The sequence below is a fragment of the Plectropomus leopardus genome, chromosome 20 (genome assembly GCF_008729295.1).
Source record: "Plectropomus leopardus isolate mb chromosome 20, YSFRI_Pleo_2.0, whole genome shotgun sequence".
Classification (NCBI taxonomy): Eukaryota; Metazoa; Chordata; class Actinopteri; order Perciformes; family Serranidae; genus Plectropomus; species Plectropomus leopardus.
The window spans coordinates 8,679,525-8,896,988 of NC_056482.1; the positions used below are offsets into that span (position 1 = coordinate 8,679,525).

Consider the following 217,464-nt stretch of genomic DNA (forward strand, 5'->3'; position numbering starts at 1 on the left):
ATGTTGGTGAAATACTTGTTTAAAGCTGGGGTAGGCAGATACCAAGCAGGATTTATATATACACCCTCCTCCTGCAGCCCTCCCCTCTCTGTCCTAAGCTCCTCCCACCAGATGACTACAGGCACATGCACGCTCTTCATACAGTCACCAAACGTTTCCTATACGTGATTTATTTAATCTTATTGCACTGTGGAGTTGCACCCAGCACATTTACTCATTCCATCCTTTCCTTGCTCTTTCTGTCTCTCTCCATTTATCAGACTACAGATGAGACAAGAATTAGCTAGTTAGCTACCCTACAGTCCCTCCGCCTCACTCCGTGCTGCTGTGGACTGCTTCACCTGGAGGACAATGGCAAGGCAAGGCAAGGCAAGGCAAGGCAAGGCAGTTTTATTTGTTAGTTGTCTAAATGTATTACTAAACAGGGCAATTCAAAGTGCTTTACAGAGCAATAAAATATAAAACATATTAAAGGATAGACATTTACAATAAAGGAATAAAAAGAAAAGATGTAGAAGTTAAAATAATTACAAATGATTTACTTTTTCTTTGACAGAAAAAAAATAGCAAAAGCGCAAATAAGAGGTGCAAAGATAAAGAAATTTAAAATGATTTAAAATCAAATTTAAAAATAAGGTAAGGCAAGTTTATTTATATAGCAAATTTTAGCAACAAAGCAATTCAGAGTGATCTCCTTAAAACATGAAAATTGGCTTAGCTCTGGAGAGGAGTCTTTGTTCGGTGTTTGTAGTGGCTTGAATTTGGCCAGCACAAACCCCTCCAGTACTGGCTGTCACAGCGGGCTGGTGACCAGCAGTGCCGGTTCTAACCTGCTAAATGATCTGGCAGGGAGTCGGGTCTGTCCGGTCCCCTGAAGCGCAGGTCTGAGCAGGCTGGATTTGTGTTGCTGCAGCTGTAGACTGGTAGTCTGTAGTGAGTGGAGAACACACTGTGATTCAAGGCTCTAGCTAATATTAACTACCTTAAAGCTGCATCTGTTAGCTTTTAGCTACTGTAAGCAGAAGGCTAAACTATTAGCAACTATTTCTCTCTATCTCTGTAAGTCTTTTCAGATATTGACAATTATTTTATTTTTCTTTTATTGTCAGTACCTGACTTTGTTTTAGAGTCTCTTTGATAAGTTTGGCTTCCGTTTCAGGGCTTATTCGCGGTCTAGGCAATTTTTGCCAATGCTGGAATAGCAACCCTCTCTGCAGGATTCTCCGCCATTGAATCAGGCTTTTACCGAAAGGACATGCACGCATGTTTGCATTTTTCAACAGCTTATAGGAACACCCACTGTCTGAAATGACCTGTGATTGGCCAAAGTGTCCTCTCTTGAGCTAGATTTTCTAAAGCCTGAAAAACAAAGGCTGGAGGATGCCAAAATTTAACTACCTACCCCAAATTTAGCAATAATTTAAACACCATGTGAAGTGTGGAAACCTAATAGCAACTTCTTACATGTCATGGAGTGACATTTTTGACCACATTTTATCATCTGGGGGAAAACCTGAGACCATGTTATAGCAGAATATAAAAGACAGAAAAACAGGAACTTGTCCATTTTATCCAATTTATTACAAAAAGAGCACATACAAAAGGATAATATACAAGCCATGAAATAAAATTAAAATTAAAAAACAAAACAGAACAGTTTGGGTTTAGCAATGCAACTTTTGAAATCATTATCATTATTATTAGTAGTAATAATAAATAAAGTACAAAATTCCACCACATGTGAATCTAACATTTACCCATAATATGCTCATCCATTTCTTCATCAACACTCATCACCATTAATGCGCTATTGCTTTAATATTAATGATAAATAGTTCTATTTTCAGATAAAATATCCTATATTGAAAAACATTGCGCAGTCACAGCTAAACAGCAGAGTTTCATACGAGGATGGCGGCAGCCCTTTCACTGGCACTTTTTGGGATATTTTCTCTTCAGTTTTTGTTTTTCAGTTTCAAACAGCGACAAAATTAATATTTTTTTTCTGTTATATTCTTTGTATATATTTTCACCATATACTATTAAACCATTGAGACTATATTGAAACCTGAGAAAACATGCATTTTTAGAAAAGGTTGTGCTTTAAAATCCTTGCCTTCCTTTTAGACTGTGAAAGGAAACAGGAAAGATTCTGAGAGGAGAGATGGACGGTAAAATAAAAAAGGAATAAAAGAGTCAGAGATAAAAGATAAACAGAATTAAAGACGGATTATTTAAGTGTATTTGTAAAGCCCACAGTGAAACATGCCTCTTTATAGTCAGATCTATTTCCAAAATATGTAACGCTTCCAGTTCCACAAACCAACAGCTAGTTCAGACAGTTTGACTTTAATTTCGAGGATAATGGCTTTTGCAGACACCTGTCAAATGTTGTGTAACTCCTTCACAGCTCAATCCTTTGATTAATTGTGCAACCAATAAGGCATGGTGGCTTCATGGGTTGATTGTTATTAATGGTTTCAGTAATATGGAAATATCTCCTAACACTTAAAGCGAGGCACTTGTTATGTCTACAAACTGAAGAGAAACACTAGAGAGGACAGAAATTAAAAGATAGATACGAAGAGTTAAAGCAAAGGAACATGCTTCACAGATGATCATTATTAAGACATATAGTGCATTGTGAAAAGCAGAGCATACAAAATAAAAGCCAGAGTTTTTAGTGATAATATTAAATTATTTAAACTAACTTTTTTTTTGCCAGTGAGAGGGTTCCCATTTTTAAAACAAGTGAGTGCAAAACAAAAAAAAATCACTTCATTGCAGTTTGTCCACTACATCACAGCATGGGGGATCAGAGAAATTGCATTGAATGGAATGTAACCAAGATCCACAGCACCACATGAGAGAGAGAGACAGAGAAAAAAAGTGAGAGAAACTAAGGCCCAATCCCATTTCTTGTTTTTGCCCCTTTCCCTCGTTCCCTCCCTAGTTACAGTTGTGGGTGGTTAAAATCTTGACCTATGAAATGGGACAACCCTCAAGATCCTCATATGTCATAAGTATTGTCATCGATGGCGTTCATTTAAGCAGACGTCAATAACTTTCCATTTATCTGACAGAGACAAAGAGTGGATGCTCGCAATTCGTTTACCTCAACTTTGGTTTCACGCTATCAATTAATTAAGAAAATCATAAAATAAAAAGAACACTGCTTCATTACCAGGCCACTAGCTCAGCTCTGTAGGCTAAATGTGGTCGGGCTCCTTCCAAAAAAGTTGTAAAAAGTGGATCAGCTGAGGGCCCCACAGTCGCCTGAGACACATATCTGACCTGTCGTTAGCACATATAGCACAGATTAGCTCAGAGGGCTAACTTGGTTTATTGAGTACATTACGTGAATGTCACCCTGTGTCGCTAGTTGGCTATCGAGACATCAACATACCAGTGATTTTTTTTATTGAGCTTGTTTTAGTGAAAAGGACTATTTCAATGACATTAACCTAAGACAATACAGTGGTGTTTGTCTTTTTTAAAATCTTAGTTAAGAAAGAAAATACATTTGTTGTCATGGGTTCTCATAACACTTGGTTGGAGTTTGCCTCTGAAAAACCTCTTTCAAGGGCAATGTAGCCCTAACACTGCATCATATACCCTCCATCCCAACAAGTATTGGGACGCTCTAGCTCTACACAACGCCCAAAATGGAGGGTAAGGGCTAAACGGTGGGGGAAAGGGGTGTGTTGGGACTGAGCCTAAGAAAGAGAGAGAGAAAGAGAGAGAGAAAGAGACAAAGAGCGGGCTCAGTAGCTCAGCCTTGGACAGTAAACATCGCACAGCCAGCTTGTGGAGATCAAACAGCAGGGCTCTTTTTTTTCTTAAACTTTAGTGTTCCAAAAAGTACAACTGCATGCAAAGCATTCCCATTTAAAACAATGCAAAAATGAGGTAATAGTTTTTTTTCATAGCATTTTTGTGTTATTTCTAAATAAATAAATTATGATTCAGTCACCCCCCACCCCCACCCCACAAAAAAACTATATAAAATTAAATACATACCCACAATATCTACAGTTAGTAATAAATTATGATTGTTAAATACTTAAGGCATCTCAACTGACAACACCCTGTGTAAACTATGAAAACTTCATCACGGATGACTCCACTACAGGAGGAGGCAGTGTCGACACTGGCAGTGCACAAGACAAAGAGAAAGTAATCCGAGTTAATTGAGCCGTAACCCACGAGGCTAAAAGCGTCTCAGGGCTTATCTTTTACTATCACAGTGCGTAGGACAGAGAGGGTCCTAAAGGCATTCTGCAGAACTGAGACTACACAAAGGGAAAAAAAAAACTGGCCAGAGCAAGTGTTAACAGCCTGAATGTATTCCTGCTGTTGTGCCGTCTCGTGTCTGTGTGCACTGCGAGAGGGAGGCTGCCTCCGTCTCACCACGTTCTACATGTTCTAGCAATACAGCATAGCAACCAGCATAGCAACCACAAGGGGAGGTCTGTCACACAAATACACAAGATCAATACGAAAGCTCCTCTCTCTGCTGAAACACTGCATGAATCTATACCTAAATATAAACCAAATGCAATACCGAGGAAAAAACCTTTTGTTGCTATAACTATTGTCACATGTGCTTGTTCTTTAGGCAATAAGGTAAACATCAAAAAGAGGATCCCATCGTTGCCACCAAAGGGGACAGGATGAACACACGCTACAAGTCAGGGGAGCAGCCACTGACACCATTTTTTTTTGTTTGTTAGTGTTGAGAAGATAGTCACAGCTCAGATTAACTAAGTCATGCAAAGCCATCTCTGTACCTTTTAATATTGAAGAAACGCTACCAGAGCTAACAGCCCGAGTCGACGATGAAACATGCATTTTAGCACACACTGTTCTGCCACTGGCCCTGCGCCAGATAAAGATACAGGTACGAGGGCAGCTTCCTCCCACCTCACTCTGCAGTGCATGATAGTTTCCTTTTTTCATCCCTTTTTTTTTTTTTTTTTTTTTTTGGCTTTGTGTTGTATAAGCGCTCCAGTGGCCATGCTGTTAACCTACAGCGAGTTAACGCCTAGCTGTTGCCTCAAACCCTTGAAACACACTCACATTTGCACTCTTTGAACATCCACGCATTTTGTTAGACACATTCTTTAAGTCACACACAGCAGGGCAGAGCACACACGCGCACACACACACACACACACACGTGAACCTGCGCGTCAGGTTCAAGCTACACCGTGACAAAATGCATTTTGGTAAAAAACACTTTCTACCTATTTTTTTAAAATTTGAAAACACACGACGACTCAATCACTGGGCTCCCACGGCAGTGAAAGAGACCTACTCACACGACACCATCTCACATGACACCAACCCAAGGTAAATGTACAACTGTATTGCAAAATGTCAAAGCTGCATGATAGAATTAAAACACTCAGCTAGCTGGTGCCTGCCCCCCAATAAGAGGGCAACACCAGATATCACTTGTTGGTTACTGCTACTCTACTACGACCACAAATGATCTTTAGGTAAACATGGCATCAGAGCATTTGTTAAGCTTTCTTGTGTGGCAGAATATTCACTTTGATTGAAGTGTGTTTGAAAAGAGAGAAATATATATATTTATATATATAGAAAGAGAAAGAGAGAGAAAAAGAGAGAAAGTAGCCAGCTCAGTGTGGGGTTATGTGTTCCACTCTCAGGACGTTAAGTCATGGCTTTGAGGACATGCTACACAGCCCGCGGCTACCTACAGTACAACACCACAACAGCAACAACACCCCACTTACGACCAGCAAGCTACAAGTAAACCCTGTGTACATGAGTATGTGTGTGTGTCTGCGTGTCTTTTGCCTCCAGAGGGATGTGCTTCTATATAAAGAGAGTCCTCTGCGGCCTCTCGTGTAGTTAGTTATCCAGGCTTGGCTCAGTAAAGCGTGAGTCAGAAGGGTGGTGATGTCACATGAAGTCTGGAGACATTTGGCAAAGCACCCAACAAGGGGAGGAGGAGGAGGAGGGCCGGCAGGCCGGGGTGGAAGAAAGCAGGAACCACACAAGGGTGATTGACAAGGAGCGGGAGGGGAGGTGTTGAAATCTCATCAGCTGTCAGGGTTCAGCTGTGTTTCGATGTCAACTCGACAGATCGGACACTTCCTGCTGGTGGCCAGCCATTGGTCCACGCAGCCCTGGTGGAAGAGGTGCATGCAGGGCAATCTCCTGGAGGACAGAGAGTCAGAGAGACACGGGTCAGTGTCGATTCACATCGACTCTTCCCAGCGCAGTACCGTTATGTGCTTGCAAAGAACTCCTGAAACCAGCAGGGAGTTAATTTTGCTCATTCAGGCACGTAGAGGCGGCTTCTGTTGAGTCATCAATCCTGCACGCCTCTCAGACAGCTGAGACGCCACACGCTGTAAACTGACCCTCTTCCCTCATCCAAGGGCATGGCTCTCATGCCCTCAATTTCACACCCCCGCTTGGTTTGAAATGCAAGTTTAGGTGAACATACCCATGTTATTGCTTAGAGGAATAGTTTAACATTTTTTAAAACAACAACAAAAAAAGACACTTTTTTGATTTGTTAAACAAAAAAAAATTGATACCACTCATATCTTTCAAAAAGAGTCAACACCTGGTTACCTTAGCTTAGCATAAAACTAAAAACAGATGGAAACCGTTGGCCTGGTTCTGTTAGACGAACAAAATCCACCCTCAAACTGTTTTATCTATTGTTGTGACATCTGTTAAAATCTGGACTTAAATTCAGGGTTCCCACTGTCAAAGTTATGAAAATAGAAAAACTCATAATAACTCACTCATTATATTAATAAAATACCCAAAACATCACTCATTTCATTACATTATTTAATATTTAACAATTTCCAAAATATATTGTGTTAAGAATCTAGTGCTGTGATGCATGAATGTTGATTGGATCTGTGTTTTTCTATCCCCCAAAAAGAGGCGTGGCCTTGATGTTTTGAGAAGTACCCATGTGTGCTGGTGTGGTCATATGCATCTAGTTTACTGACATGTGAGTAAAGATAGCAAGCGCTAGCTGGTTGTTTATTCCCAAATGCCAGGGAAGTGCCTGTTCATAGGCCTACCCATTTTAAACTACTTAAATTAAGTCCTAGAAATAGGGTAAAATATTGTGTAAAAGTTCTGGAGAAGTTTTAAAAATTCATTTGTAAAAAAGTGTGGGAACCCTGTTTATAATATGAAGTGACTGTATGTCTGATGTGAGCAAGAGGAAGGATTTGGCTATGAGTTAATGTTCAAGTTGCGATCAAGTAGAAATGATTAACTCTACAAAAGAGATGTTTTGTGTAAGTAATCCTGGGAGCTATGAATCATTTCTAACCTGACGTCCTCTCCGTCCTCCAGCATTGACAAACAGATGGTACATTTCTCATCCACATCCGTTTCCTCCTCCTCGCCAATCTTCAGCTGCAGGGGCTTTCTCTGTTTGTAGGTCAGATTACAGAGACAAAAGGTAGGATCTCAAAGGTGAATATGCAAAAATGTGAATCTATTATCTGTTTGTTATTAACATCCAGTTATCTGTCCTACCTTCTTGTATTTGTGTGGAAAGGTGAATCTCTCTATGGTTGTCTGAACAGCTCCCCTGCTGACACTTCCCAGCCGGTCCTCCAGCTGCAACAGCTCCTGAGGTAAAGTCCACATTCAGTTGAGAACAGATACTACTAAAAATTGTAAAAAATAGAACAGCTAACAAATGGACCTCAAGATGAGAGTGTTTCGTAAAACTGGGATTTTCAGGATTAAGAATGAACTTTGAAGCTCAAATTTCAGCCAGCATGGACAAGAAGTCCTTAACGTGCAATTGTTTTTGCAATTTCTGCAGTTTCAAGACAACTGAGCAAACTCTATCTGCTGAAGAAGATCATGTGATAAAGTCAACAGCACCAAAAAAGCTACTAAATGGAACTTGAGGTGAGATTGTTTTGAGTGTTGCCATCAATAGACAGATGGATGGAAACTCTGTAAAATATATTAGAGAAAGATTTACCTCATAACTTTCCCGCACAGCGGTGGCGTGCCTCGAAGGATTCAGACTTTGCAGTGCCAACAGGTGCAGCTGAGGGTACGGGTAGTTTCTGATTTCATGCACAACCTAACAAAGGAGAATTCTCTATCATATTACAGCAATTTAATAGCGTAGCATTATGATGACACAGTTAAGTAGACCTTTTGGATATAAAATGTCATCATGTCTTAATTTTTTATTCTATTAGACATTTGTGTAAAATGTAATAATTAGTGATTCAATACTTGACTAAAGGCCACAACATTTTTTTGAGGTCACAGTACCTTTGATAACCAAATTCTAATCATTCTTGAGTCCAAGTGGACGTTTGCGCCAAATTTGTTGAGATGCCCTCAAGCCCTTCTTGAGATATTGTTTTCACAAGGTCACAGTGACCTTGAATTTTGACCACCAAAATCAAATCAGTTCATCTGTGAGTCCAAGTGAATGTTTGTGCCCCTCAAGACGTTTTTGAGATGTAGTGTGTTCACAAGGCTGGGACAAACATGTGGTTGTACAAGCATACCGACAGATGGACAACACGAACCATAATGCCTCTGGCTACAGCTGTCACTAGCGCAGAGGCATGAAAATAATTATGTGATAAAATTCACAGAAAAAATAGCAGAGAGACCAACTTACCACTTGTGCAGAGGATGTGTTCCTAGGGAAGTGGTGCATTCGAGGGGAAGCCAGGTAATGCTGATAGGGCTGCGGAAGCTGCTGGAGCTGGTACTGGTGGTGAGGGAGGCCAGCATCAACACTGAGATCCCTGCAGGCAGACAGACAGGCGACTAAATCAGCATCATCACCCATGCTAGGCAATGTGACAGACAGACAGATGGCCGCAGAGATGAAAGCACGGGATCATTTCTCGACTCTACAGGATTCTCGTTAATCTCAGACAGAGACTCACCAGTCGGTGCCTTCGGCCAGGTACCGCTGCTGCTGTGTCATTGGCTGAGGAACATGGAGGGGAGGGGAGTACTCATAGCCTGAGCGCAGTCGGTGAGGGTTCAGGGGTATACGCTCCTGGGTTCTCCTGCAAGAGGATCAAGATAAGATGAACTACAATTACCACCTCACAGCTGTATGCCTCTGTGAACCAGTCAAGTTGCAGTTAAAATGTACATCCATGTCTGTCCACACTTGTAGCTATGTCAGTAGACAATGCTTTAAATCTGGATCTCGTTGCAAAGATGGTTCATATTCAAAAATATGGATGCTTCACAAACATCTTTAACCCAGCAGGACAGAAGATCTAAACAATCAGCACAGTTTCAAGGTGGACACCTAAGATTAGTGTCACAAATTCAGTATCTGAATAAATGTCTGTCCCTCTGCTCCTGAGTTGTAAAGTTGAGTAATGGCCAGAAAAGTGTTTTTGCAGAAGATTGTGAAATCACAGAGAAGTTGACCTTTGGCCTTTTTGAATATACAATGTCATCATTTCATGATTTTATCCTATGAGACATTTGTTTGAAATTTTGTCATAGGTAATGCACAAATTCTTCAGTTTTAGTTATTTAGTTATAGCCAATAACATGTTTTCCACAATGACTTTTGACAACCAAAATCTGACCAGTTTATCCTTGTGTCCAAATGTGCACTTGTGCCAAATTTGAGGAAATTCATGCAAGGTGTTCTTGAGATATTGCGTTTAGAGAACAGGAGGGCCACAAGGTCATAGTGACCTTGACCTTCAACCATCCAAAAGACAGTCTATTGTTGACTCCAAGTGGACGTTTGTGCCCCAGCTGAGGAAATCCCCTCAAGACATTCTTAAAATATCACATTCACTAGCATGGAGCAGAGGTTTGGACAGATGTACAGATGGACAACCCAGAAAGATAATGCCTTCAGCCACGCCTATCACCGGTGTGGAGCATAAAAACATCTGACATCTGTTTGCGTTTCCGTATTTGTATGCAGGTGGGGACTCTACCTGGAGTGTGGGAGAATCCTGCGGTGCTGCGCTTCAAGAAGCTGCTGCTGGATGAGGTATTGCTGGTGTAAGGCCTGAGGTAGGAATGGAGGCCCCGGCACATCCTGGAACTGAGGGGGTGCAGGCAGGGCAGTGAGGGGCGGGTGATGTGCCGGGGGCAGGTGGGTTGCCAGGCCGGTCTGAGGCGGCTGGCTGGCGTGTCCTAGAGGGAACTCTGCTGAGATGGGCGCCTGGGGAGCACCCAGGTGAAAGTGTCGGCAGGAGGTAGCATGGCTGTGTTGATGCCTGGTGAAGTGTGCACCTATGGGGAATAAACACAAGTGATCAGAATTAAGCCTCATCATCCAAACAGACACCACAGAGAGACCAGACAAACCAGTAATGAGTACATACTGACACACATAATTGCAGAAACAAGCACTTTCTGGCTTTCTCAGGCACACAAAAACATTTAACAACCATTCAAACAAAGACAACTTAAAAATAAGAGAGCCATGACACAGGAAGAGACGACACAAGACAGACAAAACAGCAGATGGAGGACACAGACATTGAGACCCCTGTGGAGCACCATCTAAACCCACACACAGATTGCACGCGATGGCCCGCCTCTCCACTTGCCATAGTGCAGCCAGCAGGAAGGATGGATCTTCACTAACAGCCGGGTGTATTTCCAAGAAGATCTACAGCACGGAGGGGTTGTCTGCGGTCCACTGCTAGTCAATTTAATAGACTGAGGCTCTGTATTATGTCTGACATGCGACGGAACAAATACTGAACTGTAGATTTCTCATTAAAACCCAGCACAGCAACCGAGGTGGGCTGAAAAGATTATCCGCCTCCATTTCTACCTTCCCCCCACTCTTCCTATCAGCAGAGGAGGAGGCATGAGATTGTATGGTAGTCCCACTGAATCACCTCGGTATCAAGTTGCACAAAACAATCGATACAAATTACTCCAGGCTCAGAGAGAGGAGGGCTGGAAGGAGGGTGAGGTGGGAACAAACAATTACTACTTCAACTGCCCATTACAGCTATCTAGCCCTCTGCAACAGGAAGCGGACAGCGGGGTCTGGAGGCACTGTGTGTAATGAAGTACCAGAGTGTTTTGCATGGTTGGAAGAAGTAATTGTCTCATCTACTGTTCTGTCAGCTGTTTCAAGCTGAGTCAAGCAGAATAAAACGTGATAAACAGTAACACGGACTGACATATATGTCTAATATGGAGACGAAAGATTTGGCTGTTAGTTAATCCTTTGTGATATATTTAGCAAATGCTGCTGACTAATCTAATTAACAGTAGATGGTTCACTAAGCTAAGATCTAATTTACAAATTTTCAAGTCTGTAACATTTTAATGTTAACACAAAATCCCATAATATGCCTTCAATGCATGTGCATTGATTGATTTAGTTGATTCATTTAAAGGGATAGTCCAGCGTTTTGGGAACATGCTAATACTCTTTCTCCCGCTGAACATGTTCTAACATCTGGCTTTTGTATTTAATGGAAAAGGTCACAAGAGTGCCCCAGTAACAAGTCTTAAAAGTGGGAAATCCGTTAGCATTTCAGCACCTCCAGTTCCCTCGTCTCAAAGTCAATGGGTGTTTTGTTAGAAGCCTGAAATAATGTCTGTGGATAACACATGCTTAAGCGACTTTAACATTTTGTTCTAAAACGTCAGTAAATACCCAACTCGCAAACGTTAAAGCTTTCATGTGTCTTTAAAAAGACGTTTGCTAACAAGTGGCTAAATGAGATTACAGAATGTCATCACGCCAAACCATGCCATGTAGTGACTGTGATGTCGTTAATTTTAGCCTAGCACTAACTTTTTACTTCTGGTGATTACATGTATGCTTCAAAAATCCTGAAAGTGGGGTTCATTTGTGAACATTATCTTCCAAAACCAAACATGTAAGTATCATAAAGATTTCTTTACAACAGAGCCTCTTTTCTCTGCAGTGATACAAAATCCAGTGGAAAAATCCCATCAGCTTTTTGACGAGAGAACCAGGGCGATGACAGTTTCCGAGTTGGCCTACAGAAAAACGTCATCACTGAGGTACATTTGGCTTTGAGCAGTTATCAGACTCTGGGAAGTTACTGGTCCAAACTAAGAAAGAGTCTGGGTTCTGGGCTTTTTGTATGTATTTAAAAAAAAAATGAGGGTGGTATCAATCTGCTTCTCTAACTCTCCACCAGAAGGCAAATTTCCTCAAATGTCAAACTATTCATTTATTCCTAATATGACATATTTACATGGCTGTTGTTTTGCTTTGTTGCATATAGCCTTGGGACATGAGAAGCCAGTGAACCTTGGGAGCCATGAGCAATCTGAAAACAACATTTGGCTGAGGAAGTAGAGCAGAAATGACAGACTGCTGGTTTGGATTGGTTAAAGGCTGCACATCACTTTTGTATGAAGCCCGTGACCTGGTATGACTGGACTCAATGTGAAGCTGAGAGTAAATGTAAAAATGATTTGTCTTTCACAGCATGAATCGCTGACATTAATATTTGACATATTGCAGTGCTGCCAGCAGTCAGAGCCCTGATGTTGTTATTGTTACATCTCAGCTTCAGCTTTGACTCGCAGAAAATTCCTGATTGGTGCAGAACAGACCCCCACCCATCCACACACAAGCGCACACAACACACACTCATACACTCCCATCCACCTCTTTTCACCCCTGAGCTGCTGCACAGGCAGCCCCTCCCCCACAGTGTGGCTGCGGCATGGTGTCCCTGCGTGAGTGACAGCCTGTAAGCCCTGCCCAGCTGCGACTGCAGCAGTCTGACATCGAACCTGTCCCTCTCCCTCCCTCACCCCTCCTGCTTCCATCACTGCAGCTTTACAATCGCACCTCCCCTTTCTAACATAATCCTGTCTTCTGCCTGGTGCGGTGGTCTTCCGTCATGTGACCCTGTGAGCCTTGTGTGTGCAGTTTTTCAATGAAACCCATCATCACCACACCAGCTGATTTCACTGATTGGCACACTCACAATCAGAGCAAGGGACTAATGAGTGAAATCAGCTCGTATGCTGACAGCTGGACTGGAAGTCTGCATACAAACGGCTCTACATGGCACATGCCTGCACGCCACCCACTAACCTTGATACTAAAGGTCTCAGACACACCTTGTGTCAGCACATAAATAACTCAGACTATTTCAGAGACTGTGAACAGATGTAAGACTCAAGTGGCTGGAACGTGACAGACAGAAGTTCCAGACTTTAAAACTCTTTAAATGACTGAGTTCATATTTTAAAATGTGCTGCGCTGCATGTTGTGACCAATTAACCCACTTTTAGAGTTTCCACAGAAACTCTAAAAGAAAGGGCTTTTAAATTCATTGTTAAAAATGAGGGCAATTCTTAAATCCAGAGCACATAAAAACACCTAACATTTAAAGGAAAACATAGGATTTTAAAACCAAATAATTTTCTAGGTCTGTTAAGAACTTGTGCACTTAAACACATCTTGTTACTATGTGTTTACAAAAAGCCTTTAATTTAACAATATGTCTGACTTCCTGCAATAAATAATCAGAAGCCTTGTCTGCACCTGTGCTGTTATCACACGCTACGCAGGCAAGGCTGGATAACTGTAGGAATTTATTTTATAAAACTGTGGCGACATTCTTCTTACTGCGATTTTATTTGTGTAACTGTGTCAAGGTCTGTTCTACTATTAACAAGAGAAGGACCAGATGAAATAGGCCAATATTTTATACAAAGATATAGCATTTAAATAGAAGTAGTAGTTGCCATTTTGTGTTTGAACCAAATTGATTTCTCATTATGTTTCACATTTGGAGACTCTTGATTAATTAACATTCTGGTGGAGAATTAAATGAGGAGATCAATACCACTTTTATATGTCGATTTATCTGTACTTTGTAGTACAACCATATGCTGTCTAATAAAGATGGGAGACATGACTCCCCAAAAGCAAGTCCCCAGGAAGCTCGCCGGGCTCTGAATTTCATTTTTGTAGTGGTTTAAAAGTGAAATTATAACTTTTGAGTCTGTCACATGATGCCATTGGGCCCCAAAACACTTTTTCCCATAGACTTACACTGCAAAAGACTCATCTGAAAATCAATGGATACTTTCTTTTGAGCGTCACAACCTACGCAAAATGACTCGTTTCACAATCACAATTTGATCCATTTGGTCCCGTAACATTTGGAAAGTCTATCTACACAATTAAATGATTTTATCACAATTCAAATTAGCGGGGCATTAAATCAGAAGCAGTCAACTCAGCTGGCGAAAGCGTCTACTGCAGTTGCTCTATAGGCCGAAGGCAGTGCTGATCATTCAGGTAATTTGATAAACGGCACTTTAACATTTTTTGGCTTCATGCACCACTGACCAACTTTCATAGGAATGACCAGAGACCTGCCTCCCAACCTGTATCCAGTTCTCTTTGCACATCCATACCCTAAAGTGTGGCAAAAAACTTCTTGGTCGCCCCCTCATACTACCAAATAAGATATGTTTAAATTAGTAAACTTGTGAGTTTTGGAGCAGCTGCAAGGTGGATTTTGTTATCGAGCCTCAGAGCCAGCTGTTTCTCCCTGTTTCCAGTATTTGAGCTAAAATAAGCTAACCAAAGACATGAGAGAGATTATGAAGCTACTCTAACACTCTGCCAGAAGGCCAATAGGAGGATTTCCCAAAATGTTGAACCGTTCCTTTGATAACATACAGAAGTCTCCAACCTACAGAATAATGTGACCCAGTGTTTAATGTACGACAGAAGACACCAAAGGTCTTTTTGTGCTCAATAGTAATATTAGTCCATACCTCGAGGTAGAGTTGGGCACCATCATATTATATACTATGAGACGATTTGTTTGTATTGCTGTTTATAATCTAATCTACAACAGTTTAATATCTTTGGATTAGGCCATTTCAGACAATGCTGCAAATCAAGTGCTTTATGGCAATATTGTATTTTTATGTGAATTTTGTTGGATTAGTCAGAAACATACATGGTAGTTGATTTTTACAGAAACTGTCACCAAAATACAAAATGATATATACCTAGACAGAGGATTTGATCCATATGACCCAAAGTTTTTACAATGTAAACTCATCGCCAATGAACACCAATGAGTGAAAGTGAGGGAGGCTGTGTTTTGTTGGGTTAGGAGTGAATGACAGCGTGTAACATTGATTATCAATGCCGGTGTGTTCCAGTAAAAACATGCTTGTTTTTTTTTTTTCTTTTTTTTTTTTATGGACAGAAAATTTGGTTGCCCCTACTCCGAAGGAAGCAGAGCAGCAACTTGAGGAAACTCTGTCAAAGACAGCTGAGAAATGAGAGCACATAAAGAGTGAGGGGACCGTCTCGGTGACAGCACAGTGTGGAGGGAGGAGGGGAGGACCACATGGAAATCAGCAAAAAGCACACTGAAGGTTAGAAAGAAATCTACAGTCTTTATTGGAAAAATATTAGTTATGTGTGGCACTGTGTGATAATAGTAATAATAAGAGTAATATATCCTACATAACCATAATAATACCATGCAAATAAAGACCGAAGGCAAGGCCCGACCATGCTCTCTGTAGGGTTAACAGAACAGAAGCAGCATCCAATGAGTAGATGTGTATGCTTACAGCACATTTCAGTATAGCAGGGACATCTCTACACAAAGTTTACATTGGAGTCTGCTGTTCAATGTGGAAAAACAAAAGTATAAAATGACCATGCATTAGGATCTAATACAAGAACATAAGGTAGAAAACCACAACCAAAGAATAAAAGACATTTTCATTCTAAAAGGAGATCTACAGCAGTGCAGGATATACACATCCCTGTAAAATGGATAGCATTCTGGAGAAAAGACTCGATAGGGGGGCTGTGCATGATAGTGGGGGATTTTCAAATGGCAAGATGAGTTAGCCAATTTATTGTGACCGACTAAATCAATTCAGCTAGCAGGAACAAAGGCTTTCACACATGGATAGGATTATGACCAGCCGTTTGGACGCCACTAGAACAGGTGCAGTGGACCATCAAAATGAAAATAGCATCACACAGATTAGTGTGACAGGTACTGGCGAATTGGTGCACGTTAGGATAAAATGATTATTGGTCATGATTATCTAGGGGAAAAAAAAGGTGATCATACAAGTGCTTTAACCCTCCAAACCTGATCATCAGCATTGTTGTGCTGTGTTCAGATGCCTTTGATGAGCATTTACACCTATGGAACCTGAGAAAATCGGTCTGATTTCTTTTGAAAATATGGGGCAATGGCAATGAGCAACTTGGCAAGAAATGTTTGGAAAAATTGCAAAAAAAAAACAAATTAAATAAAATGTAAAATAAATAATTAAATAATAATAATAATAGGTGTAAAGAAAATGACTTGAAAATTAGCTGTGGGGAGATTATTAGACATTATCCTGAAAAAAATTCTGGAAAACTAAATTTATTTATATATTTAAAAATTATGTTACAGGAAAAAAAAAAATCACTTTATTTTATTTAACACATATTTTTTTAAAGGACTTTTTAGTCTCTTTTTTGTGTGTGCTTAATTTCAGTTGATCTTTTGTAACTGTTCACTAATTTCTTGCTAATCTGTGGGCCATTTCTTGTTAAGATGCTTATTGCCTTCTTCCCATGTTTTGGAAAGAAATCAAGTCAATCACCTCAGGTTTCGAGGGGTTAATGTTTACAAAAGCTGGTACAATGCACCTTTGCAAATAGGGGAATGGAGACAAAATTGAGTTCGATCAAGCCTGGCTGTAATCGAATCAGGGGGAGGATCAAAATGTATCCACTTTACAGAAATTTACAGCAGAATGTAGTCTATCCACACTGAATGGGAGAATCACAATGACAGTTTGTAGTAAAGTCTAATGCTACAATGGGTTATTCACTGAAGAGCAACATGACAGTTTAAATAAAGACAAACTGTTTTCTACAGAAGGTGTTATTCTTTAGTCTGTTACACAGAAGGATACGGTATGAGTGGGAACTCGGTTTTAATGCCAATGTCGTCTTCAGATGGAAAGAGGAAATGAGGAAGAAGGGGTTCACAATACAGCTAGATGCAGAGAACAGGCAGAGGCTACGGCAGACAGCAGCAGATGATCGTTAGCTACACAATGGAGGGGGACAAAGGTCTGAGAAATGCGGAATGTAGAGCCAGCCTCGATACTATGGAACAGGAAAAAAGAACACAAATAAAAGCACAATGAAATCATTGGTGCTACTGCATGTAGTTTTAACAATGCACGTCAAATTATTACTATTATTACTACATAATCAACACAGATAGCCTGCTGCAATGGAGGATGGTTATAGTTCTTATGCCCAATTCAGCGAGTGTCATCATTCCTATTTATGCTGGTTCAGAGTTTCACTGCACCTGCAGCCTAATTTGCAGGTTTGCATTTTTGAGGTTTTATGCATTTTAAAATAGCCTTTAATCTGAGTTACGGCCATCATACTACCTGTCTTTAATGAAGGAACCCCTTAATTGAAACTAACTCATGTTAAAATGATCGCAAGAAATCAACAGACTCCATGCCAGTTGCACACAAAGGGACAAACATCCCCTTGTCATGTTTTCAGTTTCCATTCAGATACATGCTTGGGCCAAATTAATGACAAATCCACGCAATGCTATGGATATTATTAGCTAAAGCTGAGCTAGTAAATGTGGCTGTGTGGTATTGTTCAGTAACGTTAGCTTAGCGGTGGCTGCACACAAAAAAAAACGCACGTAAACAGCGCGCGGTGGAAGATAAAGCAGACCGCGCTAGCACAGCTGAGGATGAAAGAAAAAGAGAGGCTGCCATTTGACAGCTGCAGTTATTTGATGCGGTAACAGGCCCCGAAACATCCTTAAACAAACGTCCATTGCTCTCGTGTAACGTTAAATGGCCTCGGTCACATTAGCTGCGCTTTAACGGTGGCTCACGGTTAATTTCACGCGACGCTACTGTTAGCAAGACAGCTAATGTTGTCTACGCTCGACTGTCGCTGCTGGCTTTTTGCTAGCAGGTGTCAGCTCTGTTTACATCATTTGAGGACGTTAAAAAGAAGGAGAAAAGCCGAGAAATTTGTTAGGGTTAAAGTAAGAATAGGGCGAGTCATACCTCTGTTTCTAACTGAGCCGAAGACGGGGAGAACCAGATATCCAACATGTACTAACACCATCCTGGGTCCTTCTTTGTTGTGTGGGCAGCCAGTGAGACAGATGGTCCATGGAAATGATACCCTCTCCAGTCCCGAGCACATTCAAACGGACAGGCTGCGCTGCGAGCACACACAGACACGAGCAACCAATCACTGGACCCTCCGATCAGGACCCTCCGGCTTTGGCACCCTGATCCACCAATGGGATGAGCGCCTGGGCGGGGACGTCTGTGTTTTGGACAGCCTGCCCCTACATGACTGAATCAACCAGGATCATGAGGTAAGCAGGGGCGTTTGTTAGATTTAAAGGCATGGGGGACTCGGCCCCGGACATCAGTAGGGGGGGAATAATCCTGGGACATTTTTCAAGGAAGAAGCTCTATTTTGATGCTTTTTATGCACACTGGCACTACTTACTCTCAAAACCTTTTTACTTTCCAGAATAATTCTGAATTTTTATGTATATATACATATATATATTTAGTTATTAGTTATTAGTAGTGAGTACAAATTTTACAACTATTGTCATTAAAATGTTGAGTGAAAAATAGTTAAATGTGTCAGTTTATGTAAACAGCAGTGGAATGTCACCACGGTTACCACCACATAACCACATAAATTGACACATCCATTGGCACATCCATATGTACACAGTATGTATACAGTAGGCAGTTGCCTAAAGGTAGCACTTTGGCAAGGGTGGCATAATTTATGAGTGCCAACTATTCGTGAGTAAAATCGCACAGTAACCAATAGCAGTAAATGCAGACTCCTGGCATACTAGGCTGTGCTTTTGTAAGCACAATGAAAGGTTGATACATGTGTCAATCATGCTGCACCTGCAGCCTCGGCCTTGCGAAATGCTGTATACTCATTTGAAAGGTTACCTTTAGTCATTAAGTTGCAGTCCATTAATCATATATGTTTGATGCACAAATGCACATGAGAAAGTGATATGTGGAGAGATTTGCATGGGTATTATTTACTTTGAAGAGCTGGAATTGTATTATTTTGGGGAAAAAAAATCTGTGTGGCATCATTACTCTGCTGAAGTTATGTAGATCCATTTAGTGCGTTATTTGTACAGCCTATGGATTGGCAAAATGCCTGCATGATAAGTCATGCATACTTTGATATTGTTGACACCTGTTGCACCGACCATTTGTGTTATATTTAAGCCATTATGGTGTTTGTTCTTACTGCTGAGTGCTTTATGTGAATGACATATCGGCCTTTGGTGTGTTATTGCTGATGTGGTACATTGCAAATTGAGGGGTGGCACAACTGTTTTTGGTCTAAAGCGCCAAAAGTGCACACGGCCAACACAGCCTTGAATGTAAAGTAAGCATATTTATTGAAGTACAAGTTAGTACAAGATTATTAGATCAGGGTCTTTTTATTATTATCAGGCCTAACCTTTTTAAACATACATATAGCCTACATATTTAGATCTGGGACTATTCATAAAATAGTCTTCTCTAGACTTAACTTTAATGCTTTCCTCATACACTCCCATCCAACATTTCCCCTATGATTTTTCTTTGAATGTCAAAACAAAACAGCATTTTTGGGGTAGTTGACTGCTCATGTTATGAAACATATTACTCAGCAACATTCCTGGTAGCAGTGTTGGTAACTTCTATCTGAGCAGTCTCAGTTGGGATAAATGGCCCACTGGTCCCCAAAAGCAGAACAGTAAGATGAAACTAAGTAAGTATTAACTAACTAAGTATTGTACTTTGGTTCAACTTTGAGGTGCTCCAGTTTATGTTGTTTTTTTATGCCACTCCACTACATTTATTTACCAGCCATACTTAACAGTTAGCTAGATTTTACAGAACATGATCAGAAGCAATTTATTTAATATGATCTATTACACAAGAAAGGCCTCTTTGGAGACATTAAAAGAAAGACTTCAATGTAACTGCAATGAAAAATCTGGACCAGTGTTAATTCCCTCCCCTAAGCACACTAGACATCTGAAACCCATTTTCAGTCTAATCACATTTTCATAACAGCCTACTAAGCAGAGTTTATAAGGACAAGACAACACATTAGATTATAGTTTAATCTTTGTATTTAGCAGATCGGTTGTCACCAGCTCATTGTAGTAACGCACAAACACAGCCATCAGGGAAATGCTGCTGAATAATCCGCCACAGATAATTAAGTATTATTCAGTTCTCATCATAATTCCTTTAAAAAAAAACAGCCTCTCCCCATGTTGTACCATTTTTTTCTGTGCAGCAGATATGCTCCAAATTGTCCGTGTCCTGAAAACTTCTCTGCCTTCAGTGCTAAGCCTGAAGGGTGAGGGAACAGATGGGCATGGGGAGGCGGAGGGGGTCACAAAACTCTTAGTCCCATATGTCCTCGTCTTCTAGTTCCCACCATCTAATGCTTTAAGCCTGCGGCGCCTCACAAAGAGCCTTTCACAATGCTTTACTATCAGCGCAGGTCAAACTACTGCGATCAGTTCACTTTACTCACAAATAACAGACTTTTAATACTGTCAGAGTGTTAACTGCAAAACCATTTTAATAGATATCATGAAAACGGAAGCTACTGTGTTTAATTTGAAATGAATTTCCTCTCTGTCCTCATGTTACTCATTACAACTTCCCACTGCCCAAGGTGACATCTTCAAGTGACTTGCTTTATTTGACCAAAAGTCTGCAACCCAAAAATAATCAGTTTACAGTTTTACATGCCAAAGAAAAGCAACAAATCTTCATTTGAGAAGCTTAAATCAGACAATATTCTTCTTTTTCTGCTTAAAATAAAAAGCAAATAATCAGCTATCAAAATAATCCACTATCCATCATTAATTGATAATTTCTGATTTTAAGTTTGCTAATTAGAACAGTATTTGTTTTTGTATCACAACATAAATGATCAAGATCCACCAAAGAAGGAACTCATGTTATCCGTGTTTCACTCATTAGTCATTAGAAGTAGTCACATGCATTATTTTGTTGGTGTACGGCCCTCTGGTGGCGGCTGCGGCAGTCTTTAACAAGCGAGCTGTCATTTTGAATAAACCCGGAACAGCACTTGTACAACACAGAATCTAAAGCTGCATCACTCAGCCTGAAAAGACATCTGCAAGAGGAAGGATATTTATTTCTGGCTTTTGAGAGTGAGCCAGCACACTCGCTGCTCTGTGAGGCCACCACTGCCCTGTAAAAAATTAGCATACAGCTGATGTTCTGCCCCTGAGGGTGAAAAGAGCCGGCCAAAGGGCTTTTGGTTTGCAGGGGAAGGGCCCCGCAGACTGCATTGCTCCACACCCTCATTGTCCTCTTCATGTGAACTCCATATGTCCCCCTAGCGGCAGGTGTCACGGTGTGACCTCTGACCCGGCATGCCACTTTAGTGGGTGACGGTGAAGTTGTATTGTTCATGGCGAGGCAGTTGTCTAGACTGTTTGGCCACAGGATGAAAGACAACAATGAGACGTGTCGTTAAGTATTGTACCTATAGTGGCAATTATTCTCACACAGGAACACAAGAATTTAGTTGTGCAAAACACTTTTGTGATTGACACGACTCTGTGCTGCCATTATCATATTTAAATTTGAAGTTGAATTTAAATGACAGTGTTTGCTAAGTTAAATTTAAAGTTTTTGTGACAGGATGAAAAACACGCAGCAAATGTCAATTTCTACAGCTCGCAGACAAAAGCCCCAATTATACAACTTTTGACATCCAAAATTGGCAACTCTAATTCTTCAGACTAAAGTGAAACAAGAAAAATCCTCCACTTTAATTTCCCTTTCCCAAGCTTGACATTTGACATCCTGACAGTCGCAACACATGAACAAAAACAACACAAACTGCTTGTAAAATGAGTCAGCCTTCTCTAGAGACAAGGAAATAAATGGCTGTACAAAAGGTCATTAAATAACGCTCTATTTATTTAGTTTTAAAATAGTTTCTTTTTGTTCTACAGACATAATTTCAAGGAAGTCAAGGACTTGCAGAAGCAACAAAATAAACACCTTTTTTTGTTAATTTAAAATACTGACAGTAAAATAAAACAATAATAACAGAAGAGCGAAGCTAAATTACTTGTAATGAGGATAATATCTGACTTGAGGTTAAAGATGTGACCAAACATGCTATGTGCAACCATAGTCGGGCATCGCTGCCAGAAATTTCTACCAAACCTCTATCACTAAAGACATGAGTCTTACTAACATTTCATAATAATCCTAAGAAACAAGAGCAAAATAGTTTTTGCAAGAAGAAGTGGTCTGGTAAAAGAATCAAAATTACAGTGGTAGCTGCATAAGGTGGAAAGAACTGGCCAAAGGAAAAACAAAAGTATCACATTGTACTAAACTGTATGTTGAGTTTGAAACAGAGTTCAAGTCATCTCATTTCACATCAAATGCATTGACTTTCAAATTAAAAGATTTAGACTTACAGAGCACTTTTTAAAAAAATGGAAGCAAATTTAAAATCCATAAAACAAAAACATAAATTCCATTTAGACTTTGGTTTAGTTCCTTATAATTAGGATTTTCCCTTCCCTTCTGTGACCAGCAGAAGTCAAATATTTTGATTCTACAATTCTCAAGCATCACTTAGAAAAGTAGCTGTTATCTCATATGAAATAAAATAAATCTTACGTGTTAAAACAGTATGAGGAGTTGGATCATTGATAAAAAATTTACCAGCTTGGCTGCAGTACTGCATGAAGACAAAAATAAGACCACAGGGAAAGAGAGCAAGCAGGCCCTGAGGATCAGGGTAAAAACAGTTCATACAGTAAAAGTTTCTTCTATAAACACCCCCCAATATGTGGGTACAAACTCAACACCACGTATACTTTATGTGTGTGTGCTAAATTCACATCTATTATTAAAATATTTATTATCAAGATAGCAAAATCCACTGCTCTGTAAGGTAAAAGAATAAGCTTTATACGATTCTAAAAGAAAAATAGTGCACGTTTCAAGGCATTCAGGCCATCTTTTGCTTTGCAGTAATCAATGGAAGATACATTTCTTCAGTTGTTATAAAGGGGTCCCCAGAGGTTTAAAGGTGTTTGCATTCACTCAGGATAAACATGCAAACCAGAAGTGCACCCAGTCAGCACTGCAGGGTCATACATTCACTGATAGTGGGGGAGGGGGGGCATCACCTGGGACACTCTCAGACTCTGTAGCAACACAGCAGACTCTGTGGCTTTAAACATAACACAAGTCATTTCTATTGCCCATACACCACATCCACATATAATAGTGCTGCAGTGGAAATGAGCCGTATTTTGTAGTGTGATTGTATTTTTTCCCTCAGTGTCTGAGTTTAACCAGTGGTTTTCTGTATGTTAATATAAAAGAAGGAATACGGTATTGTAATATGGTAGTAACAGAAACAAAATATGTGGATTGTATCAAAAGAATTATCCGGAAATGTGCTTATTTGTTATCTGGTGAAGAGTTAATGCAAGAGGAGACGCTAGGATTCACTCAGGTTTATCCATTAAATATGACGTTAAAGTAGCAGGTTATCTTAGCTTTGCAAAAAGACTGGAGACTGGCTGAGATAACAGCTTCTCTCACTGTGTTCATCTATTTCTGTCAAGAGATAGTCCATCACATAACTCCCCCAAAAGAGTAAATTGTCATTTACAGTTTGTTTTTTTTGTTTGAGTTAAATAAACAAGACATAAAGTATTAATTAGTGAGCTTTAGAGATGCTGGTATGAGGGTTTGGTAACATTTGGACAGAAATGCTATTTATTTCCCCTGTTTCCAGTCTTTGTGCTAAGCAAATCTAACCAGCTTCTGGCTGTAGATTCATATTTAAAGGGATAGTTTTGATCTTTTAAAGTGGGGTTATATGAGGTACTTATTTAGAGTCATTATGGTAATTACAGTCGATGTCAGGCGGTACGCCCACAGTTTGGAGAAGCAGGCACAGACACAGACACCTAAAAAAAATCTGTATCAGTATAAGTGCAATTTAAGTAATTTTAGCTCGCTGATCATGGGAGCTGCTTGTCTACCGATGCTTCGATCAGTTAATTAGTCTGTGTTATTTTGCGACTTTGGTGAATCTGAAAGAAGTCTTTTTTAACACACAACACAAACTAACTGATCAAGGCAGCAGTAGACCAGCAGCTCCTTCGTTTAGCAATGTTAAGTCACTGTTTTTCTAAATGGAATCTGGCTCTGAAGAGACTGATATAACCGCTTCATTTTCTGATTGGACTGGATTTTTTTTTTTAGGTGGAACCTTTTTTAAGTTGCCAAAATTCCTTTTTTTTGCTTGCCCCCATCCACAGCAGTACATTGCTTATCTTCCATGTTGGACTCCAGCCTCATTCTCCAAACTGAAGGTGTGCCAACTGACATCAGCCACATTTACACAGCCTGTTCATGGCAGGAATATCACACCGTTATGCCTTGCTGTTCTGTATATAACGTGTGATCCTGAAATGGGGGGAGGGGGGCAGAGTTAATGACAGCATCGAAACAAGCTCTGTGTAATACATCAAGCCGGAGAGAAGTGACCATGGGTGTGATGTTTTGACATGTTTATGTGTGTGACCCACTGTGGGATATTTAAAAAGCAGCAGTTAGCAAAGCGGCTAATTCAAAGAAGAAGAACAGCGTCTGTAAACGTCCAAAAACTGGGAAAACAATCAGATTCAGGAGCTCCTTAGCCTCCGAGCGGAGGATGAGATCAGCTGCCACAGATCAGGGAAGGTAAATAATTGTGACTGACATGTTATGCCTTTGTTATTGTTTATAAAGTACTGCTGATGCATATATTGTATGTCACGCTAGAGGCAGTGTATAACCACACACCGGAGCGGCATGACGCGGTTATCGTTTGGTTCTGTTTTAAATGCCGGGGCGGTATAGAGGGGGGACTTTGTTGCTGCTCTGTAGCACGATCTCTGTGTAAAAGCAGCTATCTACTGTATGTAATGTACTGTCTAAAGATAAGTACCCCATACAACCCCACTTAAGATCTGAACGATCACTTTAAAGTACAAATATATGGGTGGTATCAATCTTCTTACCTCTGCAAGAAAGTAAAAAAGCAAAAATACCAAAATGTCAAACCATTTCTTTAAAATAAACCAAAACCCTACCATACAGCACCAGAGCACAGGCTATACCTCTGCTGGACAGAGTAGCGAGAAGCAAAGCCATCATTGCAGAAACTGAACTAAATGTGAAACCAGTGGTGAGACTCTTGAAAACAAAACTGACCTTAGACCGGTACAAAGCAAACTTTGCGGTCTACTGTACAACATAGAAGTGTACCAGCTGCCGTTTATGCCTCGACTGCAGGTGATAAAATGCCAAATCTGAAAATGTGCCATTCAGAGTCTGTAGTGAAGCAGGTCAACAGCCACGTTGATACTAACCTGCTCTCAAGCAGCAACTTGATGTTTTCACTATACAGCTTGCAAGCACACAAAACAAAAAATGACAACCTGTGTCTGTTGTCAGGGGGTAACTGAGGTATTAAATGAAGGTAGGATATTGCTATCATTAACAGATAAATCACTCTTATTTCCACCTGCACTTGAAGTGCTGTGCCATTTTATTACAACTAAATTCAGAACTGACAAGCCAAGATGAGGGAATCACGTCAGTAGAATGGCTTTGATACACATGATTGTTTGACAGTAAGTTAAAAACAAACTCTGGAGCACAAAGAGTCCAGGAGCGGTTACAGGCCAGGCCGCAACTATTAGGAAGGATTTCAGCCGTAACATGGAGGCAAGGCAAGAGGGATGAGGAGGAGTGAGAGGGAGAAGATAAGGAGTCTTCAGTGTACAGGTTGTTTAAAGTAGGTATTTGTGTCCGGTGTCCTCGTCCAGTGTGAGGTCCACCACTTCGGGAGGGGACACCCAGTTGGGCTGAGGGGAAACAGTAGTCCAGAGCTGTGGTTGATTTGTGCTGTTTAACTGCTCCACTGAGTTCTCCTTCCAGGTGGACAGACTCTTTATGACCCCTCCGCACGGGTGGGCGCAACTAGATTTAGAAACAAAAGAATTTAAAAAGTTGAAGTTATTGTAAAAAGTCAGATTTCCATTTCTTTTTTAATATAAAGCAGGTAATGAGGCTTTATAAAAACTGCAAAAAGTATCAAACCACAGAGAACTGCACACAGTCTGAATACAGAAACTGTGCCTTTAAACAAGCTGTGGATTAGTGACGTTACAAATATAATATACAGACTGTTTTTAACTTGAAAATTGGTAGCACTAAATTGATTATTGGTAAAAATTTCTGATCAATTGGTTGGTTATATATTTTAAAAAATTAAAAGATTTTGGAGTGGAGTGAGCGCTCTTGACTTTTAAACTACTCTTTGGTAAAGGCTGTTGCGTAGACACAGGAAGTGACACAGAGGGGCAGAGCTCTGCTTGGTGAGAAAACATAATCGTCTCCTCTGCTGAGAACTAGTGAATTTATAACTCACAGCAGATTAATACGGCTTTTGTCTGATAATGCTTAACTTTAATGTTAGTAAAAATGTTGCTGCATGCTGCCTATCCACCGCTAGCTTATTTTTTGTGTGATTGCTGCATCCCACTGAGCCCCGTTCAAACTTTAAATCGTTCGACAAAAAAATAAATCGTCAAATATTTGTATTGAACGACCGAATCTGATTCTGCTGGCGTAATTTGGAGTCGGGCGCAGCCCTAATGAAAATAAAAGTCAAAAGATTAAAGTCCCACTGAAAGTCTTTACCGTGCTTTCTCTTGCACTCCGACTATTTCCACCTCGCTGTCAGAGGAGGCAATGTTAATCTGGCCCTTGTTGTGTTGTGAACTTTCCTTGTGCGACAGCTCTGCCTCCACGTGGCCTGAAACAAATAAGAGGAACAGAGTCACACATTGTGAGGAGAATCAGAGCAATAGAGAGCTTCAGGCCTTGCTGACACATAAAGACTGCAGCTGCTTTGACACAGACAAGAACAAAACAATGATGAATCTGACACTTGGGTTTGAAAAAAAAAAAAATAGCTGACTGGATAGCGTGGAGCAACACATTGGACAAAACATAAATTGTGGACTTTAGATTCATGTTTTGACAATGCCGGCTAGTCAGTCAGAAAAGGTCATTTTCTTTTTTGTCCTGAAGCAAGGCAGAGATTTTTATAGCACCCAATGCAAGCCAGTAGTGTGTGGGATGAAGGCAGTAGTATTTCAAAGGCCTCTTGCTGAGATTAATAAGACCATTTCCCCCACATAGCACGCAGCACCCATGCCTCTAAATGTCCTGTCTTCACTGAGAGGAGTGGAAATGATCAGTTTGGATTCAGCGGGTTTGTAACTGACCTGAGATAGAGCACAGAGCTCTTATACACCCAGAGTGAGCTGCCATATCCTGGCCTCTGTGTGTTTTTAGCTCATGCTTTATCACCGTGGGCCGGACTGTCTCCACACTCATACTCTCCTGGTTAGAATCAGTGTCTGAAATATCATAGTGACCCACTACTGGAAGCCCGTCTGCAGAAAACAAAGAGAACACTTCATTATTCAAATCATGCTTTGGAATCGTAGGACAGGACGACGCATCCGCAGTCCTGCTAACTGCAAAATGCACAAGGAAACAAAGCCTATATTCCCCAAATGCAATAATGAAATGAAACATTTTAGCACATTCAAATTGATAGCAGCTCTGCTGTAAAACATAGATAATTACAGAAACATCCCACTGTGAATAAAGTAATCATCACTTTTTTGCTACACTATTGAGGCTTTTATATTATATGAGTAAAAAAAATAAACCTTTAGCGGCAGCTTTTTTTTTTCTCTCTCTCCATTTATTGCTTTTAAAATAACAGCCATTCACATAAAAACTACACTAGAGTACAGTCATTACAAAACACTTCAAAATTATCTTACTTGGTGAATGAAATGTAGTGGGAGGATAATAAAAGCCAAACAATAGAAGAACTCTGTGGAGGAGCGGGAACATGTTTGTTCTACCCTGTAAAAGGAGTCCCTGGGAGACACACATACACAGCTATCATCCAGACTTGACTGTGGGTGTGTGTGAGGGGGGGTTCGTCTGGACAGTGTGTACTTTGAGAGAACACTGCCTATGAATAGCTGATTGGACTGAAACAGGCAGGTACCAGACAAACCCAGAGGACTTGCCAATGTAAAGGCCATGTATTTAAGTTAGAAAAAGGACTGATGTAAACCAGGATAGTCTCTTTGGTAAACAATGGACTGTCCTTAGTGTTGTTTTTAATGCACACAGTTTGTGAGAGTATGCACAAGGCTCCCTTTACCATGTTGACAAAACAGTTGATTTTAAAGGTAATTTCAGCATTAACAAATGCAGGACAGCAGTTTTGGGATCCAAATGTAGGTAATTACGCAACACCAATATTCACAGAATTGAAAACAAAAACTTAAGGCCAAAAGAAAACAACTAAATAGATAAAATGTTCAATCAGTCACCATTTATCAGCATAAGCAAAGCTATACCTTGCACACATGCTGCTGATGAAAACTAATTTGGCCTTGCACATTCTATATACTAATATTACCACATGCAAACAGGTGGGGAAACAATGCCTCCAGCTTTGTAAAACGGGACAGTCATAGGGCTACATATACACATACAGAAAACACTTTTTTTTTAACATCCTAACTATAAATATGATTAGGCCAAAGATTCCTTCATCAGTGTCTGTGATGGTTAGCAGTGTTAAAAACTGTGACACCATGGTCTTGAAAGTAGTATGGAGGATAGGGTTGAGGCGGAGAGTTTCCACCTCAAAGACCACAGGATCTGAACCAGAGAAGGCCACTTGATCACTAAGATCAGTCAGTTTTTTTTAAGAAATCAGTAAACATTGCCATGCACCATACTGCAGCTGTATTACTGCTGTGTATTTGTTAGTTTGATGCCTCGGTTTTCAGTTCAAAGTCAAGCTGCGGAGTGCGCGGCGCCTTGTGGAGACACAGGCCAAGCTGGAGGACCAGTGTGAATAAAAATAAACTAGGCAAATATTAGTGAAGATTTCAGGCTCTTGACATTGAAGCGAATAGCTGCAACATAGGAACCCATGCCTTATCTGATGTCTATAATCTATACATAGGCTACTAAAAATAAACATTGGGAGCCACCCCCCCCTCACTAGTTTCTTGTTACTGCACAAAGGCAGCAGTAGCAGCAAATGTAACAGAAAGGCAAACATTACAAAATGTAAACACATCTAATCTAATTGAGGATTTTAAAAAGCAAGGTCTCATGTGGGTTAGTATATTGTGTGTTTATATTTATAGGCAAATCTATATTGTTATGTAAATGTTTTTGATGTTAGTAAAGCTATACCACCAAAATAAAGGTTGTCACAAGATTTTTAAAAGTCCTGAACCATTTACAAGCAAAGTGCAAACATAGTTCGGGAGAAAGAAGGGTAATGTAGAGTGCTGGACCTAAAGAAATATGATGCTCTAGCTATCATTCCCAGCATGAAGTCAGGAATGACAAGGCACATGCTATTAAGCAGCAGCACCCAACCTAGCTCTGTCATGATGGCTGCCCAGGTGCTGTAAAGCACAGTCTGTATGAATGATATAACCAGCTTCTGTGTCTGTATGTATGTGAGTGTACAGCTAGTACTCAAAAACAAACAAGCCATACGATAAGCAATACAATAAGAGCCCTGACTCAACAGTCTATTGAGATATGCCCCGAGTCTGTGTCGACAGACGCTGCAGAAATCAAACAGGTGAGTTGAATTATTCTGAATGTCAAATTTCACAGTGATTCAGTGCCAGCAGACGCACTGAGCCTCAGCTCTGCACACAGTCAAGTTCGCCGGCTCAGGCCCAGCTGCTGTTGATGGTGTATCCGTTTAGTGACCTCGTATCATTTATCTATTAATACCCATTGCCATGCTTTCTGTATCAACTAGTTCTACACTTGGTGAGATCACAGCGAATAGAAGTGAAATCTAAACATTCAAGAGACCAGGGTCTGGAACACCTAGATTTCCATTCTGAGTGACTGCTTCAGGTAGGATGTTGTTGTTGTTGTTCATAGGGGTGGAGGTGAGACTGTTGTTCTCTCGTGCCAACATGTAGGCGGCCATGGTCTCTGCAGACTCAGACGATGGCAAAAAGGAGCTGGGTGGGGATGGGCGTCCCCCCTGGGAGGGATGCTGCTGCCCCTCTACGGCATCACTTGAGCGTTTAGACGAGTCGTTGTCCGAGTCGAGGTGTGCGAGCTTTTCCATCCAGATGCGGAAGCGCTCCTCGGTCTGGCGCTGCATCACGGCAAATCGCGTCATGGCCTCCTCCAGAACGCTCCCGATGCCGTTCCTGTCCCACGAACTGGTGTCCAGCAGCCCATGAATCTGGGCGCCCACTCTGGATCTCTCCGATGCACGTCTGAAGCCAGCTTTAAAGACATTGAGGCCAAGCCATAAGAAAATACAGTGGCACTTTCATGCTTCGGAGGTGGACTTTTGTATTAAAGAGAAAAATGACAGTTTTTTTTTTTTTTTTGGGTTACGTGCAGATCAACTCGTTCATGCTGATGGACTACATCATGCAGTTGAAGCACTCAAATCTGTGTGCGGGATGTAAAAATGGTTGAAAACATTTCATGTGGCACGGATCCCTAAAGAAAAATAACTGGATGTCTTGGGCGACTCATTTAGTGACCGTGGTTTGGAAAATGTGTTGTGGTTAAAAACACCCATTTGAAGAAAATGGGCAACACACGTCTAACTATATTTTCTTTTAAAACGTAATTCATCTTCATAAAATATGCAATTAAAAGACGCATCAGGGTATCGGCTAAAAGTTGCACATGGTGCAATATCTCTTTAATGCCCCTGAAACAAAAATCTAAAGCCCCTTTTACACTGCCTGTTCAAGGTGGGAATATCGCGCCATTATGCCGCCTCGCCGTCCTGTGTATAAGGAACGATCATAGGGACAGAGTTGACTCGCCTTTAAGCCAGCACAGGTGGTAACAGCACTGAAACCGTGTCTGTATCAAAGGGACAGCCAACAGGACGGGACCATGGGCAGGATGGGTATGATGTTTTGACAACGAGTTACAAACTACAAGAGATTTAAAAGCAGCTGGTAGTGGTTAGCAGACAACTCAAAAAGAAGAACGGTGGCCATAGATGTCCACAAATTAAGAAAATGATGAGATTCGGGAGCTCCTTACCCGAGCAGAGGACGAGATTAGCCACCTTGTAACAGAGATGGTCAGTGATCATTATTGCCATTTTTTATTAGAAAGGGCTGCTGCGGCACATAATATATGTCATACTAGAGGTCGACGCTGTTGCATTTAACGTCATGCCTGCCTTTTTTTGGTTACGCAGTGCCAGCATGCTATCTAAAATCACACAATGGAGCGGCAGGGTGTCACCAACGTTTGATTCTGTGTAAAAATTGAAAGGAGTCATGAAGAGGGGACTTAGCAGCAGTCCTTTAGTGCGATCGCTGTAAAAAGGGCGTAAGACTAGATGCACTAGTGTCATTGCGGAAACACACTATGTGATCGGAACAAATGTATTAAACAAAAATCCTGGCACATTACCAGCTAAATTTTGAAGATTCGAAAAACCACAAACCAGAACCAACCCAAAAGGTTACATTCTAGGAAACGACTTCTGTGACGTGACTTCAACAGCAGCAACAGGCTTGTGAATCCCAGCTAGAAGCTACTTAAGGAGAACTCAACTCACCCGAGAGATTTCTACAATCATCAGGAAACAGTCGATTAACTAAGGGAACAAACACAGGGTCGATGTGCAGACAATACAGTCAGTGTTTACTCATATTGGACACTTGTGTGCCCGAGTTTAGTTTCCAGCATAGAGCTGTGTATGCATGGATATTTCCTTTTTGTCTCCCAAAAGGTGCTACAGAACCCATTATAGAGAAGAGGACCGCCTGTTTGCAACCCTAAAAAGATTCCACTGTAGACTAATGACAGACCTCAGAAATACTCAAAAGCTGCAGGAAAGCAGGTTATACTATGTGTCTAGCAGTCCTCAAGTGCTATAGCCTGTTTAAATATACATCCTTTAAATTGACTTTAAAGCATTCTAATAAAATGGCACATTAAATTTGATTTGGAGTCTACATTGGTAGCAGCACACCAATGCTGTGAACAGTAAAAGCAGAGGCAGCAGAGCTGGCAATATAGGTTAGATTGAAAAAAACACAATTCTGTTTTTATCTTCCAATGAGTTGAAGAATGTCGACTAGACTTCCACAGCATGCATGAGACAAAGCTCAAATAAGTGTCTGGGCATAGGCCCTCCTAAACACACAAGCTAAGTATCCAAAACAGGATGAATGAAGACAGATGATGAGTGAGAAAACAACAACAAAAGAAAAAAAAAAAAAAAACAGAGAAAGTGATTGATCGAACACAAACAAAGCAGTGCTTGTACTGATGTGATTTTGCAAAGGTTTTGAACAACCCCCTTTACATGTTCTCACTATATGTGGCAAGAGAACAACTTGGTTTGGTTGCCTGAAAGTTTTAAGTCATGCAGGCAGCCTCTTAACGTCAAGCTTTATGCTGGATGGCTGATCAGCTTTGGCTGTCATATACTGCGCACCTATGTTTTATGATACTATGTGATACAGTGTTGTAAAGGATGTCGAATTGGCTGTTACTGTGACCATGTGCTACTACACAGTGGTAGTAGTACTGTGCTATAAGCATGTGTTGTGAAAGCTGGACTTTACCTGAAATATCTGTCTTGATTGTCTTGCTACCTCCTGAAGTGTCATCGTCCTCGTCCTCAGAGGAGCTGGTGCTGGAGTCACACGTGAGCTCGCTGTCACTCGTACTGCTGTCCTGCAGCAGGTTATATTTCTTCCGTGCTGCTGCCTCCCGTTTTTGCCTCAGCAAACGCATTCGCTCCTTGTGTTTCTGGCTCCTGTGACCTTTCACTTTCGCCAGCTTGCCGTTGGTTTGTTTTTCCTGCCCTCCTGCTGCGACCAAGGTGGGCTGGCAGCGGTTTTTCTTTGCAGCCATTGCATTGGGCGGCATCTCGCTCTCAGAACGTGACCGCCGAGACTTCCTCCCCCCTGTAGCTGTGGCAGATGACTGCCTTCCTGTTGCCTGCCCAGGATCATTTGAAGCTTCCATGTTGCCATCTTCCTCTTTTCCTGCGGGAGGAGCAGTGCCATCTTCTCCTGAGGAAAGTGTGTCTGAGTCAGCAAGGTGGCCGCTGGATGAGGGGGAGAGCATGCAGGGGTTTGAGGAGTCACTCTCATAGATATGTCGAGATACGGGCTTGTCGCTCCCTGTAGAGGCATGCTGGGACTCTGGGGAGTCTCGGCGGAGCTCTTTCATCAGGCATGGCATGGAGAGGAGGCTCTGCTCACCCTCTGTATTCAAGGGACTGTCTGCCTCCTTCTCCCGCGGTGGTGAGCTGGTACTGGTGGTGGTCTCTGTTTTCAGATGCTCATCCTGCTCTCCCTGAACAGAGCCTGTGGCTGATTGTGCTTCATCAAGGCACTCTGGGGGTAACTCCGCATACGCAAATTCCTCTGCCTTCTCTGAGTCAGCCATCTTCATGCTAGTTGAGCCCAGAGCCCAAAGGTCCAACAAACATGGACCAATGTGCCTGGACAGGAGCTCACCTGCTGGAAGAGAAACATATCACTAATTCAAATTCACAGTAATCTGTGCAAGAGCGTGGATGTCTGACAGCACAGGCAATACTTAAGGGCATTATTAAATATAGTTAACACCCCCAAATTATTAAATTATGACCCCAAAATGCAATCTTTATTTTAAAACATGTAATTCTCCAGTTCAAGTACTGTGGTTAACAACAGCAGCATATTCAGACATTTTTTTCCTCCTTTACAGACTCGGATAAAAAACACTGTTTCGACTTATTCTGTACATTTTGTACGAGGTTTACATGTTGCATAACTACTGACTGCTCACATTCCAAAACTAACAAATAATCTCATTATATTTTATGCAACAGTTTGGCCAGAAACTCTCATTAACGATAATGCTGGTATGACATTAATATCGGCTAACTTCTAAGCGCGATGAAGGCTATTTTTAGTTTTTTTTTTTCCTTCTACTTTTACGTTTCAAACAGTGCGAGTCTGATTTCATTAAAGTCTGTTAAACCTCTTCGGCCGAATTAAAAAAAGTCAGTGTACTATGATACCTTTCATGGTATTTAAATTAATTACTTTACTTAGTTAGGTCTAGAGCTAGCTGAAGCTAACAGAGGCTCGGATCCAGACACTACTTTTAGCTGCGTAGTGAGGCTAACCTCGGTCATAACCTTACACTGCAAACTTGGCGAGAACAAGACCACAAGTCATGGGAAAATGTTCCGGTTGCAGGACAGCTGCCTCGCAAGATCCTATAAATGGAAGCAGTATCTAGCCATCCAGAGGCGTAACAAGCAGGATAATGTCAGCTGCTAAAGGCTAACGTTATCAGTCAATACGGTAGCCAACTAGCATTTAAAATCGGCTGCGCTCTGCACAACTTACCGCGGCGTTAGTTATATTCTTCTTTCTCCAGTGTCAGACTTTTCAACATCTTCGGTAATTTGTAGCGTCTTTGATTTACGATGCATAAACGACGCACTGTTGAATGTGCTTCACTTCTACACAACTTGGAGGGATTTGAACGTGTTTTGGCGCAGTGCGCTCGCACCTTCGCGAGCCCCGTTAGCCTTTAGCGGTTAGCTGTGTGTTTATTTTAAAATGTCTCCATCAGCCGTCCGTCTTTCACAAAGATACATACGCCACTTCCGGTGTGGTCCTCGCGGTCGAGCGCCCCTGTGGGCCGGATATTAACACTACAGGAGAGGAAATACCGCAGGACACGCATGGACAGCAGAGGGACCAGTTTGTTCCTCCGTTTTTTGCATGTCCATGTGCTTATTTGTTTTGGTCTGATATTCACAACTGGTTACAGTGATATAGTTTATTTTATGGATTGCCTGGATGCAAATATTTTTTAGGGAAAATATCTTATATATTATTGTAGTTGTTGAAAAGTGTGTCCATATATACATTTGCCAGCTACTTTAAGTCAAAAACATGTATGGAAATGAATAGTAAAGCAAACCCAAAAAAACATGTAGAGGCAAGGCATGGCAACTTTATTTAGCACATTTCATACACCAGGAAAATTCTTACAGAGCAATAAAAGATACAGATTTCAGATGAAAGACAAAAGACATAAAAAGTACAATTAATTACTGAAGGATTTACAGTTGGAAATCACTGTTAAAATAGCTAAAGTGCAGAAAAAAAGGAGTGAGGATAAAATATTTTTTAATAATCTGAAAGTTTAAAAATAAGTTTACAGTCATTGAAAGGTGGACTAGGCAGTGTAAAAATGAATGTTTGTAGCTTTTACTTATTTCCTGATTTTCAGTACATATGTACATACATATATGTATGTGCAATGGTTAAAGATTACCTACTTTCATATAAAGTGTGTGTGTGTGTATGTATTTGATTGTGTTGTAACATTTCCATCATTATTGCTGAATAATATTCATTTTCTTTGTAAATCTATTACCTGTCTTTTTCCGTACATTTTCCTGGACAAATTGATAAAATTATTTTTCTAAAATCTCCAGTCTAAAGTTCTGACCCACGATCCCCATAGACGCACCACCACAATTTCCCTAACATCACAGTAATAACTCTGAAATACTTGTTCTTTACTTGAGTATTTCAATGATACTATACTATGCTGCTGTGCACTTTTACTTTGTTATATTTATTTCAGAGGTAAATACTATACATTTTTATCAGAAATCAAGTTCTTTCAGAGAAGCAGTCATTGGCAAAGAAAATCTGAGCCCTCAGGCTCCCTCTAACAATGCTTATTAAATGTCTTCGGGACTGTTTGACATTCATGAGGGAGGTGGGGGGTCTGCATTTTGGATTTATTTTACCTCCATGTTTTGTAAAGAAAACATGCCAGTTTGGAGGGCAAGTTTTTTTTAAAATGCCAAAAGTACATCATTTATCAAAGCCAGCAACTGTAAAAACAGAAATTATCATTGGATTTTTAAATTTCCCATGATCCTTGAACACATTATGTGGGATAAAAGCTTCCAACAGAAGAAAAATAACCGAATCAAAGCAAAAGTGATATTTCATTAATTCACTTTATTCTACATGTCTCATTTTTCCCAAAATAAACTGTTTGCACCAACCAATTAGCATGCATAATAAAAGTGAAAAACTAAGGCTTTTTCCCCAGCTCCAGGGTTTTGTCTTAGATTTTAAAAACTTAAAAAGTTTAACAACTAATTTATGTTGAAAGGATGGTCATACATTTCCCCCAAGTCAGTCAGGGAGGCTGAGGGAAAATATTTGTAGCTTTGGGTATGGCAATAAATAAATAAATAAATAAATAAATAAATAAATAACGAAATCACAACCCAGCCACCCCTCCTCTGATAAATAGAGAACAGCCCCCCCCCCAAAAGAAAAGGCACAAAATCACTAAAGCAGAAACAAAATCTGAATCTAAGACATGAAATACTGTAAGTGAAAATATAGTACTGAAATATCTAAGCATATAAATAAGCAAAATATACATATATTTTATTTATATAAAGGAAACGGTATAAGAAACAAAAAAAAAAGAAGTTTATTTTGAAGTACTTCCGGGTCACTGTGACCTTTCTACAAATCGGCTGCCGTGTCCGCCATCCTTCTCTCTCCGCTCCGGGAGCAGGACAGACCCCGCAGGACACCGACATGCTGTCAGTACGCGTCGCAGCGGCTCTTGCCCGCACTCTGCCTCGACGGGCTGGATTTGTAAGCGCCTCTAACTTCTTTTGTCTTTAAATTTGTGTCGACCTTTACCAGAAAACCCTAAATTTATTCAAATGAAGAAGTCATGGCGGTGCTGTGCGTGCTCACGTCTCTGCAGTGGAGGACACCGGGCCCTTCACTCTGCTGTCAGGCAGCAAGCTAGCACTGTGATGTGCCATTATTAAAGCTGACGAGTGGATAAAATGAATGTCTGAGCTTTGTGATAAAGTGCTAACACACTGTCAGTGGTTATGACTAAGCTAAAGTGCAGTTAAGACGTGTAATCTGGCATTGAAGGTCAGCTTTTGTCTCACTTTTAGCTTTAATTGGACATGCTAACTTTCATTATAAAAGCACCGCCAGGATAAACTTCGCACAGCTGTATATATTGCGTTATATGGGCTCACATTAGGCTGGATATTATTCTGGTCTAGCTAGTGACTTATAGGTGAGGACTGTCCTGTGACCCTGCAGACTGAATGACATGGGGCCCCTCTCAAATGCGCTCTTATTTTGGAAGAAGACCCCGGTCGTGTAGAAATAGGACTGTCTTCATGAATTTTAGCTACTTATTATAATTTACAATGAAATGTGAATGGAAATTATTCATATAAACTCTGTATTTTAATTGATCATAGTATGCTTGTAATATCCTAAATTACATGTAAGTGACAGAGCCAAGGGTATGTTTCTCTAAAAAAAAAAAAAACCCTTAATTTTTCAAAAACTTAATGTTTAATATGCTGACAGCTGCAAGAAAAAAAAAGAAAAAGACTCAGAAAACTCAGAAAAAGTTCCAGATTGTTTCCTATCCTGACAGTCTGCATGACATATATCTGAAGTAATAATGCATTGTTTTGTATTAAAATATAGATATGGCAATATCACAGATAAATAATAACTGATAAAATTACTCATACCTTTTTTGTGCATTTTTTAAAAATTTTCCAAAGATGTATCATTTCTGGTTTCCGTTTTTGTTTAGAAAAAGAAACTGACTTTCTTCTTAATCTTAAATCTTTTTCAAACACTGCACAGCTCTGAGTGGGTGTATTGGTAATACACGACAGGCCCAAACTGGGGCTATAATTGGGTTAACTTGCTTAGCACTGTGACAAAGTCACTGGGAAAGTCGATGAATAATATTTATCGTATTATATTTTTCTCTTTTCTTTGTTTTGATATTATTATCATGTGTAAAATTTCTGACTTTACTTGTCACCGCTGTCTTAAAGGTATCCAAGAACGTCGCAGCAGCATGTGTAGGAGTCAAGAATCTACACACCACCCGTCCATGGCTGCAGAAAACAGGTCAGTATTTTGGGAAACCTGTACTTGGCCGACTGTTTAAGAAAGATTCAAGTTACCCAGTAGTGTTTCCAAAGTTGTTAATTAGTGTACTTTTACACACATTGAAGGCACAGCCGAGGTATCATCCATTCTGGAGGAAAAGATCATGGGAGCTGACACCAGTGCTGACTTGGAGGAGACTGGTCGCGTGCTGTCCATCGGTGATGGTATTGCTAGAGTTTACGGTCTGAGGAACGTGCAGGCTGAGGAGATGGTGGAGTTCTCCTCTGGTCTGAAGGTAAAGACTGATAACGTAAACCTGAGACGCTGAGCTTTTGCTGTATGGCTTTATGATATTACAGCTTGAATATTTGAAAAGGTTGCATTCACTGAAACAGCGTCTATGTTCGGTGTAGTCAGAGGTAATTGGCAAACAGCGATGCTTTCTACTTTCTCTGAAACTGCTGTCAGTGGTCCCTTAACTCTTTAAAACCTGGAGCAACATCAGTTTTCTTGCTTTCAGATGCTTTTCACAAGTACATAAACCTTTGCATTTGGAGTAAATTGGTGCAGTTTCTTTCAAAAACATGAGAAATAAGGCAGTGAGCAATTTGGTAAGAAATGTTTCACAGATTACAAGAAATTCTTAGATTTTGAAAATGTTTTTGAAAAAGCTCAGTAAAATGTCCAGGGAAAAATGAAAAACTCTAAGGACAAACTATATTTGTAATTATTATAATTGCATATTTAAAATTACATCACAAAATTATAATTTTAAGCACTTTTTCAAAAAGATAATGTTTGTTGTTATTTTTTTGTATTTTTTTGATTTGTTGCATTTTTTTAAAACAAATTTTCAGATAATTATCTTGTTACTTTTTGCAAATTTCTTGCTAATTTTTATGTGATTTCCTTTTTCGTTGTTCATTGCTTTTTCTCCATGTTTTTGAAAGAAATCAAACCAATTTGCTCATGTTTCAAAGGGTTACATTCTCAGATGAAGGTTTAAGAAATTAATAGATTTAGAAATTTTTTTTAAATGTCTGGAGAAAAAAGCTAGGGAAAAACTGTACTTATAATTCTCATGATTTAATATTTCACTTTTATACATTTTAAGCACTTTTTCCAGGTCATATACTTGTTTATCTGTCTTTTTCATTTTTTTAATCAGTTGTTTTTAGGTACTTTTCTTGCAACATTTAACAATTTTTTTGCAAACTTTTCTTCTGCTCATTGCCTTCATCCCTTTTTATTTTTCTTCAAGAATCAAGCCAATTTGCTCAGGTTTTAAAGGGTTAAAGGGACACATCAATACTTTTCATTCTGGATCAGATTTCCCCATGCTTTTGCTCTGATGTGACCAAAGGGGACAACAATTTTTAAAATTGGTTTGATATTGCTTGAGACTGCTCCAGTGTAAGCCCTTCATGCAGTCGTGCAGCGTCATTAAAAGTGCCTGGCTTTGCTACTGACTGGCTTAGAGTGTTATTAGAAGTGTCTGACAAGATTGTGGAAATAGCCTTACAAAGAGATGAAATGTTTATACCTTACTTTTCTTAGGTCTGTTTATTATATATCTGTTGGTTTTTCATCTATTTGGAGGGCAGTTATGCCATGTTATTAGTAATTTGACTTCACGAAAGGAAAAAGTCTTAACTGTTGTTTCTTCTCTTATCCAGGGCATGTCTCTGAACTTGGAGCCCGACAATGTTGGCGTGGTGGTGTTTGGTAATGACAAGCTGATCAAGGAAGGCGACATTGTCAAGAGAACAGGTGCTATTGTGGATGTGCCTGTCGGTGAGGAGCTCCTGGGCCGCGTCGTCGATGCTTTGGGAAATGCTATCGATGGAAAGGTAAATGGTAGCGCGAGTAAACTCTACTTCTACAGCACTGTTAATGCGTAAAATGCAACACAAAATGCTTCTCATAAAAGCACTTCATCTGACTATATACAAGCACTAGTAGTCGCATCGGTCGATGGCTGATCCTTTTGTTCCCCGCAGGGTCCCCTTGGCTCCAGCACCCGCAGGCGTGTGGGTCTGAAGGCCCCTGGTATCATCCCCCGCATCTCTGTGAGGGAGCCAATGCAGACTGGCATCAAAGCCGTGGACAGTTTGGTGCCCATCGGTCGTGGACAGCGTGAGCTCATCATTGGAGACAGGCAGACTGGGTAAGAGGGTTCGGCTCAAAGTGAATACTTGAATACACGGTAGCGTTTGATGTTGTTCCTGGTGTTGCTGAAATGCAGTTACAGCAGCAGTAGTGCTAATGCTGACAAGGGGTGGGACAAATATGCAAAATATCATGATTCTAGCTAATTTGCAAGATGTTTTAATAACTGTTAATCATGCTGCTTGTTGGTAGTTCAGCTTTTGTAACTGTATGGCCATTTTGATTGTAGAAGTAATATTTTATGGGGTTTGTTGCTTAACGTTTCATCATGGCTGTGTGAAAAAATATTTTGAATTGGTTCAAAGTACATTTATCTCAACATGGTTTTATACTGTGGTTGTAATTATTTAAAGGCTTTTGAATACACTTGAAGGTGGTGCAGTGATTTTAATGAATTAACTTCTGACAATATCGGGCTCTAAAGCCCAAAATTAACATTTACTTGTGCACAATACAGATCTTTTGGTATATCCATGGTGCTTAGCCTTTAAATTTGTGTTGCAGCAAAACCGCAATTGCCATCGACACAATCATCAACCAGAAGCGCTTCAATGACGGCACCGACGAGAAGAAGAAGCTGTATTGTATCTACGTAGCTATTGGCCAGAAGAGGTCCACAGTGGCTCAGCTGGTGAAGAGGCTGACTGATGCCGACGCCATGAAGTACACCATTGTGGTGTCTGCCACTGCCTCTGATGCTGCTCCGCTGCAGTATCTGGCTCCTTACTCCGGCTGCTCCATGGGAGAGTACTTCAGAGACAACGGCAAGCACGCCCTGATCATCTACGACGATCTGTCCAAGCAGGTGAGTCTGATTATCCCTCTGTGCAGGGGATAGTCGTGGCTGATGGCATTATGTTTTTGGGATGTCTCTCCGCCCTCTCAAGAACACCTTGAGCGAATTTTTCAATTTTGGCACAAACGTCAACTTAGACTCAGTTAAGAACTTAATAGACTTTGGTGGTCAAAGGCCACTGTGACCTCTTGTGTCTCATTCTCGTGAACACAATATCTCAAGAACACCTTCAGTGCACAAACGTCGCCTTGAAGTCAACAATAAACTAATAAGATGTTGGTGGTCAAAGGTGAAGGTCACTGATTTTGTATCTGCCTCATTCTTGTGAACGCACTATCTCAAGAAGACCTTGAGGAAATTTCGGTGACTTTGGCACAAACATCCACTTGAACTTAATGAACTGATTAGAATTTTGTGGTCATGGTCAAAGGTCAAGGTCATTTTGACCTCACAAAACATATTTTTGGCTGTAACTCAATAATTCATTCGCTAATTCTGACAAAATTTGACACAAATGTCAAATAGGATAAAATGACAAAGTGATTATATGATTTATATCCAAAAGGCCAAAGGTCAACTTCAGTGTGACATCATAATGTTCTGCAGAAACGCTTTTCTGGCCATTACTTAACGTCATATCTCAGAAGAGGAAACGTTTGGTCAGATACTAAATTGGATACAGGTTGGTAATTTTAGTTAATGCAGAAATCCAGCTGCTGCACGTTTGTCCCACTGAGACAAAGACCTGAACAAGAAAAACAGCAACACAGAGTCCGAACAACAAAGGAAATCTAAAAGTTAGCAGCCGTACAGCTCACCTCGTGTGTTTGTTTCTACAGGCCGTCGCCTACCGTCAGATGTCCCTGCTGCTCCGTCGTCCCCCCGGTCGTGAGGCTTACCCAGGAGACGTCTTCTACCTGCATTCCCGTCTGCTGGAGAGAGCCGCCAAGATGAACGACAACTTTGGCGGCGGCTCCCTCACAGCCCTTCCCGTTATCGAGACACAGGCTGGTGACGTGTCAGCCTACATTCCCACTAATGTCATCTCCATCACAGACGGACAGGTGAGCGTGTGACTCGCTGCATCCCAATTAAAATCCCGAAGCGGTCACTAAATGCTGTTTGCTCACACAGATCTTCTTGGAGACCGAGCTGTTCTACAAAGGTATTCGCCCGGCCATCAACGTCGGTCTGTCCGTGTCACGTGTCGGATCTGCCGCCCAGACCAGGGCCATGAAGCAGGTCAGCCCTCTTTATTATCACCCATTTTGCAGCTTTTATCACAATGAATGTCTTTGATTCTGACTTGTTGACCTCTGCGTGTCACCAGGTGGCCGGTACCATGAAGCTGGAGCTGGCCCAGTACCGTGAGGTGGCTGCCTTCGCTCAGTTTGGTTCTGATCTGGACGCTGCCACCCAGCAGCTGCTGAACCGTGGTGTCCGTCTGACTGAGCTCCTGAAACAGGGACAGTACTGTGAGTATTTCCATTCAGCATGATACGCTTCCTCACAAAATATGTCTGTCCTACATTTGTCTCATGTGTCGTGACTGCGTGCTTCCAGCTCCAATGGCTATTGAGGAGCAGGTAACGGTCATTTATGCTGGTGTGAGGGGACACCTGGACAAAATGGAGCCTAGCAAGATCACCAAGTTTGAGAAGGCCTTCCTGCAGCACATCTTGAGTCAGCACCAAGACCTGCTGGCAGCGATTAGGTGAGTTAAAGAACTTCTCGGCATTTTAGGCACGGCAAGTAATGTTTTGACTTTACATTGTAACCGATCTGTTCTTGATTTGCAGGGCTGATGGCAAAATCTCTGAGGCTTCTGATGCTAAACTCAAGCAAATTGTGTTGACTTTCCTCTCCAGCTTCGAGTAAGGTGACGCTGTTCGGTCTGGTTGTTTTCATGTTCACACAGTGCAACGTCAGTTATACTTTCTATGAACTTAAAAAAAAAAAAAGTGGCACTTGAACTTTAATGTACAGATATCTCTTAACGGAGAATAAAGTATTCCAACTAGTTGACCCGATTGCCTCTTTTATGTTTGGAGCTGCTGTTTCCAAATCACAGGAGCTACGATATTTTGATGAAGGTAAAATGTGTGTCAACGTATTGTCATAAATGAAGCATTGTATTGTTACAGAGCCTGCAAATCGTTTTCCGGATGAGGTAACATGCGTGTTTGGTACAGGCCGCAACAAAAATTGCTACTCATATCACATGTATTTTTGCATATTGTGCAGCCCTAGTTTGGTCAATTTCTGTTTTAATTCATGATGGACCACAAGATGCAGTTTGATGATGAAACAGAATATAAAAACTCAAACCAATGCTGATATAGGACACAGCCACACCTCTAACAGTTTTTTCTTAAAATCCTGCATCTCAACAATTAGGAAGCAAATGCTGGTGTGTTTCATGCACAAATCAAACTAAGTCTCGGTGTAATGTAAAAAATAAATAACAGGGCAAGATGAATTGGATTAAGAATATTTTTGCTTGTCAGTCCACTGTACGCCCAGCTGGAGCCACAGTGCTTTCTTTTTCTCAACATTTTATTTATGAAAAGCAAACGTAAAGCATTAAATCATTGTATCTCTCTTACTATGTCACTGTGTAGGATAAGCCAACAGTAAAATTCTTGGTATCATCAGAAGTCTTTGGCTTCTGTCTGTGCAGAGTAAAACTGTACAGATAGAGAACACTAAACTATAGTGCCCTCTACTGGTAAGGAATGGCACTTAGCAGATTTACAAATCAGTTTAATAGTAAAGGCGGAGATCAACAAAAAATGGGAAAAAAAACGTGAACATCACCTGAAACCCAAAATTATATTTGTTCTTTAGCACTGACATAAGTCTGATTTATTGAATCCTGACCTCTAATATGTCTGCAAATTTCATTCTCTGTGTGTGACAATAATTTAAATTATTTCATTTGCAAAGATAATAAAGAGGCAGTTACCTCAATTATAAATGAGTCTTTATTATTCAAAGTGAATCAAAATATTTAAATCAACAGCAGTGAATATTAATCTTAATGTGAATGTTTGTGGAATCCAGAATTAGCTGAACAGCCCTGTAAACATGACAGTGAGTATTATTAACAATAGCATAGGTGAAAGAGGTGCATGATAAATACTTAATGATAACTTAAGTGAAGGTGCATTTTAAATATTTCACAATTTGAACAAATTCAGTAGCAGAGTGCATTTGTAGAAAAAAATGTGTCCTTATAAAGTAGTGATTATTAGTGAGACAAACTAAATAAAGACTCTTTCCAAAAAATAAAAAAATAAAACAGTGCATTATTTAAATGAAATAAATAAGTAATAAAAATAAATAAATAAACATTAAAACTATTAATCACACTGACAGATGGAAAATATCACACCCAGTACTGTTTGGTGTGCACTGCAGGTCGGTGGTGTTTGTGTTTGGGTACATTATTCTGTTTGACATAGCAGGGGTCGTAATAATCCCACTCGAGGGCTGAAGCCAGGACACCGTTAGACAGACCGTCACTGTCTGACAGAATCCGCAGGGAGACACCTGCAAAAAAAATGGTGAGTATTTTGTTTAAAAACTGTATGGAAAGCAGGAACAAGATCATTTTTTATTCCTCACCGGTTCTTTAAAGCCTTTCTCCCAGCAAGACAAGACAGTGTTTACATCATACTGTACCTCAGTCTACTTATTTTTGACGCAGCAGTGTCATTAGTTATTGATGACAGTCACATTGATTATTACAGTGCTGCTGAAGGAGACCGAAGCGTACCTGCACTTGCACCAAAGTCGCTGTCCAGTCCAGGACCCACTGCAGTCGTGTTCAGACAGGACGCCTCTGAAGGTGGGTTGGCGTACTCGCACTCTGTGTCCACTTTGTCAAACGCGTGCACTGCTACACCCGGGTTCACGTCTGTCAGGATCTCGTAAGCACTGCTCCGATGAAGACGACCCACATGTTCTGTCCTGAGCTGCGAACAAAGGAAAAAGATAAAGACCTCATACTTTGCATTAGAAATAATATGTGTGCTTTAAACATAAAGGTTCAATCTTGGGGAGACACATTTGTGTTACTTTTAAAATAATCTTGGTGATTTTGCAGAGATTTCTTGCTTTATTGCAGATTATCGTGACATAAAATTGACTCAAGCCGCAATTTAATGTGGGCTTTTTCCTACTGATGTAGTCTAAAAGTTTTCCTTCTTGCCATTTGCTTGGAATAAACCAAATAGACAGAGCAGGGGATTTAGTATAAGCAGTGAGTGGGTTCACTTCATTTCAGTGTGCTGGTATATGACGAGGGCCAGGAAAGCTGTTAAATGGAGTGTAATGTGCCAGCCAGGGGGGTAACCATGTAACTGCCAGCTGACAAAACAAACAACAATGTCGGCCGACAGGGCAAAAGCCGTGATAGCTTTCCTAGTTGATAAAATAATGTATACAATATGAGTTTTTGTAAGCCTGATTGACATTCATCAGTTCTCTGTCTCATTAAGCTCCCTTGACTTGTTATTGTTTGTATGGGCCGTGTGATACGCCCCTGTCGCTGCTGAAATGTAGCAGCTAATCTGGTGTTTCTGATGGCTACGATAACTGTCAAATGGGTATCAGACTCTACGTAACCAGCCCACCACAGGCGTACACACCAAACCTTCAGCGGCCCAATAGGTTTGTGGTAATTTAATGAACTTTGTTTGGTAGCATGAAAATATGTAGTGCTAAAGCAAATATAAACTGAGATAAATGGGCCCCAGAAGTGGCTGTGGGTTTTTTTAGCTGATTTGGAGGCCTGACCTCAAAATCTTCCTATGAGACCTTACATACTTTATATCATAATTAATGAAATCGCCACACATGAAAACTGGAGCAATAAATAAACACCAAGAAGTCGGGTGTTTAATTGGGGCCCAGCAGCTCATTTTTGGCCCGGGGCCCCCCAATAAGGTTGATCCGGCCTGTTTGCTGTTTGAGCACAATTACTTGAATTTGGAATCACTGACCTAAAACACTGTCAAATGTGAATATGTACTTATATTTCTGAAAGGATATCAACTAGTCAATCTCCACTACTTTCTAATAACTTCACAGTGTCGGCGTACTCATTAGACCTCTTTATTTTGAGTAACTGACACCCACACTGGACCACTCACCATTGGAGAATTTGGCGGCACCAGGTTCACTCTGATTTCAGCCTCTGAATCGCTGGACTGCAGCAAAACCGGTGCGCTTTTGCACCATCCAGTTTTGCTGATGCTGTGTGTCCGTGAGCCGGAGGGCAGGTCGAGTCTGGGGGTGAAACCCGTCGCAGAGGAGGTGGCCTGGATGGTGCTCGGCGCCCTCCGGGACCCCGAACCGCCATCTGGCCTCAGTAGCCGGTTCCTGTGATCCAGCCCGGCCCTCTCCCTGGATGAAGCCCTGGAGGAGGTGACAGGATGGGGCAGGACGGGCTCCGACAGAGACGTGTAAGCTCTCCTCGCGTCCTGCAGAGAGGGGAAAGCCACGTCGGATACTCTTCTGACTCTTTGCAGCGTGGAGTGCAAAAGCATCTCCTCTGCGTCCTCTCGCTGCCGTCTGTTGTTCTTCTTTGACAGGATCAATAACTTGTAACCCAGAAAGAAGCAGTTCAGCAGCAGCAGGATGACCACAAAGGGGATGAGCAGAAGTACCACCAAAGTCAGATTTGTCACGGGGTAACCTTCAGTCACATTTGATGGGGTGGTCAGACTTGTCTGCGACATCTCATCCGAGGGGACATGAAGGCTGAATTTGGAGAATCGGTGATCTCAATCGAGATGTCACGTGTCTGAACGCACAGGTGGTCTGGTTTGCCAATCAGTGAGGACTACTTTGTGTTTGAACGTATTTTTGATCCAACGTGCCAGCCTGCTCCTCACATGCAAACAGATGCAGCCTCTCATCCCTCTTGTCGTCATCATTGTCAGTGTTACCAAAGCAAAGGCTTGATCTGACTCTGCAACGCGCACTCAGTTCGCAGACACATGAATCACAGGTCAACAGGTGTGTCCTTTTATGTGCAGGATATTTGGGGTTGTCATAGCAACCGATTGCCGCTAGATGGCGGCACGTAGACAGGCTTCTGCACCACTGCATCTTAAAGTGCTGCAGTGAAGATATTCATGCTCTGAATTGTGATTTTTATGGACCCAGTGTTGTGGACCAGGGGCGTAACACCAAACGCTGGGCCCTATGCATAAACTGTCTCTCTGCCCCCCCACATTCTTTCACTTTTGCGTTTTTTTTCCTGCAGCGTAAAATGTGTCAGTAAATGCCCATCTTGTGAATTTTTGAATTTTTAAGCTTTTACATATTATTATAAAGGACTTGCTAATAAATGGCTAAATGAGACTACAAAACATCATCACATAAGTCAGTTTGTAATTGTGCATTTAAGAAGTGAGAGGACCCTTAGAGATCTTCCACTATTTCTTTTATAAAGAGTTCACTCTTTATATCGATTTATTCGGCCAATTTTAATGTAGTTATGGCACTAATTAATAAGAAATAAAAACATGATAACAAAACCAAAGTTTTCATACTAGGCTTTTTGAGGGCCCTCCTCCCATTGGGGCCCCAGGTAATCAGTTCCCAATTTATCCCCCTATTACAATGCCCCTTTTAAGGACTAAAATAATGATAATAATGATGATGATGATGATAATAACAATAATAATAATAATAATCTTTATTTATGGCACTTTTCAAAAACAACATTACAAAATGCTTCACATAGCATCAAAATAAAACATACAAGACATAACATTTTTCAAACAAGTTTGAAAAGAAAACAGATTAAGAAAAAACTGTAAGTTGTATAAAACCAAGGAAATAAAAGAGTTTAAAGGGTATTAGAACTCAAGTAAAATCAGGAAAGGCTTTCTGATAAAAGTATAATTTAAGAAGGGACTAATGAGACATCACTGAATCGGGCAGCTTGTTCCAGAGCCTTGCAGCTCTGACTGCAAACTCTCTGTCCCCTTTTAGCTCTGTAACAGACAGAAGAGCTCTGCCCGAGGATCTCAAACTACGTACCAACACATACAGCATTAAAAGTTCAGAGATATAGCCAGTAGTGAAGCCATGAAGAGCTTTAAAGATAATTGGTAAAATCTCCTTCTTAAACATACTGGGAGCCAGTGTGAAAAGGCTGAAACTTGAGTGATGTGATCACGTCCTTTAAAAGTCTGGCAGCTTAATTCTGTACAGTCTGCGGTTCATTATTTATTACTTGTAATACCATGTAATTATTACTTATACAATGTACATAATTATCACAAAGAACAGCGGAAAACAGAAGTCAAATTATGTTGTTTTTTTCTTCTTTATTTTTCATGCTTTATCATTCTATATCAGATAATAATACACCAACTGCTGCCTCCTTGCAGAATATATACAAACATTTCAAATAATTCAATAGAACATTTGACAAATGAATCTCTCTTAGAGACAATATTTTTGCATTTTGCACACAAAGTAGATCCTTGTACACAAGTATATATGCTATTGTAATAAATCAATGCAAAAAATCGGTCATATGAGCACCATATAACTAGAATAAAGTTCTTCTTCTACCGCTCAGGTTTAAGGAAGTCTATACAGACTTGAATAGCACACTGATATCCTGCTGTAGGCTTGCAAGTATAACAGTACAGATAACCTTTTCACTCAGAGAAAGGCTATTGAGTCAATGGACGCCCTCAGATACCAAAGACCCCATTCATCAGCTCTGAACTCACTGCTCAGGTGGCATCATGCTTGTCGTGCCCTGCAGAAAGTCACCTCCTCGCTGAACTATAACTCACTTAACCGCTTCTTGCCATTCCCAAACACAATGAGAGGTTGTGATTGGTTGTGATATTAGCACCTCGGGCAAGGCTGTGTTTGTGAATTGATAACAACATACACACATGGTGAAGCTGTGTCAATCAGCAAAGAAAAGCAGGCTAGCACTGGGCCAGGCTGTGCTTGATGATCTCGCGGGACTGCGGTGGGATCCTGTCGGGGAAGAGCACCTGGAACTCCACCACCAAGTCGCCGCGCTGGGATGGGCTCTTGGGCAGGGGCAGACCTTCGCCCCTCAGCCGCCGGACAGCGCCGGGCTTGATAACGTCGCTGCATGGTAGAGGCATCATCCGGTTGTCAAGTGTTGGCACGTTAACTGTGCAGCCGCAGAGAGCCTGGAGGGAACAAAAAGGAAGAGAAAAAGTTAGCTTGTAGACTTGTTAAATTTAGAGCACGTTTTGTAATGCTTCCTGAGTGGCCCTGATATGACTGGTGTGAAGCACACTTGGAACACAAGAAAAAAATCAATTAAATGCCTGATATTTAAAGGTGTCAAGTTATGTAAGGGATAAATATGGAGCGTCTGTCTTTCAAAAACGATTTTCTGTGTTATGCAACAAACCGGTGCTACAGATGTTATAATCGTTGCCCTATTTACAGACTGTGTGTGGGAGTTAAGTGCTTCAGTGACTGAAGGGAGCCATAGGAAGATGGAGGGAACTCTTTGAAATGCCACTCTGTGTGACTGCTACCCTGCTAATCTGCGCGTAGGCTGCTAGAAGTGAGAGCCAGAGACGGAGCGAGCCAAAAACTGGCCTGCTGCGTAGAGGCAGAGGAGTCTGCGGCACACATCGGTGCTGAAGTGTGATTCGTGGGGGCAGTCAGCACCGTGGCTAAATTTAGCTCCTGCTCTCTCTCGCTCTGCAGGGGCCGATGAGGTAACGAAGGCGTTGGCAGGCTGCTGCTGCTGTTGTGTTAGCGGGGGTCTGTTAGCCCATTGTAAGCTGGGGGCTCAGAGGCACTGAATCAGAACACCGTGTTCTCTCCTCACACTAAAATCAAAGATAACGCCCTCCCAGAGTTTGGCAGAGATCGCACCTTCTGGCTTATGATGCCCTTCAGTAATTGATTTTTTTGGTACTTGAGAAAATGCATCATTGCACGGTTACGTAAAGGATAAGATGTGGCGGATGGCCTTTCTCTGAGTAGGTGTAAGCTGTTGGCATTACATAGTATATCTACTTATAGATCTGTGACATAATAAATGAGGAGGCCTCTGTAGGAGTCAAACTGTCGTCTTTTAAGCCTGACATAAGTGCACAAAAACTCACCTCCTTGAGGGTGATCTTGGCTGTGAACACGATGTTGGAGCCATCCCTCTTGTATTGCATGTGCTCCTTGTCCCTGAGTATGAAGGTGATGTCTGCTGGGATGTTGTTGGGCGTCTCGTCTCCCTCCCTGGGGAAGGTGATCTTGGTCCCGGCCTTCCAGCCCTTCTTCACCACCACGTTCAGCACCTTCTCCTCGGTTCGCATGCTACGCCCGTCGGGGTTGAGGCGGCTGCGGGTGATCTTTACGTGCTTTGTGCAGCCTTGCATCACCTCCTCTAAGGTCACCAGTAGGTCGTGCACCACCTCGTCGCCCTGCAGCCTCCGCTGGCCCTTTCGCAGGCCACCTTCACTGCCGGAGAACCCATTCACGTGGCTAAAGGGGAACCGTCTGAAGGGGTTGAAGAGGTCGTCTTCACCGTCCCAGTCATTGCTGAAGAAGATGTCGAAGTGGTCCGAGCCGTGGAAGAAGGAGGAAAAGGTGGAGTGGGGGTCGGTGTGGAAGTTATTGCGAAAAACGTTGCCTTGGCCCGCCATGCACATTCCATTTTTAAGACCTAGAAATACACAAAGAAAACAGAAAGGGTTCATTTAAATTCATCAAAATCTACATGTTTTCATGATGATTCATTCTTTTTCTAATATTAGTGCTTCTTTAATGCAAATTCTGCTGCTGCCTCTAGAAGGTTTCCTAAACATCAGCTATTTAGGAGTTTTCAGGAAAACTCTTACATTGCTGAATAATTCATCAGCCCTGCAGCTGTTGATGCTGCACATATTTAGCCACTTTAACAAGAGTGAAAGTGTCTCAGTGATGATCCTCCCACAGCTCATCAGTATTTAGCCTTAATGAAGACATGAATAGTCAATGCACCCGCCTGGGCTACAGTAATTAACCACATGTCAGTTACTATTTGCGCGACTTAACTCACGGAAATCAAATCTCACCTTCTTCTCCAAACTGGTCATAGATGCTTCTCTTTTTGGGGTCAGTCAAGATCTCGTAGGCCTCAGCGATCTCTTTGAACTTGTCCTCTGCATCTGCGTCGCTGTTCTTGTCTGGGTGGAACTTGAGAGCCATCTTCCTGTAGGCCTTCTTGATCTCGTCTTCATTGGAATCGGGGGAGACACCCAGGACTTTGTAGAAGTCCTTGCCAGTGGGTTTGATGGCCAGGCAGGGTGTGTCCTGCTCAGACTTGGTGCTCTCCTGTGGACACAAGAACAATCAGACATTAGTGCACTCATGAAAACCTGCTCAAAGAATGCACTTCTGATGAACTCTCATCGTGGCAATAATGCATGCTGCAAAGACAGCTGACCATAAATAACCAATGAGGGTGTAAATTTAAATATTCATCTCATAGAATTCAAAACAGGAAGGTTCATGTATTGGACATTCTCCACACAAGCTGCTGCACATTGTCTATTAATATGCAGAAAAATCAGCCCCCCAGCAAATACACTCTGTGGGAAAACACCCTTATCTCCGTGCTGCATATCCATGCATTTTATGGGCTGGTGCACAATACAACGTGAGAGAGAGGGGGGGTCGTGAGGGGCAAAAGATTTCCCCCAACGACCGAGATTCTCTGCAGCGATTGGCTGAGAGCGCATCGGCGATTATTGGATTTTGAATGAATCCACAGCAACAGACATATAGTCAATGATACTGAGAGATGATGAAAGGATTTTCTTTTAGGTTTTTTTTTTTTTTTTTACAGCTTGTCTCCTGCCATAATACACCTTGTATGAAATCCAAACGCCCTAACAGTGTATTTAACACACTATAATATAAGCAGGCTATTTGCTGATTTAATTAGTAATTAAACAAAGAAAAAAAAAAGATTAAAACAAACAAAAAAAAGTTGATCAAAATGTACTCACCGCTGATGATGATGATCCTGAGCTGTCACCCCTGTGCATCACGCGCACTTTGCACTTGACATTGACATTTTTGTGCTTCACACCGAACTGAGTCCAGATGAGAACCATGACGGCTGCTAAAAAAGTAGTTTGCTTTTAGGCTACAAGTGTCGCTGTCCAGGTGCTGAAATCGCTCCGGTGTTTGTCGATGCTACTGCTGCGTCCTGTCTGAGCTCTCCTCGGCTCTCTGTTAAATAGCACCGCGGCAGCTCCTTTACTATCCACTCACCCGCCCACGCAGCAGTGAGCGAGCTTTCCCCGGATCCGCCCATTTCCTCACGCGCAGCAGGGGATGCCGGTGTCCTCAGGTTGCTCGGTGCAAAGCCATTGGAGCTCCGGCGATGATCACGCGGATGTTGCAGCCTCCTTGTCCATCTTCAGACTTGCTTCCGGAGTTCTTGAAAGCAGAGCCGAGCAGACAGTCACGACACAGCACAAAGTGTTTTTTTTTTCATTTCACAGACTGAACAGAACAACCAGACATGCAGTTAAAACACCCAGACAGTCACCTGCTCAGGGATGGAGCCCCTGTCCTCAGATGACTTTTTATCTTTTGTGCAAACTGAATTTGTTGTTAATATTAAGGCTATGTAACTATGCAGTGGATGAGAGGATGCAGGAATTATATGTTTTTGAATAGCTATTTTAAGCAGCTTATAAGTCTGCAGTGACATTAACAATCAAGTAAAAAAAAAAAAAGTAGGTTTGGTCATATGATCAATAAGTGTTTAGACAGGTTTTCTGTAACATGAACGCCTTTGTGGTGTAATGCAATTGAATGAATGAATGAATGAATGAATAAAACCTTTATTGCCCCAAGGGGACTTTGCTTTGCATAAATGAGCATAAAGACCAACAATGACAACATATTACATAAAAACGTACATGAAAAATTGATAGGTGGTACATTTGTGCAACCATAGTCTGTGATGGTGGGATACAGACAAGATCAAATATCAAAATATTTTTGACTAAAATCCTAGAAATCGATATTTTAGGTTTCTTTCACAAATGTAAAAATTTAATCTTACGGCTCTTTTAGACTTTTAGACTCTAGGTTTACATCTAGATAGGGATAGAGGACGTTTCTCGGGGGTTTTGACGCTCACAAAAAAATATTTACTGATTTACAGAGGTCTATTTTCCGATGCTAGTCAATGGGGGAAAGTCTTTTTGGGCCATTGTCATGTAATTCCACTTTTGACCACTGTGTACATTTTGCATCAACGCGTGGCGCACTTCCTGGGGGGCAGGAAGGCAGTCAACCATCAAATCTCGCACATGTCTGCGAGATTAAGGATGACCTACGAGAGCAAAGCGGAGCAAAGGTGAAGGGTTGCGCGTGCAGCACGAAGAAACTAGCACAGACAAATATTATGGTTGGTAACCACGGATATAAGAAAGTGGCTAAAAATTTAACCGACAGAAATAAAGATAGCATACGTCCGGCCCGGAATTGGAGGAAAAACGCGCTGTGGGAGGAGGGCAAAAACCCATGAGAGAAGGCTAAGCTAGCATTAGCAGTGCGGCTCGAGCCCGACCGCTGTCACCGGCTCGCGGGGGGTCTTCAGGTGAGCTTCCAATGAGACAAAATGTACATGAGGGACATTTTCACTGACCAGCGTCGGTCCATGCGCTGGTGGAGCAGCTGGACTTCCGGAGAGACCTCACATGAATGTCGCCCGCAGCTCGTCTGAACGGTGAGTCCAGTGCTGTAGCTGCTACTGTTAACGCTGATTTTTGTACTGGCGTTAAGTCTTGTCATTGGCGTATCATGAGACAGGAGGCCTCTGGGGACTGGTATGCAAAGGGTCCAACCACCTCTCCTACACCGTTTCTCGGCGACACGCAACAGCAATCGCGCTGTACGTGCTTTGTTTCAAAGGGACATTGTGTCTCTCCCCTATGTAATTACTTATTGGAATAACTTATTACCAAATCTTGATTGGGGAAAGATCTGGATTTTACCAACCAAATACATGATCAATAATAAAATTAAAGAAGTATCTTTCAAATTAATTCACAAAATTTATCCATGTAAAATATTCTTTTTACAGCGGTTTAAGTTGTGTTAAATTGTGTTGACACTAATTGCTCTTTCTGTTCATAATGCCCTGAAGATATCTTTCACTTGTTTTGGTTTTGCCCTTTTCAAACAGTTTCTGGATAGATGTTTGCCACTTTATTTCCTCCTTTATTGAAAATAACTTTACCCTTTGTTTTGAAAATATACTGTTTGGTTTCACTTCCTTTACACCCCCCAAAAACAAACAATATTATATAATTAATCTTATTATTCTGTTGGCTAAATGGCATATTCATAAATGCCGATACATGAATAAAAATCCTTGCTTTCTTTTTTTTAATAAATGAAACCAAACAGTATATAAAAACAATCAAAGACTCAACCAACAGTAAAGCTGTCAAGACCCTGAACCTGTGTACCCTTTTTAATGTCTTTTTGTAAAGAAACTTATTTATAAAAAAAAAAAAAGGAATACCATGTATGTAACCCCCTTCTTGTTTTTATGTTGTATTGTTATGTTCTGTCAAACGTAAACCTCTCCTACATGGGAGCAAGAAACAGACCTGGCAGTAGCTTTACCTCTTTTCGTTGTTTTTGCATCTTTTTGTAGTCGTTATAGATCTTTCTGTGGTCCTTTTGTGTTTATGAAATAATTTTGCATCTTTTTTTTGGTTAATTTGTGTCTCTTACTGTAGTAATTCTGTGCGAGTTTGTTGTAGTTTTGTATCTTTTTGCAGTCATTACACATTTTTTGAGGTCAATTTGTGTTCATGAGATAATTTAGCATCTTTTGGGTTATTTTGTGTCTCTAGTCATTTGTGTATCTTTGTGGTTGGTTTGCACCTTCTTGTTGTCATGCATCTTTCTGAAGGCATTTAATGTTTATGAGATAACTTTGTTTCTTTTTTGGTTGCTTTGTGTCTGTCTGTAGTCATTTCGTGCATCTTTGTGGTGGGTTTGCCCTTTTTTGTTGTCGGTTTGCATCTCTTTGTAGCTGTTGGGCATCTTTTTGATGTCGTTTTGTGTTAATGAGACAATTTTGTGATTTCTTTTTTGTCTCTTTGTGGTCATTGTATGTGTCTGTGGTGATTTTGCTGCTTTTTGTTGTTCTTCTTTTATAAATGTTTATGGTTATGGGATAATTTTGCATCTTTTTCGTAATTCTTTCACTTTGTTTTTTGTCTCTTTGTGGTTCCTTTTCCCCTTTAATTGCTTTGAGTCTTTTTCAGTTCTTTTGCAGTTCATTTGCATATTTGTGTGGTCATTTTGATTTGCTTATTGGTCAGTATGTGTCTTTTTGAGCGACATGTTGTAGGTATGGGCCAGAAGGGCCTCTGATATTTTGGCACATTTACCTGTGCCTGGTGGACACACTCAGTAATCTATCCATCTCTGGCAGTGGTGGTTAAACACAGGCTAGTGAGTGATGTTGTGGCATTTTGGTGCAACGAATCAGCTTTTGCTTCAAAAACAATCTTGCATGTGTTGCACTAAGGTTGTGTTGGAGATGTTTGTGCTTTACCTATAATGGGTTGTGAATTATCTTAATACTGGTAGACTATATATTTATATACAGTCCATATGTGGAGTGTATCAGCAGCTTGAGTTTTCTTGTCATGTGGTATTGGTGGTATTTGCATTTTTGCTGTGCTTCCAATCATGTTGTAAGTCTAGTTAGTTGAGTATTGTAGCTGGTTGAGGTGGAGATAGTTTTAGGCAGGCTACTTTAAGTGCACTTCAAGTTGGGGAAGTACACTTTTATAATTGAACAAAATTCAAAACAGCAGCAAATTATAACCTTAACACCTTCTATTGATTGACATTTCAAATGTGTGAAGGTTGATTTCCTGAAGCTGAAGTTTACTTGGACCCAAACTGTTCTGTTAATGGAGTTTTCCTCAAAAGTTCAATAAGCTTTACAAAGGCTGCATTTGTTGAATGGCTCCTGTATCCATTATGTTAAGCAGGTGTGCATATAAATGCGTCCGCCCCCATAGTTCTGCATAGCAATTATGTATAGTGCTACAGACAATAAATGAAAACCAATGCAAATGAGCCATTTAATCGCCAGCAGCTGTGCATGGAAAAGGCAGCCTCCAGTTATGCAACTGAAATGTGTTAAAGAACCTTGTGTCGTTTAGTAAGCGTTAACATATCTTGCTCCTGCGAAAAATCAAAATATCACCTCAGAATCATGTTGACTGACTGAAGGATGCTGATTGCCTTGCCAGAAAATTGCTGTGAAAAAACTTGTCAATCTTCATTTTGATAAATAGTAAAATAAACTCAACGAGGCTCAGTTTTCTTACTTGAGTTTAAGAGTTTGATTACACCACAGAAAGGCTGGCTTCAAGAACCAGTCAATCCACATAGACCTCCCATGTTAATATGCCCAACTCTGCAGCAGAAATAAACATGTTTATAGCCTGGTACAAAACATTTTTTTCCTTGTCTGTACAGCTAATTTACTAATTTATGACTACTGTTCTTTGAGTGAATTTTTTAATAAAACTCACACAAATGCAGTCACCAGAAGTAAGAAGCTAACATTAAGCCATAAATGAACAACAACATGGACACATAACTTCAACATTGCCACCACAGCAAGCCTTTCAGGCTGTGTTCGGCACGATGACGTTCAGTAGTCTCATTTAGCCATTTGTAAGCAACTGTCTTTCAAAATTCACAAGTGGGGTATTTACTCACGTACTCTATGTCGTAGAACAAAACGTGAAAGTCTTTTCAGCTTGTGTTAACCCATTAACATCTGGGTTTTGTCTTTAATGGGAGAGGTTAAAATTGGCATTCACTTACAAGACAAATTACTTTGTATAATCACGAGTATTTATCGGCTCCAGCTCGATCACCTATCGGTGACTTCTCAGCCACATTTTCTGTCCGTCTTCGCAGCACTCGAACGCCGTTCGAAATTAGTCTGCACCAAGTTTAAAAGAGAGACTGGATAAGTGAAATAAGGAAAAAAATAAAATAAAATGAAACAAAAAACAGAAAGGCATACTCGTCTTCATGGCTCTGGTCTAGTGGCAATAGGAAAGGTGTCATCTATTTTTATCCGGATTTTGTTTCAAATCAAAAGCATATACATGCTTATTTTCATGAGGAAAAAGAGTGCAACTATACTGTATAACTGCCAGTAGAGCAAACTGTGTAATTAATAGGGATTACACATGATCTATATACAGCAATTTTTTTTCACTACCCAACAGTCTTCAGTTTATTCTGCATCATAACAGAAATGCAGTAAAGTTAAATGTTTCATTTACAGTTACTGTATCCTGTTACGTAATACATGTTCAGCATAACCCGACCTGTTCTACTAATGGGTAAGGTGGTAGAAACTGATCATTTAGTAGCTGTTAATTCAACAATAGAGAGCAGCTTGAATGTGCTGCCAACATGAAACACATTTGTCGTGTTCTGAGAATTGCTAATTCCACACCAAATGTGTGATCTGGGATTATTGTTTCATGAACGTTTCACTTGAAAACAGGGCCAACTAATTAGGGGGTGGGATATTGTTCAAGTAATATTCAGATTATCCCTTCTCATTATGGACTCATCAGACTCCAAAGTCATCATCTGTAGAAAATAATGGAAGTAGCCACCATAACGTTGCCCATTGGTTTGCTGACTCCCCTTTTGAAGCCTTAAGTTTGGCATTTTGGTCATCGCCATCTTGGATTTTTTGGAGTCAGAAGTGACCAAATTTGGATGAGAGGGTGGACATAATCATAATGCTCTCTGCTAGCTTGGTAAATTTACGGCTGGGGTTGTGTTACTGCTAATTTTTGCTAGGGAAAAATAGGCTTAAACCGTTAGAGAAACAAGACTTTTTTCACATGACCAAAATGTTACAGTTCACTACCAAGAAATGAAAACACATTGGGGCACCTGGTGGCTCAGTGTATAGAGCGGCTGCCCCATGTACAGAGGCTGAGTCCTCGCCGCAGCAACCCGGGTTCGATTCTGGCCTCAGCCCTTTGCTGCACGTCGCCCCTCCCTTTCGGCCCTGTCAAACTTTGTCTGTCCTGTCAATTAAATGCATAAAAAGCCCCAAGGTTGGATGCTTGAAATAAGGTCTGTGGTTAACCCCTTCCCCTTTTCCGTCCCTCCTCCTCCCTTAATAATTATGCACAGTCCCTAACCAAGAAGATATTTTGTTAAGACAAATGAGGAAACTGGGGATTTAAGAGGGTTTATGTGATGTGTAGTATAAATAAAATATGAAGATATTTAAAAATATCTCACAGACCCACACAGTGCTGTTGACTCACAAATCAACACCACATGAAGGCCACTCTTGATGAAATGCAGCAAGTCATCTGCTTGAATGCTGCTTTCACTGCCATTGAAAAAGACCCAGCATTTCTATTTAGAGATTATACTACAGTATTACAACACAGAGTCAGCTGTGCAGCCGGCAGTGCAGCCATGGATATGGAAATCAGTGTCAGGGAGCATACATACATGGCAATGCTTCCTCTGCTGTGATGCTTCAGTCATCCAATGGGGGCTGGAGTTTCCTGGGGATTCTCCTTTCGTCTTACAGGAAACGGCAGACAAATTTGGTTAGAACATGTTGTGCCAGGAGCGTCATGCTCCAGATCGCAGCTCTTACATACTATTCACAGATTGAGCGAGATGGAGTGAATCACAACAGCCTCTTTCACAGCGTTCATTCTTTCCTGCCCACGGGAACAGTCTGACTGTGTGTTCGGCTTGTTTTTCACACATTCACGCTGTCTCTCTCATAAACACATACAAAGTTGCTTGTCAGTCTCCGAGAAATGAATGCTAATTAAAGTGCCAAGCTGCACTGACACCGTTATTGTTAGGCAGCGAGAAGGTGGACAGCTTACATGCAGCCTGGTGTACTTGCGGTGTTGTTTAGTCTTCTCACTTGCTCAGTAGTAACTTCATTGAACTGCTTTTGTCTGTGCCCCCGTTTTTTAACTGCAGTGTATGTGTAATCTTTTTTTGTAATCAATTATGCATGGTTGTATAACTTAAAATAAAATGGAACAGAAGTCAGTCCCCTTTTGTCTGCTAATACCAATACATATACAGTGTGCTTTACCATACATGTAGGCTCACCTACAACGTACACAGGCACGCCAGCTCTCAAGTGAAGGAAATCAGTAAGAAATGCCCCCAAAAAGACCCAGAGTACAGCCCTGTCCCCGAGATTTTTTATTTTCATTTGTACGTTACCAAACTGCTTTCTTAATTATCGCTGATTGAATCATGTTCAGAGTATGATACAAAAATTTCACGTCACAATTATCCTGGCCAAAATAATTGCAATTATGAAATTGTCCCGACATTAATCAAAATACGCTTTAAAGTCTTAAAATGCCACCAAGTTATGCCCGACTTTGACATGATATTTTAAGGCTCCTCCTCACCTGAATACATTGCATTCCCTACGAGCAAAATATTAATAAAACTATGCCCTAAGTATAGGCTTATACACAGATAGGACACATTTTTTTTAGTGTGCTTCGTTTGTAGGGAAAAACTAATAAAAGGGAAAAAAATATGCCAATGCTTTTTTAGAGATTGTTGCATATGTAGCCTGTTTTGGCAAATCTCTTTTCTTGTTGGTTGCACAGCAGTCTCTTAAGGCTTAATTATCCTAATAATGGAAATTCTTATCGTGGGCGTCTTTTTTTGTTTCATGATACATTTTAAAAATATCTGATTGACACTAGATGGACGGGGATTCAGTGAGTTGACATTAGCATCGATGGCCTTCATGCCTTCGTTGAACTACAGGTTGAGGTGATTCTTTTAATATGGTTTAACAAGTTAGTTTTCTTGCCTGGTGGCACAGACACAAGTCCAGTGCACTCTATGCTTATGATTTGTTCTTGCTTTACATTACACTTTAAATCCAAAAAACTTCCAAAAAATGGGTGATGATCCATTTCTAAGGACTGGCTCTCTGCCCTCTGCTCCAGACATTGGAGGTTTTTTTTTTTTACTTGTCTGCGCTGTTACTCATCTACTCTGGACTGCAGCCGTAACGTTAAGAAAAATTGCCGCAGCACGGTGTGAACACAGCAGCATGGCCGCTCCCTATTGGAGACTTTCTAAACTTACTTGCTGTAAGTTTAGAAAGTGCTCAATTTTATATACAGCAGAGTTTTAATTTTAAATGTCAATATCCCAGTTGACCGTGTTCATTTAAATGTGGGAAGCAAAAGTCGTGATTGAAATAACATTTGATGAATGCAGTGGTAGGTGACAACATGCTCAATGCTTCATCATTTATTTATTTTGTTTTTGTTGGCCTAAAGCTAGTCCAATTTACTGAGTCTTAAACGACCCAAATCATCCAAATGGACACCCACAGCAAGAGCTGGCCAAATGATGGATGTCTAATTTATTCCAACCTTGCCTGACAACAACTACAACAAATCTACTGACAACAACAAATCTGTGTTGATGGATGTTGAAAAAAATTGGTTGTTTGGCAGGTGTGCAACCTTCATTTACAGGGCTCGAGTTAACACCCTGACACCCTCCATGTATAGGTTTGTAATAGCAAAACTTGAACTCCCCTGGGTTGCTTCAACCCCCAAATTCCCAGAAAAACATAGAGAGAACATAACTTCACTGTCCTGGATTGTAGGTGATTACATATGACTTGATCTATTGTTACAGGAAGATTTTAATTTTAATTTAATTTAAAAGTGTTGTTGTCCTCACCTCTGTGTTCTGAGGACATTGCTGTTTGAAATGTGCCAGCTGTCTCTGTTCAAATCAAACACATGGGCTTCGTGCAGGATTGGGGCAAAATAACACATATTTATTTGTCCACTCGTGAAAACTTGAAAACTTTTCTTGGTCAACTTTTCTTTTCTTTGCACATTTGGATAGTGACATCCTCGCTGCATCAGCAACGTAATGCAGACTAACAGAAGAAGCCGACGTCTTGCTTTCTTGTGCCGGCAGGACAGAATGTAAACGCCCGTTAGCTGTTAAATAACTTGTTAATTTTGAAGGGATGCCTGTTCGTTGACCCTTGAACTCTGGCACTTGATGAATTAAACGTCATACGCTCTCCAGTGGTCAGTGTTGCCATGACAATGATGTCAAACAGTGAAATGATTACATTTAAGGCTTAATCTCAGGCCAACATCGCTGTAACGATCTCAAAATAGACTTTATTTTACAAAACTAACAATTTATTGATAAGTATAAAACATTTTTTTCAGAGTAGGAAATGTACACTTAATTACATGTATAATTGAAGTCCTAATACAAGGTGTTGGATGAGTCCAGATTGACTTGCCGGATCCGGAGTCCACACTTTGAGAACGTCTGGTAGAGACACCCTGTCCTTGTACCACTTATGCTTTCATGTCTTCCTTCTGTTACACTTACAAAATAGTTGGCTTACTTACTTGAATGACAGACGCTGGAGTAGACAAACAGCCAGTTTTTTTCTCTGCCATGCACACATGCAGGTGCACAGGACTGTGTCTGCGGTTTCATCCTTCACAGGTTCAGCCCCGTCTCTCTCTCCTCTGCTGTGTTGTGTGGGAGCAGTAGGTGCTGCCTGCAGAGGACTTTGGAAGGTGAATCACACTGCTGTGAGCACACGGCACTGGTGAAGGGACACAAAGTAACACCTCTCCTGTCCTTCAAAGGTCGCTGGCTGAATCAACGTTATGTAAAATGCCACGCAAAAATCCCCCTACTAAGGTCACTCTTACCTAAAGGCAGCAGTGGATAAGAGAGATTATACCGGCTGCATCGTTGGAAAGTTTTCCTTTGTTATGCCTTCAGAACATTAAATGTAAAAGTGTCATATTTGATGAGGAATTGGGTTCAAAAAGGGCAGAGAAGGGGGAAAAATGCACATTAGTCATTCAAGAAAAAAAAAGGTGTCATAACAAGTAATATTTTCTCACCAGTCAAGAAAATGAGATGTTCTCATTATCTACTTGTTCCCCGTCCCTCGTCTCGCACCATCTCCCCCGATGTACCGTCACTCCCACACATGTCTGGGAGTGTGACTGTTATGTGTAGCACTGGCTAGACTGAAGCCTTGTGCCTCGGTGCACCAGATACACAGACAGACAGATGGCGATAAATACACGCAAAGATTTAGTCATAAATGTAAATATAAATGCAGACCCAGACAGAGCTTGAGATACCTTTTATTAGCTGACATCTCGGTGACTTCTTTTCACAGAGATCAAAATCTTCTTTCTTAAGAAAAATGGGAGAAAGGTTGTTTTTTTTAAAGGGAGAGAGGAGGACTAAGGCAGACAAATCGTGGCAGAATAGAGCATTTGAGGACAGCGAGAGGGAGGAGGCATTTGAGGACAGAGGGAAGGAGTAGACAAGCACAAAAGAGAAGCATAAAACCAACAGAAAGGTAAAGAGAAACGATAAGAGGACAGATTGGAGTACTGAAGGCAGTGATGGATTATGCCTGGCAGAGAAATGGGTGTTTTTGCTGGGGGAGCACTTTATGAAATCTCCCCTACAGCTCACTGTCTGCACTGATGAAATGCTCTGCTGCATTTTAAATCAACTCAAGACTGGTACTCTTTGCTTTGTAACAACTCTAAATGCATAACATGACAAGGCTACATCTACTTGATATAGTCGGTATACATCATTTCATTCATACTGTCAAATATGCCCAGTATTTTGCAGTGTTATAGGCTTTATGTGCAATAACAGTCTATCTTTCCTTGGAAAGTGCTGCCCTCTGCTGTGTAGAACACTGCACAAGAAAAAAATTGCCATGTAGAAAGTATTTCTCACTACAATGCCAGCCATTTTATATAACAGATATTATGTAAGAGAAAAAAAATTACAAAACTGTACATCACATTCCTTTTATGTTATCTACATTTAAACACTCAAAGAGGTTTGAGCATCTCTAATCACACAGATTCACTGCAGTCCACCACCAACTGGACATTTGGCCGTCCATTCTCCTTCAGCGTGGCCTCTTCTTGGCTGCAGCTCTGCTGACTGCGCTGAGCTTTCTCCGAGGCCTTTAATTGTCTCTGGTAGCGCCGGTTTTCCTCGGGGTAGGAGACCACAGACAGAGGCAGTCTGCAGATGGCTGGGATCTCAGAGGAAATGAGGAGGAAGATGAGAGTCGACAGGCAGAAAGGCCACGTGCAGGCCGGTAATGCCAGCTGAAAGGGGATGTCATAGGAGAGGGGAGCTTGACACATGTTATGAGAGACATTTGGGTGTGCACATTATGTTTATAGGGTTTGACTTGGGAGGAAATTACCATAGACATGAGTTTTGAGATCGCTGCAGTCATGTATGCGCAGAAAAGTGCTGGAAAGGAACATTTTCAATGAAAATATTTTCTATCCAACTACCTGAAGGAGGATAATGATGCTGTTAGTCGCTCTTACCACACGTCAGAGCCAGGAGATGAGTTTGCCATGTTATGACATAGAAGACTCCTCCGATGGCGATGCAAGACAGAGCACTGTTATATCCCCAGAGTCCAGAGTAGATATCTTTGTAAGGAGCTGCAAGGGCAAATCCTGCACCACATAAACAATCTTAGTATTCACTATGAAATTCATTATTCAACAGCAAACAATTGCACAAATGTCAGATCTGAAAACTGCATCAATATCATACACAGTTTACACAGCATTATTTAAGAAAACATGCCATGATGCATTTGCCATAATGTGATGGTGCGCAGACATTATGCATACTTTTGTGCAGATGGGAGAATCTTTTTTTACCAGACAACATGCCAGCAGCAGAGCCCCACATGGCATGGAAACAGATAGTGGGTGAGGAAAGCAGCAGGGCCAGAAGGATGAGACCTCCTGTCCAAGGACAGTCGCAGCCATACACCTGGCCCACACCAACTGGCACTGACAGGAAGAGCTGCAAATGGAAATCCATTTACCATTTAGTGACATTGTAATGTGTTTTTAAAAAAAAAAACAAAACATACTTGCAACAGAGCCACTGTAATGGTTTAGATTATGTGGGGATTTTCAAAGAACATTACTGTTATACTTGAGAGACATTGAGGCTGTTCATGGTGTCATTTGGAGGGTGCAGATGGTGATTTGGCTGAAAATCCACCTGAAATTGCAGAAAACGTTCCATTTTAATTTACAGCTAAGCACTTCGTATGAGCATCCTTGTTTGGATTGCAGGTCTGTACTGTACCTCTGGGAAGTAGGGGTGATTGGCTCCTGTAGCTGCAACATGTAGACACACCAAGATGTTAAAGGGCAGTGTGAATATCGGGAGGTCCCATTTGCTGGCAACTGAGGATAAAGCACGGGAGACCACCGGGCTGTGAACAGGGGCAGGACATGGATTAGTGATTGGGCGGAAAGGCAAACTAGAACATTATGATCCAGCCGAGATTTATGTCTACCTTATGGTTGGAGGTCCATGTATAAAGTTGAATTCTAACTTTAGCTTATGACTGATAAAATCTGCCAATAACTGTTTCAACTAGCAAAGTAGTATTTTTACTGCTTTGCGGATAGCGAAGGCATGACGCGTCCTACTCTGCCTTACTTTACCTCTGATTGGCTTTCTGTCTTTTTTTACCCTAACCAAGCCTACTCCTCTTGCCTAAACTTAACCAACCCAATCAATGAAAGCAACAAGTACTAGCCAATCAGAGGGAGAGTAGGGCGGTGCATACCTTCAACAACAAAAACATCACAGACAGCAAGTCGTCTTACGGAAGTAAACAGGGAAGCCACTGTGGTCAGCATTTACTAGGGCTGGGTATGGGTGTTTGATAACTTTTTAAGGTATTCACCAAAATAACCCAGTGCCAAACGGTATCTAAACGTCTCCAGTCAAACGATACCTGTATTCAATGCTTTTCATGCTGGGGCTCTGATCTGATCTGATCAGCAAACTTTACTACTGTCTCAGAGCCGCTGGCCTCCTGGCAAATGGTCACTTCCACTTCTACCCGGTTAGCACATGCTAACACAGTAGCAGCTAACATCAAACACCAAATGGTTTTGTGATCCCAACAAACTTACTCTGGCACCAAAATGGCTCAACAGACTGTGAGTTGACAATAGCTGTGTGATGCTAACAGTTAGCCCTGTCACTGTGTGTGTGCAGCCAGGTGGACTCTCACAACCTTACCCGGCAGGAAACTCACACTTCTGCAGCAGCAATAACCCGTGTAGTGCAGTGAAAACCAGCAAATTTGTAAGCAGATGATAATGAAAACGAGGAGAGGGAGAGGCACATTTAAAATTATGGCTTTTTATGGAGCAATGGCTGCTACTTCTCTACTGAGATGGTTGTAGGGTGGGAGTGCCAGGAATGGTGGGATCGTGATGTGAATGGCTACACTAAAATAGATTTCATCCAAAATTTCAGGATTTTACTTTTTTACTTTGGAAAAAGCAGCCAGAGACAACTTTATTAACCAAATGGTGGAACTGTAAGGTTGCTGGCAAGAAATGAGAAGCCGCTTTTGTTTCTCTTTCACAACCAAATCACAGATCCTTTTTTACAAAAATTACCACAAGCTTCAAGTTGTAAAATGAGTGAAATCAAAAGAATCAGAAGCATTTTACGAGAACACTTACCACAACATAGACATGAACATATTTGGCAATAACAGCCACCAATACCAGCTTCCTTTAGTGGAGAAAACAGCCATCAGCATGCCGACTAATGTTCCATTGTAGCCATATAAACCCGCTGATATGGCTGCCCTGTGGTGAATGTGACAGATGTGTAAAACACATTAAAATGAGAAACACACTGTGAAATTAGCATGATGTGAAAGCTAAAGAAAGTATAGCCCTGGGGAGCTAAAGTGGAAGAGACAGTGATAATGGCTTAGTTGTAGGAGGAAAATGTTTTTGTTTTTTTCTTTTTCTTTTTAGTGATGAGGCCAAATAAAGACAGAGATATAGTCGTACCTGTTTTGTCCGAGCATGATGGCAGACAAGGTGGAGACAAAGGTACCAAGCAGGCCATTTAGAGCCCACCAAGGGCTCTGCAGAAAGAGGCCGGCTGTGATAAGGAGGCCACTGACAGGGTTGTTAACAAACATGACCTGGGCCACCCCGCGGAAAATCCAGTCCAACAGCTGGATTACCACAGACTGTCCTGTCATAGACGGATAGTGACTTCATTTTGCCATCATCTAAATTACATCACAAAAAGGCTTAAATGTTAAACTACACAAATATGAAATTGTATAGTATATTCACTCCAATGTATTACATTTGCACACTTTTAATAACTTAAAAGTAACTGAAAATTAGACAGCTCATCACCTACTTTTCACCCAGTCTCCACAGAGACGCATGTCCCCGGTGAAGAGTCCGACAGCTCTGAGGAGAAAGGAGCCAGCCGGAGCTTCTTCAAGTGAAGGCTGGTTGCTGTTGCCCATACTCGCTGTCATTAGAGTTTATTGTCATGTTAGCACAGTACAGCATATCATACAGAACAGGTTTTATTTGGCCGCTCTAAAGGTTGCAATGTTGGTCATTCTGTCCACAACTTTGAACCAGACTGAAAGATCTCAACAGCTATTGGCTTTCATTGCCATTTAATTTGAGACTTGATTAAGCAGGGAAACTACATTTATAAAGCCAACAGTCAAGGTGCCATAACTGGCGGTTTAATACATTCAGGATCACTATTACTAGGGTTGGGTATTTTTTTTTCCCAATACTGGTGCCAAAACAATACTTCTAAAATGGTACCGGTGCCTTTAGCCTTGAGATTGCAACTCACTAAACTTCTTCTGTGTGATAAGTGCTTAGGAGAACTATGGTGGCTGATGCAAAAACATGAATGGCCCTTACTAGAGAAACTGTTTGATTTGTCTAATCTAGGCTACTAACGAACATCATGGCAAATTTTGTGGAAGAAGATTAGCTCGGTATATAGAAAACAGTTCAAACACACAACACAACGATTCTTAGTTTCAGTTGATTATACACTAAAGAAAACATAGTTATAAATATTACATTCTGTTTCTGCCAATATATCCTCCTGTGTCTACAGTCCACATTTTAATTAGAGCTAAACTCATAATTTAGGCCCTGATATCATCATGTATTGTCGTCTACCCTTCCCCTATAACTCAGAATTAGACAAGTCGACGCCTCTGCCCACAGACTGTGAACATGTTTCCTTTTGCTCCCTGGGGTGGAAACAATACCGACAGAAAAGTGCGAGCTAAAATCCAAACTTCACTGCCAGTTTGCCACATCGTTTTTTATTCTTTTTATTTTCGTATTTTTTCTTGAAGTAATGATCAAAGCAGATTTTCCAAAGAGCTTCCCACTGTTACCTCCAACATCCGCAGTCACAGTTCCCTGCATGAAAGCCTGGGTGTGTTTCTGTTGTTGAGTGAACGGTGCAACTCTTGATCTCTCAACTCCGTCTGCAGCCTCTTTTTTTCTGTGCCACAATACTGCTTAAGAATCAACAAATACGGAAGCTACTGAACACAACTCTGGAGTAACTTTTGTGACTGAATGTTGGTTTGGATATAAAACAATCAGCATCTAACCATGTACGTGTCCGGAGGTAGTTCCAACCGTGATACTGTTATCTTTAAGCCCTCATATTGTCACTGCTTGTTGTTACTGGATTATTATTTTGTTTTGTGTTGTTTCCTGTCTTTGTGCATTTTGATAGGGCCCTTGGTAGTTGCCTTTTTTTCTCATACGGTACCTCAGGTCGCTGCTGTTGCTTGCAAACTGTGTACAAACTCTCATCCACTCTTGAGTACCAGGTGCAGGGTCAGTGCTTATTTATTAGGATAAGAATAGCTTGTTGATTGGCATTGGTACCCCCAGAAATGTTTTCATAGGTGTGTCCAGATGGGGCCACTAAAAATCTTGAGTTGGTAAACCAAGTTTCTCAACAAATTCTTGGTCAGCTAAAGAACCCAACCCCCCACAAGCTCCTTCTCTACTTTTATGTAAATCATGTTTTGCAAAGATCATCCAAATTCAGCAGAGATTCTGAAAACATAAAGCAGAGAACCCCAATATTCAACATACCAATCACTCAATAGAAAGTCAATACATTTCTTAAAGTGTTCTTCATCCAAAGTGAAAGCAGAACCTAGGAAAGAATTTAACTCAAAAAACATTTTTTTTGGACTACCTGAAAAAATCTAACAGATGTGACTGATTTATTAATTTATAATTTACATCACATTTATTTATAAATCAGTAAATATTCCCATCATACAATCAAGTAATACAGAGTGGGCACACACTGTGCTGTTCTTGAATATCCAGTTCCATTTTATTATTTCTGGTTAATACAACAGCACTTTCAGCTAAATTAAGCCAAGCTCCATCTGAGCTGAGTCATTTAACCTCTTATGCAACAGAAATTAAAGAAGGATTTTTTTCTTACCTCTCTGAATTGGAGATGAATCACAGCTCTGTTATCTACCAGCTGAGTTAATGAAGGCACACATACTTGATTAAAAAGAAACTAGACATAAAGGACTCTGCGTGATGTTGTGAAGCCTCTTCTGGTCTTTATTAAAGCCCCAAACTTTCATCCTTGTCTCTTTAACGGAGGACCCCCTGCCCCGAGCAAAGACCAAAGTCTCTCTACTCATGTCAGCAGCTAATCAGGTATAAGAATGTTCTTATTAGGAAAGTATTTCCTGCTCAAGCATAACAGTGGCCTTTGTTTCTGAAGTATCACCCTCTGAGCTAAAGGAACTCATGAGGAAGAGGGAGCTTGTTATAAAAGGTCATTTTCATGCATTTGAGTGGATTATTGGAAGGTTGCATTTTCTTTAAGTGGCCATATGATATCTTGACCTGTGGTATCTTCAAGCAAGCAGTGGATTAAAGACATCTAGACTTCAGAACATGCAAAAGAAAAATATTAAAGAAAAGTCATTTGAAACCTGATATCACCTTTTACATGAACATCAACATGAAATTCGGTATATTTTAAAGCCCTTTATTTTGACCAGGTTTGTGACTACATAGATATGAAATGATCAAGATGTCAAGGACAAAACGATGGAAAGAAAAAGTCATGGTTACACTGAGCTTTAAGTTAATGTCCTATAGTAAGTTAGACAAGGTACAGTCTGAAATTTGAGTCATTAAAAAAATTGGTCTGTTCATCTTTTCTTAACATAAAGGAGAAAAGATAAACACGCTGATAGTTATAAAAAAAAAAAAAAACACAACCAGTTCATGATCTGATCTGATCATACATCTGAATGTAGGAAACATCAGTATGAGGTTGATCCACAGTGATAACTTCCAGTTCCCTTCCAGTTGTTGAACATCTTTATAATACCATGCATAGGCCAAAATGTCCTGTATGGAAGTGAAATACTGTGTTTTTTTAGAAAATATATATGAACTGAATGGAAACTGTGCATTATTTAAGTGGAAATGAAAGTTTTTTGCTTTAACTTCTATGAAGTAAATGTTGATTGCACAATATAATTGCTGGAGCATAATGACACGATCAGTGTTTAGATTGATTCCCTTTAAGCCTCGCTTCGCTCTGCAATTCTGTCTCTCACTGGGTACGATCACAGACTGTATAAAATAATGGATGTAGCAACTGTGATGTCATCCATTGTTGTGTGGACTCTTGTTTTGAAGCCTTGAGTTTGGCATTTTGGCCATCGCCATCTTGTTGTTGTGGAGCCAGAGGTGACCATGTTTGGATGAGAGGGTAGAGCTGTGGAAGAGCGAGGGGTGGATCTAACGGAGAACCCAAGGACACTATTGGCAGACAGTCTGTCACTCAAAACGGTGTAAATATGCGTAACTCTAAGCCTTCATAAAATGTATACAGGTGAGTTATGAAAAAATTCAACCTGCATACAGTTGACATGAATGTTGAAACTAGCTTTAGAGACCAAACATTTTTTGTACCAGACTGTAAACATGTTTATTACTATTATTATATAAGCATTTTAACATGGGGATTGAGTGGTTTCTGGAGCCAACCACAAGTGACTTTTAAAGGAACTGTAGTTTTTGACACTTCTGCATTGGCTCCATTAGTCAGCCCCGGAGATTGTCGCTTGGGTACAATCCTTTGGAAAAACTAAGGCTTGATTTATGGCACAAAGGAAGTGTGTCAACTATTTTGCAACCAAAACAAGAAAAGGATGGCGCTATTCTTCTCCTTGTTAGCTATCGGTAGTTATCCCCAGTTATTAAAGCATGTCAGTGTAAGTTCTTTGCAGTTACTATGCCCAGTAGCGTAAATGACGAACAGTGGAACAACTGTAGTAAATGTAAAAAACCTGGCAAAAGAAAAAGAGCCCAGTTGCAAGGTTCTGGAGAAAATGGAAAGCGATCTAGTAACCATTGCGACAGCAGTGCCAACAAAAATACCACTTGGAAATGCTTGAGGGAGGGGGAGAAGTTGTTAATTCCACCTCGACGCTGTATTATGTTGCATTATGTTATCTTAAGATACATGTTCTTGTATTATTTTTTTCTCTTGTTATGCAATGTCATGTTCAGTAAAAATCATCATAACTTATGATATTCAGCAAAACACGTTCGGCTGGAGTCTGTAAGCGATGATTAAACAGAACAGACGCAATTAGGAAATGGAAACGGACATGATAATATGCACATACAGTACAAAGATTGTGGTCATATGTGCACTTAAACTGCACACATCAATACACAGACAGACAGGCAGACAGACAGACAGACCTAAACACACTCTCACTTATACACACACACACTCATATTCCCACACAGAAGAGTCTTTAGAGATCTGGTGTCATATTTTTGTCTCGACTTCAGAGTGAGTCAACGCCGTGCTGAGTGCTGAACTCCTGGAAATCCTCTGGGATGGTGTCTGTAGAAGTGAGAAGTCAGGTATCATGAGACAAACTCCGAATCTAAAGCCAAGTAAGGACAAACTAATTCTCAGCTATAGTCTTGTTTACGCAACAACACAAAATCGAAGTAGTATTTCTGTCCCACTTTCCAGTCACATTATACAACACTTTAAGATGATGTGTTAAAACAAACCACAAAGAGACTTGCTCTATAGAATGCAATCACAGTAAGTCAAAATACAGAAAAAAAGAGTCAGATACGTGGATCTTAGATGAAGTGTCCCTTCCTTACCATTGCAGCGGTATTTCAAATTGGACCAGATGATATTTTCTTGAGAGAAGCAGAACACACCGAGTCGTCCTCCTCTCATGGTCGTGTCAATAGTCACACCAGAGTCTGCCACCAGCTCAGTTCCCTCATAAAACCTCGCCCTAAACACAACACAAGACTGTTTTTAAAAATATATTCCCTCCTAGACACTTAGGGAAATTTGCTTATTCACTTTCTTGCTCAGAGTTAGATGACAAGATTGATACAACTTTCATGTTTAGACTTTAAATATGTAGTTGAAGCCAGCAGTCAGTTAGCTTAGCTTAGCATAATGAGTGGAAACCATAGTTTGTAAAAAAAAAAAATTTTTAAAAAATGGACGTAGCTATTGAGATCATAGGGGGTAAAAAATATTGGTAAAGTTTGATGATGTCATCATGCTATTATCACATTAGTTTCAGTCTAACAATGTGTTATACCTTAAAAAAAGTGTATATAAAGAGTGAAAACCTATTTGGATTTATGCTTACTTTATGCTTTGCTTCTTGCAAACCTTATATGTCACAGACCCACCTAAATTAATTTAATTAGTTTAATTTAATTCATTCATAGTCCATAACCGCTTGTCCTCTTAAGAGTCACAAGTGGGGGGTGTTTCCAAAAATGTAGAACTATTCCTTGAATCATTGAAGCAATGTCGATATGTTCTTGGATGGAATCAGTCAACGAATATCTAGAAGAGGTTTTGTCGTACCTGATGTATCCGACCTGTGGGCGGTGCTGCAGGTACCAACGGTAGGACACCTTGTCCTTCCAGCCTACGTTTCTGGGGTCCTTCCACAGCAGGCGCACCTGGTCGTTTGTGTCTCCAGTGTGCCACAGTGAATTTCTCAAGTGCTCCCCGGGGCCCGATGTAGACTTCACAGCCTGATGAACAGCGACAAACAAAAGAGAGAAGGTGGTTGTGGGGGCGGTGGAAGTAAACCGACAATAGAAAGGCAGAAATTTAGAAAATATTTTGAGGGATAAAAAATGGATGAGTATGAATCTGCTGCCAGTGAGTCGGTGACATGACTTGTGCTCTCACCTTAAGCTGGATGCCGGGCTCGGCCACGGCTCTGAAGGGTGTCGCCTGCCAGTAGGTCTGTTCAGTCTGCTTCCACATCACCACGTAGAAGGAGGACGAGTCCTGGTAGCCGAAGATGAAGCCGGCGTAGTCGTCGTCAGTCACTGTGTTTACGTGAAATGTGCCCTCGAAGTCCACTCCACTGAAAGCAGTGTAACCTGCCAACAGACCGTGTAATCAGTATCATTATTCATCAGTTTTTATCTCTCAAGAACATTGTTTAAGTGACTGATCATTAACCAAGATGAAATCAGTCTTACCAACAGCAAGTCCGGGGTCACTATTCATGGTCTGAACAATTTCCATTCCCTGTGTGTGACAGAGACAGACTTATTAATGGAGAATTCGATCCCTTTTTTTGGAATTCAGCACATCTTATTAAGTTTTATAATTGCAACTTAAATTTTAGATATATTAAAATTTGTTTAGCATGCACTATACATATAGTTCTCTTTTCAATGGATTAAAGCTACAATATTTTTTTTGCCAACTTCTAACAATATCTTCACCTTTTAAATAATATTTAGAACTTGTTAGCAAAAATTGCATACTCATAAGTTATGGAGAAATATTATTATTCATTTGGCGTAATCTTTGTGGCCACCTGATGAATGCAATGTCCAGCGTTCACTCCGTTTTAACTATGTTTTCTTTTTGTCTTCACCATCTCCTGAGGGAAAAATCTGGCTCTTCAGCAGCTTAATGCTCCACTGTGTTCACCAGCTAGTTGCTAACTGTGTCTGTCTGATGTTTGGTTGTGAGCGCGTACATGTCTTTGCTGAAAATAGCCGAAAAAGAGGCTTTGAGACGAAAACACTAAAATTGAGAGACATGAGCTGAAACATTAGCTGAGACTAGCTTTATAGCTGTAATGTTAAAAGTAGCAGTAGATTCAGTTGATTATTCTCAGTAGGTTCATCACCACAAGTGACAAATAGGAAGCTCTGCTCTCAGTAATCTCACCTGGTTCAAAACAACCCAGTTGGGGTCAATCTGGGCATCACCCTCGGGGTCCAGCACCACCGTCTGGTAGGCCCTGAAGTCAGTCAAGGTAACCTCTGCATTCTCAGGACAATTGTCAATCCTGTCAATCACTTTGTCCTGGTCAAAGTCCGACTCACACACGTCTCCAACTCCATCATCTGAGGGATAACAGAGACAGGATTTAGATTTAAATTAAAAAAGATGGTGGATTATCGTTTCATGACCAAGGTGCAGGTGCAGAGATTTGTTGTGTGTTCAAAATCGTGTTGCATCTATTATGCAAAGTGATTTTTCTGCCTTGTCACGGTGAGGAGATTTTAGACTGGCTTTAACAAAAATGTCAAAAAGGCCTGTCTCAAAAAGACATTGATGTCCAAAAGCTGCAGAGCTGCGGGGTTTGAATACAAAACATCCTAAATATGCTGCCAACGTGCAAAAAAGACCTTTCTTGAGAGGCTATCCACATTTTAGCAAGAGAACAAGGCTGTGTTTTGCATTTGCTTAATTTAGATGGATTGTATATAAGCACTCTCCAGTCTGCATCCTGCTGTGTGAGTGTACTTTCAGATGTAGAAAAGGGGCATTTGCCATGATAAAGAGTGCAATGTAGTTTCTGTAGCACATTTGGTAGTGTTTGTTTTGTGCAGTGTTTCATATATAGTTCTGAATCTGACAGCAGATATGGATTATTAAATGGAAGCAAAAACATTTTCCTCCGTACTGGATCATGGTACACTATAAAGACTCTGATGGAAGGATTCACAAAGAATGGATTGCGGCCTCTGATAGCATCATGAATTGCAAATCACTTGCAAACTCTATATGCCCCATCTCAAGGTCTGATTCACGAAAGATTTTGCGGTGATGATATTACAGCCCATAAAATTTGATTTTTCTTTGCATCTGAAGTTTAAATGTTGCCTTTGCACCAAGAACACAGTCAGCAGAAAAATGGAAGAGAAAAACAAAGAACTGCGGGCTACAGGTTCTGACTGACAAGATGTTCGAGGCACTCCTCCTTTAGGCACGGAATTTAAATGTGACAGAGTGAAGTTGTTTAGGATTTACTATCCCAGTCTGTACGTGTGCTTGAGTTACCGCCAACCTTTTAAAGACGTTAATGATTTCATCTGCTGCATCTTGTGATTAGCAGTGATTTTGTGAACTGGAGTTTTTGCAATGATGCTCATTTGCATTGATACAATGATGTTCATTAGAAAATTGGCAATTTTGTGCCAAAAGTTTGCATATTACCTAATTTAGTTATGTGCAAATAGTACAGGAGCACTGAGATGCAATTTGTTTGAGAGCACAGTCAGGGGAGCATTAAACCCTTTGTGGGTGCTTTGAAAAATTGCACTGTTTCTTTATGTCTTCGATGTGCAGGTTTGGCGGCTGAACAAGCGGTGCAATCCTTTTTTGAATTTGCCTATGAATGTGCTACAGCTACAACATCAGAAAGGTCACAGGCTCTGTGGTTCTTAGCATAAAAGCTTCTTTTTGTGCTATCGTCGCTCAGTTAAGCAAATGCATGAATGTCTTGCGGGCATCGTTTTTTAAATTCCAAAACAGGTAAATAAACTTTTGCTGTTGTAATATATTCCAAACTGTTGGCTCCACTTTAAATCCCGCAACTCCCAGACTACTAATAAAAAACACCTCACTGCACTTGATTTGAATTGACACTCCACTCCCATTGACTTCAGAGCCCATTTTTAATGTCATAAAGAGTCACAAATGGGAGCAGGCTTTTACCCAGTTAAAATACCACTCACTGTGCTCAGGGTTGCTTCGGTTGATCTGTGTGGGTGTGAAACTTGGGCCCAAAATGCCATGTAAAGGTAGGAACAGTTCAGTGAGATCACCATGCTGGTTTTCAGCCGAGGATGTCAACAGTCTGAAGTATCTAACATTGCTGCTCTGACTGTGTGGTACATGAAGAAGTGCTGGTATTTAGACTAGCACTCACTGTTGTCGTCAGTCTGGTCAGGGTTTGGCACCAGCCGGCAGTTGTCTGGTCCTGGTGGTATAGTGTCAGGGATCCCATCATTGTCGTCGTCATCATCACACTCATCACCCAGCCCATCTTTGTCCGTGTCCAGCTGTGAGCTATTTATTACGAACGGGCAATTATCCTTGGTATCCTGGTGACCGTCGCCATCACTACAGTGAAGTGACACAATCATACGATGTAAATAAAAGCTGTGGTAGCAGTTGTAGAAATAATATATAGGACATCTGCAAGAATACAACAGAGAGACTGTGACAATATTATTACCTGTCCTGGTTTGTGTCGCAGGAGTCTCCAACCAGGTCGTTGTCAATATCAGACTGAAACAAGAGCAAAGAGTTCACAGTTTTCTAGCACATAAAGTACTCAGATTACTTACTTGACTTAAAATACCAATACAACAATGCGAAAAGACTCCATGACAAGTAAAGATTCTGCATTTAAAATTATATTTAAGTAAAAGCACAAAAGTAGTATTAGCTGAAAGTACTCAAAAATCAAAAGTAAAACTACTTGTTGTACAGTAAAATGCCCCCTGTGACCAGTGTCGGGGAGTAACTAGCTACATATAACTAGTTACAGTAATTAGATTACAAAATAAATGTAGCTATAATCAGTTACAGTTTCTGAGGAAAAAAAATGCAATTAAATTACAGTTACTAATCAAAATGTTGGCGATTACAAAGGGATTATGCAAAAAAAAAAAAAAATCTTTTCAGCAAAAAGTTTATATTTTAAAAAAAATGAATTCTGTTGCTTTAAAACTTTTTGCTGTGCAGGAATACCTTCTTTTGGCATCTTATTGGACATCAAACATCAGCAAAGCCACTGAGACAAAAGTCTTAAAGGTTTTTAGGTCTTCAGCTTTATAGCCCTGTTTAAAACATTTGTTAGAAAATTAATCAAATGTTACATTACTTTGATCAAGTAATTAAAATAGCTTTGTAACTTATCACAGAGGGTAACTAGTAATCTGTTACCTATTACATTTCAAAAGTAACCTTCCCAATACTGCCTGTGACTGTAAAATGTATTATGTATGACATTATAAGATTGATGGTACCAACACATCAATATGTTAGCAGTATTTTGCTGTTGTAGCTGGTTGAGGTGGAGCTAGTTTTAACTACTTTATATACAGTGTGGAGATTTTGTTCTGTGGTTCAGTGTAGAGTTTGATCCTCAGAAGGGCCACACACTAAATATGAGGGGCTGTGCATTGTTTTCCATAAGCTTGTCATATATGTTTATGTAAAATATTTAGTTTTCAGATAAATGTAGTGGAATAAAAGTTAACATAAAATGGAAATACTCAAGTAAGTACTTGTACTCCAAAATGCAGTTGAGTAAATGTACTCAACTACTTTACACAATCTATCCATCTGTGTATCTGACTGACCTGGTTTGGGTTGGGGATGTCGGGGCAGCTGTCGCAGGCGTCTCCCACTCCGTCTCCGTCCCGGTCTCGCTGGTCTCTGTTCTGGACACGCTGGCAGTTGTCCAGAATGTTCTTCAGACCTGCTCACCAGTGAACAAGAGGAGACGATTAGCGCTATTTAGTAGTCAGTCCGACTCCTTCTCAGCAGTGAATATAGATTATTGTCATGTATGAAACAGGTGTATTCAGAGATGGCAGAAATGGATGGTGAGAAATAGGCAGTGCAGTAACAGAACCTTGATTCATATTTGATCAGTGTTTCACAGTTTGACTGCAGCTCAGCAGCAGTGATTGACATGACTGACAGCTACTCTCTAAAATTGGCCTATTATTGTCTCACGGGCCAGACTTTCTAAAGCCTGAAAACAGAGCCAAGCTGAGGCAGAAATTTAGTGTTCTTTCAGACCACATAAATTACAATATGCTCAAAGGCTGGGACTTTCTGTTGCCTGATAATAAAAGTATTGTGCCCTCTCTAACCAATTTCCACGAGGGAGGGGGATTTGATTTTCCATAACCAATTACTAGAGAACCCTATGTCCTCCTTAATCCAGCGTCGTTTTAGGTCCATACTTACGCGTAGCCATGCCAACATAGCTGTGTTGCTGGGGTTTTTAGAGTGAAGTGGAGTGAAGTAAAACAAACTACACTGTCAGGTGATATTAAGAAGACATTTCTCTTCTGAAGCAATCTTGGAACCCACTAGCTTTCGGTCTGACGATGATAAAAGGCCAATATTTCAGGCTGATCCGGTGTAGCTAGGAGATATCAGAGCCAAGGACCTCTTGCTCTGTGTGCTGGTCATTTCGGCTAATTTCAATGAACAGATCTACATATGAATGCAGATAAATTAAAAAAACAAAAAACGATTATAAAGCCAAATCATTGTCATTGCTTATGGTTTCCAAGAATGCATTTTGGCCAATGAGTATTGCCTCTTCACATAGACTGTTTACCTGCCATTCAAACATATTTAAACAATACAACTCACTCAGACTGCAAATAGATTACATACAGAAACCAGAACACCTTGACGACAAAATCTTGCTCCGATGTGTTTAGAGTTTGCAAACATGCAGAATCTGTTTGAGATTGAGTCTATCTGAGATAAATTTTACAATAACCTTGATGGCAGCTTTTGTCCACTGTGACCCACAGCTTAACAACAGCGTGACTACAGCTTGACATCAGTAGTAGTGATTTGCTAATCTAGACCCCCGTGGCGCTCAATGGTTGTTTTTTATTATAAAAGAGAAACTGCTGTTTCATTTCACATTGCCAGACAAATCACTCAGCTTGGTGGAGTGGGCTCATTTAAAGGTCTGGACCCAGGCAAGGACTTTTGCCCAGTGATGCTGAAATTAAACTGCCTACCCCAGTTTTAATAGAGACAATAATCAGCAGATTGTTTATAGTGAAAGTAATTATCAGCTGCAGCTCTATAACAAAACAAACCATGCCATTGCCCAATTGAAATATTTCCAAATATGGGTGTTGCCAATATGGAATGATGATTACATGGACACACAGTCATGGGGTATTTACCTAATCAATTTCATTTATTTGAAATTTCAATTTTGAAAGTGACACTTTCTGTCAGTTTCTTGATAAACAATGAGTGAAGTCAATCAGTGAATTTATATTTATATTTGATTAATAAATACATAATGACAGTGAGACATTACATCCATACTACTGTTTTTTTAAGGTATGTTATTTGTCATTTCACCACTGGGTTGCACTGTTGTATTTGCTATGAAAGGGAACACTAGTTTGTGCTCTGATGCTGTTTTTTATTCAGCGCAGGGAGGCAGCAGCAGCACCACAAATGCATAAAGGTCAAGCAGCAGCGATAGAGGAAAAACTATCTTCTCTCCCGTGGCGGTTTTTGAGGTGTAATCATGCTGGTGAATGATCAAAGCTTGTGTTCGCTCAGGGGTCAGACTGCTGTTGGCCTTGACTTTTTTATTTTTTCATTTTGCAGTGCTGTTTCTCGTGCCTCAGATGGCTTCTAAAAGCATCCATATTACTTAAGTGTGATATATTTCTATAACATGATTTACAGAGGTGTGCAATGTAAAATCCGTCTGTAATTTAATGAGAGCAGGGGGGAAATGTGAAGGAGAGTAATAAGTCATAACAGTGAGTGCCTTCAGTGATGCTGGTTATATAAGGATGAGCGTCAGTGTTAGTGATGTAATTTATCTCCATACCGTCTCCATCCATGTCGTCATCGCAGGCGTCCCCTTTGCCGTCACTGTCGGTGTCCCTTTGGTCAGGGTTCTCCACCATGCGACAGTTATCACAGGCGTCGCCGTGGCTGTCCTTATCGCTGTTCCTCTGGTCCACGTTGGGCTTCAACCAGCAGTTGTCCTGAGAGACGGAGAACACAAAGGTCTTATTCACAGCATGTGTATTTCTGGAATTTGTTTTAAATGGACAGAAAGTATTAGAGAAATTAGATAAAACATATTAATTAAAAATAACAGAGCCAGGTTTGCTGTTGTTCTCAGTTTCTAAGCTGTCATTCTCTGGTTCACACTGCGCTCATACGGCAGTTACTGCTGATAATGCCTTCCCAACCACATTGGCTCTGCAATTTGGCAGGATTTTGGCTGGCTTTTCAAAATAAAAGCACCCAGAGAATACCAGGAGTTTAGCAGGGACCCTGGAAAAGGCTGGATTTTCAAATTAAAAGCCCCCAGATGGCACCCAACACACTGTGACAGGACAGCCTTGTCATAGAAGTGTAAGGCCCTCTCCCCAATTACCCTCCAGGTTAACATCATTAGCTCTGTCATCGCTCTTTTTCTGTAGTTAGCACTGTTCATCTTGTTAGCACTTTTAGATGCTAGCCACAAGCCTAGCCGCCTCCATGTGAAAAGTCATTTGCAGACAAATCATAGATATGCTCTGAATATCACATACAGCTCCTTTCAGGAAACTGTGATGTGCATTTTTCACGATTTCATGACCTTTTCATAGACTAAACAATCAATCACTGTCTCTAGAAAACAATCAACAGATTAATAAATAATGAAAAAATCATCAGTTGTAGCTGTTGTGTGCTTCATACATTTGTTAAAACATTTCCACCAACCTGCTCATTTGGTATACCGTCACCGTCTGCATCATCGTCGCAGGCGTCTCCTTGACCATCCCTGTCAGCATCCTCTTGACCAGAGTTTGGAACGTAGATGCAATTATCCTGTGAAGAGACGTAAAAGAATTATTTAAAAAAAGGCCTGCCTGTCACAGCAAAGTTGCATCTGCTGACAGTTTGCACTTGGGTTACCTTTTTACAGTTCGCATCTTTGCATTTGAGTTTGTCATCTGGGTATCCGTCAATGTCGGTATCCTTCCCACACAAGTATCCGTTACCGGCCCAGCCAATTCCACACTGACAAAACACAGACAACCTTTCAGGAACTCAGACAGCATGTGTATGGAGTTGCACTTATCTGCAGTGAGTGTGTGATATCCCACCTGGCAAGTGATTGACCCGTCCCTCTCTACGCTGCACTGAGCGTTGATGTCGCAGGGGTTGGTCAGGCTGTTGCTGCAGCTGATCTCTGGCTTGCAGCCCTTCACCTGATCTCCGGTGAAACCTGTCTTACAGCTGCCGCAGTGGTATGAGCCCTGTGCAGGAATGAGGACATCTGGTTTTATTGAACGTACACACAAATAATTGTCCTACATGAGCTATGTGTAGTATTATAGTGGATAATATTGGACATTGGTCTTACCACGGAGTTGTGACAGATTGAGTTTGCAGTACAGCCTCCGTTGTCGGGTCCTTTGCATTCGTCAATATCGTCACAGACCTTAATTGATAAAAGTGAGATGTGAAATCCTCCAAAGTTTTGTTTTTATGAGCAACTCAGAGAAATAAGTATTTAAATTTCAACAGCTTCCGAGTACTTCGTATTGAAATTTAAAACACCACTGAATTCATAGCCTTGAAATATTTTACTTTGAAAATTCTAAATTCACCCCTTTGAAATTAAAATATGGAAAGTTTTTGATTTGCACTTTCAAGAGCTGGACTTTTTAAATGTTCACAACTTCAGATCCAAAACTTAAAGTTTTAAAAACAAAGAAAACAAATAGATTCAGGTTGCTCAAATTTGATTGGTCAAATACAGACTGAAAAATGCTTGTTGCAAAAATCAAACAGAAGATTAGATACAGTATACTTAGATTTTACATAAACAACACAATTTGGACGACTTACCAGAGCCCATCGTTCTCCCTGGTAGTTATCATTAGGTTTCAATTTTCAAGCTGCTTTCTTGGATCACATGACAGACAGACTGTGCTCCAATTTTTTGTATCTGAATTTAACCAATCAAACTTGAGCAACTTTTATCTTTTTTTTTTTAAAATTCTGAAACTGTAGATCTACTCAAGTACTGTACTTTTATACAAATTGAAGTGCTTGTACTTTACTCTACTTCGGAATACTGTATATACTTATATATACTCCACTACATTTCAGAGGGAAATTGTTCATTATCGGATGACATTATAGGAAGCTGTTCTAGGTTCTTCTTTTCCCATATCTAACAATGGATCTTCAAAATATCTGTCCCCATTATTTTTATTATGATTATGACTTTTTTGCCTCAGCTTCATATTTATACTGGTATAGGTGACCAGTAAATAGTTTATTGATATCACATGTATACTTAAAAATTACAGCCTAATTTCAGGGCTAAAATCTAAAGCATTCCCCTGTAAACAAAGGTTACAGGGTTACCCCTTTTAACTCTTCTAATAATGATATTTTATGTCTTCTTTGATCGTTGCTAATAGTTGCAAGCATCCCTTCATAATCGAGTCTCATTTTGTTTGTGTGTCCTCTGCATTTTATCCACTCTTTTACCTGTTTGTTGGTCTGAGCAAACACAATGCCCACACCCTCAACTGCCAGGCCCGTGTAGCCCAGCGGACAGGCGTCACAGCGAAAGCCCGGGGCGGTGTTCACACACTTCACTCCAGGGAAGCAGGGGTTAAACTGGCACTGCAGGAAGAAAGGAGGACAGGAGCGCTGTTGAAGCTGCAAAATGTATGTGGTTCTCACAGGGCTTCTCCCGAAAGCTTTTAGGTTTGATGACACTTTTGCTCATGCAAAAAAGAGAATGCTGAAGGGGCCAGTCCTTATAAAAAGGGGTCAGTGCAAACACGAGAAGACAAGACAGTTAAACACTCATGCACACACACACACACACATCCTTGTACTTCTATCCTCACAAGGACCTCATTAACAGTAATGCTTTGACTTTAACTGAATTCCCAAACTTTTACCTTTACTTGTGGCTTTCATTCCCGAACCCCATTATACCACATTAGCTTCTGTGAAGCTGCATGTTATTCCCTATCCCTCTCTCCTCATTTCCTCTCACCTCTCTGCTGCGTACCTTTGAATACAGGGCAAAATGCCTGAAAATAATTTAAAACAGAGCATCCAAAATAAATAATACTTACCTCGGGCTCAGTTTACTAGTTTGTCTAGACAGTGGCAGAGTTTCTGTGTGGAAATGCACACATTTTGAAAACAGACCAACAGCCTCAGGCCCATACTTACCTCATGGGAATTTAACAAAATTTGTACAGTACCCACCCCTTCAATATCTTCACCTAGCCATAAATATAATTTTAAACCCAGAATAGAGCCCTAAAATACAAGAATTTAAGTTGGGCAAGTTTGCAACAAGTCGCAAAGAAATAATTAACTCCAAAATGTCCATTCATATATCAATGTATGTATCAATGAACTCCTGAAGAAAATTTCACATGCATACATACATTCTTGCATGCCTCTACCGCGAACAAATAATCAAAAAATGGAAAAACATTCTTGATGAACTGAAGTTATAGGGGGTTGTGTTTGTACTGGATAAATGAGACTTGGATTATACTGCACAAGTTGTTAAAGAGTTTTTTAAACATATGTTTTGATATAGTTTTGCTGTTGTTAAGCAGGGACCCCATGACTCAATTCAAAACTTTCCGCCATGGTTTGGATTCTTCGATCACTATAGAGGGCATTCGACAAAAATGTTTTTTTTTCACAAATTCAGCATAACACAGGGTGAGTAATTGATATACAAATGATCATTTGAAGAGTGAAGTGTTTCTTTAAGAATGTCCTTAAACTAACACTGATTCTCACAAGAATCAGTAGGAGAGAAACACACCCACACAAACTTAATCTTACCTCGTCCACATCATCACAGCTGAAACCATCTCCGGTGTACCCATCAGGACACGGTCCACACTCGACACCATAAGCTGTCTCTATACACATATCGTCACGGAAACAGGTACCCGGGGCACACCTTTGTTTTGGCACCTCATTACCACCCAGACCTTTAAACAACAGGCGAAAACACATTTAATTCATTGTGCTTTTTAAATTTTGTTTGGTAAACAATCCAAAAATATGAATTAAGCATCATACAGGGTTCCCACAGTCATGGAAAACCTGGAATAGTCATGGAATTTCGCAATCCTATTTTCCAGGCCTGGAAATGTCATGGAATTGGTAAAAATCATTGAAAGTTTTGGGTAAATCATGGAATTTTGTTGTGTGTAATGAAATTTGTAACAGTGCTCTTCCATGGGAAACTTTGCACGTGATGTAACGAACATAACCACCTATTAGAGACTGGAAACGGTTGCTGTTTAGTTTTTAGACATTTGCATTAAAGTATACCATACAGTTCTGTTAATGTTAAACGTTGTGAATGGTCATTAAATTTTATTATGGATCCTCAGTCAGGCAAAAGTTATGAAATTTTGTCCTTGAAATGTGTGGGAACCCTGATCGTATTTACTGGCGAGTGACATGACTGTTATTGAACACGATCTTACCGCAGGCCTGACACTCTGAGATGGTGTTTCTGAGAAATGAGGTCTCTTTGACCTGGAAAGGGTCAAACATAAACAATTTTATATGCAGTCAGGCAAGCTGTCGGGAAGGTCAGGGGTGAGGAAGCAGGATTAAGTGGCCTCAGAGGAGCTGTTAGTGGTAGTCACCTGCTGGATGAGGACGTCTTTCAGCTCATTTATCACCTTTGTTAACTCCAGCATTTGATTGGACAGCTGCTTCGTGTTGACCCCTAAGAGAAAGGGACTGTTATTTTGTTAAACTGAAGCAGAGGTGGGGTATTCTCATTGCTTTCTCTCAAGTCACTCTGACAAACACTGACTGTTGTTTTCTTAACACTGGGATTGTTTTCCTGTGAAACATTTGGCCATCTCTGTGGACATTTGCTTTCCACAAGAATCTTACCCAGAGTTTGGACGGAGTCTCTTTGTTGGAAGTGACAGTCTTGTAATGAAGCAACATTCTCAAATGTGTCTCCAACCACCAGCTTGAGCTCGTCTAAACTCTCCTGTTGGAATAAAACAGGTCAAAGTCGACTGCTAGACCATCTGGAAACCTCCAGACGCTTTATTGGAACAGAAACATATTCATTATTGTATGGAAATACTGTCACCTGCTCTCTGGCTTGCATGGTCTTGAGATCCACCATACCATAGCCTGCTTGCAAACCCTGGAAGGCAGCAGGGAGATCCCTGACCGTCTCCACCAGCCTGCAGTCCAGATGCAGCTCCACCCCGCCTGGCCCTTGCTGCTGCAACCCCTTCAGGTGGAACAACAGTCGGTGCTGTTGGCCGTCTGCCAGCACCAGGTTGTTGAAGGTGACTGAGCTCATCCTCTTGTCAGTCCGCAGGTAGCGTAACACAGCTTTGAGAGGACAGCGCAGGGGAAGAGGGAGCAAAGAAGAGATAATAGCAGAGCATAGAGGAGGGGGGGATTACTGGAAGCATTTACTGTAAAGGGTTGATTCATCCAAATTACAACAACACTGCGAGTCTGCAGCCTTGCTTACGGCTCTGAAAGGCCGCACTTAAACACAGCGGTGCTTTGAGCTAAATGGTAACATCAGCATGCTAACAAGGCAGGGTGTTCTCATGCACTCATGTATACGTAAGAAAAGTAATGCACTACAATTCTTATAGAACCCACGTAATCATGAGCATCATGATTATGTGGGTTCATGATTACTTTTTTAAATATCGCCCCAATTTTCTTCAACAGAGAACCAGTGGGATTTTTCCATTGTATTTTGGATTATTGCAGAAATTAAGGTCTGTGGTTAACAAAAGTTAATGATACTGTCATGTTTTGTTCAGCAAGATAATTTTGACTAGTTAACACCACTTTTATGATTTCTGAAGCATAAATCTAATAGCCAGAAGTAAAAAGCTAATGGTAGGCCATCAACAAACTATACCACAGTCACATGACTTCAACATCTCTACAACAACAAACTGTAAAACCGTATCCAGAGGTGTATTTTCTGACATATATTATGTCTTAGAACAAAACGTGAAAGTTTGCTAAACTACAGACCCTATTTCAGGCATCTAACCAAAAACCCATTCAAAAAACCCATTGACTACAGCTAACTTATTTCAGCACATCACACTTCTTAGGCAGGCTGTGATTGAGTGTCCAGTGCACTGACTGGAATAAACAAGACATTAGTATAAAGACTGAAAAGACGTAGGTTGGGCTGGTGGATGGGTCAAACAACACGGTGAATATGCTAATTTTAAGTAGATGTAATGGTTACCACGTTCACCATAGTAGTGTGGCATAAAAGCATGCTAAAATCTACTAACAAGTCCCTGTGAAACTAAAACAATGAGCTGAAAGATGCTAAAATGCTCCACTGATGTGAGACGGACAGCAGAGTCTTATGATAATTCACTCAAAACACAGTTATTCAACACGAGTATAAAATGTTGATTAGTGCAGCTTTAAACTGCACCAGGGTCTCTTTCGTGGTCTCCTACCTCTGTTGAGCTTCCCCATCACCGTGAACTCAAAGTACTTGCTGTTGTCCCTGGGGTTGTACAGGGAAAACACGCTGGTTCCGGTCTTGGGCTGCAACTTGAAGGAGGTTAGGATGAAAGCCTCGTTCACCCCTTGCTCGGCCAGACCCCCCTGCAGCAGGTCTGGCAAGCAATCAGGCGAGGTGAGCAGATCATAGACTGTTGACAGGGATGGGAAAAGAGAGAAGCGGTAATGCACATGAGTAATGGATGATGAGATGTATGAATATTTACAACCTGCAGCCGCTCCGATCCCTGAGTAAACACATCCTGAGTCGACGAGGAGAAGATGATGATGTTGACCCAGTGTTTGTTGCTCTTGCGAGACGCTGTGTCAATCAGTCAGCGCAAACTTGGCAGGCAGAGTTGGCTCAGAGAAATCAGAAAGACGTGGATTTCGAAGCATATCAGAGCTGTGACACTTAGGTATGTGGTGTTCTTATTACTTTTTTGTTAGATCCACGCCAAAGCTGCTCGGCTGATGAAACTTATGTGAGCTCTCATTTTCAGCCACAAGTCATTTATCGTTCTCACAGGCAGAAAGGTATGGCAGGCTAAAAACACATCTACTGACAAGCTGCTTAGTGGGTGTGAAAAGCCAGAGGGACGCTGTACACCTTATGGTTAGAGTCCTCCTTTAATAAAGTGACTTGGGATCTGGGCAGGCCACTAGAGGATGTGCAGTGAATCTGCAGTCCGCCATCTGCACGCATCATGAATGCACAAGCACCCTGAAAGCAGTCTGCAAGGCCCACAGTCATGAGGGAGCAAAATTGCTCCCAAATGCTCCCAGAGATTGGTCGCTGTCAGCCAAGATTGCGAAGCATGATCCCCAGATGAGGTCTCTCCTTTTTTTTCTTTTAACTCTCTCCTCGTGTTTTGTCCCTCACATGCTGCATTTCAGTGAAACACGGGGCTTAAAAAAATGTTAGTTAAATGAGACTAAGCCACTGGACATGGCTGCTCACATAGTGTTGTCAAAATCCCTTTGCCTGAAAAGTAGATGACTAGTTTTGTATTCGTGATTGCAAAAAGATGACCTGTTGAGCAATACGCCGTCTCTTTTTTACTAATCAGTTCGTTAAATTGACAAAAGTCCAAAAATGAACAAAACAGCAAGAGAGCAACTGAACCTCAGTGTGTGTTTTTAGAGTTTCTGTAGCACTACAAAGACACACTTGTACATAAAACACACAGTCTTACTGTCCATAAATCTTCTGGACAGAGGGCTCTGTGGGGGTCAGGGTCATCTTACACCAGAGATCCTGAGAAAGTGCCTCGTTTCACCCCCTGATTAACCTCCGATTTCAAGCTTCATAAAACTAGTTCAGCTGAAAGCCATAAAATAATCCAGAGTCATGTCCTCTCCTTAACACCGGCATATAAATCTATCACGGTTACAGAGCACTATAAAGGGTACAAATGGTCAGCATTCTTCATTTTACTGCTTTACAAATACTTCCCATTTGAGGGTGTACAAGCTATGATTTATCATAGTTTCCTGTTTAAAAGTACCTGGTCGGGCATTAGTAATGACGAGAGAATTACACCATCACCATCAGCACATAATTAACATAAACAGTGAGGTCACATTTTCACAGTAATCGACCTAATAGAGGCAGAAATCTATTTCATGATGTAAAATGGTGTATTTGGCTCTCAGCTGCAGTTAAAGGGGACCTATTGTGCAAATTTTCAGGTTCATACTGTATTTGTTTCTAATGTTTACTTGTTTTTTATGTTCAAAAACGACTATTTTCCTCATGCTGTCTGTGCTGGAACGCCTGTATTCACCAACTGTTTGAGACACTCCATTTTAGCGTTTCTTTAAGAATCCCTCCCTTAAATGCCCAGTCTGATCTGATTGGTCAGTGGTTTTCTGTTTTCCATATCTTGTCATCTCTGCACTGCCATTGTAGCCAGTGAATGACTGTAACGGAAAATGCTGGCACTTTTTAAAGCAAAAAAAATACAAATAAAAGCTTCCAAACACAATTGGATATGTCCCAGCAGGAATATGATCCACAATCAGGGAGAAATAAACACAAAATTGGCAACAAAGATGACATGTTTACCTGAGGTTAACATGTAGCTTCATGCAGCAGTGTAGGCTATGTAATGTGAATGTAATGTACATGTTAAATGTATAAAGACATCTAGCTCACTATAATGTCATATTGTGGCCAGAATAGAAAAAATGATCTTCAAAATGGTGGGACATCTGAGGTTTTTGTTCACAGGGATCTTGCTACTTCTACATAGGCCAATGTTTAACCTCATTATTTGAAACTCTGGCCCTGTTTAATATGAACATGCTTAATTTGAATACTATATGTAAGACACAAAATACAGAAAATCATAATAGGTCCCCGTTATATTTGCCTGAGACAAAAACATAAACCTTCTATGACTAAATAACTTTTCTTTTTTTTCTTTTTAAATTTGGGGGTAGCAGAAACAAGTTGTGAACACATTATCTTATTGCTTTTAAGTTGATACGTCGAACTTGTTAGCAAACAGTTGGTTAATTACACACCCAGCAGTTACAGAGAAACATTAACATTCAATTAGAGCCAATGGAAGAATGCAAGTCCAATATCTCTTTTAGCTCAGTTTTTGGTCTTTAGCAACTCCTTAGGGAAATATCAGGCTTTTTAGATGCCAAATGTTCCATTGTGTTCCCAGCTAGTCACTAACTGTGTCTGTCTGCTGTTTAGTGCTGAGCAGGTGTACTGTGGCTTTTTAGAGGGTTTATTTTTCTTTTTACTGAAACAGCTGCCTGCTGTTGCCTAAAACGACACTATGAGAGAACCAGAAGAGTAAAGTAACAGACGGGCAGCTAAAAAATGAGCTGAAATTCACTATAAAGCACTGTAAAGCTGAGGGGAATTGTAGATTCAGGTGATAATTCTCTGTAGGTTCATCACTGAGAGCGACCCCTCTCACATTGTCATTTGATACATTGTAATTATAGATATATTGATTATAGCTGCTTTAAAAGTGTGCCTTGTCCCTGGGCAAGGAGTCTGTGCCCAGAGTAGAAAGTGCATTTTGAATTCTGGTAAAATCATCTCCCAGTGAAGTCATCCTCGAGACATTCATATCGATTAGTAACCCCTTTCAGATATAGAATGGCTGTTTTGTGCTACTCAAATCTTACCTACCGCAGCTTTAAAATATGTCTGCTAGATTTTGAACAATTACAGACAATGATTCAACTGCAAAGGAAATGATGGATGATAAACTCCATTAAACTGGACTTGTTTTATACATAACATCAGGCAGCCATTGCCAAAAGATTGTTGGGATTAATGGGTGCATGAAAGGTACACCATCTATCACCAGAGTGATTTGTAAGAAGCTGATAAACTATCAACACCAATGTTTTCACATGCCGTCTGCAGCTTGTGTTTTTGTGCGTGACCTTGAACAAATTTGTGTGTGACTGTGAGAGAGGGAGAGAGTTTGTGTGACTTGAAGTTCAATATTGCGCCCAGATCATCTCTGATTATTCCCATGTGTGCGACTTTAGCTGGGACTATGTTTGAATTAATACGAGCCAGAAAGCTGAACCTCCTGAAGCCGAAGTAATCAAGCAAGATCTGGCTGGATAGATATGGAAAGCAGGGTGACTCTACTTCAGCAGAGAGATGTCTACTTTTATTCTTTATCTTTTTCTCACTCCTGTCACAAACCACCCAAAAATGCATTTGATGGCCTCATCTCTTCTCGAACTGACGGGGAGATTTAGCATTTTATTCGTACCTCAGTGAGTATCACACACCATGTCTAATCCTTTGTGTTCTTTGGGCCTGCATATGATATTCTCTTTCACAGTGTCTGCTTTATCCATTATGCATTGAACTCATACATAGTGTGTTAAAATACCCAGTGGTGGAGCCATTAAATCTTTCTTGACAGATAATGAAAATGGAGGATTACATCACACCAAGGATGTCAGAAAAATGCGGCATTCAAATGAAATCAAAGACGTCTTTCTTTGTGTGTGTGTTAACATTTAAAAAGAGAGCCTAAAAAGGTTTTTTATTCTTCAATTGTTGTCATCCCCCAACAGCAACCACAGCTGTTGCAATTGGTTATCGCCAATCAATAACACATTTTGTTCAAATTGTGATGACATTTAAATAATTGACATTAAAAGCTAAATAAAACACTTAAAATAACACTCACCTAAAGCCTGGGCTTCCACGTGTAAGCTCAGTTTTAACAGCAGCTGCAAGGCCAGAATCAGGGCCGTCCAAACACCCATTTTGTCCTTCCAGCTGGTCCCAGATCAGTAGTTTCTTTGGAGGGACTTTCTGTGACACAGTGGCAGTTTCCCGTATGTCTGCGCCTGCTGTGAGTGGTGTGTTTGTGTCCTTGCTTCCTTTTTGAATCAGAAATGAGAAGTCATGGTATTAGAAGCTGCTGACTGTTTTTGTGTGTGTGTCTCAATTGGTGTGTGAATGTGAGGATCGCAGGAGTCTTGCTGAGGGAGGAGCATCAGGACCCAGAACCTGCTCTTAAAACCTTCCTCAGACGGCCCCATGTGGAGAAGGAGTGACCTGGAGAAACTGTTTGCATTGGCTCCAACTCACTGCTACCAAATTCCCACAGGCTCTTACACAAATGTACATGAGCAGCTAATAATCCAGTCTAGGAACCTAATGTTTGGTTATTGAAACTTCATGTTTCAACTCAAATTGAGCCTGGAATATTTTTAGAGTCTTGAGTTCACGCTTGGGGTGAATTTCTTAAAAAAAAAAGTGTTTCCCTCCTCCAGCAATCAGGCTTTGAGTATTTATTTCACACTCTGTCTGAAAACACAGACAGATTCTTTCACTTTCCCTCCAGGGATCAGATGTGACACCTTCCCCATGTGCCCTCGTTTCCCCCCTCCATCCTGGGGCAAAGTCAGGAAATGAGCGCTCTGTGGAGCCCACGCCTTAACAAGCCGTATTAAGCGGCCAGCAGAGCTTCAGACAGGCTGCTGGCTCACACGGCCTCCAGGTCGTCAGCAAGTCTGGCACCACGCAAGTTGCCACATTTGGCAGAGATGAGGAGGCTCGGGTCTTAATGATGTTTGTTTTTCCGTTCCTCTTTGCACGTTGCATCATTTTCTTAAGCCTTGTTCCATGACTGAGCAACTGAGCATTAAATAATACCGAATTTGTATGAATGATGTTTCACTAATTCAACAAAAGCCAAGTCTCAGTGGCTTTGGGATGATGTTCCTACTTAAAAAGATAAACACAAGTATCTATAGCAACAAGCAGCAGCAAATGTGTTGCACAATAGTTTCCATACGTCTACCACAGGTGTTCTTGTGGTTAGTCTTTACACGGCTGCCGTGGTATTTTGTTTTGTGCCGATATGGACTCATTCCAGTCAGGAACAGGACACCCAGAGTTTTATCTGCCATCTGATTGGTTTCCAGAATGAGCCTTTGCAGGCGTTTGGTCTCTGGATCGTAGAAAGGCCCACAGACCTCCATGCATGGTCTGCAGCTGTGGTCAGGAGCTCTATAGACCACATCAGTCCACTGGAGGACCTGGGCTGAGTCACATCATGGTGCGGTTGATGAGGTCAGACAGTGAGCACCGCAGCTGGCTCGAAGATAAAACCAAACCCCAAATGTCTCTGACAACATCTCCGGACTATTTTTATTCGTGATACCGATATGACCGAATCCTGAGACTCTGACATTCACACTCGTAACTCAGCTTCTCTTTATATGGTTCGTTGGCAACAGATACTTAAGATTATAGCATGACTGTACCCACAATGACGACATGATATACCGGGTTACCACGACCTGAAGCAGTGGTTTCATGCAGCATAAAAGGACAGTAAGGGCTGTTAGTGCTCTCAGCGGAGGTCTGACAATTTGCATTTTTCAAAACCTTTGAGCCGAAAGTAAACAAACTGATCGAAACAGGAATGATTAAAGGTGCATAATAGGAAGCATGTGGCACGTATATAGCTACACAAAGGAAAATGTTTTGTTGTAGTCCATGGAAAAAAACAGTAAAAACATGCATGACCTACAAATATTTTTTTAATTGTACGTCTTCGCATCAAAACTGTCCACGGGGGAAATTCATCCTTCACTGTTTTGCTCTTTGTTTGTCCTCTTTCTTACTCATCTTTAAACATTTGCCTTTACTCATTATCAAAACATTTGGGTTTTGTTATTATTCTTCTGTTACATTATGGTAGGATCATTTATCAAGCTTCTTGGATTTATTTGCCAAAAGTACAACTGTATCTCTTCTCCTACTTCCTGCCACCCTACTTAAGACACCCCTGCTTGGACCATATCTATTTTCAAATTTGGCCTTCATTTTCAGTGTGCGCCAGGCCAATGAGACACCCCATCAGACCTGAACATTTGCTAGGCTTGCGTAGGATGGCGAAGTATGTTGTATTTTTTCCCCTTAGGAGGTAGAAGTCATGATTCGCCCTACTCTGCCTCTGATTGGTCAGTACTCTGAGCCTTCGTTTGCTAGATTGTGTTATAAGTGGCGTGGCTTCTTTAGAGGCAGGGCAGTGTGTGTATGTGTGAGCATATGGTGCGAGTGGTCAGGCCAAAGCCTGTGAGTGGGTGATACTAGTGTCAGTGGATGCATTAGAGCGTTCACCTAGCCGTAAAAGTGGTACGCTTAGCAGTAAATGTGCAGTATAAGTCACAGTTTTCAGTTAATTAATGCTGCTGCTTCTCAAGACCGAGTGGCGCTCCTGCGTGTTGCTTTCCAGCTGCTGGTTAAAGTGAAGGGAGTTAACCCAGAAGTTACTTCAGCCCAGGAGGTAAACTAATCTCCAATTGTGCTCGCTGACTACGGCCGGAGAGCTGAAGCAAGAATGGTTAAAAATTGGTAAGGTTCAGGGTAAGAGCATTAGGCCAGCCAATCAGACACAGAGGAGGGTTTGCCTTTGCCATCCTGAGATTACCTCCCAATTAGTGCCCTGTTAACTGTGGATAAAATAGTGTAATCGTGAGGCTTCTCTAGACTATCCAAATTGCATGGATTAAACTCTGATAGTGAATTGAGTCATTTTGCAATGGTCGTGTGATGCTCAAAACGATTTATCCACAGTTTTAGGGCGGCAATCATAAACTGAAGCTGCAGTGAAGTAGAGGCTGCAAAGCAAGTCACGCAGGAAGTCACAGACACAATGGCAGAAAATCCTGTCAGTTTTCAAAATTGAACACTGCAGATCATTTTGCTTTACTAAGCTAACTACAGTGAGCATGTATATAGGTAGTAGTACATTCTGAAAGATAATTGTACCTGACAAAATTACCTACTCCACATTTATACAGGTATTTGTCAAATCTAATAAATATTTGCACTCGACAGAAGGATTTTTTGGGCCCCATGGCATCACTTACCAAGTTGCTGTATTTGACGTCCTGGGAATGAGAACAGGGTGTTTGTTCCATTTTATTCTCTTGGTACACATAAATATACAAATTACCCAAAAGGACCGCATAAATTTAGAATTTTTCCCTTTAATGACATTTTCAGGCATAATTGTGAAAGATTTACGGATGTTGAATGTGCGTGCGAAGACAGCATTCATGTATTATTTTCACCACATAAAGGTTTCTCATCACAAGAACTTCTTTCATAAAACGACTTACATCAGTACCCTCGTGTTTGCGGAATGGATACAGACGTTTACAAGACAGCAAACCACAGCTGGAGGTGACCATAAGTCTCCTTGCTTCGGCGCTGAGTGCTTAACTGCTCATTACACTGTGGGACGCAATGCCTTACAAGCTCTGCACTGTCTTACCTGATGAAGTTACGTAACAGCAGCGAGTCAGCAAGTCAGAGAGGTCTGATCCGACACTTCATTAAATCTGCAGCATCTATCAAAACCTCCACCCTGTCTGGTAGAGGGGACTCATTCCAAACCCAAAATTACAGCATTAAATTGCCTGAATTTTTGGTATTAGACAGACTGTGGCTCTGAACTCAAGTCAGAGGCTTAATAGATGGACCCACATCCTGCAGCATATTTAGACTGCAAACTCTTGAGCCAAATTGGTATGTCATGGTGGATAAAGCTGTCGAGTTTCCTGGAATCGTCTAACACGGCATAGAGGGCATGAATACAAATTATACGTCAAATGTTATAGATCCAAAATTAATCAGAAAATTTATTCCGAGCCAATACGGAACGGTAAATCTTTGAAAATAAGGCACTGCTCATTACAATTGTAGATTTATGTCATCTTTGGCCTTGAGGTAATCAGACCAAATGGATGCAAACATTAGTTTGAGCTAAATGTGAGTTTGATTTGTGTGTACAAAAAACTCTGCATTTTTCCTAATCCTCAGAAAACCAACTTTGGAAAAATACAGGAAACGAATGAAACCATTTGGTATATTTTTTTCAATTCCATTTACCTGACCGAATCACCCGCCTTCATATCTCTCTGTAAAATCACTCAAAATGATCTCAGTCGTAGACACTGTAACATAAACCTCGACGCCCCTCTTGGAAAAACATGACCATTACACTAGAAGATTGATGATAGGTGCATAAAGGTATTCTCAGAATAGCCTCAGTGTGATGGGGTGGGGGGGCGTATCGTTTTTTTAAAACAACAATGTGGTTTCAGTGTCTCACCACATTTCTCAGTGTTATGTGAGGGTACGTAATGAAGGCCCCCGCAAATCTGCCGGTTGAAGTTGCGGTTGATTGTTTTGCCATGTGTAAACTGTGAGTTCACTCTCAGAATATCCAGCTGCTCCTTCAGTTACTCACACCAGCTGGATACGTTCACACTCAGTCCATCTCATACCGTCTCCATCTCATGCATGTCTCACCTACACCTACACACCTTATACCGTAGCCGGAGACTGCTGTAAATCATCGCTGTAGATACTTTTCACACCAACACCCTCAGTGCTACTTTTCCTATTCTTTTGACCTTTTTTTCCTTTTACTTTTTTAGCCACGCTAGCAACATGGCTCTAGGGATGGCAATGTCAGATCAGTGCTTGGGTCCAGACTAAAACATCTCAACAACTGTAGGATGAATAACCACGTATAAACATTCATGTACCTCAGAGGATGAATCTTAATGACATTAGTGGTCCCCTGACTTTTCCACTCGCGTGAGAATGAGATCTTGTGTCAAGAGGTCTTGACAAGTTTCAGATGGATGTTCACAAAATTTGGTACAGACATTCATGTTTCCCTCAGGATGAATTGGTGATCCAATATTTTTCAAATTCTTCCAATACTTAGGTTTATGACTTAATACCTACAAATCTAATGCGATTCCCATAGGTGTCAGCTGTACTTTTTGTACTGAACTGAACTGAAAGTGAAACTTTATCTAGACTGAACAAACAGAAAAAATAATTTTACCTCTCTGACTACAGGAACTGCTGATGTACAGCTGCCTTGATTTAGTAATTTGTTAGTGTTGTTGTGTGACTTGCTGAATCCAAATTAATCCTTTAAAACACCAAACATCAATAATTTTCTCTGCTTTTGGATTGGAGATCTCTGTGGAGGTATGCGAGAAAAATGAAGATTTTCCTCATTAAGTCAGCATATCACATGATGAGTAATTGATATACAAACAGTCAGTTTGGAGGAGGTGAAGTATGCCTTTTAAGCACCACTGTATATTGTGAGTTTTGCCATAAATGATTGTTAGTATGATTCTAGATCCGATTCCTGGGGCAATGTTGTGCTAAAAAAGACCTACTTTGTATGATGTGTTGTGCGCCCATAGTGGGAATTGAAAATCTTCTTGAAGGCGGAGTGAGAAATCTATTTGTGCAAAAGAGGGTTGGTCACAAGTGACAGAAACACTTGTGTTGACATTAAAAAAGAGAGCTAAAAAGAGAAGTTCAAACACGTCATGGTGTGAAATGGGTGGGATTGTTGTTGAAAGTTACAGACATTGTCGGACACCTCTCCAATATCAATTCTGATGTTGGAGAGCTGCAATGGGGCAGGGGTTTCTGAAACTGGTCTACCCATCCTACACGCTGTTGTGATGAAGCATACTGGCAGCTTTAGTCTTGTTTCTTCTCCTTCTCCTCCACCCCTGTTTTAAACTTACATAGACTTAAAAAATACTGAATGTCCCATTTTACTCAGCTCAGCAACAACAAAGATTCTCCATAGAAAAACATGTATCAACCAACGCTTCAGGATGTGAGGACAAAACACACCTACACATTATTGAGAGGCTTGTTTACACAGTGCAAAAAGCGCTGCATTGTGCTCCATTGAGTCTTATTCCAGCTGCTCTCATTAATCCTTCATAGTTCTGGCACGTTGAGACCAAGCGTGTCTGGACTGGAAAAGGTCGGCCATACGGTGGGAAACGGCACATAGTGTGAGAGCACACTGGGTCATTTGTTCAGACACAGTCAAATTGCTGCGGTGCTCTCGAGAGTGACAGAGAGTATGAAAAATGCAAGAATCTCTGTCTGAAAATGTTTCCAGCACGGCATTCATTGTGCATATTGAATGTCAAATCGCATCTGAAGAGACGCAGTGATCTCCTCCCACAAACATTAAGTCTGTATTCAGTGAAGCAAACATGAAATATTAGAGATGAATGTATTTATTGTGCATGAGCGCAACTGTTTAAGAACAAAAAAGTTTTTATTGCTCGTGTAGGAGTGTGGTGGTTTTTGTAAGTGTTATTATGTGTCTGATTTTTGAGAGGGAGTACATCATTCTGTTATGTGGAATTAGAACCTACTATTCCCTATAATAAACGCTTCATGAGGGGGAAGTGGGCCACATGCACATATGGTTAAGTGAGGTTACTTGATATGGAGGCTCAAATTAGTGACCTTGTTTGAATGTTAAAGCATGAACGCTGTGCCAATTTAACCGAATTTCTTTGTTACATCCAAACTCTTTGAAACTGGACTCTATATCCTGTCTAGCGGTATAGGAGCAGGAAGATAATGTATTTCCCAGAGAGACAGATGTCCGATCCCTAAAGTGGAGTCCAGGAAATGAAGAGATTTATTCCACATTTTGTCTCAGCCTCGGTGTCCTTACAGTTACAAGTTCTTTCGTAACACTAAATGCTCAGACTCCCGCTGACCGCTGTATTCCACGTGTATCTTAAAGTCTGCTACTCGCTTTTATGCTTGGAAAAATCACATGTGGCATTTAAGGCTGTTCATTGTAGTAATTGTCCCCATTTTTCAGGGAGGATATTACAGGGTCGACAAATCTTAACACAGCCCCCCGCTATGAAGAAGTCACCAAGGTTCACAGCAACAGGGGATGTAACTGTGTGAGAACATGGTGATTTACAACAGACTGTGCCACCTGTGACTGTCTGTTTGCCCCAAGCTGAAGATAAACGTTTTGGGGGGATTGAATCAGGGACAATTCACTGGCCAAGACTCATAGCTTAAAGGGTAACATTGGTACTTTTCAATCTGGACCCTATTTTCCCATATTTTTGCGTGCAAGTGACTAATGGAGACAACAATTTTTAAATTTGGTCAAGTACTAAGGGAGACATCTGCATCTGTCAGATGTGCTAAAGGCTGAAATGCTGGCACTGTATACGCTAAAATTACTGTTTATTTAAAAGGAGTCTGGTGGGTTTGGTGATGGAAATTTTGGGTCTGCTTCTGGTTAAACAAAGGATCTTTAGCAAAGAGGTTTTATCTCCACAGTGATCCTTTTCTATAATGTTTTCAGACACTTAAAATAATGATCTGAATGAATTACTTCTATTTAAGTAAACAAAAACAAATGTCCGTAGTTCTTCCTTTACAGTTACTATGATTGCAGGCGGCGGCTGGAGAAAAATTAAATTAGCTCATCTTCTGAGTGCTCATGCTGCCCAGCTGTTTGTAGCAGTTTTGCCTAATTATCAGTGGATGCATGTAGCCTCTGAATCTGTTCCTTCCTTCCTTCCTTCCAAGAACCGCTAACAAAAGCTAACATTCCTGGGGTGGAAATTAAAGGAACAGTGTGTAAGATCCAGTGACACCTAGTGGTGACCCCCTTACCGCTCCCTAAACAAGCATAACACACCAAATGGTCGGCGGTGTTGGGCTGCCGGTGAATGTCTGTTACCCTTGTAGCGGCAGCGTGTCCCACACCATTGGCCCTTGTTGGCTGTTTTCCGTCCTTGTGGGCTTCTTTTTCAGCTGATTGTAATGTAATGTAGTTTTATTTATACAGGGACAGTGCACAATAAAACATTAACCTTATATAAAACAAGGGGAGGTGCATTAGCTGCTATAACATGATTCAACATGATTCAGCATGTTGAATCAGCCTCTGAGACGGCGTAGCCCTTTAGTGGATGAAATCACTGTATTTGGCAGTTCAGCTCAGTGAGTTAAAGTCAAATGGGAGTGAGGTCCAAACAAACTTGTTCTATAAGGTAAGACTGTTTTTCTTTAGCCATTGAGCTTTTTAGCAGAAACGTTTTCTGATTGTGTTGGTATTTACTGGCGTGCGGTAAATATGCTTCATTCTTTTAATATTGGATTGTGCTGTTCGTCTGGTTTCCTGTTTTTAATGACAATGACAGACAACCGCCGCCTGTTGGTATGGAGTTTTATCTTTTCATGGAGGCGCAGACTATGCATGCTGTTTGGCAGTTGGCTGAAGTCATGGTGTTGTGTTTATGTGAAACTCTTTGAGAGACTCAGGTGATGTGAGGCGATTCGACACTTGGCTTTCGACACCACTTGTTCATTGATGTCAGTTTGGTGTATCTGGGAACAGAGAACCTATTGTGATCTTATGGTGCTGCCACTTCAGCATTAAAATGCAAAAGGCTTTCTCTACAGCCAGTGTTTTGTTTGTTGTTCTGGGCTCTGACAGGCTCTGTGAAAAGGACTCTCTTCCTGTGTAGACATGAAGGGCTCATATTAAGCAAGCAAAAAAAATATAAAGATTGTTATTTTTCAAGTGATATACACTATTATATTCCATTTCTGCCCATATACCCCCATACACCTTTAAGTTACTGAAATGCAAGATATGTTATATCTGAAGCAGCTCAATTCACTTTTTAGGTGGTTGTATTTCATTATAGTTTTTTTATTTTAAAAGGTTCTGTGTCATTTCGGGTTATCTTGGGATTTGTTGTGAAAAAATTTCATTAAGAAATAAGTTTCCTCATAGATTTTGGTGGCGAAAATAAATCTAAAAATAATACAAGATGTCCAGTCAAGTCAATTTTATCGATAAAGTCCATTATCACAAAACACAGTTTCCCTGAGAGGGCTTTACAGCATATGACTTCCCGCTGTCCTTCCCCTTCCCCTTCCCTCACATCGCCTAAGGAAAAACTCCCCCCAAAAAACTTGTAACAGGGGGGAAAAAAATGGGAGAAACCTCAGGAAGAGCAGCTGAGGAGCGATCCCTCTTCCAGGCCGGACAGATGTGCAATAGATGTCGTAAATAAAAATTAAATTACAAATTTAAAAACTTTAAGCGAGCCAAGCACGACTAAATGCTGATAAAGTAATCTCCTACACGTTACACTCAGTACACCAGGTCAAAGTTGAACCAGGAAGAAGACCAATAAGCAATAATGGATGCTTAAAACAGGCAATTTGAGTAATCATTTATTATCTAAATACATGATGCAAATATAAACTGGAATGTTTAAACTTATTTGATCATCTGACCGCTTGTTTCTTTCTATGTTCTTATTTTTGGCTGAGTGCAATGTTATTATTAACTATTGGAAAAATAGGCCAAAACTACAAACATGAGCCAGATGTTGTGGAATTGAATCTTTTTACTGAGACTTTAATTGCAGCATTGCACAACTTAAATAGATGAATGGCAGTCAAGAATGACGAACGAACGTTTCCTGAGCACATATAAACATTTCGCTCACCGACACACACGCTGCTGTCCCCTGTTGTGAAAAAGTGTTGCTAAAACATGCACCAGTAGCTAGGCATAGTTCGCATGTGGGCGCGTAATGTGTGAACGTCTGTGAATGGAAACCAGGTGCTTTTGTACTCTGCCAACGCAGGCGTGTTGTTGCATCGTCAGCGTGGTGTGTCTACAAGTAGCTTAACGAGCTCAGCAGGACCCCTCACATCAAACACTCCGCTAATGGCTGATAAACTCGCTGGGTTTGGTCGGGCCGGACAACAAATGGGGCACGTTTACATTCAAGGCAGCACAGCAAAGAAAACCCCCCTAAAAACACAGTGTGTTTCTCAGGGCATCCGTTCTAAATCCAGGCCAGCTATTTTCATGAGATGTTAAGAGGAAACGGCTTTCTGGTTTATGGGAAAGCAATAAAATGTCAAATCCTTCACTGGTCAAAGCGGCAGCTTGTTAAAAAAAAAAAGAGAAAAGACGTATGTGAGGTAAGGAATGACAAAGGCAGATGGAAAGAGACAGGCTGATGTGATGTCATAACATTTCTATAAGAGGAAGAGTCATCGCTGGTGGAGATCAGGTAGAAAAAACACGAGTGAAACAGACATCAAAGAGCTTATCAGGACGAATCAACAGAGTGATTTTCGGTGATTTACCCCATATGGGAAGGGGCATAAATTTTAACCAGATGCTGTGGTTCATTTGCAGGTTGTCAACAACACAGTCAAAGTTTTTCCTTTTAGTTTTTTATGATTGCCTACGAATAATCTCCAGACAGAAACAAACAAAAAAAAAAAAAAACCACCTTGCGCACGTGCAGTTTTAATCACTGGTTCAAATTAAATTAAGGAAATCTTTGCCGGCTTCACTTTTCCTGCATTTATTAAACGAGATGAACATGTGTTCAAGAAACGCCTGCCAAGATGAGGCTGGAAGAGAGGAATAAAAGACCCAAGAGGCACATTAAGGTTTTGAGGAGTGAAGTTTAATGGGGTCATGATTGTCTTTGTCGGACGTCAAATATTTAATTGGTTTACGGGACAAAAAGCACAACCAGAGCCACTCCTACGGTTCACTCAGCCAACTAAAACTCTCTACATTAGATACACCATCAGAGCAGAAAAAAACCCAAGAGCCACTTTCAGCAGCTCAGAGTTACAGAGGGTCATTACTTTTGACAAATGACAGACATTTTGCTTTTTCAAAGGTTGGGCGAAAGGCTACCCCATATTATCTTTCTCATTTCGTCCGAACACACTGCTCCCAAATAACAGTTTTCATCTCCTCCTATCAAAGGGATTTATTGTTCTAGCTGGGTTAAACTCTCTTTCGCTCCCCTCTCTTGTATCTGGGCAATCTCTCCTCTCTGAATATGCTTTAGCTGGTTGAGATCAGTGTTACTCTCCGGGGGAGTAAAAGTGACCTCAGTCTGACTCATTGGTCGGCATCCGTCGGCTCTCCGGGCCCTACGACATGCACAGACTGACAGAGAGACAGACAGGCAGAGTGCTTCTGGGTAGACAGATGAACAGAGAGACAGAGGTACAGACGGGCAGGGTCCTAAGGTTGCCCCATGACGAAGGAGAGGGAAGGAGGCGAATTAGTGCGGTAACAGTCTGACCTTTTTGGACAGACTGTTAGCGAATGGGGGTACTGGGCTACAGCCAACGTCACAGCGTGCTAGTTGTGGAAGCAGCCAATCGCTTTCCTATGTAGATCCTAAAAAAAGAGAAAGCAGTAATTGGTCATTTGCGAAAACCCTCCCCCAAACAGCAGCTGTCCAATCATAGCTTAGCAACTGTAGCTAGCTTCAGCCCGTGTCAAGTTTTGGAATTGTTAGAGTTTAGCAGCAGATATTAAAGGAATACTTCACCCCCTTATTGATCACTTGTATATCAGTTACTCACCCCCTGTTACACTGAATTTGTGAAGAAAATTTAGTTTTCTTAAATGTTTTCAAAGTGAACAAAGAATACAAAAATTCAGAAAGATTTAATGAATGGAAATAAATGGGGTCCAAATTAAACACCAGCAAAACTATATAAAAAGATATGTTTACAGCCTCTTGCTCAACTTATTCAGTATATTCCAAGTCTCATTTATCCAGTTGTATGCTCAGTACTCCACAAACAGACAGCCCTTTCAAATGAGAAACTGATCAAGAAGTGAAACTTAAACTTAAAAAACAAAAAAAGTTATTTTACCAAGCAGAACCCCAGAGCTGCTGGTCTACTGCTGCCAAAACCAGTTAGTTTGTTTATGTTATTGTATGACTTTGGTAATATAAAGCATTTGTTCAGAGTCACACAATTATACAAACGAACTAACTGATTGGGGCAGCAGTAGACCAGCAGCTCCCGTGTTCAGTCAGGTAAAATTGCTGTTTGTGTTAATGGAGTCTGGCTTTGAAGACAGGAGAGAGGAAAGGGCTGTCTGTTTGGGAGGCACTGTGCATGTGACTGGATAAATGAGAGTTTTGTGAGAGTTTGTAAGCTGATGCTTTGATATGGTTTTGCTGTTGTTAAAGGTGGAACCCTATGACTTAATTTCATCAAGAATGAAATTAAGTCATTTTTGATTCTTCGTTCACTGTAGGCATGCAAGCAAGCAACATTTTCTACAGAAATTTAGCGTAACAAGGCGTCATTTACATGATCATTTGGCGGGTAAAGTTTTCCTTTAAGTATGTGTGTATTGGTCTCACCCGACTCCAAGTGTGAGCAGGTGTGAAGCCAGCAGAGAGGGAACAAGGATGAGGAGAACATCGGAGGAGAAGATCCCTCTCTTCATCACCTCCGTCTTCCTCACGCTGAGGGATCCCTGCTGCTTCGGGTGCTGAAACACAAACTCTCTACATAGAAAGTGGAGAGATGAGAGACGCAGGCGGAGGAAAGACAGAAAAATAAACAGAGATAATGAGAACACAAGAGAGAAGACTGGGAATGCATGAAAGGTAGCACAGTACTAAGAGGCCATTAAGAGCTACTACCTGTCAAATAGACTTATTGTATTGCTGAAGATTAAATGTCAAGTGTGGCAGCGTAAATAAAAAATGAGGGTGATTCATGCGCTTCTCAACACTCAAAGGTATAATCCGCAAAAAAATAATTTAAGACACAGCACTGGAACATGCCTTCAAAGTCAAACTGAAGACACGCACTAGAAAATAACTACATGCCAATTTTGTATGTTTTGTGAGTAATATTTTTTTTTTAGCAAATGAATGCATTTGTTTCGAGGGAAGTCATTCGTTCATGTAGTTTAATTATTTAACAAACAAGTAAAGTGTTTCATCTGGTTGTCAGGCAGCCTCGTAATAACTTTTACAGCACGTAAATCCCCATAAAAGCACTAAATTGTTGTTTTTATGTTTCTGTTTTCGTACGCCTTAAACAAAACAGATTGTTAATGTTTGCTTAAACTGTTGTTAATTAGTGAGCGTCGGGGGCTGGTAGGAACAATAGACTGTATTATAAAGATGGACAACATGACAGCTCTCCAAAAATGAAGCCAAAACATCTTAATCACCCCATGGTTCCTGGCTACAGTTCAGGTCATAAACCCCGCCCCCTCCACGTAAGCAAATTGGACATGGGCCGGACTAAAAAATCAAAGTACACATCAATTTTCCCAATGATGTTTTTTGTCTTTTAAGGTAGTTCTTATCATTCTGGTGATCGTTTTTCTGATGAGTTTGGTTTTAACTAGTTATTTAACCCTCTACGTACTATTCTTGTTTCTTTAACAACTTAGGGATTAAGTAAATAAAAAAAAAAAAAACAGCTAACATAAATGAATATACAAGAAAATACATTTCATAACTGAGCTAGTCTTACTTCGGTGGCATATTTTCAGGTCTACTGGACCAGTCCCAGACCCAGTCAGTGTCCACCCGCCGCTCAGCTTCCTCCTGCAACATGCGTAACAGATAAAATGATATGCTATAACATATGCTATAACAGTAAAAAAAAAAACAAGAGGAAGGAGAGTAGACACAAACGAGAAAATCAGAGCAGTGACGTTAACCTGACACCTCAGCACATGTACATGGCTGAATCTGATATTCTCCTGATTTTCTCCAGCATGAACATATGCCTTGTAAATCTTTGGGTGGAATCTCAAACATACCGTTCTTACAGACAGTTCAATAAAACAGAACAACTTCATGAGGTAGATGACCTAACTCAAGTGCTTTTATGTCTCTGCAAGCTGATTTAAGACTGTACTAAAGTAAATGGAAATGAGAGGGGGAAGTCAGAAATCACTATAAAAAAGTCCTCTGTGCTTTGGACAGCAGTATTGTAAAATAAAAGATAATAAAAGTATGTTGTATTTAATTTGTAGTTAAAGGGCTTTAAAGGTCCCATAATTTTAAAGTCAGATTCATTTTTTAATCATAAAGCAGGTATAGGTATATAAATACTGTGAAAGTATCAAAACACTCAATCTGCAGAGAAATGGACACAGTAAATATTCAGAAACTATCTTTAAACAAGCTGTCAAGATCTCTTTGCAGCTGTGATCTCACAACTACTCTATATAAAGGTAGAAACTGTTGCTACAGTGTTACAATCATTTTTTGGCCGCAGTGACGGTGCAGAGACACCAAGAGCACAGATGTGGAAGACCCAGAGAAGCTGACCAAACACAGCAGACTTGGCTTTTTCGGAAGAGGGGGGCTTAAAGAGACAGGCGCTAAAAGTGAGTGTTTCAGACAGAGGATGAATACAGACATATTCAAGCAGATAGTATGAGGAAAAAAGTGATTGTTTTTTTAATTAAGGCATGTAAACATGTCCTAGTATAAACCACAAGTACAAGTATGTACCTGAAAATTAGCATAATAAGGGACCTTTAAAAGTAAACAACAGTTCTCACCCAACCAAATAAAATGTATGTGTATTTTCAGATCTATGTTTTGTATCAGAGATAGCAAAAATCCTTTTAATATTTATCAGATAAACTCATGATGAGTTTAAAAACACACGTCAGTGCTGAGTCATTACCTGTATGGTGATACAGTCACTGTCCTGCTCACTCGTGGATTTCGGGGACCCAGTGGACTTTGGAGTCCCTGCCTGTGGAGGACTGTGGACAACAAACAGACGTTTACAATCTGGGTTCAGAATCAAGATATGGACAGACTGCAGTTTAACAACTCTACAACTCTGCTAAAATCAAACAGAGAAAGTAAACACATGTTGTGAAAAACAAGCAAAGTTCCACTGAGCACAGAATGAAACTCATTACTGTGCAAATTATTCTCACACCTCGCTGTGCAGCTCAACCCCCAGAACAAAACAAAACAAACAAAAACCACTCAAACTGCACCATTACCTGTCTCTACTCCTCTCACACTCCAGCTGTGCCTCCAGAAGGATCCTCTCCAGCTCCCCCTGCAGGGCGGAGGAGATGCTGTCCTGCGGCCCTGTCAGGCTCTCCCTGCGGCTCACGGCTGCGATCAGCTCCTCCAGCTCCACCCAGGAGCCTGATGAGGAAACAATAGGAGCAGCTGAGTTTGTGATGATGCTCAGACAGTAAGCAGGGAGGCAGACAACGCTGGGGCCTCGTGCACATATGTCAGACTGCAATGAGCCAGAGAGGAGTCGTGATGAGGAAAGTAAACAAATCTATAGCCTTAAAAGTTAGTGTTTACATTGAATCACATTCATAGAGTGTGCAACACATCTGTCACTGGCATTTAGTTTTTCACTAAATTATAAGGTGAATTGTGCCGTACAGATTGATAAAACAGTGTTATTATTAACACTGCTGTCCATGCCAGTGATTCTGAACAGATTGTAATTAACTGATAAAATCAAGTATTGTAGTTTTTGTTTTACATGTGTAAAGGATTTTGCCTGATGTAAATCAAAACAGCACAACTCTATGTGCCGTGTGAAAGATTAATGGGGATTAGGTGACATCTGGTGGTGAGGATTGAGGATATCAACCAGCTGAAACTTCTCCCGGTTAGAATTCCCTCAGTGTTCGTTGTTCAGGGGTGTTTTAACTTAAGCCACATAATCCTCAGAGATCTTCAGGTGATTAAAACCAGTGAACACACCGCTGAAAGCAATTTCACATTACAAATCTGTCTTACTCTGATGCTGTTTGGCTAGTTGGAGATGGCCCATTAGCCCATCACCTGCTAATGTGTGCCCAATTTTTTTTCTCTGAAAACTTAAGATCCAGACACTCATGAGGTTTTAACCATGAGCCCAGTTATGTCTTCCTCTCCAAAACAAACAGACCAGGAGATATAAACTGGTAAAAACAGTTGTATGGTCAAAAAAAAAATCTCGGTTCCTCCAACACTGTTCATCTTAGAGGGTATGCTAACTGCCAGTGTTTGGTTCGTCAGTTCTAGGCTACGAAACATGGTGGACTCCATGGACGAGAAGCCATTCCCTATGTACTGTAGATATAAACAGCTCATTATGAAGTAATGATAACATAATCATTCTTATTTTAGTTTCTTTAGTCATTATACGCTGAAGAAAAAATTATATTACATTCATTTTTTTGCCAATATACCCCCCTAAATCCTACACAATGGACCTTTAATTACAAAAATGTTGAAAAAATGTTCTTAGAAATGAATAAACTTTTTTAAAATTCAGCATTTAGATCACCACGATCCTCTAGTCAACATGTTGTGTGTGTCAAGTGTCCTTAGGCAAGATACTGAACCTCTAATTGCTCCCGCTGTGGCTGTTCCATGTGTGGTTGTGTATGAATGTTAAAAAACTGAGAAGCAGGTGGCACCTTGTGCGGTAGCCTTGGCCGCCAGTGTATGAATGTTTGTGTGAATGTAACAAGTTGTGTTATTTTGGTGATCGAACAACTAGAAAAATGCTTTACAAGTGCAAGTCCATAACCAAATTTGACTCAAGATGCAATATTTTTTCCTGTCAGCTCTCCATTTGAACACACACACCTACGTTTTGTTTTAGTTTATTTTCTGTATAGTATGAAATACATTGATCAAATCTTATAAGGTTCCAACTGTTGTTTCTTTTGTTTTTCATTCAACTTATTTGATTTTTTTTTTCACTTTTCTGTAAATTACTGACCACTGCAGCTTTTCTTGTCTCCAAATAACCCACTGATTGTATTGTCTGGGAAATTCTGATATTGCGATGCTTATGTTAATCAAATGAGCCAGCTAGTTTCCCTCTGAAATGTGGACAGGTGTGTTGTTGTGCGCTGACATTACGGTGACTTATCTGTAGCACTGTCCTGACGTGACAAAGACTGAAAGCCACAGTCTGTTTCTCTCCATCAATGAGCTCTGTAAACACACAGCCCAGGAATGAATGGACACCCTGGGTCATTGGGTACATGAGCAGGAAAAGATTTACACATGCACACACACACGCACGCTTAGCTGTGTGTATGGTGTGCACATACCCAGAGCCAAACAGTAGGGCAGGGCTAACTCGGGCTGACAGCATGCTTGCTTACGTAAGATCTTATTTCTGTTAGAGATTAGCCATCAACCCTCTCCCTTCCTCCCCTTGTTTCTCCCTTGTCATGCCGTCTGTGTCCCTTGGTGACACGGGCAGCGTTTACAAAATATCAGCACTTCATCTGCCTACCATAGCATCCTTCACCTTTCTTCTGATCGCTCTAATCCTCACTTTCTGACACTCTGTAATCACACAAACAGCAGCAGAGGGGGGAGAGACATGAGTGGGCACAGAGCTGGAGGGAGAGGAGTAGGGGGAGGGCAGAGTGGGAAAACTGTGCCATTGCCCTAGTTCTTTCTTTTTTATTTATTTATTTTTTTACAGAGGGGAGTTATGACATAACTGCCTTGTTGCCTGACTTATCTATCTGTCGCCATTCTGCGGCACTAAATCAGTTTCTATGGTGCAATCCTATACACATTCATCTGTGCCACAGCCAAATCAGCTTTATGTAATGTGGACAAGAGCTGGATGCTGAAAGACTCAATGAACTGCAGCACAACAGGCTCATTTTTGATTTGCGCAGCTATGAATGTCTGCTTCCAGTTTAGGAAGTGTACACAGAAATTGAAAAGGACATGGGGGACCAAAAAGAGGGGGGTGGGTTATGTCTTTTTTGTTTTTGCCGAAGGGAGGATATTGAAATTGTTTCTTGAGAACAGGGGAGGTCTGCAGTTTTTCCGTGTCTTCATAGTGTTGTCACGATAATGGAATGTCTAACACCAATACAATGCATTGAGAAATGTCAATATTCAATACCATTTTTGATAATACAGGGAAGAAAATGACTCTTAGGGCATATAAGTTTAAATTTTTATCACATAAACAAGGCTATAACTTTGCTTTTCTTGGTAGGTATCAGGTAACAGCAGAATGACTGTAGAAAGCATTACCAATAAGAGAGCAGAAGAAAGAATTAAGAATCAATCGAAGTTAATAAATCTGTATTTTTGACAACACTATGCTTTTATTTAACCTCACATTTTTCTTGCAAGAATTACTTAAAATAAGACTGACTAGTTAATGTAAACTGCAAAAGAGTTGCGTCCTAAAATAAACATTTTGTGTTCACCATCGACCAAAAGGGTGCATTTGGTTATATGCACATTTTACTGCAAGTGTGTTTCCATCCATGTATTTATATGCACATTTTCAATTTGTGCATAAAAAATACCTGAGTGCAAACAATGGAAATTCAAAGAAAACTGCAACTTTGAAATACTGCAACTAACAAAAAGGTGCCCTCCTCTTTTTTGGTGTCTTAAAGGCACCGGAAATGAGAATGTCATCAACTATTTATCTCAATATGTCCAACTTGTAATGATCCCCAAAACAGTTGTGGACGGACATTCTTACATCTCTCTCTCTCTCTCTCTCTCTCATTTATTTTAAAGTCAATTTGCTCTACATTTGGGTGGAAATTTGACGAATGTTAATAACCTTTAATAATCATTTAGTAGCATTTGGTAGAAAAATGGTGGCTGAAATTTCAGTAAAAATGATTTGTTCCTATTTGTTTTTTGTTTTTTGGCAATTGCTAATTCCTCCCCTAATGTGCAGATTCAGCAGTATAAAAATATTGTTTCATTGACATTTAAAACAGGGTTTTACAAACGTTTCTGAGTAAAGGAGGTGGTCATTCAAAGCAAATATTGACAATCAAGCTTGGCCAATAAATTGCCAAGACACGTACTTCCGTATATTGGCTGATAAATAAAAGAAAACTGCTTTACAGAAATAGCAACCTAGATTCAATGTAATATAAAAACACTGTCACTGTTACATAACATTCATCCATATGAAATAAGATGATTTTTCAACTTTAAAATGTCACACTCAGTAGGTCTTTGTATCTTGGTTACAATTCTTAAAATAAATCTAAAGGGTCCATAGCAAGATTGATTACTGATACAGTCCTGTCATTAATGTAAAAACTCCAGTATTGGTCAGGCTGTAAGTGACAACCTTGTTTTACTTTTTTTAAAAAGTCAAGGCTCAACCCTGCCCTCATTATTTTTAATACAGTCCCTTACTGTCCCCATAATAACATTGTTGCACTTGTTTTACCCAGCATCCTATGTGCCAAGCAACGTGCACAGTGGAGCTATAAGCGTCAGGAAATCTCCACATCTTAATTGGCTTACAGCGATACAAACAGGTGAGTCAGGGAATCCGTTTACACAATGACGGTGTCAGTGGCAACAACAATGCCAACAATAAAACTGGCAGTGCTTTCTTCTCTCTGTGGCATCCTCTCACACCTGCAGACATGCTGTTAGTATCACTGATGACGGGACATCCGGAGACACACCGAGCCAATGAATGGGCTCATTGTTTACATTGTTTACCCACTTTGTTGATATTTTCATCGGTGAATCCAATCGATCTGTGCACACACATAGCTGTCGGTTAGCTGTTTAATAGCTACGTGTGAGCATTACGATCTACGTTACGGCTGCAAAGGCAAACACATAAATGTCATGATATAACAGCGAAACACACGGCCTGGTGCATGTACCACCATCACTCACCATAGAGTCCGTCCTCTGGTGTCTGCGAGCCGGACAGAGACATGCCTGATCGCCGGGGTGTGTGGATGGATGGATGGATGGAGAGAGAGAGAGAGAGAGGGGGGAGAGCTCGGAGAGATGCTGACACTGGCCGACGAGGACGAGCAGGTGCAAATGGGTTTCTGCCTTGTTCGCTTTTCTCTCAGTCACTCTTGTGTTTGTTGTAGTCTAAAAAGGACACCAGGCACCGACGCTGCGCTAATCCTCCTCTCCCTCCCCCCTCCCCCTCCCTGTCCCACGTGTCAGGGGGGAAGAGGTAAACAAAACAAGCCGAGAGGCTCAGCAGGTAAAAAGCCACAACAAGGTGCGTGACGCCAGCAGCGGGCGCGTGCCCTAAGCATTGTCTCCCAGCAACAACTTTTTGGTCAATGAAAAATATGAATTTCCAATTTTCTAAAAGTTATTATATGATTATGTAAGGAACTTTGACTATTAATGCATTTTTGAGTTGCAAATTTGAAAAGACAGCACACAAACACCACTTTTAACATGCATGTATGTACATATCACATAGCTTACACATGTTCTCTCAGCTCACTGTTGATGATGTTACATAATCTATTGAGAGCTATTACAGAGTCAGGTTAGATTTTTCTTTATAAAGAGTTTGCAGTAGTGGATTTATTCATGATAAACAAATAATTTTTGGGTTTCCCTCTTTCTGGTGTTAATCAAATCATTCTATTATGGTAATAAAGTAGTGACAGGTTTTAACAATTACAAAAAAATACTTTAACACTTTCTAATACGTCATCAAGTCCAGAGTTATTCATTGTAGATGATAATATGTTCCTTTTTGGGTTTACTTTTTTCCAAAGGGTTGATTTGGGGTCATTAGTGTGCCAACCAGATGACTTCAGTAACTGTCTAGAAAGATAAATTAAGTCTCCTGCAGGAGTAAGAAACACCAGCCAGTACCCAGTTTCACCCGATTTCCCTGAACGGCCCTGAACATACAGTATCCCACAGATTAGGCTACTTGCAGTATCTTTGTCTTGCATCATCATAAAACAATATTTCTGATAAACTAACAACTTTTTGCAGCAGAATAATAAAAAACGGTTCCAAAAAAAAGAATCACATACAAGCTTTAAAAACCTGTTAATGCATATAAAAAGTGTAATAACTGTTTTTTTTATGTGTGACTTAATTGAAAGTTAAACTTTCTCAATATTAATGTCTGCACATTTAAGTTGTATTAGTAGTCAAACATAGCTTTTTCCCCCCATTTTAAAAGAGTGGATTCATTTTTAAAGGTCCAGTGTGTCGGATGTAGGGGGATCCATTGGCGGTAATGAATATAATATTTAAAACTATATTTACATTAGTGTATAATCAACTGAAACTAAGAGTCTTTGTGCTATGGTTAGCTCAGAATGAGCTCCTCATGTCTAAATAGGGAGCAGGTTCTCTTCCATGGCGTCTGCTGTGTTGCAGTCCTTGTGGATTCAAAACTTCCAGATGATCCGTTAAATTTTTGAAGAGTTATGCGATGCAGTAACACCTCTTGTAGCTCCTGTTGCGTCATGCCCGAAGGAGCCACTTCCTTTCAACAAGTGCATAGCCGTAGCATCATGTGACCTATAAAAGCAAAAAAAGTGTTTCCATTCCAGCCATAAATATGGCTTTATCAAATCGACTGAAATACCACCTCATGCGAGTGTAAAAACCTTTTTTTTCTAGATCGATGTGTTTCAGTTTGGTGTATTTTACATTGGCAGTTTCAGTTTGTGCAATTTGTGGGTTAAAGGAAACCTGCCGATTGTCTTTTTCTTGGCTGTCTTATTCACTGGTGCTGTTTGAATGTTTAGAAAGGAGGTGTGCTTACAATAAACAGTTGTGACACAGGTGCACCATGGTAATATAAAAATAAAGCTATCTTTAAGATGACAATACTTCGGTATAGGTGCGTTCCTTTTGCATCAGTGATACCTGATTGCTGATCAGTGAATCGATTTGTCGATCCAGATCGATGTTGTTTTTTGATGTTTGATTTGGACCTAATTGTGAGTCAAGGGTAATTTCATCAGGTTGTCACCAAAAACTTTGTAAATCATCCACTGAAATGTACAAGAAATGTACAAAATTTCATTTCATTGCCAGTTTCAAATTTGGCCAAGAAAACTACAAAGCTGTTCACACACAAAGGGACCTGGGTTTGTCACATTATGTCCTCGGGCCACATTCCCACATCTTCAGACCATCCACTGCCATTCTTTTTTTGTCCACTATATCCCCTCTGACTTTTCCTCCTGTCTCACTCACCTCCCTCCCACATCCAGCCACTCCCTCCGACCCTGCAACAACCCCATTACTTCAAGCCCTAGTCACCTGACCTTCCCGCTCACTTGCTCACTTGTTCCCCCTTTCCTCATCAGCCCTGCAGGTATTTAACCAGCCCTTGTCCACTCGCTCCTTTTCAGTTCATCAGTTACCATGCGCTTTGTATCTTTTTGCTTTCTAGCCTCTGTTATCTGTTACTCGAAACATGGAATCTGGGAATTTTTACTTGCCTGTTAGTTTGGAATCCTGGATTTCCTGTCTGCCCCCTTTTGGATATGTTTTTCTTTTTTGGATGACTATCCAGAATTTGACCCCTCCCTACCTCATTATTCCTGTATCTGCCTGCCTGTAAACCTACATATATATTTAACTTCACTTTGGCCATAAATCCTTGAACTGAAACAGTCGGCTACAAACGTTTATTTCTGCTGTAAAGTTGTAACATAGGTGTCTTTGGGGGATTGACTCAGTTTCAGAGCAAGCCTCTAGTGGCCATTCAGTGAACTGCAGGTTTTGGCACTTCCACACTGGCTTTACTCTTTCAGCCTCTGAGGTTGCTGCTTGATCAAAATGAATGGATGGAAGTGGATGGCAGTGAGATAATCATTTCGCAAAATTAACCCGTTTGGTCCATGGCACACACAAAAGGCATTTTTTGGATGGGGGGTCGAGGATTTATGGCCATTCAGTGGACTGCAGGTTTTGGCATTAATTGGGGGGGGGGGGTGGGGGGGGGGTACTGAGCAACATCAATATTACACTGTAATCCATTTTCAAATATAAATAATAAATGAATCATACAAAAAAAGATTTTACCTCTTTAGTCCAGGGATGTCCATACAAAATGTCCTTATTAAAAATCTCTCTAATGGGCTGCAGTTCTAAAGCCAAATTATTAAAGTTATTGCCAGAATCTAGAAATTATTTATTTATTTTTTAAAATAGCGCTCCCCTTTTAATCTTTGGCAAGCTGCATATGCTGCAGAGTAGCGTTTGATGTGCGCCTTTAAAAACATCAAATGGACCAGAGCAGATCAGGATGTTCATGGTCGCTGCATCATCACTTTATCAGCATCACATACCTGGAGAACATGCGAGAACTCTGTGCTATATTTACACTATTTCTTTAATTACTTTGATCAAGAATGCGCTCCAGATTTTTCTGTGTGCATCGAATGAGCCCTATGGCCCAGATGATTCATCTGTTTCTGTGACATTCCTTTAAGACGCTTGGCATCGGTGACATCAGCTGCGCACAGACTCAGAGCTGGATTTCATTCATGTAGCCAAGAGCAAACAGACATAACACAGGATGATGCTCACACTATACTCCCATCAGCATAATACTTTTACTCTGATTACTAAGTAATAATTAACAAATCAGTGAACACAGGAACAAAACGGTCAAATGAACATTATAGGGGAATAGATTTCATTCTTTCTTTAATAATTTGTTACGAGTATTATAATATAACCTTGCCTGATTCTTTAAGATGAACAACATCCCCACCTGCTGGTGACAGCAACCAAAAATCACTCTTGTCCTGAGGCAATTTTATCTACAGCCATAAAAATGATGCCTTTCATGTTATACAACTCTGTACTGATTTAACTACAACTGCTCTAAAACTTTTTTTTTGTAATTCACTTTCCTATTTGAGTTGGACAAGAAGACCAAACATTAAGAGTGATGTAATGTATTGTTAGTGCCTTCTGGTGCATAGCGGCGGCCAGAAATCTCCCCGCTTTCACAGTCTATCTTCTCACCCATTTATTATGTTGCCAAGCAGCATTTCTCTTCTGACCTCCAGCCTTGTTTCTAGACAAGGGGACGGACATGGTAAGTCATTATTCGACCCAGAAACAAAGCAGGAAAAGTTCCCCCATCCATCAAAGCAGCTTAAGATCTTTGACAATGTCCTGGGCTCCGGCTCAGATCAAAGAGAGAGACGCCAGCTGTAGTCAGGTCCGGCAAATGACTGCCCGCCTCGTTCATCCATCATGCTCGAATCTGAGATAGCAAAATAATAAAACCTTTTCAGGTAATGGCCACAGTTAGATCTCGCCATTAGGCACGTCCCCTATCCTACAACCTTGTATTAGGCTGTGATTGATGACTTTATCTGAGTGTACATTAAAAGATCTGCTTAAAATTCACCCCTTTTTTTGGAACTGGTTAGACGCAGAAGCTGATGAATGAGTGCCAGTGAAACTAGTGATGTTTCTTTTGGTGGTGTCCTCTGTGGGCACTGTGGGAAAATGACCTGATTGGCTATATGCAGGGAGCTGTTGGATTAGTCTGCTAAATAATAATTACAGTTTCTGGACTCACCCTGGGAGGATGGTAACTGACTCATGTGCACGAGGCCAGAGAGGGAGAGAGGAAACAAGATCTGAAATGATGATGCTATAGGCTAAAGGTGTTATTCAGTCAGAATTTAGTCATTAATTTGGATCTAGGTTACTATGGTAGTGTATTGCTGCTCTTATTATAACAAGGTTTTTTTTGTTATAATGTGATAAGTTTGTATGACATTTTAACGTCAAAAATATCTTATCAAAACAAGAAGCTTTTCATGCTGTTATCTGATCTTTTTTGTTTGTTTGTTTGTTTATTTGTTCTTTTTTTTCTGGCATGGTGTTGTAGCTAGGCACTACCAAAGGTTACCGTGGTCGGCATCTTAGTTTAGTGTTAGCATGCCAACATTTGCTTGTTAGCAAGAAACACAAAATGCAGCAGAGGCTGATGGGATTGTTATTAGTTTTGTAGGCATTTGGGCATAATGGACATAGCTACTGTGATGTCCCCCATTTTTTTTTAGACTCCTGTTGTGAAACCTAGAGTTCAGCATCATGTCTGTCACCATCAGTATTTACATGAGAAGGTGAAGCTGTGGAAAAGAGAATTGACTCATAGACTGTAGCTATGCCTCAGAGTGTCCCCACCCTTAATTATGCAAAACTTTATATCTTAAAAAAGTGTAAAGGGGTGAGTTATATAAAAAAAAAAAATCACCCCTATGCAGTTGTCACAAAAGCGGAAATTGGCTTTAGAGAAAAAAATGTTTTTAAACCAGATCAGTAAACATGTTAATTTATTCTTCTGTAATGTTGGGCTTTTTAATATGGGGGCCTACAAGACTGACTAAGCGACATCCTCCGGGGCTGAAAAATGAAGTTGACGTGAAGTGTCAAAAACTGCAATTCTTCTAATGTCCACTTGAGGCTGCGTCCAAAAGTGAGTCAATTTCATTAAGGCTTAAAGCTGTGCATATTTCAAGACGGACGGCTTTGAGTGACAGGTTGTTTGCCAACAGTGTCCTCCGCCTCTCAGTCAGATCCAACCCTCGCTACTCTACCGCGCCAACCTCATGTCCAGAAAATGTCAGATAAAAAGTCAGTGGATCAACAAAGTATTTACAATTAATCCTAAGTGAATAATGAATGTCTGCATCAAATTCCATGACAGTCAGTCCCATAGTTAATGAATCCTTTATATTTCAGCCTTATAGCAGTGCAGTAGGAAAAGTCAGAGAATCTCCAAAATAACTGGTTTCATCCTCTTGGGACCATGAACATCTGTGCAAATTTTGTGACAATGCATTTTTTAGATAATCCATTTGGGTTTATTGAGCCTCAGAAGAAGTAACATTACCCAACCTTTAAAAGAACACTTAATCCTTCAGTCTATCTAAAAAAAAAAAAAAAAATCATAATCACCAAATTTGGAAATACACTTTTTATTAGACAGACACAATATGCAGTAAATGCATTATATGGTACCTGTGCGTGACCTACATAGATTTATTTCAAGCTCTCAAACTGTTAAGATAAAACTAATATTGCTCCTAAAAGGTCATTACAGTAAGTATATTTTTAAATTCTGTCTAGGAAACGTAACAGCAGTCTATTGTTGCCCATTAGTGTCCTCATTTCAGTTTCATCTCACAAAGCGTGTGCAGACAGCTGCTGCGTCTGTGCCTGAGAGCCTCTAAAACTATAAAGAACAGCTTTTTAGCTCTCCCAACATGCCTTGACCCTCACACGACTCCACTATAATCACCAGCAGGACAGTTGAGATGGCGGAGAGCTTCAAACATTGTCAAAATATAATTGATGATAAACTAAACACCACCTATAAACTCTGCCAGCAGAAGCTCTTTGTCGTCTGTAAACTCAAGGTCCTCTCTGTAGCCGATAGACTGCTCCGCCTGTTCAGGAGCCTCACACAGTCTGTGCTCCGTTCATTATCCTCCATCTGCTGTTTCACCATGCTGACAGTCTCCAACAGCCACAAACATGCACAGAGTCTAACATCACTCGTCTTCCAACTCTTTACAGACGTCAAAGTCGCTGCAGTCGTGCCAAGCAAAGCCCTCTGTGCAGCACATGACCCCGAACCCCCTGCAACCAGTGCGTCACTCTGCTTCACCCCAGCTGCAGGTGCACATCCTGGGGCCTGTTCCTGAGGTATCTGGGTAAGTTTGCACAACAGATATTAGTTTTTATATTAATCCTTGTTACAGAATCTAATAATAACAGTGATACTGATATGTCTGCAGGGGTTGGATGGGGAGGTTGTTCATGTTTTACTTTGCAATGATATCCAGCTAGCAAATTAATCCTGCTCTTTTGGAACAGGAATATGGGTCTGCATTCAATCAGTCAGTCATTTATGATTGATCCTGATAAATATAACAATGCTATCATTGTTAATCAGATGCATGTCAGCATGCTGACGCAAACATCTCGCTCACAGCATTGTTATACCAAAGTACAGTCTCACAGAGTGGTCTCAACTACTGAATGAACTATCAATATCTGAGACAATTACAGAGTTACAGAGAGATCCAACAAATGTAGCCGAATTTGTCAATAGATTAGTATGTGCAAATGTGGTGAAATATGGCAGCATATTGCTACCACCTCGACAAAAGAATAATTTCTCAATTTCTTGTTATAACCATTGATGTTGATTGATGATGTGCTAACACCTGCAGACTACACTGGAATCTGCTCAGTGCTACATGAAGTTGCTCAGTGGTTCAGCTGCTATAAAATTACCTGGATGTTCGGCACTGCTTCAGCACTGCATGGCCCATATAGCAGGCACAAGAGATTTCGGTTTAGCGCGCTTATAACTCGAAAGGAGATAAAATTACTTAATTGGCTCCTCTAGACTTTCTGAATGTTTCTGGACTGAATGGTATAAATCCTGACTTGAAGTGAAGTCATCTTGTGGGCGTTGTGATGCCTAAAAAAATGTTTCCACTGATTTACAGACATCTGTTTTGCCATGTTATTCAATGGAAGAAATGTGATGGTGATGGCGTAATTATACCGTTTCAAAGCTCAACACATTTCCTGGGGGACTGGTTTTCTCATCAGGCTTGTTCGAGATGACGCAGGCCTGTTCAGAATCAGTTACTAGCAATTGCTGCACAATGCATACCAGTTAAATATGTTTCAACTTGATCCGGCCTTGCTCTGACATCATGCAGATGCGGGCAACGATAACCTCACAAGATCGAGGCGAACACAGTTTTTTGAGCCAGGCGCAGTTGCTCTCCACCGACTGCAAGACCCAGGGAATGATGAGAAGCGTCTGGCTATCGCCTGATCAAAGAGCTGATTCGATCTTAGTTTTGGCCACGAACCACACTTTTTATGTAGTAAATACACATTTTCAGTGAAATTGTATTTAACACTGGATTGCAGAATATTAGTCTCATGTTGTGCAATGAAAGTTTAAAAAAACATACCATGTGGTGTTAATAATATCATATCGTCTGCAAACTACAGGTAGCGTACATTGATTCCAACAGGATATTAATATTTCTCTGACTTCCTGAACATTCTTTAAAAGTTGCTTGAAATAGAGCATCTTTGCTGAAAATGGAACAACTTGACGGCAGCTTTTTTCAGCACCCCCTTGCTGCTGCCACCTGATCTCACCCATGTTTCATCTCGAACGAGCCTCTTGAACAAGATCCTTTCACTTTATAACAGGACGTTTTTTTATGGCATTATTGCATATTTTCTCATCATGACCAGATATCACAGTATTCATTTTTACATTCAACTTTTTTTGTAGTACCAACATGTCTAACTGAATAGTTCACAAAATCTGCATACGTCATTAAAAGACACTTTTTCTTATTATAACATAAGTAGATAAGTTGTTATGGCAAGAAACTCTGACCCTCTGCGGATTTATTTTAATCACTCTACTTCTGAATAGTTCCCACCACTTTGTGTGGATTATGTGTGTAAAATATATGCAAAGTTGAGCGTGTGTTGTATGTGATTTTTGTATTAGCTCAAAGGCTTTAATCTATTTCTGTCTACTCAATGTAGTCGATAGGTATATCCCATTAGTATTGCAGTGGATGGCCTGTCAATTCAGCTCCTATTACTGCAAATTCCATGGGAGTAATTTGGCTCTTTCCATGAAATTATATTTGAAATCCATTCAAATGAAGATTTCCAGAAATGGGATCTAAAAGTAGAACATCTGAGAGATGTAAAAACAAGATTCAGTGGGATGTTAATGTAGCTGTGATAGAAAGAGAGAGAGAGGAGATGGGACAAGATAAGTGATCAGAGCTGATAAAATGGGATGAGATGTCTCAGCCCTTAAGGCATTTAGGTGTAGACTTTATCTCTCCATCTCCGCTGTATAGAGTGGTTTCTACTAACCAGCCTCAGGTGACAACAGCCAGTGCATTGATGATTGGGTCGATGTACAACAATAAGAAGAAAAAAAAAAATCAATTTGTTATAGTCATCAAGCCCACACAAAAACAACACGCTGAGAACTTCAGACAGAAGAACACCCGTGCAAAAATACGTGATTAATTTAATACACACTGGTGTTTTGCCTTTTAATTTGCATGCACGACTGCAAACACTTACGCATGTTAATTTAAAGAGGCCTGAGAACACTGGAGCGCTTTAACCTTCGATGGCTCTGCCTCTGCTTCAGAGGGCCATTGTCCATGTGTCTCTATTATCCTGCTGGTCACGGTTCCCCGGCTCTGCCCCCACTCATATGGGAGATATCTGTAGAATAATTCTACCTGTCTGTTCCTATCTCCTTCTCCCTCCTTCTCTCCCCCCCGTCTCCCTCCCTCTCTGTGTGCGTGACCTTTCTGCATTCCTCTCCAGCTGACCTTGGTGTCCTGTCAGCTCTTTCCTTTTCCCCACCTCACACTACTAGCTGCTCCCTACCACCACCCCCCTTAACCAGCCCGTGCCCCTCATTTCCACCCCTTACCGACTGCTCCTTCCCTCCCTGTCCCATGGTTCCGCCCCCTGGATCACTTGGCTCCCCTCTCTCCTCCCCTCTTCGTTTCCCTCTTTGCTCTCTGCAGCTGTACATACTCTGCTTTTTAATTAGACCAACTCACTAGCTCCACCTCCGACTGCCTCCTACTCTCCGTCCCGTCCCCCCGTCTCTCCCTCCCATCCTTTGCATACAAGGATACAGGGGGGCTTGCATGGCGACACAGAGAGGAGGTCATGATGGAGAGATGCAGAGAAAAAGAGGGGGAGAGAGGGAAAAGGAGCAAGACAGGGGGAACTGAGAGGAGCATCTGAGAGGATAACTGCCTGTTTGCTCACTCTTGTCTTCTTGCTCCCCCTCCTGTCCATTCACTTCCACTCGCAGCACAAACGCTCAGACAGCTAGGTAGGCACAGCGGAGCTCAGAGCTCTGAGGGATGGATAAAAAGGTTCCCACGTGAAAAGGCATGAATCCACAGAAGAAGAGGAGGGTGAGCTAGAGGAAGAGCCAAACCAGAGAAGAGAGGATAAAGAGAGGAGCAGATGGACTCTGCACAGAGGAGAGGAAACGGTGTGAAGCGCACCGAGCGGCAGTGACAGAGAGGTGGGAATAAGAGCAAAACATGAACGCCAGAGGGATGGAAGAATGGGCTGAGGAGCTGTGAAGGAATAGCGGAGAAGAAGAGGAGCTTTTGTGGGAGAACGAGGCAACGCAGAAGGGGAAACAGGAAGCGAGAGATGTGGTATGTGTGACTCAGTTCTGTGTCCTGATGGGAGATAGTACAGCGATCTCCCCCATCAGCCTTCTCTCAGCATCACCATAGAGATAACCAAGTGAGAAAGATCAGAAAGGAGGACACATTTAAAAACATCATACAAGTATTTATTTTCTGCAGCATTTACTTTTGGCTGTTTTTTTTTACGTTCTGCTGAATCGTACGATGAAAAGAGAAGCAGTGCACGTCCTTGCATGCGTGCACGCACACGTGCATGCATTTTGTTTATGTGTTTGGCAGGTGTGTGTGTGTACGCGCACGCATTCATCCTGCCAGTGGGGGTGTGTTCATGTGCTCGTGGCGTGCTCGTGTTGTGAAATGTGTGTGTTTGGATGCTGAGATTTGCTTTACTGCAGGTGTGGGAGTTATTTTCCGAGATTGTGCAGCTTTATGAGAAGCTTTAAAGAGTGAGGAGCTTAGATTGGTGTGTCAGTGATGTAGCTTTGCAGATTCCAACAGCGTGCTTTCATTGCATATTTGTCATGAGCAGGACTCTGTGTGTGTGTGTGTGTGTGTGTGTGTGTGTGTGTGTGTGTGTGTGTGGTGGGGGTTTGTACGCAGAAAGTTTTAGGAGGAGGAGGAGGAACTGAGTGAGGGAATTCCATTTGTATGGATTTGTGTGTGTCTAAGCAAGGTCCAATGCATGCTGCTCAGGCTACAAGTAATGTGTGAAATTGTTAATGCATTTCAATCATGTGCTTCAACATTCACATTTGCACATCCTTCACGTGTCTCAATTAACTTATCTCGCGGCGATCTTGTCATCGACACGCATGATACAAATGTAATTGCACATGGACCCTCTCATGCATGCAGAATCAAACACACATGCATGCACTCACCACGCACAGGTGCACATTTTGCTGCGTGAAGAAGTGCTGTGCTGTTAATCCTGTGTTTCGTCGCTCCTGCTCTCTCACTCCCTCTGCTCTACACTAAACTATATTTCCCTTTTATCTTATCTCATCAGCGTGTCTTTTAAGGGGTCAGCTATCTTCATCTCCCAGCTTCCTCTTTCCTATTTAATCCTTTTTTCTCACAATGCTTATGAATCAGTCTTCTGTCTCCACCACTTAATTTCCTCTCTTTACTCAACAGAAGTCCTCTTTTAAACTTGTTCTTAAATACTTTAATGCAATGTTTCTCTCAACATCTTACAAATATTTCACACAAATCATTACTTTATGTCCATGGTGTATTTTTAAGTTTTTTTGTGCAAATTAAAGCCTCACACATATAGGCAAGCAACCATGCACAAATACATGCATAAAGAAATGATAAAGTGCGAAAATACAAAAATAGTTATCACCCTCATCTTCATTATTAATAATAACAAAATCAACAAAAATGATAGGACGATAGAATAATAATAATAATAATAATAATAATAATAATAATAATAATAATAATAGTTAGTTAGTTAATTTTTCAATTTTCCATTTCAAATTGTTCTATTGTTTTTATCCATGAATTTTAGGTTGGATGTGGTTGGATTTTTCGATGTCCTTGACCCCTGCTTCATGGCTGCCACACATAGTATGTTAAAAAAATCCTCTTTTAAACTTTTATAGTCTTTCTCCACGCTTTGTAAAACTGTCTATCTGCTGGCCAGGTGTTGTCTTTGGACTGACAGCAGCTTGGCTTTATAGGTAACACGCTATGATGTACTCTCAGGACATTAGTTTGGACAGGAACATTACAGCACGACAGCCCCAGCAGAGAGTAACCCCCAGGGAGCGGGCCGCGCTGTTTGTAGCTACATGTAACGTGCAGCTGTGCACTGAACATGTCAGTCATGCCACCTGTTCTGTTTTAGTGCTGATTTTACACGCAGAGACCTCTGGAAGATTTAACCTCTCTGAATGAGAGGGACAAAAGCCAGAGCATAAAAGAACTAACCAGCCGGAGAAACAAGACAATTACGCTGCACGACGCGTGCAAGAGAGCAAACAATGTTTACTCTGGCTTTCTTTCACAGATAACCAAACATCCTCAAATTTGCTCACAGTTGGCCAAGTATGCTTATCACAATCCATTGGCCTACATATAGGGATTTCATATTAGGCGGGGGATTTTGGTCAAAAGAGGACAGATGGAACAAATCATTTTTGGCACTCTAACTCTAAAAGTTAGAAGTAATCCAGCCATCTTTCAAGGAAACTTGAACAAGAAGGGTTGCTGGCCGCTCTGTCCTTTTAAGTGATGAGCTGGCCAGTGACTTTGCAAGCTGACATTTGCGTATGTTTGAGCATCATTGATGTTTAACCTTGAAGTATTTGCATTCGTTGCTGTTAGATAAATAGAGAGTATTGAAAATGGCACAAATTTAAAGAACCAGCCTAAGAGCCTATGAGCATCAAAATATTCACATCCCAAAGTTCACGTGTCTCATTCTGAAAATGTTTTAGACTGACTGAAAATCAGGAGCTCACTTATACAACTGTCTATCAAAACAAACCAGCATGCACCAACCTTCAAGTAATTTGTGCAGATTTCATTGTGACATCTGAAACTCTTTAGCCAGCGTCCTCTTCATTGCCGCCCACCCTCTCTGCATTTTCAGTGAGTCGAATACACGTGAAAAATAAATGGTGTGCGAGGGGAAAAGGAAGTAACAAGACTATCAGATAAAACCTCTTAGTTAAAAAGAAACTGTTTTAACTAACCAGTTCATGCTCAAAACTGAAATAACCAGTTTTTTTTGGGCCAGCTGGCGGCAGCAGAAACATGCTGTAAACACATAACTGATGAATAAGCTTATACATAGTTGTATATCTGGACTAAGTCCAACATTCAGACACTTTAAAAGGACAGTTCACTGCAAAATTAAGAAACAAACAAAACTATTTTTTTCTTTTAGTTGTAGTGTTATTTATCAGTCTAGATTGTTTTTATGTCAGTTGCCAAGTGCTGGAGATATTAGCTATTGCAATTTCTGTCTTCTCTCCAATAAAATGGAACTAGATGGCGCTCTGCTTGTGGTGCTCAAAACGCCAAAAAATACATTTGGAAAACTCAACAGCAGTGTCTCTTTCCAGAAATAATGACCCGGTTACGTAACATAATTCACAGATCTTGTTGTGAGCAGTTTAATGTAGGAACTATTTTCTTACTACCAAACTACACCCACCGACTCACACTTTTCATCACAGTGCAAAAGGAAGTGTGCATCTACTGCTAGCTCACCTAGCACCACTGAGCTATATAACATTACAGCACAGCTGAGGAGTACACATTAGTGTTTACATATCATGCTGTCACAAGCATAAGTGTTTCATTCATGAGTACATGCACGTTTCCTACTGTGCATTGATACAGGTTGCAAGTGTAGTTTGGCAGAGAGAAAATAGATCCTAGAGTAAGACGTAAACATTAATGGTGTCATCCACAGCTGAGACGTAATGTTAGCTGCTCGGTGGTGCTAAATGAGCTAGCAGTAGATGCACGCTTCCTTCTGTGTGGTGATGCAGTTGGCCTTTATGGTTTTGTGGGAAGAAAATAGCTCCTACATGAAACTTCTAGCACCAAGCTCTGTGAATTATCTCGAGCAATTGGGTCATAAATTTCTTTCTTTGTTTCTTTTTTTTTTGGCTCTTTGAGCACCACAAGTCGAGTGCAATCAAGTTCCATTGTATTCAGGAGAAGGCAGATATCTCTATGGCCGATATCTCGACCAAAACAATCCTGACTGATACACAGCAGCACACCTAAGAGGGAAAATATGTATTTTTAATTTTGGGGTGAACCGTTTCTTTAAGTTTTGTGGGAACTCCTAAGTGGAATTATTTTGCTGAATGTCTTGACCAACTAGTCCCTAACCATGACCACTAGAGCTGCATAACTGAAATGTGAGTCGGCCCACTCATCCACAGCGATAAGTTTATTTTGATGAAAAGAAAAAAAATAGTAGAACAGCTCTCTGTTCAAAGATGCAGATTTTCAATATTTAATACTTCCTCTGCAGCCAATGCCTGGTGAAATATGGCTTTGTGTGACGGCTGACTGTAACTTGCCGAGCCGAATGCCAGCACACAGCCATAAACAAACAAACAAGCCAGCATTTACATCTTGCTGCTATTACACAAGTGTCTGACAGGAATAACAATGGTTGTGTTTCACTGTGTTGCCTCGGGTATATAATGAATTAAGAATCGTAATTTAATTTGTGTTTGTTTGTGTCATTTAATTTGCTGTTAAGCATGATCTGGCTTAAGATTTCATCAGTCAGAGGGAGCTGCATCAGTAACACTGTGTTCAGCTTAGGGTATCAGCACAGAAGGAATTTTCTCTTCTTAAGAGCAGATCCTAGACCAGGGATGAGGATGCCTTTACTTGCTTCTTTTTACTTATTTCTAATAACAATTTGTTAACCCGTTGAAACCTCGATAGACTTCAGTTTTCTTGTGCTGCGTCCAGACACATTCCAAAAGCATTAAAGTCTTTTAAACCTGAGTAAAGTAGTTGATTCCTTTTGAAAACATGAAAAGGGCATGACCAACTTGGCAAAAAAAAGCCCATCATCTAAATTACAAGAAATAAGCAAAAGAAGATGAAAAAATGACCTGAAAATTTGCTAAAACAGAGAGAGAGAGAGAGAGAATTATTAGAAAATGATCAAAAAATAGGGAAAATTATCCGGAAAATTATCTTTCTAATTATTAGAACTTTATATTTAAAATTATGTTTTTCTTTTTAAGTTTTTTTTTTAGCGTTTTTTAAGGTAATTTCCTTTTATTTTCCTTTCCGGTTTTTTGCTTTGGGTAATTTTCTTGTATCTTTTTTCTTATTTCCTATAAACTGGTCATTTCTTGTCAAGTTGCTCATCACCTTCTTTCCATGTTTTTGAAAGAAGTTGGGCCAATATGCTGAGGTTTCAAAGGGTTAAAGCTAGACTGTGGTTGACTTCTGCTTCAGCATTGCTTGTATATGCATGTGTTTACATACAAATCTGTGTTCCTGCCGAGTCCTTTATGGGCTTACATCTGCATTTTTTAACGTGCTGGCTGGTTTTATTGTTTCAAATAAAACCAAACGCCCCCCTGTTTGAGATGTCGCTGTGCTGCACACAATGCTTACCCAACAAAATATTCATCTACAGGAAACTCTCAAGGAGTTGCTCCTGAATTTGAGATCCCTTTGGACAAAAATGCAAACACCACAAAGGCTCCTGCGCATTTACATCTGCTCTGTGAGCTGACTTCATTGTAAATCCCTTTGACAGAGTGCAGGTATAACTCTTACCCTTCCCTTTTGCTCACAGGGGCCAATAACTGATCATATAGCTTTTCTTAGTTCCTCTCCAGTTCCCCCTTAAATGCCCTGACACGCTGATGCTCCTGATTTACCACTTCACTGAACCCTAACCATGACATTTCCTCTGCTGCCAGGGGTTGTTCCCTCCTGCTTTGCTCCTTGTCCCCCCTCCTCCGCCTCCTCCCTACCTCCGCCTGTCTGTCTCCCTCCGCCTCGTCTCCCTCCTACTTATTCAGATTCCTACTCCTCTCAGTTTGCTACGTGTCTCATAGCATCTCTAAATATAACCAAGCATGTCTACCTCCACTCCTTCCTCTTCCTCCCTGTGCCTCCTCTTCATCTCAGCGCTGTCTGACAAATTTAAGCGTGCCTAGACAATCCAATCTGACATGCCTTTACATAACAATTCAATCCACAGCACCTTCCACCGCCTCAGCACAGTGAGGCCCAAAGGTGTGTTATTGGCGTGGATGCCGTTCTCAACATCCCTGAAAGAATATTATTTAATCTGCGCAATCTCGGCTTCTCTTGTTTTGCATGCATCAGATATGTTTCCCAGAGTCAGCACGGCTTAGCATAGGGAGATCAGATGTGACCTTAGAATTATCATCACACACACACACGCCCAGGGAAGAGGATGGGAGCCTATATTCACAGTAAAGCCTTCTCAGAGAGGTAGGCAGCTAGTAAAGGCGGCTGTGGTAAATCTTAAATAATAACCGAAAAGAGTTACGACCCTAGCTGGCATTATGCCGTCGCACACCTTCCTCCTCCTGCCTGGTGATTTATCTCTGGTCCTGCCAATAAAGCTCAACATGAAAATGTCACATGTTGGAAAGAGCTGGCCTCAGCCACAGGAGTTAGCCCATGCAGCATTAACAGGGTCCGGATTCATTAAGCTGTCAGCGTAAATTTTGATCTGAAGGTAGTTTGCGGGACGAGAGTGGCGAGGAAGGGGATGTGGAACCAAAAAAAAAAGAAAAAAAGGCAGCGGTGGGAGATTGCGGTAAAGCAAGTAGCAGTGAAAGAAGGAGGACAGATATAAGTGACAGTGGTGAAGGGAAAAAAGGAGAGAGGCAAGATGGAAGAAAGATAGAAAGAGGGTAGAGTCAGGATGACACCCCATAGAATGAGTAAAGGTAATGGTCCTGCGACTGGTGGATGAAACTCAGAGGAAAATCTGTCAAGGTGGATGTTGAAAGTAGAGTGTTTTTTACAACCGACCGGAGTGGAATGGGACACTAATGAAAAAAGAGAAGGAGTGGAAACATGTTTTTATCCAGAGACAAAATCATCAAGGTCGAATGGACAGTGTACATCAGTGATATGCTATTTATATACATTTGCTTTTGTTTGTAGCCTCTGTAGATCAGGATTCAACCCCCCTTAAGGTTCATTTATACTCCCTTTATGTACGAAAAAAGATGTATGTTGTAAACGTCACTGCCCTCATATCTCCATGTGTCCTTTATGATGGCACAGATACAGCCAATAGAAGACACTGAGGGCATGAGGCTACGACTGAGGAAGTCGTTATAATGTACCTTTTAATGGAAGCAGCTTTTTCGAAGCCGGTGGTTTGTTAGGCCATGAAATACAACGCAACGTTTGGACTGAGGAATCTTTTCACTTTTGCACCCCAATACCATATTATCATGATACTTTCTGGGGTATGCTGAGTAATGTGATTACATATATTACAATACATATTGCATTTAATTACCTTACTTTTTGTCTTTTAAGTTCAGTTTTACAGTCAGGTTATCTCACTTCAGTCATCTTTATTACTGCGAAATGTGTTTGGTGGACTGACAAAGCAAAAGATTTTATTATTCTTGTTGACTACCAAATGTTTGATTTGTATTTGCAATATTAATCATTTTTAGAATTAAAAATGCAAAAGCTCTGTTAAAGGAAAAATCCTGCAGTAAAATATTACATAAGTAAAAGTAAGTATGTATAATCAGGAACATTTACTCAAAGTATTAAAAGTAAAAGTACCTGTTGCAGAAAATCTTTGAAAACAAAACCACCCCAAAAAGTTAAATTGTTTAAAAAAAACAAAACTTAAATGTTGTATGTGTCAAAAAATGATTGCCATTTTCTTAAAATTTATAACAAAACGTCATATTTAATCAACTCTTCGTATGGTTTTTTTATGCAAAAATTTTGATTTTTAAAGTAACTAGAATTTTCAGATAAATGCAGTGAATCACAAAGTACAATATTTCCCTTTGAAATGTGAATTTTAAGTATAAAGAGTCATGAATAGAATAGACTCAAGTAAAGTAATCATACCTTAAATTCATATTTAAGTACAGTACTTAAGTTAGTGTGCTTAGTTACATTCCACTGCTGCACTGCCCCCATAATCTCGGACGGAGCCTCCTGTCAGTACTCTTGTGTTAATTTTATCAGTATTTGTAAATGTTTTCTAAAGGCTTACATATACGGATGAAACACAGCAGTGCCACTGGAGATTGCGGGGGCAGAGTTGTGTATTTCAAGCAAGATACGACTGTAATGGATGCCGAAGACATTTAAAAATATTGAAACAGCACTAATCAGTATTAAAGAGAAAAGAATTGTCGCAATGTACTTATTAGCCTTGCAGACCACCACCTGCTAAAACGCTGCCTCCATTAAAAGGTACATAATAACGAACCTCATCCACTGCCTCTTTTGCTGTTGTGTGAAACTTTTGACTCTGCCCTTTAGTGCCATCTATTGGCTATATCTGCGCTATCATAAAAGGCACGTGGAAGTATGAGGCCTATGACGTTTACAACTTTTGAGATAAACATATCCGTTTTTGTACATGAAGGGAGTGTAAATGAGCCTTTAGTGTTCCCCATTTGGTCCTCTGCAGCCCATCTGTACATGCTGCAGTGATAAGAAAGTAAAATGAGAAGGAATCCTGTGGTTTGTTTCCAAATCCATTAATATATCTGAGTGTGTATGGTTGATCCCCCCCCCCCCAAGGCTCTGTCAGCTGTGACTTTAATCATAATTAATCCTAATAACCATGTTTTTAGAGGGGTTGACGGTGGGGGCGCGGCTGTGACAAAGATCCTCCTCTTCAGAGCAGGGTGAAAGAAAGAGGGTGAAGAGAGGAAAACAGTGGACGTAAATAAAAGTGGCAGCCCCTCGGGTATCTCTCTCCCTAAATAACCTGGGAGCTGTGAAGGAGTCACTAATTACCCCTCCCACAGAAAGAGAGGAGGGGGGAAACAGAGTAACGGCCAGTCATACTCGCGCACAGAATTAGCCCGGGCCTGTCAGTGTCAGAGGCTATCACAGGGAGATAACAAGGCACAGATCCATAGATCGTGTAAGGCAAATGACAGCATCACGCCCGACTGCCAGTGGCTCAGACAGGAAATGGAAGTGATATATATACGTATCAAGGCCGTAGATCGTCAAAAACAGGCCGCGGAATCGGTGTGACGAGAGCATACTACTAAATACAGCGAGGCAGACAGACTGTCACACAGTGACCAGATGAATCAGAAAGGATGTCACCATGGCAGATCATCAAGGACTGATAACAGGGCCACAGACTGTTAAACATGGAGAAAAAGAAAAATCTGTAAGACACTCTCACATAAGGAATAACAGTCACAGTGTGCACTCAGGAGCTGGGAGAGTACTGAAAACCACCAGGGCTGCTGCTACAATACAGCTAACAGTAATGTCATGCATATGTACAAAAGACAGACATTAAAAAAGGGAGCCACAGAGAGAGGAATATCAAATACTCATAAGTATCCCCCTCAGCCAGTGTGAATGGGCTCTAATTATAATCTCTTTTCACTTGTTTTCATGGATATCACTGATGATATACCGAGTGATTTCCTATATTCTCTTTTTCTTGTGCCACCTACATCCTGTCATTACTTCCTCTAAATTTATGTCTACTTTCTTCCCCTCTGTGTTGACCCCGCTCTCATGCATTTTTAATATAGCTGCCTATCTTATATCTCTTTCAATATCCCAACGAACAAGCACATTGTGTTTCAGTGGGAATGCAATAATATGGGAACAATTACAGTCCCCTTTGTTTCTCTCTTTTCTTCAGGAACTCACACCGTCTTCAACCATGAGAGAATGAGTCACTGAGAGAAGAGCTGAGAAGAGGAAGAAACCAAGAGACTGATAAAATCAAAAGGGGGTGGGGGGGGACGAAAAGTTGAAACAGATAGGCCATTATGGAGAAGTACGCAGACCCATCCGATACTTCGGCCATCCAATCTCCTGAGGCCCCAGGGGACAAAGCAGGTGGAGAAGGAGGCGCCGCCAAGTAGACAAGCCAATGTGATGGACACAGAGAGGATGGACAGGCTGCGTTTTCGTACTCGCTGCCTATTTGCCGGTAACCTCTCCGGCCTGATCGAGAGTTCGTCTCCCTTGAAAGTTAAAGAGAAGTAAGGAGCAAAAGTGCACAACTTCAGAAGACATGGGAGAGTATGGACACTTCTTACATGCTTATTTTAAGAGTATTTGATGCTGCATACATTTATTTTTGTATAAGGGTAAGATAAAGGCTAACCCAAAGAGGTTAGCATTCATCACAGTGATCTTTACTGAATTTATACTTGCTGTGCTTAATATTACTACACCTTGAACTGTGATTATGGTAATCCATCCTTTCTAGAGGACAATCTTAGTTGCAAAGGAAGTCCTTGGTGTATAGATTTGTGATAACCTGAGCAGCTGCACACAATCCTACAAAGAAGTTAATCTTATAAAGCCTGTTCTGTAATGAAACTCAGTCGATCAACTGTACAGATCTCTCACTGTTATAATGAGTATAAAGAAAAGGGGAGATCAGTTTCCTTGTTGACGCACTGACACAACTAGGCCTTCACCACATCAAACTGCCTGCAGAGCCTGTGGATGTTGGGGGAGCGAGAGACACAAGAGAAATGGTGAGCAAAGAGCCCAACCACTTGCTCACGGGCCAAACCAACAGCAAGAGCACCTTGGCGGACAAGCTGCCCGGGACAATGACTGTGCGGTCTGTGCTGCTCAATCGAGACTCCCCAGATATCGAGAGCCGCCTCAAGCGACGCCGCAACCGCACCCACCAGGTCCGCTTTAAGGACCTGGAGGATGGCAGCAGCAGCAGTGGCAACAGTGGAACAGGAGAAAACAATAGCCATCAGAGGCCTGCCACGGACTGTGACAGCCCACATCCTCTTCGCAAACACAGCAGCAGGTCCCCCAAGCCATGGACGGACAGGGACAGGCTGCGGACTCAGAGTCTACCTGGCCAAACTTCTGTGGTCGGGGCTGTGCGTGGGGACATGGCAAGTACTATAGAGGTGGTGGCTGCTTTCTTAGCCCGAGCACCACCTCATCCATTGACACCAGGTCCCACGCGTCGATGCTGGGTACCGCCACAGACTAACTCCCTAACCTTGCCAATGACACGCAGGCCCAGCACGAGCACCAGCACAGCCATCCAGACCTCCCCATGCCTGAAAAAGCCCCAGTCCCTTTCCTCCACTCACACACGCAGCCACAGCCTCGGGGACTCAGTGGGCATGGATGGGGATGACGAACATGACTCTCAAGATGAGTACCTTACGCACAACCACGTGTCGGTGCCTGGGTCCAAGGATCAGAATGGTCCTCCTGGGGACCGAGCTGTGATAGAACGGAGGTCTAAAGCCTCCAGGACAGACATTAAATCAGCTGTTAGTGTGGTCAAAAGCTCCAGGCACAGCTGCCCACCTTCAGTGCTTCACAACACTGAGCCATTTCACTGTTCCTCTGTGTCCTGTCGAGATGGCCCCAAGCGTCAGGGAAGCAGCACTCCCTCAGTAGTCAGGAGGAGGAAGCGGCTGAATCGGACAACAAGTGATCCTGGAAAGGAAGTGCACTACTGCACTACTCCCACTCAGACTGAAAGCCCCAGTCCTTCCCCACCACCCTCAAACACCAAACTCTGCACCACTCAAGTTCAAACCGAGAGCCCTTCCCAACCTCAAAAGTATTGCACCTCCCAAAGTCAAACAGAGAGTCAACATAAATCTCCACCTTCGAGTGACAAACAATGCACAACTCAAATCGCCAACTCTCGTCCAGCCCTACCTCCAAACACTGAACAGTGCACCACTCAAATCCAGACAGACTCGCCCTGTCACTCTCCTCCAAATCATGAACCTTGCACTACCCAAACACAAACTTGCAGCCCCTGTGCTTCCCCACCTTTGACGGTATCACCAATGCAAACTCAATCTGAGCATCCAGTATCCCTACCTGCGACTCAAGACCCTCCTATCACCCAAATAACAACTGTGCCTTACTTTACCTCTCCCCCACCTACAAGTGCGCAGACCCCTGAACACTGCGCCAAACAACTTTGCTCCTCTCCAGCCAAGTCAGCTTGCGCTACCCCACCGCCACCCATAGCACTGACCATTCCTTGCTCCACTTCTGCACCTACTGTCGTCCAACACCCTATCCCCTATTACACTGTTGTGTCGCCACCAGCGACCCCTAGCACAGCTCTTGTCTGCTCCAGTCCTGCACCAACATACCCCACCCCAAACTGCACCTCCCCTACCCCAAACATAGTATCATCTGCTCCCCTAACCTGCTCCACCCCTACACCAGCTATAACCCCCAATGTGACATCCTTTGAGCCCACCAGACATCCAACTCCCACCCCAAACATAACACATCAGCCCCCACACAATGAATCCAACACTACGCCTTCAAATCTAACACCCTGTACATTTGTAACTCAGACTGCCCTGTCCTGCACCTCCATAACATATTACTCTACCACACATTCAGTTAGTCACCATGCCTCTCATCCTAATTCTACTACACCTTCTTATGCCACCCTCATACAAACCGTGTCTCATTGCAACATCCCATGTCAAGCTCTGCAAAATACCTCTTCTGCCAACACAGGCAAAACCCCATTCTCCTCCCCAGTCCCCAAACTAAAATCTTGCACTTCTCCGCCTCCACTTGTGAAAACGTATGTGTCCACTCTTCCAAATGCACAGCTATGTGCAACGCCAACTAAAGCTGTTCCTCTTTATTCTTCCACATTTCGTGCTGCACCACCATACACCCCCCCCTCTCAGGCGCCCTACAACGCTCAGGATAAGAGGGGCATTCGACTTCCACCTCCTCCCCCACCACCTCCACCTTACACACCGCGCAAAAAGGGAAACGATCCGCCAGGTCCTGCAATCCGAACACCCATGCTCAGGGCAGACAGCAAGGCCAGCAAGAAAGATAAAGACGAGGAGAAGGAGAAAAAGGAAGATGTAAAATGTACAGACTCACCCAAGCTCTGTGAGAGAGCCAGCTCTCTGAAGCACAGAGCTCAGACTCCGCCAGTTGCTGTGATGAAGGGAGAGAAGCAGTCCTCTCCCTCCTCTCCTGCCAAGGCCTGTTTTAAGTCCAGCTGTCTCAGCTCAGCCCAGGCTCAGCTTGGGGCGCTACACAAAATGCTCTGCTCAGGACCCAATGCTAGGCCCAACACCCCCAATAGCCAACACCCTCTCCCTCCAAACCAGCAGGGCTGCTCTGGAGCCAGGGGCTGCTCTGCTTCTGGGGAGCGGCCTACAGCTGGGCCCCTGACTGCAACCCAGGCTGACACACTAAGACAGGTCCAGGAAATTCTGGGAGGGTTGGTGTCTGGGGCAAGGTGTAAACTGGACCCATCCAGGGTGACAGAAAAGCTCCTGGGTCCCAATGGACCCCTGCACGATATTCGCAGCCTGCAGACGCAGCTTCACAGCCTGGAGGGGGTCCTGGAGACCAGCCAGAACACCATTAAGGTCCTGCTGGATGTCATTCAAGACCTTGAAAAGAAGGAAGCCGAGCGAGACGGGTGAGGCAATATTTCATTTTTTTCGGCAGTTAACATTTTAGGAATTGAAAGGTAACACCTGCACTCCATATCACAAATCTCTTTTAATCAACAACCTTTGAGCTCAGTCAGACCATTCTCAGGTCATAATACATACTAAATTACAAAATAGCATGCCTCCCATATTGCTATAAAATCATTAACATGCCACCACTGACATAAGTTGCTCTGAAGGCTTTTCACACTTGAAATTAATTAGCCCTGGGTTGACCTACGGCCACATTTAGACCGACTTTGGCCAGCCCATTGACACAGTGGAGATGCCAAGAGTGCCAAGAGTGCAGACAGCTCCAGCAAAAAAATGCAATGTAACGTCGCTCAGCTTGCTGCTCTGGTGGCTAATCAAATGCATACAGGTCCATATTCATGGTAGATTACTTTGTAATGTGAACCGTATTTTTACTACAATCATCATGAAAGCAGATAACAGTCTCTAAAAAAACCCTTACTCATAGTATTTTAAACTACTGCTCAGTATTTTGGCCTCTGATAAGCCTTCAGATTCATGACTCTACTTCTCAAACCGCCTGTTCGGGATTGCATTTCTGTTACTCTTCCACCAAAATTAATGAGCGTATGCTTTCTCATTGCCAGTAGACCAGAGCCAGGAACATGGTTCTGCAGCAGACAAGTTTGTTTTTCTGTTATTTTTACTGGTGCGTCACATTCACAGACAGGCTTGAAAACAGGTTGGTGAACATTAGAAAGCAGCTTACAGGCTAGTAAAAATGTTTGCTAAATGAGTCATTTGTCTCAGGAGGGAATGCTAAAGCCCCTTTACCACTGCACAAACCCCCCCCACTAGCATTTGCTTGTATCTGGCTTTTGTATGCAGTGGAAAAGGTTACAATCAGCATTCACACTTGGGTCAAGTTACTCTGCAGTAGTCATGGTTATTTATCAGCTCTGGCTCCGATTGGCAGCGATGGAGATCAAAGAGAGATCAAAAAAGATCAAAAAAGAAGTAAACACTATGACATTTTCACTGGCATCTATATTGTTTTCTAGTGTTTACAACCGTAAAACAGAAAAAAGAAACAGTACATGTAATGGGAAAGGACTCTATAGCCTATTTTTAACAAGTTTTCCTGTATTTAATACGTACCTGCGCAGATTTTGGTTTAAAAAAATGGGGGGTATAGTTGTAACCTTTCCAATAAAATATGAAAGCCAGATATCAATGGTTGGTAGTGGGTGTTTTTGTGCAGTTGTAAATGGGGACCCTAACCCCATTGTCTAACAACACACCCACACCAGTGCAGCCTCTTGTGTTTGAATATTGGGCTGTTTTTCAGGATTGTCAAAGACTGAAATGACATCTATGGTTCACTGCTCACATTTTAGGCACTCAGTAATGATGTCGCAACTATTTAATTTGACAGTGAAATAAGAGACATATTCACAGAATTGATGTGAGAACTGTTTGAAACTCAATTCACACAAAATGATCTTAACTGTGTTTCAGGTGCTAACCTTGAAAAGTCAAAGGATAACCTCAGCTAGAGTGGGGTTTAGTGCAAGGCTCCACACTTAGCCCAAGAGTTAACTTCGGTAAAACTATTCTTGGGTCAACTTTCACAACACATTCCACATTTAAAAGGTTAAAAACTCTTCACATCGTAGGGTGGATGACCCAAAACCAGAGTATTATTTTTCACAACTTATGTCCAAGGTGGTGTTCAAAGGTAGTGCCAACAGTGCTGTGAAATGTTGCATAGCCCAAAGGGGTTTGGAAAGGGGTTTGTCTGGGTTTAAATGTTGTGTGAAAGCCCTGGGCCAAAAAGAGGAGCTATCCCACATTTGAAGTTGTAAATGTGAAATGACTGGGAGCCGTAGGCTAATGGAGCTGTAAACCCAGGGCTAAAGGGGGCTCTCAGCCTGGGGCCAAGTGTCGTGTGAAAAGCCATCTGGTAATCTGTGGCCAACTTTAGTCAGTCTTCAGTTAACTCTTATTAGATAGATAGAGAGAGATAGTGAGATAAAGAACAGCAGGACTATACGTGAATTATGAGTGTCTGGTATTTTTGAGACCTGGAAAGTAAATGTCAGCATGTAGCCTAAGTGCCTGCTGTTTTATTCCTAGATACTTAATTTCTCAAGTGAGAATGTGTTTCTCTCCACACACAAAACAAAGGAGGGGGACACATTATAATGCGATCATAGCTTTTCACTAAAAGATTGTCTTCTCTCTCCTGGAGTCGGGTAGACAATTGGGCGTTGTCTGCAGAATATTCCTTAAAAAAGAGGAATATTCACAACCCAGCTGTAATAACCTCGCAGCATCATGTGCAGTGAACATTACAGATAGATGATTGTTGTGCCTAAGCTTTGCTGTGTTGTAGCTCCTCTATTTATAGCCAGTCCCAGCATTGTAAGCATTGTAAATACTTTGGCAACAAAGCCGTGCGTGCAACGTAAATTTGGTGAGAATGAGAAGGCAAGAGGGACAGATGTGGGTAAGAAGACAGGGGAGCATCTGTAGTTATTTTATTTAGTCTCATGTCAGTCATGCAACTCTTGATCTCAACTCAACAAGATTGCTGTCATGTCAGACCACAAGGAGCAATTTGGGACTCGGATGCACCCGTTTCGCAGCAGCTTTTTCCTACTGCATGTATGCAGCAGACGCGTATAGATAGGAATCTGCATTTGGCTGTTATCATGTTGGTGGCTTCAGTTGTGCCATGCCTCTTAGTGTAAACCCTTTACCATTCTCATCAAGTCTTTAATTAATCTGCTTCCTACATCGTAAGCTGCTTAGTAATTTCTCCCCGCCTTATCACACAGAAATAGTACATGATGTGGGGACGAGAGAACTCTTGCGATAGACATGGACGGATGTGTGTCTATGAATCCATGGAAAGACTTGACTGAAATCCGAGCAGCGTAATCCAAATCACACACTAATGCCAAAACTACGCCTTGCACAACATGTGACTGCACAGCCTTCTGTCTAATAAAGTGACACATCTTGCGTGTTTCAGTGTAAGAATTCAGTGATGGGGCTAAGTCTAATGCATGCAGACTTGACTTTTACCTCATAAGCATTGTTTTATGCCTGGAGTGATATGGTGACTCATGGTTTTACGTAACAGCCGGAGCCTGTTGGAAGGGGTATCGTTCATTAAAAAATGATCAGGGGTGATTTCAGAGTAGATTGGTGTGTTTGCAGGGATGTGTGTGTGCCAGGAATTCGGCTCAGGGAAACGATAACCTGAATATGTCTTTGCGGGCTCACACAAACACACACACACAAAACGTCACTCTTTTACCCCTGATATGTCATCTCTGTGCTTTTCAACAGAAGACATTCATACAGGACCGGACAGGACATTGAGAACTGTGGGACCTGCAGGGACTGCGCCTGCATCATCTACAGGTATGTGGATGGATGTGCGAGTGAGAATTTTTTTGCATATTTATCGCTTCCTTTACATGTGAGCACTGAGAGTGCAGTGCGTGTCACAGCACACAGTTATGTGCATCACTCTGTCATTTTGAATCACGTCAGTTTTGGGAGTTCAGCTTTATGGCTCGGTGGGATTGCCGTTCTGCTCCGTGTGACAGCACAGCACTTTGAGTATGGCCACTCATGGCACAAACACCGCTGCAGGTTTGATCACTTAACACAGTTATTATTTATTAAGACTCATCACACACACACTCTCTCTCAGATTTAATGAGGTGAACAACAACAACACAGATTTAAGTTTGTGTGCCCACTTGGTTTCCTCCCTCCCTCCTCCTCTGCTCGCCTCATTTTTCTACTCTCCTTATCTCTCTTTTACACACACAGATGCACCCAGTGTCAAACACACAAACACACACACGCAGAGTTACTGCATAATCATTCCGCAGTGAGATTTGAATTAAAATCAATCAATTAACAAACAGGATTTCACACTTTACAGGAGGGGGAAGAAAGGCAAAAAGAAAAGTGTGGATTGCTATGAAATTGAAATCCCTGCCTCTTAGTTGTAAATGTCAGAATTGCAAAGAGAAAAGGGAGGGGGGTTATTAGAGGAAGAAGCAAATCTTGCAGAGGGAGAGGAGAAAGAAACAGTGGAGAGAAAGGAAGAATAACATTCAGTGCTTACATGTACAAATATCATTTGATCATCACTGGATTAAACCTGGAAAGCCTGACGCATGAAATAAGTGACAGAGAATTTTATATCTATCTTTATTTAAAACTGGAGGTGTGAAACCTTTTGACCGAATTACAAAGAGGTAAATGGATATGCACTTCTGTAGCACTTTTCTGGTCTACTGGAAGTGCTTTTACGCTATACATGTCAAATTCACCCATTTACACATACATTCATACACTGATGGCTGAAGGAAGCATACAAGGTGCCACCTGCTACTCAGTTAACCTGATACCTAGAGATGCAGACTGCTGGTGATTGAACCACCAATTCTCCAATTAGTGGATGACCCGCTCTAGCTCCTTAGCCACAGCTATAAATGAGATTTCAATTTGCACTTATATTCTTCCGTATCATATATTATACATCCGACTTTCACAGCAATTTATTTTTCTCAAGTGAGCTTTTCATAGAGACAGAATTATACAATGTAAATTTTATTTCCTCTTTGTTTATTTGTTTTTTTTAATTGATTTGTTTTATAAATGTACATATATAAGATATTATTTATGCATATATAGTGTATTTATACTGTACATTTATATTGTGAATATATCGATCTATTGCATTTTTCCGCATTTAGTTATTTTATTTATTTATTGCAAGTGGCAACTCCAGGGTTAAAAAACGAATTAACAAATTAATTAAAAAATTGTGTAGTTTCTTAAATGGCCACTTGAGGCTGGCTCCTGAAGCGAGCCAGTACCCCATAGACAGCCTGGAACAAAAAAAAAAATGTTTTGGTCTCTTTTGCTAATTTTAACATTCATGATGTGAAGTGTACGGGTTTGCATTTTTATACAACTCACCCGTTTACATTAATTAAGGCTTGAAGTTGCACGTATTTAAGGGCGTGGCTGCATCACCACAGTCTGTGAGTAAGAGCCACCCTTATATACTTTCATGTAGGGGAGAGCAGTGTGTCAAAACTTACAAAGTGAATAATCAGTCTGCTAAGGTAAGAGCTAATGATGACCCAGTGGCAACTGCTTTTGCTGAAAAATAAAGCCAACATGGAAGTGCCAAAAACTGTAGTTTTTTGAATGGCCATTTTACACTAGCTCCTAAAGTGAGTCAGTCCCCATAAACCCCCATTTTACAATACCTAACTTAACAGTAGAAATAATCATGTTTACAGCCTGCTACAAAAAACAGTTTTGGTCCCTACAGCTAATGTCAACATTCATGACAAGCGTACACGGGATGTTGGTTTTTTTTTAAATAACTCACCCATTTACATTTAAATAAGGCTAGGAGTTCCGCATATTTAAGGGTAAGGCAGCCTTTCTGTGAGGTGTCACCACAGTCCATGAATCCTCCACAGCTCCACCCTCTCCTCCAAACATGGTCACTTCTGGTTCCAAAAAATTAAGATGGTGACGACTAAAATGCTGAACTCACGGTGGCTTCATTCATTGTTTTTATAAAGTATATCAACTATTATAGTCATCACTATAAAGAGTGTCTGGCCTTTAAATCCGTAAACACATCTGCTGTGACATACTGTATACACACATTTTAACAACAAATTAAAGCTGCTTCAATCAAGCAAATATGTCGCTTAAAAACTGGTTAAAAAAAAAGTGCCCAGGAGCTCAGTTGGTAGAGCGGGCGCCCCATGTACAGAGGCTTTATCCTTGCCACAGCAGCTACAGGTTTGACCCCGACCTTGACCCTTTGCTGCATGTAGTCACCTCTCCCTCCCCCCTTCACACATAAACTATCCTATCTGAATAAAGGCAAAAAAGCCAAACAAAACGCAACAACTTTTAACTTCAACAATATTAGCCAAATGACTGGATTGGTAAGTCATGTGAGTCCCAACCAGGACCCCAGGAAAACTGCTCAGCCATGCAGCTAATTCTTCTCAGTGGCCGCTCATGATATTACTGCAAAAATATCCCCTGTTGCCCAAAAAGCACTTTACCCATAGACCGCCATTGTAAAAGAGACGTCTGTAAAACTGGACAGCACACCTTAATCTGTAAACAAGATCAATTATGACTCTTTATGTCATGAATCTTTGAACAGTGGTGGATATATATTTGTGAAATAGCAATTTAAAAATCTGTCATCACAATGTTAAAATCTATGAGCCAAGCTGGAAATTACGGATGGGGCCAACAGGAGAAACACCACATACTCAGTGAGCCACATGACGCAAAAGTAAACTGGTAAACATGTACCACATTGTTTACCATAGGTTTTTCAGGTCATTATTGATCTTGTCTCAGAAACAAATGGTGTTGTACAGTTACTGCAGTACTCTGATGATTAAAACTCTCATGTAAACACCTTACAGGGGTTATGTCAAATTATGTCATAAATCTGAGGAAGCATAACCCAATTAAAGGGCCAAGATTCATCATCAGTCTTCTTAATTGTGGACCGGAGCTGTGAAATGTGGCGTGTATACAGCTTCGACTGATTGCTTTCAGTGATTTGATTGTGCATGCTCACCTACTCGCTCATTTATTATTTATTATTCGGTAGCGCTAATAAGGTGTTTCCTGTAGCTACAACACATCCTCAACATTAACCTGATTGTCGAACAAATTCAATTATTGCCGAAGTTTAAATGACTATATCCCATATATAAATGATTCATTCTAATTTGGTTATTTTCAGTAATTTATTTATAGTGCTTATGCAAACTTCCTCAATCAAGAAAGAGAGAAGAAGAAGAAGAAAGGCAGTTGGGGACGACGAGGAGAAAGACAGTTGAGGATAAGAGGGAAAAAAGATCTGTGAGAAAAGATGTGAGATTTAGAAATGAGAGGAGAGAGAGGGAGGGCAGAAGGAGAGAGTGAGAAGCCCAAAAAGAAAATGATTCATTCAGAAACTAAATACAGCTTCATCTTGAAAGATCAGAATATTACAGCGCGGGTTTACTGCTCAGGAATGTCGGTATGAAGCAGCGATAGTATCTCATCTTGAAGAAAGGGAATAAGAAATACAGATGATGCCTGGCGTGAGAAATATTACACTTAATATCACAGTGCTCAATCCCAAGCCTCTGTTTTATGGTCAGATGATGACTTATCGCTCCATCAACCTGTCGAGTCGACATGCTTCTTTCATGTGTGACAAGAGGATTTTCCAGCCTTAAAAGGGGAGGAGATTTTCTTTTCTTTGAGGCTCAAGTTGAGCTGAGTCTAAAAAAAGAGAATTTGGCAGCAATAGAGAAGAAGGTGTTGAAGGAAGACGAGGAAGAAAAAAAAAAGATAAAGTGAAACCCGGAAAGGAGTGAGTGATGGAAAAGCCATAAAATCTGACAGGACAGATTCCATCAATTAAAAAAGCTTCTTGAAGAAGTCTTAGCCCTCAAAGAAAAGCACAGCTCAGCACATCACACAGTATCAATCTCGCTGAAAAGCTCCGACAGCAATATATTTAGGGGGAAAAATGAAAATCATTTTCATGCAAGAATTTTCGTCCTCGCCCAATAAGCCGCTGCAAAATTTGACCTGAAAAAATCTAATGTCACAAGACTGCATTTTAAAGCTGATATAATCAATATTGTTACATTAATAATCTGTCAAACATGTTATGTGAAGGAGGTCGCTCATACACTACTGATGAACCCACAGATGTTTCCCTCAGCTGTGCAGAACGTTCAGCACCTTTCAGCTCATTGTTTTGGTTTTCTGGCCCTCAACTTCAATGTTTTGGTTCATTCTCACCACTCTCAAGTCATTACTTTCAGCCACAGAAGGCAGGGATGTAAACAAATTAATAATTGAATTAACAATTAACAGGCCAACATCATTTGGATGCTAATAGATGATGCAGGAAAACATCCTAATGTTTGCAGTATATTTCATCCAGTCATCCTCTCATTACAGATACCGTTTTTTTTTTTAAAAAGAAATCGTGCGCTACGCTCAGTGCAGTTCTGATTTGTAATTTCCTCACAATTTAAACCTTGTGTTCTATTTTCCTGCTCAGTAACAGAGCTTTTATTTAGATTCACTGTACTTGTTACTTGTTTTCCTTTTTCTTATAAATATATGTATGAGGAGTATAAATGGCAGTAGGAAACAATATAAGGCACAAAATTAAGCAGACTAGGCAAATTCTAACAGCCTCCTAAATACACACACACACACACACACACACACAAACCAGGGATTGTACCCATTATCATTATAAGACAAAGTAAGCTGTGAAACAATAAAACACAATAGATATGGTGAATTATTGATACGAGATGGTCATTTTTAAAACATTTTTTATTGAATTTACAGAACAATTACTGTATTGTGATGTGCGTATACTGTTGAGAATAATATATGGCGTGATAGAAGAGTTTGGTTGTATCGCCTGCCCCTAGAATGGAGTATGTAAGAGCTAAAGAGCCAGATATTTTTGGAGAGCGGAGACCAAAACAAGACTAATAGGTGGGTAAATATAATTTGTCAACAGGCCAAAAACACCTCTAAATGAATGCCACATGATGAAGTTTCAATCTTGTGATCAAAGTGATCTCTCTTTTTCAATACTGCTGCTGTTCTGTTAATGGTTTTCCAATAAATGATAAATATAGAAACTCCTAACCAACCCATATCAGTTTCAGGTTAAAAAAAAAAACTTCTGGCCATAAAATAGAAATAAGTATAAATAATAATAATAATAATAATAATAATAATAATAATAAATAAATAATACTAATACACAACTAAATAAATAATCTAATGCAGCTCCAAATTTATATATATTGAATATGTTACTTATAAAACATTGCATTAAAATCATCAGTGTTGAGTTTGAACAGAAGTGAGCATAATAGATAATAGTTTTTCCTGTTTTGTTTGGCAGTTTTTAAAAATAAAAAAAAAACAAATAAAAAGGGATATCTAAAGTAGGTAAATAGCAGGAAATAGCGATCAAATATAGTGAGATAAAAGTCTAACAAAAACTATTAATATGTAAAGTACAAAGCAGCAGTGATACATTTGTGTTTAAGTGTGTCATTGTGTGTTTGCACACTGAGCTTTGTTCTCCAGCTGCTCAGGACATCTTTCAGGGCAAAGCTTATATAAAAATGCTAATGACACTTTAAGCATGCAAATATAAATACTAGTGGCTACACAACGTAACATTTTGAACATTTTGTACCCAACCAAGACTCATAAATAAGCACTTCATTTGTTCTGGTTTTCAAGGGTTTCACATTACATGAAGAATAATGCATGATGCATCTGATGTTATTTATCCAGCACCAGTGGCACATTAACTGCATGATAATACGTGAATCTGATTGTGTGGCCGCGCAGGGGTGTTAATTAGCGGGGGAGTTGTGATTTTTCCTTTTTGCTAATGGCAGATGTGCTGGATGGAACAAAGTAGGGTCTAACAAGGAACTGTTGTGCTTAATCCCCGAGGAGTTTTGCGGAGACGGCAGCCTAATCAGATCTGTACTCCGCTGCTTTATCTCTGCTACGGCTCTGTCTATTGCTCGATCACGCATTTCGCTGGAGGAGCTCGATGGGCTGCTGCTCTGAAATGGATTAATGACTCTCCGGACCATACGTTTTCTGCTAAACTATAAGTCCACTAAGAGTTTTTTGCCTTTTTTTTTTTTTTTTTTTCAAACACAATCCGTAATCGCCTTCGCTGAACAGCAGATAATTGAGAAAAGGCTTGCTGAGGAAGCATTCCTGCTCTTTTTCTCTTTTCCTGCTAGCCGTCTGTTATCGTTGGGGATGCCACTCACGCTTGTTTGATATCTGTACTGTGGCCTCGTTTCACACTCGCATTGTTTTCTCTCTGTTCCTCTCATTCACAGTCTGTGCTGACTCTTTTAGGCATCCTATTTGTCAATGAATGCCTCTTCACATCATTGATATGAATATGCATGTGGTGGTGGTGGCTGTTGGGTGGTGGATTCCTCTGCCGAGTCTTCAAGACTCGTAGGACGAAGGCCGCAGACTGATCCATCGGGAGGGCTTGAGACGAACATTTTGTGACAGCGCCTACAGAAACAACTCATCACTCGCCATTCTCACCACACACCCATCATGAATCAGCGCTTCCTGACACACATCTCCACTGACACAACATCGCATGACGGGGCCGGATACTCACACGCTGTCCTTCGATTGCGATAGACCAGAGAGTGAGTTGGTGGAGCATAAGAGACTCCTGAGACTGGGCATGGTGTGTGTGTGTGGGGGAATTTGGGATGACTCTTAATGCATCTCAATAGCTCCAACTTTCTCACCGCTCATTCACTCTCCTTTCTTTTTTTTTAAACTCTAGTGTGCGGTGAAATATTCATCCACATTAAAAATTAATCACGATGGCTTTAAAAGATTTTAAAAAGTAATAATAGTGTTAAAGGAGACCAGGAGACATCTTACCGTTGGCTCGGCGCGGGTGAAGGATGGCTGCCAGACACGTTTGTCCGATAGATCCCCGTGATGGAGCAGCGCTGCACGTCTTGCATGCTTAAACAGGCGGTATAATGTAGCCTGATGAGTTGCAGAGGGAATTAACTGATGACTGCGTTAAAAATTTTCAGTGGTGGATGAGGTATCTGAAAGCCATACTTGAGTAAAAGTACAGATATCTTAACAGAAATTGACTTTGTTAGAAGTTAAAGCAACTTGTTAGAATATTAGGTGAGTAAAAGTCTTAAAGTATCTAATATTTACTGTTCTTAAGTATCAAAAGTATTTTGAATCTGTTAAATGCACTTAAGTACTGAAACTAAAAGTACAAGTAAATGCTGTTAACAAAAAAGCAGGTGGTCAGAATTGTGCATATTATGAAGTTTATTTCTTCATAACATATACCTTTAAAAAGGGAGTATACATGACACTTGAAGAAATAAATTTAAGTATTTTACCTTCAATCTTCAGTTCATCCTTTCCTCTTTTCCTTCCAGATTTTGTAGTAGGTAATTGAAATGCTTGGGGGAAATGTAGTGGAGTAAAAGTATATATATTATTTAGGAAATTGTAGTGTCGTAAAAGGGAAAGTTGGTAGAAATATAAAAAACTCAAGCAAGGTACAGATACTCCCAAAAAATACTACGTTATATTAAGGAAGATTTATTACTTTGTTACATTACACCACTGAAAAATCCACCGTGTGGGGAAATAACACAATGTTTCTTTGTATATCTGAGTCGAGGGCAAATGGCGAAGTCTTACTCCAAAGTGGAGAATCTAGTAAGAACAATGTATAGTGTCTTTGCTGCCACTAAAGTCAGTGTGAAGAGCAGTGGGCTGTGGTGCGTGGAGCCTCATTCACACTCCTCCTGCCCTCTATAATGTGCTTCTGTCTACTTCCCCGTCTCCAGAGTGCTACTCCTCAGCTCGGGCTCACTTTTCCTTTCACCGCCTTTGATTCACTTTCTCATGTGGCCCAGAAGGGCATAGCAGTCCAATTCAAATACTCTCCACATGGTCCCAACACTGGCCTATAGCTACTGACAGCTCCTCATTGTCCCGGTTTTATCCGGAGGAATACGGTACTTTACAGACATCAGAAAGAGGCGCCTTTTCCAGTAGATTGCTTGTGTCACTTCCTCCACTCCCCCCCCCTCGCTTTTTCTCCGTTTTTCTGCGCTTTGAATATAAATACATTTCACACCTAAATGGGGATGAGGAGAAGTGGTGCAAACTTGCAGCCCCGGATTGGGTGTAGGAGCAGCGGGAGAGAGGGGTGAGAGGAGCGTCAGAGAGGAGGTGAGGAGGAAAGATTGCCTCGGCAGCTGCTTACAGATTTGCTTTCCCTTCCACGGCCAAATGAAGCAGAACCCGAGGTGTTTCAGTGCACAGTTTATTCAGGGAAACCAACATCTGCACTATAACATACAGTGTGCAAATGAGCAGAAACTTGTCCAAAATAAATCTGTGACTCGGTGTGTGTGTACGCATTTCTGCTGAGCTCCTCGGGAACACAGCGGTGTGTGAGCAAATTATAGATGAAGTTCTCATGTTAACGGTCACAGGGATATTTCTGAACCTGTATCCAGCCTCCAGCCATTCATTAAACATTGACAATTCTCTGCCATTATCATAACAGGCAGTGAAAAGACCTGACTGAATAGAATATAAAATGAAATCCCAGGGAAAAACAGAGGTTAAGAGAAAGGAGGAGGAGAGGAAAAGTGCATCTGTATTTGAAGAAGCAACAAAGCAAAGGAGACAGATAGGAAAAACACAGCCGAGTATACATTACAGTGACAGAAAAAATACTGTGTGTGTGTGTGTGTGTGTGTGTGTGTGTGTGTGTCTTTTGTAAGATACAGAGAAGACATAATATGAATTTTAAAAGCTACTTTAAAAAACAAATCAGGCATCCCAGTATACACAGAATTTATGTTCATATTGTATTATTCTGCCCTTCAAAATGTACATCCAGTGCTACATTTTGGTGTAGGAGGTAGTTTGTCCAATGTAGAAACTCGTGGAGGTCAGGGTGGTGGATAGACCTGTAGCAAGTCCGGCTGTCATAACTTAAACTGCTCTATGATCTTTACTTTAGTTAAAATTTTTATACTAAAAATGTATCAAACGACAATGTGATAACATTATAAAAAGGGGTCGTTCAAAGTGACAGACCTACAGAGACTTATCAGCTGAATATGCATCTTCCTTCAGCTTTACTGTGCTTTATATTGATTTTTTGGTTCATTGTTTAGCTGTTTGGCAACTTTGCAGTTTTGGGTCATTCACCTCTTTCCTAATGTCATGTTCGGTTGCAGCAGGCGGCTGCTTCTAGTACGAATGCTCTAATAAGCAAAATAGTACCCAACCGGCTCAGGATCAAACAGCAGACAAACAATTGTTTTACCGATAAAGTAATGTAGAAAAACGTTTTTAGCTGCAACCAACAGCTATAGCTCGCTCTGTCAGTTGGTTATCAAAAATTTGCCCCTTTTGCCCTAAGATGCTGAAATTTGGCTTTGAGGTCAGTTGTGTTAAGGTGTGTGTTAGTGTCATAGACTCTGTAAAATAATGGATGCAGCTACCGTGATGTCACCCACTGGTTTGTGGACAGCTATTTTGAAGCCTTGAGTTCGGCATCTTGGCTGTCGCCATCTTGGGTTTTTTTGGAGCCACAAGTGACCGTAGTTGTACAAGAGACTGTAGCTGTGGAGGAGTGAGGGGTGGATCTCAGCATCTGCAGACAGCCTGTCATTCAAAGCCCTTAATTATGTATCTGTATAAACAAGATAGTTATGTCATGAATATTGAAATTAGCTATAGAGACCAAAACTGGTTTTTGAACCAGGCTGTAAACATGTTGATTTCTGCAGTAAAGCTGAGCAACAGCTGAGTAACATGGGGGTCTATGGGGATTGACTCACTTTTGGCGCCAGCCTCAAGTGACCATTTGAGCTACTGCAGTTTTTCGGCACTTCCCCATTGGCTTAATTTTTCAGCCTTGGAGGTTGCCATTTGGTTTGTGTTTATGCCATTAGCCTGAAAAGGGGAATTATTGTTTCTTGATGGATTCCAAGACTCGCTCAATATTCAGTGGGTCACAAGCCAAACAGTTGGCTGGGAGCTGGCAAAAAGAGAAAACAGTTGTATGAGGTAGCGGCTATCGCAATGTTATGGTTGATTCAAGAGTGGGCAGCATGGCATGATTCATCAGTAGTTTTGATGTGGTTAATGGAGGGCATGTGTGGTTAGGTTGAGGCAACAAAAGCACTTTGGTTAAGATTGGGGGAAAAATTCATGGTTTTGGTTAAAAGTTAATACAATACAATCTTTTCCTAAACTTAACCAAGTTATAAATGCTTTGTCTGCTATGAGGAGATATTGTATTACAAGAATGGATGCTGTAGGCAAAGGTTTTTTGCTTCAATCATTATCATTATGAAGTGAATATTGATGGCACAATGCAATGGCAATCGAATAATGATCACCAGTGACGTTTCTAAAAAATTGGAAAATTAGGCTGGGTTTAGTGCACACAGGAAGTGCGTCAACCATTGCACAACCAAGACTAGAAGAGGAAAGCACTTTTGTGTAGCGCAGTACCATCAATTGCTTTCTCAAGTTACCTGTGCTGTTGGTAGCTGCCTGTCTCTGAGGAAAACGTGAAGCAATGGGGTTGTCTGTGCAACATTGGTACCGACAGTAATGCTCTGTTTCTGTTTTTGTCTGTTTCTACGCTAATAGAAAATCTAATCTTTATATCATGTTTGTCATTTTGCTGCATGGGAATCTAATCCCACATGGAAAAGCAGGACCATATATAGAATCATAAAGTAATACTACTACTACTACTACTACTTCTACTACTACTAATAATAATAATATAACATTAGTTATACAGAATTTTGTTTTGACAAACAAAGCAAAGCGGAAATGGGATATATAGAAGGCAATACAACAAGAGAAAGCCAAACAATCCTACTGAACACAAGAGCAAAAAATTAAAACAAGAGGACAAATAATGCAAGATGCAGGATGCAAAATGCCAGTTTAGAATAATACAAACAAGTTCTAAATCAACAAAAGCAATAAAAAGGAAATAAATTAAATAAAACATAAATAAAATAGGCAAAATAAATGAAAACAGTAGTACCATATATAGAGGTATACAGTATAACATTGAGGTATTATCACAGCATGGAAACACACTGAATGAGTATTGAAAACTCCCAGCCATCAATAATATCAAAATGAGGGTTGTTATGATGAACCGTCTAAAACAAATACATTAAAATTTTTGTGGAGTGTTTATGCTTTAAAGAAAGAAAATAAACTGTATAAATTTAAGATGCCAAATTTTCAAAAAGAACCTTGCTCAGTCAATAATACACTTATTGAACCCTGAAGTTAAGCCAAACAACATCAGGATAATCTGCAGACTGCAGAGCCGGGATTTACTTTTCTCTGATATTTCAAATCGCCAGGTCGTCCATATCTGACAGGAAATTGATCCAAACAGATTTTCTCCTTGCTGCGTGTCTTAAACCAAAAATAGAGAGAGAGGGGGAGAAACAGAGAAAGACAGAGATAAATAGAAGCCGATTGAAAGACAAGAGAGTAAAATAAGAGCTGGTGTGTTTTTAGTTTAACTGGATATGAGGTTTTCCTTTCTCTAAAGAAAGATTTGTCAGATTCTTGACTTTGACCTTTTGCTAACAACCCTGTCAGAGCTTTCAAACCTGTGTGTGTGTGTGTGTGTGTGTGTGTGTGTGTGTGTGTGTGTGTGTGCGTGTGCGTGTGTGCGTGCGTGTGTGTATGTGCGCCACTTCCCCCGTGGATGAGGCTGATAATGGAGAAGTGGTGTGTGTGAAATGTGTAAAGGGCAGGGCAGGCAGTTCTTCTGCAGTAATCCATCTTTACTTCAGGGCTGAGCCACGGAGCAACAGGCACCTCGCAGGGGAGAGGGAGAAAATACACTGTCGGCATCACTCTCATTCATACCAAACTACATAGACGAAATACTCAGCCAGCAGGAGCACGAGATTTTCACAGCGAGAAAACAAGAAAACAGAAATGACGAGTATTATTTGTTATGTATAGTCTTGTTTTCCTCTTGCACCGCTGACAGCACGACAGTTACAAAAAAAAAAACAGGCACAGTGGTGTGTGAAGTGTTTGCAGTGCATACATCTAAAAAACCGCATTTGTCTCGGGCCATTCAATGGAGATGTGAAACCGTAAAAATTCTTATACATTCTTACAAATGTGTATCCATCCACCCAGGAGTTTGTTTGTGTGAAGAAATGACAGATAGAGGGCTGGGCGTGAAACAGAGGAGAGAAACTCAGTGAGAGAAGAGGGAGAGCAAGAACCCTTGTTCATGCTTTTTGGCAATAATCACAGAGCCGACCTCGTGCCAACAGTGAGTGCCAGATGGTGCCCATCACCATTGTGCCATGTCTTTGAAACGGGGAGGAGAGAAGAAGATCAAGAGTGGCATGTGGAACAGGGAAGCACTGCCTAATGTGGATGATGTGTCATATAAATACTAATCACGCTAGAATCACACCCACAGCTAAATTAGATCCCTAAAGCTCTTCCACTCGCACCCACTCTCAATCTTCTCCCTGCTTTGGCACCGAGCGTATGTCATTATCAGAGATGATCGATAGACGAGACCTTAAATGCTGAATGCTAACACGTTCATTACTGGTTAATAAATCATTTCCCAGAGTTTCATAATTCTAAGAGTTTTTTTTAATCTGGGTTGCCAGGTTGTGTGAAATCCCTTTCATGAGCGTGGGGCAATGCTCAAAATGAATTAGTTTGTACAACATGTCATCCCACCTCGTCTGCAGGCAAACATGTTAATAGCTGTTCTGACAAACTCAAAGGCGAAATGGAAAGTCGTCCGTAGACACGATTATTGTTCAAATGGGGATGATGGTTCACAATTTTAGACTATCTGTCTTAGATGACACAGTGAAAAAAAGAGAGTCTGAGAGACAAGTTTAAACCCTGCTTACTTTTGCACCTCCACAAAATTCACAGACTTTGGGGATTTATTCATTTCCACCATTTTTTAACCTTATGATCTATGAATATTTTGGGTACAAGTAATACTGGCCTTACTTTTTAAGCAATTGCACTGTCACAGAAACATTTCCGTTGTTAGAATGAAATCATGACCGTTTTTCCTCAGTTGGTGTTTGCTCCCGTGTTCTACACTGTTTGATGTATGTCAGTCATAAAATCTTTGTCTTGACTCGATGAACATGCTTAATATCATTGTGAGTCGGGCTGCTGTGGTACACTGCTTTCAACGTATACCATTGTATGAAAATTGATGGTTATCATACCATTTACATTTGCATATCTAAGGTTTTGATAAAAATATGCAACCGGACAGAGAATCTCACCTGTGCATGTGTCTGTCAGATTTTTTACCAGTACTTCCAATAAAAAAGGTTTCAGTTAACCTCTAGAATTATCTGTTTTCATTCGTTTAAGGGTCGCTGATAATGATAATAGTAGTTATGAATTACCTTATACTGTGAAACCGTGATATTTTGAGAGAGAGTAATCTTAATGTTAAAATGTCATAGAGTTGAAACCTAGTCTTGGCTTATGCAAATACTGAAGATTAATGCTGAGAACATTGTCAAAAACCAATAGCTGTCCTTTCTCCAGAAACAAAGGAGAAGCAATAAACCCGGTAGACAGTAGGGATGCACAATATTGAATTTTTTGCTGATATCCGATATGCCAATATACAAAAACTCATTCGGCTGGCAATTGATACGTATAGGGATATATCCACTTTTTTCCCTGCCCAATTTTAGTGATCAAAAAGTCTGTTCTGTAGTGGAATTAACGTCATATCATGCATACGCTTATCGTGATGGCCCACCAGCAGATGGAGACATGAAATACAATGCTTGTCAATGTAGGTAATATTTATTCATTGTGCAAAATAGGAAAAAACATGTTGGCCGATTCCAATAGTTCATTTTAAAGCCAAAATTGGCCGATACAGATGACCTACCGATATTAACTTGCATCCTTAGTAGGCTGTAAACATGGAGGAGACTCAGGGGAGGTCCTAGAACACAAACAAGTCTCAGTCCACTTGACTGTTAAAAAGACGGAGAAACTGGTGGAGTTTTGAAGTGAAGAAGTCCGTGTTTAATTCAGTGTGTACCAGCACATCCACCAACCACTACTTATTTTACAGCAAACTCTCATCATTCTTTCCCATGATTTCCTCCTACTAAAACCAACAGAGACTGGTAGCAAGTTGAGGCGACAAAATACAAATGTAACATTTGTACACAAACACAGATAATTAATATTAATCTTTATGGATTATAGTAATGCCGAATTGACTTTGTCGTTTTTTTTTTTGTGAGTTTGGCGTAATATTTTCCACCAGGAGCAGGATGGAATATAATCACAAAAGAAATCTTGTTTTTGTCTTGCAAATGGAGAGCTCAATAATCTATGCAAAATCTTGTTTGTGACCAAAAACACATTTTGTCTTTATGTGTGTGAGGATGTCAGACTATTGTCTTTTAAAAGTATTTTAAATGTCTTTTTAAAGTCTTCTAGTGTATGGTAGCTGTTAAATACAGCTAAAGATGTATTTTCTCACAAAAACCACACGTCTTGGCAGAGCCAACAAAACATCTAAACAAAGCAAACCACTGTTTTTCTTAGATATGTCCATTATATATTTTCTGACCTCTGAAGTGATCCAAAGAATCCCATTTAGGTAAAACAACAACAACAACAACAACAAAATACTTGTGTTAATCTGCTCCCTTTTTTTGTCTTCCAACGATCCTCCCACAGCTCACCTCAGCCCTAAATCTCCATTACCCCTTCAGACTGTCGTTATCTGTCCCACCTCCAAATGCTAGAGAGGTGAAACTAAAAACACCCCCTTCACACTAATAACTATGTGGAGAAAGCCTCCGTACGTTGGTATGTGTTTATGAATGAGTGTGACAGAAATAAAGATGGATTCTAACTGCTAGTTGTTGTTTTTGTCAGGTGGCAAACTGCCACCCTGCCGTCACACCCCTCTCTCTCCAATCCCCTCAATAGCCACTCATCCATCAGAGCCTTCCGCTCCAGCAGCTATCACTCAATACCTCAGCAGTGCTGAGGACAAACAGGTACTGCGTGCAACCAGCCGTCACCTTTTGCCTTTTAATTCACCTCAGCAGACGCACGGCTCAGCTCATTTATCATGTTAATGTCCAGGTGACTTTTGAAAATCTCTGCAGTACTTTTGCATGTACCCGTTGCTGAGCATTGGATAAATATCCACTGGGCGTGGGTGCTGAGGACAAATCCTGGCTTGCATGTTAGCACAGATTGGGTATGCACACCTCATCACATATGTTGCACTAAATTAGGCCCACAACAGCTCCGGGAGGCCGATCACTAAATTTTGCTCCAATTTCCTCAAAACAAGCACACAGCTATAATTGACAAAGATCTGGACTGATTTGTGTTTAACCATGCTTGCTGAAAATTTTCTGTATTAAGTGGGTTTTCTGTCGGGAAATTTTACTGTTTGGTTCAATCTCACTGCTCTCATATAGCGTCGTGTTTGGCTGCTGCAGTATTTCTGCTCTGTTGTAAACTTCAGTTTCAGCACCAACATAGCAGATAGACATCAAATGGCCTGTGAACATGTTGGAGCATTTAGGAGCTAAAGAGCCAGATATTTCCCAAAGGAGAGAGTGGAGACCAAAACAGAGCCAGAAGCAGAGTGATTATTGGACTGATATTTATCAGGTGGGCTGAAACACAACTCTAAATGAATGCTCATGCTGCTTTTTTTTTGCTTTTTTTTGTCTGCTCAATGTGTAAATAGGCAATTGCTTTACCGTATTAGCCTAAAGGAATAATTTTCTATTTTAGAGGCTGGTGGATCGATACCAAAATAATGATACTACAAATACTATGGTGATGTTTTGGAGATAAATTTTAGCGGTAATAGGAAAAAAAAGAAAAAAAGGATTTTCTCTTCTATTTTTTTTTTGTTGTTTTTACCAATTTTGTAAACGACACTCCGTTGTTGTAAATGCATCCAGTGTGTGCTCCTCCTCTGCAGTTGTTGGGCGCACTCAAACAACATCTATGTCTACCGCGACAAGTGCCCTGACTAGTTTAATCCGACACATAATTGCAGTGATGGCTGAGCGAAAGACAAAAAAAACACAAAAAAAAAAGAACTAGAAGCTACAACAGAAAAGGAGATGGAGTAGGAAAATGCCTCAGCATCCAGATCATGGACAGTATAACTAATAGACTTAGCTACTGTGACGTCACCCATTGGTTTGTGGACTGCCGATTTGAAGCCTCAAGTTCGGCATTTCGGCTGTTGCCATCTTGTTTTTTTGGAGCCAGAAATGACCGCATTTTGACAATGCGAGGGGTGGATCTGATTCACAGACTGTAGAAACACCTTACAGAAAGCCTGTCACTCAAAGCAGCCCCAACCTTAGATGCATAACTTTAAGCCTTAATTAAATGTAAACGGGTGATTTACATAAAAATTCATCCCCGCACAGTTGTCATGAATATTGAAATGATCTATAGAGACCAAAACTGATTTTTGTACCAGGCTGTAAGCATATTTATTTCCACTGTAGAGTTTGGCATTCTAACATGGGGGTCTTTGGGGATTGACCCTGTTTCGAGCCAGCCTCAAGTGGCCATACAGTTTTATGCACCTCTGCATTGTCTTCAGTTTTCAACCCTGAAGGTTGCCATTTGGTCATCATTAACTGCTACTTTATCAGACTGATTATTCACCTGATAAATTATGACACACTTTTTTCCCATACATGAAAGGACACAAGCCAATTTAAATGATAGAAAGTATCCATATTATTAGTAATGATATTGGTATTAAAATTGCCATTGGTATCAATATTGGTGAGTTTTGCCCTGTATAAGTTCAGATCAAAACCTAAATTTGTGGTATTAACCACACCTCTATTTTGGGAAACAAGTGTAAAGAAACAGTTGACTGTGTTTTGGTAGGGTCATGAACTGGATTATTCCTTGGCCTTGCCTCTGTTCAAGAAATAGTGCGGTACATAATCCCCCTGTAAAAAAAAAAGACTTGGTTTTATGCGTAATGCTAAGCTAAAATAATTAGCTGCTTACACTTTATTCATATACAGACATGAGAGTGGTATTGATTTTCTCATGTAAATTTCCGTCAGAAAGCAAGTAGGCTTAAAAAATATTGAACTATTGTTCTAAAAGGTGACTATATGTCATTGTTGAATTTGCAGCTTGTTTCCTCTGCCCCCAGGTGGCCAAAAAATGAGTTATTCCAGGTTTAAGAAATCAGTTACCATAACCTTATTTCATTTTCGCACTAATTCTTTTAGCCACACATGATGTGAGTTGTCAGGAGTCTGCATCTCACCCACCACTCCCTCTGTCATGCTACATTTAATAATCAGGTCGCTCAAAGCAGCTCCTGACAGACGCAGTTGGGTGATAGCAGCATGCTCGCGCAGTGAACTCCCAAAGTAAACCAGTAATGAGTGTGAATTCACAGTGAACAGCTTTTTTCCCCACTGAGCAGATCCGGGATGCTCGCGACTGCCAGCCTCGCATTTGGCTGCTTTTTCAGTGTATGCAAGCTTGTCTCGTTTATACACTTTGTTCAGGATCTTCCCATGGTACAATGAGCTCTACAGAGTAAACAAAGCACTGAGAGTTAGACCACAATAGCAGGTCAAGTCTTAAGCTGGTACGGGCTAACTCTGATGGGACCTTAAGCTCCTGGCCTACATCTGCTTTTATTTCTTCATCCCTAGCTTATGCTTCCTCAGCAATCAATCTTAACCTCGCTTGCTCCTTATTTACGCAGCTATTTGATGCAGAGGATTTTCTCTGATCTTAAATCTTCCAGGTTCTTCGTCTGGTCTCCTCAATAAACAACATTTTATGTTATTTATTCATGCGGACCGAGAGAAATACAAACAAGGTGAGAGTCGGCACTCTCTCTCGCTGGGAACGGTTGCGCTGTTGTTTTTTAAAAAACAAAGCCCTGTGGAAAGTGCCAGAGGTCGCTAATAAGGTCACATTAGTCAAATCTATGTGGGTAATTGCTATGAAAATGTAAATATTGGGCATTCATAATCACACAATGGAAAAAGAGGCAAGCCAGAGGACGGAGATGAAGGTAGGGACAGTAACATTAAAACTATACAAGGTTATTTAAAAACATCCACAACAGGTTTCCTTTTGTTTATTCTGAATTGCTGCCAAGCATTTCAGCACTTAGTTATGAAGCCAAATGTATTGACCTTGAAAAAGGCCAAGTTTGTATCCCGGCGCACATAGTTTCAATACAATATATTGTTCTGCCTAATGCTGAGAGTTGTTCTTGAGTAATGTGATCTGATGTGCATTTAAGCTTTTAGCATCCTATGATTAACATAAATTATATTGCATAGTCAAACTGTACGTGGACAGCATAACTCATAGGATGACGTGTCCCTGAGGTATTAGTCATGTTTACAGTGTCAGTATCTTTCCTTTCTTGCTCCGTCACACAATCTCCTCCCAGCGATCTTGGTTCTTGGTTCTTGCCCGAGTCCACCTTATTAGTGAAGCTTTCTATGTATCTTTAGTTTTTTTCTAATGGTGAATGGAGTTATGGATATTCAAGATTACTGATTTCAGCTCTGTGGTTACAGTGGGATTGACCTTCTGTCAATCACAATCATTTCAAGCCATCAGACTGAAGATGCCTCAGCCAGCTGTCAATAAGATGAACACAACAACAACCTAAACTGACTGCAGACTAGCTGACTGAGCATCTGGATTGAGATCGCACCTTAATTATGTCATTATCTTTCAATGTAAGACCATTTCTCATGATGACAGTTTAATTATCTGGAGCTTATATGTCATATTTAAGCCTGTCATTCTAAATTGCTGATTTAATGATATTATTTCTAGATATTCGATAATGTCTAAAAAATTGAAGTCCAGATGAAACAGCTTTTTTAAAAAGTGAAACAGAATAGGCAGGCAGGATATAACGTTGGGAGGAAGTTGATTTGATTGTTGAAAATTGATTGTGTCATATAACAGTGAGGTCCTGTGGTGTCATGTTGACAGGATTGTAGAAGTCCATCGTATGTTCCAAGTAATGTCAGAAGCAGTCCACTGTAAAATGTCCTGAGCATAATCTTGAGTTGCCAGTGGGCATGTAACCTCGGTATTTTGAAGGACTGACTGACCATGCTGTTGCTAGCCAGCTAATTTTATCTTAACGCTGTGCGGCTAAAAGCTGCAGCTTGATTGATTATTGGTTGAAACTGGTTGTTACAAGCTAAAAAAGCACATGTATTATGCTTTACTGAAAGAAAAACATGATTATTATGAACTATTTTTTGACACCTTAGTGAATAGGTGCAGAAAATGACCACATATGTGATCTAAAATGGTTAAAAAGGTGCATTTTTATTTCAACTTGACATTATTAATGTAAATGACTTATTGTCTTGTGAGCGTTTTTTTAGCCATGCTAAGCTGTGTGGATGGCAATGTCAATTTAACAGTGTTCAGACTGAAAAATCTCAACAATCGATTGGATTTTTGGACAAGCATTCATTGTCCCCAGAGGATGAATGCTACTTGGTTTGTTAATCCTTTAAGATTTCTTCTAGTGCCACTATGAGGTTAACATTTGTGGTTTTGAGTAAAATATTGTGACAAAAATGGGACTGATTGTCATGAAATTTGGTACAAATATCTATGCCTTTCCTCAAGATAGATTTTAATAGCTTATCCCCTTAATATTTCACAAAGCTCCACCATCACAATTTTAATGTGTCCAATACTTTTTCTACCAGAATTATACGCCAACCAATGGCGCTCCCATTAAAGTCAGCAGCACTTGTTTTTGTGTTTGCTGATAGGAAATATATGCATGCTCACACTCTAAGGTGGTAAATGTGGGACCTGCTAAACATCATGTTTACAATATTATGCAAGCATGTTAGCATATTTGTGTAAGAATTTAGCTCAAAGCAGTGCTGTGCCTATAAGTACAACCTCACAGAGGGGTTAGTTTGGCTGCAGTCTCTTAGTTTTTTATGTGGTGCCCTTAACTCTTTGTTAGGAATTGGCTTGTTGTTGTTTCCCTTTAGTGGTATAATTGTCTTACCACCAATTGAATCTTTTCTCTGCTTTAATTGCTCTAGGCCTGTAAAATACAATTACCCTTACTGTCCAATATTTCTAAATAATGCCCACAGAGTTTCTGCTTGACACAGACTTCACCTGACTGCCTTGAATGACTTCAGAAGTACTGATCAATGCTATACACCCCCTCCGTCTGCACTTTGCCTACAGTTTAAAGCATTATTTACCTCATCTTTGCCTCAAGAGTGAGACGAAAATAGGCTTACACCGTGACTAAACCTACAGCTGCACATATAGTGAAAATACATACAGCACACAGACAAACCCATACATACACTCTAATGCTTAAGCAACACATGAATCTGTATTTGAGAAATGTCTCTTTTATGTAGCATTTAGTATCGCGCTGCTGCAGACTTTATTAAAACGGAGGACCTAAACAAAATCACACCTAGTTGGAAAAATTACCATCTTGTGCGAGAATAGAAATTTACATTCAAACATTAAGTACACACACATTTGTTAACATCATACTCTACACACAATCAGTGCAATCTGAATGTCAATGCAGGTATTGAAGAAGGATCTTTAGAGGTAAAACACAGTCTGGGACGCTCTGTGTGACAGTTAAGCAGCTGGTGGGAAGAAGAATTTCAGGACAGGAAGCCCGATCCCAACGTCCCCATTAACGGACTCACGGCTTGAGGCACATTCCCACAAAGTCTGTGGGGGCTTAGGGCTCTAACAGAGTCAAATCTTGTAAATACATGAGGGCTCTTGTTTCTTTCAGACGTTTTGAGGTCTTTATGCACAGTTTCTGGAAAGCTGCATTTCTGCAGATTTGGCCTGAGGGAATTACCCACAGGTCATAGCCTTGTGACATTAAAACACAGGGTTGCCTGGGGGAACCCAGAACCAGCAAAAAACAAAATTAAACTGTATACAAGGAGAACTTGCACATGGATGTTCAGTCTGGCTCACTGAGCGTCCCGATGTGCCTAAGAGATTTAGAGACTATTTAAGATTTCGATTTTTTTCCCAAAGATAGATTCTGTCACTGAAGGTAGTTCTCATCAACCTGATGTTTGTTCAAGTAATCGTTTTTATGATAAAGTTCGGTTTTAAGAAGTTATTTGATTCTATAAAAAGGATATTTTTCCGCTCTAATTGAAAGTCGTGTTTGCCAATCCATATGCTCGTGTTCAGTGGGGCTGCTTGTGATTGGTTGAATGGGTGTTTTGGCAGGAACACCCCCACTGTAGAGATCACTACAGCGCAGACTGTATACGATTCGATGCGGTTAGAGTTCACTTACACGCCCTCTAGTGGAATTCTCCAGTAACTTGCATAGTCCACAGGCAAAAATGGCATTTGTTGTTCATGACACAAACATGTAGCAAAGCGAGGATATCACTGGCCTTAGGCTTTACGCTTCTTCCCCAGATACAGCAAGCAAGCAAACTTTATTAGATGGAGCGCAAAAAGATGTGCGGGAACACGGCAGGCAACAACAACATTCAGGGAGCCTATCAAGCTTCGGTCAAGCCTGAGGAATGACTTGCTGCTGCTCTGAAAATAGGTTGCAGTGCACAAAGCGTCGCAAAAACAGAGCCGTGGCAAGCATTTTTTCAAGTAAGCGAAACTGCCTAGGCTCTCTGCTGACATTAGGGGCAAATAAGGACATCTTCATTGGGATAAACTGAAACAATCTGATGTTCACTCGTTCACTTGTTCAAATCATGTCCAGTTAGGAAGAGGTGTTAGGGTCAGAAGAGTGAAATACCTCAAGGTACAGCCTGTTTTCCTCAGTAGTAATAGGAAGCTTGGTGTGTGTGTCTGTGTGTATGTGTGTGTGTGTGTGTGTGTGTGTGTGTGTGTGTGTATGTTGAGGGGTTACAGTAGTTGGTGGGATGTCTATGTGCTAGTGCACACACACACACACACACACACACACACACACACACACACACTGGTTTATCTGTTGTACTGTGTACATGCGTATGAATTTGTGGGTGTGGTACCTCGTCACAGATGAATACAGCTCTCTAAAGAGATTGACTGCTTGTGTAATTCCTGCTGAAATGAAATGTTCTCTCTCTCTCTTTTATAAAGAATATTCAGCCTATAGGACAGAAAATTGCAAAGATATTTTGAGTTGATTGCCTTTGCCCCGCTATATTTCTGCTGAAAGTCTCTCCACCACTCAGCAAAAAGCACAGAGGAGGAGGGATGGTGGAGAAATGATGATCTCCTGCTGGTGCTGTTGTATGAATGTTTTATAGATGGAAGGATGAAAAAGAAATGAAGCCCTGCTCAACCTCTATGCTTATATTATTTTAAAATACTGTTGCAGAATATTATTTTCAGCTTGTCACATTGCTAGCCGCTATCCAATCTGACTGCACCTAACATCCTTGTTCACAGAAAGTACAAATGCTCTTTCTCCTGATCACTAGTAAACTAAACTGTGTGTTAGTTCATCTAAATGCAGTAAAAACTGCAGTACTCCATACAGCAGCAGTGCCAGTTATATATTTAATAACATTTCAAGTGCTGTTAATTTTCTGGAATTGTTTGAAATAGCAGTCTTGGATAACCTTGAATTCCAGGCAAATGAATTGGTAACTACAAATCTGCTGATTCAATCCCCTACAGAGATGCGCTGGGGTAGTGCTCTTGGGCAAGGTCGCTGTCTCCCAAATTGAATGATTAAAAAAAAGAGGAGATTTAAACAGTAAATCTCTAAGGATGGAATGACGTGCACAAAGTAAGGTCACTCAGTGGGAATGGATAGTGTACTGACACATGTTTAACAGCGAGATATATTCACTTTCCCAGCTGATGTGCAGTTGACTTTGGAGTCACTTTGATGCTCCTGCTGAAACTCTCAGGTCAGACTAAATTCAACCACCAAAACTTGGAGGTATAATACAATTATATGCACGTAAACACACAAGTAAATTCCCATCAAGACATGTTTTAAGCGATTTAAAATACTCTCTTCTACCACAAAAAGTCCATTAGCCTCGTTAATCATTCTTAATCCACTCCATCTCCCTCATTAATTATGCAGATTTATTGAAATTTCTAACATTTTTCCCCTTGACACAAGACATCTTTGTCTTCTCTGAAAAGCCCATTCTCATACCTGAAGTAGAGGTTTCAAGTTACCATGGCTTTATTGTAGCTGAGGTTTCTAACAAACTTGGTCTTACAAGTTCAGTGAAAATATCAGATACAGCCTTAAATAATCCATAATCTGTTCAGTGATTAACAAGTTGCAAAGTTACACCGGGCTTTATCTCATATATGTATAAATAGTCTTAAAACGTTTCTTTTTTCTGTATTGATGGTTTTTTAATGATGTTTGTATGATATGTCTCATATATTACATTTTGTAAATTAAATGTCCTATTCTCTGTGGCCCTTGATTTTAGATTCGGTATGTTTACATGCACACTCATATTCCACAATTATTTCGGATAAGACAATACTCCAAATTTGACACAGGTCATGTTAAGGTAGTCCGAAATAGGCCTTTTTCAGATTTTAGCATTTTTCCATTAAAACATGTGGAATATGCCATGGTTATTCAAGTTTTAGAAGTAGTATTTTGTCATGTATACAGGGCATTTTGGAACATGCATCTCAGTTCAGGTTTTTACTGCAGTTTGCGATGCACAGCCTCTTGTCTGTTTACAGTCAGCTCTGTGCATTGTCATGGATACACTGTGCACAAACCAGCACATAGAAACAGCCTTTACAGCCTCGTTGTGGTTGCAACAAATAGTATGTGTGACCATGGTTTTGTTTGTTTATAGCCTAACGTTAGCTTTTTACTCCTGGTGATTGCATTTATGCTTCAAGAATCATTCAACACTGGTGTTCATTTGTGAGGATTAACTTGCTGAACAAAGTATATCAAGAATCCAATGGAAAAATCCCGTAGGCTTTTTGAGGAGGGAACCAAGGCCACGCCAACTTCCATGTTAACCTACAGAAACGCATAATCCCTGGAGCACTTTATAAATGATCATTCATGTACCTTATCTATCTTCCTCTGTGTATGTTTCAGTCTCCGATTTGAGGGAATTCACAGACCCACTTCAGTTGAGAATTTAAAAAAAAAAAAACCTCTCTAGTGACAAACTTTGCACCGATACAATTTGGTATAGTCAAGGTCAGAAATTTTCAGGGGACATAAACATAAGAACAACTCATTTTTGAGTGGAGAGAAACTTTAAGGTGAGCTCAGAGAAACTTCCCCCCTGCAGCAGATGAGTGTGTAAAAAGCCTTCTAGTGTCAAACTGTGCACACACACATCATTCTGCACAGTGAAGGTCAAACATGTGAAGGAACAACAGCCGAAACACACTGGAGGGGACTGTTTTTCAAGGCCATATGATTTTTATTACAGAATGTGAGGTAAACACACAGCAATTACTGTGAAACTACTGTGAAAACACATTTCTTTCAACTTTAGTCACACTGGTGTTAGAATGAGCTTGCAGCTGTCACCTATAAGCTCAGGTCAACACACCAGCTCGATCATTCTCTCCCACACTCCGTGCCTGAAACCGACATTGCATAAACCACCAGAGCTCCAACGCTGCTGAATTATGGCCCGCATGATCTGTAAAACACACCTACTGTAATTTGCCCACGGGCAGGACCTGAGGCGGGGTGCAGCCTATAGCCCAAAAAAAAAGTGGAGATGTGAGCAGCGGAAAGTACCGTGTTAGATTCACAGCTTCCTGTCTGCCACAGCTTGTGGGCTCAGTGTGCAGATAATTAAGGTTGAGGGTGGACAGCTCCCTACAGCGCCACTGTGTCAGAGCCGTGGACCGGGGCTATTCATTTTCACAAAGAGGGAACACAGCGGACACAAGGCGGGAGTCACTGGGGAGCTCTATAGGGAGCTGAGCTGTATGGTGGCACAAATAGGGAGCATGTGAAGATGTGAGGATAGAGCACTTTATTTACTCTATTCATTCCAGGGCGGCAGAACGGCAGAGATAGACTCCATCGTTTACTTTCCTACTAACTAGCACCTCATTTTGTGCCGCTTTGGAGGTTTGTTTCAAGCTGTGAAGCGGTCCCAGCTGCCACAAAGAGGTTTAGTTGAAGTGTTTTTTTTTCCTACCTGCTGTAAATATTGCGGAGGGAAGAAATCCTCTCCACTGCTCTTTGTACCCACTCACTTTTTTTTTACCGTTTACTCTGTCCATACCTATTGCCTGCACTGTGCTACTGTCTGGAGTTTGATGTTTCATTTGTTTATTTTGTGCATTAGAATAGCAGTGGGCATCCAGAGTGAAGTGGTTGAGTGACTAAGGGGGTGGGAGCTCTGAAGCCGGATGGATATGAATGTGAGAGTCCTCATTGTTCTTGCCTGAAAACTCAAGGCCCTGCTGCTGCTGCTGCTGCTGCTGCTGCTGCTGCTGCTGCTGCTGCTGCTGCTGCTGAGCTCAGTCCTCCTTGCTTCCTCTGCAGCACTCCTCAACTGAGGGAGTCCTCTTTATTTCCAGCATCTGTGCTGTGATGAGAAACACCAGCTAACTAGGCCACTGCATAATAAGCAAGAATAGCAACAAACTAAAATGAACAAAAAAAAAAGAAAAAGAGGGAAAAAGAATCAGTTCACGGGGGGAAGCTTACCCAACATGTAACTGCTGACAAAAGTAATTCAGTAAGCAAATATTTTCCTTTTTCCTTTATTGCAGATGCATTCATTTATTATTGCTTACATTTACCTATAGCCTCTGCTGAGGTGCATCAGAGTTCACATCTCATTTCGGCACTCAAGCCCCTGAGCTGTGCTGTCATGTGACTGACAATGCACCTTGCTGACTTCTCATTTGGTGTGTGTGTCAACTGCAGTCCCGGGATCCCTCCTGGTGCTGCAACATTTCTGTGATACTCAGCATTTTAGCTCTTGATTCACTATGTCACCAGCTTCATTATTGTCTAGTATGAAGTGGCAGATGCGGGAGACTTTGCTGCTTCTCTTTCATGCCTTTCACTCCCGTTCTTTGTTGTATTTTGCACTGTGCACGCTCCTGTTATTTGTCTTTATTACTGCAATATTTAAACTGACTTGAATTGATTCTTTTAAACAGCAGGAAAACATTGTGACAATGTGAAAAGGGTTGCATGTAGTGATGAGCCAGCAGAGAATTATCACCAGAATTTGCAGCTACCCTCAGCTTTACTGTGGTTTTAGTGAGTTTTTGCTCATAGATTAGCTGTATTGTTTCACTGTCATCACTCTTGCATTGTTTCTAGGCAAAGCAGGCAGCCGTTTTTAGCAAAAAAACTCTAAAAACCCACATAACACTACCTGCTCAACACCAAACAACTGATAGACGCAGTTAGTGACTAGCTTTTGAACATAGTGGAGCATCCAGCAGCTTAAGTAATACATTTCATTCTCAATTTGACAAATATTGACGCTTGGCGTTGACCCGTCACATTGAAATATGACGTGGTAGGTACCCCTCCTGTGTTGATTTTGGACATTCACAGATGGCCATCAATTTAGTATCATTAGTTGCATTTTTATTTTTTTCAAAATGCACTTCCGTTTTCACAGGACATGTACAGTTTCTGCTTGTTAACGGCATACAGTCTCTTTCAAATTAAACTTATAACTTAGGTAAAACACTTAATTTTTAGGTTTATGTCCTTAAGTTTAAGAAACAAAAGTGCATGGATAGTTTCGAAAAAAACACATGTTTTGGCTTAAAATAAGTATGCTTGTTGCTAATGTAATGTAAAGTCATGTGACCTATATCACTATCATAGTTCGCTACACATACTAGCACACTAGAAGCTAGTGCTAGCTATTAAAACAACTTGATTGATTTTTGCTATTACACAGGCCACTAATGGTGGGCTCAGGGGTAAAAGTCCAGAGTTTGTTCGACCCAATACACCTCCACTCCCGCCCACCCTATGCGGACTTTCTTGCTCCTTATTCTTTGGTAGTTTCCTGGAAGGTCAACAAATGCTAACGCCAGAGTCGCGGGTGCTTCTGCTGATGTAGATTATTAGTATTGAGTAGAGAAATAGATCTTTGTTCTTAACTGTGATGGCATTGAGGAATTGAGTGAACAATGACCCAGAGGAAACATGTAGAATGAAAAGAGGATTGGTCCTAGGACTGACCCCTGGGGAACCCCACACAGCAGGGGAGCTGAGGAGGATACAGGATTGTTGATACAAAGTAGAAATATCTGCTTGTCAGAAAAAAATTTAAACTGAAATTGCAAGCCAGTTGTGCAACTGATAGCATAAAATGGCATGATCGATATCAAAGGTGGCAGTTAAATCAATCTAAATAAGGATGGAGTATTCGCCTTTGACCAAAAACAGAGCTTAAGTATTGGTGAAATTGGTTATTTCAGGTATAAGCTAAAGTAACACTTTCCCATTTTGTCTTTCTTTCTCTTTCTAGTGTAGAGCATGATTTTCGTCTGCAGGAGGGGCAGGTGGTACGCACATGGAAGGTGGGTGACCCTCCGGAGGGCTCGCCACAGACCCCCACTCCCCAGCCCTCCACACCCCACCAACAAGACTCCCCTCAGCCGGTGCGACCCCCTGCCACCACCAAGAAGAACAGGAAGAAATGCTTCTGGTTCCTCTGAAGTGCTAGAGGATGAAGGAAAAAACAACAACATTTTGATACTATAATGCACTGCGTACTCTTCTTTAAAAAACTACAAACAGTAAACTTTGGAGATTTCATTAAAAGACAAGTGAGGAATGGACTGGAGAATTAAAATGCAAACATTAAAACTGTGGGAGGAGAAAGGGTTACAGAGGTGATGGTTTTCGCTGTTACTGTTGGAGTTGATGAGAATGGTTGGACTGGGCCACACATGTTGTTCTGCTCTTAAAATGCCTCTTCAGCACTTACAGGTTTGATACTGGTGCAGGGTAGTAAAAGTGCTGAAGTCAAATAAAAGCAAAAGTTCAGTCAGTAAAGAGAATATATAGCGGGTGGAACGGGGGCAAGGGGCACAGTACAAGTGGCAATACAGCAGAGACGAGAGAGAATATTTATAAAAGATGAAATGAATTAAGTTTATAGGTAAGACAGAGGAAATATTCATCTTCATTAATGGACTAATGAGGGTCAGAACACCAGCTTTTATATCAAGAGACATTTAAAAAGAATTATTATGACCTGTATTTAAAACTTTTAATATAATGTAATTGATGACAAACTACTACACATGTCAACACGCACATGCAGCACACACATAAATACACAAATAAAGAAAAGACCTGACATATTTACAAAGCATATATAAAATTGAGAAAATGAGTGAGTTGAGTTCTGTACATATCAGAGCTATTCTGCTTGGATGCTATATTTCAGATATGGATTACTGCTCTATAAAAGTATTTTACCACAGATGCTTGTGTGTGTTTTCTTTGTGGGTTTAACATTTTTAAGACATTATCTGAGGTGGAAGAAGTATTTAGATCCTTTCTTCAAAGTAGCTATATTTGAATTGAATTGAATTTATAAAGTTGGAATTTATCAAATTATACTATGTAAAAACAATCCATTCAAAGTAAAAGTCCTGCATTGAAAATCCTAAATATATAAAAGTACAGCAGTACTGCAAGCAAAATGCACAAGTATCAAAGTGGAAGTACTTATTCTGCAGAAAAATGCCCCCTGTAAGTGCTATATAATCTTAAAGTGTACATTATTAGACTGTTAATACTAATGTATCAGTATGTAAGCACTTTCCTGCTGTAGCTGGTTGACTTGGAGCACTTTAAAATACTTAAGTTTGCAGTTTGGGAGTTTATTCTGGTAGTTCCCAATTTATGGTTTGGCCCCTTCAAAGAATAAATCTTCATCCTTTTTAAACCACTAGTTTCATCTTTAACAATGCATTGCATTTTATTAGCTGATCATATGATTTAAAGGAGCTATATTTGACATTCAGAGCATATAGTCTGAGCAGCTCTCAACATGGAGGTATTTGAACCAGCGGCTAGCAGCTTACAGTGCTAACAGTGTGATCAGTGTTAACAATGGCAACAAAACTGACGAAATCTTTAACAGTTTTAACATGGGAGGAATAAGAGGGAGGGTGTTAACCCCTCTGCGATGACGCAGTTCCGCCACCATTCTGACAGCAATATCAGCAGCAACAGCTGTATGAATGCAGTGCAGAATGGCGGAAATTAGCCAGCCAGTAGGATACATGGTGCGTTCATTTGGGGTCGTGTTTACTGCGTTTAAGACATAAGCCCATTTGAACGACCCTGTCATGTGATATTTCCGATCTTGTGAGGACATTTTTTGGAAGCTCTGAGTTTGCAAGTTGTGACATGTTTGCTGACATTTTCAGAAATGTTGCAGGCCATGGACGCAGGATTTTATGCTGATGGTCAGTTAATAAAATCATCATTTTAGTTGTATAGAGTTAGTAGTTTTATATTTTTGATGAAAATGTTGATATTCCCAGCGGTCACTATCATCCATGTTGCCATTGCCTAGCAGTGTCGCTCTCACCACTTAACCACTTGAACGCAAAGCATGCCGTGTACACGACTTCCCATCTTGTAACTATGAGCTTACAAGTTTCATTTAAATTTGGCAACACCCACAGGGACATAAATGCGCAAAAATGCATGCATGCCTGGACTGGCTATCACAACAACAAACAGAGGAGGAGTGTTGCATACAGCACCTTGAAAGTACCTATCAGCTGCAGCTGCCATATGAATGAAGTGGAGTAAAAAGTATATAACTCTGAAAGGGAGTGGAGTAGAAGTTTAAAGTAGTACTAGTACTCACAAACATGTACTTTTCACCGCTGGCTGTTGGTACTGTTGGTGAATTGGTAGGTGAATGAATATGGCTCTCTAGCAAGACAGACAACATGTTATACATTTCTAAAATATCACAACACAGTGCAAAGAGAGGACGCCTCTCAGTCCTCAGATGGCGGCTCAGACAGCCCACTTTCCTGGACACTTCAGGGCAAGTCTCAGGAAATTAAGCCTCAGCTGTTTGATGGCTGCGAGAAGCCCCAAATATTACTACTTAGTAATTCATGACACACATAAGCTGCTTCTATGAGGCTCTGAGGTGGTATGAGATCCTGGCCTAATTTATTCCGAACTTTGGAAAGTGTTAGCTCTCAGTTTGTTTGCCTGCTTGTTTGGATTTGTACAACCACTGCCAGCTTCCACTTTGCCCTCAAACAAAGCAGTTAGAAACAGACTCTGTTGTTTTGTTGGGAACTTGGAGGGAATATGCATCCGTGTCAGGCAGGCGTCCACACTCCCTTATGCACTGGACTTAGATCTGCCACTTTTTCTTGTTCTAAAAACAACAACCATGCATATGCACTCATGACACACACACACATATATACGCTTGTTCAGCTGAGCACAACTTAACTCTGTGCCCTACTGAGCTGCACTGAGGTGTAGAAGTTGAAAAGCCTTTGCTGCACGTACTGCCGCTTCAAAATAACACATTTTCACACAAACCCCGCTGCGCGCACATTCTCACAACCACACAATTCCACTTCACACACACAATCGCACAGCTAACATATTGTTCTCAGACCGACACAATGCATTATCTCCCCCGCAGTTGTTCCTCTCTCCCTCACAACCAGGCACACGCTCCCTCCTAGTAGCTCTGTGTGTGCCGTGCAATGCTGAGAGGAGTGTAGAGTTGTCAGTCATTAATCTGCTACAGCACAGCCTGTAATCCTGATGACAGAGCAGAGCGGGCTTACAGAGAGCAGAGAGGATCTGAGCCCAGCCTGGAGTGGGGAACAAAGGAGGCAGAGAAGACTGGCTTTGAATCCATAAAGAGAAAGGAAGTGTGTGTGTGCGTGTGTGTGTGTGTGTGTGTGTGCAGGGATTCTGGGGTGAGGAGGTAGGTAACTATTTTGTCAGCAATGCTGCAGTGCTATTCAAGAATGCTGGTACACACAAAAGGGAGAAAAGCTTTACATGGAAAGCAACCTGGGCTGCCGGTGTGTCACACTGACACATCAGGTAAATGGGCTCCGGTCATTACGGATCTCCGGAGAGGCCTGCAGAGAAAAGGAGAGCACAAGCCTATTTGGAGGCCTCTTCAAAAGAAACATCAAGGGTCAAAGTTGGCTCACGCAATTCGGTGCAACATCAGTCGAGGCTCGACTTAAAATGAAGGAGAAAAAAAATAACCATGTCTCGAGGCATCAACAACCGTGCATAATGGGCATGTGAAAACAACTACAACTGCCTCTGCATGCTGAGAGGAAGCAGCAAAGCTAATACTGTATGAGTCATTGAGCTTAGGCTGCTATAGAGATATTATGTTTCACTTTACCACATTACAACTAAAGAGGTCATTTCACAGTCAATCAGACAGAGAAGTCAGAGGTGCTGGAGACACAACCTGTCCGGCGCAAAAATAATATTTGAAAGCTAATGCAATAAATGATGCAACATAAACTGTCTTTTCTCAATGACTTAATAATGACGCCGATAAACAAGCCCCAAAGTAGCAGTGATACTTGAAAGAATTTTCTTTTCTTTGAACTGAAATAGGAGCCTCATTAGTGACCAAATAAAAGAAAAATATGGATTGAATGTGGACCAGGGGATCCAAATTAAAAATACACCCACATACACATACACATACACACATACACACACACAATGCCTGGGCACATCCTCTGGCTCGGCTCTCTGGATTTCAGAGGAGTCACACACACACACACACACACAAAGCATTCCGGTCATATCTACATGTGTAGCACTGCAGCACTGTGTGTGTGTGTGTGTGTGTGTGTGTGTGTCACTGGGACATGATAAATAATGAATTAAAAAGTACCCATTTCAAGACGACCTGCCAAGTTTCTGAGTCAACTGCGATAGCTGCAGATTGGTTTAATAAAATATGAGCTAAATTCTCCCCTGCCACTGCTGTCACTGACGCAAAAATGGGCAATGAAATGTAAATACATGGTGGCTGGGGCTGAGGAGGACACAGAAACACTGCAGACCTGCAACACCGCGGTTCTCCATACGAGGCAACATGTACGATTAGATGTACGTGGCGCACATGAAAAGAGCTCTCTGGCAGGCTGGGCGGGAAAACATCCCAGTGTGCAGGATTTGTCAATAAGTTGCATAAGTTTTGATGAGTTTTGGACATTTTGCCTTCACAGGAAACTTCAGAGTTGACACACACGCAGCAGAGATTTTAAGAAAAGAGTGGGATGATATTCGACAAGGGCCCAGACTGAATTCAAACCAAAGATGTTGGAGGAGGTTCAGAGGAATCACAAGAACTTCCCAAATGTACATAAATGGGGCTTCGGAGGAACATCAACATTGGAGCTGAGCTGTGAGCAAAGTTTTGACTCTGTTCATTTCTTCACCTTTTTTAATGATTAGTGTTATGGGGTTTTTTTTTGTTACAGTGTGTGTGCAGCACCATGGTGTGCACTGGGCTACAAATGCACTCATAATCACCTTGTTGCAAAATATTTGCATTTGCTAGCAGCCCCCCCGTGCCTTTTTATTTTTTCTTACTGTAATGCTCTCCAACATCCTCCATCCCTTGGCATTAGATATTAGGCAGTTGCCTATGTCGAATACAGGAAGATTTGTCACTGATTTCAAACCCACTCCCCCAAAAGAAGCTGGATTTACCAGTAAGATTGCTTGAAGCTGTAATTAGACTCTGGTCAGACTGACTTTACGAAAAGACATTTAGCCCCATTAATTAATTTGAATGTAGCTGGCCTGTCGACACAGTGTGGGGGCTAAAACTGCTGCTACAACTCAATGCAGCACCGTCTTTGTGACGTGAACTCTATATTTACCTTGTGATTGCTGTGGAAACAAAGATAATATAATGGCTGACGCTATTTGCACCCAGGATAGAATACCCGATGTGGCTATTAACACCACATATAGCATCACGAGACAAAAACCCAGGAGTCCATAGCCAACAATTCTGTTTTTCACAGAGGCAATTAATGTATCTATTACTAAAACTGGTCTTCTTGCATCCTCCTATTTCATAATCCCAACAGTGCTGGAGGCAACACAGCCATTTGTGTTGTCTTAACCAAGTTTTTTGGTCTGCCACAAATCATTTGGAAGCTAGTTCCATCACTTGTTGTTGCTGAGATGTCATTACAGATACTGTAGTTTCAGCTGATCAATGACCCTCCACACAAGTCAAAGATCTGACAGTTCATTAAATAAACTCTAATCCACCATATGGCTGACAGTATTCACAGCTTCAAAATGTGAACTACTTACCATGACATGTCACGCAGCAAAACTCATGTTGCCAAACAATGAGAGTTTATAAAACAGTAAAAAAAAAAAAAAAAAATCTGAACAAAGAGTTCATGGCTGTGCTGCCTGCAGGGCAGTCAGCGTGCTCAGGAACACGTTTGACAATTATTTCCAGGGGAATGTGTCACTGTTTGAGAGGAGTTTTCTGAACATCAAAGTCAGACTCTCTGAAGACATGTTAGATAACTTCAAAGTCCTGTGACTGCTTTGCCGAGAGGTACCTTTCCTTTGTTTTGTGCAGCTAGTTTGTTTTCTACTCCATTGTGGAGCAGATGATAAAGACTATGAGTGCTTATTGCATCATGAACCTGCTCTTTGTAATTTACAATTCAAGGTCACAGTGGACATTGAACATGACTTTACACAGCAAAATATTCTGACACGTTGGCATCCATGCAAGAATATTGCAGAGACCATTTTCATGCTGATTTTGTTTTTTTCTTATTCAGAGCTTGCCGTGAATTGGTACGTGATGATAGGACAGACAGTGTTATTGTAAAATTTCGAAACTTTGATTTTCTTTAGATTTTTCTCTGGTTGCATTGTACATTTATTCTTCTGTTTAGAAATCTTTGAATGTTTTTTTTCTTCAGGCTTTCCATTTTCTGATTCACAACAAAGAGCTTGTCCAAGAGTTGCTGATTTTCTTTCAGATCTGTGGTTCATATGAAAGTACTTGGCTGCTTGTGATGAAACTGAATTGTTATTGAGGTTGCTTCTTGCATTTACCTGCAACTCTTCTGTAATAAGTTAGCTCAGAAGTGGTCATAGCGATCAATATCATGCTTTTTCAAACATGAGCTGATGAAAACTTCTCCAGACTGTCCATGTTGTAAACAAAGGTTGTTTCTAAGATATATTAGGTTACAGTTTAAAGGCACCGAAAACCTTTGAACCATTGAAGACTGAAAGTATGTTTATTTAGTGAGCTTTATACCCTTTTTCCATCTCCAAACTAGCGCATTTTCGGAGGTGCTGGAAATTGCTTTAAATTTACCATACAAACCATAGTTTGTATAAATAACAGATGTAGCTACCATGATGTCACTCATTGGTTATTTTTTATTTCTACTGTAAAGATGGTCATTTTAACATGGGGGTCTATGGGGATTCACTGTAAAACTTTAAATATAAGCCTATTCCCACTTAAACGCCCAGTCCCTACTAGCTGGGACATTTTGACAGATAAATATCTATCTCAATTAGAAGCCTGGTCCAACTGTTATGAAGTTAATTTTTATAGAAGTTCTTTAAATGTATAAAACTGGTAGGTTGGCTACCCATTGGAGATAATGTTAGTTAGCTTCTTAGATAACCCATACAATTACCGGTATATCGTAAACTTTTGTCAATATGGATATGCTACACACATTGTTAGCTTGATAAAATTCTCTATAATTCAGCGAGCACTAGAGAATACAGTGCTACAAGCATAGTAGAAAAGAGAGATGCAAGAAAGAGGTTTACATTTTTAAAAAATTGATTGTATTTCCCATCTTTGCTGAGCAGCAGCTTTTTGTGAAAGGAATTAAAAGCCCGTCTCATGTGGATGTCCCAAATATAAGCCTGTTGAGTTCAGTGATTTAGGCAAATAATAGCCGGGACTATCAATTGAAATTTTATGGGTAATCTGTTTATGAGTCAGCCTCAAGTGGCCATTAGAGGAACTGCAGTTTTTGACACTTTGGCATTGGCTTCATTTTCCAGCCTCAGAGAACATGAGTGTGGTATCAGTCCTTCTCATGAATGTTAAACTATTGCTTTAATGAATGGTATAGTTCCATGTTTTATATTAGTATCCAACTGTATTCACATGCAGTACATTTTTTCTACTTTATTAGATATATAAATTACTGTTTTGCCTCTGTTTTGATACAAATTCTGGCACAAGACAAGCTCCTGCCCCTTTCCTTTATTTCCCACAGCACTAAGTCACCAACAACAGGCTGATGCCCACAACTCCTTTTAATTAGTGAGGGATCCTCCAACAACATGCAATATACATCAAATTATGAGCCTCATCTACCTGCCACACATATAGTGCATCTCTAGTGGCATAATTATATGCCTAATACTGTGGCATTAATTGAAAGGACGGCCCCTAAAGATTTCATTAGTAAAATAACAGTAATGTATACTGATGACTTATGATGATGCTCACTGAGCTCAGTCTGATGCAATGCAAAAAAAGGCAACAGTTGAAATAACGCTAACAAAGATCTAACTAAAATTAACATACTGGGACATGTTGCATCACATATTCTGTAATCCCCAAATTCCTATCAACTCCAGCCATTTCCATCTCGCTATGTAATACAGTATTGTAGCATATAAAACATGCAATAATAAGCTACTTTGGTGCTGGATGAGAAGTTAAGATTGGCTTCCTCTGTAGTGTGCGACAATATGACGAGATGAAACAGAGCTCTCCAGCTTTGTAGATCATGAAAGGATTTCATTTAGTTTGCCTCCTCCAGTTTCTCCTCAAAACTGCTCTTCATTAACAAGTCAGCCAGATTTTTTGAAAAATAATTTTATTTACAGGATGCTAGAACTAATCATATATCAAAAATATTCAGTAAAAGAAAGTACTCTTTTTTTCTTTTTAGTTTAAAAGGCTGACATTGGAGTTGATATGGAAGTTTGATTGATGTTTTATTAAACAGTAACATAATACAATATGTATTTAAAAGGGATCAGCTCTCTATCAAGGAAATTAGAAGTGATTTTAGGTTTGGTGACCCAATTGCCACATGGAGTGTACACTTACATGTTACATGCTAACCAGTCTCCACACAATCATCACACTGGTGCCCCAATTGAGCTGACAGGCTGGCAAGAATAAGAGAAGAGCAATAAAATGTGCACGCATCCCGAGAAGCAGAACTGCAGAATTATAATTGAAGAGATCTCTTATGTTTCATAAACTTTAATCATTTATTTATGTGTTAATTTATATTGATTAACGGGATCTGTGGACACCAGAGCTGCAACTCTACAGCAGTGTCACAGTTAGAGATAATCTGACTTAACTGAGCACCAGATTTACATTAAAGTTCAACATCATGGAAAATGTCACTTTCTGGCAGTTTTTACAGTAGATGAGAGGATTGATACCACTCCTGAAAATATGAAGTGTCAGCTTAGTTTAGCACAATACTGGATACAGCAAAAGTGTGAAAAGTATTGGAACTATTTCTTTAAAGTACTGCCTTGTTACTCTGCCTGTTATGATGTTATTTGGATTTCATCTCTCTGCTTATTGCTTTATTTATTTTGGTAATGGCACTATTGTAAGAAACACTAAAATGAGCCTTGAATGTAAGCCTCCATGTGAAATATACTTATATACTTATTTGTTAAAAAATAGTACCATATTCTTAATGTTTTTAGAAATCATACATGTACAGAACCCACAGATGAGCACTTTTATGATCCAACACATAGACAGTCTACTGTCAATTTTTTCTCAGTTCACCAGCTGCAATTTGTCCCCACTCAAGTTTCTAGTCTTTCCCGTCTGTGTAGAATTGCAGCATTAAAATTGAAGAATATCTTGATGGTCTTCTTACACACCATGAAGGATTTTTTTCTGATTGCTTCAGATTGACCCAGTTAAAGCAGTGAATTTTTAAATGCGGGGATATCGCTTCACAATGCACAGACTGCTGTGGTGCCAAGGGGAAAAGCGTTTGGCCAAAAAACATTAATACAAAAAAAAAAAAAAAAGAAAAAAATCCATTGCCTCTAGGCAAATATTATTTTTAAATATTATTTTTCCACAGAAATGCTAAACACATCCTCTGGGTTCAGGATAAGGTTTTTTTTCTTCTTTTTTTTTTTACTGCAAAGACACCATACATACAATCAGTGAAGACAGTGACTACTACATGACTGAAGATGTTATTGTGTATATCGTTTATTTTATAGCAGAGTGGTCATACTGGAAAAGCAAGCCACTCCACAGATGCTTTGATGTTGTTTTTCCTATTCTTCACAAAATTACATGTAGCAATACATACAGGTAGCAAAATATGCAGTACATATGTCTCAGCCATGTACACAAATTCCCTAGAGGATAAACAAGCAATGAAAATTATTTGTTAAATACTTACTCATTGTAAATCTAGTGTGCTTTGTGTGAATATGTAATGTGAATACAGTATGCTCTTCAGGGTCTTTTCTGGAGTGGCTGGGGGTGGGCCCTGAAATCTGTTTGGCCCTTTTATAATTGGCTATTTGTCCAGTCAGTATGAACTGTTTGACAAGTAAACTGAATTTAGGTGCAATTCATTCTTAAACATGAAAAGCAGTAATGTGCCAGAGTAGTGTTTAGCCTGACCAAGTTTACATGCAAATCACTTCACATAAGTGCTAGTTTATTCACACAGGCTTATTTATTTAAATATTGTTGGCACTTTAATTTGGTTGGCACTTTATTCTTGCAATTGTATGTTCACTTTTGGAGAAACAATTTCACATCATTAAAATATGAAAGCTTTATTTTGCATCACTTTATTTTACATATGTGTTGTGATTTGTAAGTCTATTTGTCTTTTAAACTAAACTATAAATAGGAATGTAAGATAATGCAATGTTAGTGATTAAAGTAGGTATGAGAAATAGCAACAAACATGGTAAACTGAAGCTTACGCAAGTGCTTGTACTTCATGCCACCCCCTTTAAGTCAGTGCCTCATGTGGGTGACCCCAGTGAAAAAAAAAATTGTGTCAAGACATGCCACTGATGCTCTTTTGAGAGTCTAATTTGATTCGGTGTTTAAACAATGTTTTACAATATTTGAAATTATTTTGAAAAGCAGGTTGTTTAGTCAAGCTAGTTGGCAGGTGATCATTACATTTCTTCAGCTTTGAATTTTTGCTTTCAGTAGCCCCACATAAACATGCAGAGGTAAAACTTGGATAAATAAGCTTTTACAGCGTAATACATAAAAATATAAATGACCAGATTTATTATTATTATTATTATTATTATTAATGTTTTTTTTGGATAACAAACATATTGTGTTTGTTCGAATTTGGGGGGCCCCTTGACAACAAATCCCGGGTGGCCTTTTGTTGTTAGTCCGCCTCTGGCAATATCTAAAACCAACGTGACCTTTTTCTCCTTTGGTTGGCTCTTTCACATGTTCCTTTTGTTGTTTTTAAAATAAAAACGAAAACAACAATTGATTAGGAAAATATATGTTTTATCTAATTAAAACTGCATTACACAGATGACGTTGCACCACGGGGAACTTAGGGGCGGAGCATCCGCTTAGGGGCGGAGCATCCGCAAGCCGGATCCTTTCAAAAGTAACACCACAGCTGATCCTTGGCGCCCATAATGGAAGCGGTAATCTGATAGGAGTTTGTTCCCAGTGAAGGAGAGCCAGCCGAGGTGTCGTGTCGACACTACACCGGCAGAGATCCTTCCGTTCCCTCTGAACATCTCATGAAATAGTTTCGTAGCCACAGTGAACTTTAATTTAGGCAATGAGAAACACTTTCGGCAGAGGAGCAGTGCGCGGGGTCAGCGTCTGAAACACCTGGGCTCAGTCTAATTACAGGAAGCGCGGTGGTCTCTGTGCAGTCATGGTGGGATTTTTGGCGCTGTGGATGGGAACTCTGCTCCAAGTTTGTCTTGCAACATTTTACACCAACGACTGGGCCATAAAAATAAGAGGGAACCGGGAGTCTGTCGACAGGATAGCAGAGAAATATGGATTTACGAATATGGGTCAGGTAAGTGTCATGCAACGTACTGTATTTACTGTTTTAGAAAGCCCCGACAAGAGCACACCGAGCATTTGCAGCCGTTATTTCCTCTCAGTTGTCGACTTTGTACTTTTTAATCTCCCTTTAAAGTTTGTAACTTGTCAGTCACTGTCTGTAGGCCTGTAGGGAGTCTGGGGCCTGTCAGTTAAGCTGCAGCTGCAGCTTCAGACCATTGAAAGGCATTGAATTGCTGCAAAATGACCCAAACAAATTACACAAAATCCAGTATACAGTATGTTTATTCTTCCAAAATATTGTCTCACATCTTTAAAAACTGTCTCACCATTGATACTGATATAGATTTAATCAGAATAATCAGCAGGCTGAGGGACTGTATTTTATTTATCAGAGTAGGGCTTTGGCCTGTTTTTTTTTTTTTTAAGTGTTTTTTTTTAAATAGGTATGTATCATGACCCTCTCTTGAACTACAAATATTTTTCCTTGAGCCTCCCTGAGTGACTGGGGGAAAACGTATGTCTCTCCTTACACCACGAATAACCATATTTCACAGTTTCTGGTCGTGGTAAATGGCGCGATTTTGGAGATTTTTAAAGTCAATGTGCTTTTCAAATCCACTTGCTGGTTTTGGAGGTTCTGAGGGTATTTTAAATCAATGAAAATCATTTGAAGTTGAAGTAAACCAAACAAACATAACTCCCTTTCCAATGTTTAAAAAAAACAATTTGAATTGCCTGCTTTGCACCATCCTCTCCAATCTCATAAATAACGAACAGTACCTTATAGTGTCGCATTCTGCTAATCACCAAACTCCCAAATCTTCAGTGTCACATAAGACAATATTATAGCAAGTTTCCAACATTATTAGGACCAGAAATTGTTTAATATTTGAAATTAAGTGCATAAATTGTGATTGCAGTTCACTGTTTGTCACTGACAGAAACTAGAATAATGTGTAATTTTTGCACAAGATTCAAGAAAATCTTGAGTAGTAGTAGACAGTTGAAAGTCACTTTTATAGCTGCTGTAGATTGTTCCTCAAAATGATTAAAAAAAGGTAATTATTCCAATTGGTTTCTACTTTGGAGGAGAACTTTTTGTATCAGAAGTCAGCAGCTGCTCACAAGCCTGCTGGAGTGATAGCCACTGTGAGAAGGATACCAAGCTGCCTAAAAAAAATCCCATTTTGTTCTATCACCTCTTGCTTTTATTTCATTATTCTGCCCCTGACCATATAATATTAATTATCCGAACAGTTAAACCTTGAAGAACCAAGATCCAGGACTTTATTGCTGTTTCAATCATGGTTGCAAAGAATTTGTCAGAACTCATTCGCACAAAATAAAAAGACAGAAATCAATCAGACCAGACATCTCAATACACCCACAGAAGGAACAAATAAAAACAAAATCAATAAATAATAAAGTGAATAAATAAAATAGAGTGAGGGAGAGAGGCTAGGTCCATAAAATTCAACACATGTACACCCATGGGGATTGGTGCAGTAATGAAAGTTGCAGGTCTTGGGTCCATGTTTCACTGCGGGTGATATGAACCAGGAAGACCCTTTGGTACTCAGCTTTATATTGCTGAGGTCAGATGTCAAAAGCTAATTTCACAACAGAACCATCAGGGAATAAATTAGGATCATAATTTATTCTTGTCACTCGTGCAAAGCTCACAGAGCCAATTGTGACACTTTCTATATTAAATATAAATTACTCAGAGCTCTTTTTCTTAAATATTGAAACAATCTGTTGACGTCATGGTGTTATACACACACACACACACACACGAGCAGCAGTGTGGCTGCAGTCTTGTGGCTCAGGTTGCCTGAAAAACTATCACAGGTGTAAGGTAGCTGCTTTAATGAAACGCACCAAAGGCAGCTTCATAATTTAACAGCTGTTTAGTACAGTGACGGAGCAGGGCGAGCAGCACGCCTCCACCTGAAAACAAATTCATTTAGAGCGTTTGATGTGTGTTTCACCAGATTGGAGACCTGAGGAGTCATTACAGTTTTCGCCACCACAAGACGGTGAAGAGGTCCACTGTGTCCAATGAAGAGGTGTCTGTTAGTGTTGCCAAGGAGACCAAGGTATAGTAATGGGATATGAGGAGGCTCTGCTGGATTATTAATCAGCAGCATGCTCCCTCCCTACCTTCAAACACAGAAGCACACACATGATCATGTGCTGGCCTGTTCTACACACACACTCACCCCCTCACATCATGGCCTCAAGATGACCAAAGTCATTAAAGGGCAGCTTTAGTGTTTCTCAACCTGGACCCTATTTTCCCATGTTTTTGTGACTAATGGAGACAACATTTTTTTTCAAAAAAAGGTCCTGTATTAAGTGAGCCGGCTTGTTTCAGCCACTAATGATTATTAGAAATTTCTCTCAACATAATGAAAAGGATCCATACAGAGATAGAACTTTTTGTTGAAGAGTAAGATCCTTTTTGTGTTAGCAGACAACAGTAAATTGTAATTTTTATTCTGTCTAAACTATTGTTGTAGGTATTTATTGTTTTTTTTATTGTCTGAGTTTGTTTTGCACTGTATGTTAAGCCATGTCTAAGCCGATGTTCTGTCATCACAGACAATGAAGTTTTCAAAATCTGAATCTGACACGGCCCAGAAATCGCTTTAGTCAAACCCACCAGACTCCATTTAAATCAACAGTTATTTTATCATCGTGACACACACAAATAAACCTTACAAAAACCAGGGATTCCCCGATCTGATCAATCAACGCATTTTTAAATTGATCACTCTGGTGACGTAAACGGAGAGAATGATTTGCGGCAGATGTTCATGTTTTATTGTAATGCTGCTACTCCAATGAGTGCAAGCTGATATTTTTCATGTTCATCTTAAGCTGCTACATCACTGTAAGTGGAATTAAAACTTTTGTTGTTCATTTTATTTGTTGTGATTGGGAATGTTAAAGTTAAGCTATAACACTAGTTTGACGTGGAACTGTGATTATATTATTTGTAGTTCTCTATACTTTTATTACAACGCTGCTCTAAGTGGATTTTAGAGCTACTTCTGAAGACACATTTTGTTTATAAACTTAGTTATTTTGTTGAAAAAGCAATTGACGCACTAAGTGAAATTGTGATAAGTCATATAAAATGTTAAGTTTGTTTACTTTGTTATTTTTGTAAAAATAAAATCCAAAACCTTAAAGAACTGTTTGGATACAGATTTTTTGTGTAGTGCTTTGCAGAGCTATTAAACTGTCAAGCATATACACTGGATTTATTTTAATGACTTAAAAGTACTTGAAGTGTGCATTGTGTGTGTTATCCAGGTAAATATAACTACTCGGTATTGGCAGACACTCTATCACTTGACTCAGATCTGAGAAAAAACAACTTGATCTGGGCATCAGGAACAAAAGCTGTCTTGGTTCATCTTTTCACTGTTCCAAAAATCACCAAATCTGGTTTGCTTAAATTAAGCTCAGATGTGAAAATATACTGGATCTTTACACGCTTAAATGTCTGCTTAATTTGGACGGAGTCTGGTTGGTTTTTTCAATTTCGGGGCCGTTTCTGGTTTATCCAAAAGGATCTTACTCTTTTATGAAAAGGTCTTTCTCTGTGGCAATCTTTCCATAATATTGTCAGACACATAGAATAAAAATCTGAGCCTGTCAGTGACAAAAACAAGCACTTTTTTTGGACACAAATTGACAGTGAACAAATGCCCTCAGTTGTTACGTTGCAGTCTGTTTTGCGGGCTGCTGATTGCAGCAGTCTCACTCAGCACTGGACCAGTTTCAAACACAAAAGCATGGGAAAATTGGATGCAGGTGTAGAAAAACCAAAGTTCCCCTTAACAAAGTGGATGCCTGTATCATAAACCGCCTTTATGTGCCTCTATTGGAAGAGTTGATATATAATATTCAGAACGATGTTTTTTAATCAGTTTATAATCAACTAAAAGCAAGAAATGTTGCATTTTTCATCACCTTAGAATGAGCATTTACTTTTTGTGTAGGCCACTGTAGCTCTCCTGCACGCTTGGCACAAAGGAAAAGTTTCAGTTTTGCAGACTCACCATGTATACCATCTTAGTTTAGCATGTTGGCATGCTAACATGTCCCAATAAACACTGAACTCAAAGTACATCTGTCACTCCCAGAATGTCTACAAAGATTTTTCTCAGTAAAAGAGAGTGAATATGATTTAAGATGTTTTTGTAATTATACTGTACCAAAATCTTAAAAAAGAGATTCAGAGGAGATGGGTTTCTGTTGTTGTGCTCAAAATGTGGAACAATGCTGATATGAATTCAAAAATGTGTATCTAATTTTTGGTTTTCAGAAGAATGGTTTACAACATTATTTTTGAAGGTTACAAGTCTCAACGATTTCTTTTTATTGTTGATGGAAATTGTTAAGTGTAGGACAGGCATATATAAGCGTTTGATTCTGAGTCTTTTCAGTCACTACTTAATACATAGACTGTTTGTTTATACAGTTTGTATTGTTTGTACTTATTGTACTATGTGTCAACACTGAATAAAACACTGCACACCTTTTGCAGGGTGATGGAAAAACCTGCCAAAGTAATAACAACCCACAAATGTATTACAAATCTGCAGTTTTTATTGTAATAATCCCACAATGGTAATACATTTCCCACAAACTAATAGGATTTGCTTCTACAAATGCAATATGAAATTTCCTGCAAAAGTTTTTATAACATTTGCAGGGATTTGTTACGTTTGTGGGAAGGTGAAAATCCTTAGCGTGCAAAATTATAATAACTTCCCACAAATGTAATATGAAAATGAAAAATAATCTTTGTGGTTATTGTTCTTTGTTTATTTACTTATACGCCTATGGGTTCGAGTCAGCTTATTATGGACAGAGCAAGTCAAAACGTGTCAAAGCAGAGCTCTGAGTAAGTTATAAATAACTTTCAGAAACATTGCAATAGCCATTACATTTGCAGGAAATTACATATTCAGTTTGTAGTAGGCAACTGCTATTACGTTTGTGGGATTATTACAGTAAAAACTACAGATTTGTATTATGTTTGTGGTTTATTCTGTTTTTGGGCTGTTTTAACCTTAGCAGGTGTTACAGGAATGTTGTTAATTGTGCAGGTATTTGGTCATAAACCAAAAACCAAGATAAAAAAATTAAGTGATCACCAAAGTCAATACAATTCACCCTGAGGGTGTCGACTAAATTTCACCACAGATTTCATGGCAATCCATCCAATAGTCACTGAGATATTTCAGTCCCAAGTGGTTGACTCACGATCCAACTGAGACTGAGCCATGCAGCTACAAACGTCTACATCTGTTCAAATACCCAGTGTGCTCCTGTTTTAAGGTGGAATGGCTACAACAGCAGGTGGTCCAAAGAAGAGTAAAGAGGTACTCCAGAGCCAGTCACATCTACTCCAAACACCCTCCCACTGCTCATCCTCAGTCCAACTGCACCCTGCACTATGAAGACTCAATATGGAACAGCCTGTGGTACATGGTGAGTCAGATTTTTAAAGTCTGAAACACATACACACATAAAGCCAGACAGACAGATCCTAGAATAGACCCTGATTTATTCTTTACTCCCAGGGGCTAAATTGAATGTCCCACTATTTGCTCCACAGCACTGCAGCGATGAGTCCAAAGGCTGCCGGTCTCTCATGAACATTGCGGGGGCCTGGAGGAGAGGGTATACTGGGAAGGGTGTGGTGGTGTCTGTCCTAGATGATGGCATTGAGAGAGAGCATCCGGATCTGAAGCCAAATTATGTAAGTGCCCTGGGATGGGACGCTGTTCTCGGGAAGGGGACATTAATCATAAGCAATTTGGCAGAGCTCTTAGTGTAAGAGCGCAGAGCTGAGACAGATATTGCAGGCAGAGCTTTTGGGCCAGAGGTTCGGAAAGGCCGGCCAAGAGTATTGGAATGGACATTAACCGTCTGATCCACTTAACTGTCCGGTGGACTGGTGAATAATGCCCTTTGTGATTTGTCTGATGAAACAGAGATAGATAGCCGCCGGTGTCTCGTAATGTGCTGCTGCTTACTATCCATCTGATTCAGGATCCTCTCGCCAGTTATGATGTGAACGGACAAGACGAAGATCCCTCTCCGGATTATTCCAACAATGCTTCCAACTAGTGAGTACTTCTTATTCCTGGGTTTCTCTTTAGCACCTGTTTTCTTGCAGTTTTCCTTTCCCCGTCGTGATTCTAACTTTAATGAATGCACACTTTTCTTTCCATTTTTCACTAATTACATGCATATATGGATATGCAAATCCCCCAGTCTGAATTCTGTCCTCTCACTGGTTTGATGTAACGGAAATAGCCCGTCTTCTCCTCATGCATATGCATCTAACCTCATGTTCTGATGTTCTCCTCCTTTCTCTGAAGCCATGGGACACAGTGTGCAGGGATGGTTGCCGCAGCTGCAAATAACTCTCAATGCACGGTTGGAGTCTCTTTCCACGCACGGATAGGCGGTGAGTCCAAGTGACAGCATGAAACCGTAATGCAGAAGGACTTTTGGAGGTCAAAGTTTTGTGTGTAATGGATTCAACCATTATCTTTCCCCTGTAGGCATCCGCATGCTGGATGGAGATGTGACTGACATTGTGGAGGCCCAATCACTGAGTTTTAGATCACAGTATATTGATATCTACTTGGCTAGCTGGGGGCCAGAAGATGACGGGGCCACTTTGGAGGGACCGGGGCCTCTGACTCGTCTTGCTTTGCAGAAAGGCATCAAAACAGTGAGAGAAAGAGAGTTCTTCTGGCTGCATGTGCTTGTGTTTGTTTATATCTGTATCCTACCTGCGGCTGTATATTTACTTCAAGGGCGAATCTTCTCCTTATCGATGTGTAAATATCATTAATAAATTAATCACCTCTGTCTCCTCCCCCAATTAATCTCAGGGCCGACACGGGAGAGGCTCTGTTTTTGTCTGGGCATCAGGGAACGGAGGGCGAAGAGGTGACCACTGCTCCTGTGACGGCTACAGCAGCAGTATCTACACTGTCTCTATCAGCAGCAGCGCTCGCCATGGAAGCCGTCCAGATTACCTGGAGCAGTGCTCCTCCACACTGGCGACAGCTTACACTGGTGGGGAGACAGAGAAGATGGTGAGTAGAGGCTGTGAGGAGAATACCAAACATTATTAGTGTTTTCAGTACACACAAGATATACGCAGGTCGTGATGTGCTCAGCTGAGTCTGTATGTGCAATGGAAGCACTTCAGTGCTGAATTTTGTGTTTTGTGGTATTCAGTGAAAACTTTATCTTAATCACAGTGTCTACGTCTGTGGATCTATGATCCACAAAACGAAACTCTCAATTACTAGTTTCAAGCACACGCTGAACTAATGTTGCAGCCATATACCAGTTTTACGGTATACTATGGTATAAAAGTTGATGATTATCAAACATTATAACATCTGCTTATTTACAATATTGGGGCAAAAAATCAACTGGAAAGAAAGTCTCAAAAGGGACACTCTTTATACATAGTTCCATTAAAAAAAACCACCATCCATCCATCCATCCATTTTCTTCCGCTTATCTGGGGCTGGGTTGCGGGGACAAAAACCAGAGCAGAGCATTCCAGACGTCCCTCTCTCCAGCAACACTTTCCAGATCCTCCTGGGTGACCCTGAGGCGTTCCCAGGCCAGACAAGTAATGTAATCCCTCCAGCGTGTTCTGGGTCTGCCACGGGGCCTCCTACCAGTTGGAGGTGCCCGTAACACCTCTAAAGGGAGTGGTCCGTGAGGCATCCTGATCAGATGACCGAACCTCAATTTGCCCCTTCCAACACGAAGGAGCAGCGGCCCTATTCCAAGCATCTTTGGATGTCCGAGCCCACCATATCTTTAAGGCTGAGCCCAGCCACCCTGCTGTGGAAACTCATTTCAGTCGCTTGTATCCGCAATCTCATTCTTTGGGTCACTACCCAGAGCTCATAGCCATAGGTGAGGGTTGGAATGTAGATGGATTGATAAATTGAGAGCTTTGCCTTTTGGCTGAGCTCGTTCTTCACCACAACGGTTCGATGGAGAGCCCGCATCACTGCAGACGCTGCGCCAAACCGCCTGTCCATCTCATGCTCCACTCTACCCTCACTGGTGAACAAGACCCGGAGATACCTGAACTCCTTTGCTTGGGGCAGCATCTCCCTCCCCACCCAGAGAGGACAGTCCTTTGTTTTCTGGCAGAGGACCATGGCCTCAGATTTGGAGGTGCTGACTCTTATCCCGACCGCTTCACACTCGGCTGCAAACTGCCCCAGTGCATGCTGGAGGTCACAGTGTGATGAAGCCAACAGAACCACATCATCCGCAAAAAGCAGAGATGCAATTCTGAGGTCCCCAAACCGGACCGCTTCCTCCTCTCGGCTGCGCTTTGAGATCCTGTCCATGATTTTAACAAACAGGATCGGAGACGAGGGGCAACCCTGGTGGAAGCCAACACTAAATGGGAGCGGGTTTGACGTTACGCAGAGTATGCAGACACAGCTCTCACTTTGGTCATACAGGATGGCTTCCGGGAGCCTCCCCCCGCCACCTGATCCAACTCACCGCTAGGTGGTGATCAGTTGACAGCTCTGCTCTTTTCTTCACCCGAGTGTACAAGACATTTGGCCGCAGGTTTGATGATACGACCTCAAAGTCGATCATTAATCTTTGGTTGGCTTCATGTTGCTCATTTGTGCTGAGCCTGGCCGGCATTATGACCAAAGGCAGGGCCACCAGACACACACCTTTGAGTCCCGCCCTTTGACAACTTTGCCTTGGGAGACCCTACCAGGATCTAATGCCCCCGACAACACAGCTTCCAGGATCACAGGGACAACCAAACCCCTCCACCGCGTTAAGGTAGCGTTTTTTGGGGGGTGGTTTCAACTCTTAATTATCAAATATTTGTTCAAACAAAATAACTCTTCGTTTTCATTGCATTCAGGGTCATTCTGAGTGAGTTTAATAATAATTCTGTAATACCTGTGATACCGTGAATCCATGATATTTTCTGAGACGGTTATCATGCTGGGAAAATCTCATACTGTTTCAACCCTGCTCTGCACATCGTATTTTTTTTCTGTAATCAATCCACTAAAAAAATTGTAAAATCAAATTTTTGATAAATAATTAATTAAATGCCTCTCATCATTGTCACTCAGATCAGAGTAATGGAACCAACAACATGCATATTTTGTTTTGGGCCATGATGCTAAGTCCTGTGGATCCACTTTCCACAACATGGGGAAGTGCAAATTCAACCAAAGCTGGCAAATTGGCATACAATGCAAACTCAGCATGATGGGAATCAAGACAATAATAATATCAACAAGAAAATCCATCAACAAATGCCATTTCTGTTCTACCCATTTATAATTCCATGAATGGTTTAATGTCAGTCAAGATTAACTGGGAACACTTTGGTTTCTCATTTTTGAATAGTTTCAAATTAATTTTTGAGGCGTTTCTTGGGAAGAACTATATAATTTAGCACTAATTATAAGGAGTTAAACAGACAGTGTTCAACTGTTAAACATCCAATTAATAACTCCAGTTAACTGGGAGCTTAGCAGGTAGGCTGAACAGGCAAGCAGACAATTCAACATTTATGAAGAATAATGTTACAATTAATAAACTGCTATTATTATTTGCTTGGGTTTAAATGGATCTTAAAGGGCATGAAATATTAAATATATAAATCTATCACACATCACACAGTTAAATCCAAATACAGAAATATATTGAACTTAGAATAAAAAATAAAAGTACTGTGGGACCGTTTGTTTAAGAACAGATGGAGCTATTATTCACATACATTTGTTAAAGCTCCTTTTGGATTTCCTGTAAAGCTGAATGGAAATTACAGAATAAATGTGACAATATCATTGTCATTACCTTCATGTCCCAGAGGCTTGAACGCTGGAGTATTTCTGATATATTTACAATGAGGAAACTGACTTTTAAATCATTTTTGATGATGACATTTGTAACTCTGGTGAACTTTAAAGGATGTTTGTAGTTAGATTGTTACAATCCAGCTGCTCAAAGCCGCTTAAAGTCACAAAATACACATTTTTCTGCAGAGCGGTGTTTGGGGCGAACAAGCAACAACTTCTGCAGTTGAGTGTGATAGTCTGAGACACCTGTCAATCAAGCAAATATGCCCCAGACATAATCTCTTTGAACTTTATTTTTGGAAGAACAATAACTTTGAAAATTCAAAAGACACAGGAAGAAATCATATTAAATTTAAAATATTTACAGAGTTATATGATCTATAAACATGGCCTTTTCCCATTGACATCAGTGCTGTATTTTTGGAGCCTTTATTACATGTGCGCAAAGAGCCATAAGAGGGGGGCTCAATTGTAAGGCACCACAGCAGTTGCAGCTTCTTCAGTTATACAGTCAGAACATTTAGATAGTCAGAAGGCCCACAGTAACATGTCAGCATAGCCAATATGGCCCAATGACAAGTTTCTTAAAGTTGGAATAGATATCCTCCTATGGAATACATAATTACCGATGGAAACAGTTTTTTTTTTGGCCTGATGATTGGCAGTAATCATTGTGTTTTGCATGGTGACTCATCAGGGAAGAAAGGCTGTGATTAATTATGCAGTATGTAATTATATGTATACTAGGTGCAAGGCTTCTGGAAAACATATCAATAACACAGTAACACATGCAGACTGACTCCACATATTTATTTGAGTAGACAATGTTTTCTTTTTTTTTTTCAAACCATATTTTTGTCAGGTAAAAAACATTGTAATGTTCTCTATCTAAATAAATTTGGAGTCAGAGGGCAAGGAAGATGGCAGATCCTTCTCTCACTCCATGTAATTTGCAGGGGTCATGGGTAAACAGAGTGGGGTGGCTCATTAGAGTAAATTGGGTGAATACTGAGAGCTGCTCCTCTGGCCTCGGGCTTACTGAGGGGTTTTCCACTTGTGTTTTCTATCTGCAGAATCTCTTTATTAGCACACCTGACAATATGCCAACACCAAGGGCTGAACAACATATTGTTTTTCACTGTCATTGCAAACTCAACTTTTACAATAAACAAATTGAAAAGGAATGAGATATTGCACTCAGAAACTTTTAGTAGTTGAAAGAGTTTCACGTCTTTTTTTTGGTACTTTGAGCACCATAAGCCGAGTGCAATTTAGTTCCATTACACGAGAGAGGAGGCAGACATCTCTACTGCTGATATCTCCAACTCACACCAAAACAAGCTAGACTGATAAACAGCACTACAGGTGGCAGCAAAAATATGTATATTTGATTTAGGGATGAACTATCCCTTTTAAACACCTTTAATACCAAATGCCAGAATCATTTGGGCTTTTTGGGACATATCAGATGTGTGCAGTGTTCGACTGAAGTTTAGTGTAATATAGGATAATAAAAATGTAATTGAAGAAAGAAGGCCAATGGCATTCTGACAGATAATGATTGTGGAAAAAGGAATCAAAAATAAGATCAAGGAAAATGAAGATAAAGTGTTTTTAAAACAAAGAAAATGTAGTACTAGTTAAAGTATTTACAATAACATATAGTGGAATATATGGTGAGACTGTTTACGGACAAGATAATCAAACAGTAGGAAGTACTTCATAAAATTGATGCAAAATTCCTATATATTCAGTATTGCCATTGATTTCCCACGATGATCTAATTCATATGAAGTGTATGATAAAGTATTTGATGGTAGCGAATGTTATCACAAGGTGGATATATCAAATCTCTCAACCCAAATGCAAATCTACTTCATTAAGGCTATTGTACAAAGACGAAAAGCACAGTTCTTTGTAATAGCAGGTGAATACTGTTAAATATTGAAAGGCTAAAAAGATCTGATGTCCCTGACAGGTAACGTTAGGTCCTCGGCAGAGCTGCAGCCAAGCTAATCCAGAGACCTCGCTCTCCTCCTCCATGGCTGCAGGCATCATCGCTCTTGCTTTAAATGCGAAGTAAGCAGCTCTCCCACACAGACAAAATCCATACATGCAGGTGCTGTTAATAGGTTTGGCTGGGTTATGAGAGTATGATGTTTTTTCTCTGTTTGACCTTTTTTTCAGCCCTTTACTAACCTGGAGGGATGTGCAGCACATTATTGTCCAAACATCAAAATCTCATCATCTTCTTGCCCCTGACTGGCACATTAATGGAGCTGGATACAAAGGTATTCCCACCAGACTTCTGCGGAAATTTCTAATTCCAAATAGTTTTCTCCCCCCGTATTTGCAAGTAGTTTGGAGAAAATGAATAATTACATGATGTCTTTTGAATGCAATCTTCTCAAAACTTATAATAAAGAAGATGAGCAAAGATAAGTTTAGCTTGATAAGCATATTTTGGTAAATGTTCTCTCAGCTCTTTTTAGGGAAACTATCAAACAGTGAGTGTACAAACTAATGAGATACTGTGAGCAGAACAGTAATAAACGCCTACAAAGTCCCAGGAGTACGTGATGTTTTTTTATGAGCAACAGCTCCTTTTATGCCCTGGCTAATGTGGTATATGTGTGTGTCTCTGTGTGTGTGTCTGTGTGTGTGTGTGTGTGTCTGTCAGTGAGCCACCTGTATGGCTTTGGCCTGCTGGATGCTGAGAGCATGGTGAAGGAGGCCGAGCGTTGGAAACAAGTCCCCTCACAGCATGAGTGTGTGGAGGAGGCTCCCATCCAGCTGAGCAGGTATCACGCCAACTGCACTGCGAGACATCTCTGCTTTGAGTCAGGGCTTCCCTTGATTCCTCCCTTTTTATCACGCTTTATCTATTTCTGTCTCACTTCTCACATGGCTTTCTCTCACACTGATGCTTGCACACTTTAATTTTCTTTCCTTGTGACTGTGCTTCTTGTTTTCTGCCGCCTCTCTCATCTTTGCCTCTCACTATGTGTCTTTATTCTTTTTCTGTCCTGCGTTTCATGACAGAACTATTCATCCCGGGTCGCCACTGATGTCTGCATATGAGAGCACAGGCTGCTCCAGCAAGCCCCTGCAGCATGTTGTTTATGTGGAGCATGTCGTCGTCCGTGTAACCATCACTCACGGTCGCCGCGGCGACCTTTCCATTACGCTCACGTCACCTTCAGGCACTGTGTCGCAGCTGCTGGCTAACAGGTAACTAAGAGTGATGCTCAATCACCGACACAATGTGTGGAGGATATTACCGCCCTCCTCCTATAGCTCACCACAGGGTTTCTACATACAGTAATCTATGAGCAACATGTATGAGTAAAGCAGAGCGTATAACTATTTAAAGCACAGTGCGATATAACTCCACTGTATTAAATTCTTCAGTTTGGCACTTTGTACCATCAGGGGGAAAGCATTTTGATTTTTGGCAGCTCTTATCAGCCAGAGACCAGTTGCCCAAATCCAATTTTTCTACTACCTAGATACTACCTGGGGAAGTTTCTGGCAGTTTAATTTTTGGGCAACTTTCAACTTTTATGTATTTTCTTACTTTCGGCAAAGTGCAATGCAAAAAAATACAGCATATAGCAACAAGACAGACTCAAGTGTGGATAACTGATGATGATGCAAAGCACAGTTGGGGCAAAGTAAATACATACATTTTATGTACATTTACATTTCATGTATTTTATTCAGAGCTGCTCCTATCAATATTTTGTATTACCAATGGATGTTATAGCAGCACGAGCAGCAGTAGTAGTGGTGGTAGTAGTAGAATTAGCAGCAACAGCCCCAAATTGTAGGTAATAGTATCTACTGGTAGTAGTACTAGTAGCAGCAGTAGAATTATTAGGAGTAGTATTGGTAGTAGTATTCACAGCAACAGGGAATCATCAGCATCAGTAGGGTACTATTAGCAGCAGCAGTACTATTAGCAGCAGCGGTAGTATTGATACTTCTAGGAACAGTAGTAATAATAGTGGCACTATTAGCAGCAGTAGTAGCAGTGGTAGGCTACTATTATCAGCAGTGATATTATTATCATCAGTAGTAGTAGTGGTACTGTTATAATCAGCAGTAGTAGTAGTGGTACAATTAGCAGCAGCAGCAGCAGTAGTTGAATCAGTTGTTGTAGTATTAGCAACAGTTGTAGCGGTGATCAGCTATCATTAGCAGTAGTAGCAGTAGAAATAGTAGTATTAGCAACAGCAGCAGTGGTAGAATTAGTAGCAGTAGTATAATCAGTAGTAATAGTATTAGCAACAGTTGTAATAGTGGCTGTATAATCATGATTATGTAATGTTTTGTCTTAGGCCCCTCGACGACTCTGCCGAGGGATTTCAGAACTGGGAATTCATGACAACTCACAGCTGGGGGGAACCGGCAGCTGGGAGATGGACTTTGAAAATCCACGATACTTCCTCTGTGAAGAGAGACAACACTGAACTAGGTCTGCTCTTCCTCTTTGTAACATCACAGTATTATGAAACATACATTAAAGTTCAACTAGAGCGGCAGCTAAAATACAGCGCAGGCCTCCCGGGACAGCCTTCTTATCCTTCTCTCTTCCTGTTTCTCTGTTGTTACATAGGGATGCTGAACGAGTGGTCCCTGGTGATTTATGGCACCGCAGAGCATCCGTATCCTAGGCATCGTGAGCGAGTCCGATCGGCTGAGATGGCGATGGATAGTGATCTCACTGAAGAATACAGTGGTGAGTCATGTCCTCAGCTGGTATTAAGCTGCCCCCTGCTCTTGCTCAGACAGCAGCTAAATGCACTCTAATGCAGATTTACAGTTTCTGTCAGTTTAGGTAGTTTTTTATGTTAATCTGGAGCTAAATCAGCAATGTGGATAACTTCTCTGTTGTTGCCTTGGTGGTGGTGCAGTGACTTTGCGAGTGTTTGCCCTTCCAGGACCCTGCGACCCAGAATGCAGTGACGATGGTTGTGAGGGGCCCAGCCCGCAGCAGTGTGTCACGTGTTTACACTTTTTTCTCAAGTTCAAGAACAACACAAGGTTAGCATGATTACACAGTACAGTTTGCACACCCAGAATGCAGTTCACAGTATGTTATGAAACTGTTGTCGCAGAGCATGTGGATCACACATACTGCAAAATAACGAGCTATTATTTAGTCTGCATTTGTGCCACAACCTCAACAGAAAATGTGACCACATCATGATGGTAAAAAATGGACACGGACTGTCATTTTCTCCACTCCCGCTCATTTAGAGAGTTACACCTCTTGTCCTCTATGTGCTTTGGTCTGTGTCGGTCCAATAGGATGTGTGTATCAGAGTGTCCCAGGGGATTTTGGGGCGACCGCCGGCGTTGTAAAAGGTGCTTCTCCTCCTGCGAGAGCTGCAGCGGGAGTCGCAGTGACCAGTGCACTTCCTGTATACATGGTCATCACCTGACTGAAGGGACCAGTACCTGCACGGCCTCCTGTGGGGATAACTACTACCTCGACCATGGTTGTATTTCTGGCATTAAAACCTGCTTTTATGAATTATGTTTTGTCACATTTTATAATTATACCTAACAATACAGAAAAAGTCTCCTCTTGTGAACCATGAAAGGAGCCACTGCTTATAGAGCAGCTGCACATGAGCCTGCTAATGAATAGTCAGTTGATGTAACTGCAGTTGAGGGCTGTGTGAGTAAGATTGATTAATCGCTTGGATGTGTATTCCATGTGTATTGTTTGATTTCCCCACAGATGCAAATATGTGCAGAAAGTGCAGCGAAAACTGCTTGAAGTGCACCTCCTACAGCATCTGCACAGAATGCAAACCAGACACAAGGTGAGACAAATTCTCAGTTGATGCTTGAATTAACTGCACAGTAAACACTGCTCCTTCTCTTCCAGCCACTTAGAATACTGATTCTCCCCATGCATACACACCCTCTGCAGCATCATAACCATTTTTTAAAAAAAAAACTACAATATTTTTGACTGAAAAGAAAACGTTCCCTTTCTACACACTGCTCAAAAAGAAAAATGCATCATGATTTCCACTTTGCAGGATCACCCAAAGAAAACAAAACCTCCCTGTCAAATTCACCATATTGTTGAGTTAGAAGTTTCCGGAATACTGTGTTCACTGACTCAGTTCACCAAGTACATGTGGTGGTGTGCTGTGGGTTGGAAAACTGAGTCTACAGTCTAAAAGGCAATGAGTCATCTTCACAGTGTCACATGATTGGTTGTGTGTGTCACGGTGCCACATGCTCTCTCCGCCCTCTCCAGTCTGCAGGGGAATCGGTGCCAGCGGAGCTGCGCGGCAGGATCGTACCTCGACAAACAGGAAGGCACATGCAAGCTCTGTCACAAGGCCTGCGCTACCTGTGCAGGTGAGAGCACAGGTCAAAGGTCATGAAAATATAGAATTCAAATACATGACATAGGACTGTTTGCAGACCTCCTTTGTGCCTTTTGTTCATTTAAGAACATATTTGTTTCTGCTACCTGCGACATCAGGTGCAGGTGCTGCGGCATGCACCCGTTGTGCAGAGGGCCACTTGATGGAAGAGTGGAGGTGTGTGTCCTCCTGCAGTGCTGGCTTCTATGCCACCGAGCCAAATCCAGAGATAGCTGATGGGCACAGGATATGTAGGAGGTGAGCTCACTGGTGTGTGTTCAGGTGTGGGTGGTTTGTTTATCTGCTGATGGCAGGCCTTATTCTGGTGGTTGGCTTCTGTGTGTGTGTATGTTTGGAGTTGTGTGCTTGTGTTAGATGTAGGTTTTTCCCCACTGTGTGCGTGTGTTTTTTGTGGTCAGTACGTGTGTGTTTGTGTGCGCATATGTGCGCATGTGTTCAGTCTCTGTGCGCTCCTCCTCAGGTGTGACGCCAGCTGTCTCACCTGTGTGGGGCCGAGCCGGGGGAACTGTAGCAGCTGTTCCAGCGGTCACAGCCTGCAGCAGGGAGCGTGCGTTGTTAACACTGTGTGCACAGACGGTCAGTCAACCATCTTGTTCCCTGATTACGTGTTGGCTCACTGCGGCTAGATAAATATAAAGCGACTTTAACATGTTCAGTTCTCCAACTTGAAATTTTCAAATACAATTATTTGTTCTAACTGCATTAATATGATACACACACAACAGCTGCCAATGTTTGATGCAAGTATAAAGGCTGCTGTATGGACACATTACAGTACTGTGCAAAAGTTTTAGGCCACCTTAAACTTTGTTATATTAGCAAGGTCATAATGATCATGCATATTTTTTTTAGTTGTCAGTAGTCTCCTAACTAAAATACAACCAGAACATACAGATAATATGTATACAGTATTAAAAAAAAAATTCAAAATAAAACAACTTAAACAGGCTTAAGTTGTCAGTATTTAGTGTGACCTCCCTTTCCACTCAACATGTCTTGAACTCTCCTGGGCAGACAATTTGATATTTACAATACTGATCTTCTGGTGAGTTTACACCATTATATTCAAGACACTTTTGTTATGGTTGTACAATTCCATGTTTCACACTAAATATTGACTTCAGTCCCAAGAAGCCATTTTGTTCTGACTTTTTTGTTTTTTTTAATGCATTGTACATGTTCTGTATATTCTCCCTATCTTAATAAAGAGACTGAGAAACAACTATACATATATGCTCATCACAAGGTTGCTAAAACAACAAATCTATGGTGGCCTAAGACTTTTATGCAGTACTGTATATCTAGGTCTGCCTATATTTACAATGTGATTTTATCATTAGCCAGCCATGTTTATTTGATATAAAGATGTGTAGAGTGGCTGTATATAGCTATATATAACGTGTAGCTGTTCTGTATATGTGGCTTGCAACCTTTAGTATCTATGCCTCAGGTGGTTATTCACTTCTGAGTCAGCGTCGTTCTCTTGCTGCATGTCTATCAGGAGAGTACCCGGACGGTAATGGAAAGTGCCACGCGTGTGATGCAACGTGTCTGAAGTGCACAGGGCCGCAAAGAGAAGACTGCATCAGCTGTGTTTCTTCACGGTGAGTTGGTCTTGACTTTTCAGATACAGGGTCAGAGGGGGAATTAATACATCCCACTGTTTCTCTGAAAAAGATTGTGCTTCACCATGATGTAGAGGAAGAAATGATACACAGATGGATTAGTATTAACAACAGTCAAAGCTGCCAGTAAGATGCTGACCATATCTATGTAAATGAAAATGAAATGTGAATGTTTTTTTTAAGGGATAGTTCACCCCAAAATCAAAAACAGACTTTTCCTCTTGCCTGTAGGGTTATTTATCAGTCTGGATTGTTTTTGTTCGAGTTGCAGAGTGTTAAAGATATCGCCCGTAGAGATGTCTGCCTTCACTCCATTATTATGGAAGTAGATAGCATTTGGCGTCTGGCGCTCAAAGCATCCCCCCAAAAAAACGTCATCTTTCCAGAAATCATGACCCCGTTCCTGAAGATAATCCACAGACCCTGTTGTGGACAGTTTCATAAAGGAACTATTTTCTTTGTACTAAACTACCCTAGTCAGTTAAATGACAAATAATTGGCAAATTTTAGAAAAATCTTTCAGTTTCTGGCTTCAGCTTCTGAAGAGCAGTGGGAGTTTCTGCTTTTCTTTATCTCATATCATTGTGAACTGAATATCTTTTACATTTTGGACCTTTGGTTCAACAAAAGGAGACATTTGCAGACATCGGCATTGGCACCTGGAAGTTTCGTTCAGTGTTTTTCACTGTTTATGGATATTTCATAGACTAAATGATTAATAGATGAATTAAAAAAAAAAGAACCTGCAACTTTATTTATTTGACTGGATTGGAAAAGGATATAAAATGTGCCATTAACCACTTTTACATAATTTGTCATAAAAAATGAAACAATGGACAGTGTATGACAAAAAAAACCCTGTAATTTACTATATACCATGTTGGGGATAGGTTCATGCTACTGGCATTACTCATCAGCAGATAAATTGGTTATCAGAAATTTGAACCTCAAATTATAAACATCAGTGTCTAAAAATCCCTCACTGCCTCCCAGTTTAACCAACCATCCCAGCCCTTCCTCTGCTCTCCCTGTGTCAACACACTCAGCTTCATCTGTGTATCGCTGCCATATGTTACATGCTGGGATCTAAATTAGTTCAGCTCATTTGCATAGACATAATTCATATCTGTTGATTTTGTGGGGTTGCTGCTGAAAAAGTGGGTTGTTGTTGTTGTCGTTGGCTGCAGGGCTCTGGATGAGGGCCGCTGTGTGGCAGAGTGTGCCAAGGGCAAGTACCAGTCAGGTGGCCAGTGCCACCTGTGTGACCACACCTGTGCTACCTGTGTGGATGCAGGGTCTGCCAGCTGTACCAGCTGTGACACTGGTGAGGACTGAACAAGTAAATCATGCTGAATGTTAGGCGTGTGCGTGCGTGCGTGCGTGTGTGTCTGAGATAGAGAGAGAGAGAGAGAGAGAGACATACAAATGACATCAGCACAACTGAATCATTAACAATTAATTTATCAGTGTTCTTTTGTGTGTCCTAATTCCACATACTGTTGATCTTGTTTATCCACTACTATTGCTATACAAATTTCCTCTTTTACTCAACGTCTCCCATTTCTTTTTTTTTTTTTAAATGAAAGCCCTGTGATGTTTCTGCTGACAGAATCTCTTCAGTTGTTGACAAAAGGCATTTTTATTTTTTATATATTCGCTGCACCATGTTTTTGACAATGCAGGAGCTTGCACATAAATGAGCTGGGTATTTGCTCATTAAATGTGTGAATACAGTAGTTATAATGATCGCAAAGTTTCTTAAAAATGGACATAAACATACACCATGTTGTTTCCTTCAGATAAGTTTGGACTGGAGCGTTACCTGCATAAAGGCCAGTGTCTGGACGCCTGTCCCGAGGCCTTCTACCACACCAAGGAGAAGAGCTGTGAGCCATGCTCGGACCACTGCAGGCTCTGCACGAGCCCCACCCACTGCCTCAAGTGCAACTCTTCCTTCTACGTCTCTGATGGCGTGTGTGCGAAGCTGGAGTGTGGAGAAGGTAAACAAGGTCACAGCGTTATTTATGAGCTGGTTTTCTTATATCTGTCATGCCAGCCAGTGTCAAAGATGACCTTGAAAAGCATCATCTCATCTGTCCTTTAACTCTCTCACCCTCTCCCTGAATCTTTCCTTCACACACTTCTTTCTTTTTTTTTTCCTCAGGGGAGGTGGAGGATCCAGATTACGACGAGTGCATGGCCTGTGAGGAGGGCTGCAGGAAGTGTGTCTTGTGTAAGTTACAGCTCAGTCGCCGTAATAAAGTTTTTCCCAAATGAACGTTGCCTACAGTAGACGGAGCTCTCCTCCTCAGTGTGCTCCCGACCATGTTCAAGGGTTTCTCCTGGTAGTTCCTGTTTAAAAGGAGAGCTGAGTTTTTTTGTCTGCTTTCAACAGATAACCCCAGGCATTGCCTTTCCTGCACTGAGGGCTTTTACAAGTAAGGCTGTGTGCCTCACTGTCGCCATGTGTGATCTCGCCTTTCAGTTCACTACTATGCTAGAATGAAAAAGGACTGGTTTTGCTCTGAGAGTGGAGTATGTTTCTGTGTGTGCGTGAGGTAAAACAGCAGGTACAGACTGCCGCTTTTGTTATCAGTTTTCAGGATGGCTGCTACAGAAACTGCCCAGCTAAGACGTACAGCGTTGAAGACCAGATGACCTGCGTTCCATGTGATGACAACTGTGTGAGCTGTGACGAACATGAGTGCTACTGGTGTGAGACCGACCTCTTCTTATCAGGTAGAACTGCCCCACCTGGTCAAGACACAAAGGCATGAAGCATTATTATAAAAAGTCTGCAAAAGTACACACATCTAGACGATAAAAACTAGGTGCTGGACAAGAGATCATACAAGAGACGACAAAAAGATCATGCAACATACGAGTGCGCAGACTCTAGTAAGAGGTTTTCAGATCCTTTTCTGAGATTAAAATAGTGTTGCAGTATAAAATACTGCGACTACAAGTTAGTGCCACTTAAAAATTGAATCTTATACTTATTACTGATGCATTAATGCTCAAAGCTGGGTTAAGGTAGTTTAATTTTTGTGTCATTGGACAAAACCCCATAATGAACTTCACACACGTTATAATGTCATCGGTCCGAGAGAACATTAGACTTTAGGACCTCCACTTGCTGATGTTTAAGGCTTTAGAAACTGTCGCCTGTGATGGCAGATTTTCAGAGAGAGCAGCAGTCAGTTATGTCAGTCACTACTTGTGAACTGCAGTCAAACTGCCAAACTAGGCAGCGCTGTTCAAATATGTATCAATATTCTGTTACTGCGTTGCTTGTTTCTCTCCTAAAATGTTTTCTGAAACAGTTTCAGTGTACTGTTTAGCTGTAAAATGAGAGTTCGTTGAGCAGGTGGGTAGTGCTTGGTTTTCACTTGACTGTATTAACATGGCGGCCAGGTCACAAACTTCTCTTTTTTACAGCTTAAGGATACACTGAAACAGTGGTTCCCAACTGGATGTGTCACGGTCCAAAGGTCCAAAGGTCCGATCTAAATTGACCAAAAGTTACTCATGAAAGTGAAAGTTTGTAAAAAAACAAAAAAAACCCCAAAAAAACCCACACTTTATTTGACATTCTACTCTTGCAGTGTGTTTTGTTTCTTTGTGTTCTAAGACGACTTGTTTACATTTTATGAAATAAAATTGAAGAAGTGGTAATTTATTGAATGTGTGGACCTTGAACTAACGACAAAGGAGAAAGGCAGACTCTGTGGCTGCACCAGTTGGGAACTACTGCACAGAAATATGTTTCTGACAAAATCTGAGTTGAGAAATAGACAATCCAGTAACTGAATTTTGATCTCTTCTTGCAAATTCCATCAGGAGCACCACAAAGAGGCAGAGGAACACTATTTTTTAAGATTATCTGCTTTGTATATTACTAAGGATATAGTAACAGGTCTGAAAAAAGTAACTTCTTGTCATATTTCCTAAAAAAAATACCTGCTGTAGCCTTCAGTAGTATTTTTCTTTGATGTGTGAAATGAGCTCCTCTTTTAGGAAAGTAAGAGTACCTAAATAATGAACTTGCACAGCTAGGTGGGCAACATACAATATTGATTTTAAATACAGAGAAACTTCTACTTTTCCCAGAGGGGAGTTGTGTTTCAGTGTGTCCTGATGGTTTCTATGGTGACGAAGACACCAATGACTGTGAGGAGTGTCACTTGGACTGTGTGACATGTGATGGCCCAGAGGACGATGACTGTCTGACGTGTGAGGAAGGGAAGATGCTCAAATTCGGAGTGTGTGTGTCTGACCATGAGGTCTGTCCCATTAAGACCTTTCGCAGCGGTGAGACTAATACTTATGTATTCCACTAATCCAACTGTCTGCTCATAATGAATCAGGGATTTGGGCACTTTCACAGGGGCAGAAAAGAAATCTTGGAGGGTAATTGGTCTGTGTGCCACCGTCCCTGAACCCCGCACCAACTTAAGTACTCGAAACGGGCAGAACTACTGAACGTCAGCCAGATACGGACTTTGAAATAATTGATTGTATATGCTGAACATTTAGTTCCCCCCAAGAATTAGTTGGACAGACCTTAAAACAACATATGGTAATTAGTGCAAGGCAAGACATCTTAATTATAGGAACCAAAGTAACTCTGCAAAAAGTACATACCGTTTTAACAAAGGTCGAAAATGAACACACAGAAGTTAAGTTATTCTTAAACTTTTAATCTCAGCAGCTACAAAAGCTCAGATTAAAGTCTCAAACCTTCACACAAAATTTGGAATGGCACAACGTTGCAGGACGCTGTTGAGCTTTTGTGTAATCGCCAGTTGATTTAGCTTGTGAAGAGTGGGTTTAGGTACTAATCTTCGCTTTTGTTGTCTAAATGCTTTTGTTGGAAGGCTTTTGGGGAAATACGCTTTCTTGCTGAGCGCTAGATGAGGGAATGGATATCTTGCTGTCTTGTCTCTATCTTAAATTTGAAGCTACAGCCAGCAAGTTATTAACATAGCTCAACACAGAGCACAAAGACAAAAAGCAGAGGAAACAGCTAGCCTGGCTCTGTCCAGAGCTAAAGATTGCCAAGCAAGGTGGTGACAACTAATAGAAGTCACTGCGCCTAGCCAAGCCAAGCCTGACACAATAGATGGATGTGGCAGAGCATTTTCCTGCCCCCTGCCTCTATTTTCTTATTTTCCTCGTCTATTTTGCTGTGGTGGGACAGTATAGTGTACATAAGGGCGAGACTTTATAAAGTCAGCTGTATGATTCTGGCATATTTACAGGACATAGATTGGATTGAAATGCAGTCTCCCTCAGATCATGGTGTAAACATGCAAGTACACAACAAAAGAATGGAAAAAGCACTAAATGAAAGTAATAAAATTAGAGTTAAGGAAGGCACACATGAAAACACACAAGCACCGAATTGACGTATAAATGGGAGTAAACAATTCTTTCTATAATGCAGTAAATGGTTCTCGTGCAAATGGAATGTGCAAATATTATACGTAGTTCAGACAAAAAGTTTGCAAACAGGTGCCAGACCGTAAGCTCAGGAGTTCGGGAGAAAGCTACCACAATTGTGGACACTGCGCTAGAAAAAAAACCAAATATAGCGAGAGAAAACGCCAGGCGGATAAAGCCTGGTCCAAGATAAGAGTGAATCTGGGGAGGGCTTTTACTTTTGCTGGTGAGTGTGTTTACAAACAATAACTAACAATGCCTGCACAGTATACCTTTAAAGTAAGCAATTATTTATATGGTAATTACTATATCATATGTCAAAAAGTACATCACAATAAAAAACAAAAGCAAGAAATAAAATAGGATTGATCAAACCAAAGAGATACAATATGTTCATCGGCACAATTGTAACTTTGGACAGAGACAGGCTAACTGTTTGCCCTGCTCTCAGTCTTTATGCTAAGCTAAGCTAATAAGCTGCCACTCTAGCTTCATATTTGGCATACAGACTCAAGGTAGTGTCAAAAAATCCATGTGTTAATTCTTATCTATTATTAATATTTGATATGGTTTCAGTACTTATTTTTGTATTATCAGTACTACTTATACTACTTTGTTGCTCTCTCTCCTCTTTGGCAGTGAGCTCATACCGCTGCAGCAGCCCCATAGCCCCGCCCCCTCTTGCACAAGCACAGTGCCATCTTCTCATCACTCGCCTGGTTCACGCTGCTTGCTTAGAGACCTTTGTGCCACTGTTTTGTCTTTTAATTCCACTTTACTGCCTTTTGAATGTATGACAATGTCAGAGGCTTTTGAATGTGAGCACTACTGCAAGAATATTGCTTTTTATTAAGGTAAAAATGTTTTAATTATTGTTTATTACAGTCATTCTGCTAGTTTCTGCTACTGACCAAGAAAAGATCAGTTGTCATGGTATAGTCTTGTTATACTAATCTATTAAAAAACATGGTAAATTGTATGCCCTCAATGTCAATTTTCCCTTGGTATCAAAAACTGTCAGATGTCAATATTTTTCAACGTATTATATCAAAGTTAAAAATTACACTATGATGACAACACTGGTAGCATTCTCCTCATCTAACTAATGACAAGCCAGCTGATCAGCGTATTTCTCATAATGTCAAACTATAGCCTATATATTTTAGACTACTAGCAATATTGCTGCAATATGTCCAATATATATTAAAGCAGCCATTGTTTCCTGCGTTATAAGTTGCAAAGAAGATAACCTTCCGCCATCTGACTATTCGGGCTCCATCTTTTTGTCAGGACAGTAATTTTTACTATGATCGTCCAGGATCAGGTATCAGGTCTATTCACTGCGTTGTTTCCCCTCCAGATGATGGAGAGTGTGAGGACTGCCACCCATCCTGTGAGTCCTGCTCTGGAGAAGAGAAGAACCAGTGTACAAAATGTACAAAAGGTCCGCCGCACATTTAAGTACATTCAGCCTGTGTTGCACCAACAAAAATTAATTTACTTCCAAATTAATGGAGCAATATTGCCAAATCAATCAAAAAATCAATCTTCCTGTTCAGCTCCAAAACAGTTTCCTTAGTGAACTGGTATCTTGACAATAATTCATCATCGTCATCATCGCCATCATAAAAGTCAAGTGGGTTGAGTCTGCTTCAGCTTTTTTTGAAAAACTTGATTATTTGCTCAATTCATCTCAAAAAGGCGGCGTGAAAAGTTAAACATATCCAACTGTAGCTTTAAAGTTAACCCTGGATCACAGTTTAAATTGGAATTTAAAGTTTTGGTGCAGCAGGATTAGAGAGTAAAAACTAAACTGATTTAAAGAGAGGTTTAAATGTAATCTTAGTCAGTAGTCTTAAAGTTTGGTGCAACAGAACTGAAACTTGAACCAAGAGTTAATCATGGTTCAACGTTAATCCTTGTTGAGTGCAATCCAGCCTTAATATTTGAATGCTGTAAGATCTTCAACAGCAGTTTCACATTTTTGTGGTGACACCACATCATATCCAACTATTTTGCAGTGCAGTGTTGATGTTTATTCTTTCTCTCTCTTCCAGGGCGGTTTCTGACCGCACAGCAAACATGTGTGTCAAAGTGTCCGGGGGGTTTCTTTGCCAGCCGGCTGAGCGGCGCGTGTGATGCCTGCACTCCAGGCTGTTTGCAGTGTGCGGACGCTCAGCACTGCACCCGCTGTCAGAGCACACGCAGAGCTCAGTTATTCCTGCAGGACGGCCAGTGTGTCCAACAGTGTGTGAGGTTAGGGGTCAATCCTATCAGTATAAATGTGTTCACATGCCTTTTACATAGAGGGATGAGAGTGTGCTACAGCTCTATGTGGAAACTGATTCCTGTGGGGACTTTACTGGCAACACCATGTTGAAATTACATCGTTTGAACATCAGGCCAGATGTTTGAGTCATGTAGAGCCAAAAATAAAATCTCAGGAGACATATTTCCTGGCCATGGTTTGACGTTTCCCACTTAATGTTTATGAGCCATTAAATTGTGACATCCTTGAGTTTGAAAAAATATCTCGTCCTTGCTGAAGAGGTCCTTGAAGCTCCATTAGCACTGAGATGACCATTTCAACTTTTTGGCCATGAGGAATTCATCTTTATTTTTCCAAGCTGCTTTTTTAGCACTACTTAAGTACTACGTGATTGTCCTGATAAATTATTAGTTGTCCTCTTTGGAGTGAAGCAGCCAGCAGAGCAAAATGTCAGTCCACTTATTTACCCCAACAGCAGCACGCACACTAAAGCCAGCATTTTTAATATCATTTCACACTGAAAACATCAGGGATGCACGATATTGGATTTTTTGGCAATATCCGATATGCTAATATAAAACAACTCATTTGGCCAATAACTGATACCAATATCAATATATCCACTTTTTTCCCACTTAATTTTAGTGATCATCAAGTCTCCTCTGCAGTGGAATTAACGTCATATTATGCATACTTTTATCATAATGGCCCACCAGCAGATAGAGATATAGAATACAGTGCTTTTTAATGTGTGTAGTATTCATTCATTGCACAAAAAAAAGAAAATTACTTCAATTTAGAGTTGATGTTATGTTATGTTCACATTGTCAATTTAAAAAAAAAAAGTTTCATATTGGCAGAAATCCACATGCTGGCTGATTTCCAGTATTTCATTTTAAAGCCAATATCTGCACATACTGATGACGTGCCAATATTATCATGCATCCCTAGAAAAAATAATTATTATATGCTGCTCAGCTTGACATATAACATGGGAAACTAATTAATTGTTCACAATACTTATACAAAAACATTTATACTTACCATTGTGTTAAGCAGGAATTTGAAAGAAATGCATCTATTAATCTTCTTGTCTAATTTATGTCCATTATGCAGCCTGGTTAAGCTGACATGGACAAGGATCCAAAAGTATACGTGCATAATATGCCAAGTGTACAGTCTTGTGTGTGTCTGCTGATGTGTGTTTGGCTGCTCACAGGGGTTATCCAGCGGGCCAGGTGTGTCGTAGCTGTGTGGCAGGCTGCGCGTCCTGTGGGAAGAACGCCACCCACTGCCTTAGCTGTGAAGAGCCTCTCCTCCTGCACAAGCACCAGTGTGTGGAGGAGTGTCCTCCAGCTCACACTGTCCGCGACAGGGAGTGCCAACACTGCCCCTCGGCCTGCCAGGAGTGCAACCCACTCGGACAGTGCACAGGTACAGAAACATTTTGCAAACGAAGACAGATTCGGCTGTTTGAGCTCACTCATTTTAATCTAGAATGTGCTTTTGCCTTTGCACAGTCACCTTTAGATTGTGTTGTCTTTAATTGTAAGTTTATTTTTAGCCACAGTAGCAAAATGGCTGGTAGAGATGGTAATGTTGATCAGCTGATTGGTTCGCCACTTTGACCCAAACTCTCTGTGGGACCCACAATCTCTGCAGCATTATGCATGCTTTTCCACAGAAGCAAAGATTAGGTGTAAGGGGGCTTGGATTAATCTCTTATTATTTGCATATTGTCTTCCCTTCATTCCACTACTGTCATGCTTTCATGCTGGACATGCAGCCGTTCCCCACCCACATGACCCCAGACATACCTAGTGGAGATTTGCACATTACTGAGAGCACTTTTATTGTTATAATTGTAACAACTGGAGATCTCAGCTTTTCCTGTTGCATCATCAACACTACTGTACCACAATTCTGGATTTATGACAAAATAACTGCAAACTATTGCCATTCCCATCAGCCTCACCTGTACTTTGTGTTTAATGTTAATTAGTGATTTTTTAGCATGCCAACACACTCAACTAAGATGAGTATGCTAAATATTTTACATGCCAATCATCACTACGTTGCGTTGTTATTATGAACATGTTGGCATGTTGACAGTTTGTTGTAACTCTGGGTCTAGTTCTACACTAAATGCATTGTGTCTAGAGACAACGCCAGAATTTTATTTTCATCTACTCTGTCAAAGTGAGTGTTCTTGTCATAATGACTACATTTGACTCATCTATTTCAAGTCTGTTTTTCATTCATCTTTTCACTTTTTTTTCCCCAAGTGAAATCCCTGCCTGACAGAGAGAGGGCTTTTCTCCTTCTTGCATTTCTCTCCAAGACTTTAGGGGACTTAGTATAGTTTCACTGAGTTGTACTAAATTGTTCTTCCATGCAGTGCTAAAAGCTGTTCTTTGCGCAGACTGTGAGGAGTATCACTTTCTCCACGAGGGCCTGTGTGTTCTCGACTGTCCCGAGAGGTTCTTCGAGGACAAAGACCAAAGGGAGTGTTTGAGTTGCCACCCTGACTGTGCTTTATGTGACGGCCCGAACAACAATGACTGCGATGCCTGTATGGACACCGAGGCCACACTGCACAATGGGGCGTGTCTGGAAGCGTGTCCCTCCCACACCTACAGAGATGCCATAATAGCAGAATGTAAAGGTAGGCAGAGAAAGCTTATGTTTTCTGTTGTTTCTAAGTTTTGGTAAATGAGGGGTTAATTTGAGATGTTAGATTGGATGGATGGTCGCACAAGCAAAAAATGCACTCCTGGTCAAAATCGAAACCCATTTCTTTTAATATTGTTTAACTTGTTTTTTACTAAACATTTATCCATTCACAACACTTGCCCTTTTAAAGATGACAAAAGTCAGAGATGCTCCATTTCTCCTAAAACTTTACTCTCTCCTCACTGATGCAACAGTTTCTGTCCTGTAAAGCGTCCTTCATGCATTTCCTCAATTATATTCCCTACTATGCCTGAGTGTGTTTCCTGACTTTAGCTCAGACTAAAATAGCAACGCTTTTCCGACGGTTAACAGGCAGCTGTCAAACCTTGAAAACAGAACAGCAATGCCAAAGACAGTTCCCTAGAGAAAGACACACTCTGGTTTTGTTATTCAAAAACACAGAGACGATGGTGTGTTTCTCCCAGGAAAATGTTGTAGGCGATGCCTGCTTTTGTTGCTACATACAGTAGCTGCCAGCAGTAAGACATTTAAAAAGGAAGTACACTGCTGCACTGCACAATGGACAGAGGGTGATTTTTATGTTTATTTTCATCTGAAGGGAAAACAGGCTGCAGGGAATGTTTTCACAGATCACACATTGAGAACCCAATAGATGGAAACCAGATCATATAAAGCGTATTACTGTAGAAAAAAATATTGAATAATTTAAACCTTTAACCTAATATGTGTTTTTATTATCACATATACTATTACTATGTTAGATATCAAGTCCAAATGAAAAAAACACGAACTCTCCTTTTGTTTCCCTGTAGATGTGATTTAATGTCCGTTTCTGCCTCTGTGCAGGAAAAAGCCATCGCCGGAGGCATTATGTGTTTGCGTGGTACGTGTACGTACATCCTTTAGCCCCATTCTTGTGAAGATATTTCAAGAGCACCTTGAGGGAATTTTCTCAAATTTGGCAAAAAGGTCTACTTGGACTTAACAATGAACTGATTAGATTTTGGTGGTCAAACTGCAGAGGTCACTGTGACCTTGTGTCTTTGCCATTCTCTGTAATGCCGTAGCTCTTGAGCGCCTTGAGGGAATTTCTTTTCTTCAAGTTTTGCACAAACATCCATCTAATGATGAACTGATTAGATTTTGGTGGTCAAAGGTCAAGGTCAGTGTAACTTCATGCTTTTCTCATTCTCGTGAACACGATATCTGAAAAAGGCCTTAAGGGAATTTCCTCAAATTTGACACAAATGTCAAAGCAAAGATGAATCAATCAATGTGACCTCACAAAACATCAAAACATGTTTTTGGCCATAACTTAAGAATTCATGTATTAAGTGTGACAAAGTTTCATGCAAACATGTAATACAATAAAATGATGAAATGATGACATTTTGAAAATAAGATGCTGACTTTGCTGTGGCATCATCATGTTCCACAAAAACACTTTACTGGCAATTACTCAATGCCATAATTCAGGGACTGGAGTGAAGAGAATTGCCTACAAAATTTTCTGTGTCGAAGATGTTTGTGGCGCATCCATGTTTTGGAATATGCATCTTCTTGGCAGCAGCTATTAAAGCATTGTCAACTGTCATGACCCCATGAGTTTCGACAGACATGGATGTAAACTGTAACTGGAACTTGACAGGTTAGTGGGGGCATAGAAGCGCAAAACAGTAATTTTTTTTCCTGTATTTTTTCCAGACTGTGATGCATCTTGCCTCACCTGCTTCGGCCCCCACTCCTCCTCCTGCCTCAGCTGCAGAGAAGGTCAGAGGCTAGACGCCCATGGCCATTGTGTGCCATCAGCCAGCAGTTGCTCGCCTCGCCAGTACGCAGACCAGGACGGGGAATGCCATCCGTGTCACAAATACTGCCACCAGTGCTCAGGTCCTGGCAAAACTCACTGCCTGAGCTGCAACCAGAGACATCTCCTGCTCAGTGAGTCGACTTTGCTCGTGAATTCTCTGCAATCTGCCGCGAAGCTCTGCGAGCATCTGTGACTTGTTTGTTTAGCTGCATGATCACGTGTGTGTTTGTTGGCACAGATGGCACCTGTGTGGCTGAGTGCCCAGCAGGCTACTATGAGGATGAGCCGGGGCAGAAATGTGAACCTTGCCACCCATCCTGTCAGTCCTGCGTTGGAAAGCACAGCCATGAGTGTCTCGCCTGTAAAACCCACCTATTTCGAGAGGGCAAAGAGTGTGTGGAGACCTGCCTGCACAGGTAATTTAACCTTCTCACTGTCCAGCTGCGCCGCCCATCCATCAGATTTAGCGCGGTGGCACAGTGTTGTCATTAATAAAAGATCAGCCTAGTCACATAATGTAACTGTGGACACTAAACCATTGCTTCTCTTCAGTTAGCTGGACAGGGCTGCAGTTTGGAGACAGAGGCTAATTTAGCCTGAGATTTAAATAGCCCTTCACGTGGCCTGTAAAATGCTAATTAGACTTGATTTTATTTGGGGTGCGGTGATTGAGAGAGTTAAATTAATGTGCCGTTAAATTGATGTGCAGTTAAATACTCAAGAGAAAACAAAAGGATACAAAGGCTATTTATTGCTGTGCCACCCTACATACTTTCAGACCTTTACAGGAGCAATGCAGCAAAAAAGAAAATATCACTTAGAATTTATAATGCAGAACCAGTGTCTCACTCTCAGCAGTGCTTTGAAGAGTTTTTTTGAGACTCTGTTCTCTCTGTGATGGTGTCTTGGTCATGTCTGAGTAGTTGTGCAAAGCTGTATGTGAGTGGCTACAGAGAGGAATTTCCTTTGAGGACAAACAAAACTCTAATCTCATTTAATTGCAGCTAATCTATCATAACTTTCTCCCCATCTATCTGATAGTCACTATGGAAACGCAGGCTCAAGGATGTGTGAAAAGTGTGACCCCAGTTGCGGTGAGTGTATTGGGGGCGGGGAGGACAGCTGCCTGAGCTGTGCTCTGGGTCTCATCTACTTGAGGAAAGAAGGCCGCTGCCTCCCCTCGTGCCCTCAGGGATACTACCATGACACTGTGCACAGGACCTGCGAGCACTGCCACGCCAGCTGCAGGACATGCTCAGGTATGAGTGTCCACTCAGCAGTAATTTGATATTCAGCAGAAAAACACACACACAGAGGAGATGAGATATTGATGCTGTTTCCTCTGTGGGCTGCAGATATGAAAGTGGAGGGCTGCTTGGACTCGACCGTTGTAATATTATATACAGTATAGGTTCTTGTGTACTGTACATCCTGCAGTGGTACATTAATTTAAACAATCTTAAAAGAATCAAGTCAAATTACTTCATTTTATACTTTATTACTGTTACTGTCAACACATCAAATAGGAAGACCAAAGCAAACAATAGATGGGTTTCCATCTAAATGAGGCACAAATTTTAACCGTATTTTCAGAAAAACCCAAAAGAAAATTCATATACTTTTGCATCCACTGTTAGGCGAATATTGAGAGTTGATTCATTGAGATAAGCAGTAGGTGATACTAATTCTCAATCAGGTGCCACTGCAGAAGATGTGTCAGTCAAAAGCAAAAGGCAACCTCTGAGGCTGAAAAATAAAGTCAGTGTGGAACTACCAAATACTGCAGTTCCTGTAATGGCTACTTGAGGATTTTTATTTTTATATAACTAACACTTTACATTTTATTAGTTAGTGTTAATTATTGTTATAAATTGGTGTCATTATGTACTCGCTGAATGTGTTCTATTACACTTAGTCGCCTTTACCTTTTATCAATAGACCAACTTTTCCACCTCCCTCAAATGGAAATCTTTTTTTTTTTTTTACAACTAGATAGTTATTATTATTATTATCACCTTTGTTTTTAATGTTCAGTGTTTCCAGTCAGGTGTTTTTAGGCTCCAGTTGAAAATGTGCAATAAGAGAGGTGGATGGAAATGCACTTTGTGTTTTGTACTTTTTTGAACTCCCCAGTGTGTCTGTGGCTCTCCTTAATATCGATTTTGTGACAATTTTATAGGATCGACAATGGGTGCTTTCACAAAATATTTACACAATAAGATTTTTTAGAGGTAACCTTTGAATTGAATCACAATATTGACATAATGGCGATATTGCCCAATCCTTCTTCCTACTAAAGACATAAAAGAACAGATCATAAACATTTCCTTTTTTTTCCAAACAATTTCTTAAAACAACTGGAGCTTGTAAATGTGATATTGATCAGTAATATGAATATAATGACTAAGTGTACATTGTTTCCCACAGATTTAGAATCTATGGCGGCAGCTGATGAGGTGTCTCCTCTTTAAATTTGGACATTTTTTCTGGCCTGTGAACACAGCACAGGCGTAACTTGTCGTGCATTATTTTTTCCCTCTGCAGAATTTTGTGGGGTTTGAGATGCAGAATGAATAATTGATCGCTTTGTCTGGTCAGAGCTGATTAGATCGATGGATGAGAGGAGCAGCTGCTACAGAGGCAGTGAATGCAAACTTTTAGACTCAGTGCAGTTAACAATTAAATGTCACTTTTGCTGCTCCATCAGCGCGCTCCGAGAGTGTGGTGCATGAAACAACGGAGCTGTATATAAATTCCAATAGCACTCCTAATGAACAGTCCAGCTCCAAAAATATAATAATTTGGCGGCAGTTGTTTTGATCATAGCGGGCCGCCACAAATAAATGAATGTGTGGGAAACAATGCTGTTGGGGACTATTTTCAGTCGTAGATGTAGTTTACTAGTTAATACTTCCAGCAGCAGAATGCTGTGTGTGTGTGTGGGATGGACTGAAAGCAAAACATATCAGCATCTTCATCGTAACGAGGAAAGATGTCACCAAGTGTTGGCTGATGTGCTTTGGACAGCAAAGGATCTCTGTGGTACCACTGAGAAATATCAGGCTTTGGCCACACACACGGTACTTGTTAGTAAGATCAATGTATTGTATGTAGTGGGATTTGTTGACAGTAAGAAAAACATGATATTTCCAGACTTGGCCTTTAATTTGTCATTTATCGGCAGGAAAAGACTCTCAGTCGTGTGACTCATGCTACGCTGGATACCTGCTCTCTGATGGCATGTGCGAATCCATGTGCGACATCGGCATGTATCCTGTGATAAAGGTAACCTTTTTTTGAGGTTTTAGTTTCACAAATGTTAACTTTTTATATATATAAAAAAAATCCCTAACCCTGTCCTTGCTTCACCAAAATAATTATTACTAATGTTTTGGCCCCGGGTATCGTATAATGTAATTCAGACTGACTTATTACTGCACCAGGAGAAATCTCAAACAGCGGAGTGAAAATGATTACTGTGTTCAAAATAAATCTCCCGGCTCATGCTGCGAGGCTTCTGACTGAAAGTGTCTGGCAGGTAGATGCATACTAATTGATTAAGCTGAGAGGCAGTGCATCACTTATAGTTGGTACTTTTTTAGAAATGAAAGTTTTGGATTTCTTTGGAGGCAGAGAATCAGTAGTTGTGATGTAAAATGCACGCTGTAGCTGTGTTTTTGGGGATGCAGCGTATTCAGACTTTTCTCCTGCACCTCATCAGGGTTCAGGCCACACTTGTGAAGACTGTGACGACTCCTGTATGGAGTGTCGAGGGCCCGGTCCAGCCAACTGCACCATGTGTCCCACTCAGGCTATCTTAGAAGCTGGAGGGCGCTGTCTGCTTTGTTGCCGCCATGAGGACGAGGAGGAGGAGGCCACAGCGCAGCAGCAGGACTGCTGTAACTGCACCGAGACTCGAGGTAGGCTGGAGATCAGTCTTACTAAGTGAAAGAAAACGGAGGAGGATGGAGAGGCACATGACTTTGTATTAAGTGTGATTTGGTATTGGTATTAAGTGAGAATTTTTAAAAAATATAAATGTATACTGTGCTGAGTCTAAGTGTGTAGAAATTTAAAACCTGCTTGCTTAATGCTACAATACAATGTATGAACTAGTGTTTAGATTATAAATATAAAATGCGTGTATGATGCTACAATGTCCAACAGATATCTACATGTGTAAGAAGAACAATAAGAATATATAAAAAATGCGTAACATATATAATATAGCCGAAATTCAAGATTTGAAAGAATATTGCAAATTTGAATAATTGCTTTTGTTGAATAACTGCACCAATTATTGCAGTTAAGACAGCGTATAAAGAATAATAGTAATTTAAAATCTATTTCATCATAATTTCTTTTTTTTTTCATAACACTGGTAAGATAACTGAAAGAATAATGTGTACAATTATATATGATCAATACAAACACAGCACTTGAAAAAGTATTTTTACCATCAGCTTCTTGTCCTGAAAAGTTCAAAAATTGTGTCCAACTGCTCAAAGTTAAATGTTTTTGTTGTTTCACATTAAGATTTCTGTGTTATATTTTTCTCTCCGTGCTCCTCTCACTGGTTTGATGTGGGCGGGACTTAGTCAGTGTCACATACTTGGTGCACCAGTCATAATATAGCAACATCTGAATCATGTGACAACAGTTGGTGGGTTGAAAGGCCACGGACAATTAAAGCTGACCCACACTGTCAGGTCAAGTTTTCATGTTTTAAACTTTTATTTAATAGTACCTAAGTATTTTTTTAAAAAACTTTTTTTTTATTGCTTTTTTAGTGAGTATTTCATGTTTAAGAGAATTATAACCAAGGGCTAAAAATTAAGAGTACTTAATGAAACCTAAATCTTTATGATGAATAAATGTTGTATTTGCATCTTTACTTCAATGAGCAGTGTTTTTAGACAATTAATTCTTCAATTTTTTTTGCGCCTTGCATGTACAGCCTGTAGATCGGACATTCTCAGCTTGCTTTGTACGGGGACCACTTTTGCAAAAGACAGGAGGCCAGGGGCCAGTTACTAAACAAACAATGTTGTTCATAATTACATATGCAATGAATTTCTTGTTTTCAATCTTTCAACATTTGCTGTCCTCACTCGTCCTTGCAGCAGCTCCACACAGGTCAGGTGAACACAGGGGTGTTTGTAGGATTTGAGGACATTTGAGGGCTCAGACCTCTGTTGGAGGGTCCGGGGCATCCACCGCAGGCACTTTCTGTAAACAAGCTCTATATTTCTTTCTTAATTTATTTTTTAAATGCCCTCTGGCTCCTTATGTAAATTTAAAGAACAACAAAATTTACAATCATTGTGAATCAGAAAATGATCAGCAGGCCACCTGGCCCCCCATTGCAGGCCAGATTTTGGCCGGTGTTGAGTTGTGCTGCTGTTGATCTTCCCCTCAGCTGGCATACAGCCTGAACAAAGGCCAGTCTGTGTGTGTGAGAAGGGAGAGGAAAAAAGTGCAAATCATTTGCTGCTGCTTGTTAAGCTTATCACTGTGAGCGCATGGAAATAACTGAAGGTGAGTCAGATGAGCATATTAATGTTTTTATCAGCTCCTTGTCTCGTCTGGATTGTAGTAACTTGTCAGTGAAAAGACAGATTTTGGCAAGTAAATCTAAAAAAGAGCATTTTGAATAGTGAGTTGGTCCTGTCCCCCTCTTCCCTAGCAGAAATTGCAACCTTGCAGACACCAGAAAAACAACAAATCTCCACATTTGAAAGGCTGAAACCAGTTAATGTGACATCTGACTGATCAATCAGTCAACAGTGTCTAAAACCTCTTTGTCATGGTGGTTTTGTAGGAGAGTGCGTCCTCAGCACCAACTTGCCGTTCAGGAATGAGGAGGAAGAGGAGGCCAGAGGTAACCTCGCAATCTTCGTCATCGCCTGCGTCCTGTTGGTGCTCGGACTGGTGGCTGTCGTCTTCATCATCAGGCACTCCCGCTCCAAGAGAGCGCCCCCGGACATCACTCCCCGCGGCTACGAGAAGCTGGGCTCCGGTGGGGGATACGGAGGTAGCAGCAGACATGGCGGCTACAGCTCTGCCTCCTCTGCATCTTACAGCGGCCGCGCCAGCTCCTCTGGAGGTCGCTTCCAAGAGGCGCAGTTGGTTGACATCGCTGACCGCCGCTCTGGGGGGAAGGACGATGATGATGACGATGATGAGGATGAGGACATTGTTTACATGGGCCAAGACGGCACCGTGTACAGGAAGTTCCGGTACGGACAGCTGGGAGAGGACAATGAGGACGAGTTGGAGTACGATGACGAGAGCTACACGTTCCGGTGAAGTAAAAGAATTTCTTTAAGGAAACATTTCTCTTCCAGATTCCTCCTCTCTCTGTTTCTCTGCCTCGCTCTCTCCTCTGTGCTTCTTTTTCTCCTCCTGCCCTCAGGGACAGACCCATTTATCCTTCACTGAATATGAGCTGAACCAAATGAGACATGAGAAGCTATTTATAATGAGCCGCATTTTACAACTGCTATCCATTCACAAAATATGCTGCAGAAAAATCCCATGTTGTTTGGCATAATGAAGGACTTTTTACATATTAACACTTGGTTTTCCGGGCTGTGTTTAGAGTATGACGACTTCCTGCATATATAACATAACTTATCATGGGCTTTTAACAGTTTTGACAGTTTCAGTAACCCTTTAATGTCCTCCTCAAGAAAACAGCAATGGAATTTTTTTTCCCTTGCATTTTTAAATTTTATTGCGGCATTATAAATAATGAACATACCCCATAAATTTTTAAAATATAGGCCTCTACCAAGCGGCTGAGATGGCCCTTCACGGTAATTGTAAAACAGAAAGAAAAAATTACAAAACATGTACCGTTATAATGCTTGTAATATGTTAGTATTCTGACATGTCAATTTTTGACAATGGAATTAGTCCTATTACCTTTAGTAGTATTAGTAGTAGTATTTTACGTATGTATTCTAGATATTTACCATGACATTAATGTTTTTTTTTTCTTGAAAATTCTGAATTTTTTAACTTAGGTCATTACCTTTACCATAAAAGGTCAACTCAGCCGCTAGGTAAAGCATGGCTTTAGACGCTAAAAAGAAGATATTTACGAAATAATTTCTGTGAAATTATTTCAGCAAATATATAATGGATAGCGTTAAATTGTATCATTTAAAAACAATCATCTATAAATGATAAGAATTTTTTTTTCTTAGAAAATAGTCAATTTTAACGACAGAAGACTAACTTTACTGTAAAAGGACAAATCAACCATTTGCTAGAGCATGTTTAAAAAATAAAAGCCCATCGTGTCTGGAGTGACTCTTTGATTTACTTCCTGTAGGAGGTGAACTGAAAAGGCAGACTATTTTAAGACAGACATTTTATAGATTTTTTTGAGCGTAAAAAATACCTACACTAAATGGTAGAGATAAGTTGATCAGGTGAAGTTAAATTCAATGCATTTTTCATCAGGATACAGTGACTCAAAATGTGCTCTACCAAATGCTTAAGCAGGACATTAAAGGGTTTAATTTTATTAATCATATTATTCATCTTTTTAGTTGTTGTGGTGTTGATAAGCATCTTAATTTTGATGAATCATGGTATTTATTTTGCTTTTCTATATTTCTGTATGTTTGCTGGCATTGAATTTTAATTTGAAGCTGTGTTCTGTTTAAATAAAGTGTTGAAAGATATGCAGGAATATTCAAGAGTAAGTCATGGTGTCACAGGGCGAAAACAGACCCAATCGCTTTGCTGCTAAATGAGCGCTCAGTGTCCAAAGAACAAATCATGGCTGAAAGTAACATTCAGTCCATTTTTATTGAATTACTAGACAGTGAACCATAATTTCTTTGCTCATCCTCAATAAACCATCAAAGAGGACCATCAGTTATCTATGAGGGGACATGCACTGATGCACAAACACACACATGCGTGTGGACACACACACAGACGATATTGTGCTTTACAGAAATCCCATCTTTTATGCACTCTGTGGTTTCTCCCTGATGATCAGGGAGAAGCTGAAGAGACGATGCCCAGTTTATGTAACTGACAGAAACAGATTGAAAACACACACTCACATACACACACACATATTTGCAGACATGCTCTCACATTGCACTTAAACTTGGTTTCCTATTTATCATATTCATCCTTGGTTTCAGATAGATTCTATAAAGTTTCTATTTGTAGATAGATTTTAAAACGAGTATTAAGACAGAGGAGTGGATTGCTCAAATGCAGTAGTTGGTCATCATCTATGGCACAAGGGTTTTTTTTTTTTTTGGCCACACCATGTGCTTTTATTGTAGATTACTGATACACAAGTATCCTGTTTATCTGAAATACTGAGAGTGTGTGTGACCAGTAAAGGGTGATATTATTGCTTGACTGCTTCTCATGCACAACTCAACTACAACACTATAGACTCTACAAATGGATTTTGAGCAGTGCACTGTCTGGAGTGTAATTGCATTCTCTATCCTACCGTGAACGACGATGCTACTCTGTAGGTGTCGCCAAGCATCACACTTGACTATAGAGCTCTCTGGATTGCAGGTGTAAAGGTACAGTTGATGCTACAGCAGCCAGAAAGAATGACATCTAACAGGTACTATTGCAAGTTGTCTTATTAAACTCCAGTGTCTAATTGACATACACTGACACACACGCACTCACACTAATGAGCCTTTGTCCTTGTTTTCCAGCTCCTACCGTACAATACGACAGTGAGAACATTGAGATGACCCATCCATTTATGATGTTTGGGTTTAAGAGCTGCTGGCACCAGCTGCGTCTGGTCTGCTGGGAAGACGAGAGGAACAAAACAGAGACGTTAAAGATAGGTATGTTTACAGACTGCTGACACAAGACCATTTCTCTTCCATGTGTGAACTTAAACGTCTTAGAGGACTTACTCTGTTCTGCCTGCTGCCGTTGGCTCCGGTCCCAGCAGAAAACTATTCATTCTTGAATGAGAGAGAAAACAAACAGAGTGCTTTTTAGCGCAGAATTTATTGTTGTGGAGTGTTGTAATGCACTGGTATTGTGGAAATTCTTAGACACATGCAACTTATGATTCGATGCACAATTAATCAGCCAGAGATTAGTGTGTGAATTCTACAGTGTCGGGCCAACAATTATTATCAGTGTAATAGATCACTCTGCAATAAGGACTGGCTCATTTATTTTACTGTAATGATAAATGAGATGAAAGCGATGCATTTAGCATCTTTAGCAACTTTTTTTCCCCTGTGTCCTTCCTGTAATTGCAACCATAGCCAAATCCAATTGGTCCTCATCCAGCAGAAGAGTCCCTGTGATCTAAAAGTGAGCCATCTGATAAATGAGCACTCCAGCCAAGGATAAAACTGAAGCAGGGGCCACTGCCTCCGCGTAGGGAAGTAATGAGAGGCAGGAGAGTCAATGCTTACTTTGAGTTCTCCGCTGCTTCCTTCAGTTCCTTGTCAAGTCTAGGGTGAGAGTTCAAATGACAAGATGAAAATAAAGACATTTAATAGGACAAGTCAGGCATGGAGGAGGTAGGGGCGGTGCACAGTTTGGGGACTTGGAGGGACCCACCTAATGATGCACTCGGGGATCTGGATGCAGTCCATGGGGATGAATTCCTGCAGTTCATCCAAACTGTTCACATACTTAATCTTACTGCTGAACTTGGCGCTGTAACAGGGGCAACATATACACACACAGACACATTAAAACAAGTGCAATGACAGGGTTATGAAAAGCACAATAAAAGTAACCGGCTCGGCATCAGTCTGTTTTTCTTTGAAAAGTGAAACTTTAGTAGTTTACCCTTTGAAACATAGATCAACATCACTTTTCTTGTGCTGCATTCAGATGCTTTTCACAAGTTTTTAAACCTTTGATCCCTGAGCAAATTGTTTTCTTTCAAAAACACAGGCGATGAGCAACTTAGCAAGAGATGTTCAGAAAATTGCAAGAAATGAGTAAATTTAGAAAATTAAGTAAGAAGCTGGGGGGAAAAAAACTCAAGAGAGCTATATTTAAAGTTATCATAACTATGTATTTAAAGTTTTTTTGACAGAATTATCATAATTATCAAGCCTTTTATCCAAGGTCATTTGTTTTTTTTCTAAATTCCTTTTTTCTAATTATCAGGTAATTTTTAATCTTTTTACAACTTTATTGCCAATTTCTGGGACATTTCTTTTTAAGTTGCTAACTGTCTTTTTTTTTTTTAAAAAAAAAAAAAAGAAATCAAGCCAATTTGCCCAGGTTTTAAAAGGTTAACTCGGCTGAAGTGGGCCACTGAACACAAACAAGACTACGAGTTTACAGCCACGTTAGCTGCTGTGTGAGACTTTACTTTTAACAATGCTTTGAATTAAATGCTAACCTCAGCTTGCAAACATACTGATGTTAACAGGTATAATGTTAACCACGTTTTTCCGTCGTTCCGTTGACACAAAGTACAGCTGAGGCTTATGGTAATGTTGTTTGTTCTGGAGGTATTTAGTTACACTAAAGTATTAGACAGAAGAAAGTGACCTGATGATGGAAATAGAGATCACAGGTCACAGGATCACCAAAGTTACTAAAATTCATCATAAGGAAGAAATGACATGACATATTTTCAGTGAAATCCATCTGATAGTTCTAAAACTATTAAAAGTGGGATCATTCGTACCTGATGAATGGCTTGGTGATGGCGAGAATGGTCCTGATAAACCATGATGGATGGAGAATAATGAAAGATTTCAAATTCTTCCTGAGCCTAAAGAGAACAAATTATGTACTGCGTTAGGTGTGGTTAAATATCCATGTTTCATTTTCACTTTTATAAAGTGAAGATGCAAATCATTAACACAAGTCATGCCACTGTAATCTCTCACAAAATTATATTATTATCACATAATAATATAGTAATTTGGGCAGACCTTCTGTCAATCATCTGATAGCATTTCTTCAGCCAACCAAGACCAGGCATTCTCCTGTGGGGTGTGGCTCCATTCAGGTACACGATCATATAGTCTTCTGCCACCATCAGCTCCAGTGTGCTGATCACATAGCTGAAAAAGTCGTAGTACAGTATGTTATTAAGAATGTCATTGTACTGTATTTTCAAAATGTTAAAAAAGAGTCATATTACAGACATATGGAAAAGTGTCATTACAAAAAGTGATCAAAAAGTAAGTGTAGCATGTAGTTTGTA

General features: G+C 40.7%; 11 protein-coding genes across 18 annotated transcripts in view; 3 read left to right on the forward strand and 8 right to left on the reverse strand.

Annotated features, from left to right (window-relative positions):
• Positions 1-5,280: 5,280 nt before the first annotated feature.
• On the reverse strand, positions 5,281-18,264 carry rnf165a (ring finger protein 165a). Of its 2 annotated transcripts, none has more exons than XM_042508710.1 (8): positions 18,097-18,264; positions 9,969-10,269; positions 8,940-9,065; positions 8,666-8,795; positions 8,006-8,110; positions 7,546-7,641; positions 7,337-7,437; positions 5,281-6,189 (listed from the first exon to the last, which is right to left on the reverse strand). In XM_042508710.1, exons 1-8 carry the CDS (start codon positions 18,236-18,238, stop codon positions 6,072-6,074), a joined length of 1,119 nt encoding a protein of 372 aa, XP_042364644.1. In that variant the 5' UTR covers positions 18,239-18,264; the 3' UTR covers positions 5,281-6,071. The 2 variants fall into 2 exon arrangements, with proteins under 2 accessions (XP_042364644.1, XP_042364645.1); XM_042508711.1 differs by lacking the exon at positions 18,097-18,264 and adding an exon at positions 15,025-15,084.
• A 6,503-nt stretch (positions 18,265-24,767) lies between these two features.
• On the reverse strand, positions 24,768-34,871 carry c20h18orf25 (chromosome 20 C18orf25 homolog). 4 transcript variants are annotated; one of them, XM_042508853.1, is made up of 5 exons: positions 34,647-34,871; positions 32,862-33,764; positions 27,453-27,623; positions 26,863-26,977; positions 24,768-26,139 (listed from the first exon to the last, which is right to left on the reverse strand). In XM_042508853.1, the coding sequence occupies exons 2-5, from the start codon at positions 33,697-33,699 to the stop codon at positions 25,950-25,952; spliced, it is 1,314 nt and encodes a 437-aa protein (XP_042364787.1). In that variant the 5' UTR covers positions 33,700-33,764; positions 34,647-34,871; the 3' UTR covers positions 24,768-25,949. The 4 variants fall into 4 exon arrangements, with proteins under 4 accessions (XP_042364787.1, XP_042364786.1, XP_042364789.1 ...); XM_042508852.1 differs by having other exon boundaries at positions 32,862-33,767; XM_042508855.1 differs by lacking the exon at positions 27,453-27,623 and having other exon boundaries at positions 32,862-33,767.
• A 1,935-nt stretch (positions 34,872-36,806) lies between these two features.
• atp5fa1 (ATP synthase F1 subunit alpha) lies at positions 36,807-43,224 on the forward strand. Its single transcript, XM_042509594.1, has 11 exons — positions 36,807-36,944; positions 38,177-38,252; positions 38,360-38,529; positions 39,911-40,084; positions 40,235-40,401; positions 40,908-41,208; positions 42,039-42,263; positions 42,334-42,441; positions 42,530-42,674; positions 42,763-42,913; positions 42,999-43,224. Exons 1-11 carry the CDS (start codon positions 36,885-36,887, stop codon positions 43,075-43,077), a joined length of 1,656 nt encoding a protein of 551 aa, XP_042365528.1. The 5' UTR covers positions 36,807-36,884; the 3' UTR covers positions 43,078-43,224.
• A 941-nt stretch (positions 43,225-44,165) lies between these two features.
• Positions 44,166-46,999, reverse strand: hwa (huluwa). Its single transcript, XM_042509595.1, has 3 exons — positions 46,356-46,999; positions 44,978-45,176; positions 44,166-44,751 (listed from the first exon to the last, which is right to left on the reverse strand). The coding sequence occupies exons 1-3, from the start codon at positions 46,941-46,943 to the stop codon at positions 44,588-44,590; spliced, it is 951 nt and encodes a 316-aa protein (XP_042365529.1). The 5' UTR covers positions 46,944-46,999; the 3' UTR covers positions 44,166-44,587.
• A 1,758-nt stretch (positions 47,000-48,757) lies between these two features.
• Positions 48,758-52,419, reverse strand: zgc:122979 (uncharacterized protein LOC641576 homolog). Its single transcript, XM_042509538.1, has 4 exons — positions 52,218-52,419; positions 51,282-51,540; positions 50,337-50,890; positions 48,758-49,400 (listed from the first exon to the last, which is right to left on the reverse strand). Exons 1-4 carry the CDS (start codon positions 52,323-52,325, stop codon positions 49,167-49,169), a joined length of 1,155 nt encoding a protein of 384 aa, XP_042365472.1. The 5' UTR covers positions 52,326-52,419; the 3' UTR covers positions 48,758-49,166.
• Positions 52,420-63,209: 10,790 nt separating this feature from the next.
• Positions 63,210-66,424, reverse strand: LOC121959584 (urea transporter 1-like). The gene is given in 7 exon segments (XM_042508976.1): positions 63,210-63,470; positions 63,572-63,621; positions 63,702-63,836; positions 64,047-64,194; positions 64,399-64,615; positions 65,889-66,017; positions 66,228-66,424. Coding segments are annotated over 7 exon segments (1,137 nt in total).
• Positions 66,425-69,242: 2,818 nt separating this feature from the next.
• thbs4b (thrombospondin 4b) lies at positions 69,243-90,434 on the reverse strand. Its single transcript, XM_042508975.1, has 22 exons — positions 90,057-90,434; positions 85,827-86,024; positions 84,461-84,711; positions 84,253-84,355; positions 83,997-84,079; positions 83,832-83,883; positions 83,176-83,327; positions 81,841-81,978; positions 80,702-80,779; positions 80,442-80,594; positions 80,251-80,355; positions 80,056-80,163; positions 79,169-79,328; positions 76,917-77,035; positions 75,785-75,837; positions 75,476-75,669; positions 73,486-73,664; positions 72,783-72,831; positions 72,484-72,680; positions 72,151-72,323; positions 71,418-71,557; positions 69,243-71,142 (listed from the first exon to the last, which is right to left on the reverse strand). Exons 1-22 carry the CDS (start codon positions 90,133-90,135, stop codon positions 71,084-71,086), a joined length of 2,823 nt encoding a protein of 940 aa, XP_042364909.1. The 5' UTR covers positions 90,136-90,434; the 3' UTR covers positions 69,243-71,083.
• Positions 90,435-100,556: 10,122 nt separating this feature from the next.
• On the reverse strand, positions 100,557-109,987 carry zgc:73226 (uncharacterized protein LOC402792 homolog). The gene is made up of 6 exons (XM_042508977.1): positions 109,741-109,987; positions 105,075-105,225; positions 104,744-104,825; positions 103,574-103,647; positions 102,442-102,588; positions 100,557-101,456 (listed from the first exon to the last, which is right to left on the reverse strand). The coding sequence occupies exons 1-6, from the start codon at positions 109,781-109,783 to the stop codon at positions 101,408-101,410; spliced, it is 546 nt and encodes a 181-aa protein (XP_042364911.1). The 5' UTR covers positions 109,784-109,987; the 3' UTR covers positions 100,557-101,407.
• Positions 109,988-119,648: 9,661 nt separating this feature from the next.
• LOC121960073 (mucin-5AC) lies at positions 119,649-164,656 on the forward strand. Its single transcript, XM_042509672.1, has 4 exons — positions 119,649-120,089; positions 129,454-133,233; positions 136,577-136,651; positions 164,467-164,656. Exons 2-4 carry the CDS (start codon positions 130,301-130,303, stop codon positions 164,654-164,656), a joined length of 3,198 nt encoding a protein of 1,065 aa, XP_042365606.1. The 5' UTR covers positions 119,649-120,089; positions 129,454-130,300.
• An 11,107-nt stretch (positions 164,657-175,763) lies between these two features.
• On the forward strand, positions 175,764-213,068 carry pcsk5a (proprotein convertase subtilisin/kexin type 5a). The gene is made up of 38 exons (XM_042509161.1): positions 175,764-176,101; positions 178,086-178,190; positions 181,450-181,602; positions 181,730-181,873; positions 182,167-182,243; positions 182,499-182,587; positions 182,685-182,857; positions 183,021-183,227; positions 183,858-183,863; positions 187,990-188,090; positions 188,199-188,302; positions 188,692-188,812; positions 189,054-189,242; positions 190,352-190,488; positions 190,630-190,752; positions 190,955-191,057; positions 191,325-191,515; positions 191,761-191,845; positions 192,292-192,395; positions 192,523-192,661; positions 192,885-193,000; positions 193,926-194,028; positions 195,237-195,373; positions 195,849-196,049; positions 196,214-196,282; positions 196,445-196,487; positions 196,646-196,788; positions 198,160-198,360; positions 200,852-200,935; positions 201,549-201,747; positions 202,980-203,194; positions 204,183-204,425; positions 206,159-206,395; positions 206,503-206,680; positions 207,306-207,523; positions 209,449-209,549; positions 209,986-210,184; positions 212,086-213,068. The coding sequence occupies exons 1-38, from the start codon at positions 175,952-175,954 to the stop codon at positions 212,571-212,573; spliced, it is 5,676 nt and encodes a 1,891-aa protein (XP_042365095.1). The 5' UTR covers positions 175,764-175,951; the 3' UTR covers positions 212,574-213,068.
• Positions 213,069-214,081: 1,013 nt separating this feature from the next.
• Positions 214,082-217,464, reverse strand: part of prune2 (prune homolog 2 with BCH domain) — a 53,997-nt gene continuing 50,614 nt past the window's right edge. For 3 of the 4 annotated variants that reach the window (XM_042509423.1, XM_042509424.1, XM_042509422.1), the window contains exons 6-11: positions 217,190-217,321; positions 216,940-217,026; positions 215,850-215,948; positions 215,702-215,740; positions 215,186-215,236; positions 214,082-215,072 (exon numbers count right to left, since the gene is read on the reverse strand). In XM_042509423.1, coding sequence (XP_042365357.1) covers positions 215,039-215,072; positions 215,186-215,236; positions 215,702-215,740; positions 215,850-215,948; positions 216,940-217,026; positions 217,190-217,321 — 442 coding nt within the window. In that variant the 3' untranslated portion in view covers positions 214,082-215,038. The remainder of the gene's footprint in view (positions 215,073-215,185; positions 215,237-215,701; positions 215,741-215,849; positions 215,949-216,939; positions 217,027-217,189; positions 217,322-217,464) is intronic. The other variant, XM_042509425.1, reaches the window with a different exon arrangement.

Bases quoted from the DNA above. Each gene is read 5' to 3' on its own strand.
- rnf165a (XM_042508710.1), bottom strand. From the start codon at position 18,238: ATGTGCTCGGGACTGGAGAGGGTATCATTTCCATGGACCATCTGTCTC. The intron at 9,066-9,968 runs GTAGAGTCCCCA...ATCCTCTTGCAG, and splicing joins AGGATTCTCCCACACTCCAG to GAGAACCCAGGAGCGTATAC. The intron at 8,796-8,939 runs GTGAGTCTCTGT...GTCTGCCTGCAG, and splicing joins CTGGCCGAAGGCACCGACTG to GGATCTCAGTGTTGATGCTG.
- c20h18orf25 (XM_042508853.1), bottom strand. From the start codon at position 33,699: ATGAAGATGGCTGACTCAGAGAAGGCAGAGGAATTTGCGTATGCGGAG. The intron at 27,624-32,861 runs GTAAAGTCCAGC...TGTTTTCTGCAG, and splicing joins AATCAAGACAGATATTTCAG to ACGGGCTTCCAGTAGTGGGT. The intron at 26,978-27,452 runs GTCAGTTACAAA...TATTTGTTTCAG, and splicing joins AGCTCTGTGCTCTATCTCAG to GCCACGTGGAGGCAGAGCTG.
- atp5fa1 (XM_042509594.1), top strand. From the start codon at position 36,885: ATGCTGTCAGTACGCGTCGCAGCGGCTCTTGCCCGCACTCTGCCTCGA. The intron at 38,530-39,910 runs GTAAAGACTGAT...TCTCTTATCCAG, and splicing joins AGTTCTCCTCTGGTCTGAAG to GGCATGTCTCTGAACTTGGA. The intron at 42,264-42,333 runs GTGAGCGTGTGA...TTGCTCACACAG, and splicing joins TCTCCATCACAGACGGACAG to ATCTTCTTGGAGACCGAGCT.
- hwa (XM_042509595.1), bottom strand. From the start codon at position 46,943: ATGTCGCAGACAAGTCTGACCACCCCATCAAATGTGACTGAAGGTTAC. The intron at 45,177-46,355 runs GTGAGTGGTCCA...CTTTGTTCGCAG, and splicing joins TGCCGCCAAATTCTCCAATG to CTCAGGACAGAACATGTGGG. The intron at 44,752-44,977 runs GTACGCTTCGGT...TTTTTTTTGCAG, and splicing joins CGACTTTGGTGCAAGTGCAG to GTGTCTCCCTGCGGATTCTG.
- zgc:122979 (XM_042509538.1), bottom strand. From the start codon at position 52,325: ATGGTTCTCATCTGGACTCAGTTCGGTGTGAAGCACAAAAATGTCAAT. The intron at 51,541-52,217 runs GTGAGTACATTT...TTGTGTCCACAG, and splicing joins CAGGATCATCATCATCAGCG to GAGAGCACCAAGTCTGAGCA. The intron at 49,401-50,336 runs GTGAGTTTTTGT...TGTTCCCTCCAG, and splicing joins CCAAGATCACCCTCAAGGAG to GCTCTCTGCGGCTGCACAGT.
- thbs4b (XM_042508975.1), bottom strand. From the start codon at position 90,135: ATGGGTGTTTGGACGGCCCTGATTCTGGCCTTGCAGCTGCTGTTAAAA. The intron at 83,328-83,831 runs GTAAGATCGTGT...TGTTGTTTAAAG, and splicing joins CTCAGAGTGTCAGGCCTGCG to GTCTGGGTGGTAATGAGGTG. The intron at 80,780-81,840 runs GTAAAAGAGTGG...TTATCAATTAAG, and splicing joins TTGCTCAGACCAACAAACAG to GTCTGTGACGATATTGACGA.
- zgc:73226 (XM_042508977.1), bottom strand. From the start codon at position 109,783: ATGTCTCTGTCCGGCTCGCAGACACCAGAGGACGGACTCTATG. The intron at 105,226-109,740 runs GTGAGTGATGGT...TTTCCTCATCAG, and splicing joins ACCAGAGGACGGACTCTATG to GCTCCTGGGTGGAGCTGGAG. The intron at 102,589-103,573 runs GTAAGACTAGCT...CTTTCTATGTAG, and splicing joins CCTGAAAATATGCCACCGAA to AGAGTTTGTGTTTCAGCACC.
- LOC121960073 (XM_042509672.1), top strand. From the start codon at position 130,301: ATGGTGAGCAAAGAGCCCAACCACTTGCTCACGGGCCAAACCAACAGC. The intron at 133,234-136,576 runs GTGAGGCAATAT...GCTTTTCAACAG, and splicing joins AAGGAAGCCGAGCGAGACGG to AAGACATTCATACAGGACCG. The intron at 136,652-164,466 runs GTATGTGGATGG...TTCTCTTTCTAG, and splicing joins TGCGCCTGCATCATCTACAG to TGTAGAGCATGATTTTCGTC.
- pcsk5a (XM_042509161.1), top strand. From the start codon at position 175,952: ATGGTGGGATTTTTGGCGCTGTGGATGGGAACTCTGCTCCAAGTTTGT. The intron at 182,588-182,684 runs GTGAGTCCAAGT...TTTCCCCTGTAG, and splicing joins TTTCCACGCACGGATAGGCG to GCATCCGCATGCTGGATGGA. The intron at 191,516-191,760 runs GTTGTATTTCTG...ATTTCCCCACAG, and splicing joins TAACTACTACCTCGACCATG to ATGCAAATATGTGCAGAAAG.